The following is a 240,222-nucleotide window of genomic DNA, read 5'->3' on the forward strand; positions in this document are numbered from 1 at the left end:
CTGATCTGATCCATCACAGATCAGATCCGCAGATACGAATCAGATCAGTTTTTTTTTGGAACACTACTTACATATATAAGTATTTTCTGGGGTCCTCAATCACACCTCTTTATAAGAACTCGATTTTGAAAACGGTTTTAAATACTATCAAATTACCCCTCTATAATCACAATTTGACTATAATCACTATCACTGCATACAGTCAACTCCCTCTATAGTCACTCCCGTTATAGTCACATTCTACTATATAGTCACACCAGTTGAATGTTCAAAACACTTTATTATTAAAATCTATCCTATATAGTCACAATCTATCTATAGTCACTATCACACCTATCCTCAAAAATCTTATATTAAAAAGAACTGTTTATAATCACAGTTATATAAAGAATATATTAAATAACTTGGCATCTAATAATCGTACAAAGATGTATCATAGCTTGTTAGAATCGTCTCACTGAGATGAATCGAATGGTGGTAGTTTTATCCTTTTCCTGTGCAAACAGTCTTATGACTTTATCTTTTATTAAAATTTTTAACTTCGAAAGTATAATTGAACAATATTACAAAAATAAGAAAATAAACTAATAAAAAATAAAAAGAGTAGCTTCACGACTCATACAAAATTAAAGCAAAGAAAAACTAAACTATTACAGAGTCGCATACCCCAACTTTACCCAAGGGCCAGTGTGAGTCAACTATCCAACATCTAAAAATCCAGTCCGTTACCAGAAAGAAATCCTAAGAGGTTGAACTGTTAAGCGGCGCAGAAAATCCAAGTGTGAGATCCATAATCCACCCGAATTATAGAAGAGGATATCCAAGAAATCCAGGAATCCTGAGAAACTGTCGCCAAAGAAGAGTTGTGCATTTGTGAAGAAGTAGTAGAAGTAAGGGAATTTAAAGATGGGCCATGTAATTTGGAAGCAGCTGAGATACCCTGTGACTCTTTCCAAGCATGGAAAAGAACATTCCGACACAACCAAATTTCACCATATAATTCGAGTTGGAAGTCATTAAGAAAAGGAGAAATAGTTTTATATATGACAGACAGGGGAAAATAAAATTTCAAGAACGTTGTCAAATGTGCAGGTAACAACCCTCTTGTAAGCCAAAGACAGGACGGAGAAGGAGTTTCATAATCCTAACAGTCTAGAGCAAGAAATTCTGATTGGAAATTAATATCCAAGGACTTCAGGGATAAGAGCGAAGATAAGCAGGAATCTCTGAATTTAACCATTTCAAAACGATGTGTCAAACATGGATTGAGATCCGGAAGGATATAAAGACAGGTCCATAGATGATTCAAATCTTCAGGAGCAGAGTTACATTGGGGACAGAGCCAATCCGGAGAATATAAATAAGGTTTGCGTTGTTGAAGAATAGTTAAAGTAGGCAACATATCCAACAGAAGTTTGATACAAAAGATCCAAAATTCAGGACGACCATTCTTATGCGAGGCGAAACCTTTAATTTGGGAAAGGCAAAAATATATACCAGCCCAATCAAAAAGCGAAAGAGAGCCAAGCGCAGTGAAACGTGCCATTGAACAAAAAGATAAAAGAGCACAAGCATCAGCTATGGATCGGAAGAAGTGACGAATATTCATGTCAATAGGCAAAGAATTAAAAGTGAGCACACAAGGAGCATGACAAAACGCCAAAGACGAAAAAGTAAGTTGTAAAGACGAATGAGCATCTTTTGCCAAAGAATCCGCTTGTATGTTGTAGACGTCATCGCTATAGGTAGGAGCTTTCATCAAGGCAACATGAAGGGTACGATCCTTAAGAAGTTGTCGAATAGAAAGCCAAAGAATATGATTAGGTTCACTAAGCAACTTCAGTGAAAAGGGAGCATCCACGAAGAGTTTCCATAGCGAAAGTAACTGATTACAATCAGTATGAATAGTAATCGAGGAGCCTCTGGAAAGGGAATTTAATCCTAAGAGGACAGCATAGATCTTAGAGCGCAAAGCCGAGGGAGTTTTATCCTTTTCCGATCACTGGCTGACGAGTTATTCAACAAAATGTTAAACATCGGCATTATAATATTTCTTGATTTACGTTTACTGCGCCATTTAACATTTTGCTAGAGTTCTCGGTACCTAGTGATTGTAAAAAGACGATTTATAGCTCGTTGGAATCGCCTCATCGAGACGAATCGAATGGTGGTAAGCTCATCTCTCTGTGATCAATATTGACGGAGTTATTACTTAAAAACCATTTAATATTTTTTAATTTCGGAAATTGATCTAGTGATTGGATTTCGATGTATCTTATACCATTAGATTCGTCTCATTAAGACGAATCGAATGGTAGTAAGATCGTCTCTCTAGGATCAATATTGGCAGAGTTATTACACAAAAACCATTAATATTTTTTTAATTTCGGAAATGAATCTAGTGATTGGATTTCGACGTATTTTATACCATTAGAACCGTCTCATCAAGACGAATCGAATGGAGGTAAGATCATCTCTCTACGATTAATATTGGCGAAGTTACGATACAATAAAGTTTTAAGTATAATTCTGGCTAAAATTATGTTAATTTTTGGCCGGAATTATGACATACAAATATAAGAAATTTTTTATATAGTCACATCTCTTTATAATCACCAAATATAGAGGATCATCGCAACTCTTTCCTGAATTTTTGAAAATACTAATAAAATTTATTTTTGAAATTTTCGTTCAAAAATTTCTAAGTGCTCGTTCACAATACTAATATTTCCCCAGTTGCTTTCCTCTTTACTGAGCCCTATACTATGACTACACCTTCAGCTCCTTCTGTTATTAACCCGGATATTCCGCCGCTACCACGTCCTGACACTTCTGCTCCTTCTGGAGATCGACCTTTGTCTCCTACCAATACCGCTGGCACGCCTAATAAACGTTCGCGTATTGTCTCTGATGATGCTATGAATGTTGATATAACTTCGCCCTCTGCTCCAGCTCCCAACCTTATTTCTACCATTCCTTCTGGTCTTCCTGTCAATAAAGTCCAAGTGATTACATCTCCTCCCAATACTACCACTCCGGTTGAAACTGTTGACGCTTCTATCCATGCTCCCTCTAATACCGATGGTAAAGGCAAAGCTGTTGCCTTTGATATCCCGGAACGCTGACCTTTTCCCGATGGTAATGCTGCTGCTATTAAATCTGCACCCTCTCGTTATCATGCTGCGGCCTATCTACGCGACGCGCCTGACGCGTTCAAAGCTAAATTCACCACCAATCGTTCCATGTGTGACGAAGTGGATTGTTCACTCTCTCGATATCCTTCTTATGGCGCCCGTGCACGTTGCGATGGATCAAACGATAATAAAAAAATCCTTGTCTTCTTTAATGATCAACATGATTATACCGATTGTGTCAGCTCCTCACGTGCTGATCTTCTCAATTTAGCCTTTACTCACTATTCCCCTGCAGATGCCAAACTCAATGATGAAGCGAAGTCTTTGTTTGTTACTGACATCCCACTTTTCCTGAATGAGACGCAAGTCCGCCAGGCATTTTCCCGATATGGCACTGTGATTAAATGCAAACTCACCCCCAAAAAACACTATTACAATGGTCATATCCAATTTTCCTCCACAGATGCTATTACCCAATTTAATGATATTTGAGCGATCATTTGCCTTGGTAATTCCTTACGTGTCTGCCCGGCATCTTTCTCGAAATCCCAACACGACAGCCGTAGAGAACATGTCGCTATCCTTGCCGGCATTCCAAAAAATATTAAAGAGGCCGACCTTCTAGAAATTGCTGATCAAGTTAATGCTAAAGCCCTTAACGTTCCACTATCTATTAACTCTTACAAGCCTAAACCCTATGCATACTTGAATTTCTCTTCATTTGACACTCTTGAGACTGCAAAAGAAATGACTGTAGCTTTCCATGGCAAAGGGTTGACGTGGCACCCTCACAATGAAGCACATACTTTATGCCATGTTTGTGGACGTCCTGGTTGTTCACCTTCTGTTTGTAATCCTCGTTCTACACGAAAAGTGGACGATCGCTTTAACAAACTATATTCACGCTTCAATACTGGTCTTCGACGTGGTCACCAGGATTCACGCCAATCACGTGATAAATCCAATTCCCGTTCAAGATCATGATCTAATTCCAGATCCCGCAATTATTCTTCTTCATCCCGATCTAATACCAGTAATAATCGTACTAATAATTCTCGTCCTGATACTTCTTGTAGTAACAACTGTACCAACAACAGTAATAATAATAACATTCCCAATAACAATGGTTATTCTTCTGGTACTACTCAACCTCCACCAGAACCTCATCCTAATAGCTCTACACATACCTCTTCTTCTGACAATTCTGCCTATATACTTCCTCAACATATTATTGATGAGTTAAAGGCGCAGATCAAAGAGATTGCTACTACCCTCAAATCTCTCGATGAAACTGTTTCCTGGATGCAAGATACTATCACGCATCATGATTATAGAATATCTGAGCTCGAATCAGTGATGAATTATGATAACAATAATCCTGGTGACTCAGATTTATACCCACCTCATGATGATCAAGAAACTCATTCTTTTGGTAATGGATGGGATGATACCTCAGCCCATGACACGAATTCAGGATTCAATCTTCCTCCTCATACTTCACCTTCTCTTATGGATACTTCTCCAGATGCTTCCTTTTCAGCTTTGAATCCTAACTCCGTCCTATCAAGACGACATGTTCCCTTACCTAATTCTCGACCTACTATTATTGCCCCTGATGCTAATGCTTTTCGTCTACAATCGGAAATTTTTAATGTTACTAATACACAAAAGAATCTTTCTGCCCAACTTGGTTTGATTATGGAAAAATTGGACTCCTTCTCTCCTTCAAACCCCTCCCCTTCCAATGATTGAACACCAATTTATATCGGGTGCATCACAGGGATTTCACTCCCCTAATAGTGCGATACCTAATATTAATAGTCCTAATAATCTTTCTTCTCCTTTTTCCCCTCTTATTAACTTTGGACAAATCAATGTTAATGGTTTGTGTTCTCCTGTTCGACAATTGCATTTATTAAATTATTTTCTCCATTCTTCTTTTGGCGTTTTATCTTTAAATGATACTCGCCTTACTTCTTCTGGTGCTAAATTTATTTATCAAAATGAACATTCCTTATATAATTTTAAGTCCTATTGGGCTCCTTCCCTTTCTAATTCACGACCACATGATGGTGTTGGTCTTTTGCTTCACCATCCTTTACATAAACATGTTCAGAAGATCGATCCTTGGAATGGTCGTTTATTAAAACTAGATCTTTTTTTTCATCAGACAAAAATTTCTATTATTTCTGTTTATATTCCTCCTTATCATTCTATTCATTACAAAGAACGTGATGCTATTTTTGCTCAACTTAATTCATGGCTTGATAAAGCCCGTTCTAATAATTATCATGTAGTTATCCTTGGTGATTTTAATGCAGATGAAGTTTCACATTCACATCTTTCTCAACATCATTTGAAAATTTTGTGATCACTTTCTTCTCGATATTTTATGGATCATCAATCCCATATTTCTTCGATTTCCGGTCCTAGTCCTACCTTTTACCATCAAAATGGTTCTTCAAGACTTGACTATATTTGGTCATCCCCTGGATTTCCTGCTCCCGGTCTTCTCTCTCAAGTTGAAACTTGCCCTAAGCTGAATGATAATCAGTTTACTGATCACTGTGTACTTATAACGGCCTTTGATTTTAGCTCTTGTTTCGCTACTTTAGCTAAAGCTAGACTTAAACAGAAAAGCGAACAACGCACCATCTTTCTTTACAAAAATTTGAAAGAAGACACTTGGAACAAATTTTCCAATGAAGTAAACTCACGTCTCGAGTTATATTTGACCACACACCACCCCTCAATATCTTCACTATCAGCTCTCTCCTTAGACAAACTTTGGCACGCTCTTAAACGTTCTATTCTTGGTGGTGCCATTGATTCTCTACCATTTCAACATGTATCCAATACTCATCATCATAAATATCCTCCCGAACTTACAATGCTTATTGCTATTAACAAATTCTTGGATAGATTATTGTTTAAATTGACCACATCTAGGCCTAGTCGTCCTGCTCAAATTTCACAAATGATTAATTCTTTACCTACCCAATTAATCCTTCTTAAATCTCTTTTAACAGATTATACTATACCTGCTTATAGTACAAGACCACTCCCTACTTTTGTCAAATTTTTGCGTTCACAAAAAGCTTTGGTCTCAGCTTATCTTTCCACACAATTTCATCAACATCGTGTAGATTCCATTGAATATTACACTGCTCTTAGAGATGAACATTTCTCTATGTCTCCGGGCTCCTTTATTTCTTCAGCCCTATCAGTGGAACATTGTTCTATCATTCTTGATAGAGTCTTAGTTGTTATTGACTCCAAACCTACATTACTTACTGATCCTTCTGATATCAAACAAGCTGCTATTAAATATTTCCAATCGGTTGTCACTCCTCCATTGGTCCAATATTCTTCTACAGATTCATTTCCTCCACGTTGGCAAAAAGCATATACTCCTCTTTCTGATATTGATTCGTCACTGTATAACTCGGTCTTGTCTCCTATTCTGGATGATAAATGGAAGAACACTCTTAATTCAATGCCTAACAATAAAGCTTCTGGTCCCTCCAAGATCTCTTATGAGATGCTCAAACACTTAACTGGCAAAGCTTTTAATTTGTCTCTTATTTTAGCTAATGCCTGTATTATTCATGGTGATGTTCCTGCAGATTGGCGTGAAGCGCTTGTTTATCCCATTCCGAAGCCTCATGAATTTGACGCTCAACTAAAGAATACACGACCTATTACCTTGTTGGAAACTGTACGAAAATGTGTGGTTAAGGTCATTACAACTCGACTTTCAAAAATCCTAGCTGATAACCACGTGCTGCAAGGTGGTAATTTTGCTGGATTACCAGGCGGTTCTACTGATATTCCTATTAAAATGCTCGATGCTATTATTCATCAACGATGCTTTGATAAAAGCGATGACCAAGAATTATAGATTGTTTCCCAGGACATTTCTAAGGCCTTTGACTCAATTGATTTAAACATGTTCAGACTGGCTTTAATTCGTTTGCACATACCGTCTTTGTTAATTAAATTTATTATTAACCTTTTTATAAGGCGTAATAATAAAATTATTACCCATCATGGTGATACTTCTGGATATAGAGTTAGAATTGGTATTGACCAGGGTGAAATCATTTCTCCATTATTATGGGTTATTTACTTGGACCCTTTACTTACCACACTTAATCGAGAAGCTTGTGATCCCTTCATTTTGAAATCTTCTGCATTCTCCGATTGAATATGAACAACACAATCTTTCTGTTTCGCATATTACATTTATGGATGATTCTACTTTGATTGCTTCATCTAAACGAGGAATTGAAGATCGCCTTTCCATCACTGCTGAATTTTATACTTTAAATAATACTCAAGCCAATTCAGCAAAATATATCCTTCTTTCTTCTGAACAATTTTCTCAAACTATAGTGTTTGACCTCTCTCCCTCTCCTTTAATTTCAAGTTCTACTCTTACTTTAAAAGCGTTAGCTTTATCCACATCTTTCCGTTTTCTAGGTGTTTGGTTCTGTCTTTCGGCTTCTTCTCGCTTTGTTCATAATCAAATCACTTCCATGGTTAAGGACATGGCCGCTCTTCTCAGTCCTAAAAAACTTTTGGCACAACATATAGCCTACCTTTATAACATTGTCCTACTTCCGAGGCTAGAATTTTGCCTACAAACCACATTATTTGCCGAATCTACCATTAATCGCATGGTTTCTCCAATGCTTTCCCTTATTCGTCAGAAGGCTGGCCTTGCCTCAGTCACCCCTCTTCCTGCGCTTTTCACATTGTTACCATTCTCTATTCAACAAGCGTTTGGCTGATTTCTATCATCCCATGTGGCTTCATGGCAGAAAATTTTTTCTCACCCTTCATATAAGCTCTTTGCCAATTATATGATTACTTATCTCCAAAGTTTTTTGGACTGTGACGCCTGTCCTTCTACTATCGACCTGGAACTATGGTACCATACCTTTTCCTTGCGAACACATTCTTTATTCAATTCTTTATTGTTTTCTTCTCGATTAAATATCACGTGGTCTTTATTGTTCCGACCTCTGAGAAAAGATTTACATCCGGCGATTCCACTCCGGTCTATTTTACCGAAAGATTTATTTATTTCCATGAAAAATGTTTGGAAAAATTTCTGTACTCATTTTCTTGCTCAATTGATTACACCGTGTGGCTCTCGACTTCTCTTATGGAAAGATTTACACTTTCTTAAACGAGTATCGAACAAAGGATCTGTGCCTGCTTGGTTTAATTATTTGTTTAATCTTATTGTTATTCCTAATTCATCTTCTTTTTTTATTTTACAACAATTTAGAATTCCTAGTTCTCATACTGTAGCTTCTATTTCTTCTATAGATATTAGTCGAAATTATTGGTTTAACCCTCAATGGGCTATTTCTTTTAATCGTAATACTAATTCTTTTCTTGTTGGCCGTGTGATTACTACCTATCCTGTTCCACGTAACAAAGCTCTTATCTCACATTGGATTGCGACTTCGGTTGATGATTTGCTTTCTGAATTTACAGCATGCCAAGGATGTGACTCTGCTATCTCGCGATCCTCTACCTCTAAGACTCTACTTAAACGATGTCCCTCTGAAAGATGTTTTTCTTATGTTCCGTTATCAAGTTTGATCCGTTATCCTATGAAACCTCATACTTATATACATGCGGATACTCGTTCGGTTTCACTTTCTGCTTCGTTAGGCTATGCCAAATCTCTTTTACTATTTCACCTTTTTGCTCCGGTTCGACTACCTCCTATGAATAATCAAGTGTCTAGGATTTCTGATATCCAACTTCCTTCTTCGGTGTCTACACTTTATATTGATAGTTCCTTCCTTCCTCCTTCTAGTCATCCGATATCTTCGATGGCTTATGCATGGACTGCTATAGATCCTGATAGATTTATTTTGGAATCCCATTATAATATCATTTCTTCCATTTTTCCTTCTGCTCTACGTTCAGAAGTTTTTGCTTTATTGCACAGATTGGACTCCTTCCCTCGGAATTCAATGATTACTGTCGCCACTGATTGTGCCCAATTATTTTCTTTATGGTCTTTGTATGTGGATGCTCCTTTTATTTCCAGAATGCTTAAAGAACCCAACCACCTTTTGTAGTCTTCCATACGCACTATTATGTTGCAAAAGAATCTGGATGTTACCTTGATCAAGGTTCCTGCTCACGCTGATGACCCTTTGAATAATCATGTGTATGCATTAGCCAAAGCCGCTCATACTGACTTGTATCTTTCTTCTCATCCATCATCGGAACTGCTGGCTCCTTGCATTTTACAATTTAATTCCTTACCTGTGGATATGAATATCAGGAAATTTATTAGAGATATTCTTGATGCTAAAAGTCTTTTAACTCTTGCTATATTACCAAGATTTAATTCCTATTCTTCAACTTCTGATATTGATTGGGCATGCACCAAATTTTGTCTCAATAACAATAAGCAATTTGTCTCTCATTGGAATGGCCGTTCCGAGTTTTGTAGTTTCCGTATCAAGCTACTATTGGATATGCTTCCGACGCTTACAACTCTTCAGAGACGAAAACCTCATCTTTATAATCCGAGTTGGCTTTGTCCTCAATGTAACTCCCTTCCAGAGACTTTAGACCATTTGTGGACTTGTCCTTATATCTTACCAGAATTTAGCCTTTTAATTACCTTTAAAACATTACTATTGGCTCTTCGGACTAATTTTCTTGATAAATTCCTTTCTGCGTCATCTTTAATACCCTTACCGGACTCTTTTGCTGCTGAATTTACGGTTCTTGATTGTTGGAATTGTGACCCTCCTTCAATTTTCTGCCTGCGATTCACACGAGGACTAATACCGATATCCCTTACAATGTTTCTTGGAAATTATTTTTCTTCATTTACCATATGGTCTATCTTAGATACACCTTTGCACGACTTTCATTTTGACCTTTATGTACAAATCTGGTTGTGCCGTTCCATTTTCTTTCATCATTGGGAATCAGCTCAAGGCATTACAAAAAAAATGAAATCGTCATCTCTTGGGCCTTCTTCTACTTTTCTTCCTTCCTCTAACATTCCTTTCAACACTTCGACACCTTCCTTGGCGACAGTTTCCTTGGATTCCTGGGTTTCTTGGGTTTCCTTTTCTATAATCCGTGGTGGATCTTGGATCTCGCACTTGGATTTTTGGCGCCGCTTAACAGTTCAGCCTCTACTTAGGATTTCTTTTTGGTAATGGATTGGATCTTAGGACATGCTGGATAGTTGACTCACACTGGCCTTCGGGTAAAGATGGGGTATGCGTTTCTGTAATAGTTTAGTTTTTCTTTACTTAATTTTATTTTGTTTAGATTTCTTTACTTGTATGAATCGTGAAGCTAGTTTTTTTATTTTTTGTTTAATTTTCTATATTTTGTAATATTATTCGATTTGTTTATTGTACTCTTCGTTTAAAAATTTATAATAAAAGATAAAGTCATAAGACTGTTTGCTCATAATCACCAAATATGGACTGTCCCAAATGTGTGACTATAAAGAGAGTTGACTGTAATCCCAAACAGATATATCATTTCTATTAGTGATTAGACCTCTATTAATCACATCATAATTTCGGCTAAAAAACAATTTTGCCCAGAATTACGAAACATATAATTTTTCTTTCCTTTTTAGGAATTAATGTTACATGACATTCCAACACAAAACCGGCAAAAAATTTTTTGTGGAACAGCTATCACCAAAAAAGGAAATATCTGTAATGATCACGTAATTTTATAAATTATAATTTACTAATTTCGGCCAAAATTAAGATATAGTACCTGTATATAATCATAGTGATACCTGGCTAAACTCTTTTTGCCAAAAATTTCGGTTTCGTCACCAACTAGTTTCGGTTTCGTCATTGACTAAACTATATAGTAATATTTTTTAAGTTTAAATTTTATTTATATAAAATTATAATTTTATTATAAAAATATATTAAATTATATTATAAGGATTAATTTTACATTCACCTCCGGTGAATTTCACCGGGGTGAATTTCACCTCGATCTGCAATGCATTAAAATTATTAAAATTTTAAATTTACCCCGGTGAAATTCACCAGGTGATTTCATATTACACAAACGCGTAACGCATATTTTGTTTTTTGCTTTCTTGTAGTATTATTTTCAAAATGACCAGCTTTTACTGGAACTTCTTAAGGTAAGATTTTTTTTATTTTCTTATTACTTCGCTAGTTTAATGTTCTTTTTCTCTTATGCTAACTTGTTAACTTGTTTTTTAGAAAACAACAATTTCAATAACTTCAAGAAGTTAAGGTAAGACTCACTTTTATTGCTAGTATTTTTATTTTTCTACCATTCCCTTTGCTTCCACTTTGTTTTTAATTATCCTTTTCATTTATCATTGTCCCTTTCGCTCCCATATCATTTTTCGTCACTCCATATCGCTTCATATCATTTTTCATCACTCCATATCGCTTCATATCATTTTTCATCACTCCATATCGCTTCATATCGTTTCATATCAGTTTTCATCACTCCATATCGCTTCATATCGTTTTTCATTACTCTATATCGCTTCATATCATTTTTCATCACTCCATATCGTTTCATATCGTTCCATATCGGTTTTCATCACTCCATATCGCTTCATATCGGTTTTCATCACTCCATATCGCTCCATATCATTTTTCATCACTCCATATTGTTCCATATCATTTTTCATCACTCCATATCGCTTCATATCATTCCATATCAGTTTTCATCACTCCATATCGCTTCATATCAGTTTTCATCACTTCATATCGCTTCATATCGGTTTTCATCACTCCATATTGCTTTTCATCACTCCATATCGCTTCATATCGGTTTTCATCACTCCATATCGCTTTTCATCACTCCATATCGCTTTTCATCACTCCATATCGCTTTTTATCACTCCATATTGCTTTTCATCACACCATATCGGTTTTCATCACTCCATATTGCTTTTCATCACTCCATATCGCTTTTCATCACTCTATATCGCTCCATATCATTTTTCATCACTCCATATCGCTCCATATCGTTTTTTATCACTCCATATCGTTTCATATCATTTTTCATCACTCCATATCGCTCCATATCGTTTTTCATCACTCTATATTGCTTCATATTGTTTTTCATCACTCCATATCGCTTCATATCATTTCATATCGGTTTTCATCACTCCATATCGCTCCATATCGGTTTTCATCACTTATATCGCTTCATATCGTTTTTCATCACTCCATATCGCTTCATATCATTCCATATCGGTTTTCATCACTCTATATCGCTTCATATCGGTTTTCATCACTCCATATCGCTTCATATCAGTTTTCATTACTCCATATCGCTCCATATCGTTTTTCATCACTCCATTTCGTTTTGCAACATTCCACTTTATTTTTCATCATCTCAATTCACTTTGTATTGTTTCATTTTGTTTTACATCATCCCATTTCTGTTTTCATCAACCTATTTCACTTTCATTTCATTTTCATTATTATAAAGGATTATATATTATGCATTTATACTATAGGTTTTAAATTAATAAAAAATCTGGATTAAATGGTTAGTGGATGGGTGTAATACTAGTTTAATTGAAGTTATGTTAATTTAAAAAGAAACTTTTTGTCAATAAAACTTTAAAAATTTATGCTTAAATGGTCAATAGAAAAAACTTTTTTTTACATGTTTATTCAAATACAAAAAAAATTTGATGCGATGAATTTTACTAAATTTTAATTAATAATAAATATCACGTGATATGGTGAATTTCACCTCCGGTGAACGTTAAAATGATCCATATTATAAATAAAATAGTTTTATAAATTCCTTTAAAAAATATTATATTTTAATATAAATTTATTATTTTTTTTTTTATAAGCAATTATTATAATTAAAAATCCATAGAAATCCATAAAAAATCCATGGAAATACTATGGAATATTGAATTTCGGCATTTCGTCTTTTAATTTTAAATGTCTAAACTATTTTGGTTTAGTCAAATGACTAAATATTTCGGTTTCGCCCAGGATCTCTATATAATCACACCCCTATACATCACTAATTTTATGGGAACCAATTAGGTGACTATATGGGGGTCTGACTGTAATATAAAATAAAACTAAAAATATAAAGTAAACATATTTATTTTATCTTCATTTATTGAATTTCATAAAATATAGGCATTAAAAATTTAATTTAGGGCAGTTATTACTTCAATTTTTCATGCATCATATTGATTAATTTTCTTATAATATTTTGAAAAAATATTTTTGACAATCTAAGCAAATAAGACAATTGGACAGGCATTCAAATGAAATATCAAAAAAGTTATTATTCAAATAAAACAGTAAAAGTAAAGGTCTTTAAAGGTAAAGGTAATAAAGGTATCATACTAATGATACTACTGTATTTTATAATTATACATTTACATATATTATATATATAACATATCGCATGTTCATTATTTTTCAATTCACTGACAAGCTGGCAAGTTGGCAACCTAACAGATTCTCAGCAACAAAATTTTCAAATATTTCCTTTATTTTGAAATTTTTTTTTAAAAAAAAAGGGCAAAAGTTTCCGAATAAAAAAAATAAAAAAAATAAATAAAATATTCCTTCCTATCTTACAATTCAAATATAAGCCAAAATCTAAATCTGAAAGAACATCCTTAAGAAAAAAAAAGGAACATTAATAATGTTTCCAATAGCAAAAAAAAATGAAAATCTCCACCTTCTAATTTACCTTCATAACCCAAGTCAAAATCCACGCGTTCCTTAAGTAAAAAAAAGGAAAGAACGTTAAATGATGTTCCCAATGACAAAACAACAAAAGTTCAACTAAATTTATATATAACCTAAGCCAACATCTAGGTTTAGATTGGTATTCCTTAAAGAAAAGAAAGAAAATGAACATTAGTAATATTTTAATGAAACTGAAATGACCCCACTCTAACTTACCTTTCATAATCCAAACTGAAAACAAGTCCAAGGAGACACTCTCTAAAAGAAAAGAAGAAAAAGAAATGTTAATAACATTCTCAAAGACAATTAAAATACCCTTTCAACTTATCTTTATAGTCCAAGCTAAGGTCCAGGTTCAGGAAGGGTGTTTCTTAAAGAAAAGAAACAAAAGAAACGTTAATAATATTCCCAAAAATAAAAAAACATTAAAATACCCTTTCCAACTAACCTTTATAGCCTAAGCCGAAATCCAGGCCCAGAAAGAATGTTCCCTAGTAAAGAAAAGAAGTAAAAGGAACATTAATGACATTTCCAAGAAAAAAGAAAAAAGAAATTTACATTTACCTTACAAAATCCAAGCCATCCAAGTCATTCCAAAGTCCAAGTTCAAATCCAAGTCAGTTCTTAAAGAAAAAAAAGGTAAATTATTTTTTTAAATTAGAGAAGTGCTCATTGATCAGATTTATGTGATGTGGTCATATTAATATTAAAGATCGATCCATAGACCATTTACAAATTATATAAACCTTTGATTAATGAAACTCTTTTATTTATTTGAACCCCAAATATATCAACGATCATTAATTGAGTGCTTGTAAACAAAAACTAATCGGCCGAAATGGTCAAGATATTTTGTCCATGGTATATCCGAAATCACTTCATCTCTTGCGTTAATATAATTTTGTATATTATATGAATAGAAATGAAAGCGTAGTAGTAGATAGGCGAAAAGTAGCATTAGATAGTATGGAAACTCATTATCCTTTAAATTAACTTTTTACATTCATTTACAAGAAAAATAATTTCGCTTTGAACTTTTATGCTTTATTGATGCTCATTCCTGCAATTACACTTTTTTTCTCCTAATATTCCCTAATTATAATATTTTATATAAAAACTCACAAAATGAAAATTACATACATTGTTTATTTTCTAAATTTTAAATTTTAATTCCATTTTGTTACATACATTATCAAACCTTCCTATAAATCCCTTATATTTTATATATTGATATCTATTATTACCATCATCATCTAAATCTGGACTGTTCCCGCCACTGTCAGAATCCCCCGGTAAACTCCTGGTATAGCGTTCTATTTTTTTCTCTATGATTTGATCAAGTTTTTCTAGTATATATTTCAGGGATTTATCCTTGAAGTCGCTATTCTTTACATGCGGAAGTAACCATCTATCATATAATTTCTGGTGTTTCCCGGGGACGACGATGTTATATCCTTGTTCTATTGCAAAATTAATATAAAGTTCGCACAAGTAACAGCATCTCTTTGACACTGCTATAAACACCCTACTTTTAAAATCATTGTCGATAATTAAGGAGGCCAAAATGTGCATCTCCGCATGTAAGTATATACATTTTTCAACGTTATCGTTAAGTTGTAGTTGTTTTGTGGCATTGTCGGTATATACTTTATGGATTCTTTCCATTACTCCAGGCTTTTCCAAACACCTAGTCATGAAACGATTATATTTGTTTTCGTCTTCGTTAATAAACCTTTTGATAATATTTTCCCATGAATATATGGGCTGTTTATTTATGATAACAGGGCTTGCGCTATTCACTTTAATGTTAGAGAATAGTGGTTTATATTGTATATTCATTGCACAATCTATGATACCTTTAATAGACCCAAAATAAGATCCCACTTTCTTAATATGGCCTAAAAATTTTTGGGAGATGTTAGGATTAACTTTAGCTTTAATTTGCTTATAATACTCGTAACAAACTAGGGATATGTTGATAGGAGTTGCTGAATCACCACACTCTGCCGAAATATAATTTCTTAAAGATTTAACGTGTTCATTATCGCCATTATTAATATCATTCTTAAGTTTATCCCATCTAAACTCAAATTTAGTTCTGCAGTATGACATCACAGCCAGGTAAAAAGCCGATTCGATATCTGTTGATTTCATGGGAGAATTTTTCGATATAACTTTCAGATAATTCGTAATATCATCAATATACTTCGCATCTTCGTTGAGCCAATCAAAGTTCTTAGAAATGTAAATTTCACTGCTATCTTTTAAAATTCTCAACCACAATGCAACTACTTCTTTGTCCCTTGCAAGTATTGTTGCTAAATAACAGGAAAATCTATCATGAATATTCAAGTCAGCGACTTCATCTCTTGCTTGACCGACAACAAAGTTGATACAACGGGCAACACATTCTTTACTATACAACTCCTTCTCACGATCTTTTTCTTCCTCACACTTTTTCTCACTTTTTCTTACGCTCATTTAGCTCTTTCACTTTCTCTGGAGACATTTGAACTGCTTGACTGTAACTGTACGGTAGGCTTGCCATACTTCAATACAGCTATTTATAGAAATATTCTACAGATCAAACAAGAGACGGTCTTAATCAACAAGCGACGGTTTTAAATAGATGATAAAATTCTGATTTCTGACCCATATTGTCACACAATTATTTATATCATATATCAAAAATACGTAGCTATGACATAATTTTTTTACTAAGTAAACACATCCGTTCTCTAGCTTGTTTTCTATGCCCTGGTTCAGTGTTTTTATATTTATGAATAATGAAAAAGAAACTGATAAACTTGTATTATAAATAATAGTATTTTTATTGTTTTTTCTTTACTATCAAGCAAAGTTTAAATGATATTGTAGTTAAATCGCCTCTTCATCTACATTTTCATCATTTTCTTGTTCCATTTTGTAATCTATTTAAAAATGATTTTACATTATCAAATACATCTCATTTATAATATTGTTTATAATGATACATCTATTTTTTAAATTATTATAACACATCCACAGATAATATCACTATCATTATTTAATTTAGCATTACATGTGTTACAAACATTTGGTTTTGGCGAATGTCCTATATGATACCCAGTTGGTAGATTTTTAATATCTATTTGCTAATCTAATGTAGCAAGGTAATAGGTTTAGGATTTTTTTCTTTTTCCTTTCGTATCAAGTGCATGACTATGATTGAGATTTTGGTAAGTTTGTGAAAGTATTGTTATAAGAATAAATTTGTTTTATTTATTAAGCTTTAATGTGTTTTAATAATATCAGTCACTGGAAATGTCACACGCAGATCATTTTCATATTAAACGAATTTTGTGTAATGTTAATCGGAACACTTCATTTTGTCAAAATCTTATGTATCACGTTCAAGTAAATTATACAATCGATGGATTATCATGTGTTCCATCAACTTTTATCCATACTTTTCCCTTTTCGTTAAATAAACATATTTGTTGAAAAATCGCTTTAAAAACTAGCTTTTGTCAAGATCTAAGTTGGGGTAAGAAGAAATGTACAGTTTTAATGGTAGTAATATATGTAAATTTACGAGAGGAAAAAGTTTTTCTAAACTTATGATAACGGTTATTTAGTCAGATTTCACACAAATTGCAAAAAACTGAATTTTACTATTGTAAGTGGCCTTTTTTATTATATTTCATTTTTTACAGTTGTTTTCTTGTTATTCATTTAATTTTTGGCTAAAAGTTAGTTATATGTGGCCGGTGGTTTAAATTTCTTATTTATTTATTTTTTTTTGTTTAGAAAGGATGCTTTACCTTTAGTCTCTGATGTAAGATTTTTTTTGTAAATTTAGGCCACCTTAGCAGATGGTAAGTTTAGATGTCACGTATATTCTTTTCTAATATATTTATTTATTTATTTATATTTATTATTTTTTCATTTTATTCCACCAGCAGATAGAGGAGTAGCACCACTAGCAAATGCAGAAGCAGAACCACTGGCAAATGGAGGAGTAGTATCGTGAAGCCAAATGGTAAAAGTTAGGAGCGGCGTACGAAATGACGTAAACGTCCAGATAACAACAACAAAGAAAATCTATCAGGGGGCCGTGAAGTGTCAGTAGGGATGTTAATGGTCTGGTCTTGACTGACCAGACCGTGGTCCAGTCCTAGGGACCGATTTTGGACTGGACCGCATTAGGACTGGACCGATAGGACTGTCAATCCTATAGACGGTCCTATAAAAAATTTTTTTAACTAAAATTCATAGTGCCGGCCCGAATTATGGCAGTTTAACGTTACATAATTCCAAAAAAGGAAATTTTAATTTTTCGCGAAAATTGAAGTGTGTTGTTGCACAAGATTACACTAAATTCCAAATAAGGAAATTTTGTTAATTTTGGTAGAAATTATGCGAAGCAACAAACTAATGCTAAAATTTTTTTTATGAAACTACAGTCCAGACCACAGTCCTATAGGACTGATCGATTCTGGTTCTCAGTCCGGTTCCAGATTGTGGACTGATGAAAATTGGATTAGGATGAATCGGATCAAACTGTTAACATCCTTAAGTATCAGTGATAAACCAATTGAACAAAGTTTACTTTTTGGTTTTTTCTTTTATTTGTTTTTTTATTTTATTAATTGTTGTATTTTTTTAAAAATGTTTTACGAAATGTAATTCAAATTTTATTTAATTGAATAAAATTGAAATTAACATCAAAAATGGGTTGCTACTCTTTTATTTTTTTTATTTATTGTTAGTTTATTAATAATTTTCGTTTGCTTTCTCTTCGTTAATATCTCTTTGTCTTCTCTCTCTTGGTTTACCTTTTGGTCTACCTCTTGGTTTACCTCTTGGTCTATCCTTTGGTCTTCCTATTTCTCGATCTTCTCCTCTTTTCCCTTCTTTTCCCTTTCTCATTTTATTAATGTTAGCAACTGTAAAGCGCACTATATTTCTTGCCTTCCTTCTAACAGTTGTATGCTTTTCAGTTAAAAGAATTTCTTGGTTAACTATTGTTTGCAATCTTTCAATTCCAATATCATATGCTATAAATAATTTATCAATTCCTTCACTGTTTAAATTACTACAGAATTCAAATATTGGATGTTTAGAAGGATTTGCAGATTCAAAAGCATCAAGCACAAGTTCCCAAATTTTTTCTTTTTGGGATTAAATATGACATGGTTGGAAGCTTTGTACAGAATCATTAATGTAATTACAGATCAATATATCCATTCATTCTTTTTCTAATTGTGTAGCTCTAATTCTTAATTTTAGTTCTTCTTTATCTGCAGAAATTCTTGTCATATTTTGTTTTACAAATTTGACATTAAACATTTCCAATGCTTCATCATATGCAAGAAAATATCCATGACTTGTTAAATTAATGAATGGCACCATACAAAGTATTGCACGAAGTTGGAGATCATTTTCTATATGATAAAGGTGATATGACATTGATCTTGCGTAATTTAACTTTCCAGTAACAGGAAATAAAGGGGAAAAGCCTTTTAGATTTTCATATTGGAGATCAAATATACCCCATTGGATTCCAAACTAATGTGCTTGCCAATAACTAGCCCACTGAAAATATAGGTACCAAACTTTTATAATTTTATTTTTTTTAAGATGTCATTTAATGTTTGTTTATTCTTTTCTATATATAAATGAATTCCTATACCGACAGAGATCCAAATTAGTTCTAGTACCCTTGAAGTTGTTCTAAAATCTACAGTCAGAACTCGATATACCGATATTTGATATACCGATACATTATTAAAAACTTGATATACTGATAAAATTTTACATTCCCACTATATATGAGGACATATAAATATCGGTATAATTTGATATAACGATATTTTTTAAATTTTTTCTTATGAGTCCTGACATATCATTATATAAAGGTTTGACTGCACATCTTTTTCTAATTTATCCAAAACTGTACACCTAATATTTCTGCCATATTAAATATACCATATCCCAAAAAAATTGTAATTAATGCAGACATCATATTCTTATTTGTATGCTATTGCCCAAGAATTATTTTACTTTTTCACTTTTTTTGCAATAGCTAATACTTCTTCTATAAATTGCTTCATCTGCAGCAATATAAATATATTTATTTTCTTCTATATTAACCTCATTAAAGCTCTGAACGGGTCAGTTTGATGCAGTTTTTTTCTGGTTCAGGTAAGAACTAAAACCGAATGAAAATTGAACTAGAACCGTTCAGTTCAATTCAGTTCTATTTGATTTTAAGAAAAAATGCAAAAATCGAAATAACTCAGCAACCAGTGATCGTATAAAGACGAGCAATAGCTCATTAGAATCATCTTATCGAGACGTGTCAAATGGTAGTAAAATCATCTCTCTAGTATTGATATATCACGAGATAATTAACACTAAACATTTTTTATAAAACTAGTGATGGAATCGTATCTATTCATATGGGCTAATTTCGCTCATCTTCAATTCTGTCACCTTGATCAACAATGTGATAATCACGAACTCTGATTAGCTGATCAGATATTAGTTTTCACATCATAGTTTTTTTTCAGAGGTCGTGTCGTAGTTATGGTGAGCCAGTCTTCTATTAGTTGCAAGCTTTGTTTTAAAGCTTTTATAACTTATCAAAAATTGCTTATTCACGAAAGAAATAAACATTCACATAACAAAACAATACCCCACTTTTGTTCGCTTCTCCAACCTTCTTCAGAACAAATGTCTTACTATATTAACTCTTTTATTGTTCTTATTAAAAAAAAACTTGGATTTTCCCGTCATGCTATTGGGAAAAAATGTTTTTCTATCAAAACTTTCCCAGAAAATGTGTTTGTATATCTTTTTAAAAATGAAGAAAAGTTTAAATATAGTCCTGCTAAACACAAATATCAATGTTATTTTGAAGGATTTGCAGGAGCAGCTAAACTTAAGGAAATATTTCACTATGATCATTGGAATTTCCGACAGAATCCCTTTACTAATACTAAGGGTTATGTTTTACTTGAGAATTATGAAAATACATATCAAGTCAAATTTATGTGAAATCAAACGACATTATCAGAGAATAACAGAGAGTTCACGTTGGGAAGAATGACCTGTAATTTCATTACTGATTCTGGAGAATTTTAGGAAAAATATGTTTTATAACGCAAACCTATTTTTAAAATGCATATTTATTTTTTTTTTTTAATATAGTAATGAGAAACAAATAGCAACATTGAATAATCAAAAATCACCTGAGGAATCTATTAAAGAAAAGTTTCATTATATTTTACCACAACTACCACTTCAGAATATAAATCAATATCACTGGTCGAAATCATTTCTTTAGGCATTAATACCTTTCGTCAAAAGTTCGTCATCATCGTCACATGATTCGTCACACATTCGGCTAATTACAAAATTCAGAAAAATTTCGGCATAAATCAACTGGTCGATTTTTGGTCGATTTTTGGTTGAGCTGTAACATAAAAAAAACCATAAATCGACCAATACTTCTTTTTTATCGATTTTTATTAATAACAACGATCGACTTAAAACTTTTTTGACGATTTTTAACTGATTTTTTAATTAATTTTAATTAATATCAATAAATAATAATGACATATAAGTAAAATAAGAAAACACTGAAGTTAAAAATTCGTCAAATTTTATTGTAAATCAATTTATTCGTATTATTTATTATTAAATAACCAATTCCATAAAATTCGTTAAACAATTATTGTAAAGAAAAATTCTGTAGCTTTTAGTAAATTACCGAATGTGAAACTTGCGATTTAATGGATTTATCACTAAATATTCAGTTGCGTTGCGGTTAGAAGAAATTTTATATTTAGCGGGCACAAATCGGCAAAGAATGTTGTGTACTGGAATAATACAATCCCTACTTTCAGGAAAAAAATCTGTTTTTCATAATTCAACATTGCATGTTTCCGTTTCTTCGGTATCATCAATACTAAAATGATACCGAATATTTGCTGTGTTTGCTGGTCGGTACCACCTAATAAAAGCCAAATAATGCTCAGTAGGTCCATTTGGCAAGTCAATTTCATGCTTGAAATAATACTGGACTTGTCCAGGATAACGATCGACTTCTCCATCAGTCGTTATGAATTTGGCTAATACATATGAACTTTTTATGTGTCGAAATGACAACGCGGAGCCAAACACCTCAGATCCAATACGACATCTCCCAAATTTATCCATTTTTACACGAATAGTTATCGCATCTTGCTCTATAGCATCAGATGGTTTTCGGAAATTATACATTTCATATGTAGCAATATAATAATCGATCATTAAATCGAGCATCGATTGTGATAATACTACATTTTCAGAAGTAGGTCTTAACATTTCATCAGGAAACGCTTCGCATCCAGTAACAGTAGATTTTTGGATATTTTTTGAATTTAGCCAAAACCTTTCCATTTCATCTGAAGCGAATTGGTCATTTTCTGATAGTGATCCAACGGTAGGATGATTTTCGAGTAATTCAAGACCTTTCATCTGAGCGCTAGAAGTAATGATATCTCTGATTTGGTTATCATTCATTAATCGACGCATTAGTTCTGGTTCAATTTTTCTGTTACTGTTCGGTAATGATCCTAAGGGTTGTATTTAAAAGAAAATTTAAAACCAATAATAATAATAATAATAATAATAATAATAATAATAATAATAAAGGCCAGTGTATCTTACCGAGTATTCCATTCATGCGTTCGAATGAAAAACACCAGAACGCATACAATGGGCCGAAATCATGACAACATTCGGACAAATGAAGCGAGAGATGTAGATTCGGCGTAATTTTATTCTTGCCGTATTGTACCTCAATGAGCTTTATTATTTTAACAAGTCGTCTATGGGCTTTCTGCAACATGTCGGATTCTATAATCTGACTTACCAATATCAAACAAATTCTGACAAAATGAGTCAGAATTTTTCTATCTTCAGCTGAGAGATGGTCCCAAAGCAATACTGTGGCATAAATTGTGAAAAAATTTCGCCACTGGTCAGCAGTGAAGTTAGAAAATCCTTCCCCGCAGTCGATTTTGCCAGGAATTCGACCCAAATCGACCAGAACTTGAAATCGATTCATTTGTTTTTGAACTTCATTGAGTATACTTGAAGTTAAGATTCTCGATCGACCCAAATTCGCTTCACAATCCATTTTGCAATGCCTAAAAATAGACAATGCATTGGATCAACGATAGTGAAACGAATTGGGTCGAAATAAGGCAAGCGAAGTAGTTCTGACCATCTTACTCCAGTCTGTTTAATGAATCTCTTTCTTGATGCATCCGAATTACACCGTCGCCAGCCAAGTGCGTTTTGGAGATGTTCGTTTGAATCCCTGGCAACAAACCAATCCTCCATATCTCCCATTCCAGCAAAATTATGCTGATGATTTTCATAATTTGCCTTTTTCTGGCATCAGTGGCAAGAAACCAATGCAGAAACGTGTCCACAAATTTTTCTCGCAGCGGGTATATCGCACGATACCATTATCAACGCTGCACGAATTTTTTTTCCTAACTGATGCTCGTATGTTCGATTTAGAATAATCCCTTCCCAGAGGGATGTCAGCTCATTAACGATTGGTGCAAGGTAATGATTAATTTTATGTAGACTCACCTCGTTCAGACCCGGTAGCATTCCAAGGAGCAGCAAGTTTTCTCGCTTAAATCGTATGTTACGTGGCAAATTACAGATAACTGCATAAATGGCTCCGGTACTATGATTAGTTCCATCAAATGGCTGAAACCAGTCAACATTCAACATGAGGCCAAGATGCGAGTCGGCAACCTCATTTCGGAAAAAATTTAACGAATCATCGTTGTTTGTATCTTTGAATTCTTTCCATATTCGTCCATCATAAATATCGGATAAAATATTATTCGAATTTGATCGATTTGCCCAATGTCGGAGGGATTTCTCGAATTCAGGTCGACAAAACATATCAGAAAGTTGTTGTCGAAATCCAGCAAATGGGTATATTGATTCGGCTTGAACTCTTGAAACATCGATTTGTCGTGATAAAGGTGTGTCGCAAGTGCGTGTACCTCGGTGAGACGAGTTTGGGAACTCGATATGGTGGCATTTCATAACTGATAAACTCTCGTTTTGACGAAAGTTTTCTACATCCTGTTTATTATAGAGTTTGTGGCATTTTGTACATGGAACAAATCTCTGAAATCGGTCTTTTAGACCAAGTACTTTTTTCGCTAGGTAAAGAGAATCTGGAAAAGTTCTAAAATTTTTACCACCGATTTCGTTTAGAACTATTTTCATGAACTTTATTAAAGATTCGGTTGCCGTTTCTGGGATATTGTATGTTATACGGTAGTTCATTATCCACAATAAAATCCATGAAAATTTATCATCGATTGGATTTTCTTCGGCATCCATGTTGGCTTGATACGGAGGAGGTGAATAATCTTCAAAAATTTCGTTGTAAGATTCATTATTTGATTCGCTACCCAAAGACATTTCAGTGTTTTGTTCGCTAGTATTATATACGTCCGATTCGATATTCAAACTTGTTGATTGAGGCATAGGATGGCTTGTATATCTTACGCGCCTCCGAGGTAAAAAAGAACAATTAACATCTATGTCCCCGGGTATTTGTAACTAAGGTTGCTTGCCGAAACTAGAGGGTTTCGGCAGAATGGCGTACGCGAAACTGCCGAAACTAGTTTCGCGAAATCATCAAGAAATGCCGAAACTGCGAAACCTATCAAAATCGCGAAACTGCCGTAACTTGCCGAAACTGTTTCGGCGTTTCGGCAATACTTTCTATATGATTTAATTAGAGTTTCGGCATTTAAACAATTTATAAGAATAAAGATTAAAGACAATATGATTTTTTGTATGTAAATATTTATTTTATAATATTTAATATTAAACTAATAAAATACACGATTAAAAATATAATAAAAATTAAAATTTAATAATATCTTTATCTTCTATGTGGGGACCTGCTTCTACCTCTTCTTCTATCTCTACTTCTGTCCCGTCTTCTATCTCTACTTCTATCTCGTCTTCTATCTCTACTTCTTGATCTACTTCTTGATCGAGACCTAGATCGCGACCTTCTTCTTTCCCTTCGCAATCTATATTCATATCGACGTCGATCATGCGCAGCATACTGCCGTCGATACTCTCGTCTAAACAGATCTAAAATCCAATAAAAATATTAATGAATTGAATGAATTGCCTAAATAAAATTAATTTAAAATAATAATTAATAATAATTACCGGTTTGTAACCAGAATTCATCGTTCATATCAGCAGAACACGCTCTATCGAAACTATTTGGGCTTATAATAGGAATGTCGTCATCATTATTATTTATTATCCTACTGAGGTTTTCATAACCTTGTTTGAGGGCATTCCATTTTGTTTGCATTGCCTGGGTGTCGCTGCAAATCCCGTTGCAACGAACACCCTATTTGCTATTATTGTCCATGCATTTACATGATGACGGTTTGCAATTCTTTCAAATTGCTGATGTAAGTTTCTCCGCTCCGCAATTAATTGCCTAGCTGCGTTAATTGTCCATTGGAATACTGGTGGTGGCGGTGGGACAAAAGGTACTAATGCTGCCATTTTTTATTTTTATGATTTTTTCGTAACTTGAAATTTGAAAATTAAATACAATTTGAAAATTAAAATACAATTTGGTTTTGAATTGCGAAAAAAAAATTCAAATTTCATAATATTTATAATAATTTTAAAATTCGTTATAATGTTTAAAACATGAACTGATGAACATAATAACATTCTACATAATTAAAGTATTTGTAACAAAATAAACACAGTTTTGATTCTAATGTAATAAATTTAATTAACGCAGTTCTAAATTTTTTTTTGTAACGCAGTTCTTAAAATTTATTGATCTAATGTAATAAATTTAATTAACGAAGTCCTTAAAACTTATTGATTCTAATATAATATGCTTATCCTTATTCCTTAATTAAATTGCACTATTTTTAAAATATAATATGCTTATCCTTATTCCTTAATTAAATTGCACTATTTTTAAAATATAATATGCTTATCCTTATTCCTTAATTAAATTGCAATGTTTTAAAATATAATATAAAATTACAATTGCCTGCATTGCCTGCATAATTATATGTTAACTGGACTTTGATCGCGAATATTTTGCCCTGCATAATTACATCATTTATTTCCTAAATAGTATCATTATTTAAATCACATGATATTAGAATTAATTCTCATTGGATTAACTATTGTAATTATTTCTCATTATTATTATTCCTCATTATCATCATAATTATCGTCATTATTATCACCGTCATCCATACCTAATACATCATCTATATCATAATCATAGTCACCTTCTCCGGGTCTCTTGTTATTACCACTATCATCAACTTCATCATCTTCCGCATTATTTTCATCTGAATCATCCAATATATCTCTTGGAATATCGCCGATTTCACTAGTAATTGAATCATGCGATAAATTAACAAATTGATCAATCCATAGACTTTCGATTACTACACGGCAATTGTCTTCGGGTATTGTTTCGCCGCTTGTAGTTAATCTCTGAGTAGAAGCTTGCTCCTCATTATATTCCTCATCATCATCTTCTGCAAAAGCTTCTGCAATACGTATATTGATCTCATCATCACTAAGACGAGTATTCTTTTTGATCAATTCCATAAAATCCAAGTTCAGTTTTTGAATTGGATTTCCAATACAAAATTAATTTGCACATGGATTCTAGTTTATCCACATTAAGATTTAAGCGACGTTTATGAAATAACCATCCTAAAGTCAAAAATCCACGTTCGCAAGTTGCTGAGTTAGGACATATTGCAAATAGATAACTTGCAATTCTTGGCAGGACATCTGGTTCTGGTTCGGTATTAATATATTTCCACCAATTCACGGGATTATCTTTAGCAAAACCGATATCTAGGTCAAATGGCTCTTGCTCATTAATATATTTCTGTATTTGATCACATAAAGTTTCAGCTTCGTAACGGTCGAAACCTAAATTTTTTCCGATTGAAGCTGCACATTTGATAATTCTCATGAGGGCGCATTTTTTAAGTGGCGCGTTTCTAAATCTGGGATCCATAAAAAAACAAGTAATATACTTATCATCATCGAATTCATCAAATCTTTCATTTATTACTTTGATACAATGACTTCGGAATGCAGGATTTAATGATTTGGGTAACTTTTTTAATGTAGCTGCAAGTCTTGCCAAGCTCAGGAAACAATCTGCAAGTGTAGCTCTTCTCGATTCTAATGAAAGTACTGCTTTTCTTAGAGGATCCAGAACAAATCCAAGAACTCGTAAATTTGAAAAAAAATTTCTCGATTGAATAATCGGTTTTATTTTATCATTTGTTAGCACTTTATCGTGATCGCTGGCCATTTCTTCTAGTGCTGATTCCAAATTTATTACTGAATTTACGGATTCACTAGCAGTAGTCCAGCGTGTCTTGCAATATAATTTTAATCCTCCTCCACTAATTCCTTTTTCTTTAATTATTTGAGCAAGTTTTGCATTAGCCTGATGAGAACTTCTAAAAAAGGTTGTCAAAATATTAACACGTTTTAATAAACGTTCCCCAAACTTCTCCTTGACGATGTCGCATGCAATTAAATTGATAGAATGTGCAACGCATCGCACATTTTCAATCTTTGGATGATTCTCATGTATAATTTTTTGTGCATTACGAACATTGGCCGCATTATCGGAAACTACAGCACATATTCGATCTTCTCCAATACCTTCTATAACCTTTTCAATTACCGTAACTAGATATTCTGCAGTGTGCGAATTTTCAGACAAATCAGAAAGTTGATAAAGATATTCTTTACGCGACGGAGTCATTACAATGAAGTTCCAAATTGAACGATGTGTACCAGACGTCCAACCATCAAAGGCTAAATTATAAATTAATATTATATAGTAAGTAAGATTAAATAAAAATGACGTATGATAGCCTATTTAATTTAACAAACCTAACGTTAAATTCGTTTCCTTTTCAAGCTCAGAATTAACTTTGAAGTTCACTTGAGCTAATTCACGTTCAAGTAGTTGATTTACTAATACTTCCCTTGTTGGTGTATTGTACCCAGCATTAAGCTCTTTTATAAAATTGATGAAAAAGGGATGTTCCACTACTCTAAACGCAATTCCGCACGCAATAAAAAATTTAACTAATGCACGATTAATTCGTGTACATCTTTGTTCGTTAAGCTCTGTTGAATCATGGTAATCATCCATGTTACTTTGACCTTCAGAGTATTTTCTTTTTTTGGATGACTTGGACTTATCTTGCCGTTCCATTACTTTAGTCATATACCTTCTAACAACTGCTGCTGGCGCATCTGGACAATGGTTTGAAAGATGCTCTTCGAGCTTTGAAACTTCACCGCGTGACCATGTATTCTTACAGTACTTGCAGGAGGCGGCAAATTTGCCAGAACCAACAGCTTCTCCTTTATTAATATCTTCCCAAATGCTATTAGGTGGCCGACCTCCTCTATTTTTCATTTTAATGGGTGAATCTTCTATGTGATCAGTCATTTGAAACAGTTTATTATTAATATTATTATTAAGAAAACGGAAGAAAGTAAAAGAAACTTTAGTTCAGTGTTAAAGGAGATGACGGAATTGGGTTTATTAAATGCATGTTACGCATTTTCCTTTAATGAATATAAGCCCCTTAAAAAAAAACTGTAAAAACGTGTAATATCATAATATTAATATGGGAGTTAGAAATGAAAATTCTAACACTAGATAAAGCTTAAAAGAACTAAGACGACGGTAAAATATTGAAGTTTAATCTTTTATCTGTAGATTATTTGATCATCTAAATTATATTATTAATTGGTGTAACTTGGCGTAACTATATGCAAATCTTATGATCAACTATGCCGAAACTACGGAGAAACCTATTATAGAGGTTTCGGCATGTTTCGGCAGTTTCGCAATTTTGACAGGTTTCGCAGTTTCGGCGTTTCGGCGTTTCGGCACTATATAAAAGGTTTCACCTTTCGGCATTAGGCCAAACAGGTTTCGGCAAGCAACCTTATTTGTAACCTTTGACTTTCGGTGTATCCCCCAAAATCCGACCCTGATGTCGAAGTCTGATGAACGTCAACATTTACTTGAGGTAATTCAATATTTTCGGTAATGTCTTGTTCACTAGTTTCTTGAATTATTGAAAGAGCTTCGTCCTCACTTGATTCGTCTTCATTCGAATCATTCGTATCATTCGTTTCGCCTCCTGTCTCGTGTAGAAGCTTTGTTCGTTCCAATACCAATTTTCCATTACAATTATTGCAATAACAAGGAACTTTCTTCCTTTTGCGAGGTTTTTGGAACGAACGTCTACGTTCATTTTTTTTTTGATTGCCAAGAATGCTTGAAACCGATCTCCTTCTTGTCATTTTCAATTGACGAGTTTTGAAGTTAATCGCTTCAATAAATCAAATAATCGTTTAAAACTTTACTACAATTTGTAAAAATTTAACGTCAATTCGATTAATTAATTAATTTAACTGCGGTCGTACTAAATCGAATATTTTGATATCAATTCGATAAATTAAATCGGTTAAAATTTGCAAAAGTATATTGTACTCGATAAATCATTTTTAATTAATTAATTAATTTAACTGCGGTCGTACTAAATTGAATATTTTGATATCAATTCGATAAATTAAATCGGTTAAAATTTGCAAAGTATATTGTACTTGATAAATCATTTTTGTTGAAAAATTAAAATCGATGATCATTTCGGTTCGGAAGACACGATAAATAAACTTTTATTTATCAAATCAGCTTGTGAAAGTTTGTCAAAAGCTTAATAATAAACTTATAAATTCTATAAAAACTCGTCTGATCATTAACTTGTACGTTCTCTTTCTCTTTTCTTCTCATCTCATTGAAATTTAAGATAATTTTATTTCATTTTCATAATAACTGGTAATTTGTAACTTTCGACCATATGATATATAATTACTTTTGATTTGCAATTTCCTATTTTAACCGTAAGAAAATTTATTGATATATAGAAATGAGCTGAAACAAGAAAAAATCGTCAAATAAAAGAAAACTTCACAAAGCATCTAAGAAAGTGAACCGGGACCGAACTTCAACTACTCCTAATACCGGACAAACTTCAACTACTCCTAGTACCAGACAAACTTCAACTACTCCTAGTACCGGACAAACTTCAACTACTCCTAATACCGGACAAACTTCAACTACTCCTAATACCGGACAAACTTCTACCCCCAAAAAAAGTTGATATATTGATTGTTTTACGTTATTCTGTTCCGTTATTCAAAGGTGTATCATTTATACTTACTATACCAAAAAAATTAATTAATACAGAAACGAATCAATACGAAAAATCTGCAGCAAAAAATAAAATACCTGATGAAGAAATCGTCGAAGTGGACCGTGGACAAGCTTCAACTACTCCTAATACCGGACAAACTTCTACCCCCAAAAAAAGTCGATATATTGATTGTTTTGCGTTATTCCGTTCCGTTATTCAAAGGTGTATCATTTATACTTACTATATCAAAAAAATTTATTAATACAGAAACGAATCAATACGAAAAATCTGCAGCAAATAGAGATGAACTGTCCGATGAAGTAGAAATCGTCGAAGTGGCTCGTGGACAAACGTCAACTACTCCTGCTACCGGCCGAGTTTACCAAAAAAATTATCGAGATCCATTTGTCCTTGATATAAGTCAAGTTCTAATAAAATCTCGTCAAAAGTCAAAAACAAGTCGAGATCTGGAAGAATCCCATACCGATAAAGAAATGGCCAGTGCGCATTTTCTGAAAAGTTCTTTTGAACATACCAGAACTATTAAACCACGAGAATTGTCTTTATCTCGAATGCCGCACAGGGATTCCTTATCACGAGAGTTTTTACCATATGATTTTTCTTCGAGTTCCGTTGAACCATCAGAATCATTGGCGTATAGATACAATAATAGTGATTATGAAAAGTTGAAGAGAGGTAATGAACTGTGACACATTTTAATGTACTTAACGAATTTTTATCAAATATTTTACGTTATTTAGAACATAGTCGGCTCCGTGACGAGCATGCTTATTTACAAGGCAGAATGTGCGAGGTCTATAGAGAGTTAAAAGAAATTAAAGACGAATTAAATGAACTTCGGCAAGATTATATCAAATTACATTCCCATAATAAGTATATCAATCACGAAAATGAAGTTCTTCGAGCCGAGATTAATAATCTCAAATCACAAATATCGAGCCAAGATGATGCCGATGTCGAATCGTCAGAAAGTGAAAGTAACAACAATGATAATAGACCTGGCAAAAAAAGAAAAGTCACAAGACGTCAAATTGATCAATCAGACGACGATTCTGAAACTGACGAAGAAAATGCTAGAGTTCGTTAGAGATCGACAGATTTTGCATTTTACACGATTTGAATATCCTTCTTACGAATCTTTATAAATTATTATAGACTGAAATGAAGGTAATATTAAAAACGATGCCTCCCGAATTAACGTTAAGATACGACGAAAAATTTACAAACGAGACGAACGCGGACATTTTACGACAATTAATACCACGATTGATTGCTTCCATGAAGCCTCGATTTAGTCCTTCGTATAAGCAGATAAACGATTGGTTAGCTGCCTTACACAAGCATCGTAGAGCACGACTTTTATATGTTGAGCGAGATGTAATTGATAAAGATAACAGAAGACTGCATAAAAACAACAGATTGAGCGAGGTAGAATCTGTCTTTTTACTGTCATTTCGAAATTGATACTAAACATTCGTTATATTTCAGAAAAAATCGCGTAGAGTCAAGGGTGCTATTTCCCTTTTTAAATGTAATAACGATCGAGTAAAGGATTATGATAAGACAGAGGTCCTAAACATTCTGAAAGATACTCGCTACCATTCACCTGAAGACTCAGAAACGGATAAAGAACAACCGGATGGTAAAAGAAAAATTATCGTTTATAACCTTAGTTGGCGTTCCGATGAGGTATAATAATCTTTTTTTATCATATTTTATTAAAAACATTAACTAATTTTATTTGTTTTAATGACTTTATAACTTTACAGCTTATCAATTTTCTCCGAAACGTCTTGGATACTCACGTATTTTCTCTACAGACAGCGCAATTAACGAGAGGGAGAAACTATGACGATGAAAGCTATTGTATCACCTCACGACACCCAAAAAATGCTCTGGAATGGGCATACAAAACTCAAAATACGCCCGTCAATACAGATTTTTCTGGTCCTGATACTCCAGCTGAAAATCGTGAATCGCAGTCACAAACTGATGATAATACTCAAACCGAACATAATGATTGATTCATTTTATCATTTTATGATAGATTTATTGCGAAATATTAATTTCTTATTATTGACTGCTTTTTGGTAATAAATTTAATAAATTTTATTAAAATAAATATATAATTAATTGTTTTGATTTATTATTGAATAAAATCGGTTATTATTATTATGAATAAACTAAATCCAGCATTTCAAAAGAAATAAATTGGTAATCTTTCGTAAATGTGTTTCGAGATCGATTTGTGTACATTTTATAACTAAAAGTTTGACAAATAGTTTTGTTTCCGAATTTTGCCGATAATAACGAATTTTTGCCGATAATAACGAATTTTTGCCGATTTGTGATTGCCAAGTGGCAGGCGAACTGTGCAAATCGTCCATAATAATTTTGACGATTTTTTTGGCAACGATCGGCCAAAGTTAGATCAACTTTCGTCCAACATTCGTCAATTTGAAATTTGGACGAAATGGACTATTCTGACCAGTGTATAGTAAGTTTAAAATTTTACCTTCTTAATTGTTATTTTCTTTATCTTCTACATTAATATTTCGTATCTGGATTTCTTGCGAAGTATTATTAAGCAAATAAAATAGCTGACGATTTTCAAATTCCATTATATCTTGTACTACAGATTTTCCTTTAATCCCACCACCCATAGTAGTGCCACCAAAAAATAACTGAACCTAAATGAAAAATTTAAAAGTAATTAAAGTTTGTTTAATAATTAATAATTTAATAATTTATATTTACCTGGTTATGATTTTTTTTTTCAATACTTGAAGCAGAAAAAAACCGCAATGACAAATTCTTTTCTTTAAGGATTCACAAGAATTCAGGAATGTGCTGCGAAAAGACATGTATATACGGTGTGACATCTTCCTTTCTATATAAACCTGGTACTTGTGATGATAAATTTATCTGACCTTGATTTGGCCTACAAAACAAATAAATCCATTCTTTTACTTTAATTTCAAAATCATCAATCTCGGAATCCTTAAGATCTGTTTGTCTTATAAACATATATAGATCATAAAAATTACGCCAAAGTTTTTGGATATCTTCACCACGTCTTCCTGAGATAAAATTAGTGACTGGAAAATGTTGTAGAACTTTTTTTTTATCAGGTCCCATCAACGAAGTCCAATCCCATTTTTCACCCTGTGACTTAAAAAATTCAAAATGTACTTGAATAGATTTCATAGTTTGTTCGATTTGACTTTTAATTACCCATTCAAATTCCTTTTTTTTAAATAAATCATTAAAAAAACATTCCATCAATACATCTGAGATACATAATAATAAATGTAGTTCGTCAGGAATGTAATTTTTCTGTTTGATAACAGGAAATAATTTGGGTTTTTTCTTAGCTATAATTAAAAAAATTTTAAACTAAATGTTAAAATTAATATAATAAATAAATGCTTTATTTAATAAAAATATTTTAAACTTACATTGCGTATTTTTATTAATTGGCCACTTTAAATTCATGTCCCAGCGAATATTAGATTCACATTCACAATATAAACAAAAATATTTTGAGTTTGGTGCATTTAATCCCATTACGTTATACATAAACTTCCAATCACTAAAAAGAAAAAACTCAATTGACCAGTGTATGCCATTAATATAAATTCCATTTTCTTGAAGGTCCAAAAGCTGAAGCTTGAATAAATGGCCAACTTTGGCCAATATTTTGTATTTTTCTTTTCCCACATAAAGACAAATACTATTTCTTATTTAGTTATTTTAACAAAAAAACATATGCTATAAACTCTATCTTACCAATATTGATGGTCTGGCTTTAACACTTCATCTTTTTCATTTAACAGACAGAAAGTTAGCATCACATGATTCTGTTTACGACTCACATTTCTTCCATCACCACTGAGTTTTAAATTTATTGTATCTCCTAATTGTAGAATTGATGGAACTGATTTATTCCAAATAGGAATAAGTGTTTGAAGAAGGATTCAGACTGATCGATAAACACCATTTTCAACTTCTTGTTCATCAACTATAATTCTATCAGGATTACCTTGAGGTTCATCATCATCATCAAGTATAAATTGCTGATCAAGTCCTTTATCAAGATTAAATATTCCAATGTTTATTTGGTTATTTATTAATTTAGTAATCTCAATTCGCCTATGTGCAACTTGATACTCCCGTATCAATCGTGCTTCTATAGCTGCAAGCCTTCGATACCCATCACGACTTAATAAGGCCTCATTACACACACGTACATATGCATTTAACCTTGTAAGATCTAATAATGAATTATATTTTATATTAATGATATTATTCCCATTTTCTAATTCTATACTACGTATACAAATTGGCTCCTCAGATTCTGAGACCATTCGATGTTTTAAGATAAGGTTTTTAACTTTCTTGTAAGTATCTCTTCCAAATGATGCATATCGTTTGTTTTGCTGTGACAATGATTGTATTTCATTAAGTGGCCTTTTTCTTTTATCAATAGTAATTTTATCAGTTGATAGTTCTTTAAGTTGTTCAATTCGTAATTGATGCAATATTTCAATATCAAATCCAAAGACATGTACTCCAGAAATTTGAGATTTTTTACGATTAGTTTTCTACATTGATATAAAATAATTAATAAAATAGTAAAAATGCATAAAACGTGTTGCACAAAATAATTAAGATACCTTTAGGAACTCATTTACAGCCCCACTAGCAGATCGCTCACTAGATACCATCCATTCTGCTCGTCCTTTTTTCCATATAATAATGTATTATATTATTATCTGATGGAAAAGAGTGAATAACATTATTTTTACTTATGGAGGGTAAATGATTGGCTGAAAATAAGCCACGAAGTGGCTTATTCAGCCAATCATTTTCCTGTAATAAGTAAAAATAATGTAATCATTTTCTATCGGATAAATTTTATATCCAAGAGGCCTCAATGATTATGTATAAATAGTTTAATAATAGTCTAATAAAGTATAATCTTATCACCTATTTTCTTTCTTTCATTAATTAGCTTATAGAATTGATAATATATATAAATATAATTTTATTACGTGTATAAATAATAATAAAATAAATTTCATATTTGATATTGCATATAAAATACTATCGGATAACTATAAAATTTTACTTTATATGATCCTATGGAATATCGGATATAAAACCTTATTTGCCAAAGTATACTTTGTTTCACAACATGGCATTTGATCTGCAATTTCCATTTTCACATTATATCCATCTGGTATCGGATATTGAACAGCATTATGGTTATTTTTTTGTGTATATTTAATATTCTGTGGGTAATGTCCGAGTGTTATTATCTTATATTTTGAACAAAAATTTTTTCCTTCAGAAGTGTATTGAGCATATATATAAGAATCATTAGGATAATTATGGTAAAAAATTCTTGCAATCTACTTGTAAATAATTAATAGTTAAGTTAATAAATACATATATTATTTTACAAAGTAAAATTACTTACCATGACGCGTTATAAAGAGTTGTTTTTATATAAATTTTATTTCTTAATTAAAAAAACTTTTAAAACTTGAATATTAAAAATAAAAATACCTTCTTTTAATATTTTCTTAATTTTGCGATGAACTCTTCCAAACCCATTTACAACTTATTTGAAATAAACGATTTCAATAGTAAAAAAAATTTTTTTCTTGTTAATCAGAACGACAATTAGCTCGAAATTCAAGTTATCACGCATTTTGGTAGTACAGATCAGGATCATGTCACAAAATGTACTTAGTGAAATGAATATGATCAGCCCATATGTGATCCTAAAGAAATGATTTTAGCATCATTCAATAGGTCCTAATGAGATAAATCTAATGAGTTTTTTTTCATTTTTTTATAATCACTACATAACGAGTTATTTTAATTTTCACATTTTTTTTAAATTTTTGAACATCAAAAAATAAAAATTCCAATCTAAGATATATAGGGATGGTTAAGGTTGCTTGCCGAAACTTAGGGGTTTAGGCAAGATGGCGTTTCGCCAAAAAGCGAAATTCTGTCGAAACTATATTAAAGTTATATTAAAAAACTGGCGAAACTTTAGAGAAATGTGAAACTGCCAAAACTTATTATAAATGCCGAAACTGCCAAAACTCTGCCAAAACTATAATAAATCTATAGTAAAATTTTGACAAAACTAATCGTAGAATTTTGAAGAGGTTTAGACAAGCAACCTTAGGGATGGTAAAGTCCAAGGTCCTGGACCTAAAAACCTAGTCTTAGGACCTGATCTGCAGATCTTTAGGTCCAAATTTTGGACCAGAAGCGGACCAGATCCTAAAAAGTTCTAGCTAATAAGGTTATAAGAGATCTATATGTTTAAATTATATATGTATAATTTGCTGTAAATTTGATTTTAAGTAATTATAAATTATAAAAAAGTGCACTGCAATATTGCAATACAATTTTTATATTATTAAAATCATATAAAAAATGAGTTGTGATATTGTGATTCATATTTTTATATTAAAATCAATATAAAAAAGTGAATCGCGATACCGCAACTCACTTTTTTTATATAAAATCAATATAAAAAAGTGAATCCCGATACCGCAACTCACTTTTTTTATATAAAATCAAAATAAAAAAGTGAATCCCAATATCGCAACTCACTTTTTTTATATTTAATTATTACTAAAATTCATAAAATCTATAAATAACTTAGTTAGGACCAGGTCCTGGGACTAGGTCTAGGACTGGTCTTAACAGGACCTGGTCCGCAGGTCCGTTCAATAGGACTTATAGATCCCAGGATCAGGAATAGACCAGGATTGACCTAACCATCCCTAAAGATATAACTCATCTTCTACTGATTGTATTGGAGCAATCTTTAGATCATTAGAACCATCTCAATGAGACGAGTTGAATGACAGTAAGATCTATGCTACAGCATTGATAGATACCTTTCTAATGCTGATTTTCTAAAATTGTTTAGCATGATTTATCTCATAATATACCGATGCTAGAGATATGATCTTACAGTCATTCAACTCATCTCATTGAGACAGTTCTAATAAGCTAAAGATCATTCCAATACAATCAGTAGAAGATGGGTTATATCTTAGATCGGAATTTTTATTTTTTGACATTTAAAAATTTAAAAAATGCGAAAATTAAAATAACTCGTTATGTAGTGATCATAAAAAAATAAAAAAAGGCTCATTAGATTCGTCTCATTAAAACCTATCGAATGATGCCAAGATTATTTCCATAGGATCAATAAATATGATTCTATCGCTAGTTTTATAAAAAATGTTTAGCATTAGTTATCTCGTGATATATTAATGCTAGAGAGATGATTTTACCACCATTCGACGCGTCTCGATAAGACGATTCTAATGAGCTATTGCTCATCTTTATACGATTACTGGTTGCCGAGTTATGTCTATGTCGATTTTCGCATTTTTTCTTAAAATCTGATAGAACTAAACTGAACTGAATGGTTCTAGTTCCAAAACCAAACCGAAAACCAAACCGAATTTTTGGTCAGTTTTGGATCAGTTCCCAGTTCAAACCAGAACCATTCAGAGTTCTAAACCTCATTTAAATACATTTTTAAACATTTATGTACAGCAGAATTATTTGATGGTGGATCTTTTGCATCAAGAATAATTACATTGGAAGGTGGAAAATTACAATCAACTTTAAAATGTAGCATAATTTGATTTTGTATATCATTTCATTAAAATCTGAACAATGAATTAAGGTATTTTTATTATATTTAAGTAATTTTTTAAAAACTGAATTAAAAATATTTAATATTTGTGATGAAAAAGAATTTGATCCAAAAATTTATTGATTTTGTATTATTTTTCTTGTTTCATTAATAATATTAGGCAATTCAAACAACTGAAATTGAAATAACATACATAAAGTTGCATGTGAATTTCCTCTAGTTATGTCAAAAATATCCCCATAGCCAAAGGTAAATTCCTTAAAATCAATGTTATCAATTACTCTAAGATTCCAAATATTTTTATCATAACAAATTCTATTGGCTGGATTTACTAAAAGTGCACAAATTTTTCCAAATTACATTCATATCTCTGAGTATGACTAGTAATATTAACTACTTCTAAAATTCTTTATAGATATGATAAGAGTTTTGGTTTGTGACAAGACTTGCCATTGTTTGAGGTAACCAAATTTTCCATCCTTTAAATGCAATATTTAAAATTATTAATACAAAAAATGTTATTTGTTTAGTAATTTTTTTGTAGTTTAAAGGTTTAGGTTGCTGTTTACGATATTTTTTTTGTCTATCTATAATTTTTTTTTTGTTTTATGTAAAGTTTTACTAAACACGAGGGAAATACGGTACGATACTCTTCAATTGAGGTAGGTGATTTAAGGGTTTTTTTATGAATTTTTAATTTAGTTTTTTCTAATATTATTGAATTTGCTAATGCCTTTCCAAACTCAAAAAAATGTTTTGGTATAAGATTTTTGAATTTAATTTATTAGATGAATTGTAATTAAACTTTACTAAAGCAAGAATAATAAGAATTATAAATAAAGAAGGTATTTTCATTTTATTATTTTATACTATTGTTTTTTCTTGATTAACAATACTTTAAAACAGGAACTAAGGATACCAAAATCTTCTCTTGCCATACTAAAGCAACGTTAAGAATCCAATGTCCAATTGCCTCCAACGCTTCTTTAGTGTCATTTTAGTGATGTGATTTATTATTACAATTTGGGTTATTTTGTATACCTTTTCCAACACGTTGGTAAATATGGCCACCCTTTTTTTCATAGCAATCTATATATACATATCATGCATATTTGCTTTTTTGTGTTAAAATAGGACCCCAGATATCTAATATAAAGGTTATAATGGACTTTTGGCCAAAAACATCTCAAACTCAAAAAATCGTTTTTTGTAAATATCTCAGCATCCAGTGATTCAATTTTAATGAATGTTTTTTTATTTTGTAGCCCTCATTTAGCTCTACAATTTAAAAAATATTTCATCAAAATTGGACCACTAGATGCCGAGATATTTACAAAAAACGATTTTTTGAGTTCCTAAAAAATGTGCCAATCTGCCAAAAGTGTGACTTATAACCTATTTTAGAGATATCTGGGGTCCTGTTAAAATTACAAAAGAATGACATTCCTGTAAAGCATCACATTTCTTTTGTCCTATACAAGGAACTTGAATATTTTTACCTATAACTATATATAAATGTTCCTCACAATTAGCCTTATGACTAAAAAAAAATTTATTTTTATTACAAAATAGACAACAACAACAATTAATAACACTTTCAGTATATGTTTTAGTTTGTTTTAAATTTGATGTATACAATTGGTTTTGATCATATATAAAATATGAGGAGTAACAAAACTTCCAAATGTTTAATTGCAAAATTTTTCACTTCAACTTCTTTTTCATCAATTTGTTATATATTAATCATTTGCCAAAGTCATCTCAATTTTGTTACAGAATTACATTGCTGAATTTAACCCTCATACATACCAATTAATAACACATGGACTTAAATTTTCCTTATTTTGTATCTTATTAATAATATCATTACATTCTTCATTAGACTCTGTTTCAGAATTTTCTATATCATCAAAATTAACTTCTTCATCTGAAATATCTTATTGAGTAAATTTTTTTGCATTTGCAAATGTGTTAAAATCTAATTCAAATAAAGGTTTATTATATATCAGTCAGTGTGCATGTTTCCTGATCGGGTTGTGTAACATTTTTAATTAAGAAATCTGCATGTTGCATATCATAGTAAAAAATCCAAAAACATATAGAAAACTGCAAAATTCAACAACTTTCCACTTGTTTGTAACAAAATATTACATTATATCATGTGATAAAAAGTGGTTAGGTTTATTGTTCGAGGTATATTAATATTATTATTGTTCGTTTTAATATAATATTGTTCCTCGTTTAAAAGAATCTTAACGTCAAAGTTTGCATAAATTTTAATTTATTGATATGGAGACTTATGAAATTACTTTTGAAGAAAAAACCTCTTTATATTATAGTAGTCAAGAAATATTTTCAGAAGAAACTGAAGAAGATCTTGACACTTCTTTTGACGAATTTTCTGAGTTAGAAATATTTGAATTTAATGAAAAAAATTATATTAATGCGCAAAATGCATTAGAACAAAAAGTTGTGGAATATTCAAGTGATGAAAATGAAGAAGAATTTGGTACATATGAAGTCCAAGAAGTTCCTCCACCTCCTGTTAAAGATGCAAATGAACCTGTATATGAACTTAATCCAGCCATGTATACAAATTTTTCACCATATATTCTAGTTGATTATTTAGATAATAAATTGCAAACTTGTGGTCAAACTAAAAATGTTAGGAATTTATGCCAATTAGTTGGAGTTTGGCAAATAGATGAAAATGCAGTATCAGAATACCAGTCAAAAGGAATACCGTTGGGGTATGTATGAATCATTTTAATTATGATCAAAAAAATTATAATGCATTTATAAAACAATTGCGGAATCCTGAACAAAGTGAAATTAGTCATCGACGTTGCTTATTGTGTTCTAAAAATTTTTATTTCTTTAGCCGTAGAATTGGATGTAAAGATTATTTATGGAAAATGTGGGGAAAATATATCCAAATTCCATGTATTAGTCTCTATACATGTAATGCAGTACACGAATGCCAAGGTATCTTCCAGCGAATTTTTGATGATATTTCAACAATTCGATATATTTGTTATAATTGTTATGAATTTTATGGTGGGCATTTAAACCGTTGACTTAGTTCTGGCAAACGAAAAACAACTTGTGAACAACATAAATTGCATAAAGAAGATACATCCAAAAGTTTAAAATTATTGGCTCAGTGGTTTACGTATATAGCAGATACTGAAACAGAAGAAAAAAAAAAAATAATTCTCGCTTCTATATTAGTTCCAGCTTTAAAATTTTTATATACTCCATCTGAAACACCCTTAAAGTATAAATATTATAATCCTTATATCATTGTAAATCACTGATATTAAAGATTAAGAAAGCCTTCTGATATTTCATAAGTAAGTTGGTAAATTGTTCACTATCACCTTCACTTTTTTCAATGATTTGAGTGATATCTTCTTCAGTTAAACTAAAGGAGCTATATTTTTTCAAAGTGTAGCTAACTGATTCAAAATAGAAAGCTTTATCTATAGCTATTTTAAGGTCATCATCCTCAAAAAGGACTTTAAAAATGTTTTCTTCAAAATTCCTATGGAAAAAAATAGTCCATATGATTAGCAGAAAGAGTTTTTTCTCAATAGTAAGAATAATAAATTAATTTTATTATAGCTGATTGCAAAATTGATATTTTGAACTTTTCAAAAACTAGTAAAAAATCAAATTAAAATTACTAAAATAGGTATTTAAACTTGCTTTTTTACTAATTCTTAAAAATTTCAAAAATCAAATTTTCAAATTGAAAATCCTAGAATGCTCATACAATTTTGCAATCAGCTGTAATGTATTAAGGATATATATACACAACAAAGAATTTTTATATCATAAAATATGATTACTTTATTTTTTATATCTGCCCAACTTTTATCTTTTTTAGTGATTGTAGAATCTAATGAGCAAATTGTATTTCATAATATGGGCACTTTGCAGTAGAAAGGGATGAAACTACTAAAAAAATAAAAAATAAGTTAATATAAAATCTCGACAAATTATAGCATTTGGAATATTTTTGGCATATAAAAGAAAATTTGAATTTTTTTAGTAGTTTCGTCTCTTTCTACTGCAAAACGCCTATATATCCATCTCTAAATTTGACTCAGATTCAAACAATTGTGATTGTCATTTAATAAAGTAAGTATAGGATTTAGACTTTGCTTAAGATTTTCTTTTAAATTACGATTCTTTTCTGCTACTTTTATAATATCATTCATACTATTATAACGCGACATAATTTCTTCTGATTCTGTATCCATTTCTTGACGCATAAGATCAATACACTGCAATCTCAAATTTAAAATAGACATAACTCTTTCCACTAGATTCTTCCAGAAATGATCAGGTGGTGTATGTACTGTTAGAACCCTGAATATTACTAAAACAACTCAGATTTTGTGTAGCTAAAATTTTAAAATGCGATATTTCAGTTAATATTACACCTAAAATGATAAATTATATATCAAAATGTTTATCTTGTTAAGATGAATCTAACAAGCCAAAGATCATTAAAATCCAATCACTGGATCTCAAGATAGCAAAATTTGAATTTAAAATTTACATATAACTTTATATATTTGAAACAGAAATTAATTATAAAGTTTATACAAATTCAGATCTGAGTTTTTTTAGTAATGTTCAGGGGTTCTGTACTACTACTAGAATAGTTTAAATCTAATGATAAAAATAATCTAATAAGTGAAAGTTGTATTTTAATATATTTTACTTGATGGAATAGACCACCATCTGTATATAGGAAATTGGCCTATATTTGATAGTTTATGATTGAATTATATTAATTAAATGTTATATATTATGTAATATGCATATTAAAAGTTTAAAAAGAATCATCTAATCCTTTTTTAAACTTTTTTAATTTCTTTCTTTCTCTTCCTTTATTCTTCTTTTTCTTTATTCCTATTTTTCTTTTTCTCTTTTCCTCTCCTTTATTTTCCTTTCTAAAGCTCTGCATAAGCATGTAGCTACCACGTCTGGCTCACTTCAGTTCAAAAAAAAAAATTCTGGCCTGAGTCAGAATAAACTGAGCCATAAAAATTTTGGCTCAAGTAAAGTAAGCTGAGCTGAGCTATAAAAATTATAGCTTAAGCTAAGCCAGACTCAAGCTTTATTTTCAGAAAAAAGTTTTGCAACATTTTTTATTGAAGTATTGAAATAAACATTGCAAAATGTTTTTTCTAATATAATATAATGAAAAAAATATTTTTACAATATTTCTTTACCAAAAATGTCACAAAACGTTTTTTTCTAATATAATATTGTGAGAAAAATATTTTCACATTTTTTATTAAAGAATTTAAAAAAATGTTATAAACCATTTTTTCTAATATAACATAGTGAAAAAAACATTTTTGCAACATTTTTTATTAAAGAATTAAAAAATGATGTGAAACATTTTTTTAATATAATATAGTGAAAAAATGTTTTCGCAATATTTTTTATTAAAGAATTAAAAAAAGTTGCAAACATTTTTTTTAATATAATATAGTGAAAAAAATGTTTTCGCAATATTTTTTATTAAAGAATTAAAATATTGCAAAACATTTTTTTCTAATATAATATAGTAAAAAAACATTTTCGCAACATTTTTTACTAAAGAATGAAAAAACATTGCAAACCATTTTTTTCTAATATAATATTGTGAAAAAACCGTTTTCACAACGTTTTTTATTAAAGAATTAAAAAAATATGTTATGAAACATTTTTTAATATAATATTATACAAAAAACATTTTTGCACCATTTTTTTTAATATAATGTTATACAAAAAATGTTTTTGCACTATTTTTTTAATATAATATTATACAAAAAATGTATTCGCAATATTTTTTGTATGATAATTCAAGCCAGCTTAAGCTTTTAAGCTGAGCCTATTACTGGCTTCGAGCTGAATTGATTGAATTTTATTACTGGCTTAAACTTTTTTTCAAGCCTGACTTTACGAGCCCACTCAGGCCGAATTTAATTGCGGAACCGTCAGTTTGGCCTCTTAAATTAAACTGTTAATGTATTCGCAATCGAGCTTGCTCAGCTAAAACCCATAATAAGCCAGCTTGGCTCATGTAAAGCTTTACTTCTTTCCCTTTCTTCCCTTTTTTCTTCCTTTCCATTTTTCCTTTCACTTCCTTTTGTCCCTTTTTTTTTAATATAAATGGTTACTAACTGTTCTTTTTTTACTTTTTTTTTAGTTTTAGCTCTCAAGTGGACTTCTGAAGTACAGAAATCCTAAAGATTCATAAGTATAAATTCTTTGGATTTTTTTTTATTTTTTTTTAATATTATGAATGGTTATTAACTGTTCTTTTTACTTTTTTTTAATTTTAACTCTTAGGTAGGCTTCTGAAGTACAGAAAATCCAAAGATTTGTAAATACAAATTCTTTTAGAGTTTTTTTTATTTTTTTTTAATAAAATATAAACGGTTAATACTAATTGTTCTTTTTTATTTTTTTTAGTTTCAGCTCTCAGGTGGACTTTAAAATACAGAAACCCAAAGATTTATAAGTACAAATTCTTTAGATTTTTTTTATTTTTTTTTAATAAAATATTAATAGTATACTAACCGTTCTTTTTTACTTTTTTTTAGATTCAGCTCTTGGGTGGCTTTTAAAAATGGAAAAAACTAAATTTCATAAGTTCAAAATTTAGTTATTTTTTTAGTTATTTTTTAATATTATAAACGGTTATTAACCATTTTTTTCTTTTATTTTTTATAGGTTCAGTGTCTCAAAACTCAAAAGAGGCTTTTAAGTTCTGAAAAATAAAAAAAACTAAGATTCATAAGTATATATACATTTTTATTTTATTTTTTTTTAATTTTATTAATGAATGGTTACTAATAACCATTCTTTCTTTTTTTTAGATTCAGTGGACTTTCAAATTCTGAAGATTAAAAAAGAACTAAGATTTATAAATATATATGAATCTTAGTTTATTTTTTTATTTTTTTTTTAATTTTATTAATGAACAGTTACTAATAACTATTCTTTATTTTTTTTAGGTTCAGTAGGCTTCTGAGTTTTGAAGAATAATAAAAAATCAAGATTTGTAAGTAACTATAAATCTTGATTTTAATATTATAAACAGTTTCTAACCATTCTTTTTCTATTTTTTTTTTTTAGGTCTTGAATGTCTCAGATGGGCTTTTGGAAATAAAATACCCAAAGATTCATAAGTATAAATCTTTATACTTTTTTTAAACAAAATTATTTTTTTTAATTGTATTTTTCTTCTATTTTGTAAGTTTCTTTCAGTTTTTGGATGTTGAACATATAGGTGAGTTTTGGAGTAAAAACTTTGATTTTTTTTTGATTTTTTTTTCTTCTATTTTGTATGTTTCAACTTTTGATTATTAGGCATTGAATATATTATATGTAAGTTTTAATCAAAATAAAAAAATTAAAATTTTTAAAAAAAATATTTTTTAATTGTTTCTTTATTCTATTTTGTAAATTTCAACTTTCAGTTCTTGGGCATTGGATATATAAGATAGGTAAGTTTTGAAGTGAAAACTTCAAAATTTTTTTTAAATATTTTACTTATATATTAAAGTATTATATATTATGGATCATAAAATAAAATTTAAAAATTCCATTTTTTGCAAATATCTTATGATTTACTACCAATCCAATTTAAGCGATCTTTTTTAAAAAGATAGCTCAAATCTGATTACTGAATCACAAGATAAATGTAAAATACCATTTCTTTTCCATTTAGATACTATATAATTTATAAGAAGGGTACTATACATAGGGAGGTACTATGGCCTACAATATACAGTAATTTCATTTTTATTTGTTTACTATTTAAATTTTAAACTATATAATAGTTTTAATAATTAATAATATAATAATTAACAGTTTCAAAAATAAATAAATTCTATATATAATTATAAATTTATAATTTTTTTTGTGATTTGTATGGTGGCTGTCACCTATAAACAAGTCCAAAATTTTATATTTTTATTATTGCTACTTATTAAAATTATTCAACTTTAACCCATAATATTAATTAAAATTCTTATTAAATTCTATAAAATAATCTGATAGAAATGTTCAGTATATGTTGTTCTATCATTTTATCAGTTTAGTTTTTTCTTTTTACTATTCAATTTATAATTTATAAAAATTTGAAGTCACTTAATATTAGTGTGATTTATAGGTGACAGCTACCATATATAATTTGGTGATTTTATATAAAAAAAATCAAGAAAATAAACAAAAATAATGTATTTTATTTGTAATAAATAAAATTTTATAAAAACTAATTATATTATCAAAAATAAACTATCAAAAATAAATTATTACTATAAATTATATTATTTAAATTTTGATTCAAATAACTCTCTTTATTGAAAACAATTTTATTCAATTAAATTCATCATGTAAAAAACTTTTCTTTTTATTCTTCTTTCCAGAAATATTTTGTTTTAAGATTTTTTTTATTTAAAAGAATTACTTTTGTATTTAAAAAAGAAATTGCTAAATTTCCATATCATGCAGAATTAAAATCTAATAAAATACTGGCCGGCATTACATCATAATTTCACCACCAGTGACTATAATATTTTTAATTATTTTTTGTAGCAGTAGAGGTTTTCTTATAAAAGTACGTATGTAGTACGTATACCCTACCAGAGTTTAGAAGTTATGCACTTGCACGTGATAGCGTCCGTTACGTTAATATCGTAACGACACATGATGCGTTAGTGAAAAAAGAATAATCCAATTTTAACACCGTAATGCCGGCCAAATAATCACGTGGATGTGAATCTATTACTGGCTACTTCATCACGAATATTGAATACGCGTAAATTTTTACCTTATCTTAAACAATAATGTTAAATTTTATATGCTCTGCGAAGAATGGTGCAAGAGTTTTATCAACAACTTGTAATTTAATTTATGGCTGTTCTGTTAAAAATATTGGTTTAAAAAAAGAGGTTATTACAAGAGTCGCATTTTATAGAAGTATATCTTCAAGCCTTGATCCGTTTGGTTCTCAAAGTTTTTCTCCGAAGACAGAAGAAAACCAACTAAGTACAACAAGAACTCACGTAAATGGTGTAGATCCTTCAAAAACCGATCCTTTTAGCGTTATTCAAGACGCTTTTTCTAGTGATACTCAGTATGTAACTTACTTATCACGTGTGAAATACTGTTAAAATTTTAACAAGTTTATTTTTTTTTTAAGTGAATCGTCTAAACATTTAAAATTATATGATAACGGTTGGGAAAATAATAATAAAGGTGTTGTAAAACAATCATCTTTCCAAAGGTCTAAAAATATGGAAACAGATTACATTGATTTAACGCAAGGATCTTCTACGACACGACCATCATACGAAACTAATCGTCATTCAGAATCATTTCAAAATTCTTATCCTAATGAGTCAAAATTACAAAATAATTTTGAGCAACAAAATTTACAATTACAGCCATCAGCAGGTGCTCAGAAATTTAAAATGTCAAAAAATCAGAAACTTGTTGATGCAATTGATGAACATGGTGAAAACTGGGAATACATTTCGAAAGAAATTTACAAAGGCGAAGTTGGTCCTGAAAAATTGGAACATGACTGGGATAAACTTAAATCATTTGGTAACTTTACAATGCAACAAAATAAAGTATATCCTTTTTGGACAACAAAAGAAATGTTAAAACTTATTGATGCTGTGAAAGCTTGTGGCGAAGATTGGCAAAAAATTTCAATTGAATGGTTTGATAGCAAACGATCTCAAGTATCATTGGAAAAGAAATGGGAAAAAATAGTTGAAACAAAAAATAACCCACATGTAAACTTCAATCGATTAAAACAGGCAGATAATCAATTTAGAATAAATCGGGAAACAGTATCTCGAAATAACATAAGCCCAAATCCTGAGCGGACAAAATTAAATAATAGTGATCAAGGTGTAAGACAAAGTCAATTAGCTCATGAGCTTGGTAGAGAACTCAATTTACAATGGTCAAATATTGTAAATTTATTTGGGCAACAAGCTATTTCACTTGAAATATACTTTAATAGCCTTTTAGATTGTTCTTGGACTAAAGAAGAAAATTCTACGTTATTTGCCGCTATAAAGAAATATGGTACTGATGATTGGGAAAAAATCTTGAAACTTTTGCCAGGAAAGTCATTGAAAAATATTAAAGAACGATGTTCTTATATTTTATGGGAACAGCAGGAGGTAGAAACTTTTGATAAAGCTCTTGAGCAATATGGTACTAATTGGAGTAAAATTAGTGAAGTTGTTGGTTCCAGATCTCCTGGTCAATGTTGGTCATATTGGAAGATTACTACTGGTTATGATTTATCGAAACCTAATTCAGAAAATGGGGTTAAACCTGGTATGTTATCATCAAATTTATCTGATATTTGCTTGATTATATGAAAAATAAGATATGGGTTCAATCGATTTTCTTTTTAGAAACTGGAGGAATTCAACATGCAAATGTTTTTATTCAGTTCCCTAACAAAGAACTTTTGCAAATGTCTTTTGAACGTCGTAATACTGAAGAAGATTTTATTCCTGAAAAAACGGTTGATTGATTTTAGTAGTTTTGTAATTCTTATTTTGATGATTACGAGAAATATGTACAATAATGCGTCAGATCTGAAATTAGCCAATAACAACATATAATAAACTTTATTTGAGCGATTGAACTTAATAAGGTGGAAGATATTATGACTTTGGATTAAACCGTCAAAAAATTAATAACTTGCGAATAAACAAAATTTTTGCGTTATGGCATACCATATGTACAATATTACTAAAATCTTGAAGTAACCGTACAGTGATGATAACTATTTTTTTTTTCTGAGATAATATTATACATGAATCCAACTTAAAAGAAATTTGTGTATGCATGAACCTTTTTTACGTTTTTTATTAATTATTTTATTTTACATTGAACAATAATGCGTTAATTATCAAGGGTATTTTTACGTGTAAATGTAGATAAAAAAAATGCAATAATAATATTGTTTCGAATTGCCATATAATGAAAAAGGATGATGGATATAAATTATGTATAAACATATAATAATACAATCACAAAAGCTGTATATTACATAAAACTCCTAAATTAGAGAAAGAAAAAAAGGGAATTATATTTAACCAAGAGAAGATTCAACGATGATCTCGGTGACACGATAAGGATCAATGTTGGAAGCTGGTCTACGGTCTTCAAAGTAACCACGACCTTCAGCAGCAACGTGTCTAGGAATTCTAATTGAAGCACCACGATTAGCAACACCAGATGAGAATGTCGAGATGTGACCAGTTTCATGACGTCCTGTAAGACGTTGATCATTATCTTCACCATATACAGCAATGTGTTCTGCATGGCGTTTACCAATTCTTTCAATTGCTTCATTAATAGCTTTTATTCCACCTTCTTCTCTCATTGCTTTTGTTGAATAATTGGTGTGGCATCCTGCACCATTCCAATCTCCTTTGATTGGTTTGGGATGGAAGGTGACTACTACACCGAAATCTTCTGCTACACGTTGAAGAAGGTATCGAGCTACCCAAAGATGATCCCCCATATCAATACCCGTACAAGGACCAACTTGAAATTCCCATTGACCTAATTAATTATAATTAATTAAAAATTTATTAGTCATTGTCATTATAGTATCTCTATCATTATATCATTATACATACCAGGCATGACTTCAGCATTGACACCGGAAATATTTACACCGGCATAAAGACAAGCACGATAATGAGCTTCAACGATATCACGTCCAAAAGCTACATTGGCTCCAACAGAACAATAATAAGGACCTTGAGGACCTGGAAAACCACCTTTTGGCCATCCAAGTACTTGACCATCCGCATCTAATAAAGTATATTCTTGTTCAATACCAAACCAAGGTACGGCATCGGCGTGAGTTTCCATAATTTTAGCACAAGAATGGCGATAATTTGTTCGGTTTGGAGTGCCATCATTGTTATAACATTCAGCGAGAACTATGATATTATCACCCCCACGAAAAGGATCTTTAAATATCGAAGCAGGACGAAGTAAAATATCAGAGTCATGGCCCGGAGCTTGATTGGTTGAAGAACCATCAAAATTCCATTCTTTTAATTCAGATACATCGGTTGGTTTGAAATCGAGAGTGGTTGTTTTTCCACGTAATCCGCCATCTCCATCAATCCAAATGTATTCAGCTTGAATTTTACCACATTGATCAAGAGAAAGGTATTTGGCAAGAGTTTCAGTGTTGGATTTGTTAATAAAAGCCATTTTCGTTATTAATGTTTTTAATAGATTTATACACTTTTAAGAATGAAAATTTTATGTTAAGAAAAATTGGTGTGTTTATATAATAAATTCGTTTCAATATTTAATATAAAGTTCTTTGTTTGAGTAATACGCAGATTATTTAATATACAGATAATTACAATAGATAATCAAAAAAAGTAAATCAATCAGGAAATTCTCCTAAAAGGTATACATGACGCAACAAATAACAAACCTCGTGATGTCTAATCTATGATTAAGAAATTTAGCAATAATTCCGACCAAAACTCGGGTTACATTTTAATTCATCACGCAGATGCCAATATATGGTGCATTACTTTTAACATTTAAGGTAATTTCAGGCCTTATCTCGAGTTTTACAAACCGGAAACTACTTGTCGAAATGCGGTGAGACGCCTTTATTGGAACTAAATATTCTTACCAAAAATTTGCTCATTATACACTAATCTTATTTAAAGTGGGTTCATCGCTAATGCCCGGACTCGGCAATAATCCTTTGATTATGATTTGAAAAATAATTGGTTACAGATTCTAGTCGTTATGTCGGAATTACCGAGGAATGATACGATTATCACAATTTCTTATCAAGAAAAAAAAAATAGAACGATATCATAAGTTTTTATCTCTCCTATCATTCTATTCTTTCATTTATGAAGAATTTGTCAATTATCCATCAATCAAGTTATTTGTTGTGTTACTAACTATATCTTTAATAAACAAAGCAAAAGAAAAAGGCATTCCAATATGATATGTATGTAATACTAATATCTAAATATGAATAACAAATAAAAGGGTGAATAACGCGTGACATGACCAGATGGATAGGGACGATGATAGATAATGGTTTCGGCGGTTCTTGCCCCTAAACCAATAAAAGTAATTTTTTTTTTTGTTCAAAAAACAAATTAACTTTTGATCTGATAAATTTAGTTTTTATTTATATTTCTATAACAACACAAGTTTAAAATTACGCAAAAAAATTCATCACGCGTGTATTACAAGATGTGATCTACTGATATCAGTTACAAGATGGATTCTGTGTTATAGTTTGCTATGATATATTATGTTTACCTATAATTAATCGATGATAAAGCATGATTATCTGAAATTATGCAAAATAATCAAAGTATTTACACAATCTTTGATTATATTACCGTTAGCGTACATATTTGGCTAAAAAAATTCTCTTTCTTTGTTCTCACGCAGTTTTATTAAAAAACTATCCATCGGGGATCAGACCATCAGATCTTCAATAGATTATCCTATTATATAAATAGATTCATCTCAATATATTGGAAATACAAGTTATTACTTATGTACTTATGTACTTATGTAGCAAGGTTCTACGGTTTGGACCTATCGAAAAGGCGCGCTAAAGATAAATTTTCATGCACTTTCTTATATTATATATTCACTATAAAAAAAAATTGTCACAAATGCATGGTGCACTATTCAACAAAATTAATTGCATATCAATTCTTTTTGATTCTTTGACAAAATAATAATACTAATATATGTAAATTTGGAAGAAAAAAAATCTATATCAAAAGGCTGTTATTCAGGTAGAATAATATTTAAATAAATTAAAGAAACAACTTATAATATATTTTTAGCATTATAATGTAAATAAGGCAATACAAAACTGATTCTTTAAATAAAGAAACTAAATTAAAACAAATTAAAAAGCTAATGCATTATTGAATATATAAGCATATTTTTTCTTAAATCTAAATATATATAATTCTAGCAAGTTCAAGATGTTGACATGAAAAAACTGTTTCACAACTGTATCTTGATAAATTCAACTGTAATCTTATTTTAGCTAAAATTGTATTAACAAAAAAGTTTTTCCATAACCATTAGATCCATTAACAAAAAAACTGAATTATTTATTTCATTATTATAAAAAGGTAAAAGTTTAAAGTAAAAATGCAACAATATGAATTAGCATTCTAAAAGCTAACTTAAAATATTAGTATACTTTTAGCATTATCAGTTTATATTATGCAAAATAAGTAATTAGTCTGTAGTATAATAAAAACTATATAATTAATTTCACAAATGTTCTATTATCCATCTAGCATGCAATAGTATAAATGAACTACACTTTAGATTTAATAACAGTTTCTATTTTAATATAACTATAAAATTCAATATAATTAGTAAAATTTATTTAAATTACTTTAAGCCATTTTTTTATAGTAGTTTATATAAAGATTTCACCTACTTTTAATAGAAATTATAGTAATTATAAAGTAAAATTTATAGGTAAAAATTTTTATAAATAAAGAAATTACATATAAAAATAGAAATATTACATATTATATTAAAAAAGTGATATAAATACTTATTAGCCGTAATGTAAAAATTCCTTTTAGTTAATCCTATATTCACATTTTAAACATTTAGAAAATTTTAAAAAGTGACTTTTTATCACTAAACTACTTAAGAAATATATATTTTACTTGCAAAAATAGAATTCTTGACTTTTTATTCATAATATTCATAAAAAATTTTATTTTTTAAAGAAAATATTAACTCTTTTACTTTAAAAATTAACTTTTGATAATAATATTAAACTCACTGAAATAAACATATACTATTTTGCACAACAGATAAGTAGAATAACAAAAAAATGGAAGAGTAAACAACATAAATAAAATAAAAACAGCTTATTAATAATTTATTAATAACTTTTTGTCATTTTATTATATACATTTTTTTTATTTCCTTTATTTTAATATAGTGTTTTCATCTAAAATAATCAACAAGAAAATTAAATTATTTATTAACTTGAAACTGAAAAATCTAAGTATATAACTAATACAAATGTATTATAAAGTTCTAATAATATTAAAGAAAGATAACACAAATTTACAAATATTTACAAACAACAAAAATAATAAAGAGATATAAACTTTTATATAATAAGAAGTATATAGATATTAAATTTTGTATATTTAAATATTTAACTGTAATAATACTTATATTATTAATATCGAAGATAATGAAAATTAAATATTTCAACAAACTTCAATTTTTATTATTAAATTGTTATTTAAATAGTTAGCTTATTTACCAGTTATCTAGTTAAGCTAATTTTAGATTAGATCAAATTACTTAGTTAATCTAACCTGGTATTCTTTTTGGGTTAGATCAGGTTGGATCAGAATGGGTAATTTGATATGACCTATTTAATCAGATATATTTAAGTTACTTCAGGTAACTCAATAATCTGAAAATTTTTATTAATAAAAAAATATTGTGAAACATTTTTCTTTAACTTATTATATTAATTTAATAAAAAAAAATGTTACAAACCATTTTTTTTTAAGTAATATTAATATAATAAAATGTTTTGCAACATTTTTTAATTGATTAATAACAAAAAATATTGTAAAATATTTTTTCTTTAACTTATTTAATACAATAAAATATTTGCAACATTTTTTGATTAATTTAGTAAAAAAATGTTGTAAAACATTTTTCTTTAAGTTATTTTAGTAAAATAAAATGTATTGCAACATTTTAATTAATTTAGTAAAATAATATTGTAAAACTTTAATATAATTTAATATAATAAATATTTTGCAATATTTTTAATTAAAGCTGAATCAAATTAATTATCTGTTTTACATTACACTGTTTATGAAAGTTTAAAGGAAGATGAAAGGTCAAATAAAAAAAAAAAATTTAAATCCCGTGACTTTGTATAATAAAGTCACATGTAAACTTGAAATTTTATTAACGAAAAAAAATATTAAATGTTAACTATACTAAAACTATTACAAAAAATCAACTAGTTAACATGATTTGTTTTTTGTTTTTTTCTATTAACTTTCTTTTCCAACCATTTATAAAATGATTTCCCACTTTCATTACAAATATTATATAATGGATATATTAACTTGAAGATTTTGAGACACAATTTTAAAATCACTATTTGTACCATACCAATAGCAGATTGGAATATTTCCTACTTTTTTTGAAGAATAATAAAGCAATTCAATAGGGGAATCACAAGAAATTTGAACTCTAACAAAAATCTCTTGAGCCAAATTATGATTATCTGGAAAAATTGGTGATCCACACGTATATGTATAAGTTTGTAACACCAATTTTAAATCTTGTTTTTGTTGTTCTGTTAAATGGGAATTACTATAAAGGCATTGTATTTTTCTACAAGAATTACATTTTATATATTCTCTGATTTTAGCAGAAATGAGAATATTACTTAGCGCCAGTTCAGCTTTAGATTTTAAATTGATTAAAGAAGAACAAAATTTTTCTGTTATGGGTTTGCCATATAAATTTGCAAATGTTTTGTAGTGATCTAGATTATCTATTTGAAAAATTATTCAAGTTAATAATACTTCAATTTAATAATATTTAACATTTTATATAAAAACTAATATATAAAAAATACCTCGTAAATCGTAATGGTATTGGATCAGGTAAAAAATGTAAGTTTTGAAAAACATCTGTTGGCATTCTAATTCGATAACAAACTTCACAGGAAGTTTGATTACATTTTTTGATCTAAAAAAATTTACAAAAACATGAATATTTATTTGAATTAAAATAATTTTACTACATTAAAGCAATTTTATTACCTGAAATGAGTATGCTCTTTCTTGACAATGAGTTTTGATAAATTCTACCAGGGGTTTGTGTTTTTGCAATTGTTATTGAGTAGTTTCATCTTTAGTCAATGTGGAATCAATTCGCAATATATTCTTCAAAATTTAAGTAAATAAAATTATTAGAATAAAATAAAACAATAACAAAAATAAATCATTTTAAAGTATTACCTCAAACATCTCATTAATTTCCAAATCAGATGCAGGATTTTCAGTTTCGAATACTTCATTTTTCCAAACTAAATGTTCTGTACGCTCGCGAAGCAGTTTTTGAACTGTTACAATACATTTTTCTAATTCCACCTTTAAGCATAAATTATCTTTTGCTTTTTCACGTATATCTTTTAATGTCCTTAAAGCCTCAAATTCATCTTCAAATTCCTCAGGCATTTTTTCTCTTTCTATAGCAACATCCTGAAGTCCATAATTAATCATGCTCATAATTCTTTCTGCAGAATTACACCAACTATTATGTAAAGCTATCCTAACTCGATTAATATATCAAAATTACCTGATAAAAATAAATATATTAAAGCTACTTGAACTGATCTAAAGGTGCATCTGTGATCAGAACCTGCATCAGTATAGAGTGACAATATTGAGAGTAAAGATTGTGTTGAGTACTGACGATTCATCAGGTTAAAAAATTCTGTTGAATGCCTTAATGCACTACTTAGTTGAAAAATGGCATCTTTAAAGCAGGCATATACTTTTCCATCATAGAAAGATTCAGATATATTATTTGGAATATTAATGAATAAAGTAATAAATGGTATTAATGACAACTTAGTAAAATTGTGATCGGCTGCTGTAATTTCTCCTTCAGCTGGTGCCAAAGTCTTTTTATTGTGAACGCCCTTAAATACTGGTATATCCTCACCAATAGGCACTTTGTGCTTATCATCTGCCGAGATAAAATATGCATAATCTTGATATTTGATGCGTTCATACTTAAATATCATGTGACAATAATGATCATTTTCACTGGATTTTTGTAACAATCGGGATTGCATCTTATACTTCACATTAAAACGCTCAGTATACTGCATAGCTTTGGTAATATATGCATTAGATAGTGCAAAATTCAATCTTATCCACTCTTCTGATGGAATAGAAATATTACTTGGCAGAGGTAAGCCTTGATATTTTGTATTTAAATGAGTAATAATTCTTTCTCTCAATTTCTGAATAGATATAACATATGGAATATATAAAATAGCATCTGTTTGGTGTTCATTAACAACTGTATTATTATGCTATAAAAAATAAAATATTAAATTTATTATAATTTTTAATTAATACAAATTAATACCTCATTAAAATATCCATCAAGTTCATCCCAAAATATATCAAATTTTGACCCTTGAAATCCATTATTAGTCCTAAGATCAATTATTATAGAAGGATCTTCCAATAATATTATAAGACGTAATCTTTCTTCTATCTCTTTACTTATTTGATCATTTGATAATGAAGCATCACCAGTTAAATTGTGATACAACATTCTAAGCACCGGTTTTGAAAGATTGTGAATTAGGGAGTACTATAAGTAAAACTTTAATGGAATTTTTAATTAAAAAAATATATACAATACAAATAATGTTTACAACTTGCCTTTTGAAGCACATTTTTCCTCATTTGTCTTGTACAATATATTGGTATTGTGTCATTTATACGAGTAATTATCTGTGCTTTAAGAGTTTCATAATATTCACTTGTTTCTTCTTTTTTTTTTTTTTTTTTTTTTTAATCGCAGCACATTTATAAATTTATTAAAATAATTAAAGTAATATATAATAAAATTACTAAACTACCTAATTAAACTAATATTATTAATTTATAAACCGCTCATCATATTATTAAAATACCCCACGCGTGCACTGTCGAATGATCTATTATGCTATACAGGTAAACATATGTGGAATATGTTTTCTTAGCCAAGGCCCTGTAGTCAATGCAAGGGCGATGCGACCTACTATACTGCGACTATGTTTTCCATGATTGTGAAGAGCCTTTTGTTATAAGTGAAAGGATATTGTTCTTGCAACGTGTCATAGTTTTACGCAAAAGTTCATTTTTATCCAGTGTTTCATGTGTCTGTTGTATGTCACGTTGTTGGGATATAGAACACGAATGGCTTCTAACAGTATTCCTCTTGTCTTTTTTAGTGATGCCCAATTTAGCTTCAAGTATATTCATTTCATAGCATTGCGGATTCCATATGTACTTCCTGAAAGCCTTGTGGAAATGTTTTATAATTCTAGTGACAACCTCATTGGTTACTTTTTTAGATAAGAAACGTCGAAGTTTTGTTATAATTGTATCTGAGATAAGCCCTCTAGTAAGTTCAATACGGTTACGTTCTTTAAGAAGAGGGAAAGCTTCGTCCTTATATTCAAAGATAATACGTTTTAACTGTCCCTGTACTATCTTTGTTGAGGATGTGGATTTTTTAATAAATTTCATAATCTTGGATGTTATTTCTGACTCAACCTGCTGAAAACCATCTTCATGACCTGGACATATAACAATATGTCAGATATCTTCATCATCATGTAAGCACATTGGACATTTGACTTGATTATACAGTTCGTTCCGTTTTCTAAGATTGTCTATGGTAGGTAATAAATTATTTGAACATTTTATAAAATGTATGAATTTATCATTGGTGGAGAATGATAAGCAATGTCCTTTGTTAAGGCTATTAACGTATTGCCAAAATAACCCCCAATGCCATCTTGAAGTTGTGAATGTTTCTTCAAAGTAAGAACTCCAGTATTTATTAAAAGACCATTGTACTTCTTCTAACGAATCAGCCACTAATCTAGTAAACGATTTAATATGTCTATCTATGCTAATATTATTCCAAACTGGGAGAAAGGTTAAAGGGAAGCTAAAGCTACGGAGAAGTCTAATGTCTATAATTCTATCATTATTGTAGCTTGCTGCATCCCTCCCTTGTTTCGCAATTTCGTCTGCCATGTCGTTCCATCTATTGCCAGAATGTCCGCGGACTTTATGTAAGTTGAGCGTTAGTGATTTCGTTTTAATGAGATCATAAATGGTGAAAAGGATAATATAATTATTCATTTTTAAAAATTTCCTTCGATTGATCCTATACGAAGCATCAAGCATATGATTAATTCCTTCAATAGCTGCTTGACTATCTGTGTATATCGCCACTTCAGCATTGTTCAGTACTGCCAGCAAGGCAGTCATAATAGCCAAGAGCTCTGGTCACGTAGAAGATGGGTAATAGTTAACGCCACAAGAAAATGATAAATCGTGATCTTTAATAATCCAGCCGGCGCCCATGACTACCTCTCCTCTGGAATTTCTACAATTAAGATCCAGCGACCCATCAGTGTAAATTTGAAATATATTATTATTTTCTCTCTGCAACACGCTATTGATATCGCACAATTCATGAGCAAGTAATGGTGAAGTGATAAAACGTGAGATTATGTTATGATCTATCAACGGAATGTCTACTGTGATTAACTTTTGTTCATTATTGAAGGCCGCTGTTGAAGTGATTGTGCGTCTTTTGATCAGGTTGGTTGGTGTGATGATCCTAAAAGAGGCTTCTTCGATCTTCTTAGTAAGTACTTCTACTTTAATTACCGTAGCTTTGCTAAAGTGACCTCATCTAATGCATGTTCCTGTCGATGTTTGTCCATTCATGGATGAAGTACTACATCCTGCGCATTTTATAAGTAAGTCTGAGCCTTCATAGATGATCCAATGTTGGTACAGGAAAGTCATTACCGAATTCTTTTCCACGATTTTTCCCACTTCAGAGAGTCAGTTTGTATTAACTATGACCCATTCTTTCCTTCGTCTATCGAGAGATGGATGTTGCGGCGTGATAGGTTGATATCTAGGTGATGGAGTAAGGTCTACAGTGATTCTTGATGTTTGGTCTTAATGTTGTATATTTCTGTTTAATGCGTTCGATAGCTGTTCGATAATGTACTTAGCAAAATATGGTAGAGGTCCAGCGGCGGATATTCCTAATGTCATTTTAATTTGATTAGGACGTAGGATATCTTGACCTTGGCCTCCTAAAAATTGTTTTATAGAATTCAATGAAATATAACGGTTGGATCTTTTAATAAAATTGTCCAATGCCTTTAGTCATTTTCTTTCTGACAAATCATGGTCCAAACGTGTATTATTGTGATTGTAGTTAGGTTGTAATAAGAAGTCTAAAATTGTTGTATCAAGTATATCCAAATGCCAATCGTCCACGTTTATTGCGTCAAAATTGAATAGTTGATCTTTCATATCTTTTAATATATTGAAATTAAAGTTGTTCGGTATGTTGACTTGCAATAATTTAGACGGCTCTATTGTGAGTATGCATCCTGCTAGTCCTGCACGAAGTTGCGCGTTTCTAAGTATAATGCGTGTGCTAATACCATCCCACTCTTGAGAATTGATTCGAACAATGAAATCTGCATATTGCGCAGTCCTAAGGTGTTGTAAAAGCGAGGTCATTCCAACTAGGCCTTGATGAGTAAAGATATTATTGTTCGCCAATTTGGTTATGCTCATTTTTTGTTTCAGTAGCAAGATCATGCAATTGTGTAAGGTTCTGCATTGGTTTTGGGTCAAAAAGGTACATTTCAACCAGTATTCTAGTCTTGCCATAAGTACCACGTTATTAACATAGACCACTTGTGATGCTATTATTTTCTTGTATTTCAATAAATTGACCATAGATTTGATTTCATTTTTAACACTTTGACTATATGTGATGAGCCTGCTTGGCTTCTAATATATACGCCTAGATATTTTGATTCCTGAGAAGGTTTTTTTGCTACAACTAAATCGTTGTTTGTGCCCATTTTGATTGATTTGATTACGTCTTTGGGAGCATTCCACACCAGCAATTCTAACTTATCTCCATTGATTCGAATATCATTCAGTTTGAAAAATGAATTAGAGATACCAATAATTGTTTTCATCTCCTTTTTATTACTGGCAATCCAAGCTGTATCATCAGCATATGCGACAACTGATGTTTTTAATTCGTGTTGTGTCTTGTTGATATCGGTCCCTTCAGAAGAGGGCCATTGAGTAATCAATCTGTAACCTACTTCTGGGATATCTTTGATTCTAGTTAGAAGTGGATCGTAAAAAATTCTCCAGATCAAGGGCGATATTGTCTCTCCTTGGTCTATACCGTCCCGCATAAAAGCCTTTGGATAAACCATATGCGGTTATAACTTGTAATTTTTGGTTTTTGAAAAGGTTAATTATAAAGTTGATTAGGTCCGTCGGGCATTTAATCCTTTCCAGGGCTTTGGTCAACGGTGTCATTCCTATGGAATCAAACGCTTTTGCCATATCCTGGAGGCAAATCCAAAGCTCTTTTTTAGCAGTGGTAGCATCATTAATAATATTGTTTATGACATGTATTGGAATGTTTGTGGAGCCACCAGGAAGTCCGGCAAAATTCGGACCTGTGAGAATATTGTGTTGTACTAAAATGAGACTTAATCGTTTGTTAATTATTTTGACATACAATTTTCTGAGACATTCCAGTAACAGGATTGGACGAGTATTATTTAGTCTAAATTGCCAGTCTTTAGGCTTTGGTATTGGGAAGATCTGTGAAGTCACCCATTCATCAGGGAAAGTGGCCGTACGGTATATTACTGCTGCAAAGGAACGTAAACTAGTTTGCATCTTTGGTCAAGCTTTCTTGATTAACTTATATCCTATGTTCGATAAACCTGGAGTGGATTTATCGTTGCATTCTTTTAGCGTAGCGAACCATTCCTCTTGCATAGATTTTTCCATAATGTCTTTGTATATATTTTCATCTATTTCCGCAATTGGCGCATAATGAACAGCCCATTCCTCTGAGATATTATCGAATTCATGACTCCGATGTTTCTGTAATTCTACATATTGGTCGTCAGCTCTGTTCATTATATCCTCCGGTTCTGTAATGAGTTCTATTTTGCCAGTGACAGGATCTTCTTACACAAGCCTGTCAACTATTATTTTGTCTTTGTGCCTGTTAAGTAAGCTGTTTAACATCTTTGTTTGATTGTTTTTAATCATAGCAGCTCGTTTGTTGATGTAATTCTCAATTTGCTGATTTTGTGCTTTGGTGCAGTATTTTTTAATCAGTTCCATTGTTTGATTTCAAGCTGATTTTATATGTAGTGCCCAGGTTTGATTCCATATCGTTGGGACTTCTATTATTTTAAATTCCAGATTATATTTGTTAATATAAGTGATGTATCTGTTGAACCTATTCTTTAGATTAAGTTGCGTCAGTTGTTCCATGAATTTATTACACGTCGAGTAAATTAACCGTAGTCTCCGTAGTTGAACATATAGGAATTTCGGTATAGTAATCGCTGATTTCTTACGTGCCATATTTTTCCCCACTTTGATTTTCTTGTTGGGAATCTTAGATTTTGCTGCTTTTAATAATATATCTTTAATAACCTGCCATATACTATTAATGTCATTCTTATTATGCAAATCTTGGTTGAGCAATATTTCTAAATTGCTATTAACAGGTTCATCATCAGTTTTGGTTGTGTACCCCTGCCATTTATCATTGTCCATTGATGCGTAATCAAAAATTAATCTTTCGTTATTGTTCCTAGCGCACGTAGATGCTTTGTAATTCCTGATGATATCGCTAGTATTGCATATGCACGTGACTATGTTGTGATCACTATTCGTCACAGCCTTCGCATCTCTTATTGAACTGTGTATAAGTTCGTTTGTCCAGTTTGGACTAAGCCAAATATAATCGATTCTTGTACTTGTTGGTTGCCGCTTATTGATACGTAAATTTTTTTCGGTTAATCGACTTCCCTATACGCGTCAATAAAATCATTATCCAGTAACGTGTTGAAAATTCGATTATTATTCCACTGCTTGGTGACATGTAATTTATCTTGATGTTTATTAACTATAGCATTGAAGTCACCTGCTATAATGAGATAATTATTATTATTATTATTTTTATACTCATTTATTTGATCAGCGAGTTGAATTTAACAACTTCAACTCTTTTCTCGCATCGTCGATGGCATATAGACCTGTACTATACTAATCGAACATTGTTTAAAAATCAATTGGACATAAAGGATATTGTCTGTTGGATTAAGGATTTTTCCTATATGTTTCGCCCATTTGTCTTTCATGTATAACGCCATACCCTTTCCTTTTTTTTTAATCGGATCGCATTTGGACCATATTATTATATGACCTTCATTTAATTCGTTGTTGATGTATTTCCCATCCTTTGGTGATATATTAGTTTCATTAAGTCCAATAATATCAAAATCCTTCAGACACAGGTCGAAAAGTGTCAAATCAGTCACCAATCAGTCACCAATCGGGTGCCTGATTGATGCCTGATTGATGCCTGATTTTACCAATCTGATACCAATCGGGCTGCCTGATTGATACCTAATTTCCGCCAAAATCCGACACCAATCAGTCACCTATCAGGCTGCCTGATTGTTGACAGATAGGTGACAGATTTATGACAGATTGGTAACCGATTGGTAACAGATTGGTGACCGATTGGTGACCGATTGGTGACGAATGATAGTTAATTTTATGGTCAATCGATGGTCAATTTATAGTCAATCAATGGTAAATTAATGGTCAATTAATGGTTAATTTATGGTTAATTTATGGTCAATTTATGGTCAATTTATGGTCAATTTTATGGTCAATTTTATGGTCAATTTATGGTCAATTTATAGGTCAATTTATGGTCAAATAACCAATTGGTAAAATTTTCTAGTAGTAATCATATAACCAATAATAAAATTTATTACAGCACATAATAATATTTATTAAAATTATAAACTCTACAAATAATAAAATACATAGTGTCTTTATTTATTTATATTAATAAGTAGTGTAAATAAACATAAATAATTAATATTTAAAATAAAAACCATTCATAATCTTTTTTAAAAACAGATGTTAGTATATAACTGATAAAGTTAGTAATATTTAATAAATAGTAAAGAGTAAATATAAAAAGTTAGTAACCGTAGTAAAGTACAAATAAATAATAAATACAGTTAGTATTATGAAGAGTTTGATAAAATATATAAAAAAAAGAAAAATACATGATGATGTTAGTAAAAATAAAGAAATATAACATTACATTAGTAATATTAAAAAGTGATAAAGTTAATATTATAAAATAAAATATAGTCAGTACAATAAATTTAATGACAAAAATACAATAATTAATATATCTGTAAAATGTAAAGAGAATAAGAAAAAAACAAACAGAAAAGAAAGAGCGTGTATATTTTTTGAAAAATAAACAAACTCGAGTTTGGTAATTTATATGCATGTTAAGATCAGGTCACGTGCATAAAGATCAGACCGAATTTTAATTGGTTAATAATAGATAAATATCGCATCTCCAGAAAAAATTTCAATTTTTACCGTCTTTCACTTTTAAATTTGTATTAAAATTTACCTTAGACTTTCGGAGACCTAAATTTTTTTAAAATTGTTTAATTTATTTAATGTAAATTTAATAAAAAGTATATTGTTTTTTAATTAATGGTACGAATTCTAAAAAATTCTCTATTAAAAATATCTCATACAAATTCTTAGAAAATTTCAAAAAAAAATTCTCTATTTCCTATACGAATCTTAGAAAATCTCAAAAAAAAAAAAAATTTCCATCAAAAACACCCTAAAAAATTTTACAAAAAAGAAATCTCTATCAATCAAAAATATCCCATATGAACCCTTCCTATACGAACTCTTAGAAAATCTCTTAAAAAATTTTCTATCAAGGAATCTTATACGAATTCTTCCTATACAAACTCTTAGAAAATCTTTATCAAAATATTCCATACGAACTCTTCCCATACAAACACGTAGAAATCTCAAAAAAAAAAAAACTCTATTTATCAAAAATATCCTATACGAATCTTAGGAAATTTCTCAAAAAAAATTTTCTATCAGATATTCCATACGAACCCTTCCCATATGAACTCTTAGAAAATGCTCAAAAAAATTTTCTATCAGATATCCCATACGAACCCTTCCCATATGAACTCTTAGAAAATCTCTTAAAAAATTTTCTATCAAAGAATCTTATACGAATTCTTCCTATACAACTCTTAGAAAATCTTTATCAAAATATTCCATATGAACTCTTCCCATACAAACACGTAGAAATCTCAAAAAAAAAAAATCTCTATTTATCAAAAATATCCTATATGAATCATAGGAAATTTCTCAAAAAAAATTTTCTATCAGATATCCCATACGAACCCTTCCCATACGACCTCTTAGAAAATCTCTTAAAAAAATTTTCTATCAAAGAATCTTATACGAATTCTTCCCATATGAATCTACGAATCTAATGTATAGTTAAAATAAATTGGTCGAAATAAGAAAGTGAAAAAGAGAGAAATATATTACCATATTTGAAATTAACAGAGAAAAAAAATTTTTTTAATTTTTTTTTTATCAATCCTTTTTTTATATGTATTGTATTAAGATCACGAAAAATTTTCCGATTTACGTATCTTTACATGCTTCTTAAAATCTCAAAAAAAATTTTCTATCGTATATCCCATACGAACCCTTCCCATACGAACTCTTAAAATCTCTTAAAAATTTTCTAATGTTAATCTCATACGAATTCTTTCTATACAAAGCTCTTAGAAAATCTTTATCGAAATATTATATATTTCTTTCATCTGAACGCGTAGAAATGCCGATCTTTACATAGTTCTTAGAAAATCTCAAAAAAATTTTCTATCAGATATCATACGGCACGCCCATACGACTTAAAATCTCTTAAAAAATTTTCTCAAAAGAATCAAACAAATGCTCATACAAACTCGAAAATCTTTATCAAAATATTCCATATGAACTCTTTCCATACAAACACGTAGAAATCTCAAAAAAAAAAAAAATCTCTATTTATCAAAATATCCTATACGAATCTTAGGAAATTTCTCAAAAAAATTTTCTATCAGATATCCCATATGAACCCTTCCCATATAAACTCTTAGAAAATCTCTTAAAAAAATTTTCTATCAGATATCCCATACGAACCCTTCCCATATGAACTCTTAGAAAAACTCTTAAAATATTTTCTATTAGATATCCCATACGAACCCTTCCCATACGACCTCTTAGAAAATCTCTTAAAAAAATTTTCTCTCAGATATCCCATACGAACTCTTTCCATACGAAAATCTCTTAAAAAATTTTCTATCAAAGAATCTCATACAAATTCTTCCTATACAAACTCTTAGAAAATCTTTCAAAATATTCCATACGAACTCTTCCCATACAAATGCGTAGAAATCAAAAAAAAAAAAAAAAAAAAAAATCTCTATTTATCAAAAATATCCTATACAAATCTTAGGAAATTTCTGAAAAAAAATTTTCTATCAGATATCTCATACGAACCCTTCCCCATAGCAACACTACAAAAAAGAAAAAAATATATTTAAAAAAAAAAGAAAAACCTTCTCCCTTGCTCAGCCCTCCCTTACCTCAATTCTCAAAGTCTGGCAATTTTTTTCGTCCATAAAAAAGAATTTTTTTTTTCAAATCGGATAATGATCTAGATTACGGATCACATCTCACTCAATTCAGAGTGACACAAATTGCAGGAAAAGAAGTTGATCAGCAATATTGTTAACCAATTGCTACCCGATTGCTAACTATTTGACTTATCAATTTACCGACTACGAACAGGTTTTCGGACAAATAATACGATCCAGAAATAATTTTTTTTCTCAATATTTACAATTAAAAAATTTGTAAATCGGAATGCTGTTTATCTTTATTAAATGAATGTTTTTTTAAGCCAATCAGTCACTAATTGGCTATTCATTTGATAGCCGATTTTCATATTAAAGAATAAATAAAAATCCTAAATTCTTGAAAACTATCAGATATTGCAAACCAATCAGTAACCAATCAGTTACCAATCAGTCACCAATCGGTTATGTCAGATTGGTGACCGATTGGTGACTGATTGTCAATAGTAAATTTAATATATTTATCAAAACAAACTCAAAATAGAGATGCGATCCAGATGAAATTTTACAATCCGTGATCTGCACAGATCAATCCGGATTATCATAGGATTAAATTTGGATAATCCAGATTAACTTCAAATTTTGGGTATCTCGGCATCCAACGATCGTATAGAGATGCACTATTGCTCATTCGAATCGTTGCATTGAGACGATTCGAATGAGCTATAGTGCATCTCTGTACGATCACTGGATGCCGAGATAATTGGCAAAACGTGAAACATCGGCATTTTTATTTTACGATCATGCAAAATTTTACGTTTTGCCGAATATCTCGGCATCTAGTGATCGTACAGAGATACACAATAGCTCATTCGAATCGTCTAAGTGCAACGATTCGAATGAGCTATTGTGCATCCCTGTACGATCGTTGGATGCCGAGATATTCGGCAAACCGTCAAAAATCGGTAGTATCGTAAATAAAAAATGCTGATTTTTGACGGTTTGCCGAATATCTCGGCATCCAGTGATCGTACAGAGATGCACAATAGCTCATTCAAATCGTCTCATTACGACGATTCGAATGAGCTATTGTGCATCTCTGTACGATCATTGGATGCTGTTTCGGATTAAAACGGATATCCTTAATCCATCCGGATGCATCCATTATCCGTTCGGATCAGATGGATAGGCGGATGATCCGAATTTTCGGATTTCGGATCGCATCTCTAACTCAAAAGCCCAGATTAAGCATAACTTGACTTGCTTTATAAAGCTATAATACTAATTTTTTGACTTTAATATAAAAATCAGATATTGTAAACCAATCAGTAACCAATCAGTCGCTAATCGGTTATGTCAGATTGGTGACCGATTGGTGACTGATTGTCAATAATAAACTTAATATATTTATCAAAATAAACTCAAAAGTTCAGATTAAGTATAATTTAACTTGCTTTATAAGACTATAATGCTAATTTTTTAACTTTAATATGTAAATCAAATATTGTAAACAAATCGGCAATCAATCGGTCACCAATCGGTCATATGACCGATTGGTGACTGATTGACAATCTATGCCTGGTTGGTGACCGATAGGTAACAGATTGAAAGAATCGGTCACTAATAGGTAACCAATCAGTCACCAATCAGTCATATGACCGATTGATGACTGATTTTTCATATTTCGACCTGTGAGATCGTCTATTAAACTATATAGTTTGTCAGGATTTGATTTCAACCCATTAATATTATGAGTGGCAAAAGAAATAGTGGGAAATTTTGCCTTTTGTAGTTGGTTTTGTTGCTCATTAATAAATCTGTTTCGTTTCATGTTCAGTAAATCATTTATATCTTGCATAACCTGATCATTGATATCTTGTAAATGTTGTTGTTCAGGTGTATCATTTTTATTGTATGCATTTGGGTATTCTCTTGTGCTGTTATTAATTATTTTATCTTGTATTGAATCCTCGTGAGATTTTCCATTGTTTTGAGCTTGTGTTATGTAATTATGATTCCTATACTGTGAGCCTTGATGTAAGTGAGAGGAAAAATTCAGATCTCGGCTATTGATCCGCCTCTCATTCCTTGATACAACTGTTCTGGAAAAGAGATAAGAGGTGAGTAAGCATCTTTTAGCAGAGACTCATCACTTCATCCCAGTCCCCTTGGCGATTTTGATTATTAGGTGTATTACTATGTGTGCTTGAAGTATCAGAGGAAGTATTATCCGAAATGATTATGTTGTCTTTGTTGTTGTTCATAGAGCAGTGAGATTTAAGGCCTAGCGGGATTTTGTTAGATCCACTGGCGCAAGATGGTATATTATCTAAGTTTTTTTTGGTGATGTTGTGATTTTTCAAATTATGATTATTCTTGAATCTCTGATTCCGGTGGGTATGTCTACCAAGGGTTATGTGTTGACCTTGTATATGAGGTTTATTATTCACCTTCTCTTTGGAATCATCATCATGGTTTGCCACTGTTTCGTGTGAGTCTACTAATTGTGTTTGATTGGATTTGTCAGGTGTGTGATTGCTTTTGTCAAGTTGTAACTTCTTTAATTTACTTATGGCGCGGTCCCTTTGTGGCCAGTTGTAACCTAATGGGTATCCTTTGATATTGAAATCGCTAAAGTGATAATTCTTGTCACAAGCATTAAAGAGGTCAGCCTCATTTTGAAATTCCACAATGATCTTGTCTGGGCTCTGCTTGAATGCGCTTTTGGGGTTAAAAGGAGCAGTAATTTCCAATGCTTTCGCCACTGTATGCTCTTTTCTAAAACCTATAAATTCACCTCTATACTTCTTTCTTTCATCAAAATCACTAGCTTTGAAATGCGCAGGGCTAAGACGGTAAATATAGTTTTCAATATCAATGGACCATACATTCTTCAACAGCTGTCTTGCGTATTCGTCCTTTACTGTGAAGTAAACAGTCATAGTATTCTCTGACCTGTATTTAAAACTTTTGTCCGTTATGAAAAAAGGGCTACCATGCAGTAAGCGTCTAATGCTACTTTCGATGCTAGTTCTATCTATATTGTTAGGTACTTCCAAAATTTTGAACTCTCTACTAGAAATTCGTTGACCATGTAGCGTATAGTACTTCTTTTCTTTCATTTTAAGGTTGCTGTTCTTGAAAAAATGATTAAACAATCGTACCATGCGTCTTATCCCACCAATTGCGTAGTTCTTTATAATAATGTGTTTATCAGTCGCATTGTATTCTACTCCAGCGTAGTCTGAGAAGTTATGTACGTTAAGTTCGATGAAGGCAAGTTTATCATCAAACGAGTCATAGAAGTTTATATCATTAATTGGAATGTAAGCATCGTAAGTTGCAACTTTTTCTTCTATAAACGTGTGCATTGATATTTGGTTGCGTGTTGAATGTTTTTTTATATCCATGAGAACTTTTTTTAGTTTCTTAATTTTTGAAGGTGGATACCAATTGTGATCTGTCTTATCATCGATTTTTGTACATTTTTGATTGTCAGCTTTTGTTTTAATGGCTGATTCAAATTCTTGGATTGATGATGCGGCTTTTGATGCATCTTGATCTTTAAGATCCATTTCTTCCTTATAATTGGAGATTGAGTTGTCCATTATATTATCTTCGGCTTCCGTCATAATTACATCTTGGTTAATCAGCCACAGTTCGTTCCAAATATTATCCACTTCTTCACTACCTTTCGATGAAAGCGGAGATGGAAAAATGTATGATGAGGGCGTATCTATGTTATTCTGCACTGTTGAAATGTCTATTAATATTTCTGATTGATTGTTAAAGTCGAGTGCAGGAATGGCAATGATGTCCTCCATATCAGATACGTGAGTATTCTGATTTCTGTTTTTTCCATAATTCGTTGGTATCTTTGACGAAACTTTGCTATTATGTTTTTAAGTCCAATTCCTCCTTATCGTTGTATTGTTGTTGAACAAAAGTTACGTCTGTTGAATTAAGAGGTTGAAGTTCCTTATTTTTTGATTTCCGTTTCTTTTTATTCAGTGGTACAATCTCTGTTGTTTCTTTATTGTTATCACGTGATTGATAGGACGTAGTATCGGGATGTCGAGAATCCTTAGAGTTGTCGATATTGGAACCCGTAATTTTGTCTGTTATATCATTGGTTAAATGTTGTATACCATCTTGGTATGAGATATTATTATTAGAAGTTGGTACAAGATTCCTAGATCCAGTCGGTAAATTGTCATTGTTTTGTTGTTGTGCTGAAAAACGCGTGAAAATATTATTTTGTTCTTCTTGCACTAAAAATGTTTGTACTCTTTTTATCCACAATGCTACCGCGATTTTAATATTTCCAAGCCTTTCCGCGAGCAAATATTTATCGTGTAGGATAAGTGAACCAGCTAGTTTTGCTAAAATTTTGTATTTTTCATCGTCTATAAAGCTATCATTAATAAATGAAGAACCTTTAAAAATAAAAGACAATTTCGTAAAGTCCATGTTGTTAGTATCGTTAAAGCTGAAACATATAAACTATTAGTAGTTAGTAGCAACAATAACGTTGATATTTTATAAATAAAATAAAGTTTTTCCAACTCTTTGAGTTATACCCTGCGGTATTTTTCTGCCGTGAAATATTGGTTTCAATAATTCCGGAAAGAGTTGCTCCTTCTTTGAGCTAATTATAATTTGTTAATAAAATTTATAATTAATTAATTAAATTAAATTATAAAAATTATAAAATAAAATATAATCACTTGTTTCTTCAGTATCAGGTGCTTTCTATATAAAATTAAGTATTCCAAGATAATTACCATGAGGATATCTAAATAAATAATTTTATAGATTAAAATGCTTTTTGTAATCATGTGCGTTAACGCGTAATTGCATGCTTTTAAAATTTTCAAATATAAAACAAGAATCTTACCTGTATAATCCCGTAGAAACAGATAACTGAATATCACAAATAAAATTATATTTCTTTATAGAATCATTTGATATATAGAGATTAAGATCAACGAAATCAAATACTTCTCTATTTGCAAGATCAAAATCTAATATACAATATCTTGAATCAATTTCTTCATTACATTTAGAAATCAGATGAATATTACAGTTATTAGATGGTTCACATGCTGGGTTTTCACTTTCATAAAGGGTCTTCATATTATTATTAGTAGTTTCAAGATGATCAAGATATTTCTTCATCATGGATATGAATTTAAAGACATTTAATACAACTTCTTGCCAAGAGTTTTTAGATACCCAAGGTTAAAGTTGCTGGGTGAAACTAAGTAGTTTAGACAATTGTTAAAATTGAAACTAGTTGAAACATTTTATTAAAAAATTAAAAATTTGCTAAACTGCGAAACTGACAAAACTGGTAAAATTATGAAAGGTTTAGACATATATATTTTTACATAATAATTAATAAAGTTTACCATTTATTAGAATAAATTATATGATTAATATAAATTTAACCAGTTTTGCAATTATAAAATTTAATATACATTATATTAATTATTTAAATCATTATATATATTAAAATATATAGTAAATTTAATTAATAACCAATTTTATAATTTTACTTTTTCATTATAAGTACAGTCAGATTTCTATATAGTTATCTAATCGGTTCTGCAAAAATTGGTAACTATATAGAGACTTTTACTATGATGTAATTATATAAAGGTTTTTTTATATAATAAGTATATAAATTGGTTTTTCCCAAAGGTGTGATTATATGGAGAAATTTTATATAATGTAATTATTACTATATGGAAATCTAACTATATTTATTAATAATTGTTAATTAATATATAATATTTATTTATAAAAAATTTATTTAAATATATATAATAATGTATTAATAATTATTTATTTTAATTAGAAAGTTTAGACATAGTTTAGACATTTAGCTATTATCGAAACCTTTTGTCATAGTTTAAACTATTACTAATTAAAGTTTAGTAAAAGTTAAAATGAATTTAGCCAAGCAACCTTACCCAAGGTTCAGCTAAAGAAAGCTCTATAGAATTAGCTAATTGAAAAAGTTCTAGGCGTGTAAGTTGTAGTTTTTTTTTCTTCATTCTTTGATAATATTCATTATAAATGCCATTTTGCTAATACACTGGAAGAGAGTTAAATAATGATGGAAGATGACATCCTCTTAAGCGTAACTTTTCTAAGTGTAGGTCTATATACCATATAGCCTTAGTTAAATGTTCAATAAATCATTTTCCATAAGTAATATGACCATCTCCAAGCCAACTGTCACACCTACTCTGAAAAGTTAAATAATATGGTTATATAATAATATATTGCGTATATCTTCACATTTTTGTGCTGGAAATTGATACCTAGAACCTATCAACCTTGTAAGAGCGTTAGGAAGTTGTATTGGTGGTGATAAAGGTGCAGCAACATCGTGTGAAAGAAGAATATACTTGAGGTACATAAATCCTAATGTTTTCATTAATAAAAGTTTACTCTCTAATCCTTTATTATGCACTAATATCTAAGGTTCAGTTTCTGATTTTCTAATTTCTACACATACATTTCGGTGAAAGTAATTTCCAAAAGTTATTAGATCAAATAAAGTTGAAAAGCAAAGCTAACTCTTAAGTTTCCTTTATACTGCTTTTAACCTGAAAGGGCTACTATTAAATTTTAGCACCCTTATTTACTTGAACAATTATATACATTTAAGTGTCCTTTTTTAAATGTCGTGTCATGTAAAACAAAACTGCAAGTACGTAATGCAACCTGCATTTTTTATTTTAAATTAAAAAAATTTAAAGTTTAATGATAGATGTAATATGAAGATCAAATTAAATAGCTTAATGTTCACATGATACTAAGCATTTATTGGCTAGACTTTTGTCACGTGATTATTTATTTTTTCTGATTATTTGAGAAAAATTGGGGAGGGAGGATATGTAAAACAGATAATTAATTTGGTTCAGCCTAACTAATAAATACTATATTATATTAATAATAATTAGTATTTAGTTGGGCATTTATTGTTTTAATACATATTTCAACAAATATTCAATAGAATTAAAGTTCAGAAATTAAAAAGACCAATCTGAAAAAACTTTAATTATTTTTGTACAATCTAATTTTTAATTTCTCTTGTAATATGACCCAGAGCATTATTTATAACATTGCTTATGATATTTTAATCAAATAATTTTAATTGCTAAATCTGATACATGTATCATAATATAATAAAATTACATCTATTTTAATTGTTAGAATTAGAGGAATTATTATTTTTTTTTTAAAAAAAAATGATATTTAATATAATTGATCTAAAGAAAATCAAATAGAATTTAGCCAAATACTTTGGGGAAGATAATATACATATTTTATCATATATTAATATTTAAGAGTATAATTAGATTGGGTATTTGTTTAGAAGATTTATTTTGTAATAGTTTAGTAATATTATGTACAGTCAACTCTTATTATAACGAATCCTAGATTTCAGACCTCAACTTCGCTATAGGGCTATAGTGAAGATTTTAAGAGATTTGATTGGTTAATTCATTATAGTAAGGGGAAATTTATTATAGTTATCTGAAAAATTCACTATATCAAGGATTCGCTATATTAAGGTTTAACTGTATTTTTTACTACTGTATTTGTTTAATAAATGTAAACTAACTCTTTAAAAACTCTTTAAATAAAAAAAAATAAAATTATATTTTAAAATTAATAAATAGAAAAACAAATCTTTAAAAATTAGTATTATTATAAAAATATAAGTATTATTTATATTTATACTTATATAAATATTAAATAACTTTCAATTAATAAAAAAAGTCAATTTTATTTAACTAAAATGGTAAAATTACACTTTAAAAATAATTATATAAATATTATATTTAATTTTATAAAATTAAAATACTGGTGGATTTATATTTTAAAATAAAATATATTTAGTTTTTTATTTAATAAAATAAAATTATACAATATATTGAAAATAATATATTAATTAATAAAATTAATAAAAGAAACTATTAAAAATAATTAATAAGATATTTGTATATTTAAAAAAAAAATTTAATTAAAAAAAGATTTTTGTTTATATATTATATAAAATTATAAATATATGTAATATTATTAATAAGAATAAATTTATTTTTCATATTAAATAAAATTCAATATTTCTAATTATAAATATTAAAAAATAATATTTATAAGTTTTTTAAAGTATTAAGTAAATTTGTTGAACTAGAAATTTTACAAAATAAAAAGAAATCAAAAAACTTATAAAAATATAAAAAATATAAGTATATATTGCTGCAATATTAAACACTTTAATATGAAATATAATTATTAAATTAACAATTAATATCAAAATGAAAAAATACATAAATTATATAATTAAAGGTAGATTTTTTTTTTTTTAAATGATTTAAAAGATATTTTTAATATGGGTGAATTATAATTTAAATTAAAAAAACAATAAGTTTATATATTAATTATATCAATCATTTTGATCATATGATGTCATTAAGATTTTTCATTTTTTAAAAAATCCTGGCATAAGACCTTATGCACTTATTATATACTATAAAAACTTTATATTATGCATATTTTTGACTGCTTTACAAGTTTTCTTAATATATCAAAAAGGATTTAGAATGTCATTTTTGACTTTTATATATAATATATTATAAGGATATGATTATACTTCTCTGCTAATTAATTACATCGTATTTTGGTAAACAGACCAATTCACTATTTATTATAAAATTACTATGAATTAATTACATCTGTCAAAATAAATTTAATTAGTATTTTGTCATTTTGACAAAAAGTATAGATATGATATAATACAGGTGCAATAAAAAAAACAAAACCCTTATTTTTTAGTTTTTAAAATAAAGTAAAAAATAAAAATAAAATTAGCAAATTATATTTTTTTTTAAGTTTAACTTATACATTATGAAGTTTAATTTTATATAAAAAATCTGATATTTTTAAAAATATATTATGATGTAACTTTTGACCAGAATTAAAATACTGGCTGGTATTCTATTATAATTTCACTACCGGTAACCATTACTAATGGTGGTATTGGTGGTATTTAGCAATACCCAATTATATATTTGCAATTTTTAATAAAAAACCATGATTTTATTAGATACTTTAAATAAAAATTTTTAGAAAAATGAATAATTATTCTGAAAAGATTTAACAGAAAAATAAAAGATATGGAAAGTTGTAAAAAAACTATATATATAAGTAAATAAAAGATAAATTTTTATCTTATTATTTATTCATTTTATATATTCAATTATAAAAATAAAGGAATAAACCACTATCAAGCATCTCTAATCAAAAACTTCTCAATTGCATAATGATATTGTGTAGGAGTTCTAATCAATACACCCAATTCTTCAGCAGCCTTAATTGCCCAGCTACCATCAAGCAAAAAGCTTCTTGCCAAAAATACCAAATCAGCATAACCACTTGACACAATATTATTAGCAAGTTTAGGATCTCTAATCAAACCAACAGCACCCGTATTAATATTAGCATTTTTCTTAATTTCTTCGGCAAAAGAAACTTGATAAGCAGTCATAGGATGAAGCTTTTGTTCAGGTGTGTTACCACCGGAGGAAACATCAATTAAATCAACACCAAGATCCTTTAATAGCTCAGATAATTTAACAGATTGCTTGATTTCCCAACTATTACCTTCGCCATTATCAACCCAATCTGTAGCAGAAATTCTAACAAATAAGGGTTTATCTTTTGACCAAACTTCGCGAACTTTTTTTGTAGTCTCTAACCCATATCTAACACGATTTTCGAATGATCCACCATATTGATCTGTACGTTTATTTGAAATAGGAGAGAAAAATTCGTGAGCAAGATATCCGTGAGCAAAATGTAGTTCTATTATATCAAATCCTGCTTTTTCAGCGCGTTTAGCAGCAGCAACATAAGCTTCTTCAATTTCATAAATTTGTTCTACAGTTAATTCTTTTGGATACGCGTGATTTACGTCCCAAGGAATAGGAGAAGGCCCAACAACATCATTTGGCCATCCACCATGTTTTTCCGGAGATAAAAGTCCTTTGGAAAGAATATAAGGTGTTGCTGTGGAAGCTTTTCTACCAGCATGTGCTAATTGTATACCAATTTTAACTCCTTGAGAATGGACAAAATCTACAATTCTTTTTAATGGAGCAATTTGTTCATCTTTCCATAATCCTGAATCATTAGGAGATATTCTACCTTCAGCCGTTACAGCTGTAGCTTCTATAATAATTAATCCTACCCCTCTAAGAGCAAATTGGCCTAAATGTACTAAATGCCAGTCCGTTAACATACCATCCTGTGCGCTGTATGTACACATTGGTGATACTACTATTCTATTTGGTAATATTGTATCACGAATTTTTAGCGGTGTAAATAATGGTGGAAATTCTGTAATCTCTCCATTAGATTGGGTGATTTTACGTTTGATTAAAGATAATGGCGTACCCGGTGGAGGGTCTTGAATTGGTGTAAAATATGGCACGTTTGGAGCTCCGATATTTTCGAGTGTAATTTCAGTGGTCATTTTATTTTGTAATTTGGCGGTGTTTTTTATGTTTGAGGGTAAGCCATTTTATACTTTTTATTTCACAACCGGATAAAACTAAATCCAGCAAAGTAGTCCTAATTAAGGTGATATGCATTATCCATACATATATTATTAATCAAATGGCATTAGAATCTAAATTTATAAGCAATATAATAACGACATTATTAAAAAAAATTGCGTTAATAGTTACTTCATAAATAAAAACGATACTGTATATTTGCTTTACAAATGGTTCGCTGTCTTACTTTTAAATTAGTTGTTTCCGAAAATTCGCGATGATCCGTTTTTGTAATCAATCAGTATTATTCTAGTACTTTCACGTTTACTGTAAATTAAATTTCAAATTGTGGTTACGTTTAAAAAATAAAAACTAATAAATGATAGCACATTTTTTATCTATCATCCCGAGATAAACGCAAATCTCAGTCAAAAATCTTGAATAATGTTATTTAAAAAAAACCGTCGTGGCGCAGCAACAAGTCCACACTTAGCGTTGAAAAAAATGTCACGAAATGGCCGGCATACGTAATTCGACTGAAATTAAGTGTGGCCAGATAGTGCTGTGAATTCTGTGAATTCGATTATTAATCATATTTGTAAATTTAATTATCGCAGATGTAATAATTATTACAAAAATTTTTATAATCATTTATTTTAATTAAAATTATAAGAAAAATTGGATGCTATTTATTTTACAAAAAAGTCCGTTTTCGAAATATAATTATCAATAATTATAAACCATTGAATTATATCTTTTTTTTTTTTAAGAGTTAACACACATTTTATTAAACGAATAGTAGAGGATATCTAGTATCATTAAGCTATTACAAAATAAAATTCCTGAATCAAATCAGTCCGGCTATCATTTACTTAAAGTATTTTTTATTAATATACTATATAATGTGGGTTACAATACCTTTCATATATAGTATTCCCCTCTTAACTTATACATATAAATAATTTTTGGTTATATTACAATCAAAATTATAGATATTGAACCCAATATGTATAATATAGTAGATTTTATGCAAAATTTAAATGCACATTACAAAATTAAAAAAATACATTTTGTTATATATCTTACTATCCAGTAATTGTAGAAAAATGAAACATAGCATTCATCCTGATAAGATGAATTAAATGATAGTAGTTTCACATTTCTAGTTACTATAAATGTGAGTTATATTACATATCAGCACTTTATATTTACTATGTATTTTACATTTTATTAAATAACTTGCTATTTATTACATCTAAAATATAAAACTATCACTATTTAATTTATCTTATTAAAACAAATCCAATAAGTTATGTTTTATCTCTTTATAATTACTAAATGATAAGATAAATAACAAGATATATATTTTTTTTAATTTTATAAATGAATTTTTAAAAATTTCTTAATTAAACAAATTTTTATATTCTAAATAATTTCTTAAAAATTTTTTAAACAAAAAAAAAATTTTATTAAAAAATATTTCAAGTATTCTTTAAAACAAATAAAAAACTTTTTATTAAAAAATATTTTAAATGGTCTTTAAAAATTTTAAATATAAAAAAATTTTATAATATCATTATATAAAATAAAATCTATTTATAATAAAAATCACTATTATTATATAAATAAACATCTGACTTTTTGTATAACTGCTGTTTGATTATACAATTTCAAATATATATAAATTTATAAGAAAATGGGATTTTTTTATATTAAAAAAACTGTTATTTAGACAGTTTTTTTTAAAAAAACATAAAAATTTAATTTTTATAAATATAGGGAAAGGTCAAAATTATCTAGCTACTTTTTAATATGAAAAAATTTATATTTACTGTATATAATATATTGAAAATAAAAATTTAAATTAACCAAAAAAATATTTTTTTATATATCCTTTATATACTTTTTAATATAATATAATAGGTATAATATTGCATAAGTTTTATAAAATAGTATTATTTATGATTATAGGTTTTATGCAAATGTAAATACTATATAGATCTTTAAGTTTGTATAAATTTATATAATTTATAATTTAAAAATTGTATATTTTGATATCTAATAATTTTAAATTCATTACATTCATCTCATTAAAAAGATTTAAATGGTAACAATTTGTATTTGTAAAATTAGTATTGGATATGTAATTATACTTTAAATTGTTTAACATCAAGTTTAACATTAATTTTTAGTTCATCAGATTTATTTTATTATAAAATGATTCAAATGGTGATAAATTTATGATAATTTAATTGATATTAATCAAATTAAAACTCTGAATAAGCTATATTAAATTAGGTAACTACTTTGACCTAATAATCTGAGATGGATCATAAATTTGATAACCTAATCTGAAAATTATTAAAAAAAAAATATTTCGGCATTTTTTCCTGAAATTTTATATATCAAAAAATTTTTTTATATTCCAATTATTAATTATTATTAATATTTATTAATAAAAAGAAGAGTGGTATACCACTTAGCTGTTAGACTAAGTTATAGTACTACTCTATAATCCAATTATCATAACCTGATTATTACTCTATAAATCTGATTAACACTCTATAGGTTACCACTCTATAATCTAATTTCTATAATCTGGTTACCACTCTATAACTTATTACATGCTTCCTTTTGGTAGTTATCTCTTTAATGCTCTGACTATTTCTTTATGCCTTTTCTGGTATTCATGATTTTGTATTGTTAACCACTTTATAATCTAACTACCACCACTCTTTAATCTAACTCTTCTTATTTTTACCTTTTAAAGAACCAGGTTTTGCATTGAAAGTGCTGACCCCTTGTATGCTAAGTTCTATGTTAAGGGTGTTTGTCTCCTATGTCTTTTTTATCTAAGAAGTTGGTTGTGTGTTGACACTTTTTATTTTGCTTTCCAGTAATATAAGTGACATTTTGAAATTCCTCAAAAGGTATCCATTCAAGACATTTATGATAATGTACAGCATTAAGTTGTAAATGTTGTATTAATTCATCAATGTCTTTATTTCCATTGCAAAAAAATATCGTGTCAAGCGGCGCAGTGATTCCGCCTTAATTTCAGCCGGTACTATAAGTATAATTCTATAACACTATGACTGATCAGCATAATGACCAGTGATGAAAGAATAATCGTTACGTGCGTAACTTGAAAATTCAAATTTATTGATCAAGATCTAAAGACTGATCAGAATCAACAGGACATCGAACGCCATAATATAATGCCCGGTTAGTAAATTTTAACAAAGCCACCCCCTCTCTCTATCCTATGCACACCATAGAAGCCATAGACAGACTTGCAATTCCTCTAAGGATTGGAGTTGAAAACTTTTTGTTGTATTCCATCAATAATTTTCTTAATTCTTTAACTGATTGTAAATTTTCATATATCTGATTACTTTTAACCATCTTGTCATAAATATTATCCTAATACTCTTGCTCTTTAGTCATAATGCTTACTATTAATTCTTTATCACAATGCAGATAGGAAAAATACAATTTGTAATATTTAGATTTCATTTTTTTTAGTAATATTATTATCTAACATAATAATTTGCCTTACACACCCAATACACTAAGCGATGCGGACAAGTAATTCCTGTTCACGGCTCGAAGTGACAGTTGACACGGTAAGACATGAATGTTTCTTTCAGGTAGTTTCTCTTATTGCTAATAGCTCGTCCATAGCTTGAGTTTTCTGCAGGAAAATTATCTAATAGTGTCTTTGAGCTCGCCAACAGGCTCTCCCCCACTTATTTTAACAGAGAAAGCGTTCGCGGTTGTATTTCCTTAATATAAAGTATAGACATAGCGTGAAATGCTTTTTGATGTGTGAAAAAAAAATTTATTTGTGCAAAAAAATACCGTCTGTCGCACAGACCTGCTGTGATCAGCCATATTGGTGAAGCATTTTAACGTGATCATCTTTACAACTTTTATAACGTAAAATGAACAGAGCAAGAGAAAATTTTTTAAGGTCCTTAGTTTCGTGCTCACCAAAGCATCTGTTGAAACTCTTCTTTAAGAGAAAGTAGAATCAGGTACAAGGTATTAAAAGTGCGACGCTTCTTTTCAATTGTTATTAAATATCGAATCATTATAATTTGACGATTTGTCCTACTATGACGGCGATAAATCATTCACATAATCGAGAATATGGATTCCCAGAATAGCAAAAAATCTGCCTTCGAGAATGTGAAATTTTTTATTAATAATTCTTAGAGCCCATAAAAATTATATTATTAAACATATCCATAGATTTCATTTTCAATGTCTCTTTATTATCCTTTTTTATCAATTTCCTTTTTAATTCCAAATTATGACATTCGGGAATGAGTCGCCCATTCTTATGCCTCAGAAAATTTTCTTATCAATATTTACCATTATGAAAATCATGAAAGAATTAATTACTATTAAGGACAATAGTTGAGAATAAAGAAAATCATACGATCCTTGCCATCATCATATGTAATCATATGTAAATAGTTTTTTCACTCAAAAAAATTCCATTATAATTTATATTCAAATAGAATAAAGAATTCATACGATCCTTCCGGGATTTTGACCATTATATGTTATAAATATGGTATATTCTTGATTCTACACAATTTAAAAAAGTTAAAATCAATATTTAATAAATTGACAACAAAGACCAACAACAATTAATCAAAAAATAAAAATGAAATTCAATATTTTCCTTCTATTAGTAACTATTTTTGCTGCCGTCACTTTAGCATCGCCACTTGAATCTAGTAAATATCTTACAATAAATCAATATTTATTATTGTTTTGAAAAAAAAAAAATATTAATTGTTAATATTCGTTTTGTTTTATAGGAGGATGTAACTATCATTACTATTATTATTAATTTATTGTTCTTTGAAAAAAATATTAACTATTTAATTTTCGTTTTATTTATTTATTATTTATTTTAAATAATAAATAGGCTGTAAGTATCATTATTATAATTAATATTTACAGTATTGTATTATTTTTAAATATATTGTTAATTTTCGTTTTTTATTTATTTATTTAAATAATAAATAGGTTTTTGTAAGTATTTTTATAATTAATACTCATTATTATTTTTGGAAAAAAAAAAAATATTGTTAATTTCGTTTTTTCTTATTTTATTTTAATAATATATAGGTGGTACGTATCATTTATTATTATTATAACCATTATTTTTTGGAAAAAAAAAATGTTAATTGTTAATTTTCGTTTTTTATTCATTTGATAATAAATAGTGGGAGGTAGATGTAAGTATCATTTGTCATTATTATTACAATTAATTATTTATCGTTTTGAAAATATTAATATACTATTTATTGATTATTGCTTTTTTTTTTGTATATAGCCTGTAAGTATCATTTATTTTATTTTATGTTTTTTTCGGAGATATATTAACTGTTAATTTCATTTTTTTAATTTTTTTTTATGTTAATAAATAGGCCGTAAGTATCATTTATCATTATTATTAATATAACTATTATGTTTGAAAAAAAAATTATTAATTTTCGTTTTTTATTTTATTTTAAATAAATAGTTGCAAGTAAGTATCATTTGTCGTTATTATAACAACTAAATATTTATTCTTTTGAAAATATTAACATATTATTTATTGATGCTTTAAATAATTAAAAAGTCTGTAAGTATCATTCATCATTATTATAATTAATTATGAAAATTTGATTATTGATTTATTTTGTTTTAAATAATAAATAGGCTGCGATCAGAAAGTTGAACAATGACATCTTATTGATCATTGTTAAATAATAAATAGTCCGTAAGTATCATTCATCATTATTATAATTATTTATTCTTTTTTGATTATTGATTTATTTGTTTTAAATAATAAATAGGCTGTAATCCGAAGGTTTACTAACAACATTTTATTATCACTCATAAGTTACTGAATCACTATAATTACCAAGCAATGGTTATAATTAATTTCAATAATTAATTTAATTATTTTATATATTTTAGTAAACTAGCAATAAATTTTTATTGGTTCAATCTTTTCAGCCTTCTTATTAAAATATATGACCAAACTATTATACAGTGACACCTCTATAAGTGCACCCTCTATAAGTGCACGCACTATATAAATTCTCTTTAAGTGCACGGTGGGTCTGGTCCCAACTTATAAGAGCTCTTAATATTTTACTCTCTATAAATGCACACCCTCTCTAAGTGCACATTCTACTATTTTTTTACTATGGTCCCAAGAGGGGTGCACTTAGAGAGGTGTCACTGTAACTAACTTTATTAGTTTATTATAATCATCATTAACAAGTTCATCTGGTTTTTTTTTCCTTTACAAAAAAATAAATATAACTTAAATTTTAGTAAATCCTTTATATCATGTCATTTTCTACATATTATATAATTATTTATTTAAAATAATAAATGCTAATATTCTGAAAAAAATCTGATCTGTTTTATATTTATAGATCTAATTTGAGACAAATCAAATCAAATTATATAATTTATGAATTTAAATCAAAAATTTGATCTAGTTCAAATTGAACCAAATTAAATTTGATTTAAAAAGCCTTTAAATAAAATGTTATAAAGTTAAAATATTGTAAATAGTTAAGTTAATTGTGATAATAGTTATACATTTATACTTTATAAAGTACTTGATTTGTGATGTAGTAATTTTCAAAAAAAATCATTAATTGCCAATCCGCCACTCAACGATACAAAATTGATTAGTAGATCCGTCGCAAGTTCTTATATGAATGACATCGATCGGCACATTTCAACTCTGATTTTGTCCTACATAAGTCATGCTTAATGTAACCATACTTTACCAATCAATAATGTAAAACGTGAATATGTCACAAAAAAAAAATTTTTTTTCGTTTGCTATAAAATTTAAAGAGTTTACTTTAAAGGAAGTCACCATTCCAGCTCATATTTTAGGTAATTTTACACCAATTATTTGTGAATTTTGCAAATTTTACAAGGTTTTTTTGTATTATTATATAATATATGGTATATTCTTGCTTAGATTAACAAAATAATGTTTAAAAAAAAAAATAAATAAAATAAAAAAAATTTTTTTTTTTTTTTTTGGCAATGTTTTAGTTTTACCAGTTTTATAAAACTATACCTAAGGCTAAGTAATGTAACACCTTTTTTTAATGTATTTTTAGGGCATTTATATTATAACAAACCATTTTCAAACTTGTGCAAACACCATTCAAAAGCAATAGTATTTAATATAAAAATGTCTGATAAGATTAATTATAGATTGCTGATCATTTTATATTGCTGAGTGGTGAATCGGCAATTAAAGATTTTTTTCTTTGATATAAAAGCTTTTAAACTTATAATATAAGTATAATTTTACCTACTTTGCAAATTTATTTGAAAATTTTAAATATTAATTTTGACTTTATATATACTAGATAATTAATTTTATTATCAATTAATTTAGTAAAAGAAAAATTTTTGTCAAATAAATTAATAATGATATTTAAAATCATTTTTATTACTTTAAAATTTTACTATAATTTTATTATAATTTTATTATAATTTTGGCAGTTTTAGCATTTATAATAAATTTTATTAGAATTTGCTTTTTTTAAAAGTTTTGCTAATTTTTAATAAGACTTTTATATAATTTTAGTAAAGTTTCACTATTTTGATATTTTACCAATTTTAGTTATTAATAAAATTCTTTAATTTCTTTAAACTTGTAAAGTAGTAAAAATTATATTTAATTAATAATTTTTAAAAATAATTCATTATTAAAAAAAAATTTCTTTTATAATTTTGTTACACTAGAACACCGGACAATTATAATTAAGGTCATATGGGCACTTTGCAATAGAAAAAGACGAAACTACTAAAAAAAATAAAAAATGAGTTAATATAAAATCTGAACAAATTATATCATTTAGCAGAATATTTTTGGCATATAAAAGAAAATTTAAATTTTTTTAGTAGTTTCATCCTTTTTACTGCAAAGTGCCATGCATCTTATGCTAAAAGTTTCTTTGCTTGTCATCCGAATTTACTTTTAAAGCTATAGATACAAAACTTTGTAATAATAATTGCTCTTCTATTATCTATAATTTTGTTACTTAAGTAATATTTAATAATAGTAATTTTTATTTTTTTGTATATTTCTATGTATACCGATAGTAAAAAAGCATATATTTTTTTGCCAAATTTTGCCTGTATAATGATACTTATCTCAAATTCTAATCAGTAGATTTACAAAATTTTGGTATCAAAAGATTCTTTTCTTCAAAAGAAACATTTTTTTCTATAGTAAAAAATAATATTAACTTAATAAAATTACATGTTAAAAGAAAAATAAAGTTTAAAATATAGTAAGATATGATCTCAATTATAATTATCTAGGGTCCTGTTATTATTATAATTAGAATTTCAAACAGGTTGATCAAATTCAGGTAATTTGACAGATTGACTTATCAGGTTTAGCAATTGCAATTTGGCATCAGTTTAGGTTATAACATTAATATAACTTATTAACCTGAAACTAATAATATTATAAAAAAAATGTTGCAAAAATATTTTTTTTATAATATTTAATATATGGGATGGGGTCTTTGTAATAGAAAGGTACAAAACCCAAAAAAAAATTTAATTTTACTTTATACGCTAATTATGTTTTTTTACTGAAATAAATGCAAATTTAATATTAATTCAATTTTTGATATTTTTTGAGTTTCGTACCTTTCTATTGCAAAGACAAGACCTCAAGCAATATATGTATAGGTAACAATATTGTTTACTTAGTCACATGCTATTTTAGTCACAGATAAAGGTTAAATTTGCGTAAAATTAATGATATTTTTTGCTAATGACATATTTTTTATTTGCTTATTTTCACAGAATTTTTGAAAAGTCATATATTACAATTGCTTATTTTTTGAGTAAATTTAGTATTATTTAATAATGCATTATATAATATTTAATATAAGAGATGGTATTATACTAATATGCAAAAGTTAATAGGAGATGAAAAAAATTACTAAGACGAATATTTTAGCTAAGATGATATTACTATTAAAAAAAGTGAAATTGTAAATCATAAATGTGAGAAAATTTGATCAAATAATTTTTGTAAAATATAATATTATAAAGTCATATGGTTAGATTGCTTATTTTTGGACAATTTATGAAGTCATATGTTGAATTTACTTATTTATCTTAATAAAAATCTTACGTAGAGCTATTATAAAAATTTTCGACTTTCTTGTTATATATATATTCAGTCCCCACAAAGATCCCATATTAAAAAAAAATGTTTTGCAACTTTTTTTTGACATTTTACTAAAAATATTGCAAAAAATTTTCTATAAAATTATATTAGAAAAAACATTTCACAACTTTTTTTTGATATTTTGTTGAAAAATATTGCAAAAACATTTTTTCATAATATTATATTAGAAAAACATTTTATAGTAATTGTCACCTATAAACAACAATATTAATAATAGTCCGAAATTTAAAATTTTATTTATTTATATTGTGTAACTTATTTTTAAAGTACTTTGTTAAAATATAATAATTGCCATATGAGCGGCAAAATTTTTTTTTACTATATTACATGGATTTCCATGGAATTTTTGTAAAATCCATAAAAATTACATAAAAACTAATCCAAAATTTTATGTTTTTATTATTACTACTTATTAAAATTATTTAACTTTAACTCATAATATTAATTAAAATTTTTATTAAATTCTATAAAATAACCTAATAGAAATGTTCAATACATGTTGTTCTATTATTTTATCAGTTTAGTTTTTTCTTTTTACTATTCAATTTACAATTTATAAAAATTTGAAATCATATAATATTAATATAGTTTATAGGTGACAGCCACTATACAACATTTTTTTCAACATTTTAATAAAAAATATTGCAAAAATATTTTTTATAATGTTATATTAAATTTTGTATTATGATTTAATAAAAATTATTTAGGTTAATTCAAAATTTTTTAGGTTCAGATCAAATTGCTCAGGTTAAACAGATAATTTAATATAATCTGATCTAATCTAACTTAACTTAAAAAAATTTTAGATTAGATTATTAATAAACTTAACTTGTTCTGACTCATTCTACAATTAGTTAGCTGTATCATAAACTTAATATACTGTACAAAAAATAATCTACCATTTATAATAATTTTTAATTACTAAAGTTTTTATATCTATTTGCTTATTTATAAGATAAATAAATTATCTTCAGACTTAAATAAAAATTATATATAAAATTTTTGCAAATTTTATTATAAAAAAAAATTTTATATTATATTATTATTTCTTAAACTGTAAGCAATTGTGGGCAAATTTGCTCGCAATTTTACCAAATTTCAGCTCTCATCTAATTTTATGAAAAATAAAGCAATTTTAATAAAATTTTTTTCCAAGATAGTTTAAATTATATATTATGCAGCAATTATTATCATTTATTAATTATATATTAGAAAATCGAAAATTACCCATTGGTCAAAAGTTGTATTTTAAGATAATCACAAAATTTTAAAAAACTTTGCACTTAACTTCAACGATTTCATTGATAATTAATTGTAGCTATATAAAAGCTTAATAGAATATGTAGAATTTGGTATGAGAAACGACTTTTGTTAATATGATTTTTGATATTTAAAAGTAGGATTTTGACTTTATATAGAACCTTAATGAAAATTTTATTATGCATTTTAATTATATATTCATAATAATTGATTTTTTTTATCTCTATTTTGTTTATTATAATGCAAAATTTTTATAATAAAAATAAAAAGTTATAATAAATATTCAAATAGAGAAAAAATATGGTAAGAAAAGTTTAAATTTTATTATATAAAAATTTTGATACTATTTTTGCGGGTTAATTTCTAATCCAATTTTAATGATCAATTGTATATCTAACTCATACAATTTATGGCCAGAATGTAGATCAATTTGGCTGCAAAATTATGTAATGATCTGTCCAAAATTAAAGAATTTTTTATAACGTCATTTATTCTAATTTAGAAATTGTGGGCAAATTTGCTCACAAAACAGTTTAAGGGATAATTTTTTTTTAACTAGTAATTATTATTTTTATATTCTGAAAGAATTTAATATAAAATAATAAATAATAGGGTTTAAAATTTAAATGCACCTGTGTTTGGACGTACCTCCTTTTTTGAAAATTTTTAAATAGTAAATTTATTGATTATTTATGATTATATTATGATTATAATCAGCAAATTTACTATTTAATAATTTCTAAAAAAGGGAGGTGCGTTGTAATAATGCATCTGTATAAAATTATTATTTCCTAAATAATAAATTAAATAATTAATAGATTAACTCAAAAACTTTTATTATTGATTATATGGATCATCTTTTTATGAAATTTTCAGCAATAAAAAATATTAAAAATATGGCCTTTAATACTAATAAATACCTCAGTTTTTCACTTATAGAAGCAGAATATTTTACTGAAAAACTTTTTAATAGAGGTTTTGTTAATTTTATAAATATAGTATTAGATTTATCAAAATTTTAGTATATCTAAAATTTTCCAAAACTTTGATTTATATTATTCAAATATATACTACTGTATACTTGAATTATAATCAAAATACAATACTAAACTCATGCATTTAAGAATGATTATAAAAAAGAATATATGCATTTAATATATATTTTTTGCCAGTTCACTAAACTTTGAAAATATCTTTTGAAAAAAAAGTTTAGGCTACTTATAGAAAAAAATTAGTTAATTTAATTATGTCAATAAAATTTATTAATAATACTTTAATTATACAAAAGTTTTTATTAATAAATATAAAAATTATTGAAAAACTAAAACATATTAAATAAGGTGAGAAAATGTAAAATTAATTAATATATAAAATTTGGTATTTCATTTAAATAATTTATACTATCTATAATTATTATTTGTATTTTTCATATTATATATTATTTGTATAATTTGAGTTATTTATAGATAATGTAAATAATATGGATATATGGATTATCCATTCAATTTTTTTAAAATTATCTATATCTGAATTTAATTTTTTTATGAATTACAGATATTGAATTTTATTATAGATACATATCTATAGATAAATAGATATATAAATTTAAAATCTAGTTAATATATGAATTATATATTAAATATTAAAAATATAAAAGTATTTTTTACAAAAAATCCTTTAAGAAATACAAGCATTTGATGCATTATCTGAAATTACTGCAGCCAATTTTTTAAAATCAATATTATTTATAATTTTAATGATTTTATTGTCAAAAAATGTGCTAATATGATGAAGGATATTAAAATCAATAAAATAATTGATGAAGAAGATAATCTTACTATTGCTTTTGATAAATAGACAAATTCTACTGGGTAATTAATTTATGATTATTGCTTAATTATTAAGAAGCATAAAGAATATTTATAGTATTTAAAAAATTATTTTGCTAAATATTTTTTGAATAATATAAATTTTTGTTAAAGCCTAACAGTTTAAAAGATTATAGATGGTATGTAAAATCTTAATAAATTCAATAAAAAAAGAATATTCAATAAGAGAAAATGTCAAATTATAATTAATGCTCCTAACAGATCAATTTGATTAGATTAGTAATATAGTACAACTTAAATTAATCATAAAAAAAAATATTTTTTATAAATATTTCATAATTTAGTGGTCCAATTTTATAAACTTTTTTTTTATTTTAATCAATCACTAAATTATTTTATTTTATTTTTTTTTTCCGCAACGCATTTGCAGTTTTATTAAAGTAAAAAAATAAAAAATATATACAAAGTAAAATTTCCTAATAACTACTCTAATATAATTAAACTACAAACCACTCATCATACCGGTAGTACTCCACGTGTGCACTGTCGAGTGATCGTTTGACTCCATAGGTAGACTTCGTTTAGTAACAGGTCATCTTAGCCATAAAGGCCCTATCTTCAATGTCTGGTGATCACAGGACCCAATCAATTACTAAATTATAAGATAATATTTTTTAGATTCAGATTAGATTAGATCAAATTCAAATCAAATTATTAAAATCCTAATCTGATCTGAATTTTTAGGAACACTAATTACAATATATAAACATTTTTACTAATACTTTATTAATTTGATTTTCTTTGACTGATAGAGTAGAAAAATTTTTATAATAATTATCTATATAAGTCTATGATCTAATAGAACTCACTTAAGATTCTGTCTATTACTAAAATATGTTTAATACCAGTAGAAATTTTACTTTTATATGAAACCTTATCTTAGAATTTGCTTAAATTTTATTGGTTAATTAGCTAAAAAAGAAAAATATCATAATAATGTAACATAAAATTTCTTTTTATATAATAAGATCTTTAATTACCTTAAATTATATATAAAATTCTTTGCAGATCCTATTATAAAAAAAAATATTATTATGATTTTTTTCTTTTTTAACTAATTAATTAATAGAATTTAAAAAAAAAGTAAGGTAAAAATCATTAATAAAAGGTTAATTTTTATAATGACCTTTATTATAAGTGTGGGGTTCTAATCTACTATTACTTGATTTTTAAAAAAAAACTTAAAAAAAAAAAAAAAATATTTTTTTTTTGTTATTTTGTTAATTTGGAAAAAAAAATATTATAATATATTTTTCAATATTATAAAAAAAACCTTGTAAATTTGCAATATAAAATGAAATAGTAATTTTTTTTAGTAAACTTATTAAATTTATATTAAATAATAAAAAAATTTTTTTTTTGTGATTTATTCATATTTAATATTATTGATTGGTAAGGGGAGTTATACATATTACGTAATATTCAGTTTAATATAAACTTATTTCCTTCCCCCTTCCTGTCAGATTTAATAACCAATTAAATTATAATATTTATAAATCATATAATTTTATTAAGTATAATGTAAAATTTTGGTTACCCCTACCTCCTTTAATAATTATATAATATGTGTAAGCTTCCTAAATTATCATTACATTTAGACATAATTTTGTAAAATAAAATCAATATCAAAATATGCCAATTAATATAATTCATATAAAAACTGCACTGAATCTACAGATTAATTTTATACTATTAAATGATAAATTGGCAATTAATATAAAATTATATAAATTGTTAAATAATAAAAGTAATTTAATATTAATAGTAGTTTTAACTTCTTTATTTCTTATATAATTAAATTCTAATTGGTTAAAAAATATATACTTTATATTTATATAATATATAAAATAAATATTAGAAAAGAAACCAAATTTATAAAATTTTTTTTTTAAAATAATAAATATTCTAAATCAGATAAAAATTTTAATTTGATTTTTTTTTTCAGTACTATTCCATATTTTAGTAAAATATCAAGTACTATGATTATAAAAAAGTATTTTTATAATAGAATTCTTAACTTTTATATAATTATATATACATTACCTAGACAAAAGTAGCGGACATCATATATGTATTATTTACTTAAAATTATACATAATAATAATACTTGAAATTTTAATATATGATAAAATAAATTCTAAAGTGTATATATTTGAAATTTCATATTTCTAGCTTTTATACATCTGTTTTAATTAAAAAAATCCTAAAAAAGAATAAACAAATTTTTAATGATAATTATACTACTAATATGACAGATAAGCTGCCAATTTATTTATAATCATGTTATTCGTGTATATTAATAATATTTGAAATTTTAATATGTAATAGCATGAATCCTTATCAATATATTCAAAATTTCCTATAGTTAGCTATAAGTATTGTAAAAAAAAATTTGCAAAATTGATTATTCTTTAAAAATTATAAAATTCATCAGTATTTCACATTTTCTATAAACTTTACATAAATAAAATTATTTTAAATTTTACATTATATGAAAGCTATTATTTTGAGAAGTAAATGTGCAAATTTATATGTCTTCACCTTTTCTAATAAAAAAAAAAATGAGATGTTATCCGAAATATTAATTTTTTTTCTATTTAACAGTCATCAGGAATTTTTTAGACTTTTTTCAATTAGTATAGCTGTACGAAAATTAAAAGCATGAAAATTTGAATACATACTCTTTAGGATATGTGTTATAACATATTAAAATTTCAAGTATTATTATTATGTATAATTCTAAGCAAATAATAAAAATAAATTACCTATTATATTTGTTCAATCATTAAAAATTCTTTATTGAAATTTTTTTAATTAATACAAATGAATGAAGGCTAGAAGCATAAAATTTTAAATATATGCTCTTTAAAATCTATATTATCACATATTAAAAATTCAAGTATTGTTATTATGTACAATTTTAAGTAAATAATATATATATGGTGTCTGCTACTTTTGTCTAGATAGTGTATGTAATAATAAATATAATTATATTTTTTTATTCAATTAAAATTAAATAATATGTATTTAAATAATTTTTTTTTAAAAAAAAAATATTATTAGAATATTACTGCTATCTATTCTATCAATGATATACATCTATTTTTGCTTAACCTAGTGTTCCAATTTGTCAACCATCTATGTGAATAAAATTCAAATATCCATCATCTGTCAGATAAATCTAATAGGTCAGATGACCATTTTATTGACAGATCGGATGACAGATTGAGATCAGATGAAGTCAGATCATCTGTTGATCTAAAGTCTATACAGTAGTTCAGATCAATTTTTAATTTTGGTCAGAGTTATATTCCATTTTAGAAAATTTATATTACATAACATTTTGAAAAGGAAATTTTTATTTTTCAGAAAAAATAATTTTGTGGAATAGCTATCACCAAATATGGAAATAATTGGTATAACCATGAATTATAATTCAGGCCAGGATTATAAATTGGCCTGAATTATTGCTGATCAATAGTAATCACATAAAACGGATTATCTGACAGATGAATCTTCAAATTCAAATTCAGATACAGATTTTTCTTGACGGATGATGGATCAGATGGATCAAAATTTTTTCAGATGACAAATGACAAATGATCTACAGATTGGAATACTAGTTTAACCTATATTATTATTATTTTTATTAATAAATTAACTTCTATATAGTCACAATTTATATAACTGCTATAGTGCAGAATCTGTAATAATTGATTGATTATAAATTCCTAAAAAAAAATTTTTTTATATTAAAGTAAAAAATTTAACTGATAATTTTTATAGATATGACTATTAGCTTTAAAATTATCAGTTATTTTTTTTTTAAATTAAATTTTAGCTGAGTTTTAGCTGTTTAAAAATCTGTAATTTAAATATATTGATTAAATTTAGTCAAAATTGAAACTAATCTAAATCAGATTTTTTTTAACCACATTTAATGTACAGATTTTTTTTTTTTAATATACTAAGTAAAAAAAAGTTCTAAAACTGCAAAAAAAAGATTTAATGAATAAAGTTGTTTAAATATAGGTCAATTTAATGTTATAAATAATAATTATATATTATCGAGTGAATAATGGAGGAAACAGTTGAGGATTCATTATACGCAAGGAGATTTAGTAAGTTTGGATTGTGTAAAACGAAGATGACTGCAAAGAAGATAAGAAAGTTAAGAAAGAAGGTAAAGAAATTTTTGATTCAAAAAAGAAAAATAGTAATAATATTTTTGAACCAAAGAAAATGGTAGAGAAACCAAACAAAGCTTTGCCCTTACAATAGCGCCAAAATGAAATGAAAACACCAATGATACCTCCAGAAAGAATTGGGAAACTTCACTTCAAATAAATATAAATTTTCTTCTATTCTAGAAAAAGGATAGCAAAAGATTTTATTCAGGGAAAAGGTAGAACTAATAAAGAAATTTAAGACATCTAGTGAAAATGAAGTAATCGATCTAATCAGCAAATGGAGAATAAGGGGAAAGACAAATGAATCAAATATCAATCATCTTGAAAAAGAATTGTTGAGATCATTAAAGAATACCGAATGGAAAAAATTAATTATGTTAAGTTACAAGACTTAGCAAATAATAAGGAGATAAGAATAAAATGGAGGAAGTAAAAGATATTTTTTACAATATGTCCAATAGTATGGAATGGAAAAAGATCAATATAGAGGCAATCCAGGATTTGAAAGATAAAATGAAAATTGATGGAATGAAAAAGTTCAATGAATGGATGCAAAAAAAGAATGACTATTTTCTTTTAGGAAAAAAGATTATCAGTTTGGCAGAACAAAATGAGATTCTTTTAGAATACATAATGCTAAATAATGATTTTACAAAAAGACTAAAGAATGAAAATAGATACCAAGACAACAAAGAAAAAACCAATATTAGAATCATCATCTCCATCATCTCAAAACCTTGGTTAATTAAAGATAATAATAGTATGAGTAAGATCAAAGACGAAAATAAAAATAAAGAGGAAGAAACGAAAGGGAAAGAAATAACAGAAACAGAAAAGGCATCGTCAAGCTCAAGCAAAAAAAAACAAGAAAAACAAGAGGAAAAAGAAGAAGAAGCAAAAATGAAGAAACAGAAGAAAGAAGATTAAGAATAATTCTACTGATGACATAATTAAAGTCATGTGATTTTACATATAAAATGAATTCTGATAACAAAAAGTCAGATGGTGGAAGTTTCATATTTTAATTCTCTTTTTTTTGTAGATTTATTTAGGTTATAAAATTTAGGACTAGGTAGACTACAAAGCCTAAAACCTAAGTTATTTGTAGAGATAAATTAGTTTTTTAGTAACTAGATTTAGAAAAAAAATTTTAGTCAAAACTGTAAAATTCTAATTTTTGATTGGTTAATATATGTATCATAAATCAATTCTTTTTAATAAATAGAGTTTAATTTTTTTATAAAATTAAAATCCAATCATAGAATCAAATTATTTAAATTTTTTTAAGTTTCTATTATAGAGGTTCTGCACCATATTTTTTATTGAACCAATTAGGTAAATATATAGAGGTCTGATTGTATATGATATATATATTTATTAATTTTCCTTTTATTTTTTTTACTATAAAATAAAACTTTAATTAATAATTTCAGTAAAAATAAAATAATTTGTAAATTTAATAAATAAATTTAATATAATTAAAATTTTAATCCATTTCTTACTATCTATTAAATTATTTTTATATTATATATTATTTAAAAGTACTTTAAAGAGTACTATAAATAAAGTAATTTTACAATGTCTTTTTTTTTTATTATATTTTTAATAATAGCTTTTTTTTTTACGAAAAATTATAGTCAATTCTATGTACTTTTTCTAAATACATGTATTATATATTTTTTCTTTAAATTCACTTTTTTTACTTAGTTTTAAATATACAGAAACTATATATTATATAAAATTCCTCTAAATGTACACCCTTTTTAAATAAAGAAATGCATTTAGAAAGTTGACTGTATTTATTATATTATTTAATAAATTATTTATTTTAGTAAAATAAGATATATAAATATATCAGAAATATTATTTATTATCTTAATAAAAAATAGAAAATTTCTAAGTTTACACGGGGTGTTTGTACACGGGTCATATAAATATAATTTTTAATAGATTAATTTTTTGTTTTTTAATTTGAAATTGAATGCTACCGACATTATACTCTTTTACTTTTTATTCTTATTATATTACAGATAAATATATGTATTTTCACCTGCTCTGCAAGTTTACTTAAGGCATTAAAGGAGGTTTTGAATGCCGTTTTTAATCTACTAATATGACCCGTGTTTAAACACCCCGTGTACAAATAGAAATTGCCTAAAAAATAATACCATTTTATATAATATATATATGAATTTCTAAAAGTATTATTTTAAATTGGAAAATTACTTAAATGAAGAATGAGAAAATAAATGTAAAAAATTCTTACAAGAAAATATAGAAAATAGAAAACAAAAATTTAAAACTTTTTTTTTTTAAAAAAAAAGATTGCAAATTAAGATTTTCCATTTTTAAAATTAGGGAGTTTCGTCACTTTTCATTATCCTTAAAATTAATTCTAATGATTTCCAATTTTTCGTAAAAGTAGTTGCACTTACTAATTAATTCTAAAATACTCGCTTAAAATAAAGAATTGTATCATTTTTTTTATTTCCTAAACCTTCACAATAAAATAATGTAAAGATTCGCAGACGAAAATTTAAAATGAATAACAATCTTTTATTATTACGATGTAATACACATTAAATGTCCACTTTTTATAGACATATATATGGACAATAACGCTAAAACCATCGTTATATAAAAATAAAAAAATACATATAGTATATATATATATTATTTCGTTTATGGGATATTGTTACAATTACATGTAAAACTTAAGAAAGATTCCAATTTTTTTTTGCTTGGAAAAAAATTTTTTTTTTATTTTAAAAAACTTATATGTTGAAAAAAAAGATTATATAGAAAGAAATATGAAAAATAAAAATATTTACAAATCGATTGATTTTTCACTGAAAATTTTTTTTTTTACATAATTTTCTTACATCTTAAATGACATCTTAAATTTCTTTTTTCTTTTTTTTTTTTTTATATGTAATAAATAAATTAAAAAATTCTTAGTTGAAATATCAATCTATTAAAAAAAAGGTGAAAAAAAAGATAAAAAAAAAAATAATTATATTGTTGATATAGTATATTACTTTTGGTGGGTGATGAATTCATGTATGCGTTTTTTAATTAAAAAATTTTTTTTACATTTACAAAAAAAAAAAATTGTTTTTTATATATTTCGAATTTCATTGTCTTTTTTTTTTTATTTCTCCAATTTATATTAAAGGATCAACATAAAAGGACTTCTAGGGGCTAAGGACGACTTTAAATGTTATGAATGAATCCAAAAATTTAAAAGATCAGGATTCATCAGATTGCAAAAGACGAAAGCAAGATCAAAGGAATTGTTCAAAAAAAAAAAAATAAAAAAAAAATAAAAAAATAAAAATAAAAAAAAAATTCAATTTTTTTTTTTTTTTTAAAAAATCAATCAAGGTGACGAAGACTGCATACATCGCCACATCTCTCCAATAAATACACATCTTAATACTTTGTTGAGTCCATATTTGCAGCTTCAACAATTATACTATTGACACTACCGATGGTACTATGTGGTGAAGTATTTAAAATACAATTATTACTAGAAGAGGAGGAGGAGAGAATTGTAACTTCAAATTTTCTACCACATTTACTACTTAGAGTACTACAACGTCTACTCAAGGTATTTATTGTAGATTTTTTATCAGGACTTGAAGCCATACTAAATACACTACTTATGGTTGAAGGGGGAGAATAAGCAGTATCCGAAGAAGAAGATGATGATGTAGAACTTGAAGAGGAACTTTTTGCTGTGGTATTCCATTCAACTTCAAATTTTCTTCCACTATGAGAATTTATCGTAGTATGTGGTGGTTCATTTGGATGATGATAAAGTGAGAATTTTGATGGATTTGTAGGAGTGGTAGGAGTTGAAGAGGAACTTAAATTCAAAGGTTGAGTTGGTTGAGTAGAGGTAGGAGGCATTGATAATCTACGTTGTTGTTCTTCAGTCGATTTTATATTTACTAACGAAGGTTTTTTAGATTTTTTAATCACAGCAGTAGAATAGTTATTACATTGTGGATAATAAGAACCATTATTATTAGTTGGAGTAATATTAAGATATTTACCAGAATTACCACCAACAATAATACTTGAAGAATTAGGAAGATTCTTTGAAATATTTTTATTTTCAATCTTGGAACGTTGATTTAGGTGAACAAGATTAGGAGATGAAGAAGATTGAGGTAAAATAACACGAGAAATAGAAGAAGAGTTTGAAGAAGGAACGTTAGGAGTGGTAGCTTTTGAAACCGGGATACAAGAAACATTAACGGGAAACTTTTGTTGTAAAGAAGGTAAAGAATTTCTTGAAGAATTGGAAGGAGTATTATTACTATAAAAGGAACGACGAGATTTTGAATCACTCTTATTTGAGCAAGATTGATGATGAGAGATAGAAGTAACTTGTTGACGACGAATTGGAGGACGATCATTCTCATCATCAGGGGGTAATACAGGATGAGTGCCACCACAACCACTTGAAGAGAAACGACAAGGTTTTTGTTGACAATGACATTTATCAAAGTAAGTAGTATCAAAATCTGCACGTTCTCTAACTATAGTAAATCTACCAACTTTACCCAACACTTCAGGTTCTTTTGCAAAATGACGAGGAGTTTTAGCACATTCTTCAAATACCGAATTAGGGGAAGAATTAGATGGGTTTAAAGGACCATTTGATAAAGAACCATTTGACAAAGGACCATTTGACAAAGGATCAATTGGTATAGGACCATTTGATAAGGAACCATTTGTAGAACCATTTGTAGAACCATTTGACATAGTAGGACCATTTGACATAGTACCATTTGACATAGAACCATTTGACATAGAACCATTTGACATAGAACCATTTTTTGTTACAACATAAAAGTCGTGAGTATTCCCATGACATATGAAAGAATATTTTTCAGCCCCAGCTACAACATTCCTTGATTTCATTATTATAGGATCATCATCATCACACTCTCCAATATTTTCAGTTTCGGTTACAGCCTTAACACCTGAACCATCATTATTGTTCTCAACAGTATTGTTAACATCACAATCATGATCATTGCTATTATTGTTGTTGTTATCGTCATCATTAACAATATCATCATCGTTTGATCGAGATAAGGTTTGATGTATACGAACAAATAAAGATTTATACCAAGCCCTTCTATTATTAGTATTCTTTAAGTTACTCGCGTTACTAGTGCGACGATTATTTTTAGGAGTAGAATTATCTAAAGAACGAACCCTTCTTTCCAATGGAATAACGTTTATAGTATTATTGAGGGGAATTTTACCCATATCTAAATTATCATTGACGATATTATTATTAATATTATTTACATTATCTACATTATTATTTTGTTTTATATTAGGCTGAGAAGTTGTTGAACTCTTTAGAAAAGGAAAAGACCCTGCAGAGAAAGTGAAAGGCATGATGAGATAGACTTTTTTTTTTTGTTTGTTTGTTAAAAAAGAATTATTAACGAAGATTACTATTATTATAAAAAAAATAATAGTATCCGATATATTAGGTGTAATATTAATAATTATTAAGAAAGTCTAATGATGAATCTTTTTTTAACTTTTTCGTTCAACGAAATCTTTTTTTTTTCTCAATAATATACAAAGTGTAATATGATAAAAAGATGATAATGATGGGGAATAATTTTTTTTTTTTATCCTATTTAAAAAGTTTGTAACGCTTTTCAAGTCCTTTTTATATAATATTATATCTACAAAAATAAGATAGGATTTTTAATATTAAAAAAATCACGTTAACCCTTTGAAAATAAACAAGTCCGGAACCGAGGTTTGTTGATTTTTTTTGTTATTTTTTTTCCGTAAAAAAAAAAAAAGAGGTAAATCCTAATGTGATTTTGATTGATTATATTTTGTATAGAAATTCTTTCTGAAAGGGAAAAAAAGAAATAGTCTGAAATTTTTTTTTTTAGAAAAAAAAAATTTTTTTTTCTTTTATTTTCTACTACAAGAATATAGTAGACCCAGACTCCATTTTATCGATGATATTTGGAGTTTTTACTCTTCTTAATAAAATTTATAAAAAAAAAAACAATTTTTTTCGAAAGAAAAAAAAATTGTTTTTTTTGATTGAGATGTTTTTTGCTTTTTTTTAAAATTTTCGTATGTAAGTAAGTATAATTAATATAAAAAGTAAAAGGGGAGATGGAGGAGAATGAAAAGGATAGTTAAAAAAAAAAGTTAAAAAGGAAATATTTTTTATATATATGTATGATAATATATAAATAATGTATTTTATGTGAATTTTTTTTTTTTTCGATTGGAAATATTTTTGTATATCACGAACAATTGGGAAAGTAAAAAAAGAAAAATATTGTATTGCAAAAAATAGTCTCGTAATTTTTTTTTTTTTTTTTCTGAAAAAAAATTATGACACTGTTTTTTAACGAAATAATTCAAACTACATTTCACCAATTTATAAAATATTTCTATCCACTAGAAAAAAGGTCCCTTGTTTTTTTTTTTTGTCACAGGCAGAGTATCAGATATATTACAACAACTCGGGGTTATCGGACTTTTATCATAAACTTCATATATAAATTATTTTATTTATTTATATATTTATATTTTATAACAAATTATTTACAATAAAGATTCTATAAATAGTGTATATAATCGATCAACAATTATATTGTTTAAATGGGATTTTCATTTCCATACAATTAATTATTATACAATATAATTATTCTTTTTGACATTTTTTTATTTCAAGGAATTTCTCTTATTACACGCCGATGGTAAAACGGTTATCGGTTTCTCTTATATATCAAATATTGTTGGATTGGATTATTTGGTTGTCTTGTTTTAAATAAATAAATATTTTTTTGGCTGAAAAAAAAAAAAAAAATTTTTTTTTTTTATTTAAAATAAACAATTAGGGGCTTATATTATATAATAATATTGTTCAAAAAAAATTTCTTTTTATATAAAAAAAAAAAATTTAAAATCATACAAAAAAAATTTACAATTTAACAATTTACAAAATTTATAATTTCACACGTCTCTAGAAAATCAAGGTTTTTTTTCCCGCAAAAATAAAATAAAATAAAATAAAAAATAAAAAAAAAATGGTATAATAATTAATACAGTAAAAAAAATACAGGAAATAAGATTTGTATAACAGTGGATTATTTACTTATTTTGATTGAGGACCCATTCGAAATACCGACATCAATTTACTACCAAACTTGATATATTCCGCATGGCTTATTTACTATTATTATTTACTATATTAAATACTATGGATCTGAATTTGTTTACACTTTTTTTGATTTCTTTTCACTAAAAGAATCAAAAAAGTATCAGTTTTAATTAAATCAATTCCGTTTTTTTTCAAATGATTCTAATTGAATTCGCTTATGAAAATTATTTTATCTTTTCTCCCTTATCTTATCTTTCATTTGATCCAATCAAACTCCTTAATTCAATTATTCAAAAATGGTATTCAATTATTCAAATAATTTATAATATTTTTACAATATTTTAAAATATTTTGATTATTCCAAAATTTTTTACAATATTTTAAAATATTTTACGGTAATTATTCGAATTTTTTTTTATTCATTCGATTTATTTATCCAAGTTCCCTTTTAAAATCCTGTTCACCGAGTCTAAATCAAGGAAAGTTTCATTCATTAATTCTTTTTAAAAAAAGAAATATCGTTTCTTGTCCCCTGATCTATTATGCATCCTTTCCCTAAACGAACCTTTGTTTAAAAAAAAACTATGACTAATATTTACTTTTTTTTTTTAACTTTGCCTCTTAACACATAAGCCTCTAAATAATTCTTTCATATATGAGTACCTTATAAATATAATAATTGCCCAAATTAACCGTACAAGCACAAACCCGCAAAAAAAAAAGAAAATTCCAATTTCACGCTTAGCCGAAATAACTTAATTCAACCAATCAATTTGCTACAACTCATTATTGGGCTAAAAATAATGATGACACTTTTTAATCACTTTTGGTTTCATTTTATGAGTAATTTTTTTTCTCTCACGGTAAAAAATATAACGATCTTTTTATCATATAATATTCATATAATAATATTCATATAATATTCATATGCAAAAGTGTCTTCTCGGATATCCCTTAAAGGTTGAAAAAGAGATATTTGTTGTTATTTTTTTAAAATGAGATCACGTTATTAATATGTAAATAATACGATAAATTTATTTGAGGCGTAACGTTATTTATTAATTAGTCTAGTCGGTACACTAAAACCCACTATTACCAATAAGAGTTAGTTTATATTATCTAATTAGGTCGATTATTTTAAGCAAAAGGGTTTAACCTAAGAAATTTTTAAAAAGAAATTTATATATATATATATATATATATTTATATTTAATTTATTTATATAATAATCAATATAATCTTATCTTTGATTACGTTATACATAATCTATATTATAAAAATAAACGGTTAAAACTTTAAAGGTTTAGGAAAGGGTTATAATTAACGTAGATTAAATTAGATAATGTTGGATATACAACACGGAACAGGTTATTGGTTTTTTGACCGGTTTATCTGTTATTGGTCAGTTATTTAGTTATTTCGGGTTATTTGATTTAAAATTTGGTTATTGGGATATTACAATATTATACGGTTAGCCGGACTAGATAGACTAGGTTCGATTACTTTTTAAATACTATATTTCAGAAAATTTTATATTAAATTATTTAGATATTAATTATATCTTTTTTTTTAATCAAATCATTCATATCTCATATAGATAATAGAAGATAAGATAGAAATACTTTTTTATATAAATTCATTATATTTCCAAGTTTTGGATGGGCTATGAAGATTAAAATTGAGAAATGTTAATTATACTAAGCCATTTTTAATCGATTGTGTTGAAAGTCATGAAAAAAAAAAATATTATTTGAAATCAAATCCAGTAAAAGATTAAGTGAATCCCAAATTATTTTTAAATTTTGAATCGAAAAAAAAAAATCGAGTAAATCTTTATAAAATAAATTCAGTATCTATGATCTCATAAATTTTATCATAATCTACATGTTATATATTTATAATTTATTTTAAAATGAAAGGTTAGATTTAGTTAAAGTTCTTTTTCTCGCGCTGTAGATCATATACTTTAATTATTTGTATGTACATGTAAATCTGGTTGTACAATTTAAAAGAACGCGGATTTTATACAGTATAACAAAAATTCATTTATGGTAAATGTTGAACAAACAAGTACATCGCTACATCCGAATATAATATATATATATATGTTTGAATGTTACGCAAATATAAAAAAAAAATTATTTTTTTTTTTGAAGTCTCTTCACATTTGTCCTTTTTTCTTTTTTTACTCAACATATATCAATTATATATATATATTTGTGATACATATTTTATGCGGGTAAAAAAGGGTAACTCCTCCTTATTATAAAATAAATAAATGTATTGTTATTTTTTATTTAAATTTCCTAAAATCACCATGCATTTACTTATATAACCCATTATATGTTACAAAATCATTTAATTATGTTTAAAATGTTACATTATTTTCAAGCTTTCATTATCCGAAGAACTTCTAAATTCGGAATGGTTAAAAAAATGTATTGTCTGTCAACTTTTTTATTATATATGAAAATGAAAAGTAACCGGGAAAAAGTTGTAATCAGAAAATCTATTTCCGGAAAATAAAAAGAAATGAATGTGATTATAATATGAAATAAAAAAAAAAAAGGGGGAGTGGAAGAAATTTTATACAAAGAATTTTATTGATATCAATAATGATATTTTTATACAAAAAATAAACGGGCTCAATCTTGCATTCCTTTTAATTTCTCGTTCGGAAAACAAAAGAAAACAAAAAGCCAAAGCCAAAAACACTTACTTAATCCAAACAGATGTTCTTCTTTAAGTATTTATTTACCAAAGTTTCTTGTAAAAAAACCTGAAACATGGTTTCACTTCTCATGAAATAATAAAAAATTTTAGAAAAAATGATTAATCTAACGTTTAACAGCCAAAATTCGGTTATTAGCGAATGATGCACGGCCCACTTTTAGTCCCTTACATTTTATTTTGACTGTCTGACAAGGCTCAAATGATAATGCATTTAATAATTAAAAATATATATAAAAAAAACTACAATGATCAAAGTTTTTAGAAAGTACGGATTATCTGATCTTTTCGCCCTAAAAGCCGTTTTGATAGATAAGTATATATATATACTATGTATAATAACAATATACTATAGTACACTATACTACTACTACTACTCCCAATCGTGTGAATTTAATTAAATAAATAATCTAATCAAATTTAATTTAGTTTCATTTAATTATAAATATTCTTTGGAACAAATCCTCCGAATTTGACACATGACAAGATGTGATAAATAATAATAATAATATGCAATGTAGATCTCCCTCAAAAAAAATTGAGAATGACATTCTATATTAATATAATAACTTATACATTCTAAGAATATATATATATTCGGGTTTAGTAAGCCAAAGGAAAAGTTCAAGTAATTTTCAGAATTTTTAAAACTTTAATATGAGTCATGATGAAATATTTTAAAACGGGGGACCTGAACCGAATGTATGTTGTCGGTTAGGTCCCAATCCAGATTAAATAAGAGTTTCAGAACTAAATTAAATTTCTAAATTAAGGGTTAGCGTAAAATTATTTTCTGGTTTTGTAGGCAAGAATTAGTAAAAAAATTATCTAAAATTAGTTATTAGTTTGAAATTTTATGAAATGGATTAATTTTATGAAATGGATTCTAACTTCTTTGTCATTGTATTGTATGCGTTGTTGCATCACGTACCGCGAAAATATTAATATTTTTTTTTTCTTTTTTTCTTTGTATTATTTTATTTTATTTTATGATATTTTTTATGATATCTTCCCAACTTTAAATTCATTGATAAATAATAATGACTTTATTATTATTATTTATTTTTTAATTTAACTTTTTTAGCATATTATATATACATAATGCTACATTGCCGTATCGCGTTACAGAAAAATGCATTATGCAAATGATCACATTTGGTAGTACTATTATATATTATCTATAATTTCAATTAAACTTTAAAATTTTTTAAACAATGTTAATATTTATGAATGTAAACAACGAAAATTGTAATTTGTTCAAAAGAGACAAAAAAAAAATGTTTCATTGTGTTTGTTGGTATTTAAAAAAATAAATTATAATAAGAACTAAAAAAGAATGTTCAACCCATGAAAGAAGGGAAAGTTTTTTTAAGGTTAGAGAATATTCCCACGTTCAAAATTACTGCGGTTATCGTTTAAAAAGTTCATTTAAAAGATAATGATTTTTCCAGAATTTCCAGGAACTATAAAAAAAAATTTGTAATATTTGTAAAAATTTGTGATTTTTTTAAAAATTCGTTATCTCAAGTTTGATTCTTCTATATCAGATACAGTTTTTTTACATAAATAAATGAGATTTTAGATGAACGATAATGATAATATTTATCTGTAACCCAGATGAATAATAAAAAAAAAGGTGGGGTGAGATAGTCATTTGATAACATGTTGTGATCTATCACAAATCGCATTGTCATTAATAAATTTGCGATTTAAATTTCGATCGATAAAGAAAAAAAAATCATCAAGTTTTTTTTTTAATTTTTTTTTTTTAAAAAAAAAAAATGTATAACAATATCAGATATGTGGTATGTAAAAATTTTTATTGAAAATTTGATAACTTTAATTTTTTTTGATAAACCATATTCTCCTTAAATTTTAAAAAAATTTCGACATTTCAGTCGTCATTAAAATCATCGTCATTGCAGTCATCATTACAGTTCCTTTTTTTTGCCTCACGTAACACACAAAAAAAGAGCAATAATTTTTGAACAAAGAAATGATCTATTTTTTGCACGAGTTCTTGGATTTCAGATTTATATAATATATAATTAATTATACATTATATAGATATAATTTAAGTAAATAAACATATAAAAGTATATCAATTTCCTAATTTTATTTTTCTTCACGATGATTCATTGTACATTGTACATTAAAACTGATGTTTTTTTTTTTAAATGAAAGCTTTGACCTTTTAAAAATGGAAATTTTCATTAGGTTAAAATTCATATGTGAGCATTTTCATTCGTTACTTTTACACTGCTTTTAAAGAACTAATTAAGTAAAAGAAAGTTCTTTTAGTCTAATTTCTAAAAAGAGTATTCTATCAAAGGGAAAAATGTAAATGTTATAAACATTAGTTTTTTTTTTTTTATCATAGGAGATATTTCCCCGCAATGGGCCGAACAGCCGAAAGGTATTAACCGGGGTCCCCGGGTGATAGACTAGATGTTGGGATGTTATGATTTACCTTAATAATTTATGATTTACTTGTAATTTATTATAATTTTTGGAAATAATGGATAATTCCGGTCGGATAATCTTTATTAAGTAATTTTTTTATTAAAAAAAAAATATTTTTTGGATTTCATTTTACAAAGGTGTGACTTTTCCCCGATAATTAATAAGTTTCTTATTTTATTTATTTTTTTTTTTTCCTGCTTATAAATTATAAATATTATAAATATTATAAATAAATTTATAATTATAAATAATTTATATATCATTATACCGGTAATTGTAATAAATGTAATAAAATTTTTTAATAAATGTATAAATGAGCTTTTATATTGTTATACATTTTTTTTAATTTTACTTAATTTACTTTTGAATAAAAAAAAAAACGGGTATTGAAGCTTATTGAAGTATTCAAAGTTGTTATTGAACTTATTGAACACAAAAAAATTGAATACTCAGTATTTTAATCTATTTATAGATTTGCTCCAATCAAATTTTGAATGTCACGTGTAATACTTCTTTTCTTACAAATTTAGAAGAGAGATTCAAATAAAAAAAAATAATTTAATTAAACCTGTTATCCTGTTATCCTGTTATCCTGTTATCCTGTAAACCTGTAAACCGTAAACTGTAAGCTGTAATATGTTTAACGCGTTACCTTTAATCCATCCACCAATTGATAATATTGATAATATCACCTAAACATTTATCTGATCACAAATATTAATTATTGTACAGCGGGTAACATGTATTTCATATATTTCTAATTTTATGAACGATGGGATTGTAAGGAAAATGTTACCCTTAAAAAAAAAAGGTGTTCCGTTCCGTTTCAAATATTTAACCATATTTTAAATACTCATACATACCATACATACATACATACTTATACATGTTTGTTAAACAAAAAGTTATATTCCTTGATCATCAAACACGCTGTTGTGATCTTATATATCCTGTGTTGCAAATGCGCGATTCGTTGATTCGTTGTAGTTTTTTTAATGTACATCCATACAATCCATACAAATGATACAAATCCATATCATCATATCAATCCAGTAATACTAATTTGTAATTAATAAAACTAATTTTTATTTAGAAAGAAATGTATGTTAATTATTATAATTATTAAAAAACTCTTCCCGATCAAAAAAAAAAAAACTCACTCCCCGACAATCTATTTGATTTTGTTTTGGCGTAATAAACAAAAACGCGAAATTATTTTTTTAATCTACTCATCTACCCATGCAATTATCCTATCCATCAAAAATCTAAAGGAGGCACAAGAAAGAGGCACAGGTAATAAGCTTAAACTTAAGCATAAAATTACATAAACTGCTTTTTTTACTCCGCTTGATATAAGTTTCCTTATCAAGTGAAAAGTTTTTTTTTTTCTAGATATCATTAATGGCATAGCAAAATGATATTGCCTATTAAGAATAATTGTATATGATAATGTTTGTTGTACTAAATTTCCGCCATGTAATATTAAAAATTCGCGCCAACGAAAATCTCAACTTGCGCAGCTCTTTTACTTATTTTAATATATTGCCTATTAAAAATGTACAACTTCAAAAAAAAAAAACCCAAGTCAATCTTGTCATGCAAATCTATTTTGTAAATCTATCGACTAACAAACCTCAACCCCCCCCTTTTTTCCCTAATCTCTCCATATGATCAAAATATATTATTATGTACATATTTTGAATCAATGAACAGTTTTTGAGTTAACAAAGAAAAAATTGAAAGGCTCACTTGATATAAATTTTTGATAATTGTTTACTTTTGGTTAAAAGTTGTACTTTTTTAAAGAATTTGTACAACTTTTAAAAAAAAGTTTCACCCGCTTTCCCAATTACAATAAATTTAGGAAATTTATACTTTGTAATTGGTTTTATAATGTAAAAAAAAAAAAAATATTATTAATGTGTGTGATAGTTAATGTTTTAATGTTTTCGGGTATCTGGTCATTAATAATTAACGAATTAGGAAAAAAATAATTATTTATTATTATTAATCGTTGTAAAAAATTGTCGCCTAATTTTTAAGGAGAAAGACGGGTTAATGATAATTGAAGATTTTTTGTACTTTATTATAAGGTTTTGAAATGTACTAAACTTGTTATGTTCAATGTTCATATGGTTCAAAGAAATCCTTAAAACGATACCATGATACCATACGTTTATGTATAACATATGACATATGACCTTATTAAATTTTAAATGAAAAAGTATACCGGAAAAACAATAGTAAAAAAAAAATGAATTATGGAAAAAATTATGGAGAATTATGGAATAATTAGGGATAAAAAAAAATCATACGTTTTTTTTTGTAGCGCCCTGCGCCCAATTTCTCTTTTTCACAAGATAAAGTGTAGATAAGAAACTCGTGGTTTTTTTTGAAAACAAAGGAACTTTATACTCTTATTGTAAAAATGATTTAATTATTACGAAAAGTCGAGGGGGGACGGTAAATCTTTTTGTTCACATGATATGATTAAGTTTTTTTCAGTCATGTGATTTATTTTGAAAAAATAACTGCGGTCTGCTGACAAGAATTCGAGAAATTTTTATATTATTATTAATGCATGAAAGAGTGGTTTATTGGTTATTATTGGTTATTATTGATTATTATTGTATTATATATATATATACCACTTAATACCACTTGTAAAACAGTATACACTATAATACTATATGTAAAAAGTTGCACATATATTATTATATGTACTTGGTGCTTTATCAATGCATTGATTTCTTTTTTTTTTTAATGATACACCCAAATTAGTTTCTTTAAAAATTAATTTCAATTTATAAAACATTTGTATTTTAAAAAAAATCAAGTTTCGAAAGGATCAGGTTTAAATAATACCATTTTTGTTAAATTATTAATAAAAGAATTATTGAATATAAATGTTCTAAATGTTCTTTAAAGAAATATAAAAAGTTTCATGTTTCTTTGTCTTTTCCATCAAGAAAATCGAGAAAAAGTTATCATTTAAACTAATAATGCAATATGCAGTATATGCAGTATAAGAATGTGAGAGCACAAGTTTTGTGAGTCTGTCAACGCGCGTGAAAATATTAAAAATTTACGCGCCTAAATTTCTATTTATATAAAGAGATTTCACGTGATATTTATACATGAGAAAAGTGAAAAGTGCTGAAAGTTTGAATTTTATGTGATTCATAAAATTATTATTATACAAAAAGAATGCAACTACAAAAGAATGCAACTACATATCCATCACACCTATATTTCATACCCATCCTACTTCAATGCTACCTTATTATCAAAAATTATTATAAATTATTGAAGTTTGAATTTATTAAATTTATTGTCATAAAATTATTATTATACAAAAAGAATGCAACTCCATTATAATTCATATCCATCCCACCTATATTCACTTTACTCAATTCTACCTTTATATTATCAAAAATTATTGATGCTAAATTCATCTTTTTATACTTATTTATATTTATTCTTTTTCTAAATTAATGGCTTTACCAAATTTCCCATATAAATGAACTTTTAATTGAGACATTTGTTCATTTATACTATTCATTTCATTTTGAATTTGTTCTAATTCTTGTATTAAAATCTCTTTATCTTTTTCTATACGTTGTTGAGCTTGTTCTACTGAAATACTAATAAATGCTTCTCCTATTTTATATCTATTTTTTAAAAAAATCATTAAAAGAAAAATTAAATTAGATTTTGTTAAAATTAATTATAAAAAGCAATTTCACTTCGAAATTGGAATGAATATTATATATAAATCATATTAACAACATAATCATATATATATAAATAATCCTAAAATTTTTAACTTACTTGATACGATCATCTTCGTCAGCTAATTCAAGTTCTTCAGTCAAATCATCAAGATATTCTTTTTCTTGCTAAATAAAAATAAAATAAAAATATAAAATATAAAATAAAAAAGAATCTTTAATGAAATTTTTTTAATAAAAAATTTGATTTTTTTTTAAAAAAAAATAATAAACCTTTTCAACCTTTTCCCACCTCAAAAAAAAAAAAAAAAAATTGAAATATAATAGAAATACCTTTTTTGATTCATAATTTAATTCGAAATCAGAATATTTTGCATTTAATTTACTAAAAGAATTTATTTTTTGTTGATCTTCCCATGTTACTTCTACATCAGCTTCTTCGTCTTGATTAAGCTATTCATACAAAAATGAGAATTTTATTTAATTATCTCAAATATTCTTTTTTTCTTTAACGCGTTTTTATCAATTAATTTTTTAAAACTTGTATGTTATTAAAAAAAAGAATTTTGTCAAGAATATTTGCTTAAAATATGAAATAATAAATATTTACCATTCTCATGTTGAATTACAAATTAAAATTTTTCTTAGAGAGAAAACTCTCAGAACAGATATCTGTTTCTTCCTGATCGACATAATCAAAAATTCTCGGCCAATTAAAATTCATGTCCGGATGTATCATGTTGCCTGAAATTAAAGGAATTAACATTTTGTTCTGGTGAAATTAGAGTGAAATTTATGGTCGTTGGTCACATGTCCGATGAATCAAAATTTATTTTCATTAACTTTTTGTATTAATTGGAAAGAATACTGTGAAAAGGCTTTTATTACAGTAATTACGATTCAAAGTACAGCAAAAAGTTAATTAGCAAATGGATAGATACAGTAGTAAAGAAAATAATGTAGCGGGAAGTATACCATGTAAAAAGACGGTATGCATTAATTCTTTTACCTAACCATATCCCTAACCTAATTTTAACCCTATCTCTAACCTAAGCTATTATTATGTCACTTCGTTCACACCAATTAATCTGACATCCATAATGATTTACAAGCAATCAATAGAATAAATTAATGTTATTATTCTTGTTGCTTCTTTTGTTCCGTACCGATTCGCGTTTATTGTCGCATTTTTGGTGAAAATTTCATCGTGTGTAAAGTCTTTAATAATAGTGGTAATTCATCTGACAACTCTTCATGAAAACGTTCGTCATGAAGAGTTGGCGTGTGTGTGGGAAATCTTTCTGGATTTCCATTTAATATTCTTTTTAAATTTTCAAATCCTGACTTTAATGAATTCCACTTATTTCTGCATTGTTTCTTAGTCGATTATTTAATATAGTGAATTTGTTTTACTAATTAATACCATTACATCGTCATCAACACTACCAATGTTGGAAAATTTTCCACATTATCTATCCCCGATTTCGTTTAGTGACAAAATACCATTATGCTGGAAATAGAGAAAGAAATATTGAAGTCACCAAGCTCTTTTGCAACTACCCCCACCAAGCGAGTGGCTTAGCGTAGTAATATTGCAATCTAATACCAGATTTGTGAATGAGAAATTTAACTGTCTCCATTTCCATCATTATCTTCATCTATCATCTCCACCTCAATCTCATTTCCATAATACATACCCTACCTAATTCGCTTTTTTTGTCGTTGATTTTTTTATATTTTGACGGTTATTGGGAAGTTCGTTTCGATGATCGTGTTTGTCATCGACTATTTTTGAGGATTTTTCCCTTGGTGTATTTATAATTTTGGCTTTTTTGCTAACTCTCCAAGTAATTCTTCTTCTTTCCCCTAGTGATCAATTGTGTTCTCCTCTGATTAAGTTTACACAGAATGTCTTTCGTTTCATCTAATTTTTTCTTGTATTCTTTCAATACAAGGTACGCAAGTTCTAGATTAATGAGATCTTCATGAGAAGTTGGAGAAGACATTCATGCATTAGGACTAAATGGAATAGCCCACCAGTAGCAACTTATTAAAAGTTGAGAATTCTTTTGTATTAACTGTGCCAATTATTTTCATTTTCTCTCGGAATAATAGTAAACCCGTCTGGACTGTCAGGATCCGAAGATTTTAGATTATCGCGGATTTCCACAGGACGAATTTCTACTATGGGAGTTAAAGATCTTCCTCTAGTAGCGGGAGGTAAGGATTTTTCACTGTATAAAGAAGAAGTATCTAATATCTATAAGAAGATCTTCAAAGCTTTTCGAATTTTTAACGTGTCCCAAACTGCTGACGAGCCTTATGAAAGGTTCCCGCGAAAACAATAATTTAGTGTCAATTTTCGCATGGTTCCATCATTTTTCTTGTAATGAAATTGTTCAAGTTTGTTACAAAAGTCTAAGCCAAACCAAATTTCTTAGAGTTGAAACTATATTTCCAAGGAAGAAGGTATTCTTGTCGGAATGCGATCAATTATTCCTTTATGTCCCTTTTTCAAGATGTGATTGATGCATCAAATGTAACATTGATAATCTTTTCTTGGTTTGATTTCCAAGAAAAGTTGATAATTGCTGGTCGATTTCTACGATTGCGCCTCTATATACAGGAGCGGCTAAATTTCTAAGTTCGTACCATTTTTTACGAGCTTGTGAAAGATCCATCTAAATAAAGGAAAAAAAGTTATCAAGAGACCAAATTTACTCAACTTTTCCACAAATCCTTATAACAAAACACGTTAATCATGGCATACAGTACATTTACAGCATGTTTTTCACCAACCTTATCATAATATTTTGCGAGATGGCTGTAGAGATCCGCACTTAATTCTGGATCTTCTTTGGTATTTGTCAGTCCATCTCTTCCAATTTAGTGGGAGAAAAAACTTCTTTCAACATTGGATCATCAACATCGATCGTAAACGAATGCACTAAACTATTGTCATTAAGCATGTTAGATCATTAGGCATGCTAAGAAACAATTCTAGAGGTTAAATTATTAAACTTACTGCTCAGAAGTAAAGTTTGATATAGAGTCGAATAAAACATCTTCTACTACACGTCCTGTAGTTATCCTTTGAAAAATTTGGTTGAAATGCCGAAAAAGAAATTTAACTTATCTCAGATAAGTGAATTTTATTGTCTTTTTCTACTTGATTTATCATTAAGGGCGGGAAGTTGATCGTGTAGAATTAACAGAGAACTTCTCATAGGGAGTTTATTACAATAATATAAAGTGCTTCTAATACTGGTACCAAACTTAAAATTGCGCCTATTCTGTTGAGGTGACTACGTTTGCTGTTAATAACATTCTATAAATTATATCATAGTTTATGTCCATTTCATAGATATGAATACGTGCATAAATAAAATTTTTAAACGCAGTTGAAATTGGTAATGTTAATCGAATCCTTTAAGTGACTTTAACTTCGAAACTTTGAGTTGTAAGGGAGAGGAGAGAGCAATTTAAATATCCCATGGTAAAATTAGTTGCAAATGGCAACTTGACTTAATCATATCATGACGACGTTTTAGCCCAAACATCATCATTACGATTCCAGTTGTCTAAAAATGGTGGTGAATGGACAATTACGTTTTGATAGAGAAGCAGAAAATCATGATATGACAAAATTTTCTGTCCTCTTTAGGTAAAGGTTAAGTCAAATGAAGCTTCTCACAGCATAATCCAGAATTCACAAAGTTTGGAACATGATTCAACTCGATTTTCCTTATACTGGAAAACTATTGTAAAAAAATTTTTTGATCGTGATTAATCAGGTTAAGTCTAATCAAAATCATAGATCGTGTAAAGATGACATCACGTTAATTAGATCACGAACTAACTATTAACACGTTTCTATTAAAAATTAATATACTGTCAATTGGCGCTTTCTCCAAATTTTTATGCCCTCAAGATACTTATTTTTTATATTCTTAAAAAAAAAGAGCGAAAATGAGTAGACAGCAACGTCAACCACAAAATGAAATGGTTTCTTGGTATAAAGATATGCCAATTTGTACAAGATTTTTATTTACAAGTTTTATTTTAGTAACAGTACTTGGTAATACGGTAATAAGACCACATTATCTTGTTCACATACCTCAATTCACGTTTTATAAATTACAGGTAATAATTACTTTATCTTTCTTCTAATTAAAATATATTTATTAACTAAATAAAATTGAGTTTAATATTTCATTAGATATGGAGACTTTACACTTCATTTTTCCTCTATGGACTTAGTTTGAGTGGAGCTTTTCAATTATATTTTTTATATACATATTCTAGAGATGTAGAAATTGACAAATTTTTAGGGAGAACAGCAGATTATGTTTTTTTCCTTTTGTTCGAGGCTTTAACGATACTTGTATCCTTGTCCTTTTTCAAGTTTTTTGTTTGTGATTTGTGTGATTCGCATATTTCATCCCTATTTTTTGCCCGAACAGTTTCTAATTTTTTGATAAACTGTCTCGTTTCACGATCAAGGGTAGAATAAATTTGAATATAATTCGGTGATCTCTATTATATATTTATATTTTTTTTTAACGGAGAAACCTGATTTATTCGAACAAGAATTGCAAAAACAATATTATCTTTAATCTGATTTTTTACTATTAATTATTAATAGATAGTAGGATGGTTTTTTGGATTTTCATTATTTAACCAAAGTTTAGTAATGGCTATTATATATATATGGTCACAACATCACAGAGAAGCAATAGTAAATTTTATGTTTGGTATAAGATTTAAGGTAAGTTAACCATATATAATAAGTTTCATTGATGTTGTTTAATATTTACAAGATTAACAAAAAAAAAATCTTTTCTTTATTTATTACAGGGAGTATATTTACCATTTGTATTATTAATATTTGAAATGTTACAAGTGGGAGGAATTCCGTGGGCATCATTAATAGGAGTATTTACGGGTCATATATATCATTATTTACAAGAAATATATCCTGCAACTGGCGGTAGAAGATTTTTAAATACGCCACAATGGTTATATTATTGGTTCCCTACAAATATCTCGTCTGCTAGTGGTATTCGAACTTCGTTCGGTACCATTTTAAATCCTGGCAGGAATGCACCGCGAACTGAGAGTACTTCAAGAAATTGGGGTAGAGGTTATAGATTAGGATAACTTTAGCTTTGTACAACCCAACTAGTTAAAAGAACAATGATGTTATAAATCAAAACTATTTTATTAATAATATATTATAATATAATTAATAGTAAATAAAAAGAGTCTTTGAAAAAGATATAATTTCAAGGATGTATGTTAGTGTTAATTCGATCATTTTCTTCAAAACATCTGATACCGACATTATCTTCCCATTCAATACGACCACCACGTTTACTCGCGGGAAGTACAAGATTATTCCAGAAAATTTTAGTGATAAAATCATGAGATTTTGTACTACACATGAAAATGAAATTGATTTTTAGCGAGATAATAAATTTAAATATAATGTAAAAATAAAAAAGAAACGCATACCTTGGATGGAAACAATCAACATTACTTAAACCTTCGACAGGAAAAGTTGTTAAATCTATATCGAATTCTTGATACATTACGGCAAATGAATCACTTTTATGTGAAGCATAATAATCAACAACGTTTCTAATAGCTTTGTTATATTCCATAGAAGTCTCGTCCATTTTCTTTCTATTAAGAGTTCCAAATATCCCTATTTTATAAATAAAGGTATTTCTTCAATAAGTTGTTTCCATTATGTCGTTCGTTATCTTCAAGCTTTAAATTGCTTGACGCCTTGTATCTCTTCGGCGTTTAAGTTCTCCTTTATTTTTGATACTGTTTAGCTTACACAACAAGTCTTTGCAAGAAACAAGTAAGAACTTACCTGGGGCAAAAGCGCAAGAACATTCATACTCGGCAACAAGGCCCCACCCTTTACAATATTCTTCCTTATGAAAATTATAAACTTGAGAAACATTAAATACACCTAAAAGATTTACAACTGTATTTGGTATTTCTCTTCTAATGATTTCTAACGTTGATTTTAAGTAATCTTCAAACTGCTTTGATGTTAACCATGGAAGATCATTTGAACATCTAAAACAAATATCATTTGATCCAATAAAAAAAGTAAGATATTTATATGATTTCAACACAACTTCCATTGGTTCTTTATAAAGTTGATCTAATAAATAATTTAATTCTATTGTAAGATTTGATGCCATCATTCCTGATTGTGCTGCGTTAAATCTATCTTTTTTAGGTTTATATTGATATGGTGGACAAATTAGACCTAATAAAAGAAAAAAATAAAGATATTTATTTTCGCGTCAGAATTTAGAAAAAATATTTGATCATGTGTAAAATTTACCATAACATAATTCAACCAAATGATCTCCAGTAGAAGATCCTATCAACTCGGGTGAATAATGTTTTATAAAATTGGCAATAGTTACGGCACCAGGATCACCTCCAATAGAAAAACTTACTCCACGATTTTCATGAAGATTATGAATATCAATTGGTATATTTGCATGATGACCTTTTGCTCCGAATCCTGCTGTAATGCTATCTCCTATTGCCATTATAACTTTAATATCGTCAATACGTAAATCATGAACACTTTTAGGAGGAGTTTGACGAGGCTTTAGTTTTGGACATTGTGTAATGTCTTTAACAAATTTTCTGCTATTGTTAATGCTGAAATGAATTTGCGGGTTAAATGACGTGGAACATTGAATTAATAAAATAGTAAAAAATACGAATATAAAGATTATATTGACCATTTTTTTTTATAAAAGATCACATAAAACAAAAGGATTTTTTTAAATCTTTAAATCTTTGGCGCTGTTCAGCCAAATCATGCACGCGACTTGATCGAATCGTGATCCTTGACTCGTGTGATTATTACCAAAAAAAGAACAATATTACATTTCGGTAATCATACCATTCATGTGGATACTCATGTGCCGTGTCACAGATCTTGATGGCGCGATAGATTTATTACCTAATGCGCCAAGGAGGTAAGCAGTGATGTGCACTGGAAGATTGGAAACTTCCAATTCTTACAAGTTTGGTAATATCACGCTATAAACGGACCCAAATCAACTAAATTAACTTTTCCAATACCATATATAATTATAAATTGGAAGGATAGGAGGGGCCAAAAATAATTTACAAATTATTTTTTACTATTAAAATTTATGAAAGTATGTAGGGGGGGGGGGGGGGGGGGGGAAGGAAAAAGATAAAAAAGAAATCGATTAAAAATTGCTCTTTTGGTGTCTATCTAAATTTTTGAGGAGAGGGAGGGGGGGATTTTGTTAAACAGAAAATTATAGATTTTATAATATTAACACTTTTAGTCGAATGAAAAAAGTCTTAAGAAACTAAGTAGAGTTATTTAACAAGTATTAAATTTTTGTAAAAAACAGATGTTTATTAATTGAAAATTACTGTTTACTTTTATTTAGCGTAATTAGCTAAAATGAATAAGTCCAGGAAATTTAAGTAAAATTGTTATGGGCGGTTAGTTTTTTCACTTTACGGCGTAATTTTGGCACTCTCGTGATATAGATAGAACAAGCCTTAACTCTTAAGTAAATTCATACTGTAAATGTTAAAAATTACTTATTATTATTTGTTGTTAAATTTTATTTTACTGCAGTACGATGATCTAATTTCGCATGTGACACTGGTTGGTGCGGTTGGGAGGGTAAAGTGGCGGACCGCCGGGCCGTTCGGTTTTTATTAAATTATAAGGATTTGAAGCTTGCCGTCCAGCGACGTTCTCTCTAATATTAAATAATTTCCAGTACATACGTATATATATACATGCATATATATCTTTATGTAATCGGAGACCAATACGAAAGTCCAAAGTCCAAGAGTGGTTGATTTGCCGGTGATTGTCCAAATTTAGCCAATATCTAATTTCTTGTCAACCTGCTGAATGAATTTACTTTTTAGACATAATTCATTTTAAACGTGTTTAAACGTGATTTATTTAATTAAAACAGTTCATATATATTCTCTACCATGTGAATTTATTTATTTTATTATAATTGGATTAACTCATCTTCATTATTATTAGGATTTAAGAAAATCTGAAAAATATCTTTTAACTTATATAATGTAACAAAATTTAACTATGAATAGTGATATCATCTTCCATAATCTCATTTAACTCATATTACGCTTAAGATTAGTTAAGTATCGTATGATATGTTTATTGTTCCGATTGGTTAATATATCAAATATCGGGTATTTTAAGTATTTTTGCTAAACTGATAATTGTTTTACCGATCATCTATCAATTATTATCGACCACGTTCGTACCACCGACTACATCTTATAAAAGGCACCTCTTTTTACGATTAGCTTGATTAGTTTATTAAAAACCTTATCAATAAAAAAGAACTTTATTCATAATGTCTGGAAATAAAGAATTTACTATTGACGAACTCGCTCAACATAACACTAAAGCATCTTTGTATATTTCTATTAAAGGCAAAGTTTACGATGTAACAAAATTCATTGACGAAGTAAGTTTCGAATTTGTAAGAGATGCCCTATTTTTGCGTGATTTTGTTTATTAAAATTGTTTATGACATTTATGGCATTCGATAGCATCCTGGTGGGGAAGAAGTACTTCTTGATGAAGCTGGCCGCGACGCAACTGAAGCATTTGAAGATGTTGGCCATTCAGACGAAGCTCATGGACTTTTGAAAGGGTTTGAAATTGGTGTATTAAAAGAAGTATGTATTTAAAGTAAAGAAATAAATTAGGATATATATATAGGAATTATGGTTAAAACAATATTGTTTATTGATTTTAAATATAAATAAGATTTTAAGGTTTTTTTTTCTTCTTTTTTTACTCTGCTTATCCATTATTTTTTATCGTACTTTTTATGAGTAGGGTTCCCAACCACAAACGCAAAAACCTCCAACACATTCTTATCCTAAACATCCACAACCTGAGACATCATCTTCGTAAGTTATATAAAGAATGATTTTTATATTAAAAATTAACATGTCCTAATTAAAATATTTTATTCGCAGTGTGATTAATTATCTTGTTCCGCTTGGAGTTCTTGTAGCTTTTATTGCTTATAAATATATTTCAGGATGAACCTTAAACTTAAATAAATAAATTTTATATTTACATTTATAGATTATGGGTTCTAAGTTGTTTTTACTCATATAATATTTTATTTATCTCTATTATATTTGTTTTTCTTACTATTCTTTAATAACGTTTATTTGTTTTAATTTCTAACACAAAAGAACATTAAAAGTCGATGATTTTAGCGCATAAATTGGTATACTAAGACCTTTTAAATTTTTTGTATAAAGTGATATCTAAATTATTTTTAAACAGTTTATTTCAAGTCTTATATATATATACACACATATATATATATATTAAAATTGTACTACTTTTATTAATAAAGAAATAATCAACGTTCTATTCAGAAAAATTAGCTTTTTAAAATATTAGTTAAATTATGAAATACAGTAGAAATTAAAATACACTAATAATTATACAATAAATTTATAAATTTTGAAACATTATCCTCTATTTTTAATTGCAGTAACATTCCAATACTCTTTTAATTCAAGAAATCTATAACAAATAGAATAAATATTAGTATAAAAGTAATATTCATGTAAATAGTAATTTCAACACAAACCTTTTAGTACAACTATAACCTTGAAAATCTAATATAGGGAAACATAAAACTGGTTAAAATACTTTATAAAGGAAAAAGTAACTTGATTAAAAACCAACGATCTTCTTACCAAAACTGTCATCTGGATTACAATGACATTTTAATTGAAGAGATGCATCTTCTGGACAATGCATAAATGGTTCATGTTTATAACCAATTTCATTAAAAAAATGAATTTGATGTTTTTTCAAAAATAATGCTGCGGCTATTGAATGTACCGGTGCATCTCCCCATCTACATATATAAAGAAATCCCGGATCATTTTTTAGTACATCACTATACTTTTTAAAATTGGATTAAAAAATAAAGTTTGATTACCGTTCATAAAAAAATCCACCTTTTCTATCAAGGAAATCGAAAAATTTCATATATGCTTCGCTTCTCCATAAATTTAAATCCGCAATTTCGAAATTTGACCAAAAATGACATCTGATATAACAATTTTAAGTAAATAGAGGTAATATACAGCTATCAAGAAAAGTGATTACATACAAATTAAAATTTTCACCCCCATCATTTGAGATAAAATCTACTAAATTGTCTTTTTCAATATAATCAGGGTATTTTTCCATAAATTCTTTAACAGAGTTCCATAATGTTGGAATCGTCTTTGGATATTCGTATAATGATATAACAAAACCTATAAAAATAAATTGAATTAATTTGTACTGGTATAATAAGAGGTTATTATAAATCAATAAAAAAATTATATTTACTATATCTAATATCATTTTCTTTTAAATACATGAAAGGATCAAAATCGATATCACAATAAAATTGTACGTTAGGCTCCACACGCCAATAATAATCGTATTTGTCTAACAATTCATGTCTAAAGAAAAATCCTGTCTCAAATCTTAAAAAACAAGTTATAAAATTATTAAAATACGAAATATACGAATTAACCGAAGAATAATGTTTTGAAAATCAATACCTGCACATATGACGATAAGGTATACTATCACCATATATAACATCTTCAAGTTTCATCTGTTCCATATTTTTCCTAACAACTTCCATATCAATATCTTTTGGTATATTCCAATGTTCGGGTGGGATTAAACCTAATGAATTGTCAATACAAATTTATATTCTACATGTAATATTAATTTAATAACTGAATACAATTAATTTGCTTACCATATTCAGTTTTAGCTTTAGTAAGAGCACTGGTCAATTTCTTAAATTCCTCAGTAAAAGGAACATCATTTAAAAATACATAAGGATAATTATATTTGTGATTGAATCTATCTTCAAGTTGTCTCATAGTCCATCTAAAGTCATGTAAATCATCATTTCTTATCAATATAACAAAACAAGCTTTTGCTTTTCCAATTTGATATGAAGTGGTATTGTTAATGTCATCTTGTAATAGTATTTCACCGTTAATTTCAGATTCCGACAACCCTGACCATGATTTAGAATAACTTGACTTGGGATTAGTTACCGTTAATACCCAATGAAAGCAAACAAGTGTAACTAAAGCTAATACTATGTATTTTAAATTATTACGTTTTAACATTTTCAAAAAAATTATTTTTTTTTTTTTAAAAAAAATGAGAAAATTTTATTGGAGTAATTTAATTGACTTGACTTAATGTGCAAAACTTTTTGATCACCACATGGCAAATTGAAGGTCTTACACATTTGATTTAATTAATTAAAGCCACTGTAAATTTGGTCGAGTTTAACTTGTGCTATAGATATTTCATTTTTTTTTTATCAAAACTCACAAGGCATGAACGACTTGAATTTATCAGGTCAGGTTTAGCAATTGCAATTTGGCATTGTAACATCGATATAACCTGTTGACCTGAAACTAATTAACCTATATTTTTTCGATATCACGTGATAAAAATATATCGTTCGGAAAAAAAGTGATATTCTATTTATTTACTTAATATAGCGAATTTGATAAATTTTACATCATGTGGGAAATCAGGTTTATTAATACCCGTTTCCTGAACTTCTGAATCAAAAGGTTACGTTTTAATATGGCTTCACTACCGCCTCTTGAACCTACAATATCTCAACTAGATGCACTTAGTGTAGAAAGCCTTATCTATGAAAAGCAACGTTTAGAAAATTCTATATTTCATTTAGTTCGATCGAATGAAGACATGAAAGAATTTGATGAGAATGACAAAGAATTTCAATTGGCAATAAAAGAGAATGAAGACCTTATCGCAAGGTAATAATCATATATCCATTGTTATTAGAATGTAATCTAATTTTTTTTTGAATAGACATCGAGAGAAGATCAGGATAATTCAGGATTTGTTAAAGAAAAGACAACAAAATGGAAATAATTGTATAACAATCGAAAATACAGAAACGGTACAAGTTGAGAATACACAAGAGAACAATAATAACAATGCTCCTATCAACGTACAAAATGAGGAAATGGAAGAACCTGAAGATGGAATCTATTTATAAATAGGATTATACCGTAATGCATCTAAAATTAAAAACGTGACGGGACTCTGTTCAAGTTTATCTTTGATCGTGTAAAACTTAATTACTTTAGTCTGGTTTTTTTTCCGAGAATAACAATTTCCACTAGCTTCGCTGTATTTTCATGAATTTAAATAAAAAGTTTAATATATATGCGAGAATGTTCAAACACCTAAAATATTGAAGGATAAAGTTTGAGTTATCACGAAAGGAAAATTTCGGTGGATTTATAGTTTAGATATTACCTAATAAATTATCAACCAATAAAATAAGTCATCTAAAAAATTTTTTACAAAATAAAAAATTCTTTGATCCTCACATTTTCACTCTTTTCTTCCTTACTTTTTTTATACAACTTTTTTATATTTTTGGTCATGAATGTTTACGTTTCCCGGAGTTTGCAAACGTTTCGTGGTGCTCTTATTTGTAATTTTTCATATGGTTCCTTTATAAAACCTTTACGTAATAAAACTTTACTGTTAAACAAATTTATAGTTGTTAAATCTCGACTAAATTCGTCTTTATGTAATAAAAGTTGCTCTTTAACTTTTGATTCAATTAGACGTTTTGATTATAAATATGGATGTTGTCGTTTTTATACAACTAATAACACTAACATTGCGATAGAACCTAATGAGTGGATGACCCTTTCATTTTATTCTTTTAACTTGAACGTTCAGCTCTCTCTTGAAAAATTACGAGAAAATATGTTAAATAAACTTGAAGAAATGGGACTAGTTGGAAGAATTTATATTGCTACTGAAGGAATAAATGCACAGGTTTCATGCCCAAAAGAAAAATTAGAAGAATTAAGAAAATATTGCGATGAAGAATTAAATTTAAAAGGAACTGATTTCAACTTCTCAACATATCATGTAAAAGCATTTAGAAAGTTAAATGTTAAAATTAGGAAACAGGTTTGTGATGAATTAACGTAAAAAATTATAGTCAACAATTAAATTTAAACTAATGATTTGATTGTAAGATTGTTGCAGATAGATTAGAATCTGGCTCATATGATCTGTCTAAACAACCCGTTTATCTAACTCCAGAAGAATGGCATGAAGTATTATCCAATTCCAAAGAATCTCCTATCTTAATAGACATGAGAAATCAATATGAGAGGCAAGTGCAAGAATGCATTATTTCGTGTATTATTAATCATATTTAGAATAACTCTTGGATTCAATTTTCAGCGAAGTTGGTTATTTTGTTAATTCAATAAGACCAGACGTAGATACTTTCCGTGATAGTATCAAAGCTATGAATGAAATATGTGAGGGAAAACAAAATGAAAAAATTTACATGTATTGTACTGGTACGAAAGTGTAACATAATAATTAAATTTTCATAATTGTTGATATACAACTTACTGCACCCGTTTAAACAGGTGGCATTCGGTGCTCTAAAGCAGGTGCTATACTACTTTCTAACGGTTTTAAATCAGTTTACATGCTTAAAGGAGGAATTACAGCATATGGACGATTTATTATGGAAAACCCATCAATTATTTCCTTGTATAAAGGTCGTAATTTTACTTTCGATAAACGCCTTGGCGAGCCAATTACGGATGACATTGTTTCTCAGTGTCATTCATGTGGCAAACCATGTGGTGCTTATACGAATTGCAGAAACAAAACTTGCAATTTATTATTTATTCAATGTGAAGAATGCAAGATTCGATTGAAACGAACTTGTGGGACTGATTTTTGTTTTCAATTAGTTCATACTTGGGATGAAAAGTACGGCAGGCCTTCAACATTTGATGACGTGAAACCAGGTTTAGAATGTGTTTACGATCATATTCATCGAACAAGACCCAAATTGGTTATAAAAAGATTAGGTGGAACAACAGCAAATATTTCAACAGATATAATTCCGGATATAATAAAACAAAAGGATAAGCAAATGAAAAAGTAATCCATAAGGACTATTTTAATATATGAAGGTTAAATATGGTAAACAATATCTTTCACTGGCGCGTTTTCTAAAATATTCGGTAGCATTTAATTTCTAAATTAAACAAATTTCGGAGCAATATACTTTACAATAATCATGCTTTTAATCTAAGGATAACTTTCTAAACTTGTCTAATTTATAATGAAATTAAGAATTTGAGAATAATTCTTTTCTTAAATGAGGATTTTTGCATCCATCATTAATTGTTTTGCTTGATTTTACAAGATAATTCAAGACTCTCCTATGATCACTGTCACGTAATTATTACCTTTAACTTTTACCTTCAACCTTTGCCTCCTCTGTTTTTCTTGATTTATTTTCTAATTTCTATTAACTTCTCTTGCCAATTAACTTTTGGGCGAACTGGAAGAAATAACTCCCTCCGGTTTTTTGCTGCAGTTACTCTTCGTGAGTTATAGTTGTATAACAAATTAACTATCTGCTAAATGTTCTAATTATTCAGTAATGCAAAAGAACCATAAAATTGTTATCTCTCACACTTAAGTAACTCAAGTCTTTTAAAAGCAGAAAAATTATTATAATTTAATCAATTGAGTAATTTGCGAAAGAAAATAATTGTTTGAGTAATAAAATTTATTAACCTAGCTTGTGATATTGAAATTTGATTTCATTTTCGTCATATAGGTTCCCCAATATCACTCTTCTTTGACAATAGCCGGAATTCTAAACCTTTTTATCAATTGATTATTCGTCTAACCATTCTTGTCTTACTATATTTTTGCGTTAACTGTGAATGTTAGATTGATATACTCAATATACTTAGTATATTACTGACTCTGATTGATTTACATTAATTATTTCTCATTTAGTTAATTGGTGAATCGAGATTTTATCAAAATTTTTTTTTTTTTTTTAAAAAAAAAAGTCTTCTTCTTTTACGAATTTAGTTGTATATATCTTTTTGGTGTAGATATAAAAAATGGAGGTTTGTTTTGGTTTAAAAGTGATATGAGATTTTTTGTATAATTTATTTATTTAACCTTACTAAAACGCGTTATAACGTAGTATCAAGAGTTTGTTTCAAGACTAGAAGAACTCCTTAACCAATTAGTTTCTGGTGATACTGATACAGCAAGAATAAGAACGGTACGCAACTGTTATGTTGACAACTAAAGTTTGTTGCTTTTTTTGTCTCTCACGCGTTTTTAATATATTCTTTTCATTTTTGTTTCACATTTTGTTTTAAAGGCTACTTCTACTTTGAATAACGATTTTTATAGTTCTTCTACTTGTGTAGCTGCACTTGTACAAATTCTATCATCCTCTACGCATTGGCAGGTCTGTAAGTTAATTTTCTCACGAAAAAAAGAAAAAAAATTTAAAATACAATATTTATATCACAATAATAATGGTTTTAGGTGCGACAACTTGCAGCTGTTGAATTAAGAAAAAGATCAATAAAATGGTGGTCAAAGATTGATATAAACACACAAACAGCTATAAAAAATCAATTACTCGAGGTTATTTTGCGGGAATCTCAGTAAGCTTAATAAATTACGCGATACGCGAGTTTAAATTTATTAAGTTACTTATTTTAAGGTTAATGATTGATTAATTTATAGTGAACTTGTAAGACATGCTACTGCACGTGTAATTTCATCTATTGCTAAAATTGAAATACCAGCTGGCACGTGGAATCATTTGCTTCAATTCTTATATCAATGTTGCCAAAGTCCTAACGCTGGACACCGGGAGGTAAATTAATTAAGTCGTTAATAATATTGTAAAATTCTTGTCTAAGATGTTTGCATTTAGGTTGGAATATTTGTACTATATACTTTGTTTGAAGTGATCATAGAAGCATTTCAGGATAATCTAAGACAACTCTTTGAGTTGTTTGGCGCAGCTCTTAATGACCCTGAAAGCAAGGTTGTGCGCGTAACTACGTTGCAGTAAGACATTTTTCTTTTCGTAATAATAAATATAATGGCTGGCAACTTCAATATAAAAATCGAATTTGTAACATATATTCTTAATTTATTTAGGGCTCTAGGGAAAGTTGCCGAAATTATTGATCCTAGTAGTAAAGCGGACATAGTATGTTGATTGGTCCTTTTTTTTTGAAGTTGATTACCTTTAATTTTCAATTATTATATTAATAAAAATTTTTCCTAAAACAAAAAAAAAATTCGATTAGCAATTATTTCGCGATTTAATACCTTCAATGGTCAATGTAATTCAACAATGCTTAGAGCAAGGTGATAATGACTCAGCCATTAAAGGATTTGAACTATTTGATGGATTGTTATTGTTGGTTTGTAAAACTTTATTTATTTATGAAATATATTATTTATAAGAATTAAGAATTGATTTATAATTTTCGCCTATCATTGCTCAATATAATTGATTCAAATAATGTTACCTGTAGGAGACGCCACTTTTATCTAATCATTTGCAACAGCTTATTGAATTTGTTTTGATAGTGTCACGTAATAATCAATATGATGATTCAGTTCGAGTTATGGCCTTGCAATTTCTTATCTGGGTTACTAATTAGTAAGAATTAATATATAATTGTAGCAATGATCGAATTGTATTTAATTTTATGGTATTTGCATTGGTAGTAAGAAAACGAAAATTCAAAAGTTAAAACTCGTTGCTCCTATTATTCAACAATTGATGCCAATTGGGGCCGAGGATGATCCTGATGATCAAGATGATGAGTCGCCTTCCAGAGTATTTATTATATTATCTTTGTAAAATATTATTTAACGAGCGGACTGATGTTGAGTTAATAATTTGTTAAATAGATGGCTTTCAGAGTTATTAATTCTTTATCCACCAAATTACCGCCTCAGCAAGTTTTTCCTGTTGTCATGGAAAACGTTTTTACATATGTTCAAAGTCACGACCCGAAATTCAGAAAAGCAGGAATGATGGCATTTGCGGTACATTTTAATATCTTATTATTTTAATATAATAGAGATTTATTGCAAATGCTAACTTTTCACTTGTGAAAAGGTTCTTATTGAAGGATGTTCTGATCATATGCGTCCGAAGTTTAATGACTTATTACCTCTTGTATGTAATGGTTTACGTGACCCGGAGACAATTGTTCGTAGAGGCGCATGTATTGCACTAGGCTGTTTAGCAGGTTGGTGATATTATTTTACGTTTTGTTTAGTAATTATAGTATTAACCTAAAGAATATTGTACATTTAGAGGAACTAGATCAAGAAATAGCATCCAACCATGCTACACTATTACCTTTGTTATTTGATCTCATGAACGATCCAAACACCGAAATTCCAAAGCAAGCATGTAATGCGCTTGATGCTATTTTAGAAGGATTGGATGATGAAATTTTGCAATACTTGCCTACTTTAATGGAAAGACTTTTACTTTTATTGGATAATGGTCCTAATGAAGTAAAGACCACAGTTACAGCAGCTATTGGGAGCGCAGCTCATGCTGCTGGTAGTGTAAGTTTCTTTATTCTTTATAATATTTTATCAATAATATAATAATAATGTTTTACTTATCTTTTAATTAGGAATTTAAGCAATACTTTCCTATGGTAATTAGTAGATTATTGGTGCTGATGACATTAAATAAAAACAATGATGACATGTTATTACGAGGAATAGCTACCGACACTGTAGGTTCAGTTGCTGAAGCAGTTGGCAAGGAATTAATTCAGGTATAATAAAATTCATAGATTACCTACCGTATATTATTTATACTTCATTACAGCTAACATTGTATTCATTTCCTAGCCACATGTCAATGAGATTATGCGATTGGCAATTGAAGGAACGCACTTGGATCATGCACGTCTTCGCGAATGTAGTTATTGTTTGTTTGCAGTTATGGCGCGTGTATTCGGAGAAGAATTTAATATATATTTAGACACAATTGTGCCTCAATTATTAAAGAGTTGTCAATTGGAAGAATTTGACCCATTTATACTTGATGGTATATATTTTTCATTTATTTTGCTTATAGTTATATCTGTTTACGAATTAATTCTTAAGAACTTTTATCTTAAATGTACCTAGCTGAAGAAAATCTTTCGACAGATATAGATATTGATGATGATGACGATGATGATGCGGAATATGCTATCAATTCGGCTATTGTTGATGAAAAAGAGATAGCAGCTGATGTTATTGGGGAGATATTTGAAAATACAAGATCCAATTTTCTTCCTTATGTTGAAGCATCAATATCAGAGTTGGTGAAACTAGCCAGTCATCATTCGGGAGGCGTGAGAAAATCAGTTGTATCATCTTTATTCCGTTTTTTGACAACCTTTTATAGTATGTCAAATCCAACTCAATGGGAAGCTGGTTTACCCGTGGTATTGTTTACATTTCATTTATCTGTTAATTTTTTTCATTATTCGTTTATATTCGTTTACAAAAAAATTTATATTCTAGAAAGTGCCTGTCCACGAAAACGTGCAAAATATGACAAAAACTGTAATGCCGACAATATTAGCAATAGTGAACGATGAAGAAAGCAAGTGAGTTTCCAGAACATTGAAAATTTGAGATAATTAGTTATATGATGAGATATAAAGCTATTTAACCCAGCTCATTTTGATTTAAAATATGATACCACATTTTAATACTGATTACTATCATAAAGATATTTCTAAGTGCCAACTTTATTACTACTATTCTAATACGCGTAATTCTTTAATGCAGAATGGTAATAGTGCAATTATATCAAGAATTTATCGACACACTTAAGCAATGTGGACCCGCGATTATTGCAGACTGTAAGAATTTTTTTTTTCCGCTTATAATTATATATATTCAGTTTTTATAACAAATATTTAAATATTTAAATATTAATTGGTAAATAAAAGATGTTGATCCTATTGCTCAAAACATACTCTCTCTTTATGAGAAAAGAGCCTTATGCCAGCTTGATAATGACGATGAAGATGAATTAATAGACGAGGATGAAGAAGCAGAATACGATGCACTTTTAATTAGTGTTGCGTCAGATTTTGTTGCCGCGTTGGCTTTAGTTCTTGGTCCTGATTTTGCTTCTTACTTCAAAGTGTACCTTCCACATATAACTAAATATTATGTATGTTACAGATTCAATTCGATACACTTTATGTATTTTTAATTGTGTTAATCTATTTTTATGGTTTTAGAAAAGGTCTAAGCCAGTTTCTGATAGGTCTATGGCTATTGGATGCTTGGGTGATTCCACTATTGGTCTTAAATCCGGTATTTCAGAGTTTACTGAAGTAAGCACGCTTCAAAGAATAACACAGTAAAAGTCACTGGAAAAATATTAAAATTTTTTATTATTAATTTATAGCAATTATTATCATTATATCTTAAAGCTTTGGGCGATGAAGAGGAAGAAGTGAGGAGTAATTCTGCTTTTGCTATTGGCGTTCTTTGTCAATATACTACAATCGATATCAGCAGGTAATTTTTCTTTTTTACTTATTTTTGTTAAATCATTATCAACTAGTAATAACTCTAGTACAATGTAATATAGTAAATATAATGAAATTCTTACACGAATTTATCCACTTTTTACTGGGAAATACGTACTAAATGTTACTGATAACGCTTGCGGGGCAGTATGTCGAATGATAATAAAATGTTCTCAAGTAATTCCAATTGATCAGGTACTATAGTTATCAAAATAATTTTTTTCTTTTTTTTTTTACTCTTGATTTCGGGTTTGAAATATAACCTATTAATTTTTATAGGTATTAGAAGTAATAATTCGTACCTTACCATTAAAAGATTATGAGGAAAATGAACCTGTTTTTCAATGTATATTTTACCTTTTCCGTGCAAATAATTCTTATGTAAGTTTGAGATAATGGTTAAATTTGGTAGTTGCCAATTAATATAACGTATTAAATTAACTAAAATTTACTTTTAGGTGTTAAGTCACATTCCGGAATTTTTAAACATTTTTGCTCAAGTTCTTTCTCCACCTGAAGATCAATTGAAAGATCAAACACGTCAAGAATTAATAGATCTCATAAAAGCACTCAATCAACAATTTCCTGATGTGGTTGCCAGATCACCATTAGGACCATTTTTGCAATCTTAATTATATATATCAATTTTAATACAAAAAAAAAAAATTGTTAGTAATAATTGATTCTACATACAAATATTTTACAATATTTTACATTTTAATTCCTATTTCCTGTCACTATTCATTTTTTTTCTCTAATACCTTTAGTGGATCAGTAAACAATCATAAAATCCTGAAAATGCTCTTTTTTGAATAGTATGTAATAACTTTCTTTTTTGTTTTTATCAAAACAATATACTGTACAATGTACATGCATGCGAAGAAATGATATTTAGGAAAAAAACACATCTATTTAATATTCTTATTGATATTCCTATTATTTATTTCAGTATATACCAAATACAAACAAAAAAATAATTGTTTTCATTCTTGTTGAATAACTATTTAGTTACTTAAGTCTTGTTTTATTCAATATGCATTTATTGTTAAAAATAGTATTTTACAAGAGTTCTTTAAAATATTTTAAAGCTAAATAAGAAAGTTGAAAGAAAATAAAGAAAATGAAAATAACCGTAAAAAATTTTTACTAGTGCGCAGTTTGATAATTGGTCAACTCCAAATAAATCTCACTCAATCGGTTAATTAACTGGTTAATAATTCAACAAGTTTTATTACTTTTTTTTTATTAATAAGTGAAATGGAATTTGATCAAACTGAAATAATACGGGATAATTATCAGAACTTCAACAGAATAAACAATTTAAGGATAAAATGATTTAAGTTTTAAAAATCAAATAGAAACTAGATTTAAGATCATAAAAATCTTTATTGTAACTTATTAAGCAGAATATTTCAAAAAAAATTGACATTGATCTATTTACCATTATAAATTTCTTTATTCATTTATCTTCATTTACCTCATTTATTTCATTTACTACTTCAATTGCTTCATTTACTTCATTCACTTCTTTCTATATTAGTGGAAAAAAGAAGAGTTATTAGAACTATGAAATTCAGAGAATAGAAAAACGATATACCTGTTCTTTCAATTTTGCCAGAATTTCTTTGCTTATACTTTCTTGTCTTTCTTTCTCTGAACCTATTTGGTTCTTCAAGCTCCTATTACAAAGAAAATAGTTGTTTATAGTTTGCCTCATTACAACTAACACGAGAATAAATCGTACCAATGATTTCCTAATGCAAATGAACAGAATACAAATACACCTCCAATTAATGCAAATAACTCTCTGTTGAATGTAACACCTTGTTTAGATCTTTCGATACATGTTATAGGTGATACGGAAAGTGGTACGGAAGGTCGAATGTAAAGTGATATAGTAGGTGGTATGATAGGTGGTGCGGTAGGTGGTATAGCATATGGTATAGAAGGTGTGAAATGACGTACAAATACCGAGGAGAAACAACGCATAAATTCTGAAAAGAAACGACGCATATTTAAGACAAAAATACACATGAAAATTAATGCAATGTATTTTCCTTTCATAAAATATTTGATCGTTGTTTTTATCGTTATTACAGAACTTTGCGCCATATATATGATAAAATCGAAAATTAAATTTTAGAAATTAATCAATTAATCACCAAAAAAGTCACTAAATAACAATAGTTTTTTGGACCAGATCTAACCCAAAAGAAGGTTTAATTGAGAATGAGGCTATTTTTCTAAATTCAGTTAATAATTAATCATTATTAGCTTATTGATATAATAGTTATTATTAGCATGCCAACAGCGATTTTATTATCCCCGATTTTTTATTTATATTTTCTAAACAACATAATATTTTGCACAGTTCTCAATTGTACAGTATCCAATTGGGTCAATATTTGCTCCAATTCATGTAATTTTTTCCTTTCTGTTTCATTCAATAATTGTATATTAGAGCTCTTATTCAATTGTCGTAATGCATCTTCTTTTTCTTTCTTTTCTAGGAGTCTTTGATGCTCCCGATTCATAATCAAATCTCACTTGATGTATATTAGCAAGTGTTTGATGATAATTATTCAACAATACATCATAACATTTTTTGTAATCTATATCCCATAGATAAAATGTTCTTGATGGTGCTCGATCTGCCGATCGTGGGACTTCCTGTAAAAAAATTGACGTATTTAGTTAATAACAAATATAAATTTCTTATGAACTTGACAGCTTGATAAATTACTTGTATTTGTACAAAACCCCGCTCATTAATTCTGTAAGCTTTTGGCGAGCTTCTAAAGGATTCATCAATGTTAACAATCTGGAAAAAAAAATATTTAGTTTTAAAAAACCGATGAGGTACAAATTGTACAAATTAAAAAACTTACTGCTTTTTCATCCAATTTGCTTTTTTCGTATAAGAGTCTGACAATTCTCACTCCTTTAAATCCATATTTTTCCATAATGACATCTTCAAAAATCTCTTTTTTCAATGATTCACAAATTTCATTATATCGAATAATATACATTCCACCCATATTCTCATCTTTTTTACGTAATATATCATCATATTCCACAAGATAATCCAAATATTGTTTAATGAGAATTTCGCGAGTTACTCCTCTTCTTGCACTTTGCATTTGTTGATTAAATAAATCAGTCTTTTCAATGGGAACACTCCTAATAATTCTTTGAGCTGATATTGCATCTACATATTTAAAATACATATTTTCCTTATCCTAATTTTTAGAAACGTAAAATCAATTTTGATAGTATTGAACGACCAACAAATGTTTGAATATTTGTTTAAATATAATTTTTTTTTACATATATATATAAATTACTTTCTAATCAATTTGAATTTACAGCAACAAAAAGGAGAGAATCGACTCTGTTTTTGTTAACAAAAATCTTATCTTTTAGGAAAATCAATATTATCGTGTAAATTATGAAAAATTTAATGCTAAATCGAGAAACAGAGTAAGTTAAAGCATATATTGATCAGCTGAATAATTTTAATATTTGGGTGCTACAGCAAATTGTTGAATTTGTTAAGGCTCAAATTAATCAATCTGCAAGTATTATAGCGAAAGTAGTTCTTAACATTGTAGATGATGAGAAGCCAAATGATGTGGAATCATGTAAGAAAAAAAAAAAATTATCATTGATTTGTCTGTGTTCTTGAAATAAATATACGTATTATAAATAAATATGAAAATAGAACTATTAATATTATTAGCTTAGTCTCACCGATCCTGTTGCGACACTGTCATCATCAGTTACAGCCGTGAGTTAGCTTTCACTTCAGCCATTTGTTTTTTTGTGGGAATAAAATTGGTGACTTTTGCTAATTCGCGTTGTTCGGCCTCTGATGCCTTATCCTGGGCAGATTTTGAATCTGTTATTCTTACTGGTGTAAGATAACGCCTTTCCACAATTTTTTTAAACGTCATCTTTAACTCTTTGTATTCTATTAATGAAAGTATGATAATAAATTTAAAGGACGAGCATAAAAAAAAATTAATATAATAAATATTTGATTTACTCACTGTTCGTTCTCTTTGATATATTTCGATCTTCGATGAATCCATTGAACGTTCCCTTACCATTTAACAGCATATAATAAGTAATCTCATCAGCTCCCTATTACCATAAATAAAATAATAATAGATATAATTCTTCACAAATAAGTGAACATATTAACATAAATGTACCCTATGTCTAACCCATTCATTTGCGTATTTTATATAAATTCCAAAATTAACTCTTGCTAAAACTTCATTTTGATCAATAGAATAATGAATTGAATTACGTGAACCTTCTCTAGTTTCTGTCCAATATACTAAATTATGTTGAATTAGCACAAAGAGACATTCACGAGTCTTAGATACACTTTATTTTGAAAATTTAGAAATAAATACTAATGGAAGTCGACCTTTTTGTAATAACACTTTGGCCACTTCCTATAATGGATAAGAATCATTTGAGTAAGGGTGCAAAGATATTTTCGAGATATGTAATTTAAATACCTCAATAATTGGACCAAAATCGTCCCTAATTATATACAGAATTTTTCGTGATCACCATTGTTTATCAGCCAATTAAAATAATGTATTATTAACATCTAAAACTTAGTCATGATATACAGTAAAACAATCGATATTTCATAAGTCGGATTTGATTCTATATCAATTTAATATATCGAAATTTCTAAATTTGGCGTTATGTACAGTATTCGAAATGGTTAATTTTGGCCAGAATTAAAATTGATCATTTTATACCGAAATTCTTTACAAATATTGCATACAATTTTACCATTCTTTTTTACATTCCTTCTCCTAAACCTGACCAATCTCAAGAAAAAGAAAGTAAGAAAGAAGAGGGATAAATCTTAGAAGAAAGAGGATAATAATCAGGAAAATTTTTCAATTATTGGCTATCTTGTTATATTTGTTTGAAGGGATGTTTTAATCATAAATAAATAAATAATATATTTTTTGTCCTTGCTTGTTACAATTCCATTAAGCAATATAAATCCAAATCCAACAAGGCTTGTAAAGTTTCTTTGTAGATATATTAATCTTGTTTTATATCTTTCACTTATAATAGATTTAAAAAAAATAAAATTATAATAAGTTTGTATTTAGGAATATCACATCTGATCTCACGTGATGTGATATTGCGGAATTTTTTAGCTGCGAGAACCAAAAACAATTCTATTTTAGAATTATGGCCACACAAGTGATCTCAAGTATGAGACTTTAAAGGTTCCTAATGGGTCAAGTTCAATTAAGGAAGAAATGGATAAGATTAATGTCGGAATTTGTGGTACCTTACAGGTGAATTTTTTTATATAGAGAAAATGTAAATGGGAGTAGTTGAATTTTTTTGGAAGATAATAGAGAATTCTGAGAGCTAAAGGGTATTATTCGTGATTTAACAAACATATATATTTATACATGTTGGAGCGAATTATAAAAAGTATAATTTGTTATGATGGTTTTCTGCAAGTATTTTAGTAAGAAGGCGATTTTTATCCATTTGTATTTGTATAGACGATATGTGTCAAGAGTATCCCTGAAAACGAGATAACAGCATCAAATGCTGAAAAGGAACTCCCGGATTTCTTTTTTAAAATTTTCCTAACACGTCGATCATGGATTTACGTCCAAAATCAAAATTTTAACCTTATAGCTCCAAGGGCAAATTGCTATTTACTCATTCGATTCTTATCATCACTCTGTGGGATGCAGTAATCCTGCTTTGAAAGTACATGACTTTCCAAAGTGAAATGCAATTGCGATGTAAAGCCTTCAAGGAAAGAAATTTGAGACCGAGTTGCGTATCTGATGAAAGTGCAGTCGGTTTTCGTGGAAAAGATTCTGGAAATGGAGGGAAAGATGACAGCTTATCTATTCATGGTAAATCTCACATTGTCTAATATCAAGAATTACTTTGTCAGGGTATTCATTTGTTGCAGGCAAAAGCTGACCTTTTAAAACTTTATTCATTTCAAAAGATTTTCCTTGAATAGATAAGGTAATTCTTGAAAAGGATAAACGAAATCCTAAACTACGGAATTTTGAACTTCGGTTTGCCCGTAGATGTCATAAATGAGCAAGTAATGATTATAGCGGTAAGAGAACAAATTATGGGAAGATCGAACAGCGCATTTGTCACTATAGGATATTGCTTTAAAAGCATCACATCAATAAAAATATCTTTACACACATAATCTACATCAACTAATTATGAGTTATAGTATATAGTCGAATAATTTCATTTTTTTTTATTGTTTTTTATATTTTATTGAACTAAATAAAACGATTTTTTGTATAAAAAATTTATTTTTTCGGTATAACATGTTTCTTGTTTCAAAATGATTGGAAAATAGTCTTAAGGTAATTACAAAAGGGAGTTTACTCTTTGACTTTTTTGATTTAAAATGTTCTTTCTTTTTAAAAATAAATTCTTTGTAAGTTATAATGTTTTTTTCCCTAGGCTGGAAGTTTTGTAAGGTAATAATAAGAGAAGAGAATTTCTGACTTTTGAACATCATTGCATTTATTCTCTGTTTTTCTTTTAAAATGAAAAGAGGATGGCAAATATAACGATTATCGTCGAATACAAAATAATCACAAGTACGATGATGATAATAATAAGTATGAAGACGATGATAATCAAAAGTTCGGAAGCAACAAGCATGCATATATAAAAAGATTAATTCTTGCAATACAGGGAATCTGCATCAACAACTCCAAAATGGTCGAATGATGGTTATAAAGGTTCATTATATAGTGAATTTAAAAGAATTTGTTTTCAGTGGTTGTAAAAATACAAGATGTTATTGAGGTTGAGGATGAAAAATGAATTTGATGAAAGATAATGATAAATGTGTATGGGACGATTAAAATTATATTAGTAACTAATATATATTAATAGGAATATAAGATATTCCTACTATTCCGGCAATTCTCCAAAGGATTAACACGAGATCTAAGTAGTGTTATTTGAGAAATTTCTTGGCTCATCTACAGCAATTGTAGTATCATCATCCTCAGGTACTTGCCCTTCATAATCAATACTTTCCGGCCGGAATTAAGGATTTAATTATGTGATAAAATAATGTGACTGTGTGACTGGTTTAAATGCGGAAAAATAAGCTTATGCATTATTCGTATTAATAACATGTCTCGCTCACCTCGAGAACAAGATCAGCCTCATTCTGGTTATCCGCAACAACGTCCACCTCCTGTAAGCCCGCATCAATTACCCCAATTACATATGGGTCCGCCTTTTCGTCCACTTCTTCCTTCAGGCTGGACTGAGCACCGTGCCCCGAATGGAATGTTTTACTATTATAACGCTGCGACAGGTCAAAGTACTTGGGAGAGACCTATACTGGTTCCTCCTCCTCCTCCGATTGGTCCTCCTGGTCCTCCTCCCGGAATTATGCAGTTACCTTCGTTTCAACCGATTTCAGGAGTCATGCCACAGCAAATACAACAAAACGTACCATTTACACAACAAAAGGATAAGAATAAAGATAAAAAGAAGAAAGAAAAGGCTAAAGGAAAGTAAGTATATCCAGATCAAACATTGTCATATAGATACACTTTATATTTTATCCAAATTTATTTTCTTATAAAAAAAATTTTTTACATTTGTACAGGAGGCAAATTCCTGATACAAAATGGTATATCGTTAATACAACTGAAGGAAATGAATTTTATTATAATTCCGAGACGAAACAATCTGTTTGGGAAGTACCTGAAGAAATTGCAGAAGCTGTCAAAGTTTTCAAAGAACAAGAAGAAAAAGATGCTCAAAATCAAAGATCAAATGATAGTGCAGGATTAAAACGAAAGGCAAACGATGAGGAAGTATCTGGTAGCGAGGATTTCAAAAGAGCTAAAGGAAGTGTGGATGATGGCGAAGTTGAAGGAACTGAGTTAGTATATTATTATTAGTTTATTGTTTTTTATTTTAATTAATTGGAATATTAATGAACAAACAAAAACATTTAGATTAACAGAAGATGATATAGCCTTCCAACTTCAGTTTATGGAGGAACAAGAAAACCAAGAATTAATGGATGGTGATTCCGAAGATTATAACGATAAAATTGATGATCACGAGAACGCAGGCGAAGAAGAAAACTCTATTTTAAAAAAGCAAGACAAAGGAAAAGATGTAGAGTTATCGTCCGAGGAACGTGTACTTATGTTTAAGGTAAATCATTTAAGTATAAATTTCTCATTTTTATTTATAGAAAATAATGCAGTTTCTACTTTTAGAGCTTGCTTAAAGATATGGAAGTTTCACCATTTGCCATTTGGGAGAAAGAACTTCCGAGAATAATTCATGACGAAAGATATACATGTATGCTAAGAGTAATCGGTCATAGTATGAAAGTTATAATTAATTAAATTTAAAACTAAAAAATCTAACATTTCCACTTATTGCGATAATCCTAAGTAATACCGACTTTGAAACAAAGAAAAGAGATATTTGATGAATACTGCAAAGAACGAGTAGCGGAATTAAGGGCTGAAAAGAAAAATAAAGCGAAGGTAAACAACGTTTAGTACAATATAACGTGTCTTACTGCAGTTAGTAACTTGATGAATGTTGTAAATAGAATTTGTCGGAAAAAGATGAATATCTGAAATTACTTGAAGAAGAAACTACTCACCGTTCTCACTGGGATGATTTTAGGAGAAAATTTAAGCGTGATCCAAGGTTTAAAAATTTTTCTGACGACAAAGAAAAAGAAAAAACATTCAGGAATTACGTGAAAGGATTGAAAGAAAAAGAATCCGAGCGTGAGAATTTACTTTGCAATCTGTATAACATCATTTTTTTTATATATTCGTTGTTTAAATAATTTGTTCTTTCAACCAATTAGGCAAAAGAGTTCAACAAAAGAAAGCCGAAGAAGATTTTGTAAGGTTATTGAGAGAAACGAGGGAAATAAAATATAATTCTAGTTGGCGAAAGGTATAAATAATCAATGGCTTTCTTTAATAGGGGAAGACTTTATTTCAAAGTTATGTAATCATTATCTCACTATATAGGTCAAGAGAATAATTGATCATGATCCAAGGTATGATGCTGTAGAATCTTCCGATATGAGAGAAGATATATTTAGAGATTATTGTAGAAAATTAGAAGCCGAAGATGAAGAAGAAATGGCTAAGAAAGAGGATGAACGTAGACAAAGAGATCGTAAAGCAAGGTATGATTTTATTGATTTGAATTTATCTGTATTTAAATCGAAATTTTGCCACTTTCAGAATTTCTTTTTTAGTAAAGGTATAATATATTGCTATTTTAAGAGAGGAGGCAAGCTTAAGAAATCGGGAGGCTCAAGTTAGGTGGGAGAAGAAAGTCCAAACACGTGAAAAAGACAATGCTAAAAATAAAATTATGCGAGATGAATCCATACGCGAATTCCAAACACTTTTAGTAGATTTAGTGCGAACTCATGAGGTAAAGGAGTAATATATGGTGGTTATATTTTCTGCTTCAATTTGTTTAATGATGAATTATTTATTTGTCTAGACCACTTGGGAATTAAAGAAGCCTGATTTACATAAAGATTCGCGTTTTCATGGTCATGGTCTTGAAGATAAAGATAGAGAAAGACTATTTCAAGAACATATAGATGATATCTATCAGAAGCGTTTGAAATCATATCATAACCTACTTGACCAACATGTTCAGCTTGATACTACTTGGTTAGAGATTCAGTCAGTTATCAAAGAAGATATACGCTCTGTCCGACTTTCAAAGAATGAAAAATTACTAGAAGAACTATTTGACAAATATCTAATTCAAAGAATTGAAGTGGCTAAAAAAGAATTTAAAGAACTTTTACGAGAAAATCAATTTGTTGAATACAGGACACGAATGATCAAATTATCAGAAGATGGCGCAACTGACGAGACTGGAACCAGTAAAGAGAAAGCACGCGCATTATCGCTAGAAGAAATTCATGATGTACTTAAAGTAAGTATATAAATGTCATTTACAATATTTGACGTTCATTCTTAATACAATATTAATTTATAGGAAGATAAACGTTATTTGGTGTTAAATACTATGCCGGACGTCCGTAATGAACTGATTACTGGTTATTTAACTAATTTGGAAACACCTAAAATGACTGTGCATCAAGGTCGAGAGTGAGATAATATTATAGAAAATAATAATATTAACTAATAAGAAAATTTTTATTTAAAAAGATTAAAAAGAAAATATTAAAAGTATTAGATTTATTAAATAATAATAAAAATAATGATTCTATGTCATTGGATGTTATAATGTTAAAATCAAAATATTGAAATTTTCTATTTTGAAAATAAAACAAAAATGTCCGTCAGGTGATCGATTTCTTTTGTATAACCAGAAATTTTATCTACCACCTTTAAACCACCAACTTTCTGCAATCCAGGACTTAATGGAAAAAATTCCAAGCTAAATTCAACGAAAGCGTCTGATGCTAATTCACCCAAATAATTTGTAGAAGGGCCACTTAGTAATACAGATCCCATTTTACTTTTAACCGCTATTATCGTAATTTTTAATGTAGTCGTCGTTCGATTCCTTATGCGACATCCTAATTTAAATGGAACTTCAAGTTCTATTAAAGTTGGAATGGATGTTACGGAAAACTCAATCTCATCCAGTATTGGAGGTTTACGTATCAATTGACTAGTCTGTAAACGTCCTGTTTCACCATAGTTTGAACGCCAAACAATTTCAAGTTTTCCAAGAGCGTTTGTTGTCCGTGCAAGTTTATTATCTATCTCAGGTTTTGGCGTTAACATATACAAATATTGACGAATATCTTGTGGGTTTAAATAACTATTCTTTCCAAAAATACTCTCTTGGTCTATTTTTACTTTTGATAATTTGACAATTTTTGATTCAGAGTTTTTTTCGTCCTCTTTGTTATCATTTTCTAAGTTTGCTTGTTCGTTTGCTATGTTCAAATTTTCATTTTCTTCCTTACTTTCAATATTAGATTCTTTATTAACTAAATCGATTTTCTCATTAATATTTTCATTAATACTTTCGTTAACTTTTTTAAGTTCTTTGTCATTTATTTCATCATTGAAAACCACAAAATTCAAATCTTTATAATTAAAAACTTCACCAGGTTCAAAATTCATCCTCTCCAGGTACATTAATCTCTCTGCTACGTTTTGAATTTGAACTTCCAAAAACACAGTTCCATCTGCCATATTATTAACTTTAGTTTTTACTGCGAAAGGATTCAAAACTTGAAACCTATAAAACTTTTTAAGGTATCTTTTTACCCCTTCATCTGTTGTATATTGAACCATACATACTAAATTGTGTATGCCTAATTCCTTGATCTCGTGTTTTATTACAAATTCATATGCTTTATGTGGTTCAATGGTTGGAACTGAATTGGAAGTAGTGTCTGCCAATTGCAACCGTTGCTTTTCCGTTTGGAGTTCTGCTCTAATGCTGATATCACGTGCTATCCGAGCTGAATCGTTATTTACAATAAGATAACTGTCAAAAGTAGCACCTAAATAAATATTTTCAATCGCGTTAGTATTCATTGAAGGCAAAGATGATAGTTCGTTCTCACTAAGATCACGCATGTGAATTCTCGACGCCGATTTCGAAACAGTAGGGTCCAAAGACTCTGCTTGTGACTTCTTCTCAGTCCCTTTACTGGTTGAAGGACTTGACTGTCTCATAACCTTTAGAGACAACAAATGTTGCACTTCACGAGGTTGTTCTACAATAATATTGGTATTACCACTAAGTACCGACATGGCGAATGAATATATGAATAAAAAAGAAGAAAATTGTATATAGATGTAAACACGTATAGATTAATAGATTAGGGGTGCACCAAAAAATTTTCGGTAACGTGACTTGACGAATTTTATTGGTCAGAATCTTGGAAATATTAATTTTACTGATGCTTCTTGATAAAAAAAAGCCCAAAATATTTCTCATGATCATAAATTTACTGTTAGTTTTTTTTAGTAAAAATTGGAAAAATTTCACACGTAATTCAGAAAATCAGTAATTATACAATAAAAAATTATAACTACAACTGCAATTGTTTTTTTATCTTTGTTCAGAACTTTCATCATCTCAGAATTGATCGATAATTCGATATCCATGTTCATACTTCGATGATTCTAAAAAATAATACATAAATTATCGTCATAAATAAGAAACTCCCCTTAAAACACGGTTCGTCCTTTCCTAACTTCTTCCGTATTATCATGATAAGCACTTTTTATAATATTTAATAGAAAAAACGCGTTTTTATTTTTTAGTAGTACTAAGTCACGTGGCTGTTTGGGTAGTTAAACCGGAATTTTTTCCGGAAAAAAAAATTTTCAAAAAAAAGTTGTTTTGCCTTTATTCACAGCGGAATGTTCCCTTCCTTACTGGCGCGTTTCGTATCACGATTGCCTTCTATTAAAATCAATAATGCAATATATACTACATATGCTACTAGAACACCGTTTATAAATAATAAGCAATTTTTAGTAAATAATAGAATTCCAGTTGCAATTTTTTTCATAAGCAGTGGACTTTCCTTTTATTGTCTTAAAGGGTTTCAGGTATAAAATTTTTAATTGTATTAGTTAATACTTAATTTATTTAATTTATCTTTATTATTTAGTTAACTGGTCAAGTTGAATGTGCCGCTTCGGTAAATAATAAACCAAAAGTAGTTATCCATACAAAAATTCTATAAATAGTAATGCAATATTAGGATAGCTAATAATTCAATTTATCTATTTCTAAATATTTTAGAATGTTAATTTCAATAATGATGAGAGAACACCCATGCGACATAGAATGGAAAAATATATAAAATCTTTACAGCTACTTATTATTAAAGAAATTGAATCTCTTGATGGTAAAAAATTCGAAATTGATCGTTGGGAAAGAGAACAAGGTGGAGAGGGAATTTCTTGTATCTTACAAGATGGAAATGTTTTTGAAAAAGCTGGCGTAAATATTTCAATTGTTTATGGAAATTTACCTGAAGCGGCAGTAAAACAAATGAAATCACGCAATAAAGAAATTGACCCATCTAAAGGACCTCATCCATTTTTTGCTGCAGGGATTTCAATTGTTATGCACCCACATAATCCTTATGCACCAACCATACATTTAAATTATAGATATTTTGAGATTAATAATAAGGATGATAAGGATGGAACTTCAAAATTATGGTGGTTCGGAGGAGGGTCTGATCTTACACCATCTTATCTTTTTGAAGATGATGCGATTCATTTCCATAAGACGCTAAAGGATGCATGTGATAAACATGATGTTACATATTATCCTGAATTCAAGAAATGGTGTGATAAATATTTTTATTTACAACATCGTGGTGAAGCACGTGGGGTTGGTGGTATATTCTTTGATGATATGGATAGAAAACCTGCCGAAGAGATATTTGCTCTTATAAAGCAATGTGGTGATGCCTTTCTCCCATCATATGTTCCAATAATTAAAAAGAGAATGAATATGAAATTTGGTGAAGAAGAGAAACACTGGCAACAATTACGAAGGGGACGTTATGTTGAATTTAATCTTATATGGGACCGGGGGACGAAATTTGGACTGCAAACTCCAGGTGCAAGAATTGAAAGTATATTTATGTCATTACCCTTAACTGCAAGGTGGGAATATATGCACGTTCCCGAAAAAAATAGTCGTGAAGAAAAATTAATAGATGTGTTGAAAAATCCACGTGATTGGGTATAACAATTAAAATCTTTTTATAATTAAAGTGATATTAAATATCTGGTGGATTAATCTGACAGAAAATATGAAATCAAGTTTCAACCCTCTGTGTAATCTGTGTAAGAATTAAATGCCACAGGATTAATTCTAACTAAATTTCTAAAAGACATGGTGTTTAGTTTATTTAGTCTTATCTCTTAAACAAATTGCTACCGAAAATGAAAAAGGAAATTACTAGTAATAAGATTATTTTGTTATTCATTAATACAATTATTTTCTATACTTATACTATTACCTGTACCAATTAAAAATTTGCTAAATGACGATTAGTAAAATAGAACTATAATAAAATAGCTTTGAGCAAAACTTGGAGATGATTGGATTGGCTTGTATTAATTTATCTGAAGGGATAATGATTTGAAAAAGAACATTGCTTTTAAGGGAAAAAAAGCCAAAAAGTTTACATGACACAGTGTTCCTTCTAATCACTATAATATATTTATTATCTGATAATTTTCTTTTTATAGTAATAAACAAAAATTAAAAAAAATTTAGTTTATTATAAAATACACATTATACTTTTTAATCTCTCCTCTTTCTCCTCTTTAAAATATATATATATATATATATATTTGTTTATAAATGTTTATAATCTATTTCCAATTATACCATCATTTTATTTTTACCACCAAAACCGCTTATATCTCTTCTACTTCTAAATAAAATATTCCATAAAATAGGGGTAACCATTAAAGATAATGAAGTAACAGTTAATAATAAATAATAAACTTCTCGTGATATTATACCAAAACTTTTCGCTTTACTGCCTAAAACAAAAGTAAATTCACTAATCTGTGATATTCCAATTGCCATCGTACTTGATTTATTTAAGCTATAATCACATATTAATAATGTTATTGTACTTATTATAAATTTAAATCCAACTGCTCCCGTCGTTAAAGTAAATAATAATGGTGCTTCATTTATCAAAAAACTTGGATATAAATGCAATCCTATACTTGCGAAAAATAAACATGAAAATATATCTCTAACGGGTTCGACTACACTTATCGATGACTCAGATATTGATCTACGATAATGAATAAGTACTCCTGCTACAAAACATCCGATTTCAACTCCAAGTCCTAACATATTTGATACTTGTGACATTATTAAACACATTGAAATTGATCCTAAAAGGAAAAGTTCTCGATTATGGGACCCTCTAACCGAACTTAGAAGCCATCCAACTGGTATATTAGCAATGGCAAGACTAAACGTTACGAAAATTATTAATGATAAGAATAAATGTCCTATAGCCAATATAACATCTACTCCTGACTTTGATAGTGCCGGTAATGCTGCCTAAAATATTAAAATATATATTAGAACATTTTTTTTTTAGATATATATAAAATATATAAATTAAATTATTACCAATAAAACACCAAATAACATGTCTTGCATTACAAGCAAGCCGTAAAGTGGTTTTAACTCTACACATTGTAATCGTTCAACAACAGCTGTGCTCGAAAGCGATACACATGCTCCTATAAAAATAGATTCATTTACGCTTGCACCAACAATAAATCCAGCTAAAATGAAGAAACAAAGAGTTGCCGTAAATATCAATGAAGCGCTTCCAAGGGCAAATCTCCACATAGATCTTAGTTTATCGAACGAAAATTCTAAACCTAACATAAATACTATAAATATAACACCAAATTGTGAAAGTGTTTCTGTTTGTATAAGTTCCTGAATTACGTTATATCCGGCTGGACCAAGTACAGCTCCAGCAATTATATATCCCAAAAATGCTATGTATTATGAACAAAATTATTTAGTATTAGAGATTAACTTTCTAAAAAAAAAAAATCATTATTTACCTGGTAGTCCGATAATACTAAAAGTCCAACCAAATGTAAATGATGCAACTATTATAAAAATTATATCTTGAATTAATCGAGAATCTACACAAAAAAAAATGATTTTTTCGTTAAGAACGATCTAAGAATGAGATTAAGATTAATATATTTTTTTTAGTCTCATTCCTACCTTCATAAAACATGGTTAAATCGCTGGGTCTTGTTAAGACATATTCATTATTATCTACATCCAAGATTGTTATCGCTTTAACATGGCCTCGACGTCGAGGTTCATCTTCATTACCCCAATCAGCTTGTTCATCATCTTCTTCTAATTTAAGAACCGTCTCAAGAGATCCACGAAAGTTGGAACCTCCACCAATATTATGTCTACGCATATTTTCTTCTAATCTATCTGCAGAATTACTAACTTCTTGAAGTACATCATCAACTATTTCTTTAGCTCCATGAGATTTATGAATAAAAACGTGAGTATTGTTTTTATTGTTTTTTGCATGGACATTATATTGACTCCAAATTTGTTCCAAAAATGCTGTATCGTTCATTTTTAACGCAGTATGATGAAAAGTTGAAATCAATTTCAAAATGTCTTTTTGAAAATCCGATTGAGATGAATCATCATTATCACGCTCATCAATTATGTTATCAAAAACTTCTAATAATCCAAAGGTTAAAGTTTTAAGCGCATCTACACGCGATACTTCCAAATTAATTTGTTCCAATTGTTCTCGTATTTCAGGTTCTGAAAGTTCAAATTCTTCACTCGTAGCCTTTTTACGTAATTCCTCTTTTTTTATGTAATTCTGGTACTTATTTTGATATTCTGAAGAGGTACATACGTGCACATTATTTGACTGTAATAACAAAAAGTTATTAGTTAATAAAAAAAAAGAAAATAATAATTGATCAATAATGTCTACATTACCGAGCTATGTTCATTTTCGTCAACGCAAATAACAGAATCTGAAAAGTAAAAAAAAATCAGAAAACATAAAAATAGTATATTAAAATACCTAAAAGGTATTGATGGTAACATTCCCGGTATGAGTTAAATTATTTTTTCACTTATATCACTTATATATTTGTGTAAATAAGGAAAGAACCAATTTATAGATATAACCTTTTGGTTCGTGTATGATAAGGTTATTCGAGGGAACTTTTAAAAAACGTTGAATCTAACAACTAATGTGTAACCGAATTTCTTTGCACACTCAAATTACGTACGTAGTATGTACTGTATAACAGATGATAAAAAAGTATCGTGACCTGCATATACAACAACAACAAATTAATTACTGGTTTATCTTATTTATTTATATTTGTGTGCCATAAAGAAATCGCATTTAAATCCTGGCATTTTTATGACACAAAACGTACAAAACATGCATGAATTATGAAATCACACGTGAAACGAAAAACACACGATGTCACGAAAAAATTATATTATCGTAAACCAAAAATTATAAATTTGTTCGTAATAAATGCAGTGATCATTATTTAAGTATTTGCACCGCATAAACAAGGAATTATATAAAATCATAGCCAATTCATTCTTTTTTATAATTACTCCACTCACTTCCATATTTCTCCCTTACTTTCATTAACCGCCAACTTCAAGGCTGCGCCTAATTATTAACATTCTTTTAAACTATAGTACCGTAACAAATAGATAACGGTACTCAAGAATCTAATAACTTCCATCAACTTCCGCAAATTCTCTCCATGACGAAGCGACTACTAATTATTGCACTTTTTGGTTTACTGCTAGCTTTGGCTTGTGTACTTGGCCAAGCTACAGCACAAGAAGCAACAGATGATGCTCAAGCAGCAAAGGATGGCGAAACAAAAGCCAAAGAAGCCGCTCCAAAGCTGCCTGTTGAAGAAACCCCTGTTAAAGCTCCAGTAAAAGAAATTAATTTACCAAAAGAAGTCGCCAAGGGTAAAACCAAATCATCTAATGTTGGTAAAGGTAAAGCAAAAGGAAAAGGAAAAAAAAGTCCTCCAACACCTCCAAATGGCCAAACAGAAACTCCAACTGTAGCACCAGATAATTCAACTGTGCCAGTACCAACCAATCCAGCCGCTCCGGCTAATTCGACTGAACCAATTGTTCCAAATGCTAAAGATCCAAAGGCAAAAGCAAAAGCACCAAAAGTTCCAATAGGAAAAACTGTGCAATCACCAACTCCGGTAGGAAAACAAACTACACCAACTCAGTCTAAATATCAACCCCCTACTCCACCTGCCCCACCTGCCCCACCTGCCCCACCTGCTCCACCTGCTGCTCTTCCTAGCACTGCTCCAATTCCCGATAACGCTCAATCACCTCCTCCTAACGTCCCGGCTCCCGAAACTCCCGAAAATTCTGATTCTGAATCTCCACAAACCGTTAAAATTGTAAAAGAACAAAACCCACAGACTACTACTGTTGTAACAGTTATTAAAAAGCAAGATCAGGCTATAGAACAAAATGATACTTCTGCTGCCCGAAGGAATGAAAATTCTATCCAATTAGGAATTTCTCTTATATTTGTAGTTCTTGGAGCTAACTTTATAGCCTAAAGGAGGGAAATTGTTCTTGACTTCATGTTAATTTCATACATTTTATTCTTATTTTGGCATTTTTATTGATTACTTAATAATACCTAATTTCTCTCAATTGTTTCATTTTTCATTCGCTTGTTTTTAACATATACACAAATATACACATGTATCTATATAAATTAATACTAAAACATTAATTAGGATAGGATGAACGTAAGACCTAATGATAATTAGTATTCATTTTTTTACTATTTATTATTGTACAGCACAACTTTTTTCCACGTTAATTAAATTATTTACCAAAAAAAGTAATAATAAAGATAAGGAAATGATTATCTATCAGTAATATATAAATAGTTGTAACCTAAACAAGTTATCGTTTTGTATTGTTTGATTGGTCTTGATATACCATATACAGTACTTGTTACTTGATTTCCATATACTGCATATTCGAAATCTACATGACTAATTTGATCAGTGTACCAGGTTTCTGATAAATCCGGCAAAATTTTATGGACCCGGAATTTGGCGCAGTATATTTCCGGAATTCATGTACTGTAGGACAATGTAGGACAACCACTGAACATATCCACAATACAAATATCAGATATTTCGAATTACCCGGAATTTTTATGTTACCGGCAGATCTCCGATCTGATAACTTTTTAAACTTTACATGAATTTTGAAGTTCGTCGATTTTACACTAAAGGTATTATGAATGTTTTTTCAGCTTTTACCAACACGATGCAAAAAGGTATTATTGCAATTGTAGGCACAACCGGTGTTGGTAAATCAGACTTGGGTGTTCAACTAGCGAAGACTTTACAAGGAGAAATTATTAATGGTGATTCAATGCAGGTAAATTATGAAATATAAATTACATAATTGCTATTGGAAAATTTTCTTAAATCAACTCGAATTCTAGGTTTATAAGGGATTGGATATCATAACAAATAAAATTCCATTAAATGAACGAGAAAATATACCGCATCATCTTATAGATTTCTTAGAACCACATCAAGAATATCGTGTTACGGATTTTACAAAAGATGCGCTTCAAATTGTATCCATAATAATATTACTTTATTCGGTTTTTTTTTAAGTTTTTAAATTATTATGATTTACATCATATTCATCATATTATTATTCAAGATAGATGATATTCATAATCGCCATAAAATTCCGATCATAGTTGGTGGCACGAATTATTATATACAATCCTTACTTTGGAAGAATTCCCTTATAAATATTGATGATAGAGAAATTAGTAATATAGAAGATAAAGAGATCTTAAACGCAGAACCTAAAATTGTTTATGAACGGCTACAAGAAGTTGATCCAGTAATGGCTAGTAAATGGCACTGGAATGATACTAGAAGAGTTCGAAGAAGTTTACAGGTGATTTTTTATTCTAATTCCTAGAATTTCTATATAGATTTGGTAATTTATTTGTACATTTAGGTATATTTGGAAACAGGGAAGCCGCACAGTGAATGGATTAAACAACAAAATCTTCCAGAGATAAAAGCTTCATCATTAAGGTTGTTTGGCATTGACCAAATTGAATAGATAATAGATTGTATATATTCGGTTGGGATGCCTCAAGTTTTATTCTTCATACATAATACGCATTACTTTTGTTGTAGATTTCCACGTACTTGCATTTTCTGGTTATATTCTGATTTGGAAGTTCTTGATCATAGACTTGATGCAAGGATAAATAGAATGATTGAGGTAATTATATATTTTACTAATCTTTAAATTCAGAGAATATTATTGTAATTATGAAATTATACTTTTAAGAGTGGACTCTTTGAGGAAATCAATTATTTGAGAAAAAATGTTAGAACTGGAGAAATACATACTCCGTTTGGAGATAAAGATTTTACGCATGGAATTTGGCAAGCCATAGGTATGTAAAAGTTTTAAACTAGTTTACGAATAATTGATTTATTTAATTTTATACATTTTAGGTTATAAGGAATTTGAACCATATTTAACGGCAATTGAAGAATCTAATGGTAAATAAGAAACCACATTTCGTTATTTCTGGAATTTATAACGTAAAGCTGGCTCATTGATCATATGTTTTGTCTAGACGCGTCATATTTAAATGGGTTAAAACAACATGGCTTAGAATCTATGAAAGCAGCAACACATCGATATGCGAGAACTCAAGTTAGATGGATAAGGAACAAATTATTATATAAGTGTCAACAAGATTCATTAAATAATAAATGCGATGGGCATTCTGGTGACATTATAATATATTTATTGGATGCAACTTGTATCCTTACTTCTTTTATATATATTCTCTTATGAATTTTGATATTTTACTTAGCAAAATATATTAATTATAGCTTTAGAAACTTGGAATCAAGAAGTGCGGGATAAAGCAATTGCGATTGCTAAAGGTATTTTAGATGTATCAATGTCTTCTATCAATTTTGGATGATTTTGATCATTTAACGGAAATTAGCGCATTACTCCTTACCTCAAAGAATTCCTTGCAAATGGAACAGGACCCGACCCAAGTTCAGTCAATTCACGAGCTAAAGAACTTTTGAAGTCAAAGAAAGATAAGGAGTATTGTCATAAAACAATATATATAAAAACAAGAATTTTTTCTTGTTATTGATTATCTGGTTTGTTAAGTTATTTACTAAATCTTTTTCTCATTGTTTTTAGTGACTTTGAAATTTTGGATAAATGGACAAAATATCAATGTGATATTTGTACAATATTTAATGATAATATTCCAGTGATTGTAAATGGAGATTCTGAACGAAATCAACATTTAAAAAGTAAAAAACATAAATCTAATTTAAAATTAAAAAAACAGTTTGATGAAAATTATGATGGTCAATTCCCATCTTGGTTTAAGAAGAAAAGGAATGCAGATTATAAATAAACGTGATTTACATAATTTTTTTTTTAATCAATTATATAATTTACTATTTTATTTAATATTATTTATTAAGAATTATATATTTCAAAAACCATAATTTAAAAGAAAGAATGCAATTATCTTACAGTATTATTTACTATTACATTATTTAACAATGTATAAATGTAACAATTAACATATACATACATGTAACCATTGTTTTTGTTCCACGTATCGGGATTTACATGGTTTGCTTTGACAGAGATAGACGACAGAGATAAGGGATCAAATTTTTGAAAGAAATCATAGCAATCCTACATTAGTTCTTTTTTTAGTAAATATTATCTAAAATAGGAAGTGATCTAAATGACCAATTTACCGATATCCCTTAGTTTCTTGTTAAATGTCTTTATAGTTTATTCTATACAACAAAAAAAGTAATAATAAATACTCTTGAATGATTTTACCAAAAGAGATAGAAGTGTTACATAAACATGATCGGGCTATAATATCGTATCATGTGAGTTATTTCCGAATTCGAAGAAAAAGGGGTATGGTAAGTAGATTTGTAATAAACCGAAAAAAAATCTCTACTCACCAAATCTTTTGAAACGGTCAAATCGTCTTGAAATTCTTGTCATTGCAAAAAAATGGCTAAAGGTACCCTTCGTATAATAACAAGATAACAATAAATAATAACGTTAAGAAAGAGCGTTAAAAAAGAAATTTTCGTGAACGTATCAATTCAAACCAAGTCATAAACATAACGTTAAGTTCGTTTAACGATCGTAGAATAAAAAAGAAAAATATAATAAACCAATATAAAGATCTAAAACATATTTTCACATTTTTGATTAATATTCAAATATTCATTCTTGTTTGATTAACAGTTCCACGTAATTTTAAACTACTTGAAGAACTCGAAAAAGGTGAGAAAGGGATTGGAGATGGTACTTGCAGTTACGGTCTTTCAAACGGTGAAGATATATTTATGAGTGATTGGAATGGCACGATCATAGGACCTCCTGGAGTAAGTCATACATTCACAATCAAAATTTTTTAGCATTTTTTTTTTATTGTTTTTCGCTTTTAATGGAAAAAATTGGATCTGCTCTCTTTTAAGACTATTCACGAGAATCGTATTTATAGTTTGAAACTTTATTGTGATGACAATTATCCTAATAATCCACCAATTGTTCACTTCATTTCGAGAATTAATTTACCATGTGTCAATCAACATTCGGGAAAAGTGAGTAAGCTCAAATATATATATCATGTTAATGAGATGGGTAAATTAGAATGAAATTTACAAATCATAATTCTTTCAATAAGGTTGAATCTTCCAGATTAAGTTGTTTATCTCAGTGGAAAAGTTCTAATTCTCTTGAAGACATTCTAGTAGATCTACGCCGGTAATGTATTTATTTGGATATGCTTTTAAACCTGGTTTTTGATTATTATACTAAACGCGTATTTACAATTGCTTTTGGTTTATATAATATAAAATTAATAGTGAAATGGCCAATGCAGTCAATAAGAAATTACCTCAACCTCCAGAAGGTTCTACTTTTTGATTGGATATTTTTTTTTATAGTTGAATGAATTTATGAGGGAAAATGTTAATAGACTTTTAAAAATTGAGTACAAATCATATATGTATTAGTTATTTCAATTTCAAATAATCATAAAAAAAAACGTGCATGTATGTCTTGGTTGATTGAAAATTTTTTTTAATCGCAAATAAACTATTATTGTAAATTAATAAATTATGTTCCAAAATTACAAATTTATTATTTATGGGTCAAGGCGTTTTGGATCACGTGGGAATAATGAACTTCTACGTATATCATCCAAATTCAAATAAAGCATTACCACACGTTCCAAACCTATTAATTGTATTTTAATAGCCAATTAAAAAATTGTACGGGAAAAAAAAGTAGAAAGAGATTAGAGACTCACCTATACCACCACCTGCATGCGGTGGAACACCCCTCTTGAAAGAATCAATATATGGTTGTATGGTGGATATTTCAACACCATTCGATTTAGCACGTTCTTCTAAGAACACTGGATCATGAACACGTTGTCCTCCGGAAAGAATTTCTTGTCCGCGCATGAAAAAGTCGAATGAATTCGAGTATTTCTATCATATATAGTATATACATAAGCAAAGAATCACAGACGCGTTATATACAAAATAAAACATACATCATCATTTGGATCTGGCATAGTATAAAAAGGTCGAACTCCTAATGGGAATTTATCAACTATATAAAAATCGGTGTTGTATTTCTCTTTAACTAGTCTACCAAGAGTTTTTTCTTTTTCGGTACTAAAGATTAAATCACAACATTAGTAAACAATTTATTTTTATTAACCTCAAAAACAAATATAAAAATAATAAGATACCTAAAATCTTCAAGATCTTCAATTTCAACATTATTTTCTCTTAAAAGTTTAACAGCATCTTTAAATTCCAACCTAAGCGTTTTTTGAAGAAATTCAAAATTTGTGCTTGGATATTGTTTTTTCACTGCCTCAATTTCAGAAGAAAATCGATTTTTTAATCCGTTGAAAACAAAAACAAGTAGTTCTTGCAAAATCTCAAGCACTTCATGGTAATGTTCTTCAAATGCCATTTCCAAATCAAGTCCAACGAACTCTGTCATATGTCGATGAGTGTTAGAATCTTCTGCACGGAAAACTATGTAAATAGATAATAATTATTGTTAATGTACGTTGAATTAATCGTCAATTACCACATAAACAAAATATTCTTTTTCGTACCAGGAGCTATTTCAAATACACGCTCAAAATCTGAACATATACACATTTGTTTATATAATTGAGGAGATTGTGCCAAATATGCTTCACCTAAATTAGACAGAAATAAACCATTTTAATAAGATAATATATAATCCATTTCGTATAATAATACTTACCTTTAAAATATTGAACCTTAAACACATTTGCGCCACCTTCACTGGCAGCACCAAGTAATTTAGGTGTATGTATCTCAATGAAAAATTTTGACAACAAAAATTCACGAAACAGCTGACAGACGCCGGATTGAATTCGAAAAATTCCTTGATTTGCAAGAGTCTAAATAGAAAAATAAATAGATGTAAGGAATCGGTGGTATATGCACGACTTTTTAATCATTAAAAATTATTGATGATGAACTGACTCTAAGATCAACAACGCGACTATTCAATCGTGTCTCTAACGCTACGCGACTGTATTGAGCTTCATCCTAATTAAACAAAAGCTGATATTAATGACTCACATAAGGAAGTTTTTTGAATATATTATTAATATTTATTACCTTTTTGAATTCCTCTTCAGATCTTGAGGCATCCTCCAGGGAAAACGGAAGTCGGCCAATAGTTTCGCTCACCACATAAAACTATGTATTAAAGAAGAAATGTGGTTTAAATATATATTGCGGTATCCAAAATTATAGAAGGAAAAGAAAATTTTATTAATCTCCTGTTACTTTTTTGATATGTAATTCAGCATCAGATACAGTAGTACCTGTGATCGCTTCAGTTGTTTTATTGATAATGCCCTCAACGATAACGATTGATTCGGCAGGAACACTTTTATACGTGCATAGAGTTTATTAGCTATGAATAAATTATGTTCAAAAAAACTATCGATATTTACTTAGCAGCAAATTTGACAAAGGCTTTGCTTATATTTGTCTCATTCACGGCGAGTACTCCTTGAATTGTGGAAACTTGTTGTCTAAAAACAAAAAAGGCAAGCTTAGCGCCTATGAGACAAATATGAATTGTTAAGTATATTAGTTAAACCTTTTTAAATAATTTGATCATGATAAAAATTTACATACTTTTGCTACGTGAAGTATAAACACGAGCCCGAATTGATACAGTTTCTCCAGCACGACTGGCATTAATGTCGGCTATACGCGTTCTCTGAACCCCTAGAAACATATGAGATATTAATTTAACATGAGCGTCATTATTAGAATTCAAGGAAAACCAATTTACTTACCGGTCCTTTCCTGTGACTGATTCAATTTCAATTTTCCATAATTTTCGGTACCATAGTCCTAAAAATATAATATTTTCAATAAATACTCTTTTTTTTTTTTTTAATAATTAAGTTCGATAATTTTTTAATTACTTCAGTAACTTCAGCCGCTTCCTTGGCTGCGCGTTCTGTTTCCTTTTGCTTTTTCTCATTCTCTTTTTTCTCTTTCTTTTCTAACTTTTTGAGAGCTTTCTTAGAAAGAGGTTTTCCTTCTCCGTCAACATCACTCATTCTCACTTATTAAATTTTAAAATGATTTTATTTTTATAGTTTCCCTTTTTATTTTTTACGTGACCAGATTTAAAATTTGCTAATTTTGCGAATGTTTAAGTTACGATATATAAATATACTGTAAAAATAGATTTTTTTTTTGTTTAACTTGAAATCCTGTCTAACTGACTCATAATGATTCACGTATGACGATAATCTCCGTAGTCAATTTTAATGAGGTACCATATTTTAACCATATTAACCATACCATATATACGGCAGAGCATCATCCGTCTTTCACGATGGGAATTATAAACATATAGAATTATATAGACACAGAATTATATAGACACATAGAATTATATAGACACATAGAATTATATAGACACATAGAATTATATAGACATAGAATTATAGAGTCTCTCCTAGCTTTGATGTATCGTACAGTATTTCATATTATAGATAAGGCCTTAAAGCTTTCATATATTTATAATTCTAAATTTTTTATTATCATTATATAAATTTAACCAGACCTTTCATTAAAAATAAATTAGATGATAAATAATATTACTTTAAGGGAGTGCAAATCTTTGAGCTGCTCTATCGAATAAACTTGATTTAAGATCAAGATCTTGTAAAAATGCATGATTTGGTGATGCTTCTTTTAATTGACTTGAAAAATATATATATATATATTTTTTTTATGTAAGTTTGATGGATTATAAAAAAGAACAAAAAGAAGGAAAGTTTAAACCCACTTACTTGATATAACGATTAACTACTTCTGCAGGTTTATTTAATAAATTAGAAACTACAATAAGGTTTACGAGAGTATCCGGGTCATCATTACTCTATTTGAAAAAAAGTTTTTTTTTTGTTAACTTTTAGCTTCTAAACAAGAAAAAAAAAATCTTTCAATAACCTACTTTATTTAAAGCTTCAAGTAATAAAGTTTCAGCTTCCGCATGTTTACCAAGATGAATATTACAAACAGCTTGACCATTTAATATTTTCACGGTATTAGAAGAAGGTGATTGAGCAATTTCTTCACAAATATAATAAGCTTCTTGGTATTTATCTCCTCCCTGAAAAAAAAAAACAAATTAATATATATATGATTAAAGAATACGCGTTTCGAATAATAAATATATTTTACCGTTCTTAAACCAACCCAACCCTCAATTAGTTGAGCCAACATTGCATCTTCAGACCAAGTTTTTGTGGATGCCAATTCTCTTTTTGCAAGATCTAATCTATCCAATTTTAAATAAATTTGGATGATTAAAGCAACACTGTTTTTTATCATAAAAAAAAAAATTAATATATTAATATATAATTAAAACCTAAAAATTTCCTAAATAATAATCATAAATAATAAATTTTTAAGTTTTAATAATTACCATTCTAGATTCTTATTATGCTTAACAAGAATCTTTAATGCTTCTTCATATAATCCTTCATGATAAAAAATGGTTCCAGTAATAATTTGTACAGTAGAATTAATTACATTAGAAGGATCACTTAATATTACTTCACGAAGTTCTTTTAATGCTTCTTCCTTTTTTTTATCTTCACCAACACTGCCGTTACTACCACTACCACCACTAGTAGTTTTTGCTTGTAAATAAATAGCCAAAATTTTAATTACTTGTAAATCTATCTCATCAGAACTTTTAATATCAGATATAACCAAATTATATTTTCCTTGTGCTATATACGCTCTATATAAATATATTTTACGTTCTAACTTTGCCGTTTCTGATAATTGAGACCGTGAATTCGCTTCATTTATTACTTGTTGAAATGAACCTATAACAATATAAAGTTATGAAATTTAAGATCGTTAAAAAATTAAATAAAATAAATAAAAGTAATAAATTATTTTACCAGTATAAAAAAGGTTCTTTAATGCAAATAACTCATCCATGATTTAAAAATATAGTTTTATATATGAATTGATAAAAAATGTTTTGCTAGTAAAAAAAAAAAATTATTATTTTTGCGCGTGGGATGTTAGGATGTTACACAACATACGGACCACGTTCCACAACTCGCGACTTTTTTTAACCGTTTTTCAAATTTATTAGTTGTAATAATTTCATTTGGTCTTTTTTTTTAAAAAAAATGGATATAAATATTACAACTGAAGTTGGCAATAATTCAACTCAACTTTTCGAAAATACACAAGGTAATTATTTATAAACTAGTACAATTTAATTTACCTTTTAAACATCAATTTAAGTTTTCGTTTATATATACTGTATTTTAGGTAATTTGGTAGATTATCTTATTTGTTCATTAAAAAAAACGGTTCCAGGAAACCATATTTATAAAATATACGCGTTATCAACTTTACCTAAACCAAAAACACTTTTTAAATCACAAGAAAAAAAGAGTTATGAACGTAAAATATTACTACTTTTATCAGAAAAGAAAAGTTCAACAAAAGAGGAAGCACTTATGACAAGTATAGAAGCACATGAATATTATATGATAGAAGAAGAAACATTAAATATATATATTTCAAAGGTTGACACTACAGGATGTATTATTTCTACTACTGTAAAAGATAAAAAAATTAGTGCTACTAAACAATTAATTTCTTCATACATTAATTATCATTTAGAAGAAAAAACACAACCAAGGAACAAATATATTAATGTACATATATTTGCTAGATCTCAGCCACAATACTTATTTACTAAATCATCAAATAATCTAAAAAAACATATATTGGATGATACGGGTTTATTAAAATGGTGGAAAAAAGTTTTAGGACAAGCATTTACCACTTCAACTAGTAATAATTTACAGAATGTAAGAAAATGGTATTATATTCCAGGATATGCATCTGAATCTAAAGCAAGATCACTTATTAAAGATAATAATAATGATGATTGGATTTACGGATACCCATATAATAATGAGAGTAAGGTTGATGATGTTATACCAAAATTTGATGATGATGCCAAAGCTAGATGGTTAGATCACTTAAATGATAATGAAGATAATGATGAAAATGATAAAACAAATGTTAAAGAATTTTGGGAGATTATTAGTATTGGTGGAGAATTTTCCGGTGAAAAAATTGCAGGATTTTTTTGGGTTAATGTTGAACGTTCAAAAAGCGAAGATCTAAAAAAGGAAGAATATGAGGCCGTTATATTGGAGAATTTGAAGGAAAATGTTGGAGGTATTATGGTTGAGGAAGAAGAATTTATAAGAACTTTACAAAAATTCTTTGAATTAGAATTTTGTAATGAAGAAATTACTCTTAAATCTAGTGAAGATTGGAGCAAAATATTTGAGGATTTATGTGTACAAAAAGGAATCAATGATGGTGTTGTAGAATTCAAAGTAGAACAACCTCAAATTGAAGATAAAGAAACCTCACCAAAATCGATTGAAATGATTGAAATGGAGATTAAACCAAATGATGGTACTGTTCAAGAAGAAACGTCTAACAATAAAAGAAAACCAGCGAACCCTGTTGAAAATAATGGGGTTAATGTTAATGTATTATCATCATCTCTTATTAAAAGAGTTAAAAGAGATAAAAAATAATAAAAACCAAAGTCATGTGGCACGTTATAATTTTACGTCGATTTTTTAATATTTATTATTTATTTACTACAGATTATTACTTATCTAACATAGTAGCTTTACATATTTACATCTAACTTGTCTAACTTGAGTAGCTTTACATATTTACAGCATCTAACTTATCTAACTTAAGTAGCTTATTTACATCCATCTAACTTATCTAACTTATCTAACTTATCTAACACATATTTATATCTAACTTATCTAACTTGGTAGCTTTACATCTAAATTTACACTATTTACATCTAATTTTATATTTATTTACATCTATTTACAATCTAATAAAATTAATTTTTTTTAAGAATAAATAATCATTTGAAATTACCCCCTCTCGTTGAAATAGCTTTTACGATAGATAACTGAAGTATTAATGATTTAAAATAGAAAATTCTGAAATTATTTATTGTACACAAAGAAAACTTTATAGTATGTTTTTTAATTAATAAGCAATCATTATAATTTAAAAATATTTAACAATAAATTTTCTTAACACAAGGTACCTTGTACTCAAACAGGAGATTTGTTCAATGATTCGTTCGATCTTGAAAAATAATGATTCCATAATAAAAATTCTTTATCTAAAAGTTTTACAGATAAAAAACATGAAACCAAACTGGAAAATATATAACTCTTTAAAGGAGATTTGTTCAATGATTCGTTCGATCTTGAAAAATAATGATTCCATTATAAAAATTCTTTATCTAAAAGTTTTACAGATAAAAAACATGAAACCAAACTGGAAAATATTTAAGGATAAATGGATTTAGATCCAGAATTCCTTGAATTCTTGATCCAAAAGTTTTTTAGAACAACTGTTTTGACTGTTGTAGGTTGTACACACTACACATGACTTTACTTAATATTAATATAAGAAAGTTATTACCAATAAGAATTATCATTATTCGTGTGAAATTATTTAAAAAGAAAAAGATTTATAATTTATTATATGACTTAATAATACGATTACGATCCCGAATCCTTGATTATTTATTACCAATAATAAAGTTGTATTATGAAATTCAATTCGTTTATTAATGAACTTTTTGCTTATCATTTATTATTTATTCGTGTGAATTTTATTTTAAAATAAGACATTAATATGATTACTTAACAATTACGGACCAAATCCGTCGTCTGTCATATTTGATAGAAATAGAATACATAAATTATAAAGTTTTAACACAATTAATCTAATAGGTATCACTAATAAAATTTTTGAAATTTCTGGAAATCAAGGACGAATAAATAAATAGATACATAATATATATAAAGTTTATGTAAATTGGAGATCAGTTAATCTTTTAATTATTACAATTTCTCTTAAAAATTAGTCTATCGCGTAAAACAAAATATTTCATGCACAAGTTAAAAGAAACTTTTTTCATATGATTAACCATTACATCATCTATATAGTCTATTATAGTCTTAATATATAGTCTAATATATAATAGTATCTATTATAGTCTATATAGCATCCCCCCCTTTATTTATTTATTTACCCTTAAATAAAATTTTTTTTTTTTTGAAAAAAATAATTTCAATTCATTATGGCGATGACATTACCTACAGAATGTTGGCAAGAAATATTAAAAAATGTACCAATTGAAGATAAGAAAACATTAAAGTCGTGTTTAATGGTGAATAGATCAATGTGTAAGATAATTATTCCAATATTATGGAGTAATCCTTTCCGTTACTTACAAAGTTCACCACATGACCAACCAATGCCAAGTAGGATTAACGAACAAGAAGAAATAATTAAAATGAAAATCAACCAAAAGAAATTAATTAATGTATACATTTCTTGCATGGATTATAAATCTATTGATATTCTTAATAATAATAAAATTGAGATCATTAACATGGACAAGTCAATAATGTTCGATTATCCAAGCATGTTACGTGAGTTACAATATAATATTATTTGTGAATCAAGTTCATCTTGGCTTTATCAAGAATTACAATTAATTAAAGAATTTAAGGTTACGACAGAAGATCTTGAACATAATAGTAAGACAAGAGAATTTAAAAAATTATTACTTACAAGAGAATTATGCAAGATGTTTATGAAATCAAGTACTTTAATAATGAATCTTACATTATCATATTACGTACCATTTGTTGATATGTCATTTACCCCAAAAGATTTTTTTTTAATTAATAAACTTCCCGGAGCGGAAAAATCCTTAAAAAATTTAAAAAAATTCAAATGTAGTTTATTAATAGATCAATGGAAAGAAATTACAAAAGATTTAACAAAAATTTGTGGAACTAATGGAAGTTTAGAAATTTTAGAATTAAAATGTATAGGAGAACCAAGTGTAGAATGGATTGATGATAAAAGTTTTATTAATATATGTGAATTAATAAAACGACAAAAATCTCTTAAACATATTAAATTAAATTGCTGTGGAAAATATTGTAATATTTCCAAAGCAATATCATCATTATCATCACAAATTGATAATATAAAATCATTAGAATTTGTTCATTTGAAATTCAATTCAAATAATGATAATTTTCCACTTAATTTTATATCAAAATGTAAAAAATTGAATACTTTAATATTTAAAGATTGTGATGAATTATTAGATTATAATATATTCACAATAAAAGATACACCATGGTTTAATCATTTAACAAAATTAGTATTTGAAGATACAAGTATTTCACCATTTAATATAACAAAAATAATTTCTTTTTGTAATAAATTAAAAGAATTATCTTGTGATTTAGGGGAAGAAATTGAATTTTTACCAGAATTTGCTTTATCATTACCTATATCATTAAAACATCTAACAATTGATGCAGTAGAGATTAATATAAATATTTTACAACAATTTTTAGAAAATATTAAAGCAACTTTAGAAACTTTAAATTTTCCTGCTTGGATATGTAGAAGTTTTACTGACCAACATTTATATATTATATGTGATAAATTAAAAAATTCACTTAAAAGATTAGATTTAGATTTAATGTCACCAGAGAATCAACAACATAATGTTTCTTTTGAATCTATTGAATATGCAAGAAAAGAAATTGAAGTAGTTAATATTGAAAGTTATTTTAGATATGATTCATGGTGAATATAGTGAATACGGTATAATATGTTTCTTTGAAATATTGAGTAACGTTAGTTTACTTTTTTAGATTATAGTTTATTATAGTTTACGCTTATGTGAGATTATTATTAAGTTTAATTTAGATAATTATAGTCTTTCATTTAAAGTTTTGACTTCTTTCCATTTTTTTAGGATACGCGTAGTGTTCAAATTATGATTGGTGTAAAAATCAAATAAAGTAATCAAGAAAAATTGGGATCCTTAAACATTATTAAGTAATGATTTGCAAGGATAATGGGTTATTTTGTACCCAATAAATTTTGTGTAAGAAAGAATTTAACTTTTATAGGTTATTATCCCCGAGACCCAAATAATAAACAGGAGAATTTATGTACCGATCCAAGAAACCGATTCCCAAGTATTGCACATATATATTTATTTACCTGATATCAAATCATTTTTACTCCTTGATTTTTTTTGACGATAAATTACGAAATTCGAAGTGAAAAGCTATTAATAGTCATAAGATGATTGGTTCTAAAAGTTCTCGGAGTTACCGGAGTAAATAATTTATTCAATTTCTCATGCATATTAATGAATCAACGAAAACTGTAAATTTTGATATATATATATATATATAATATATATAATTACCAAAAAAAGAAAATTTCCTTTCTCAAATAAACAATGAGGGATGACTTCATATTGATGACTTCATAAACCTTAAATTTTTTTTTTCGTTAACTTAAAAAAAAAATTCGGACATAAAAATATCCGATTTCGAATATCCGATTTACGCGAAAGTACAAATAATCAAATTTTAATATAAAACGTATTGTAATATTTTATCCATATATTCAAAATGGATAACTTGAAACTCAATGATTTTATTTTAGTGTTCCGAATAAGTTTCGTATTTACGGTCATTGAAATATTATTTACGGGTTATTGAAATATAAATCAACATTCTCTAAAATTCGTCATTTTTTTAAAAAATTCTCAATCAATTTTACGGAAAAGTCTTCCGAAAATTATCCCCAATGAATGCATAAATATTTATGCGCATTTTAATATTTTTTTTTTAAAATTGGCGTTTTGGTTACCAGGATTTGCACCAATTGACTATATGAAAAACAACCTGATTTTCCTTCATCACATGATCATACATTAATTATAAGTATATTATTCCTTATTTGGAAAAACCTTTCCTTTCATTATTCACCAATTAATTTAATAATTATCTCAACATTTTCTTAAAAAGTCATAGTAATTCCGATAAAAGAACAATTTATTATTTATGACGATTTATTGTTTTGCAATTTTTGCAATGAGGGAAAAATAATTTAACCAAAGGAATGTTACAAAATATAGAAAATAATCGATCGATTTCATACATTAAAAAATCATTTAAAAAAGTAAAAGGCGCATTTAATCAACATAATATTAATTATTAAAACTATTATTATTATTATTACTAATTTTGATTAGAAATAGAAGTTGAATTCCTATTTTTTTTCGATCTTTTTAATGATTATCTGTGTATCATAATGAAACTATATAAGAATAGGTTTCATACGTTAATCCGCTATTAACCAAATTTATTTTCATTCAATAATATTTGTACTCTTTATAATTACTTGAGAATTCTCGAGAAAAAACTTTTTGGTTAATTTTTCACCTCCGGTCTTTTTTCTTTGTTTAATCGAATGATTTTTTTAAAACCCTTTTTGAATTTATTAAATTTATTTGCTTAATCAAAATAATCAGGATCATCTTTTTATTTTTTCTTTATTATTTTTTTTTTATAGGAGGAAAAAAAAAATAAAGAAAATAAAAAAAAAGTTTTGTTTATATTAGATAAAAATTAATTGGTAACTTAAAAAATTTTATATAATTTAAATTATAACCGGTTAAATCGGTTAAAATAGTTAGGAGGATTTTATAATCGGTTGAAAATTTCAATAATGTTAAAAATTTCAATAATGTTAATAATGTTAATAATGTTAAATAATTTTAAATAATGTTAATAATGTTAATAATGTTTATAATGATCATCTTTATAATATTTATAGTTACATGAAACGCGTAACGAAATATTAATTTTTTTTTAAAAAAAAAAAGATTTAATTTTTTTTTTTCATTAATCAAGGTGATACAAAAGATTGCTTTAAATGAATATTTCAGGGTTCATTGATAAGCATTATGCATACGATATATTAAAATTTATTCATTATATTTTAAGTAAGCACGTGTTAATTAAAAGTAATTAAGGTAATAAGGTAATTTTTACGCATTCTGCGCGCGAAAAAAAAAGTTAATTTTTTTTTTGTTTTATGAATGACTTTGGATTCGGTTAGAGAAAAAAAATATATTTTTTTTTCTTTTTTTTCTTCATATAAACAATATAAACACATCTCATTCAATGTATACCAAGATGAATAATCATGATAACGGATAACGATAGGATGATATGATGATGATATGATTAACATGTAAATAGAAAATCTCGAATTCAAAGCCGAACATATAAAACGCGAGATTATGTCAAAGATCATCAACAAATTCCAATAATCGATTGGAAAGGTTTGTTTTATTTAATGGAACCATTTTATATTTTTTATATTTGTATGAAACTAAACTATAAAAAAAAAAAAATTTTTTTTTTTTTATTTATTTATTTTCGTCATTCAAAACTAATACAAGACATGCCAAGCATATTATAAATAAATATCAAGGTTATATTATATAATGTGTATCTTGTCTTTGTTTAAAAAAAAAAAAAATATATATATATATATATATATATATATATAATTTTAATAGTGTAACAATATGATTATTTATATAATCATTCAAATCGTCCAATAATTAATCTCTATTTTTTTTTACTGTACTTATTACATGAGAAATTTTCCGATTGTATTAGACATTTTTTGACATGTAAATCAAATTGTAAATCTACTGTAAATCCGGGGAACTTTCAACTCTAAAACTTTAAATATTATTATAATTCCCCCATAAACAAATTCGGCGTTTAATCGATCCAATAAAAAAGTTGATCGTTAAAGCAAAAGAATTTCAAGAAACTAATAATATTAATACTATTAGAAAATTTTCGCCATTTTTTATTTAAAGAGTATATTATTATAGAGTCAACTTTTTATTAAGGTAAGACAAAATGCTAAGAATTAAGTGGTGAAACATTTAAACACCTATTAAATCGTATCTATTAACCTACTAAGAAGAGAAGAAGTTCTCTACGTTTCGGAATTTGGAATATCCGTTGTTGTATGAAAATATATTTTTTTTCTCGATGAGCGGAAACTAAATATTTATTTTATCGGATAACAAATACACATAAAAAGTAAATTAAAATTCCCGATTTCGGAATAATGTTTTTTTTCCACATCATTTGGGATATCCGTCTGATTAAGTCGTTTCACCATATTAACGATTTGTTTTTTGTTTATTAGCCATTAAAGAGTAAATCAGTTAAGGAATTTTTCTTTTTTTCCAAAAATAAAAAAAAAGGGGAGAATTTGTTTCTTGATTTGTTTTTCTCGGATGAAATACCAAAAAAAAAAGATTCATCCTTATATAAAAAAAAAACGTGGCTTCAAACAAACGATTTAATTGATGATTGATGTTAATTATTTGTTTATCTCAATTACCGGTTCTTTACAAATTCCTTGGATAAAAATTTGCCAACTTAATGCCGAAATAGTATTTATAAAGGCACAAATTTTTCAACAAAAAAAAAAATTCAGCATCTATGAAATACAAAAAAAAAATTAAAAAAATTAAAAAAAAAAAAAAAAAAAAATCATAATGAAACGTTTTATATCTTTTTAAGTTACACGCGTCGATTATTAATTTAATTGACAATTAAGATTTAAGAAAAGATTTATCTTCTATCTCCCTAGTATCTCATCTCATATATTGATTCATCTCCTAATATCTCGTATACTAATATCTCGTATACCTAATATCTCGTATACCTAATATCTCGTATACCTAATATCTCGTATACCTAGTATCTCGTATCTCGTATATCCCAAAATCTCATATTCTCCTAGTATCTCGTATATTGATTCTTTTAAAATCTCATATATTGATTCTTTGCTCTAAAGTCCATTTTATTCACGTTTATTCCGGTACTATAAATTATATCAATAAATTATTTGATTAGAAATCGATTTCATCGTCTTTGCGATTATTAACAACAACAACAACGCAATATTCATCTATTTCCTCAAGTATACAAGTATAACAATTTTTTATCGTGTCTAAAATTTTTAAAATTTAAAAAAAAAAAAATTTTGTTTTATTTCGAGTGCAATTTCCCACCTTATATCGTATGTTATATATATATATTTTTTTTTATTATTTTTATCTGAAAATGTATTTTTTTTTGGTTAGTTTATCTTATTTATTTTATTATTATTAAAATATCACTTGTAAAACAACAAATGGAAAAATAGATCATAGTTTTTTTTTTTAGTTTTAATAAATTTTTTCCTCCTTATTTGTTGTTTATTTAAAAAAAGTAACGAATCGTGGTCTTTATTATATACACGATGTATATAATTTTAATAAAATGAATAATTTTTTTAAAAATTTGATAAAAAAAATATTAAAATACAATTTTAATATAAAATGTAAAATATATCGGGTAAAGGTTTCGTAAAAAATATATCGTTAAGTTGAAGTTTCGTAAAAAAAATTGTTAAAACCCGTTGATAATTAAGTTATTGAGAACGGGCGGAAAACGTTACGGCTAAAATGTGGCTAATGTCGAATACATGGCGGTGTTCAACGGCTGATATTGTTATTTCGTGATAATGAATTAATATTAGAAAAAAAAAGGGGTTTCGAATAAATACGAAAAATAAAAATAAGAATCGAAAAATTATAATCGAAATACAAAGTATTTTATAACATCGAGGTGAATTTTTTTTTCTTTGTTATTGCGCTATTGGACGAGTTGAAGTTACGAACGTTTTTTTTTTTGGTTTTTAATTTTTTTTTTTTTTTTTTTATTTATTTTATGTTAAACAAACGAGGGTGTAATGTACCTAGATTATCATACGTAATAATAATAATAATAATAAATGTTAGCATCAACGTAATCCCACAAAAAGAAAATTTTAAATAAAGAGTTAAGAATTATTATTTACCTAACGTACAATAAAACAGTAAGTAGTTCTTAAGTTGAGATATATATATATATATATCATTTTCGTTCGTTGAGAAAGAAAAAAAAAAAATAATGAACACGCAAACATTTTTTTTTTTAATAAAAAATGTAAAGAATGAATAATATTATACGTGTCATCGGTATTTTTTATTTTTTTAAAAAAATAAAAAATAAAGTAAAAAATAAAAAATAAAGGGATATAAAAAGTGATGAAGTATATCAGTCTCTTCAGGATAGCTACTTTTATAGGTTTTTTTACTTTGACATATTTATTCGGACAATTTTCTTAAAACTTAGTTTATTATTATTATTTTTCTCTTTTTATCAGTAAATATTTTTTTTTTCTCCCTACATTATATATACATTGTATATACATAATATATATATATATATATATTCGATTTGTCTTTAAAACTAGTTTAGAATAATAATTACCTTACCCCTATTGTATATTAGCCGAATTTTATAAACGTATTATTCGGAGTTTGTAATACTCAACTAAAAAAAGAATTGGAAAGGTCTAATAAGAACATCTTTTCCAGGAAATAATAATTTTCTCAGCCAAATGGGTTCGTTAACAAAAAAAAATCAATAATTTACTTGCGCGGTGCACATAAGAAATTTGTTTACCAATATATTGTGTGTATATATATATATATATATATACATTAATATATTTTTATTATATTTTATAATTATATAAAATGTTATTAAATGGCTTCGCTTTTTTAAGTTCGAGGATTCGTTATATATGCATAAAAAAAAAAAGGTGTGCATAAAAAACCTGTTGTCACTATCGTTATCGAATTATCAATTGAACACAGAAAAAAAAATAAAATAAAAAGAAAATAAATAAATAAATAAAAATAATAAAAATACATAAATACATAAATAAATAAATAAGTAAATAAATAAAAAAAAATAAAATAAAATAAATAAATAATCATTAATCCTACATTTGGAATGCGATTGAAAAGAAAGAGTTATAGAATTTTAAAGTTTAACTGAAAAAAAATCCAATGGTGAATCATAATTCATAGAAATATTTGTTGGATCATGTCGATTTGGTTGGTTAAATTTTATAATACTTTTGCCTGCATACATTACATTTAAAAAAAAAAAAAATTTTTTTTTTTTTTCTCAAACAAATCAAAATTTTTCATCAAAGTTAATATATGCTTTAGGAGTCTGTGGTTTATTTACTTTAAATGGTATGTTTATTTACTTTTATTTCTTTCAGCTGATAACTTTAAGGAATAAGTCATTTTTGACAATTCTATTTAAATTTCCTTTTTATTTTTATTAAATTGATTATATAAATTAAATGGCGTTTAATGCACATGATTCATAATCTTTGTTATCTTTTTTTTTCACACTTTGCGCAGTTTTGATAAGTACTTCAATATGTGCATTACATACAGTATATAACATACATACAGTACATGTTATTATTCCCGCCGTCTCGACCCGTCGAATTCCTTTTTGATAATCTTTTGGATTTTATCAATTAAACTTTATACAATTAACATATTCATTTCCATATAATCGGATAAAAAAAAGATTTTTTTTTATTTATTGGAAATAATTTTCTTATTATATTTATTTTACCCGACATAATTTTTTTTATTGTACTTTTTACAATTGTTCATTGCATTTTCGAACATTATATTGCAGCTTTATTACCTGGATTTTCATTATATATATATGTACATATTATTATTCATTTTTAGATAATTGTTTCTTTATAAACAAATAATCAACATAACTGGCATCAATAAACATAGATAGAACATAAACATATTTTTCTATCTTTGCTCTTTAGACATTTTTTATTCATTATGCAGAAAATCATGCGACATGTAAATTGTACTAAAATTTTATCAAATATCAATTAAAATCAAGTTGAAAAGAAGATCGAAGAAAAATTATTAATTATTAATGTATGTGAAACCATCACCCTTAATTTTTTTCTTTGTATAATTACTTTCATTTGTGATTACATAATTTTTTTATTATTATTGAAAATTTCGTTTAAAAAAAAAGATTTACGGTCTCATTTGAACTTCTTTTTCTAATTATAGTTTTATGTTGTTATACTGTTATTTTCTTTATTTGGTACATTAAAATAACAAAGACCAATGATTTACTTCACATCATTAAAGAGAGACACAAAAAAAAAAAAAAAAAAAAAAAAATTAAAAAAAATTTAGAATGAAAGTGAATTGTAAATTAACGGATTTTAATAATATGTTTTTAAATTTTTTTTTTTTGTTTTTTTTTTGTTTTTTTGGTTCTCTTTTTTTTGTTTTTCTGTTTTTCATGAAATTCGACTTGAAAATAAAATAAAAATAAAATAAAAAAATTTTAAAAATAAATTTTTTGAAAAAAATTTTTATTTTTCGTGGGAACGCGTATTGTGGCGTTTCAAATAACTATGTATTAGATTGTATTAGGAAAACATCACCGTTAAAAAAAAGTACGAATACCAAGATAAGTTTCCAAGTTATCAATCTCTGGTGTATTTATCTAAGAAATCTTTGATCTATTTAAAAACCAGTACATTGGAATGTGTAATGATGTAACTGCATGCATCATGCTTTTTTTTGTTTCCGTAAATGGTTTATATATCATAAGGTTTTGAAATTTATGCTAATAGTTGCGCAGTAACATAATTTTTATTCAGCCCTAATTTTTTTTTTCATAACTAAAATCAAATTAATTAACGAAATTGTCATGTTCGTGACCGCTTGTGACATAATTTAAGAGGATTGACTTTACTTTCACTTAAAATAGTAATTATGTTAATTATGTCATTTTCTTTTCCCCTTGCTTTAAAAAAGTGAACGGTCCTCCCTTTACGCCCTCAAAATGAGAAAACATATAAGCATTGACAGCATTGACCTACAATTAGCATGAATCAATAAAATCATTGAGATATAAGAAATAAGATTTTCATTTCATTTCATTTTTTATCCGAAAATTAATTTTTTACTTGTAATTAACTGCGCGCGTTCTTAAAATATGAAAATTTTTGAATTTATAAAATTATAAAATTCGCGTGTGATAATATATATATATATATAAACAATAATATAAAATATAAAAATAAAATAATATATATATATATATATATATATATCATTAAGAATAAGTACATCTTTATACATCTTATTTATTTATACATATATATATGCACACATGAATTTAAACATGATTATACCAGGGTACTTGAGGTACCTTCATCTAGTTAAAATTATAAATGTGGCATGTGTACCTTGTTGCCAAAATATATGCAGTTCGTGGTTTCCGTTTTTTACCGTATAAAAATCATTTTGAATAAGGCGTGTATGTTTATCCACTATTTCATAAAAAGAAATATGTTTTCATTGAAACTCGGGTTTATTTGTTCATTTGTAATAAAAAATTCTTGATTTTAATTATGTTATTATTTTAAACTTTTTTTTTTCTTGGGGTGGCTTGGCCCCATCAAAAAGATTATTGTTGTTATTCTTATTGTCCCCCCCCCCCCTAAAATTTAACCTAATAAATCGATTAAATAATCGGTAATTCTTTTAAAAGTAAAGTTTTTTTGATATGCGATTATTTAAACCAATGTTTTGTTTGTTTAATATCATACGCGTTAGAAGATATCATTTCATTATTTTTTACTTTATTTGGTTATATAATCAAAATATTTAGAATATTTAGAATATTTAGAATATTTTAGAATATTTAGAAACACAAATAAAAAAAAAAATTTTTCGTTTTAAAATTTTGATTATTTTATATTAAAATCTTGGTAATTGGTATTTTAACAATATCTTTCTATTTATATTATTTAAAACCGGTAATTGGTAAGATTATACTTGATTATTTGGATACTTTATGATAATTATAACAATAACTTTCTATTTACATTATAAACCCCCCTGACAAAAATGGATAAAAAAGAATTTCTCATTTGGAAAATCATATACATCTTCGATCAAGAGATATAAGATAACATGCAGATATAGAATCAAAATTATCAAATTATCAAATTACAAAACAATCAACCTTTTATAACAAGTATTTATATTTGGCGGTCAGTATAATTATAATATATAGTGTATACATACATATATATATATATATATATATATATATATATTATATAAATATTATATGTATAATAATATCAATAACAATAAATTTGTTAGATTGGATAGGAACAATATTTTTCCCATCATTGCAATATTACTTATAATAACAATATATTATTTATTTATTTATTTTTATTAAATATTAAATTTATTAAAAGCATTATATTATAACAACAATAAAAAAAACTTTACAATTACGTTATTTCAATTTAAATTGCGAATAAATTATCTGAATTATCTGATGAAAAAAAAAAAAAAAGTCTTTGTTATATAATAACTTTTGTTACTCAGTTATGTAACAAACTCTTTTGTGTTTTTATGTATACAGTATATGTATGTTTCAATATATCTGTATATATGTGTATACTTCAATATATATGTGTGCACCATCTATATAAATATAAATATATATATATATAATATAATATATATTTTTTGTTCGTACTTCGTACTTTGTACAACCGATGTAGTGGGATAAAAAACATACGCGTGACTTTGAGGGAACGCTACAAAATTTATTCATTGTTTTAAAATGCAAAAAAAAAAAAAATGTATTAAAGTATCGTGAAAAAAGACATGCAGGAACATATATATAAAAAATATACTGATATAAATATAGACATATTCACTACATATTCACTACATTCACAAAGAATATAAAAATATATATATTATCTTTTTTAATAATAATAAAGAAGATAACTTGTTTTTCTTTTTAGAAAATCTTGTTAAAAAAAGGATTTCAAGGGATTACATTGAATATTACTATAATAGAAGTTCATTGTAATTTGTTTTTTAATAAAAAACCGGATCATTTTACAACGGGATGTTTACTTTTTTTAATTCTATTGTTTTTTTTTTCTTTCATTTTTTCATTTTTAAACATTTCATTTTATCATTTTTTTTTTTTTTAATAATGTTTTTTTTTTTTAGATCTTTTTAATCGTATTTTTTTTTTTGTAATAATTTTGATTTGATCTTCTTCCAATCAAATTGTCCGAAAAATGCAGTCTGTAATTCCATTGTTAAAAAAAAATTTCTCATTACGTCATTTATTTATGATTACCGAAATAATTAGTCAGAAATTATCTATAACATGTTGGGTTAAATTTAAAAAATTATTTCTAAATATGGTTTGGGAAAAAATTAAATTAAATAAAATTAATAAATATAATGTGTATATGTATATATTAAATATTTATGTATATATTAAATATTTACGTATATATTAAATATTTATGTATATATTAAATATTTAATTATTTAATATACTCAAAATATCCGAAATATACTCCAAATATACTCCAAATATACTCCAAATATACTCAAATATACTCAAATATACTCAAATATACTCAAATATACTCAAATATACTCAAATATACTCCAAATATACTCCAAATATACTCCAAATATACTCAAATATACTTCAAATATACTCAAAATATACTCAAATATATAAAAAACCGGCAATTTATTATATTTCGTTTATCTATAACCCAACAGCCGAACAGATGGTAAGTTCAAAATATATTTGTCTTAATTATTAATTAAACAAGTACGAATAACCTTCCTGATGCAATATAATCAAACAAGCCACTTGTACAAAAAAAAAAAAAGAGGATGAACGAAAGAACCCAAAAAAAGTAGAACTCACATTGAAACCATTTAAAGTCTTTCATACTTCGTGGCATTGAAAAAAAAAAATAAATAACACTGCGTGAAATTCTATTGATTATATATAGCCAAATTCAGGTTTATTTTGGGCACGTGTTACATCAAGATGCATATAGAATTTTTAGGTTTATAAATAATTTAGGTATAACAATGGTCGGCTGTAAGTAAGTTTCAGGCTACACTTTCTATTAAAATCATCATCATCATTATTTGAATGATTACTTTTATTAATTCATTGAATATAAAAAAAAAATAAAAAAAAAATAAATAATAATAAGAAAACGAACCCGAAACAAGCAGTTAATTACAATGCCTAAATGTTTATATAAATGAGAGGATTATCAAATGTAACAAAATTTTCCAATCTTTTTTTTTTTTTTTTTTTTTGTGATTTTTACCCCAGTTTTGATTCCACTATAATTTATAAAGTAAAAAGCAGGAGTTTTTTAAAGTTTCAACAAAAAAAAAAAAAAAAAATTTTCGTCTAACGTAGCGCAGTACATAATGTTGATATATTCGGTTATATAAATAACGGAAAATTTTAACAAAAAAGTAATCCTATTCAACATTAAAAAATAACAATGGTAAAATGAAAGATAATATTATTCAGATATTCGGATGTTTCATTTCAATCGCGAAAAAGAATTATATGTAAGAAAGATAATGCATCATAATTAAGTATGTAATAAATAAATAATTATACACTGTATACTTATATATATATATATATATTTATTTACATGTATATATATAAAGATATTGAATGATGAAACTTTAAAAACAATATGTAATTTTATTACGCAGCGATTGATACAATTCTTTATGATTAAGGGAACAGTTGGATTGGTAGGATTTCAAAATTTGAAAACATATGAAAACATATTTGTTCTCATTGATTTCTTTAAACGAAATAAAATCAAAATTGTGAAACGTAACATTAATAATTTTTTTTTTCAGGTTCACAAGAAATCAAAAAGATATTTAGAGAGTATAAACAATAACTTGATAATCAAAGATGATTTAAACACGTATCATATTTATTTGAATTACAAATATCTTTTTTTTTTTAAGTTTATAATCTTGAAAAAGGAATTATACAAAAGTGAAAAGTTTTACATAAAAAGATAATAAAGAAATTACCGAAATGGCAAAATCTTAAAACGGATGAGAAAAAGCGCCTCAATTAAAGTTCTTTAAAAATAAAGTTCATTAATTAACTTTTAGTTGTTATTTATCTTTTTTGTTATCTTTTATTATCTTGAACCAATCCAATGAATTAACGCGAACGCATCACAGAAATTATTATTTTTAAAATTACTTTATTTTAATAATTCATTATATCGTTAATAATGGTTATTTTTGTATTTGTGTAAAATTACACTGTATTCTGTATTTCTGTATTCTATGGAAAAAAAAAATTTTTTTTTTTTTTTTTTACGCGACAACATAAATAATAATTTTCATATGTTAAACTCAGATAAAGGTTCATTAAAATTCTATGAGTTTTTGCCAAGTTTTATGATAATGGAATTGGGAAATTAATTCCCTTTTTTTTTCTCTTGATAACTATAATAGGTTACTTTGTAATCATGATAAAAATAATTGGTATAATGGAATTTAGTAACCTTTCTAACCATTTAACGAATTAAAGTTAGGAGAGATTCGTTATTTCCCTTTCTTTTTATTGGTTTTGATTGATTTCATTTTATAATTTGTTCTTTTTTTTTTTTCTTTTTTTAACTAAAAAAATAATCATGGGGGGGGTATTTTTCTTTTCTTTCTCCATCAATTTTTTTGTTTTTTTTTTTACAAAAAATGATCCCTTTTAATTTTTCATGTAATTAGTACTTGTATTTTTGGAATGTGTTTTTTGGATGTATTTGAGAGTATTATTGTTATTATTGTATGGTTATATTATTGTATGGTTACGTGTTAATAATTCAATAAAATCATTTTTTTCAATTATTTTATACTTTGTCAGAACTTTAATTTCAAATTTCCTAAAATTTCCTGTCTCATTGATAATCGGAAACTTATAAAGATTCGCGCATAAGTCTCGCGCATAAGTCTCGCGCATAATGTTTAGATTAATCAAGTAATCTGTAAAAGAACATTTTCAGATACGTACAGCACGTGGAAACGCATGGACTCTCAAAAATATCATCATAAATGCGCAGGAAATCTTCAAATGTTATTCCTTCTTTCTTTAAACGAAAAATCAGTGTGATGAGACATGATGAATCATGGCCGATCTACAATAGAAGAGATCGAGAGAATCAAATTGTATGTATTATTTTGTTGAGATGATCCATCTAATTAATTGTACGTATTATTTTGTTGAGATGATCCATATAATTATATATTTTCAAAATATAGGAAAAAATTCTCGATTTGAAAAAAGTTAATTCATTTAAATATGTCATCACTCATCCATTCATCCACTCATCCACTCATCCACTCATCCACTCATCCACTCATCTACTCATCCGATGAAAACGAAAATATGATACTTATTCTATTAAAAGATCTTAATTCAAGATTAATTCATGAATTAAAAAAATTTATATATTTTAATATTTTAATCATCAAGAGGGAGAAGGCAGCTGACGAGTGATAGAGGTGAGTGAAAATAGTAAATCATATCGTTGAAAATTAATGCTTATTATATTGAATTATTTGAACTATAAAGTTAAACAATTCTTGATTTAACACTAGTAATTTATTTCTCATCGGTCAATGGATTATAGTTCACATCATCCTCTTCTTGGTTGATTACAACGTTACATACTGTAAGTGGGAATAAATTTCTTAGGAATCAGGATAACTTCACCGCTACTTAAAAAAAAAAAAAATTCAATTCTATATAGTCTGTTGTTTATTCTGCGATTTTTACTGGTCTGCCGTGGCTTTTTATGTAAATTTTTGCATACTCTAGATGTGTTATACTTGTTCGTGCAAGTTCAATACTTGTTTTTACATGTTCTGGTAAGTGTTATACTCGTTTTTACATGTCCAAATAAGTGCTACACATGTTCTGGTGAGTGCTGTACTTGTTTTTACATGATCTGGTCTTGTTTTTATATGTTCTAATAAGCGCTAGCTACATGCGTGCTACACTTGTTTTTACATGATCTGGTAAGTGCTTTCCTTGTTTTTATATGTTCTAATAAGCGTTACACATGTTCTGGTAATTGCTACGCATGTTCTGGAGAGTACTATACTTGTTTTTACATGATCTGGTAATTGCTGCACATAGTTCCGGTGAGTGCTACACTTGTTTTTACATGTATGATCTGGTAAGTGTTATTCTTGTTTTTATATGTTCTAATAAGCGCTACACATGTTCTGGTAATTGCTACACATGTTCTGGAAAGTGCTATACTTGTTTTACATGATCTGGTAATTGCTGCACATGTTCCGGTGAGTGCTACACATGTTTTTTACATGTATGATCTGGTAAGTGTTATTCTTGTTTTTATATGTTCTAATAAGCGCTAGCTACACAATGCGTGCTACACTTGTTTTTACATGATCTGGTATTCTAGTAAGTGCTATCCTGCATCCTTGTTTTTATAATAAGCGCTACACATGGTTGGTTGCCGTAAGTAACGATTATTGTATATCCTTTAGCGGTTATAATATTATAAACGTAAGCTGTAAATTGGCTGTAATAAATACTCCACTATTGTGGTTAGCTGGTTAACCGAAAGATAATTTTGATTTAAACCTATTATATTATTATATTTACTTGACTTTTGGACTTACAACTATTTACGGCATGCATCTAGTTACTTGTTATTTAGATCATTGTGAAATACTGAAGATGAATTCTTTTGATCAATCTCATACTAAAATATTAATTTAATCCGTAAATTATATAGATGACCTTGTGGCGTTAATCTACAGTATTACTGAAAACACCGGCCGGCATCGGAAAACACTGACCGGCATAGTTTCATGTGTCGGAATGTGACTACGCGAGTACCATATTGGTAATCAGGGTAACCCTTTATAATACTAATATAATACTAATTAATATTCTCTTCAAGATAACAAAATCTCATCATAGTCTCAAGAGTCTCAAAATTTGGTTTGTGTTAAATACTTGATTCCGACATTTCTAGGAGTAAGTAGGTTAAAGTTTTTTATTGATTAATCACTTATTAATTATTACAATTAATAATTGGATCATTATATCGTTTTTTTAACAAGTTATTATGCTCCAATGTTCATGCCATCTCCCTATAGAACTCTTTTACACGTTTGTGTTTTTATTTTGGAAAATTATTTCTTTAGTCTTATCCATTAAAAGGTAATTTAGATATTTATGGACCAAAATTTTGGTTGATGAAATAATGTTACACAGCATATTAATGCCAATCACAACATATTCATGCTAATCGGATTTTTCTTTCAAGCTGTGGGAATCTTTTAATTCTAATATAATATATATATATATATTATTAGAGAATCTGTATTGTGTAACTAAATCTCATTTGGTACTAATAATTTTCTTTTTTTTTTACGGCTAGTAACTGACGATCTATCTACATGAACACAAAATTTGCGGTATTTCATCTTTTTATCACATTGATATCTTGTTGGATATTTTCGGAAAAAAGTAAATGATTCTTAAATGTATGATTCTATTTCTATGCAGCAATTATGGAATTAAAACATCATAATGCGCAAAATCTGTCCAACATGAAATTATCAGGTAACTTTTTAGTTATAATTCAATTTAACACAAGGGTATAAAATATTAATAATTTAAAAATTCAATTAATAGGTGAGGGAAATTCTGAGAACTTTGCACAATAATTTGGTTGCAGCAAGAACACTCGTTTGTTTAATGTAGGAAAAACCCTTTATTGGAGTACACATATGGGTTGCATTCACATAATTCCTATTAGTCATCCATTGATCCACCATTCAAAATTAAATTTCAAATTGGTTACGTAATCTTTCAACGTGATTTTGTAAAATCTACAAGACAAATGGAAACAATTTTGGAACAAAGTTCTACAAATAATCATGATTTACGTTTAGACACTTTAATGAATCCCGTTATAGTGTCACTATATCCTACCGGCTTATCCTATAAATATTTGTTACCAATTTGCCATCTTTCCTAATGCTATTATTATCTATTGAATTGTTTGAGACAAAATTGACCGCACTCATCAATTCATCTTAGGTAAGCTTACTTTAAAACTTATGTTATACATTTATTTTACACAATAACCTAATTAGATTTCAGAAAAATCTCCAATACTTTCATAAATATAAAAAAGGGTATATCATATATCACAAAGAATTCTTTTAATTATTTCTTCTGTAAAAAATAATCAGGAGGTTCTAATTTTTCTGTATCATGAACTTTTTCTGCAGGATGACATAATTGACGAATTGCAAGGTAAAGAAAACAGCTTTTGTACAACAGAAAAGAATGGTATGATGTTGACCTCCTGCCGGTAAGCATCATATGTCAAGCATGGGCGTTCCAGCCGTTCCAAGATTAATTTTTAGCTTTTAATTACAAATTAATAGTATCACTAGTCCCAACACGTGTGGTTTCCTTTTGTATTTGTATCAATTAGAGAATTTGTTACATTTAATTTGTCATTTACACGTAAACCTTTATTGTGATTCATATTGAGAGGTAATTTTAGTTCACAATCTTTTTTTATTAAAAAGTATTAATTTATCAAAAAAAAGATTTATTTTTAGCATTTATTGTCAACTCCGAATTTATTAACCTCAATATTTTCCGGTTCTGCGCCACAATGTCTGTTTATACCACAAAGAAAAGCGCAAATGATTATGAATTTTTCATTTTTTTTTTAAAAAAAGAAAATACCTTTTATTCGTTCTATTTCTTGTGTTAAATTGATAGTTAATTGAAGTAACTTTATCATAATTTTTTTAAAAAGAAAGAAAGAAACGGTAATGAATCCGTTATCCCATAATTTTTTTCAAATTGAATTATTCATTTTTGTTAGACAATAATTAACTTAATATAACTTTGTTTTAATTCTAAAGCAAGATTTTATTATCGACGTAGCAATAATTATCATTTATGTTACGTCTTCGCGCTTGCTGAGAGAAACCACATGCTGGGCACTTTGGTGAATTGAAATATAATAATGATACCAGAGAATCAGCTAGTGAACATTTTAATTTAAAAATTGTACGTATACTATGTCTTTACTAAAAAATTTTTATTTTCTTTTTCAAATTCAATTTTAAAAAAAAATTTATTTTAATTAAAAGAAATATTCATATACACAAAATATTATTACATTTTTTAATAAATCACAACGATTATACGTATTATTTATTTTTTAATTTTTAATTTATTATTTTATTATGTAATTTTTTCTAATGAAATATTATAATTAAATATTATAATTCATATTGCAATATTTTAATGTTGTATCATATATTTCGCATATAGTTTTTCAATTTTTTTTTATTTTGCAAATATTTACGGTATAAAAAATGATAATACTAAGTAAACTTTTTCCGTCCATTTTCAGGGGTGCTGGTTTTCATGAAAACATATACTATGATGTTGAAGCACCAGTGGTAAAGTCGTTTTTTAATATCAATCTTCCTTCTAAACGGAGATTGACAAATGAAAAATCGACATGTATTATATATTGATATGCGACAGATCATTAGTAAGTCGTTCATTTTTGTTTTCACTTTTTCTTTCTTTCTTTCTTTTTTTTTTAAAAAAAAAGGGGTTTTATACACTTTAATAATAATGCCAGAATATATTATTAATAAAGAAGCTTATTTAAAAATTATCCTTCATGCTTGTAAATATCCAAGTAGTACTGTAAATGGTGTTCTTTTAGCACAAGAAGAAGTCGGTAATGATGATTCAAATAAAATAATTATCGCTGACGCTATACCATTATTTCATCATTGGAATACTCTAACCCCAATGTTGGAAGTTGGTTTACAACAGGTAAAAAAAAATAAAATTAAAATAATCTTTTTATTTATTTTTTTTTTATAGGATTCAACTCAATTTCTTTTCGAAATTGATTTAGATCGAAATTTATGCTGAACGAAATAAATTGAATATAATTGGATATTATCATGCTAATGAAAGAGTAGATGATAATAAATTACCACCATTTGGACAGAAAATTGCATCAAAAATATTAGAAAATTTTAATATTAATGCAATTTCTCTTTTGGTATAAAAAACATTTTTTTTTTTATTATTTTTGGTTACTTTTTAAAAACTTTTAAATTAATTAATGAATTAATGAAAATTTTCAAATATTTTAAATATTTTAAAGGTTCAAAATTCAAAATTATCACCAGAAAATCCAGAAATCGCAATTATGGTAATTATATACATTTGTTTTTATATTTATTTATTTATTTATTTATTATTTATAAATAATAAAAACTCTTCTAACTTTTCATTTCACACTTTTATATCTAGCCTTATATTTTTAAGGAAAATCAATGGCGTCCTGATACTAAAGCATTTTCATCTAATTTTGCTTTGGATAATAATGATTTACCTAAATTAGTTTCATCATCAATTTGTAAAAAACATTTTGAATATTTATACGATTTTGATGAACATCTTGAAAATATAGAATTAGATTGGTTGAATAATATTAAAGTAGTAGAATTAGCATTTGAACAAAATTCAAAAACTAAATAAAAAAAAAAACATTAAGTAGTAACATAACTTGTATCAAATTAATCAAATTATTACTTACCACATAACTTGAATAAATATATCGCACGCGATTTTCTTTCACTTTTCATTCCATTGATGTTGACATTCGTGATTACAACATTTATAAAATATTGACATAGGTTCATCTGCTGAACGTGTTTGAATTTGCATGAAATACGCTCGTGGATGTTCACATTTTGGACAGGTTACTATTAAAAAAAAAATATTTAAGAATACTTTTAGGGGCGAGGAATTATATGTAAAAAAAACCTTACCTTCGGTTGAATCAACATTTTTCCATCCTTCTTCACCACCAAGAACATCATCAACTTCCTTTCGTTTTAAAGTTGTTCGATTCTTATACTAGAAAAAAAAAGAGTAAAGTATTCTTAATATAAAAAATTTCAAGTAAACCAAATTGTGTTATAGTTTATTACATTACCTCTTTACTACCTATTGGAAATACGTAAGGGCAAGTTTGACAAAAAAATGATTGTTCACCTTGTGTGTGATGTTGGATTAATAATAGATTTCCACAGCAAGGACAAAATAACATTATTATTTAAACAAAACGAAAGGAACAGAGAATAGAAACAGGTATACGGAATGAGCTGTCAAGCGTATATGCAGTATACTCACTCATGTGATAGATGTCAGGATGATCTACATTCTATAATTTTTGATTGTTGATCAAATGATTAAATTTTTTTTTTTTTATCGGAATTCCAACTTCCAACGCTTTTTTTCTATTATAAAATGTCTTCTAAATTTAATACGTTAGAACGAGAAAAATTATTTCTTAATCCAAGTTCAAATAAATTTGGTTACCCAGAATTACAAAAATTAGTTAAACCTCATATTGATTCATTTAATTCTTTATTAGACCCTCCTCGTCAAGGATTGCTAAATTTTGCTATTGATGATATTGGTACACAGGAAATTTTTGACAAACCTAATAATAGTCCCGAAAGAGGGAATAAATTGTCAAGTAAATTTCCCTTTTTTTTAAAAAAAAAATATAAAAAATTTATCATGATAACATAATTTTTTTTCATATTTAAAAAGTATGGATAGATGATGTTATAATTGCAAAACCACTTTTACCCGAAAGTGTTCGTCTTACAACGTCAAGACAAATTTATCCTTCAGAGGTAATAAAGATATTTTAATGTAAAAAATAGAAAATCAATTATTAATTAGAATTAATAAAATAATTTATTTTTTTTAAATAAGTGTCGAGAAAGATTAACCACATATGCAGGAAAGATGTCTATAAAAGTATGTTGGCAAGTAAATGATGGTCCTGTTCTTGCGGAATATAGACCCGTGGGTATGTTACCTATCATGGTTAAAGTAATGTATTATATCACTTATCTGTTATTTCATTCATTAAAATTTTTAAATTTCGTTAGACTTATGTTATTTTTAATTAGTCAAATAGATGTAATCTACAAAATCTTTATCCAAAACAACTTATACAACACAAGGAAGAGTCAGAAGAAACGGGTGGTTATTTTATTATAAATGGAATAGAAAAGATGATTCGTCTTTTATTAATACCGAGACGTCATCACGTGATGGCACTTGCTCGTTCTTCTTTCGCGAACCGTGGAGCAAATTATACAGAATATGGAGTACAAATTCGTTGTGCAAAACTTGATCAAACAACTGTTACGAATACTATGCATTATTTAAAAGATGGTAATTGCTTAATAAGATTTACTTGGAAAAAACAAGAATTTATGGTTCCTGTTTTATTAATCATGAAGGTAAGCATTTTAACTTAAAAGAGAAAGAGCGAAATTTTTTTGTTAATTATTCTTATTTTTGATAGTCTCTTATTGAAGTTACCGATAAAGGAATATATGATATGTTGGTTCAGGGAGAACATTTAAATACATTCTTATCAGATCGCGTAGAATTTATGCTTTACAATTTTAAATCATACAATGTTCAATCACGTGATCAATGCGCAACTTTATTGGGTGATAAATTTCGTGTCACATTCTCACCACCATCGTATTATACTAATAAACAAGTAGGAGATTACGTTTTGAATAAGGTCATTCTAGTTCATCTTAGGACGAACAAAGATAAGTTTAATCTCTTAACGTAAGTAGGTACTTTTACAGCTTAAATATATGTTTATATATAACATTTATTCATTTATTTATTTAGATCATTACTAATAATTATTATTTATTAAAAGGTTTATGATACGTAAACTTTATTCATTAGTCGCAGGAGAATGTTGTCAAGATAATCCTGATTCACCACAGAATCAGGAAATACTTTTAGGAGGTCATCTTTATGGGATGATTATAAAAGAAAAACTTTCTGATTATCTTAATTCCATACGAGCGGCCGTATCTATGGATGTTAATGCAAAAAAAAAAGTGGATTTTAATGATAGTACGTGTAATAAGCGTTAATCTATAATTTAAATGATTGATAGGTTTTATTCGAATAGAAATTTTTTGTTTTGAATCAAAATTTTAAAATCATCAAATCATCATAAGATTATCCTTATTATTCTTTTAGAAAAATATATGAATAGTCTTCTCACAAAAAACAATACTGAATTTGTGGGACAAAAATTAGCTTACTTTCTTGCTACGGGAAATCTTATTTCTAATACTGGATTGGATTTAATGCAGGTCTTTTATTATATTGAATTTGTATGGTTTATTATCTCAATGTGTTTTTAATACGTGAATTTGTTTTTTTTTTATAGACAACTGGATATACAATTATTGCAGAAAAAATCAATTTTTTCCGATTCATTTCACATTTTCGATGTGTACATCGTGGATCATTCTTTACTACATTGAAAACTACTACTGTTAGAAAATTATTGCCCGAAGCATGGGGTAAATAAATCAATCATAATTTTTTTATTATTTATTATATCTCATTATATTATCGTTTATTAGGATTCCTTTGTCCAGTTCATACACCAGACGGAACACCTTGTGGATTACTTAATCATCTTTCACATACATGTAGAGTAATTACCGAAACAGTAAAGGTCAATAAGATTCCAGAGATGTTAGCAGAACTAGGAGTTTCCATTAATGTTTTACAACAAGCACTTTCCGAAGGTCCGCCATTATGTGTGCAGTTAGACGGAAAAATAATTGGATATTGCACTAATAGACAAGCAAAGATAATAGCGAATGAATTGAGGAGACGAAAATTTGACAAGACCAAACCAGTAAGTTTTCATTATTTTGTGTAGGATTACTAGGATTACTCTTTTTTTTTTATTAATTTTTATAATTGATTCGTAGATTCCTTTAGATCTGGAAATTGGTTATGTCCCACCTTCAAATGGGGGTCAATATCCTGGAATTTATTTATTTTCCACTCCATCGCGTATGATGCGTCCTGTTAAATATCTTTTCAATAATAAAACCGATATGATTGGTTCTTTTGAACAGGTAGATTATTTTAGTTTAGATAATTAATTAACGTCATGTATAATAATTTTTTTTTTTAAAAAAAAAAGGTATATATGGACATTGCTTGTCTGAATGAAGATATTATAAAAGGTGTGACAACTCATCAAGAATTTGCTCCGACAAATGTACTGAGTATCCTTGCAAATCTTACACCATTCTCTGATTGCAATCAAAGTCCTCGTAATATGTATCAATGTCAGGTAATTAAATAAAACTAGCATAAAAAAAATTAGAGTTTTCACCTTTATTAATAATTTTTATATATACAAAGATGGCAAAACAAACAATGGGTACACCATCAACATCTTTAAGATATCGAACAGATAACAAATTATATCGATTACAAACAGGCCAATCACCAATTGTTCGATCTGGACTTTACAATACCCTTGGTTTTGATGGATTCGTTAGTGGCACAAATGCAATCGTGGCTGTAATCTCTTATACAGGTAAATATATATATATTTTTTTATGTAAGTCATTAATATTTATAAGTTTCTATGCAAAAAATTGATTTTATTTGAACAAATAAGGATATGATATGGAAGATGCTATGATCATAAATAAGTCAGCACATGAACGAGGGTTTGCATATGGTACTATTTACAAATCAGAGATAGTTGATCTTAATGATGAACGAGAGCGTGGTGAACCTATTAAACACCATTTTAGTCTTGGAGAGGATGCATCCCCAGCATGGCGTGAAAAACTTAGTAATGATGGCTTACCTCTAATTGGAGTTAAACTAACAAATGGAGACCCTTTGTGTGCTTATTATGATGATACAACTAAAGTCACGAAAATTAAAAAATATAAAGGGACAGAAGATGCATATGTTGAGGAAGTTCGATTAATTGGAGATGATGCGGGTAAAGAAGAAGTTCAAAAGGTTCATATTAAATTAAGGGTTCCAAGACCTTCGGTTATTGGTGATAAGTTTGCTTCTAGGCACGGGCAAAAAGGTGTTCTTTCACAATTATACCCTCAGGTAGACATGCCTTTTACTGAAAGTGGAATGCAACCAGATATTATTATCAACCCACACGCGTTCCCTTCCCGTATGACAATTGGTATGTTTGTTGAAAGTTTAGCAGGAAAATCTGGTGCATTATATGGTGTTGCACAAGATTGTACTCCGTTTAAATTTAACGAAAACGATACAGCGGTTGACTATTTTGGTAAACAGCTTGTACGTGCTGGATATAATTATCATGGTAATGAACCCATGTATAGTGGAATTACTGGTGAAGAATTTCAAGCTGATATATATATTGGAGTTGTATATTATCAACGATTACGACATATGGTGTCCGATAAATGGCAAGTGAGATCTACCGGTCCTGTTCATAATCTTACAATGCAACCTATTGGTGGACGTAAAAAATCCGGTGGTATTAGATTTGGAGAAATGGAACGTGATTCTTTATTGGCTCATGGAATGAGCTTTTGTCTTCAAGATCGTTTAATGAATTGCTCAGATTATTCTCAAGTAAGAAATATATAAATCAAAATTATTATTTTTTTTTCTGATAAATTTTGGTTTGACCTTATTTTTTTTTTTGTTATTTATAGTGTCATTTATGTTCAAAATGCGGTACTATATTTACAGCATTAATATCTAAAGAACACGAAACGAGAAATGATGTTAAATATAAGAAACACCACATGATATGTAAAATTTGTGATACTTCAAAATATATATCACTTATAAAAATTCCTTTTGCTTTTAGATATCTTGCAACTGAACTTGCAAGTATGGGTATTAAGATTACATTAGAATCGAAGTATTAAAAATAATATTTATTAATTTAAATTATAAAACCACTAATAATAATAATTTACCAGAATAACGATCACGTGATTTTTTGCGTTCGTTAAAACCCAGAATTCCAACGTGTTTTGTAATATTTTCATACAAAAAGTCATTGTATGTGAATTCTTAAATAACACTAATTTTTTTTTTTTTAAAAAAAATATATTAAAAGAATTGTACATAGAAATATAATTTATGAAATTAATTTATTGTTGCTGCGGATTATCTTAAAAAAAATTGTGATACAATGTGATACTTAAGAAATATATAAAAAAAAAAATCTTTATCCAAAAAAAAAACGCGAAAAAAAATGCGGAATTCAAAAAAAAAATATTACGTGTTTCTAAGAAAAGATCACCAGAAATAAAGAAAAAATGATGAAAATACTAGTGACGAAGATATTATTGCTAATTTAAAAATTGATATGCTTTCGGAAGACGAAAATATTAGTGACCTTGAATCACAGTCCATAAAAAGTATTGATAAAGAAGAAAGCGATTCTATTGAACAACATTCGGAAAATGAAAAATTTGTACTTGATGATACAACGGACAATGAAGAAGAGAATGAAAAATTTAATAAAGAAACATCAGAAATGAGTGAAAGTGATGAATATATTGCTGGTGATAGTCTAGACGAAAATGATTTAGAACCGGATGAAGATAATAAAACTTTATCAGAATCAGAGTACCTTTTTTTTTTTTATTTTTTGTAATTTTATCTTAAATTATTTAAGAATTTAATTGAAATAATATTAACATTCCAGTTATATTTAGGGAAACCAAAACTCATTATGTCGTTGGTGTAAATGGTAAACCACGTAAAATATTACCTGAAATTGATCCAGTATATGATAGTGATTCTTCAACTGAAAATGTAATGTAAAAAATTTTATTATAATCATATATCTTTGAAATTAGTTAAAAATAGATTTTTTTTTTAAAATAAAATACTTCAATTTTTTTTGAATCAGCCAATTAATTCCGTTGGTAATATACCTATGGAATGGTATGATGATTACCCACACATTGGATATGATATTGATGGGAAAAAAATTATGAAACCTGCTAAAGGTGATGAATTGGACAAATTTTTGGAAAATATGGAAGATCCTGATTCATGGTAATATATACATATTTATATATAGATATTTGTTATAGTAGAATTAAATTAATGTAAAGATTAACATTTTTGATATGATCGTTCATTTTTAGGATGTCTGCCAAAGATAATCTCTTACAACAGAATGTGAAATTAACTGATGAGGAATTGGAAATTATTCGCCGAATTCAAATGGGTTCATTCCCTGAAAAAGATTTTGATCCTTATGAACCAACAATAGAATGGTTCACTGGTAAACCTGAAGTTATGCCGTTAAATGCCACACCTGAACCTAAACGTCGGTTCATTCCTTCGAAATGGGAAGCAAAACGTGTAAGTCATAATTCTGATTTTGATTGGGTTAATTATTATCGGATAACTTACTAAAAAAAATTCTTTGTATATCGATTGATTTATGAAGATTATGAAAATAGTACGTGCTATTCGTCAAGGACGTATTGTTCTTGGAAAATCTCAGGTGCAAAAGCCACGGTTTTATAATTTATGGAGTGAAGACGATAAGTCCCGTGAAGAACATCCTATGCATATACCTGCTCCAAAAATGAAGTTACCTGATCATGATGAAAGCTACAACCCACCTGCAGAATATTTATTAACAGATAAAGAAAAAGAAGAATGGGAGGAGATGGATCCTGATGATAGAGAAAAAAATTATATACCTCAAAAGTAATCATTAATTTTATTATGTTTTTATATTTTAATTATGTTAAATTTTATCTCCTATTTTACAGATATTCATGCCTGAGAAATGTACCTGCATATAATCGGTTCATTCAGGAGCGATTTAATAGGTGCCTTGATTTGTACCTTGCCCCACGTATTCGAAAAAATAAGGTAAATTAATTGTTAACACATAAACATAAGTGATATAATGTTCTTTTTTATTAATCTGTTTTATCATTTTTTTCATAATTAGCTTAATATTGACCCGGAATCACTTATTCCCAAACTTCCAAACCCTAAAGACCTACAACCTTTCCCTACATCCCTTACACTTTCATATGATGGACACACTGATCGTGTACGTTGCATTTCAATCGATCCTACGGGATTATGGTTAATTTCTGGTTCGGATGATAAAACAATAAGATTATGGGAAATTATAACTGGACGCTGTGTTAAAACATGGGAAATTGAGGATATTGTTTATTCAGTTGCTTGGTGTCCAATTCGGGAAGTTTGTGCATTTATATTTTCTTGGTAAGTTTCATGAATATTACTCACAAATATAATTATACCGCTTGATTAAATCAATTCTAATTTTCTCACATCAGTTCAAATAAAGTTGGTGTAATATTACCAACAGATATTTGTGACGATGAAGTTGCACTTTCAACTTCTCAATACGTTACAAATGGATTTAATAGTAAACGGAATGGTAACTTTATAGATAATGACTTTAAGAATTCATAATAAACTTTTATACTCATTTTTCAGTCTATTAAAATTTATAGATGAAAAGGTCAAATTGGTCGAGTGGATGAAACCATCTGACGAACAGAATAAGAATGGGATACTTTTATTCATTCAACACACTCATGATAAGGTCATTTTAGTAATTTTTGTGTTCTAAATAAATATAAAAATATTAAATTTTTTTTACTTACCTTAGACAATTAAGCAAGTCACTTGGCATAGGAAAGGGGATTACTTCTCAAGTATTGCACCAGATGGTAAATAATATTTGTGCATAAATTTTTTTTTTTTAAAAAAAAGAAATAAGATTCTCATTTAATATATTTTGTTTAATAGCTGGTAATCAAGGGATTCTAATTCATCAGCTTACAAAACATCAAACTCAACAACCTTTCCGTAAAACTAGAGGAATTATTCAATGTGTAAGGTTCCATCCTATTAAGCCATTATTCTTTGTTGCGGTAAATATTATAGTTTTTTTTTACATTATATGATGATAATGGTTTGGATTTGTTCAAATAATGATTTCTTTACGCTTTTTTTTTTAAAAAAAAATTTGTTTTATAGACACAGAGATATGTTAGAGTTTATAATCTAATGAAACAAGAACTGACAAAAACTTTACAACCAGGAGTTAAATGGATTTCTAGTTTGGACGTTCATCCGATGGGCAAGTGTTACAAACTAGATTTATAAAGCATTTTTGAGAGTCCATCTTTAATATTATAATTTATTTTGCCGTTTATAGGGGATAATGTCATAGTTGGAAGTTATGATAAGAAATTATGTTGGTTTGATCTGGATCTATCCCAGAGGCCTTACAGGACTTTATAGTAATTTTCGTTTAATGAAATAGATATATATGAGAGGATTCTAATGAGCTGTGTTTCATCCTTGGTATAATACATATTATATTAAATTTTTTTTTTCCTAAAAAATTCTAGTTATCATTCAAAAGCTATTCGAAACGTGGTATACCATAAACGACTACCATTATTTGCATCATGTAGTGATGATGGATCAATACAAATTTTTCATGGTATGGTTTATAATGATCTGCTTCAAAATCCGTTAATTGTTCCAGTGAAGATTTTAAAAGCTGGCCATCAAATTGTGGATAGTTTAGGTAACTATTAACTATTTCTTATTAGTAAATTAAATAAAAAAAAAAGGATTCTTTGAATTACCTAATTTTTTTTTCTCTATAGGTGTTTTGAATTGCGAATTTCATCCAATTCAACCTTGGATAATATCTTCGGGTGCGGATCATACAATAAAATTATGGACGTAAGAAAAATTAAGTCAAAATATTAGTTTAATTACAAATGATCATCTATTTTTGTATATTTAATGAATGTTATGTAATAGATCGATAGAATTCTTGTAGATCATTTAATGATGATCCTCATAAGAAAAAAAAATAAATTTATCGAAAATATTAATTATTATTTATTTATATTTGTAATTAACTAATTATCAGCCTAAATCTATTTGATTATAAAATGAATAATTAATTACATAATTAATAATTATCTCTAAAATTGCACACGGTGAATACGACTAATAAACTAAATAATACAATATACAAGTTTTTTTTTGTTATTTTTGTTTTTTTTTTGGATTTATTATGTTTCCATAATTTAACTTCCACCATTAATAGCATTCCAACCACCATCCCAAATTTCAACCCCATTGATAGTAGTGCCATTACTAATTATGGAACTCTTACTACTACCACCTGATATCATTGGATCAATAGATTTTAATTCTTCTTTAATGGTATTTCGAGACAATGAATCAATTTCTTTAGCTACTAGAGCTATTATTTTCTGAAAGTAAAATAAAAATTTTTCATTAAAAATATATTATACAAGTAAAATATCACACAAATTTTCTAAAAAGAAGAATTGAAATTAGAACCTTGAACTTTCCATCAACTTTTATTACACTTTCTGTAAATGATGCTGTCAGTACATTTGCAGTTCCTACCAACAATTTATTATAAACATCTACAAGAATATCACAGAGAGTATAAAAAGTTTGAAAATAATCCAAATCAAAAGGCTATTTCGTAAAAAAAAAAATATATATATATATTAGTTACAATATAAATTAATGAAAAATTATTTAATAAAATAAATTTACATACTACGTTTGGCACAAATAAATATGTATATTCTCCAGTTTCTTGAAATGATGAATCTTCGTCTTTAACAATTTTTGACTTTCTAAAAAACATTTTCTAATTTTAAAGTAAAAAAAAAAAAATTAAGGAATGAACAAAAAATATTTATAAAAATGTAATAATTATTAAATCTAATTTCTTTTAATTTTTTACCATTTTTTGTTTTGCATGTTCATTTGTATGATATTCAAATTCCTGTAGCATTACATTTAAAGCTTTTACATAATCCTGAGGATTTGTTATATCAAGTATTGGAGCTAATGATGCACCTAGAATAAAAAAATTTCCTGTCCTTAATTATAATAATAAAAAAAAATATATATATACAATTAATTCCCAAAGTAAGAATTAAATTAATTAATTAAAAATTAAATCTACTTAAATTTGTAAATACCTTTTCTTCATCCTAACATTCTCATATACCATCCCCAAATCTTCTTTACTTAAACATACAGTGTTAAACCAATGTATTCTTCCTTCATGAGCCTGTTTTAAATAGGTAAAAGTAGTTATTCGTTTTTGTACAAGTTCATATAAAAAATCGTAAGCACCCGCTGTTAATGTGTTGGTGCTACTATATTCAGTAGGTACAGTAGAACTGGAAGGTGATCGTGGAGCTGGCTGTGGAAAGGAGACAGGTAAAGTCGTTGTTGAGCCACCACTTCCATTATTATTATTTACTGCATTGTTCGTTGAATTTGAAGTTGGAGAAGTTATTGATTTATCCATTACAAAAAGAATAAATTACAAATACTCCAAAGAGTTCTGCAGGGACTTTTTTTATAGTATTGCAGTGTCCCCATAAATTTGCTGATGTTTTTTTTCAATTATAATAAATAATTATAATAAATAAAGCTTTATGCATAAAACGTTTTGTTAGGCAAATCAATTGAAAATCGGTTACAAAATAATTAGTTACATAAGCAAATTTTTTTACATTTGATTTTTTTTTTTGTAAATCACATTTGGCCATAATGTACAGTTTATATTGCTAATCACCTGATTAAATTTTTTTAATATGAAAAATATTTATGTACTTTTTTTAAGGTAGTTTTATACCATTTTCTAATAACAGATCCGTAAAAAATTTTTCCAAAGTCTCGGCTGATTTATAATAATAAGTCTCTTTTGTGTTATAATATTTACAATTGTCCCATATTTTTTGAACATCAATAGCAAACTCTTTAAGAGTTAGATATCGATTGTTCTCCATACGTTTCCTGACGGTAGAAAAATCCATGGGATCCTTGATAATATCATAATAATCTGGTACAGTAATAGGATCGACAGGGAGTCTAAATGGCCAAGCACTTCTATGATTTTCTAAATCCTCCATGATTTTGAGCATAAGAAGATAATCGGCCCGATATTTAACCGATTCCTTTGCCCTTTTTTCTAATTCCAATGTCCAACCGGATTCCTTAATACCTGGCACAGACATAGGATCTATTGATTTAACTCCATTTTTGAAACGTTGTAAACCCGGATGAATGATGGGAGGTTTAATTGTTCGAGCGATTTTTTCTCTTATTGCTTGTTTTTGTCTTGCTAAAATTTCCTTAGTTTCTGCATAATTTATTTTGGCAATAAAAGTACTCTTTCAAATAACAATTTTCCATAAAAACAAATAAAAATGTTATTATCTATTTGATAATTAGTGAAATACGTGCAAAAATTTTTTATACTTACCTGCATAAGTTTTGCTTTGCTATAATCTTTTATGTAACCTTTCCATATTTCTTTTTCTAATGTAATATTAGTTGTGAACCCAATTTTTCGAAAAAATCCTATAGCACTTTCATCTGCATAAACAAGCATATATTTAATCTTGACTACATCTCTCATGAAATGCTTTAAGCGATTCATCAAACGTCTGCCATATCCTTTATCTTGATGATCCCCATTAACAGCAAAGAAAACAATTTCAATAAAGTTCCTTTCTACAAATGGTCGATAACAAATTCCACCAATCACTTTATTTGGATCTTTAATAATCACTAAACTATAATGATTATGATTATACACGACACGAGCAATATACTCTGCTGGCATCTTTGGTAATGCTGTAGAAATTAATTCCTTAACACCAGTAAGTAAAAATAAATTCTCTCGAGTTCCATCATTATTAATAATTCTCCACCGAATATTGTCTTCTCGCTCTTCTTTAAATATGAACTTATGATCCAAATTATTTCTTTCATCGATATTCGCATTTTTATCAACTGGTTTCTTATGACATATTATATGATTATATTGTTTAGCACTATTAGTGATAGATGTCATTTGATCTTTCATTTTTTGAACAAATTTATCTACATAATCAAAGTCTAATAATTTCCCTTGATTCTCCAAATATTTGTCGATTTGATCAGCAATGTTCAGTAATTTATAGAAGTCTTCACCATAAATATCATCTACATTTCCATGAAGACCTAATTTGTGACCACAAATGCACAAATCTATACATCCAATTCCATTAGCAGAATTTAGTCGCCATCCTTTGCAAGAGCACTTATCTCGTGAAGAATCCGTTGATTCTCCCATGCACGTCATATATCGTCCAATTTTCATATGCCTTTGGTAATTGGATAATGAGTCGATAGGAATTTGCGTAGATGGATAACTTGAACTTGCCATATTTGTTCTCATTTTCTTTGATAGGATAATCGTAATATCAACTAAAACTTTCAGAAGAAGCCAAGTCCTTTATAGAGGAAATGGTTTCCGAAAAAGAAAATTACTGAAAAAAAAGTGAAAATGTTACATTATTTTGTCCAATATATAGAAAAGAAAAAAGGAATGTATATAGAAAAATGTTTTTTTTACAGAACAAGAGATTTAATTTGATATCCGTGCAAGTTAACTACCTTTGATGCATACGCGTAATTTGATCAAAGAAAAACGGAGATCGCGTTAGTACGGCAGGAAAAGAAAGTTTGGAGGTTTATAAATTGTTCGCAATGCAATTATCATGCAATTATCATAATTATCATGCAATGATAGTTACATGAGAAAAGGTGATCTAATTTTTTTTTAATCTTCCCGCAGTATCGCCCTAAGATTTTTTACTCCACGTGTGATTAGACGTATACAAATTACAAATTTGTCAATTGGGTCCAATACTGGTCCAATTATATTTAGTAAATTATTAGCAATACTATTCGTCATGCAATTATTTGTAATATGGTTAATTTCTTACCCAAAATATAAACATTCAAAAGAAACTTATCAGAACAAAGAAACGTTTAAAAATAAGAAATGCGTCAATAAATATATTACAGGTTAGATAATGCCAAATAAATATAGTGATATAATGAAATTAATTATACTGCCAAAACTGTCAAATTACAACTTACCAATTACCAAATTATTAAACATTACTAACTGCTAATATATTATTATTATTAATTAAAAAAAAAAAAATTATTTAACCGATATTCAAAAATTTCAAATAGATAGATATAGTCTAAAAATTATATAGAAAGTTAAAAAATATATAAATTCTAATTTAAAATTTTTATCTTTAATACACTTTAATAGAACAATAAAATTCTGCAAACAAGAGAATAAGGAACAAAAAAATTACTTTTATATTGCTATTATTTATAAATTTTCTTCAATTACAAAGAAAAAAAAGTGACATAAAATCTGAAATTTTTTTTTATATAATTTTTTAATCTTTTTAATTACCATTTTTTTTTGATATTTACTTTTTTATATTTTACATAAATGATTATTATATAAAAAAAATTTTTTATTAAATTGAAGTAAAAAATAATTTGTTAATAAAAACTAGTGTATATTGGAAGTTTGGAACTTTATAGTAAAAGAAAAATAGCCCAAAAATTAAGTACAATTTTAAGATTTTATTTTTTAATAGTAATATATTAGTTTGTATTTTACTTTTATTAATAAGTAATATAAATTTATTAAAAGAAAACTAATACTAATACTTTTGATAAAATGTTTTAATTATTTATAATAAAAAATTAAAATTTATCAATTGCAATCAATCTATTAAATAAATAGAATCAAATGTAATTAAAAAGAATTCCAGATATATATAAAACAACTTATAATTTGACTTTACTAATAGAAAAAAAGCAAATTCAACCAAATTTGAAATTTTAAAAATCAGTTTTTTGTAATTATCTCATAACTATTGATGAGCTTTATAAAATAAAATAAAAAGTTTATTCATTAAATTTCAAGATAATAACAAAAAACTAAAAAAAGTATTAACTTAGTGCAGATCAGTATTTAAAACTATGATTTACTTTTTAGATAAAATAATACAGTAATAAATAATTTAAATAATTGAAATTGATTTAAAAAAAAAAATGTATAAAGATATTGTTTAAAACTTAAAGTACCAATCTTTTTTCTTTACAACTATCCAATACCAGAACTCTACATCATATATCTGATATTAGGTTCTAGGAGCGCCAATCTGCGATAAATAAAACTGTCCTGTTACCCCTGTAATCATAAGAAAGAACATTTAAAACCAAGATTTTATTTCGCAAATATGCCAAGGTAAAAGTATTAAAAATACATACTTAATGCGTATGTATCAAGAAAATAACACGAGGTTAATACGCGTTTAGTAATACATGATTTCCATTCCATGATTTCCTATTTTAGATAAATTACAAAATAATGATCGCGAAAAAAAAGCGCGATTACTAAATAATTTTTTCCATATATAAGCCCTAGGTTTTTCACAGTTTATTTTTTTGCGTTTTCGAGAACCTGACGTAAAAACTAAATTATTAAATTATTTCGTTTACTATAATCAAAATCAATTCAATACTCAATTCTTTTTTTAATTTGAAATAAATGGAAAATACCTTTCAAATTTCTAAAATTCAACCCTCAACAACCGGGTTAACAACCTCAAATAATGATTCAAGTATGCCTGATAATGTCGTTAAGGCATCAAATCAAGTGGCATCTTGGAACGTTGTAAATACGACTGCAACAATAAATACACCGTCTACTAATGTTCAAACTCTCCCAAGAAATGTTATATGTAATGCGATCCTTACCAAACGCGTCTCTGATATTACAAATAGTTGTTTTAATTACAAAACTTCGACGTATATTGATCTACCCAAATGTACCGATCGATCCATGTGTAATAATGAAAATGTTAATGAATTTAATAAGATACAGACTCCTGTTAATGGTGTGACCAGCTTTAATATACAAGATTCTATAAATAAAGTCTCGGAAACTCCTCAAGACATTAATAAAGTACAAACAAATGTTAATTTTTCAACTTCAAATGACGAATCATGCCGAATATCCTCAAAAGGAATCGTCATGCCTGCAGTTGTCATTCCAGAAGATCCTCGAGGGTCAGTGTCTTTAATAAGACCAAGTTATTTTATACCTGGACAAGCGAAACCAAAAACCCTCGATGATGAAGGTATAAAAATGATGAAAAGTGGTAATAAAATTTTATTACCTAAATCAGAAGGGTCACAAGGGTTCGTTATTCCGGGATCTCAAATCCTGATGCAGACGACCAACAAAATGGGGAACGATGAAAATCTTGCACCAAAACCTGATTATTCGTACGCCTCGATGATTTGTCAAGCGATTTTTTCATCCTCTGGAAAGAAATCTACTCTTGCGGAAATATATGAGTGGATATGCTCCACTTATCCATTCTTTAAAAGAAATCAACAAGGCTGGAAGGTATTTATTACTTCGATTTAATCCTTTAATATCTTTATATATGTATGTACGTATATATTTTTATGCAGAATTCGATCCGCCACAACCTCTCATTGAACGCAGCCTTTGTTAGAGCCTCACGTGGCGAAGGAGTCACAGGAAAGGGAGGTTACTGGATGGTCGATCCCAAATACGAACGCTATTTTGTAAATGGGCATTTTAAACCGCCCAGCAGTGAAACCAAGAGCTCTTATAAGAGATCAAAGTTGTTAGACGAAAACGAAATGATCATCACTACCAGTAAAGCCACAGCTGTCGCAAATAAAAAAAATGGAACTATACAAAGTCATAAGCAAAGCCATAATCAAGTAGCCCGAGAGAAATTACGACAGATCAAAGATAACATTGAAGCTGCGGTCCAGATTACTCTCCAATTAAAGGACGAAAAGAATGTTAGTTCCTTAAAGAAAAAGGCCAAAGTTGAAATAGTAAAGAACGTTGAGAAGGTGACGGAAACGATAAACTGCGAGGGTAAAAACCATTTTTTATAATATTCTGATTAGGGAACTTATTATAATCGTCATATCGAACGAATCGAACATGAGTACAACGGTCTAAAATGACTCATTTTAACATTTATAATTTACATAAGATATTCCCACAGGTCCAGAAAAGGACAGAGAAAAAATAATGATTGCAGAAGGATGTGATGAGGTTTATCGTAGATATTACGACGGTAACGACCCTAACTGGCGGAGTGATGCGGAATTTTTCGCGTCATTTAGCCCATTTTTGTAATACTAGAGAGAAATTTTAATATAAGAAAATTAGTGTTTGCTTAAAAAATTTTTCTCTGCAATTCGAAAAAAATTTTATTTTCAAAATTAATATTAGGGTACATGCAATGAATGATCTGTCGTGAAGGCAAAGGAAGAACTTAAACAAGAATAAAATAATTTAGCATAGTAATCCTCAATTCCTCATGAGAGAAAGTAAGCAAAATATCTTGGAATCTTTCAACCACAATTAAATTTTTTATTGATAAATTGGTATATAAAAGTAAACAACAAAGTTAACAAGAACGGACCGGCCGTTTTGACTGTTCAATTTAATAGTCTCAATAAAAAATCGACATGACTAACCTAATGAATTGTGCAAAACTAAGCGATGAACCTACTTCTATAAAGAATATATTTAACAAATGTAATGAATGTATAGGAGGTAAAAATTTGGAAGATATAAACAATGGATTATATGAATTATATGATAAAATTTTAGACTCTAAAATGATGTTAATATATATATGATATTAATTTTTTCTTCTTTTTTTTTTCTTAATTTTTTTTTTTTTGTTAAATAATAATGAAGTCAAAAAAAAATTTTTTGCTTTCTATTTTTTATATTGTAATTCGTTGATTAAAGATTATTATTAAATGTTTCTATTCAAATACTAAAGATGATATTAGTTTGAATCAAGAAACTTACACAAGAAAAAATTGCAATTTGATTTTTTAAAAAACGAGCGGAGTTTCCAATACAGCTTCTACAACAGCGTTACGACGTCTCAATGCAAAATGTGGAACTGCAATGTCCAATTCATATATGGGAGGTAAAAATGGCTCTGGTGCAGGAATTTCCACTACAGTGTTTGGTAGTTGGTAACTTTCTATAACGTCCTGTGATAAGTTTGGACTAAAGCCAGAGCTATTAACAGTAACTGTGCTTGTAGAAGGCAACATGTTGGTAATTTAACTTGTAAAATTAAATAGTGAAAGAAAAATAAAAGTATTTGTGTTATAAGTGAGTGGAATAAAGGTTGGTTTTTTTTTTGTATTGTTTTTTTGGTATCGCTTAATGAGAGAGAATCGACTTTATATAGTGATAAAAGAGTTGACAAAGACTTTTTAAATAATAATTTTAGTGGTGACGATTTTCTGCAGTAACCCTTTAAGGGAAACTTATGATTCATTGCTGAATAAAAGTATTGGTCATTGATGCACCCTTGTGAACTTATTTGCTCACATTTTGCTTCACTGAGTAACAAAGAAAACCAAACTATTCAGGTTTTAAAACAAGTAATCATTTCATAACATATGCTCCTCAAAAGCAAAAAAATATTATTGTACCTTTTAGCTTTTTAGCTTCATGTGTTTATTATTATCAGTTTTATCTTTCTATTAATAAAATTTGTGTACTAGAATTTGTGTACAACATACTTCACGATTTAATTGTTTAAATTAATTCTATACCGGCTATTACTTTAAATTAATTGTTTCCTTTATTATTACCGTATAAAACTCGTTTTTAGAGTTTATGATGTACAAATTAGCGGTCAAAAGACCTTAATATAGTCATAATAATTCCTCGTACTATCTACTTTTGTGATGAAAGTAGATTTACCCCCCTTAGCCGATATCGAAATTTAAAGTTTTTGGGTAACATGTGACTTATGTGGCTTTATTGAAAATCCTTTAACAAAAAGGCGGGAATTTTTCATCAATTTTTTTTTCGGGCTTATCTTTCCTGCTTATGCTAAAAGTTTCTAATTAACGAATAATGGCGGCTATTTTTGAAGGAATTGTAGATACGTTCTCTAATATTATACTAGGAGAAAAAGGAACTAAGGGTGAATGGGAAAAAGAACACCGTTACAAGTCTTTTGCTTCTGAAAGAGAAGGTTGTCATGTAAAATGGTATGTCGACGGTAAAGACTATTTTTATGCTGTCTCAGAAGCCCTTATGAGTGCCGAAGAGGAGATTTTCATTGAAGACTGGTGGCTTTCACCTGAACTGGTATATAGCATTCTTGACGCGCAAAAATTTTTCGTGTCTCTTTTTTTTTAAAAAATGTCAGCTTTTTGTCATTCACGTGTTAAATCACATGACTTATCATTATCATTGAACATAGTATCTTCGCAGACCACCTGCCAAGAATGAAGAATATCGTCTTGATAATCTTCTTAAAAAGAAAGCACAACAAGGAGTGAAAATTTATGTTGTTCTCTATAAGGAAATGACCCAGGCTTTGACTTTGGATTCCAGTCACAGCAAACGTTCTTTGCAGGGTTTGGACAAGAACATTCTTGGTAAGAACTTTCTTACCTTACATTTCATTGATTGATATATGCGAAAAAATTTTTCTAGTCTTTAATAATAATTAAATTTACGCGTGTAGTGCAAAGACATCCTGACCATGATCTTGGTGGCACTTTCTTTTGGGCGGTAACTGATTCATTTTAATCTGCTCAATCAAATTTGTCAACACGATGAGTGTTTTTTGAAATTAATCTTTCTTGTCACGAATTTTTACAATTATTCTATTATGCGATAATTTATATATTTAGCATCACGAGGTAAATACTATAAGATTAAAGTGATGATAAAGAAATATCATTAATTAATAACTATTCTTGAAATATAGAAAATTGTAGTTGTCGATAGAAAAACTGCTTTTATTGGTGGTTTAGATTTGTGCTTCGGTCGTTATGATACATCATCGCATCAACTCGCTGATTTCCAGCAAACTTCTAAAAATTATTCTATTTGGCCTGGTCAAGATTATTCAAATCCTAGAATTAAGGACTTCTTTGATGGTATTTTATCTATTAATTATAAATATTTCTTTGTTTGTGTTAGAACCTATACATGCATTTTTTTTATCTATTTCGATCTTTAAATATTTAGTGAAAGTATGGGCACAAGCTTTAATTGATAAAAAAAATACCGCTCGTATGCCATGGCATGATGTATCTATTGGTTTTGTGAGTATCGCATTTAATTGGACTTCTCAAATATTGTTTATAAAAAATTAAGAAATTATTAATCCTTTTGCATATATTCACAGGTTGGCAGACCAGTACTTGATGTTGCACGTCATTTTATTCAACGATGGAACTTTATCAAAAAAGAAAAAGCCGAAAACCGTCCCGAATATCCAGTTTTGATTGCCATGTCTGATCGACGAAGTGATAAAAAAGATCCTCCAACAGTCAGAAGTTTCGAATATGGTAACAAAAAAATTGATTGTCATCCGCATGAGGGTAAATGTAACATTCAAATTATCAGAAGTAGTGCTAAGTGGAGTCATGGACTTGATGAAGTAGAGGTAATATATTAAATTAGTATTTTTATTGAATATGTACTTATATACGTATGTAAAAAAAAAAAATCAAATACATATATTTTATAACAGCGTTCAATCCAAAATGCTTACATCGAAATAATTAGCAAGGCTAAGCACTTCATCTATATTGAAAACCAATTTTTCAGTAAGATTTCAATAAGGTTTATTTTTGCCGTAGGTATAATAAATAATTCAGAATTAATTAATGATGTTTTTTTTGGTAGTTACTGCTACGAAAGAAAGTAATGAATATCCCGTAAAAAATCTTATTGGAAAGGTAAAAATTTTAGACTTTTTATTTCAAATAAACAAATAAACGATATATTTTTAATATATATATCTTATTTATAGGCAATAGTGGAAAGAATTGTTAGGGCTCATAAAAATAAAGAACGATTCAGGATTGTCGTCGCCATGCCTTTGCTTCCAGCTTTCCCAGCTGAACTTGACTCCAGTGATGCTGGTACTGTTCGGTAAGTGCTTTACTTCAGTTAAATATATAATTCTTAACCGAATATCAAATTTATTTTCTATTTTGTACAATCAGTCTAGTTATACATTACCAATATCAATCGATTTGTCGAGGTGGACAGTCGATTCTTGAAGTTTTAAGTAGAGAAGGCGTTGAAAATCCTAGTGATTACATTGAATTTTATGCACTTCGTACTTATGACGAACTAGACTTTGGTGCTATAAAAAAAGGTTTGGGTGTATTGGATGATGAAAAAAAAGTTGTCAGTTCCGGGGAACAATCTGGTGCGGATCCGGCTATTCCTCAAGCACCTGTTGATCAAGATCCTACTGGCTCCTACATTACTGAAGAATTGTATATTCATACTAAACTTCTAATTGCTGATGACAGAATTGTCATCTGTGGCTCTGGTGAATAGGAAATCATTTTTGAGATTTTATTTATTTTTGAATATATGTTAATTAGTTTTTTTTTTCATTATAGCTAATTTGAATGATAGATCACAAAATGGCGATCACGATTCTGAAATTGCTGCTGTTGTCGAAGATAAGGATTACATAGACTCCAAGATGGCCGGCAATGATGTATTTGTTCAAAATTTTAAATTCGTTAGTTTGAACGTTTACTCAATTTATTTTATCTAATTTTACTTTAGTGGAAAGCCGGAAAGTTTGCAGCCACTTTACGTCGTAAAATCTTCAAAGAACATCTTGGCCTGCATAATGAAACTGATCATGAAAGAGTTACTACAGTTTGTTATCCGCCACCGTTAACTATTGATACTTATGATCAGCATGAACTTAATGAACTTGCTAAAGATGATGATAAAGTTTTAGATCCACTTAGCGATAGTTTCACCAACCTTTGGCGACAAACTGCTAAAGTTAATACAGAGGCTTTTCGTAAAGTGTTCCATTGTGTTCCAGATGATACTGGTAATTATAATTTATTAATAATTTAAATAATTTTTACTAATTAGTTTATTTCCAAGTATTATTAACATTATTATAAATATTATTTTAGTTTTAAACTGGGATGATTACAAATCGTTCGTTCCAGACAAAAAGAAAGTTTTAACTGGTCACGTTTGTGATCCTGAAAAATTATCCAAAGAAGGAGTCAAGTCTGAATTAAATAAAGTAAAGGGTCATTTGGTTCAATTTCCATTGAAATTCATGAGTAAAGAGAGATTGTCAGGATCCGTTGTATTTGATAACGTCACTCCTATGGAAATATTTACTTAATTTAAAAAAGTTATTTTATATATACAATTATTTACTATTTATTTAAATTATATTCTAAGGAACTGATTCAAGTTACTTCTTTTAAATTAAAAAAAAAATAAATAAATAAAATATTCAATTATTCTGATCTTTACGTGTTAAATTGGATCATTAATAAATAATCTAATTTATAATTAAAATTATTCTACGTTAATGTAATAAAATTTCATCCCAAATCTAATATGCATAAATAACTAATTTAATTATTTAATTTAAATATGTACAGCAAAACATGGGACTGTCATACCTTAATCTTTATTTAACATAGTAAAAGATGAATGAATTCATTATTAAAATAAAGTGACCCCTCAATTCCCATTACTTAAATTTAAAAATTACAAATTGAGTCAACCACCCATGTCCAAAATCACCCAAAATCACAAATATAAATAATAATTTAGCATACTGAAAAACTCGATTAACATAAGCTATTTAAATATTGGAAAATAAAAAAGTTTTTTTGTACACTAAATTTATGATAACGCGATCGAAAAAGAATAAAAAGAAAAAAGAAAATGTCCTCGCTAAAATAATAATAAACAAACAAACATATATATATATATATATAATTGAATGTTTATATAATTGTTCTTTACACTAGGCAATCTTTACGCAGATTTACAAAAGCACTAGAACCAACTCCATTTCTTGCAAGTTCATTAAGAACAACGGAGGATTGTCGGTAAACTCGTTCCAACGGAGGAATAGGAGGTTTTCCTTGTGATACTAGTGGAATGAAAAAATTTAGTGAAAATTTAGAAAAATTTTTTAATAGTGAATATAGAGAGTCATGAAGGTAGCTAGTACCTAAAATAGCACTATTTAACGCGTTTGCAACTGGTTCTCTACCCGAAGGATCAAGAAGATATGAAACGACACTATTTCGCGGATCAGTATATGCTAACAGCGAAAATGTTTCCTAAAAAGAAAAATTTTCGTGTAAATTATGTATTACATTTCGAAAGTATTAACACGCATATGGTTTAACTAACCTCTAGTGCTTTTTTTATTTCTTCGCGATTATCATCGCGATAATCGTCTTGTAATTCTTGACCAAATCGCATGGCAGCCTCAATCATTCCATCTAATCCATTTAACTCTGTTTCGACACCTTTCCGTCGCTTGGATGTTTTTTTCGTTTTAATAAGTGTTACTGAACCATCTACTTCTTCAACAGATTCATGATCACTTTGGTAGTCATCAACATCCATTGCATCCATTGCTTCCATTGCATCTGCGTATTCATCATCCCCTTCTTCTTCTTCAGCCTCTTCTCTTTCTTCGTCCTCATCATCTTCCTCTTCAAGATCATCATCTACGACCTCACCGATGTCTACATCATCATCAACAACTTTATCTTCAATTTCGTCATCATCATCCTCTTCTAACATTAAATGATCTTTACCGACCTTTACAACTTCATCATCATCATCATCCGAGCATGTAATCTGGCTTCCAGCACATAACCCCATCATTTCTATAAATTTACGACAACGAAGTTGGAAAAGTATATCGCCATTAGATGGCAAGACAGAAGGATAAAACGTGTTGGTTAATTTGATGGCAAAATCTATTTCACCCTTAAGGACAGCATCACGGATCCCTAAAACACAAATTTAAATGTTATTATAAGTGAAATAAATGCGTCACATATATTTTATTAGTTCTATATCTGCATACTCTGCCGGTTAATCATATCCTTATCCGAATCTAAAGATGAATTTTCACTTTCAACACCTTCCATTTCACTGCTGTCGCCTGACGCAAGTTGAACGGCATCTGTTGAAAATGCCTTTGCAGTTTCACTATATCCATGATGAACTAGATAAGACACAATAAGTTGGTGAACTGTTGCTGTAAGATTTGTCTCAGAAGCGGCTTGAGAAATAGGTAAAGAGGTCAATGGCGATGAGATTGGTGGCATAGGTTTTGCATTAATAGCATGCCATAATCGAGCTTTTTCTTCCTGTTAAATGGTATTTTTAAGAATACTAAACATTGAAATAATACAATTCTATGAAATTGTCTAACCTTCATATAATGCTCAATCGCGTATTTAAAATTCCTATTGCCAAAATTGACTTCTACAGACTCTCCTTGCGTCCGCAATCCAATCGAAGGATATAGATCACCTTTCAAATCTCGGAATGCAATACCTTTTATAATGATAGAAATTGGTGAATTTTTTCTTTTTTCACTTTAATGTACAATAATTCACTTACCTAGATGCTTTCCGTTCTTTGTATAGAATGCCGTGCCATCTCTGAAATTTAAACAGCATCCAATAGTATCACCTGTCGTAAACGTTGGTCCATATGGTTTACCAGTACCTGAGCAACAAAAAGAATGTCCGTCGTCTCCATGATAACCCCATGAATCATTTTCCCATCCTATCAACAATAATAAGATCACTATGAAATTAATGTGTGATCACACAAAGATAAAAAAAAATTTACCAGGCAATCGATTTAAAGGAACAATTTTTGAACAAAATCCTATCCCAATAAAGCTATGAAAGAATAAAGATTAATGATAATAGCAATAGCAACAGAATTGGAGTATATTATAACTATCCCTCACCCGTCTTTTCCCTTGCTTATAACATCAACTTCAAAATAAAATAATCCACATTGTGGAGGCATAGGATGATTAGCTCTTATTGCAGCAGCATCTATGTCATTCTTTCCTGAGCCTAAATTTGTGTCATGAAAAAATTTGTGTTATTTGAATATGTTCATAGAGTTTTTTTCGATCCACTATATCTGATTGTGGCTCATAATAGTTATTGATTCAAAAATAAATTTAATTATCATAAATGTTTCTTCATAACAAATATGAAATGATATAATTGTTTTAAAATAAAAAATGTAAAAACATTACATTGATTCTAGAAATTCGTTATCCATTTATCTCACCTATATAATTTACTCTAAGTTTGTCAGGATCCACGCTAAGGTGTGTACATTTATCGTCAACATTCCATGCTGTTGGCAATTCCAAGTTTTCGAGTGGGTCCTTGTCGAATTGACTTTTTTCCGTATTAGAATTATTATAATATAGTTCCGCAAAACTTGTATCAGCTAAGTACTCTGGCAGTTTTGGCTTCTGAGTCTTCAACTTTGACTGCTTACTTGACGTGTTTGAGGTCACAGTTGAAGAAGTTGATAGATTATTATAGTAAGAAGCTCGTGTAGAAGAGCCAGAGGCATAGGATGTCGATGTAAGAGGATATGTTGTAATAGTTGGCCGATAGTACGGTGCGGAAATCTGAGATAACATGGCGGGTGGTGGATTAGACATTGGATAAGTTGAACTAGACGACGAATTAGACATTAAGGCTAATTGTGCTGCAGTCGCACTGTTAAAGATATTTCTCCTAGAGGAGATAGAATTTGAAGAGGTATTTGTCATTAACTAAAAAATTTTTTTTTTTTTCGACGAATGCAAGGATCTTTCAAAGTTAAAAAGTTGAAACAAGAAACGCTTTTATGTACAATGAGTATATCGGATCATAAACTAACTGATAACTTTATTAATGCAACTGCCGCAGTTTAGCACATGACTTTATTATAAATAAGGAATCAGAATTCAATGAAATAAATTTTTAAAATTTGCAATAAAAATAACCATGTACGGTAGTTACATGGAATGTCTTTATGATGTTATAATGTATTTAATTAAATACCACCTAAAATAAGGTTTAAACACAATATAAATTGAATATTCTTCACAATGATTATTAAATAATACTATACCTCTTCGTTATCGGTTCTTATTCGTAGAATCCCTACATCTTATTATTTGATTCTCTAAACCATTTCATAACTTGTTTCTTGTATACTGAGAAACAATTTTTATAAAAAAAATAAATAAATGCGATAACAAGGAAACAAACTAAGCGAATATTTGCACCTTCTGGTTTGGCCCAAAGTTCTGCAGCTTCTGTATTTAATGGACTATCAATGTTGGGTTCTAGTGATGAACAAAGTTACTATATTTAAATAATCTTCCAGAGTTATAAATCAAATCAAATTAAATTGCTATGCAGTACCTCCGAGAAGACTTTGTAAAGAAACAAGAATACTTGTTACATTATAAATAGCTGACCATTTATCCTGAATTCATATTCACAAAATGAGTTAGAAATTATTATAACCTGTAAAATTTAGCTTTAATATAATAAATAACAATCGAAATTTTAAAGCGACCTTGAGAATATCTAAGCAAATGTTACCGTATTCGTCTACATTTGGATGATAACAGTGTGTTTGAAATAGAACACATGGAGCAGAAAAGGGATAATCTGACGGAAACTTCATAGTGATCTTATAAGTTAGACCTTCATAAATCTAGTAGTTCATCATAATTAATTTATTAGACTAATTAAAAATAACATGAGAAATGAGATGAAAAAAATAAGGAAGCTAATCGATTTCACTTACTGTTCCCTCTGGTCCCACTATTGATCCTACCCAATTGAACAAATTGTCCGTATCAGGGAAAGCTGAAACCCCGGGTGGTTGTGAAAACTGTCAAATAAAATTTTGTAAAATTATTTACGGATAGGTATAACCCATTATATCATAATTACCATCAATTGCTTGAGTTCACTTTTTAATCTGTAAGAGAATCAGGATAGATAAAATAAGTATCATGAAAGACTTGTTGTAAGCATTTTTTGTTTTTTAAAAAACATTAGTTTACCTGTTTAATACGGAATTACTATCTTTAATAACTCTAGAGTTGGACTGAGATTTTCTGAGGCTATCATTGTTCGTACTAGCAGAATTGGTCGACGTTGGCTCCATCGCTTAAATTTTTTACGATATTTTCAGCAAAGCTAATAGTAAATAGATTTATTACTTATTACTTTATTCTTATTATACTTGAATCTTTATAAACTTATTTCCTTAAAGTTATTGAAAAGAGTGCGTATCAAGTATTAAAAAACGCGAAAAAAAAACTTTCGATGTTTATATTCGTTATCTGACCTCTTATCATTGGATCAGTGTCATCGTTGTCTAAAATAATATGCAGACCTACAATTTTGGGAATTAAAAACGTGTTAATTTTTTTTTTATCTGATTTACCATTACAAAAGTTTAATTAGTGTTCGTTCAATTTCAAATCCGGATCCATTTTAGCTAAAGTTAACTAAAAGTAACATGAATCTTAGATCACGCGCAACAAAACGCCATTCCCCAGTTTTGCAGGAGGTACTTGACTTTTATCCTATTAAGACGAATAAGTTTGGTAGACAAAAGAAACAAAAACAAGTAAATATTGTATATCAACCTGTTCAAGCTCAGCAAAAACGAAGGAAACATGTTTATATAAGTCGTGGAGATGTTGGCGAAGTCTTTTTTGATGAATGGGAAGACATTGTCCTTGGACCAAAAGTACAGCTGCTGCAGACCGTAGGAGTAGATTTTGAATCTTTGCCTCAGAATGCTTACGAATTCGTTAAAATTAAACCAACCGACTTTGAATTATTGCAAGAAGAGTGAGTGTTACCTGTAAATAGAATAGAAACATTTCATAATCAATTTAAATGTTATCTTTGTCGAAATATATTATTTATAGTTTAATTAAATATCAGTGTAGGAAAAACATATCTTCCACACTCACAGAATCCAACTTCCGTTATAATAGGAAATTCTTCTCCAATTCAAATTCATCAGTTTGAAACACACCCAATTCGTAAGAAGTTCTCATTATATTATAGAAATTTGAGTTAAAAATAATAATAATTTTTTATTGTGATTCTAAGATAGCGAGCTTCCGAAGAAATTAGGTCATATATTAAACGTCGGTAAATCAGTTTGGGCAATGGATTGGTGCCCAAATGTATTATCTGAAAGTAACTAGACATTATTGTTTTCCACCAAATTAGCAGTATATGATTAATTTTTATATTGGTAGAACATTTAATGTTTATTATATTTAAAATTATTCATAAAGGAGAACAATATCTAGCTATAGGTGGGTACAAATCCACTACGGATGAGCACCACACTATCGGACAACGACAAAAAGATGATATGAACAATTCAATACAGATTTGGAAAATCGATTCTAGTTTAAATATTTCTGATGCTAAGTCACCGCATTTGGATATGGTTTTGTGCCATAATTTTGGATGTGCCTTTGATTTACAATGGTGTCCTTACGGAGCTCATGATAAATTTGAGGTAAATTAAATTTCGTTAATTAATAAATCAGAAATTTTTTTTCAAACATGTTGCCATATATAAATAGGGAATTCAGCAGCAGGATAGCTTTATTCCGAAATTAGGGATTATTGCAATTTCTTTTGGTAATGGTAGTATTGGAATATACGCTGTACCGGAACCTAATAGCATAAGAAAGAAATATTGTTTATCTCCAAACAAGACATTATTTGGTAATAATAATATTCCTTTGTTGGTGATTATGAATTTAATAATATAACGCATAATAACATTATATAGTAAATAACATTATTTAGTAAAACTTACGAACGCGTTATATACGTTTTCGTTACCAAACGTTATGTGTTGGACAGTAAGTTGGGGCGGTCATAGAAAGATTGCATCTGGATGCACAAATGGTTTGTAGCTTGTTGTTTGTAGCTTGTTACAAATAAGTCACATATTATGATCTTTATATTTACTCAACCTGACATTTTTTTGCATCAAAATAATTATCATTTAAAGGTGATATTGTTATATGGAACATTGAAGAAATTTTAATAGAAAAAATTTCTCATGGGGAGATTAAAAATTCAGAAGGTTTTACGATACATAATAATATTTTAATGTTTATCTTATAAAAAAACATTATTTTAAGAAAATTTTAACTATTATTAAAAAAAGTTACTTCCCCGATACAATATTTTCGTGCGCATGATTCTTGCGTTCGTCAAGTATCGTGGAATTCGATGCAAAATCCTAGTCACATTATGAGCTGTGGACATGATGGTCGACTACAGATTGTAGATGATCGTGATCCGTGGGTCAAAAATAATTTTCAGCGAATTAGAGGTGACTAATATAATATTTGCGATTATGTTATTTATTGATTTATAATATTTGACTTTCAACCCATTTTTTTTAGCATATTTAATGACAGCATGTTGGCCAAACCACTATGGCGGTGTCTTATTTGCTGATACAGAAAACACAGTAAGATATATCCGAATGGAAGATTTAAAAAAGACTACTGGAGTTATGATGCATCACGCTATAGTTTGGGTAATTTGAAAAGTTCAAACGATTCAATACCAAAAATTATACTAACAATATTTCAATAGAGGATTGCGGCATCGTATTTTCATCCATTTGTCGCAAGTTGTTCATCGGATGGGACGGTAAAAATGACAAATATTTGTCGCTTAAGAGACAGGCACCAGGTATAATTTAATTTCGTAAAAAAGTTTCCGTAATTCATTGATTCTAAGAAATTTTGATTATTAATGAATAGAAACCAATTCAAGTGACATTATACCGGCTCAGTATCGAAGAAGATATGAAAACTGTCAAATATTGGGATAATATCAAGTCTAAGGTAACAGCTCACTCTTTATTATAACCACACATTCAAACTTTGGCTGCAAGTTGCCGAGATTTTAAACATTATTTGGAAGAGGAACATATTTATGATTGTTTAAACTTAATTATATAAATAGGAAACGACGACCACATTTATGGACAATAAAGCATTTAGTCACTTTTTCATGCCTGAAGTTTCTATTCAACGAGTAAGATTAAAAATAATAATTTTTTTTTCAAATATCGAATACATCATATTAACATTCAGTACGAATAGGTTTCATGGAATCCGAATATCGAAGCAGGATCATGGATTGCGTCGGGAGGTACATTAGGGCTAGTGAGAGTTGAATCTACAAAACGGGACTAAAAAATACTACCTAATCTTTAATATTAATAATATATTATAGTTATTATGGTAGATGATTTATTATTATTTGAATTAAGAAATAATCCACATATACATTATAATTTTCTATATGTAATTAAATTATGATAATCATTGATTTATTTTCAACTCTTTCAATAAGACAAATAATAAATTTAACCAAATATCGGAGGGACCAGGTATACACCATCTTATACAATCTTGACCACCAATATGGTCGTCAATTCTAGTTTCCATAACATTTTCTAAATTCCAATAAACCCCGCCAACAGCTTCAATAATTTCTTTAGCAATCATATTTTGTTTATGTATTTCACCCCAATGATAAGGTAATTCAAAAGCATTGTAAGGATTAGATAAAGGTTTAAGATTTGGATTATTACAATTTAAATGGCCTACTGTAGTTGACCTAAATATTAAAAGAGTATTTGGATTTTTTGTACGAAGATATGAAACTAATCGTATTAACGAGGAACGAAAAGTCGTATCATCTTGGTAATGATGACCCTTGTTAAGTATAATTACACTAAAATGATAAACGTAAGAAGTCCAAGGTAGTTCTAAATTGTTTATTTGAATATGACCATTGTCTTCTGGGAGAACTAAAGTTTTTCTAGTGGATAATATATCATTACGAGCATATCTCATTACTGAAAATAATTTATCATCATCTTCGAAAGGAGAAGGAGGTCTACACAAAATATGATCTTTACATGCTATTTCACCATAACATTGAACAGGTCCATCATGAAAATAATTTAACATTAATTCATGAAGTTGATAAGATGATACATCACCTACTAACAAAAATTTTAGGCCAGTTATCAATGAACAAAAATCTTCCCGAGTAAAATTTGGTAGAGGACATTTATGAGGAGTTTCCCATTTATATTTTACTGAATTTCTCGAATTATCCCATATCTCTTCAATTGAAGCATTTTTATTTAAAGATTTAGAATTTTTATCGCATTTTCCATAAAGAGGTTCTTGTTTATGTTTAAGAATGGCTCTTGGCGTATCATCATAAACCCATTTTCCTTTTGTTGAAATACAATCCATACGTTCACGAAATTTTAATAAATCTTTTTTGGTTTTAATATTTGAACCCGGAATTGAAGAAAGGAAAGAAAACTGTTTAAGACTTTTTTTTATTTCTATACGAGTTTCTTCTATAGCAGCTTCTATATAATTTGAAGATAAAGAAGTTGGATGATTAATAGTTTCGGGAGGAGAATATAAAAAGTAAATTGACAAAAATACTACTGATAAAACGAAAAGTATTCTTGCTAAACTATGTATTTGTGGCATATTTCTTGTAAAATGAAAACTAACAAATAATTTGATATAATTTTAATAACTTACCGCATATATAGCAATTCCATATTTGGAATGTTACTCATTTCATTAGTTTTGGTTGCATGATCATCCACATTTTATAACCGCTGGCCATTTCAGGTCAAATTTATGATGCCGGCCAGAATTACAAATTCATATTATCACGTGATATAATTTTTATCCTTGAAACATAGATAATTTTTGCCAGAATTATGATGTAAATTTAAATGATTTAATGTCCAAATGCAATCATTTGAGGCCATTTGGGTCACAGTAACAAAATATGATTTACATGTAACATGTGCAACTATGATTTTACATTTTTTAAAACAAAAACCAACTTTAAAACTTTTTAAAAGTGCTTTTTCTTTTATAAGTACCATGACTGATATAGAACAAATCACTGGTAACTTATCTATAAATCAAACCTAAAAGTGATATAAATATCATCTAACGATTTAACAATGTAATTCTTTTTATAAATAGAAACAATCCGGCCAGTTGTTGTATCTGGACCATCAGGTATTATTATACTTAATGTATATAATGTAATAATATAAGTATAATCTTAATATTTGTTAGAATTTATAAGGGTCGGGAAAGTCAACTTTGCTTAAACGTCTTTTTCAAGATTATCCTGACAAATTTGGATTCAGTGTATCTCGTAAGGAAATTACTAGACTTTTTCATAATATTTATTACCAAATCTTCATATTCATATTCATATATATATTTAGACACTACTCGTTCGCCTCGCCCGGGAGAGGAAAATGGTGTTCAATATCACTTTACATCACGTGAAGAATTTGTTGATCTCATTAAGCAGGATAAATTCATTGAATATGCAGAATTTTCGGGAAATTTATATGGAACTAGTATTGATGCTGTTAAGTCTGTCTTAAGTCAAGGAAAATTTTGTATCTTGGATATTGAATTAAATGTAAGATTAAAATTAATAACTTTTTTTTGAATCACTATTCACTAATTTTTCATTATTTATCTAAAATTATAGGGAGTAAAAGCTGTCAAAAAAACAGATCTTAATGCACGATTTGTTTTTATTAAACCACCTTCGTTGGAAGCTCTTAAAGAAAGGCTTATTGGTCGTAAAACTGAGACTGAAGAATCTATACAAGCACGTCTTAATGCTGCAAAGGAAGAACTAGCCTACGCGGATCAAGAAGGTTCACATGATATAATTATAGTAAATGATAATCTAGATACTGCATATGAAAAATTTAAAAATTTCATTGTTGAAGGCAAATCTTAGATGTATATTATTTATTTTTTCTCAGTTGAAATAGACAAAAATTTTATTTATTACTGATATTTTGATTCTTAAATAAAAGTAAATAAATTGAGCTTATCAAGATTATGAATTCTTTATAATTTAATTCCTAACTTATGTTCCATTGATGCATGCATATCCATCATATCTGTTGACAATTCCGGAACTATTATAATAATGAAAGATTTAATTTACTTAATATTTTCTTAAAAAAGAAAAACGATTAAATACATTAAATACAGACCATTTAAGAAATCTTCAAAATCGATTGTTTCATCCTTTCCCATTAAAACTTCCAAACTTAAATTAGAGGAAGGTAAGATTGGTGCGCGTTGAACCTGATTTACAATCAAGCCAACTTATGTTTAGTTACATAGTTTTCAAAACATATATGTATAAAACTTTAATAAAAGCAATTCTTACTCTTGATACAATACTACGTTCCATGAGCTGTCTAACTGGAGCATGGATACCGTAAATCCTTCTTTCTAATGTGAACTTCAAATTCGTTTGAGTTTCTTCCCACTATGAACGATGTAGAAAAGATCAATTTTATAAGTTCACATGTCTTAATATATAATAAATTTTTATCATTACATGTTTGAGTCTATGCTCTAATGGATGCTTTGGCAAAATATCGGTCGCAATTGATTTTGGTCCATAGCGGAAAGTATCATGAACGCCGAAAGAATTGACTGTCTCTGCAATACTTTTATTTGTAGAGTCTGGTTGAGTAGAGGGAGTGATACGAAGAGACTGAGGATCCTAAAAAAAAAATGCTACATTAATTAATAATGAAGCTAACTAATAATGAAATTTTAACAACATACCATTGTTAGAATTTCTCGTGGTTCAAAAAGTAGACAAGAAAATGTAATTTTTGATCTGATTGCGTAATCTTTAATTCGTCGATTGTTGTACTATACATGTGATATTCCGAGATTTGATATTTTTAAGCCACAGATCTACCGAATTACGCTGTTAGAAAAATTCACTTCGTTCAACTCTTCATCTCACACTATTAAGGTTATTTATCTCGGAAGTTCATTTAAAACCATCTTCAACCACTTTTAAGCGAAGATAAACTTATATTACATCTCGCGTTATAAGCCGCTCTCCCACAATTTTTCCAGCTAGCGTGTGAATTCGGTTAAAAGATCTTGCTGAATGTCAATTTTAGGGAGGCAAGCTTTTCTCTGAAGTATTTATGACATACGCGCCTAATTTTACTTCTACAAGAGTGAAATATGTCTTCAAAATTATTCCTTTTGGAAGAGGGAAAGAAGTACTGGTGAACGAGGTGCTATTTAATGTAATCAGAGGATCATGAGTAGATGGGTGGAGCGGAAAACTAATAAGAATTACCGTCGAAGAATGAAGAAAAAAATTTTATAACTACCCCCCCCCCCCTTCACCTCTAGATTATTCAAATTTTATTTTTTTGACTGAAGATATGCGATATTTATATTTAAACTTTTTCCTTTAATTATATCCCTTTACAAGTGATAAGCATGCTCGAAATACTTTGCCCCAAAAAATCTCATGTATGGGTACCTATTTGACCTATAGAGACTTTCACGGCATTGACCTATAGAATTATGATGCGCGATCTCACTTTTTCGATTATCCATTTATTCTCTATTTGGGTTAATTGAAGATATTACCCCAATGTGCCCACGCACGTTCGCTAAAATGTTAATGACGGCCTTAGCTTTTTAACAAAGCCAACGTTTTTTAAACGAACGCCTTCTCCAGCTGATGATGAAGGTACAAACAAGATCGAAATGATGACAAGACGTCTGATTGTTCAGACATGACAACAACACCGACCCTGCCTGATTTATTCCCTTTCTTATTTTACTTTATCTTTAGTACCAACATTTAAATTTATTCTCGCTTATTTAACAAAAATAACACAGTCCAAGTTTACATGCATTATTTTACACCTGATAGTATTTACGTGTGGCACTGAAGAACAATGCGGGCTTATAGTGAATTTGAGAATCGAAGTTTATTTTCATTTACTATTTAATTGGCTTTTTTACTTTTATTCCGGTTCTGTTTGCGCGTGTAGGTCCATAACAATTGTCTTTGGCGGCCTTGCATTAGTTTAAAATTCTACGCGTGTATATTTTTTTCTAATTTATACGTAGTTTGTACTATACATGAGTTCTACTAGCTATAAAAATAAAAATAGAAAAAAAATACTCGCTAAGGAACAAATAAAAAGGTTAGATGCTGGGCCAATAAAGCTGGTAACTTAAAAGTAAAAGGAGAGATTTTTTATTGAGGTGGTAATATGCTCAAAGGAGAGAAAGCGAAAAGGGATTCTAAAGGAGTGTAACCAGACAAGAGAATTAGTAATTATTTAATTCGTATGGTTATAATTAATTAATTAGAGTCATTGGACAAAAATAATGAGACTTTCAGAAAAAGTCTTGGTTCAAAAGTCAATAGCCCATGTCAAGTTTTACTTTAACAAAATAATTTATCTACGAATTTTATTGGCCGACGCATTAAAAGATATGTTCAACAGACGTCAAAGTAATAGATAGTACAAGTGAATTAGATAGATCTGCTTAGAGATGTTGTATGTGGATTATAATAATAACGGTATTGATATTATTAATTACATTATCTCTTCATAAATAAGTTACCTATTACTTACTTCTCAAATAATGAGGATGAAATTGGCAACGATTCCAAGGTAATTTTGTAGATATCTTTATATTATTAAATTTTCAATAATAAACAATAATTTAAAATATTCATCATTTTTTACCAGATGATCTTCAGGTTTAGTTCATCACGCTCAACCTATTCGATATTATACACCGATAAATATATTCATGCAAATGTTGGATAATTACGAATACTTGATATAGATAATATAGATTACATCAGCAATGTGTCAAATACTTTATTCATCATTATGAGTTTCGGATAATCGTTATCTAAAAATTCTAAAACTTCTTCAATATAGAATAAGAGTACAGGATAAGAATATAGGATAAGAGTATAGGATAAGAGTATAGAAAGAGTTATAGGATAAGAGTTTAAAAATATAAGATGTGGTAATGAGTAATAATATCAGATATCATTAGGGAATGAAATTACACATATCGAAATTATTACTTTAAATCTTTGTACTTTTCTATTCCTAACTTAATATTTCAACTACATTTCCTAAATTTGCTGCCTTTTGATATAATTCAAATGCCTTTTGTTTATCAATACTAATTCCAATTCCTTTGTCATAATGACATCTCAAATTATCTACATTTGGTATTCTCCCATAATAAACTTTGCATATTTGGATAAAACTATGTAATGCCATCATTTGAAAGTTGCCGTGTTATAATACTATGGTTCGCTTTTCCATACTTCTTTAGATTGTAGGACTCTCTTCAGATTTAAAATTCGTGTTCTGATGTTGCTTCTGGATTTTGGCTCTTGTAATATGTTTACATACTTATATTCGATTCCTACATTCTATTGATCTTCGATTTTCTTGAATTCTCTGTGTTTCAATTAATATACACAGCGATGTAAGTGTAACTTGACTACATCATCTTGAATTCTTAATAAGGTCGTCTATGCTTTTTGGTATCAAATATAAAACCCATAGGGTCTACGTTCGAATCGTTCGAATGATTTATCCTAATTAAACTTTTAGAGCTCTATTAATTTACTAGATAAGCTAACATTTTTTACTTTAACTTCTTATACAATGAATTAATAACCACTTAGTTATTAACTCATTAATTTTAATTTCTTAATTGAAAATTCTTTAGATAAAACTACTAGATTTATTAATACCCTATTCCTGGTCCTTTATAATATTGTTTAAATATCACGCTATAATCGAAATCTTAATTCTCTTGTGCTTTCCTGAATACCATACTGTTTTCGAATAACTCATATATTCTCATATTGGATTCGTATTTCAATCAATTTTTCTCTGAAAATAAATTCTCGTATATTGACTTTATAAATTTTCATCTATCATAATCACGTGATTGGCTCTGCTGTGCTGCAGCTTAATTTTCCCACACCAATATGCACTATATATACGCTTTTGAATTAAAATTTTTTTTTTTTCTTATTACTCCATATTCTTGACCTCTCATTGACTTGTTAATGTCAAAATCTTTCAATATTCTAATTTTTCACGTACTTCGATTCTTTATTTTTGATAAAGGTTCGTCAAAATTACGATTTTTTGCATGTAAAATTACATACTTCCAATAATCTCGTTTTTGCATTTCGCATATGATTAAAAATTCTATTAATTTTTCTAGATCAAATTTTAAATTTTTATATTCTGAATTTTTTTTATTCCGTTTTCTCATATGTTTCTTATCATCTCGTCGTAAGCGTTGTAATTTCTTATCATGTTCAAATAATTCCTTTTCTTTTTTTATTAATTCTGATTTTAACTTCCTAATTTCATTAATGGTTTCTTTTATTTTCTGAGGCATTTTTGATAAAGGTTTGTCAAAATCACGATTTATTGAATGTAAATTAATTACATCATTCCAATAATCTCGTTTTCGCGTTGCGTATTTTATTAAAGAATCTATTGATTCTTCTTGTTCAAGTTTTAAATTTTCACGTTCTGAATTTTTTTTATCCCATTTTTCAGCTTCATCATATATCTTGCTCTTATATTTCTTATCATCTTCTTCTGTTCGTAAACGTTGTAATTTCTCAAAATTTTCATTTGCAACCTTATTATGTTCAGATAATTCCTCTTCTATTTTTGTTAATTCCGATTTTAACTTCCTAATTTCATTAACTTTTTCCTTTACTTTCTGATAAGTCATTTCATTCAAATAATATCTTTCAAAAAGAATGTCACATAAGCGATAACAGATAAGAAAACAATACAAACAGACTTTTACCATTTGACTTTGTACCCCAAATTTATTATATTTTTAATGCCTTAATCTTAGCAAAATTTATCGTACAAGATATAATATAACTATTTTAGGTAGATATCATGTATTTAATATTTAGGCAACACAATAACAATATTTTGTAAACCAAATTTGGTGGATTTAAAGAGATTTATTAAATTTTACTTGCTTACAAAATTATTAATAATCGAATTTTAATGTTGGAAACTATATGAAATCTTTGGAAAATATCATTATATCAAATTATACCAATATTTATATATTTATTCATATAGTGAAAAAGTAAAATTTTTATATAATACCAATATATTAAATATTGGTATATTGAGATTTAACTATATAAATAACTTTTTGCCAAAAATCTTATAATTTTAAAAAATTATTGCTATTAGATTTCTTTCATTAAAATAAACGTGTTAATAATATAAATTTTATTGAATTAATCTAAAACCAGGAAAATTTTTTTGAAAAATATTTTAAAAATAAGTAAATTTGTAAAAATTTTATGATAAATAAGCAAATTTTATCTATAACCTATATATAAAATTTTTTTCTAACTTTAATATTTACTAAATATATTACAATAATTTTATTTAGAATTCTATTAATTATTTTCCAAAAGTATTATAAAGTAAATTTATAAACATTAAGAAATATAGCTGCTTATGCACTCTGCTATAACATCCCCCTACCTATATAGCTAAATAACTTACCAATTGTATATATGCGGGATTCTTTCTAGAATAACAAGTAGTTTATTAGTTGTTCTTTAGATAAAACTTGTATTTTGTCCTATACTCTACTCTCAAACTAATAAATGTGCAGCATATTAAAAAATAAATAAACATTGAAAATATTATACTGTATACTGCAAATATATAGTGGTTTTTCTTATAAAAAAAAATATATATATAAATTGTATTATATATTAAAGATTATTATTTTAACCAGTTTTGGTTATTAATAAAAAATTAGTTTCAGTATATGTAAAACAGTTTCATCATTTTAAGTTTAAACTAGTTTTGACTATTAAAATGGCAGTTTTAGGTAGTAACATTAATTACAAGTCCCCAAAACGATTCATTATATTTTGCAAAAATTGTTGGAAAAAAAAAAATACTCTGATGCTATTAACCTTCCATTTAGTGTTATTAGTTTACAACTTGTATATGATCCACCCGCTTGGCAAAGTTTTAAGTGGAATATTATTGGAAGTTATGTAATATGCCAAGAAATCTAATTGCATAATCGGCGGAAAGGCGGGTTTTTATTTTAACATAGGTTTTGATGGCATCACTTTACCGAATACAGATTTTAAATTGAAGAGGATAATGCTATAATTATTACGATACAACGAATGAATTATACTGTATATCAGAGATCATGTTCTTTTTTTAAATCAACTTCTACCCAAGTTACGTAAGATATGATGTAATTTTGACGACTAAAATTAAAAATATAATAAATTATGATCATCGACGCCCAAGTGGCGAAATTTTTTTAAAGAGATAAACCTAAACGAAAAGTAATTAATATATTTCGATGAAAGTATTCTAAGTAGGTTTGATTTGTTTCAAAATGGAAGATCAAATTAACGCTGGGGATCAAATTAAGTTAACCTGGTGAAAACTATTATTATAAGCATTGTTTTTGTTGCATAATCGTATTGCATAATAATGCATTAATTATTTTTTACTAAAATCAGAGAAAAAAAAATAAACTTGAACATTATTTAAAATGTTCAACGAAATAAAATAATAATTATGAATTGCATTTAAAAATGAAATGGTTCGATAGAATATCGGATGAAATACTTTGACAAACGGATAAAAGGTTGTTGTGTTTCGTAAACAAGTATAAATTGTTTCAGATAAAGTAACAAGTTTTAATTTTAGTTTGACTGGTTTAAAAAAATATATAAATATAAAAAATTTCCTTTTTTTATTCTATAACAATAAATTAAATTAATGATTTACCATGTTTTTTTTTTTACAATAAAAGATATAATGTTACAAAACTTCATGCATCAATAAAAGAAAGAATTTTATTGGTGTAATAATTTTTAAAAGTGGTAAAGGTTACACAAAAAAAAGATCACATATGATATAAAAGTTTTTGAAATTATAGTAGGAGAAATAACATGTAATGTTGATAAAAGAGATTGCTTAGTAATAAATAAATAATTATATTTGATAAATACCACTATATTTCCGTTGCGGTAATGCCGATATTTTGATCAACAATTGTTATCATAGAAATTTATTTTCCGTAAATACACAAAAAATATTAATGCGATTATTATAAAATAATTAAATACATAAAATACATAGATCATTCTTTTTCTTAAGTGTGAAATGTAAATCATTTCTTTAGCGTGCTTTTAATTATGATCGTTGGTACTGACATTAATTTGACAATTATTAGATGATCAAAAGATAAAAAAAGAATTACCAATTAAAAATAGAAATAATTTATGAAAATTTTTGAATGGCAAACGAAAATCAGTTAACTAAAATTAACATTATACTCTCTATATCTTACTATACCTAACTATGCTCATTATACTAATTGAATAAATGTGGAAAACAAGACTGCGGTCTATTTGGTACCATTTTGTCCATTTTGAATTTTAGTACAGGGATAATTTTAAATTCATTGTCTTCTCATACATTTTTTTAATTTTTCTTTCTTAATTACGTAAAAATTTCTTCATACATTCTTTTAATAGAGCAAAAAAAGTTTAAATTTAAAATTTTTCGGCATTCGGCAGTCGGCAGATGGATTTTGTATTCTAAAATATATGCATATTTAAAAATGTACTTTATTTAGTACACGCTTTTAATTGCCCTGCATAGTCTGCATTCATGGGTAACAAAAATTTATTACCCAATCATTTGTTAATGAAACAATTAACATTTAGATAAATGTTTATATGTTTATATGAAATTTTTAAAATTAAAAAAAAATCAAGTATTTGACGAAAAGAAAACGTTTTAGTTTAAATTATACAAGATTTTTCGTGTCACCTTAAGACAATAAATTATGTTTTGATTTTTGGTTCAGAAATCATTTCACGGTTGTGTTTTTTTTTGTTGGTTTTTTTTTCTCTTTTCACTTTCATTCTGGGGGGAAAAAAATACATAAAAAGGTATTGTATGTTTATATGTTGTGTTTATTCGGTCTTTTTTCCTCAAAAGAAAAACAAGATAAAAAACAAAAAAATATTATTTTTTTTTTTAAAATAATAAAAAAATTTAAGTAGTTTTCTAACTGAAAAAAAAAACCTACCTTTTTTTTTTATTTTTTAGTTGATTATTCAACTTTTTTTTACCTTTATTTTCTTTTTCTTCGAAAAATAAAAGAAGGTGTGACGTATTTTGCTTCCTTTTTATCCTTCATATGATAATTTATCAACAAAAAAATATTTGGTTTTACTTTTTTATCTCTTATCCATATGATATAAAGATCCCCTACAGGTAACTTTACGATCTTTCAAAACGTAAGGGGAACCCTTTCGTAAACAAAAATTAATAATATTTTGCCCTTTATTCAAAAAAAATACCTCTTTTTACCAAAAACAGACCTTTTTGGTAATATAAAAATATAATATTGTATATATATATGTTTATACAAATATATATGTATGTATATATATAATATTTATATAATTTTTGAAATAAAATATAATTTTTTAACGTCACAACAGCTCCAACTGCTGTTAAGGACTCTTTCACTTTTTTTAAAAAAAAGAAACTATTCGATTTATTCGAAAAAAGTTTCGAATTAATAATCCTTTTTCTTTTTCTTTTCTTTTTTCTTTTTTTTTTTACCGAAAATCAGTCGCTGTGCGGCTCCATCAAGTCTTTCATTCTCTGAAAAGTGTGGTCACGCAACCACACTTACATATTAGGCAATTGTGGAGTTCATTTACTGGACAACCTCAAAAAGATTTGGATATGTCACAACCTGACATAATTAATCATAATCGTCCTATTTCTTCTTCCTCAAATCGTCATCCAACTATCAATGATGATGACAATGTTGTCGATCAAAGAATTTCAATTATGACGTCTCCTACTTCAGTAAAAAGATATGCAACTTATGATTTGAATTGGAATAATTTAAATTACGATCTTGATCAAAATAATCAAGATAATGATATTATTACAAATTCCGCACAGGCTGCGAGATGGTCTTTACCTAATTCCCCTAATTCTAATACAGTTACTACTCAAGAACAATCACCACCACCACCACCACAACAACAAAAACAACGTCATTCTAAAATAAGAAAATCTATATCTCCAATAATAATTAATACAAAAAAATCTGATTTACGTGACAAGAATGATGATGAACCTCAATCACCTTTTGGAGGTATTACGGTTACAACTGTTAAAGTGGTAGAAATCCTTCATAGTCCTACAGAAAAAGATGATGATTTTAATGGTATTAAATCTCAACAAAGAAAATCTCGTCCTGAACTTTTAAATCTTTCTTCTGAAGAACTTCCTGTTGGTATAATTACTAGTGAAAGTAGTAAAGATCGTAAACATAATAAACAGAGAATTAATTTATCTTTACCTCCATCAAATTCTGTTTCATCTTTATCTCTAAAGAATCCAAAATTATTAAATCAAAAAAAACGTTCTTCAATAATAAATTCTCAAAAAATAAAAGGAAATAAAAATTTAAAAAAATCAGAGATGATCATACCAAAAGAAATGTCTTTTATTGATCCAAGATTATTGGCGATTAATAATTCTCTTGTTAGAGCTCCAACAATAATAACAACAACAACAACAGCAACAACAACAAATCGTAATCGTAAAACAATAAGACGTGGTGGAAGTTTTTATAGAAAAAAATTACCTCCAAAAAATTTGGAATTTGGTTCTACTTCAAATCCAATATATTCTAATGATCCAACTGATATGGAAGCTGATTTACCTCCTATTAAACATAAAACATTTCCTTGGTTACCTGGTCCACCTAAACCACCTCAATTACTTCATGCTTCTCTAGTTCCTCTTCCTCGTGTGAATCGTGTAGCTATTAATAATCATGATTCTCATATTAAAAATACTTTGGATAATAATGAAAATCCGAAAAGAAAATCAAAATTTAATTCTAATCGTTTATCACGTGCTAATTCTCAAAGAAGACGTACTTCAATAATTGAACCTGATCCAAATCGTGCTTCTTTAATATTTAGACGTCAAATTATGGAAGAAAGTTTGATGATGTCATTTGGTGGAATGATGATGAATGGTGTTCAACAACAACCTACTTCAATATCAAAACCACCAATTAGACGAAAAACTAAAAAAGGTAGTAATGCTAAATTAGAAGATAGAGAAGTAAGACGTGAAAGACGTAGGAAAGAAAAATTAGTGAAAAAACTTAAAGAATCTCAAAATGTTTTATCAAATAATAATAATAATAATTTAAATAATAATCAAATAGAAGGAAAAGATATAATGAATGAAAATAATGTTAGAGAATTTCATATGGGACCTCAGCCACCACCAAGGAAACAATCACATGATAAACCTATAATCCCATCACCGCAAAAACCTAAAAATAATGCTTTACCTTTACTTTCTTCACCACCAGATCGAAGATTAGGAAATTCTAATGTTAACTCATCTTTAGAACATTCAACTGATGAACCTCTACCTTTTCCAGCTCATTTGGCTCGTTCAACTTTATTTGAAAATAATTCAAATAAGGAAAGATCAAAGCGTAAACAACAACCATATTCACCTTCAAAAGGTCAACCGATCCCTTCACCTATTTCATCTATATCAAATAATTCCCGTGTTATTACTTCCAATCCGGAAGGAAAAGAACTCACTGATGATGATGTTTCACAACATGAAGTTATTAATTCTGAAGAAACTAGTTCAATTAATCAATTACCTTCTCCAAATAAGTCTCAAAAGATTGGGAAAAATATTTTGGGTTTATTTAATAAACAAACAACAAAAGATTCTACGAGTCCATCAATTTCGCAAATTAGTTCACCTACACAATTATCACTACAATCACCACCAACCACGCCAATCACATTATCATCAACAACTCCACCGCAATCTCCACCATTAAGTCCGAAAACATTAAAGGTACCTCAACAGTTGTTAGGGAAATCTATCCAAAACCCAGAGAAAAAAAAGAAGATGGAACAATTTGAAGCTTTAATTGCTAATTCGGAAACATCAAGTAGCAAAAAACCCATCAGTGGAAAAATAAGGGCTATTACAACAGCGATAACCACAGTTGCATCAACCGCTACTTCATCAGCTTCTTCAAGTATAAGTATGAGGAAAAAATCTGCTGATGGAACCCCTTATAATAGTCCTAGACATTCAAGTGAAGGATCATTTAAAAGTGAGGGAAAAGAAAGTGAGAAAAAGAATGGTCTAAAAAGAGACTCTTCAAATAGAGGTTCATTAGCTGAATCTGTTCGTTATAGATCAGATGAAATGTCAGAATTAGGACCAGGTGATGATGGTGTGATAAGAGTGACATTAACTCCGGAAGTTTGTCGATGAAAAACCCAAAAGTAATTGTGTATTTAATATTTTTATTTATCATTATTTTATTACTTGTGTACATATGTTTTCATAATACTTTCTGTGTTATAATTATGTGTCTTTAGAAAGGACTTATATTTTAATAGCACGATACAAATAAATTACTTAATATATTATTATTATTTTCTTTTTTTTTTTTACCAAATTTTATATTTAGTCTCTTCCATGAGAATTCATGAAATTTTTTTACAAAAAAAAAAAAATTATAAATAGAGAAATATTTTATATATATATTAAAGTTTTTTTTACAGTTTATTTATGTAATTTTATCTTTTTTTTTATATTAATTTTTTTTAAAAAAAAGAAAGAAAGAACTCATTTGAGCTATAAAATTGAACAATAAAAAAAACATATCTCATTACAACATTATTTAAAATATTTAACATATTCTTAAGCGAAAAATGTGATAATAATGTTATATAATTAGTGAAAATAGTGAAATCATCATCATCTTCTTCAACAATCAACTTAAAATAAATTGGTATTATCTTCTCGTTCTTATTCGAAAAATTGGCGGTTATTTAGTACCCGATGGATTTTCAGATATTATTTTGTGCATATGATATTCTAATAAAATATATTCTGATTTAATGTCGGGTGCCGGCGTAGCTTAGTGGTAGAGCGTCAGTCTTGTAAACTGAAGGTCGGTGGTTCAATCCCGCCCGTCGGCTACTTTTTTTATCTAAATTAAATTTTTTGTACGACGATAAAGAAAAAAAAATTATCTACATCATTTTTTTTTTTTTTGTGAAAAGCTTTTATGATTTGGGAAATAATTCGCTAAAGTGATTGGATTTAGAATTACTATACAATCAAAAGGGAAAAATGTATCAGATCGACAATTGCAAATCAATGATCGACAGTACATTACGTAAAATCAAACTGGGGAAACAAGAGAATTTTATAGCTTGCTTATTTTTCTTCACATGATACACAGATACTTTGATTTATAAGGACATTTTGTTTTAAGGAAAAGATTTTTTATTTGTAATTAAAAGTTACGAATTTTTGCGATTATGAACTCATTTCTTTTTTTTTTATTTGTTAATAGGTTAATCAACAAGATAGTTGGAAAGATTTATTACATGAAATTTCTAATACAATTATTAAAATTGAAATTAATCTTCAATTACTTGAGCAGATATAATTCTCACATTTTCTTTTGGTCTAAGGAGAAAAAAATGCATATATATTAATAGGCTAAAAAATATATATATATACAAAAATGAAATAATCTCAGCATTTTTATAAATTTACCTATCATCCCGATCAACACTAACTTTGCCTATACGTTTAACTATTTCCATACCATTGCTTACCCTTCCAAATATCGCATGTTTTCCTTTTCAAAAAAAAAAAAAAAATTTACAATAAATAATAATTAAGACATCCGGGAATGTCTAAAAAATGGTCAGAAAATGTCCTAAAACATCAGGAGAATGTACCGAAATGTGAAAGGTTCGGATAATGCAATGAAATAGCGAAAGATTCCGGACATTTCAGACAAATTCTGGGATTATATTAAAATCTTACCATCTAAATGAGGAGTAGGTGCTAACGTTATGAAAAACTTTTTTGGAATTTAAAAAGATTTATCATAAATAAAGATGTAAACGAATGACAAAGGAAATTAATTATAAACAGTAAATCTCGAGTTCTTACTTGACTTCCATTAGTATTTGGACCAGCATTAGCCATACTAATAACTCCAGCTCCTGTATGTTTTAAATCTGGATGAATTTCATCTTCAAACTTTGAACTAAAATACGATTAATGAAATTTTAATTAATTTTTTTTATTTTTTTTTATTTTTGACTTGATTAATTTACCCATAAATTGAATTTCCTCCACGTCCAGTTCCAGTTGGATCCCCTCCTTGAATCATAAAACCCTTTAAAAACAATAAATTAAATACAAAATATACAAAAAAAAAATACAAAACACAAAATTTTATTAATCAACTCTTTTTTTAATTGTTATTTGAAAAATAGAAGAAATTACACTTACTTCGATTATTCTATGGAACTTTATTTATTAAAAAAAAAAAAAATCACTTAAAATTCTTTTTTAAAAATTTACTTAAAGAAAAATCAAAGTATCAGTTACATATTTATTTACTTTATTTTATTGAATTTTTACTTACTATTGTATTATCATAATATCCACGTTTCGCCTAAGTATAAAAAAAAAATAATGAGTAAAATAATCAAAAAAAAACCCTTTTTTTTAAAAAAAAAAAACTTACTAATTCATAAAAATTATCACAAGTTTTCTTTGCGTGATCATCATACAATTCTATTGTAATCATACCCTAATCAAAGGGAAAAAAGAAAGAAAATTTATTTATTTTTATTTTTTTTTTTATTTCCAAGTCATAATTTCTTAAGAACACACCATAGAAGTATTGAGAATTACTGATCGAGACATCACGTCAATTGAGGAGAGAGATTGAAATAACTGTGATGATGATCATTAATTACATTAAATTTATAACCTAATTTTATAATTTTGCACTACCTGTCGATTATTGGCCACAACTTTTGATTTTTTTTTTCATTTTTTTTTTTCATTTCATTATTTCTTGCTTAATTTTTTCATTTATTATTTACTATTGGATAAAGATTTTTTCACGAATTTAAATTTCTTATAAATAAAACTTTATAATTATATTTTCGTTTTTTTTTAAAATTTTTAATAATAAATAATTGATGAGTAGATTACTTTATTTCTGTCAATATTCGACAGTATCATGCTCTCTTGTGATACTTCATACTGGAAAATAATAAGATATATTTTAATTATTAAATATGAAGAATAAACCTACATTCTGTTATCCCATGTTGATTTGGTTAAAGAATTATTCTTGTAAGCATCTCTAATAGGCTTGGAGTAGTTTATCAATTGCTGGCTGATTGTCGAGGATTTTTAGAATTTGATATTTGTTCTGAAATGGGCACGGTGTATTACTTGGAATTAGTGGTCATTTATTGAATGTGATCAGTGAATGGCATTGTAAGAGAAGCAATTTCATGTGCAATCATACGTCATACCAAAACTTTTATTTTTACGGTCTTTAATTACAAGAATAATGCCTGAGTAAGATCACAATAAAGAATTTATTTTAAGGATTAGAGCAATACGTTGTAGAATTAAGATCAACTTGGAACTCGCCAAAGAAGCTCAAATGGAAATGAATATGAATCTGATTATTTAAAGAAGATATAAGTCATAATCTGCTCCAATTTCATGTATACAAGTAAAAATTCTATATATATTATGATTTTTAAGGCTCTAATAAAAAAAATAATGATTTGATTTCATTGGTACAATAAAAAGATTTTAGGTTCTTACCAGTTCTACGTATTCTAGAATAAGAACTGAAATATAAAGCACAAAATCTCTTCCTATATTGAAAATAATGTTAAAAATTGTAAACATTGAAATCAAAAGACTAAACATCATAATAATAATCACATTGACAATTTGAAGCATTTTTGGCCATGCCATTATAATTAATAGTCAAACAATAATATTCAATATAAGATCATTTTTTTACTGGCAGAAATGAAGCAATTCATTTTCATTATAGCACTAATCACAGTTTTTACAAAAACATAATCTTTAACAAATATATAGATGATCTATAATATCCATTTTAGAAATAAATAAATGAACTTTTAAGGATGGATTTTTTTTTATTTAGTTTTTAAAAATTATATAAAAATATCATATAAATATGTAATACTAAAATTAAATAACTTACCAACTAAAATAAATTACCAAATAAATTTTAAATAAAAAAATTTAATAAATATGTAATTCTAGAATTATTTAAAGTTAAGGGTTATCTTTTCTACTAGTTATGGTGATAAAACAAGATATAATTTGACTTTACTAATAGAAAAAAAGCAAATTTAACCAAATTTAAAAATTCAAAAATCAGTTTTTTGTAATTATCTTATTATCTAATAGTCCAATAACTTCAATTTAGCCAATTATTTTTTAAATTGTAACTATTAATAAGCTTTATAAAACAAAAAAATTTTATTTAAATCTGATCACTAAGTTCTAAGATAATTTCAAAAAACTAAAAAAGCAAAAAATAATAATTTTTAATGCAAATTAATTATAAGTTATACATTAAGTAGATATTTAAGGTTTTAATTAAACATAAGGCTTAAAATCTCTGAGAGGATTTTTAAAAGTTTTAGATTTTAAAATACATAAATAAAATTTCACCTAAAACTTTAAATAAATTCTGAAATCTCAGTTATTCTAATTTTAATTTCCAAAACTTACTATTAATATTTAATAATCATCTTATTTTTTTAGTCTTTTACTTTTTTTTAATAATAAAACATCAAATAGTTTACCATAAAATTTAAAAAAACAAAAATAAAGTTTGCACTTTATTTATAAGTAACCAATTTAGAGATTTTTTAAGCAAGAAAACAAATTAAACAAAAAGTACTATATTATAAGTAACTTTAATTTATAATAATGTAATTTTATTATTTTAGTTATATTTAATATATAAAAGTTTTAAAAGTTTTAGATTAAATTCAGAATTCAGAAAATAAATATATATTTTAAAAACAAAAAAAAAACAAAAAATTTAAAAATTTAATAATAATATAATATTATAAAAAATGCATTTTTATATTTTTTTTTATAAATTTTATTTCTGATTTATATAATTAAATTGTATAAATTTAATAATATATTTAAAAAAAATTTTATTTATATATATATAAAATTATAAAATAAGATATATTAGTAAATTACATTTACCTTTAATAAATATTAAATTCATTTAATTAATTTTTTTTATATAAATTTATCAAATAATTTTTTATAATAATTTTAAATATAGTTTTCAAAAAAGTAAATTTTTATGCTAATTATTTAATATTAAACAAAATTAATTAATAAAAAAATAAAAAAAAACAAATTTATTAAATTAATATTTTAAATTCAACTTTAATACTTTATAAAGTAAATTTGCAAAATAAACAAAAATACAATTTTATAAAGAAAATTATATAAAAAAATTTTTAATAAATATACTAATTTTATAAGTTATAATTAAATGATTTAAATTCCAATAGTAATTATACATATCCTTTTAAAATTATTTATTTTTATAAAACTAATTTAAAATACAATAAAAATATTTTATTACTATAGTCATTTTATATCAAATATATATATTACTTTTTATTATTTTTACAATTACTTTTTCCAATTTCTTAATAGATTTTTATATAATTTATATTATATAAATTATAATATAATATATATAGTAATAAAAAATACTTATTTTTAAAAAAAATCTTATATTCTAAGTAATTTTACTTATATTAAATTTATTAAATTAGACAACAATTTTACTTATAATAAATCATATATATAAAAATTAAAAAATTAATTTCCATTATATTTGGCTCAACATTTTTAATTTTTGAAATTCGACAATATCTATGGAATTATAAGTTTTGTTAAAAAATTTTGTATAAAAATTTTTAAAAATTTTTATCAGTTTTGTAGGCAATATATTTGCAATTTTTTAAAATAAAATTATATTTAAATATGATATGGATAAACTTATTCGTAACATCCTATTACACATCTTATCTGTAACTACCTCGAAAAGTTAGGTCGGATAAAATAATTTATATGTATTTTTATTTCGGTTTTTTTGTTTTTTTTTGATAAATTTATTATAAATTTTATTATTGTAAAAAATCATATAACTGAACGCGGGTGGCTTAGAATTATACGGTAATGATCATCCGCGCAAAAACAAAATAAGCAGTACAAGTATTAACGCACAATTGTTTAAACTTCGTCCTTTATCTAAAGAAACTTAACTCTTCTATAAACGTCAACGATTTCTGCAAACATGATATATACAGTATCATTATATAAGTGTCAAAAACGAATCAAGATAAAGAAATACAATGAAAAGATAATATTACCGATTCTGACACCTCGCACTATTATGTCCTGCTTTACCGCACGTTTTGCAGGTATATTTTGCGCGAGACTTTTTTTCGGTTGATGATTTAAACTGCTTTGTTCCTGGGCGTCCTTTACGCCACGAAACTAATGGATTTTCAACTTGTTGAAGTTCATTTTCTTTATTATCATCAACTTGGACTTCAGAACGTTCCATAAGTTCTTAGTTTCGCGTGATTATTATTTCCTTGTGTCGAATAATAAACTGTTTTAACCAACCAACCATTTCATTATGACTGTCAAGTTTAACAGAAAGTTGAGCTGCCTGTCGCGCAAGTCCCATACTTCTCCATATTTGACCTTTTTCTTTGCTGCACAACGTAAAGCATTAGTAACGGTTGTAGGAACAGTAGAAGGATTTGGAGTGAATACTACACCCGAAAAATTTTGAGCAGCTTCTGTGTTTACAAAACAACAAGTTTCTGCTGCTGCGTCCTTATCTTTCTGATTATCGATATACCACCTCGAAGGTATCATTTGGATTTGAAATCCTGCAACTTGTGAAGTCATCATTATTCGAAAGTAGTGGCGATATATAATGCTGCGGGATATATTAGACATGCATGAACAAAGGTAAGAAATGGAATCGATTATCACCACGAAATATATATGCTTTTTGTTTTCAGGTCGCATATCGGTAATCTTCCATACTTCTTGAATGGTTTCTTCACCAACTTCAGCAATCATTGACTTCAACAGAATTTGCTTAGCATCATATGAATCTTCAACACATCCTTCCATTACACCAGCTTCTGGATCCTATATAGCAATAGTATTAGATTTCGTTAACATTTCAACATATAAAAAAGACACTAAATACCTCAACGATATTTGGTTTCACTTGACTTTAGTGAAAGTAAAGGCATTGTGCCATTTCCATACGCTCAGCAGACAATATTTGTGGGGTTAGGTATTCAGTCATTATTTTATCAACTTCGGGAAAAAGGTCTTGACTAACCCTATAAAAAATATTTTTGCTAAAATATACTTAAAATAAACTTAAAATTTTATTTTATACTTAAATTATATTTAAAATTTTATTTTATACTTAAAATATACTGAAATAGGCAAAAATTAAATATCATTTAAGTATAATTTAAGTATATAATAATATACTTAAAATATTCTTATTTTAAATATCCTTAAAATATACTGAAATAGGCAAAATTTAAATGTAAATTAAATATATTTTAAGTATATATTAAATACAATTTAGTTCAAGTTTTGCGAAAATTTAATTTTCAGTATATTTTAAGTATAAAATAATAAAATTAAGTATATTTTAAAGAAAATTAAATATATTTTAAATATATTTTAAGTAAAATTTTTTTTTATAGGGTAACCGTTGTAATCCCCACACAAGTTGATAAAGTGCGGTACTCAAAAAACCGATTCCATTGAGCTTCATGTTCAAACCGTGCATCAAGAGCATCTGTGAGACCGCATAATGTACTGTTTGCTGACAACTCGCGCTTGATTATATTATTGTGACTTTCGACGCGGGAAGTAGTTTGAATTCCTGCAGTAAAAATTTTTGACGTAAATGCACGAGCCCACGCTTGACGGCTAGGATAAAGAGCTCTCATCAGGTAATCCTTTATACTAGGATATTTTTCTATAAGCTTAGACCACCTTTCATAAAAAAGTTCTTCACACAAACTGTTACGACATGAAAAAAACTCTGAACGAAACTTTCATATTGATCGCCGAGTTTTGATTTAACATTCTTTGGTAGATTTTCGCTGATATGGAAAATGCAATGAATCAGGTGAGTTGTCTTGTATATTTGTGTGATCGCTTTGCAATCCCGAATAGGCAGGATCGGCATCTGTGATGAACACTAAAGGTTCTGTCATTGTTGCTTTTTTGTACACTCCAAAATCCATTTATAAGATTCTACCGATTCGTCGATACGAGGTTTGACCTACAAGTGCGTTGATTTAGTATTGTTATCAATGACAAGAAAAAGTGATAATGGCATTTGATAACGGTTGGTCTTAGCGGTGTTATCGTTTAAAATAACATCATGATACTCTAACCAAAGAGTAATTTGGGATAGAGACATCCAAAAAAGCCGAGTAAGTCTCTTATCTTGATCGAAGCTAATGAAAATCAACGAACCATCGGGATCGTTTGACATCTTCATTAGTATTTTTAGTAAGCGAGATGCATCATAGATTACATCTGGCCTAACCTTATATTTTTGTATTGCATTAGAGAGATCACAGTCGAGAATAGATATAGTCGGAAATTTTGCTTTCAACAACTTTCGTTGAGTGGTAATCGGTAAATTTCCATATTCAGTGAGAAATTGGACTTCTTTAAGGACATCATCAGGAATGCAACGGTATTTTGATGAATAATTTTCAGTATCAGCAGGAAATAACGCATGGTTGTGCAAATTATTGAAAGTGGTAAGAGATACGCCTTAAGAGTTTTGAGGGCAATTGAAATTTGCATTCCATGGACATTGCTGGCGTTTTGATTTATGATCTCGATGACTATTAATATCAACTTGTTTTTGTGGATGATAACAGCCGCCGAATTTACTTCCAAAGCTACGATGTTTAATACTCTCATCTTCACGCCAACCTAATCGTTTCTTTATAATCGTAAATCCATGTCTTTTGCTATAGGCTTCCATGATTCCGTCCACATCTCCCCACGACCTAAAGGTATCGCCTATGGAAAGATTTGTTGTAGTTGAATTAAGGTTGCTTGCCGAAACCTAGGGGTTTAGGCAAGATGGCGTTTCGCCGAAAAGCGAAATTCTGCCGAAACTATATTAAAGTTATATTAAAAAACTGGCGCAACTTTGGAGAAAGGCGAAACTGCCGAAACTTATTATAAATGCCGAAACTGCCGAAACTCTGCCGAAACTATAATAAATCTATAGTAAAATTTTGACGAAACTAATCGTAGGATTTTGAAGAGCAGACAAAGAACCTTAAGTTCCAATCTTCATGTAAAGCGATATTGTTTGTTAGTGCTTTTAGCCGATTGTTATATCTTTACATGGAGAAATTAATAATCGTATTACCTTCGCTTTACAGGTTACGAGGTGCTATATCACTCACAGCCTATTCATATGAGAAAATGAAAAGTATGAATATTGCAAAATAAATTAGGTATATCGCAAAGAAACACAACATACCCATTAGTATCATCCTGGCATACTTTTCCTGATTCCTCTTCTGGGTTTGTATGTTCCAGAATAAGAAATGATATTGTCTCTCGAAAAGTACGTAAATAAAGCTACATCTACTCCGCTGGGAGGTGTCGTAAACATGATAATGGATTCTTGGATATTCAATTCAGATACGTCCATCTCGATATGATACTTCGTTTTGTAAAGGGTAAAAAAAAAGAACTTGTAAAAAAAAAAGATGAAGTAAATAAAGTGAGCGAAGTGTTATACCGTGAGAATAGTGTGAGAATTAATTAAAGATGATACGTGTATAACAAGTGACAAATAAAGGTAACAAATAAGTTTTTCAATAACGCGTCATCACGCGACTCGTGTAGCATCACAATTACTACGTAATGTCACGGATTTGATATCATTTTGACCAAAATTAACGCTAATTTTAGATTAATTGCAAAATTTAACACAAAAGTATAATTTCGGCCGGAATTAATGGCACACTCTAAAAATTTCCTTTTTTGGAAATTTGTGGAACACTTGTGCAGCAGGTTTCCCCAATTTTGATGGGAAAAATATTTCCTTTTTTGGAAATTCGTGTAACGTCACGTGACAATTCCGAGGTTATTACAGATAAAAACGTGTAACAGGATGTTACAGACATATGATATTTTATAATTTTACAACTATATTGATTTATATTTTTAGTATTAATTACCAAAATTAAATATAAATTAATTTTAAAAAAATAATATCAGAATTTTTATATAATAAATTAATTTTCTTTACCATAATATTCTACTTTATTATAAAACATTTTAATATACACAGGCAATCTCGATAAATCGGATCCTCGATAAACCGGATTTGGCACTATTTCGGATTTTTCTTCTGGAACCAAATCATCTATATTAAAACAGTCTTGATATATCGGACTTTATTAGTAAAATCTCAATATTTGTAAATCGGATTTTATTCTAGATCAACTATAGTTAAAAAATCTTGATATGACGTATTAATTTTTTCGGAGTCCGAAATAATTATGTCAATCATTTATTAATTAGGCAAACAATTTTTCTCACTGTTTTTTTTTTCAAAATATACTTTAGCATGAGAGAAAACAAAGATATGAATAATAAAAAGAAGAAATCTTTAACATTAGCTCAAAAGAAAAATGAACTCTGCGAAAAACAAAGAGATCAAAAACTTAGTGGTGTTCAATTAGCAGCACAATATGGAATTTCCACTAGCACAGTTTCCGATATTTTAAAAAGATCAGAACATTGGCTTTCCATTGATACCACTTTACCAAATGCAAATAATTTTCGTGAAAAATCTAGTGTTTATCCACAACTAGAAGAAGTAATGAGCATTTGGGTTGATCAACAAATTTCAAGAAATTTAACTATAAATGGGCCTATTATCCAACAAAAAGCAGTAGAGTGTGCTAACTTACTTGATATCACCAACTTTTCAGCATCTGCAGGATGGTTAAGCAACTTTAAACAGAGAAATAATTTGCATACATATAAAAAAAAAGGAGAAGCTGGCAGTGCTCCTATTGATGAACTTCCACAAATGAGAGCTGAATTACGAGAAATTCTTCAAGCATATGAACTAAAAAATATCTGGAACTGTGATGAAACTGCTCTTTTTTGGCGTTTAGAACCATCCAAAACAATAGCACATGATCCTGTACTTGGTAAAAAACGTCCTAAAGAACGTGTTAGTATTTTGGCAACTTGTAATGCTTCTGGTGATGAAAGATTGCCTTTAGTTTTTATTCATAAATATGAAACACCACGTGCATTAAAGGGAATTGAAAAAAGATCTCTTCCTGTTTGGTATTATTGGAACTCTAAAGCTTGGATGCAAAGAAGTATTTTCAAACATTATCTTGAAAGATTAAATTCCAAAATGCTTAGAGAAAATCGGCATATTAATAGATAATGCTAGATGTCATGAATCTGAGAACATCAATAGTCTTTCAAATGTTAAGGTTCATTTTTTACCACCAAATACAACATCATTTCTTCAACCATTAGATCAAGGCATTATTTATAGTTTAAAAGCACAATATCGCAAATTGCTATGTCAAAATCGTATTCAAGCTTATGATTTTTATGAAGAGGAGACATTCCACCCCCAATTGATATTTTTGATTCAATCAATTTAATTGCTGATGCCTGGAAAAAAGTATCTAAAAAAACAATTCTTAACAGTTGGGCTAAAGCTGGAATCCTTCCCAATAATAATATGGAAGATTCTGAATGTTCAGACAATTCCGATTATGAAGAAGATAATATTGGACATGAATTACAATCATTAATTGATGAGTTAGGATTTGTAGATCCTTTAGCTGTGAATGACTATATTAATATTGATAATAGAGCATCTGCTAAAGTGGAATTATCATTACAAGAAATTGTTGACGTTGTAAAGGGAACAAATGAAAGGGAAATTGAAGAGAAAGAGGAGCAAGATGAAATCTCTACAATAGTTGCGTTAAATAGCATTGAAAATGTAATTAAATATATTCAACAAAAAGATTTAGAAATTGGTAATTTAGAAATGAAAAATTTAATTAAATTGAAAAAAAGGATCTTTTTTGATAATATAAATGAAAAAAGGCAAAGTAAACTAAATGAATATTTTGATTTTAATGTATGACAGATAGTTCTTTTATAATAATAAAATTATATTCATTTTTGAATAAAATTTTGAAAATTTTGAACGAAAAATCACGTGATTTCTTGGTATTTCAGATTTTTCATATATTTTTATATAAATCCGGTTTGGCGAGATTTTTTCGATATATCGGATGTCTTGATATATCGGATATTTTTACTGAAACCAACTGATCCGATTTATCGAGATTGCCTGTGTATTTTTTATTTTTATTATAAAACTTGTATAAGACTAATTTTAACCTAAGATATATAATTTAACCTGGATAATTTAACCTACTAGTAAATTTTATATAATTATATGAATTATTTACCTCCATTATGTGATAAATTTGATTGGGCTGACTAATATTTATAGTTATGCTATCTGTTTATATATTTTTTTTGTTTTTTTCTTCCTTTTTTGTTTTTTTTCTTTTCTTTCTGTTTCATTTTATTTTCCTTTCTTTTTCCAATCCATTCCATTTCCTTTTTTTTGTTTATTATTTTTATCTGCTTTTTTTTATTTTTCTTTAATACATTTTTTTTGTCTTTAAGTTCTTCCAGATTTTACAATTTCTAATAGAGTATTATATCTTAATATATTAAAAAGGTATATTCTTTTTTTTTATTGGTCATGTTTTTTAATTTTATTTTATTTTATTTTATTTTTTTTCGCTGCAGCACATTTATTAGTTTATTAAAATAATTTTTACGTCAATATATATACAAATAATACAACATAAATTTAAACTAATATAAATCACTATAAGATAACCCTACATATGCACTGTCAGGTGAATTTGGGACTATAAGAGTAAATTCAATGTGAAATTGTCCTTTTTTAGAGGAGATGCCCTTCCTCTCAATCTTAATCCTAGAAAAATTCAACAAGACCTACTGTAAAACAATAAGAAAAAAAAAAAAAGATTTTAAACAAAAATTTAGAATAAAAAAAAGGATTAATAATATATAGACTAGATGGCAAAGTACTCCAATATCCCAAAACTTCTATTTGGCCCAGTTCTTTTATTAGTTGGCCAGTAGTCTAAGCAACACCCTAATTTCAGCTAAAATTAATAGTTTGTCATTGTTGTCGAAGCCTTTATTATTTAAAGTAAAATGCTTCTTATTTTCTAAAGACTTCCCCTTCTGTTTCTGTCCATCTATGTCCTTCTGTGAAACTTTCAGATTTTTGTCTTGGTTTTGCTTCTGAGTAAAATCCGTCTTCTTTGGTGGCTTATTTCTAGGTCAGTTCAAGGTGAGAGAAAAATATTAAGTCCAAACACCTTTAAATTCTTTGAAATTGAATTCTGTATTGAATACTTTATTTAAGCTTGCCCAAGTATCAAAATACGCAATTAATTTCTTATGCCCACAATTCAAACTCTTGAATAATCTTGAAAGCTAAAGCACTATCCAGTTGTGATAGCATAGATTGGGTAGGATTCTCCACATTGTAAACAATATTGTTAGTAATAGATTTAGAAATATATATAACAACAGCCTAGAATCTTTCACGTTCTTTACGCTGCTTCAGAGTTCAATTTTATTTCTTACTAACTATATTTTCTTTTCTTTATACTATTCTTTAATTCCTTTCTTTTCAATATTATGTGACACGTTTTGCTCTTAATTTGCTTTTATTTGATTATTAACTTTTTTTATGAGTTTGCTCTTAAATTTAATTATGAGGGTTTTTTTTTTCATGTGATAGGTATCTTTTTTTATTTTTTAGTCTTTAGGTTTTTGTCTTATTTTTTAATTTTTATTCTTTACTAACTATTTTTTCTTTACTCTATACTGCTTTTTGATTTAATATATTTTACTTTTCAAATGTTACAAATTTTACTTTTTAACTTTATAGGTTTCATCATCATTTATTCTTTACCTTTTTTTATGAGTTTCATTCTTTATTCTTATAGTTTTATTTTTTTGTTTGCTTTATTGTTGTCATGTATTTTTTTGTATATATATACTATAATTACTAATCCTGTTAAAAATAAATAAAGTATAAATTTGATAGTTTTTTTTAATTAATAAACTTTGATTAAATATTTTTAAATCATTATAGTACAAAAAAATTTTGTGAATAAAAGTATTGCAAATTTTCAATAATAAATTAAATTAACCAATTAAAATTGATTAGTATAAAATATAAATTTTTAGAAAGATGATTTAACTTGGATTATTTAACTCAAGGAGCAAGTTAGCAAAACTTATAAACCTTTCAGTATACTTTAATAAATAAAATAAAAATAATAAATAAATACTTATTTATATAATATTTACATATAATCTAACTAATTTCTTTATTTAAAAAATTATTCCCTATAAAAAAAAATTTTACTTAAAATATATTTAAAATATATTTAATTTTCTTTAAAATATACTTAATTTTTTTATTTTATATTTAAAATATACTGAAAATTGAATTTTCGCAAAATTTGAATTAAATTGTATTTAATATATACTTAAAATATATTTAATTTACATTTAAATTTTGCCCATTTCAGTATATTTTAAGGATATTTAAAATAAGAATATTTTAAGTATATTATTATATACTTAAATTATACTTAAATGATATTTAATTTTTGCCTATTTCAGTATATTTTAAGTATAAAATAAAATTTTAAATATATTTTAAATATAAAATAAAATTTTAAGTTTATTTTAAGTATATTTTAGCAAAAATATTTTTTATAGGGATTAAATAATATAGAAAGTAAGTTATAAATTTAACTTCATGTATTTTTTATAAATTTAAAAAAATAATTTTTTTTTTAAGATTTTATATAAATTAAATCCTACTTCTAAAATTTAAATATTAAAAAATTATAATAATAAAAGTTGTTTAACAAATTTTACATATTCTATTAAGCTTTAATATAATTACAATAAAATTTCAAAATTTTTTGTTATCTAAAAAATACAACTTTTAACTAATAGTTAATCTTTAATTTTATAATATATAATTAATAAATAATAATTATTATTAATACATAAATTATGATTTAAGCTTTTTAAAAACAAAAATTTTTTATTAAAATTTCATTTTTTATAAAATTAAATAAAAACTGAATTTTTGAGTAAAATTGCAGATAAATTTATTTGTAATGTTTTACTATTTAAAGAATATCTAAAATACATTTAAAATCTATAATCTTACTATATCATATTATAATTTATATAATTTTATAGATTCTTAATAATTATTATAATTATTACCAAAGTTAAAAATAATTAAGATTTTTTTTTTATTTTTTTTATTTTTTTTAAGTATAACTAGTCAAAACTTTTATTTAATTATAAGTTATAATTAATTGTAAATTTGAGAGACTTTTTACTCTTACTGTACAATGAAAATGTTCAAATACACTAAAAAAAAATAATTAAGATTAAATAAACTAAAAATAAAATTTTAAATAAAACTAAAAATAAAAATATATAAAATTAGAATTAGAATAAACTAAAACTATGCATAAAGTTAAAATTAAAAGTTAAAATATTTTAGTTTTAAAAGACTTAAAATCAAAATAAAATTAAAATTGACTAAAATAATAGCACCCGCACATGTGCGCACCCCTCCATTTTTGGTAATTTTTATATAGTAAATTTGTCGATCATTATTTATCACGTGACTTTAGTAAAATCCCAATTTTTTTAAATATTCATGCTGCAACTCTTACGTACATATTATAGAACCTTAATAATTTATTTACTATGCGTATTTTTGCCTATTCTACAACTTTACTTAATGAGCCATGAAGGGTTTAGAATGTCATTTTTGACTTTTATATATAATATATCCATGGGGATGCGCACATGCGCAGGTGTGCACAAATTTTAAACCCATATAATTATATCATATAATTTCAAATAAATAAATCAAATTGTATAAAGATTATTAGTAGTTTTTGCTGAAAGGATGCTAATTAGTTTCTCTTGTTATGCTGCAGCTTTTGATTGATATTTGGATATTTCTAAAATTTCTATATCTATTCATCAATCCTCTATTGATTTGAACATACAGTATCTTGAATTTATTATTGTGACATTAATTGAACTTTTAGCAAGAAGTATTAAACTCTTAAGCAATATTTTGCTGAATATTATCAAAATACTTGTAAAAAAGAAAGAGAAAGTAAATAATTTCATTTTGTCACTGACTTCAAAAGTTGAAAGAAGCTGAGGATAATTATTAGTTAGTAAAAAGTTATAAGCCTCTGATCTATTGTCACTAATATTTTCTACAGTTTAAATAATATCAACCTTTGAAGTTACTAAAAAGTTTATACAAAAATGGTAGCATAAATCAGGTTAAAGTAAGGAACTTTTCTGAAGGTTTTATCATTATCATTATCCAAATATGGGTTGAGGGTTGTTGATTGACAAGAAAGCCATTATTTCAAAAAATATTGCTGAAAAATTGTGGAAAAAAAATGGTCTATGCAATCAGTAGAAAGAGTTCTCGCTCTATTCCTATCACATATATATAATTTAATTTATTAGTTTTATAAATTTGATATATGTTTTTATAAATATAGCATTTTAATAACAATTTGCTATTTCTTATAACTTTATATATAATTAATATCTATAAAATATTTATTTTATTAAAAAATTACTATATTAATAAATAAATAAATATAATTCTATCAAAAATAAAATATATTGACTGACATAGTAATTATAAGTATATCTATTATCTTAATCAAAAATTTAATATTTGCTATTAAATATTTTTAATAAACAATCTGCATTGTATTATTTTTAAATTTTAAAAATATAATAAAAGATTTTACATAATTATTTATCTAAAAAATCAATTACTATTTACCAATATATTATAAAATTTAATTTGACTATAATAAATTTATAGTAATTCTTTAATTAATTTACTATGTTTAATTGATATATAATTACACAAATTTGCTAATATATATATATATTTTTTTATTAATGTTGTATTCTTTACAATCTAGCAATTTGAAAATAAATATTTGAATATCATTATTAAAAATTCTGCCAATTTTTCTAATATTATTTTTTAAACTATTCATAATAAGTAGAAAAAATATATTATTTTGGAAAATCTTTAACTAAATGATATTTGAATTATTAATATAGAATTTGTTAAGAGAAAAAGTAATAAAAGTACTGCTACCAACTTTAGAAATGATTTAGTTGCAAGTTGAAAGTTTACTATAAGTGCCTTACCATTTTTTTTTCATAAAAAAAATGTTTTATTTTCTAAGTATTTTTTTAATATATCAAATATTGGCAGATTTATATAATCACATGTTATTTGACTATAATAAATTTATTAAATGATTTATATATATAGTAGATATCTGACATTCAAAAGAGCCAAACCTAAGACCAACTATCTGGACATATAATTCTTGCCAAACTGTCAATAATTTTTAGGCTTAGAATTACAAAGCAAATACATACAGCTATAGTTCATTATAAAAATAAGGCAAACATTGCTGAAGGTTGGAAAAAATATTGAAATTTATTACGTGTCATAAAATCCATGATACGGTCGGGTTCTATCACGTGATTGTCATATTAACTATGTGACAAATAGAGGCGTGACAAATAAATTTCACAGTAAAAATGGAAAACAGCTTTAGATGTTACCAAAAATGGAGTCATATCCGCGGCATTTTTGGACTAGCCGATTTGAAGCACCTCACTGGACTATATGAAATACTTATAAAATTTGACGCAGACTTAATATGTCTTTCCAAAAATCCGCGCATATATTCTGCTAATTGTGTTAAGAAACCAAATTTTTGGTTCTCTT

At 27.6% G+C, this 240,222-nt stretch overlaps 56 protein-coding genes across 60 annotated transcripts; 25 read left to right on the plus strand and 31 right to left on the minus strand.

Moving 5' to 3' along the window:
• Nucleotides 1-15,034: 15,034 nt before the first annotated feature.
• OCT59_019436 (uncharacterized protein) lies at nucleotides 15,035-16,363 on the minus strand (the record flags this gene model as incomplete). Its single annotated transcript, XM_025321391.2, has 1 exon — nucleotides 15,035-16,363. The coding sequence occupies one exon, from the start codon at nucleotides 16,361-16,363 to the stop codon at nucleotides 15,035-15,037; it is 1,329 nt and encodes a 442-aa protein (XP_025169003.2).
• Nucleotides 16,364-18,637: 2,274 nt separating this feature from the next.
• On the minus strand, nucleotides 18,638-19,115 carry OCT59_019437 (uncharacterized protein; the record flags this gene model as incomplete). Its single annotated transcript, XM_066143536.1, has 2 exons — nucleotides 18,638-18,959; nucleotides 19,096-19,115. The coding sequence occupies 2 exons, from the start codon at nucleotides 19,113-19,115 to the stop codon at nucleotides 18,638-18,640; spliced, it is 342 nt and encodes a 113-aa protein (XP_066005274.1).
• Nucleotides 19,116-28,933: 9,818 nt separating this feature from the next.
• Nucleotides 28,934-29,323, minus strand: OCT59_019438 (uncharacterized protein; the record flags this gene model as incomplete). The annotated part of the gene is made up of 1 exon (XM_066143537.1): nucleotides 28,934-29,323. One exon carries the CDS (start codon nucleotides 29,321-29,323, stop codon nucleotides 28,934-28,936), a length of 390 nt encoding a protein of 129 aa, XP_066005275.1.
• A 991-nt stretch (nucleotides 29,324-30,314) lies between these two features.
• OCT59_019439 (uncharacterized protein) lies at nucleotides 30,315-30,926 on the plus strand (the record flags this gene model as incomplete). Its single annotated transcript, XM_066143538.1, has 1 exon — nucleotides 30,315-30,926. The coding sequence occupies one exon, from the start codon at nucleotides 30,315-30,317 to the stop codon at nucleotides 30,924-30,926; it is 612 nt and encodes a 203-aa protein (XP_066005276.1).
• Nucleotides 30,927-40,228: 9,302 nt separating this feature from the next.
• OCT59_019440 (uncharacterized protein) lies at nucleotides 40,229-41,016 on the plus strand (the record flags this gene model as incomplete). The annotated part of the gene is made up of 2 exons (XM_066143539.1): nucleotides 40,229-40,689; nucleotides 40,821-41,016. 2 exons carry the CDS (start codon nucleotides 40,229-40,231, stop codon nucleotides 41,014-41,016), a joined length of 657 nt encoding a protein of 218 aa, XP_066005277.1.
• Nucleotides 41,017-46,765: 5,749 nt separating this feature from the next.
• Nucleotides 46,766-48,734, plus strand: OCT59_019441 (uncharacterized protein). Its single transcript, XM_025326955.2, has 3 exons — nucleotides 46,766-47,087; nucleotides 47,154-48,310; nucleotides 48,391-48,734. Exons 1-3 carry the CDS (start codon nucleotides 46,798-46,800, stop codon nucleotides 48,510-48,512), a joined length of 1,569 nt encoding a protein of 522 aa, XP_025173658.1. The 5' UTR covers nucleotides 46,766-46,797; the 3' UTR covers nucleotides 48,513-48,734.
• Nucleotides 48,572-50,262, minus strand: OCT59_019442 (glutamate--ammonia ligase). Its single transcript, XM_025319535.2, has 2 exons — nucleotides 49,630-50,262; nucleotides 48,572-49,552 (listed from the first exon to the last, which is right to left on the minus strand). The coding sequence occupies exons 1-2, from the start codon at nucleotides 50,216-50,218 to the stop codon at nucleotides 49,077-49,079; spliced, it is 1,065 nt and encodes a 354-aa protein (XP_025173657.1). The 5' UTR covers nucleotides 50,219-50,262; the 3' UTR covers nucleotides 48,572-49,076.
• A 6,600-nt stretch (nucleotides 50,263-56,862) lies between these two features.
• Nucleotides 56,863-57,342, minus strand: OCT59_019443 (uncharacterized protein; the record flags this gene model as incomplete). The annotated part of the gene is made up of 1 exon (XM_025332322.2): nucleotides 56,863-57,342. One exon carries the CDS (start codon nucleotides 57,340-57,342, stop codon nucleotides 56,863-56,865), a length of 480 nt encoding a protein of 159 aa, XP_025173655.2.
• Nucleotides 57,343-58,800: 1,458 nt separating this feature from the next.
• Nucleotides 58,801-59,433, minus strand: OCT59_019444 (uncharacterized protein; the record flags this gene model as incomplete). The annotated part of the gene is made up of 2 exons (XM_025326953.2): nucleotides 58,801-58,940; nucleotides 59,046-59,433. The coding sequence occupies 2 exons, from the start codon at nucleotides 59,431-59,433 to the stop codon at nucleotides 58,801-58,803; spliced, it is 528 nt and encodes a 175-aa protein (XP_025173654.2).
• A 149-nt stretch (nucleotides 59,434-59,582) lies between these two features.
• OCT59_019445 (uncharacterized protein) lies at nucleotides 59,583-60,684 on the minus strand (the record flags this gene model as incomplete). Its single annotated transcript, XM_066143540.1, has 3 exons — nucleotides 59,583-59,997; nucleotides 60,407-60,542; nucleotides 60,618-60,684. The coding sequence occupies 3 exons, from the start codon at nucleotides 60,682-60,684 to the stop codon at nucleotides 59,583-59,585; spliced, it is 618 nt and encodes a 205-aa protein (XP_066005278.1).
• Nucleotides 60,685-70,151: 9,467 nt separating this feature from the next.
• On the minus strand, nucleotides 70,152-70,580 carry OCT59_019446 (uncharacterized protein; the record flags this gene model as incomplete). The annotated part of the gene is made up of 2 exons (XM_066143541.1): nucleotides 70,152-70,194; nucleotides 70,297-70,580. The coding sequence occupies 2 exons, from the start codon at nucleotides 70,578-70,580 to the stop codon at nucleotides 70,152-70,154; spliced, it is 327 nt and encodes a 108-aa protein (XP_066005279.1).
• Nucleotides 70,581-74,086: 3,506 nt separating this feature from the next.
• Nucleotides 74,087-75,971, minus strand: OCT59_019447 (uncharacterized protein). Its single transcript, XM_025319534.2, has one exon. It carries the CDS (start codon nucleotides 75,949-75,951, stop codon nucleotides 74,704-74,706), a length of 1,248 nt encoding a protein of 415 aa, XP_025173652.1. The 5' UTR covers nucleotides 75,952-75,971; the 3' UTR covers nucleotides 74,087-74,703.
• Nucleotides 75,972-93,204: 17,233 nt separating this feature from the next.
• Nucleotides 93,205-93,498, plus strand: OCT59_019448 (uncharacterized protein; the record flags this gene model as incomplete). Its single annotated transcript, XM_025326950.2, has 1 exon — nucleotides 93,205-93,498. The coding sequence occupies one exon, from the start codon at nucleotides 93,205-93,207 to the stop codon at nucleotides 93,496-93,498; it is 294 nt and encodes a 97-aa protein (XP_025173650.2).
• A 2,505-nt stretch (nucleotides 93,499-96,003) lies between these two features.
• OCT59_019449 (uncharacterized protein) lies at nucleotides 96,004-97,992 on the minus strand (the record flags this gene model as incomplete). The annotated part of the gene is made up of 1 exon (XM_066143542.1): nucleotides 96,004-97,992. The coding sequence occupies one exon, from the start codon at nucleotides 97,990-97,992 to the stop codon at nucleotides 96,004-96,006; it is 1,989 nt and encodes a 662-aa protein (XP_066005280.1).
• Nucleotides 97,993-107,980: 9,988 nt separating this feature from the next.
• OCT59_019450 (uncharacterized protein) lies at nucleotides 107,981-109,351 on the minus strand. Its single transcript, XM_025319532.2, has 4 exons — nucleotides 109,274-109,351; nucleotides 108,997-109,116; nucleotides 108,764-108,831; nucleotides 107,981-108,603 (listed from the first exon to the last, which is right to left on the minus strand). Exons 1-4 carry the CDS (start codon nucleotides 109,280-109,282, stop codon nucleotides 108,408-108,410), a joined length of 393 nt encoding a protein of 130 aa, XP_025173648.1. The 5' UTR covers nucleotides 109,283-109,351; the 3' UTR covers nucleotides 107,981-108,407.
• Nucleotides 109,352-110,737: 1,386 nt separating this feature from the next.
• Nucleotides 110,738-111,344, minus strand: OCT59_019451 (uncharacterized protein; the record flags this gene model as incomplete). Its single annotated transcript, XM_066143543.1, has 2 exons — nucleotides 110,738-110,923; nucleotides 111,288-111,344. 2 exons carry the CDS (start codon nucleotides 111,342-111,344, stop codon nucleotides 110,738-110,740), a joined length of 243 nt encoding a protein of 80 aa, XP_066005281.1.
• A 1,198-nt stretch (nucleotides 111,345-112,542) lies between these two features.
• OCT59_019452 (uncharacterized protein) lies at nucleotides 112,543-113,941 on the plus strand. The gene is made up of 4 exons (XM_066143544.1): nucleotides 112,543-112,806; nucleotides 112,883-113,047; nucleotides 113,309-113,431; nucleotides 113,521-113,941. Exons 1-4 carry the CDS (start codon nucleotides 112,633-112,635, stop codon nucleotides 113,821-113,823), a joined length of 765 nt encoding a protein of 254 aa, XP_066005282.1. The 5' UTR covers nucleotides 112,543-112,632; the 3' UTR covers nucleotides 113,824-113,941.
• Nucleotides 113,942-113,948: 7 nt separating this feature from the next.
• On the minus strand, nucleotides 113,949-115,445 carry OCT59_019453 (uncharacterized protein; the record flags this gene model as incomplete). The annotated part of the gene is made up of 4 exons (XM_025323573.2): nucleotides 113,949-114,099; nucleotides 114,178-114,370; nucleotides 114,545-114,952; nucleotides 115,031-115,445. The coding sequence occupies 4 exons, from the start codon at nucleotides 115,443-115,445 to the stop codon at nucleotides 113,949-113,951; spliced, it is 1,167 nt and encodes a 388-aa protein (XP_025173645.1).
• Nucleotides 115,446-117,042: 1,597 nt separating this feature from the next.
• OCT59_019454 (uncharacterized protein) lies at nucleotides 117,043-118,139 on the plus strand. Its single transcript, XM_025319531.2, has 4 exons — nucleotides 117,043-117,203; nucleotides 117,289-117,417; nucleotides 117,581-117,654; nucleotides 117,724-118,139. Exons 1-4 carry the CDS (start codon nucleotides 117,090-117,092, stop codon nucleotides 117,791-117,793), a joined length of 387 nt encoding a protein of 128 aa, XP_025173644.1. The 5' UTR covers nucleotides 117,043-117,089; the 3' UTR covers nucleotides 117,794-118,139.
• On the minus strand, nucleotides 118,060-120,041 carry OCT59_019455 (uncharacterized protein; the record flags this gene model as incomplete). The annotated part of the gene is made up of 9 exons (XM_066143545.1): nucleotides 118,060-118,288; nucleotides 118,356-118,383; nucleotides 118,465-118,628; nucleotides 118,713-118,823; nucleotides 118,887-119,034; nucleotides 119,111-119,250; nucleotides 119,329-119,458; nucleotides 119,535-119,885; nucleotides 120,038-120,041. 9 exons carry the CDS (start codon nucleotides 120,039-120,041, stop codon nucleotides 118,234-118,236), a joined length of 1,131 nt encoding a protein of 376 aa, XP_066005283.1. The 3' UTR covers nucleotides 118,060-118,233.
• A 332-nt stretch (nucleotides 120,042-120,373) lies between these two features.
• On the plus strand, nucleotides 120,374-121,169 carry OCT59_019456 (uncharacterized protein). The gene is made up of 2 exons (XM_025319529.2): nucleotides 120,374-120,585; nucleotides 120,641-121,169. Exons 1-2 carry the CDS (start codon nucleotides 120,389-120,391, stop codon nucleotides 120,828-120,830), a joined length of 387 nt encoding a protein of 128 aa, XP_025173642.1. The 5' UTR covers nucleotides 120,374-120,388; the 3' UTR covers nucleotides 120,831-121,169.
• A 53-nt stretch (nucleotides 121,170-121,222) lies between these two features.
• Nucleotides 121,223-122,768, plus strand: OCT59_019457 (uncharacterized protein; the record flags this gene model as incomplete). The annotated part of the gene is made up of 4 exons (XM_066143546.1): nucleotides 121,223-121,765; nucleotides 121,834-121,973; nucleotides 122,045-122,166; nucleotides 122,239-122,768. The coding sequence occupies 4 exons, from the start codon at nucleotides 121,223-121,225 to the stop codon at nucleotides 122,766-122,768; spliced, it is 1,335 nt and encodes a 444-aa protein (XP_066005284.1).
• A 979-nt stretch (nucleotides 122,769-123,747) lies between these two features.
• OCT59_019458 (uncharacterized protein) lies at nucleotides 123,748-129,385 on the plus strand (the record flags this gene model as incomplete). The annotated part of the gene is made up of 24 exons (XM_025319528.2): nucleotides 123,748-123,753; nucleotides 123,834-123,914; nucleotides 124,017-124,106; nucleotides 124,187-124,308; nucleotides 124,391-124,523; nucleotides 124,584-124,720; nucleotides 124,814-124,865; nucleotides 124,966-125,082; nucleotides 125,197-125,324; nucleotides 125,393-125,504; nucleotides 125,579-125,716; nucleotides 125,790-125,922; nucleotides 125,991-126,250; nucleotides 126,322-126,468; nucleotides 126,545-126,743; nucleotides 126,827-127,128; nucleotides 127,208-127,293; nucleotides 127,478-127,551; nucleotides 127,642-127,868; nucleotides 127,939-128,034; nucleotides 128,109-128,221; nucleotides 128,295-128,427; nucleotides 128,512-128,613; nucleotides 128,691-129,385. The coding sequence occupies 24 exons, from the start codon at nucleotides 123,748-123,750 to the stop codon at nucleotides 128,862-128,864; spliced, it is 3,162 nt and encodes a 1,053-aa protein (XP_025173640.1). The 3' UTR covers nucleotides 128,865-129,385.
• A 192-nt stretch (nucleotides 129,386-129,577) lies between these two features.
• Nucleotides 129,578-130,380, minus strand: OCT59_019459 (uncharacterized protein). The gene is made up of 3 exons (XM_025319527.2): nucleotides 129,977-130,380; nucleotides 129,830-129,911; nucleotides 129,578-129,763 (listed from the first exon to the last, which is right to left on the minus strand). Exons 1-3 carry the CDS (start codon nucleotides 130,342-130,344, stop codon nucleotides 129,692-129,694), a joined length of 522 nt encoding a protein of 173 aa, XP_025173639.1. The 5' UTR covers nucleotides 130,345-130,380; the 3' UTR covers nucleotides 129,578-129,691.
• A 152-nt stretch (nucleotides 130,381-130,532) lies between these two features.
• Nucleotides 130,533-131,459, minus strand: OCT59_019460 (uncharacterized protein; the record flags this gene model as incomplete). The annotated part of the gene is made up of 3 exons (XM_066143547.1): nucleotides 130,533-130,902; nucleotides 130,976-131,053; nucleotides 131,121-131,459. The coding sequence occupies 3 exons, from the start codon at nucleotides 131,457-131,459 to the stop codon at nucleotides 130,699-130,701; spliced, it is 621 nt and encodes a 206-aa protein (XP_066005285.1). The 3' UTR covers nucleotides 130,533-130,698.
• Nucleotides 131,460-132,011: 552 nt separating this feature from the next.
• OCT59_019461 (uncharacterized protein) lies at nucleotides 132,012-132,715 on the minus strand (the record flags this gene model as incomplete). The annotated part of the gene is made up of 4 exons (XM_066143548.1): nucleotides 132,012-132,202; nucleotides 132,282-132,375; nucleotides 132,447-132,624; nucleotides 132,693-132,715. 4 exons carry the CDS (start codon nucleotides 132,713-132,715, stop codon nucleotides 132,012-132,014), a joined length of 486 nt encoding a protein of 161 aa, XP_066005286.1.
• An 817-nt stretch (nucleotides 132,716-133,532) lies between these two features.
• OCT59_019462 (uncharacterized protein) lies at nucleotides 133,533-133,988 on the plus strand (the record flags this gene model as incomplete). The annotated part of the gene is made up of 2 exons (XM_066143549.1): nucleotides 133,533-133,571; nucleotides 133,788-133,988. The coding sequence occupies 2 exons, from the start codon at nucleotides 133,533-133,535 to the stop codon at nucleotides 133,986-133,988; spliced, it is 240 nt and encodes a 79-aa protein (XP_066005287.1).
• Nucleotides 133,989-135,385: 1,397 nt separating this feature from the next.
• OCT59_019463 (uncharacterized protein) lies at nucleotides 135,386-138,565 on the plus strand. The gene is made up of 11 exons (XM_025319525.2): nucleotides 135,386-135,809; nucleotides 135,905-136,183; nucleotides 136,260-136,464; nucleotides 136,530-136,614; nucleotides 136,711-136,805; nucleotides 136,874-137,057; nucleotides 137,141-137,232; nucleotides 137,310-137,470; nucleotides 137,571-137,724; nucleotides 137,797-138,243; nucleotides 138,307-138,565. The coding sequence occupies exons 1-11, from the start codon at nucleotides 135,421-135,423 to the stop codon at nucleotides 138,421-138,423; spliced, it is 2,208 nt and encodes a 735-aa protein (XP_025173636.1). The 5' UTR covers nucleotides 135,386-135,420; the 3' UTR covers nucleotides 138,424-138,565.
• OCT59_019464 (uncharacterized protein) lies at nucleotides 138,433-140,101 on the minus strand. Its single transcript, XM_025319524.2, has one exon. The coding sequence runs from the start codon at nucleotides 140,046-140,048 to the stop codon at nucleotides 138,585-138,587; it is 1,464 nt and encodes a 487-aa protein (XP_025173635.1). The 5' UTR covers nucleotides 140,049-140,101; the 3' UTR covers nucleotides 138,433-138,584.
• A 115-nt stretch (nucleotides 140,102-140,216) lies between these two features.
• On the plus strand, nucleotides 140,217-142,744 carry OCT59_019465 (uncharacterized protein). Of its 2 annotated transcripts, XM_066143550.1 has the most exons (3): nucleotides 140,217-140,855; nucleotides 140,918-140,965; nucleotides 141,052-142,744. In XM_066143550.1, the coding sequence occupies exons 1-3, from the start codon at nucleotides 140,664-140,666 to the stop codon at nucleotides 142,012-142,014; spliced, it is 1,203 nt and encodes a 400-aa protein (XP_066005288.1). In that variant the 5' UTR covers nucleotides 140,217-140,663; the 3' UTR covers nucleotides 142,015-142,744. The 2 variants fall into 2 exon arrangements, with proteins under 2 accessions (XP_066005288.1, XP_025173634.1); XM_025333297.2 differs by having other exon boundaries at nucleotides 140,918-142,744.
• Nucleotides 142,455-144,915, minus strand: OCT59_019466 (uncharacterized protein; the record flags this gene model as incomplete). Its single annotated transcript, XM_025319523.2, has 5 exons — nucleotides 142,455-143,358; nucleotides 143,431-143,810; nucleotides 143,880-143,963; nucleotides 144,049-144,733; nucleotides 144,805-144,915. The coding sequence occupies 5 exons, from the start codon at nucleotides 144,913-144,915 to the stop codon at nucleotides 142,657-142,659; spliced, it is 1,962 nt and encodes a 653-aa protein (XP_025173633.1). The 3' UTR covers nucleotides 142,455-142,656.
• Nucleotides 144,916-145,336: 421 nt separating this feature from the next.
• OCT59_019467 (uncharacterized protein) lies at nucleotides 145,337-146,603 on the plus strand. Its single transcript, XM_025332320.2, has one exon. It carries the CDS (start codon nucleotides 145,602-145,604, stop codon nucleotides 146,439-146,441), a length of 840 nt encoding a protein of 279 aa, XP_025173632.1. The 5' UTR covers nucleotides 145,337-145,601; the 3' UTR covers nucleotides 146,442-146,603.
• Nucleotides 146,604-147,099: 496 nt separating this feature from the next.
• OCT59_019468 (uncharacterized protein) lies at nucleotides 147,100-149,335 on the plus strand (the record flags this gene model as incomplete). The annotated part of the gene is made up of 11 exons (XM_066143552.1): nucleotides 147,100-147,282; nucleotides 147,350-147,487; nucleotides 147,577-147,822; nucleotides 147,886-147,965; nucleotides 148,071-148,158; nucleotides 148,228-148,336; nucleotides 148,398-148,445; nucleotides 148,523-148,711; nucleotides 148,785-148,838; nucleotides 148,926-149,010; nucleotides 149,113-149,335. The coding sequence occupies 11 exons, from the start codon at nucleotides 147,100-147,102 to the stop codon at nucleotides 149,333-149,335; spliced, it is 1,443 nt and encodes a 480-aa protein (XP_066005289.1).
• A 515-nt stretch (nucleotides 149,336-149,850) lies between these two features.
• On the plus strand, nucleotides 149,851-151,097 carry OCT59_019469. 2 transcript variants are annotated; one of them, XM_066143553.1, is made up of 5 exons: nucleotides 149,851-150,079; nucleotides 150,202-150,341; nucleotides 150,435-150,560; nucleotides 150,644-150,723; nucleotides 150,825-151,097. In XM_066143553.1, exons 2-5 carry the CDS (start codon nucleotides 150,303-150,305, stop codon nucleotides 150,883-150,885), a joined length of 306 nt encoding a protein of 101 aa, XP_066005290.1. In that variant the 5' UTR covers nucleotides 149,851-150,079; nucleotides 150,202-150,302; the 3' UTR covers nucleotides 150,886-151,097. The 2 variants fall into 2 exon arrangements, with proteins under 2 accessions (XP_066005290.1, XP_025173630.1); XM_025326946.2 differs by having other exon boundaries at nucleotides 149,851-149,971.
• An 8-nt stretch (nucleotides 151,098-151,105) lies between these two features.
• Nucleotides 151,106-153,750, minus strand: OCT59_019470 (uncharacterized protein; the record flags this gene model as incomplete). The annotated part of the gene is made up of 13 exons (XM_066143554.1): nucleotides 153,461-153,750; nucleotides 153,329-153,386; nucleotides 153,165-153,257; nucleotides 152,978-153,086; nucleotides 152,808-152,910; nucleotides 152,637-152,717; nucleotides 152,499-152,564; nucleotides 152,254-152,413; nucleotides 152,099-152,185; nucleotides 151,721-152,015; nucleotides 151,520-151,643; nucleotides 151,271-151,454; nucleotides 151,106-151,197 (listed from the first exon to the last, which is right to left on the minus strand). The coding sequence occupies exons 1-13, from the start codon at nucleotides 153,596-153,598 to the stop codon at nucleotides 151,106-151,108; spliced, it is 1,590 nt and encodes a 529-aa protein (XP_066005291.1). The 5' UTR covers nucleotides 153,599-153,750.
• Nucleotides 153,751-154,066: 316 nt separating this feature from the next.
• On the minus strand, nucleotides 154,067-155,551 carry OCT59_019471 (uncharacterized protein). Its single transcript, XM_025319521.2, has 6 exons — nucleotides 155,465-155,551; nucleotides 154,978-155,386; nucleotides 154,734-154,869; nucleotides 154,504-154,662; nucleotides 154,340-154,428; nucleotides 154,067-154,249 (listed from the first exon to the last, which is right to left on the minus strand). The coding sequence occupies exons 1-6, from the start codon at nucleotides 155,502-155,504 to the stop codon at nucleotides 154,150-154,152; spliced, it is 933 nt and encodes a 310-aa protein (XP_025173628.1). The 5' UTR covers nucleotides 155,505-155,551; the 3' UTR covers nucleotides 154,067-154,149.
• Nucleotides 155,552-155,669: 118 nt separating this feature from the next.
• On the plus strand, nucleotides 155,670-157,169 carry OCT59_019472 (uncharacterized protein). The gene is made up of 2 exons (XM_025319520.2): nucleotides 155,670-155,765; nucleotides 155,847-157,169. The coding sequence occupies exons 1-2, from the start codon at nucleotides 155,702-155,704 to the stop codon at nucleotides 157,139-157,141; spliced, it is 1,359 nt and encodes a 452-aa protein (XP_025173627.1). The 5' UTR covers nucleotides 155,670-155,701; the 3' UTR covers nucleotides 157,142-157,169.
• Nucleotides 157,170-158,727: 1,558 nt separating this feature from the next.
• On the plus strand, nucleotides 158,728-160,266 carry OCT59_019473 (uncharacterized protein; the record flags this gene model as incomplete). Its single annotated transcript, XM_025329280.2, has 1 exon — nucleotides 158,728-160,266. One exon carries the CDS (start codon nucleotides 158,728-158,730, stop codon nucleotides 160,264-160,266), a length of 1,539 nt encoding a protein of 512 aa, XP_025173626.1.
• A 17,020-nt stretch (nucleotides 160,267-177,286) lies between these two features.
• OCT59_019474 (uncharacterized protein) lies at nucleotides 177,287-179,048 on the plus strand. 2 transcript variants are annotated; one of them, XM_066143555.1, is made up of 6 exons: nucleotides 177,287-177,448; nucleotides 177,798-177,941; nucleotides 178,099-178,234; nucleotides 178,320-178,469; nucleotides 178,575-178,622; nucleotides 178,724-179,048. In XM_066143555.1, the coding sequence occupies exons 3-6, from the start codon at nucleotides 178,211-178,213 to the stop codon at nucleotides 178,949-178,951; spliced, it is 450 nt and encodes a 149-aa protein (XP_066005292.1). In that variant the 5' UTR covers nucleotides 177,287-177,448; nucleotides 177,798-177,941; nucleotides 178,099-178,210; the 3' UTR covers nucleotides 178,952-179,048. The 2 variants fall into 2 exon arrangements, with proteins under 2 accessions (XP_066005292.1, XP_025173625.2); XM_025319519.2 differs by lacking the exons at nucleotides 177,287-177,448; nucleotides 177,798-177,941 and having other exon boundaries at nucleotides 177,949-178,234.
• On the minus strand, nucleotides 178,618-179,551 carry OCT59_019475 (uncharacterized protein). The gene is made up of 4 exons (XM_025309443.2): nucleotides 179,412-179,551; nucleotides 179,245-179,332; nucleotides 179,010-179,178; nucleotides 178,618-178,870 (listed from the first exon to the last, which is right to left on the minus strand). Exons 1-3 carry the CDS (start codon nucleotides 179,523-179,525, stop codon nucleotides 179,048-179,050), a joined length of 333 nt encoding a protein of 110 aa, XP_025173624.1. The 5' UTR covers nucleotides 179,526-179,551; the 3' UTR covers nucleotides 178,618-178,870; nucleotides 179,010-179,047.
• Nucleotides 179,552-179,725: 174 nt separating this feature from the next.
• OCT59_019476 (uncharacterized protein) lies at nucleotides 179,726-184,435 on the plus strand (the record flags this gene model as incomplete). Its single annotated transcript, XM_025319518.2, has 14 exons — nucleotides 179,726-179,957; nucleotides 180,035-180,120; nucleotides 180,203-180,322; nucleotides 180,403-180,738; nucleotides 180,804-181,081; nucleotides 181,179-181,381; nucleotides 181,511-181,626; nucleotides 181,704-181,839; nucleotides 181,903-182,183; nucleotides 182,260-182,409; nucleotides 182,478-182,630; nucleotides 182,702-182,879; nucleotides 182,964-183,919; nucleotides 184,003-184,435. 14 exons carry the CDS (start codon nucleotides 179,726-179,728, stop codon nucleotides 184,219-184,221), a joined length of 3,444 nt encoding a protein of 1,147 aa, XP_025173623.1. The 3' UTR covers nucleotides 184,222-184,435.
• Nucleotides 184,436-184,543: 108 nt separating this feature from the next.
• On the plus strand, nucleotides 184,544-188,244 carry OCT59_019477 (uncharacterized protein). The gene is made up of 15 exons (XM_066143556.1): nucleotides 184,544-184,930; nucleotides 185,020-185,119; nucleotides 185,217-185,365; nucleotides 185,458-185,677; nucleotides 185,766-186,031; nucleotides 186,097-186,199; nucleotides 186,282-186,565; nucleotides 186,640-186,743; nucleotides 186,820-186,911; nucleotides 186,978-187,038; nucleotides 187,118-187,242; nucleotides 187,349-187,451; nucleotides 187,530-187,614; nucleotides 187,726-187,907; nucleotides 187,990-188,244. Exons 1-15 carry the CDS (start codon nucleotides 184,668-184,670, stop codon nucleotides 188,070-188,072), a joined length of 2,220 nt encoding a protein of 739 aa, XP_066005293.1. The 5' UTR covers nucleotides 184,544-184,667; the 3' UTR covers nucleotides 188,073-188,244.
• On the minus strand, nucleotides 188,210-189,707 carry OCT59_019478 (uncharacterized protein). Its single transcript, XM_025319516.2, has 5 exons — nucleotides 189,361-189,707; nucleotides 189,120-189,258; nucleotides 188,931-189,023; nucleotides 188,702-188,845; nucleotides 188,210-188,610 (listed from the first exon to the last, which is right to left on the minus strand). The coding sequence occupies exons 1-5, from the start codon at nucleotides 189,693-189,695 to the stop codon at nucleotides 188,422-188,424; spliced, it is 900 nt and encodes a 299-aa protein (XP_025173621.1). The 5' UTR covers nucleotides 189,696-189,707; the 3' UTR covers nucleotides 188,210-188,421.
• Nucleotides 189,708-189,981: 274 nt separating this feature from the next.
• On the minus strand, nucleotides 189,982-191,615 carry OCT59_019479 (uncharacterized protein; the record flags this gene model as incomplete). The annotated part of the gene is made up of 2 exons (XM_025319515.2): nucleotides 189,982-190,563; nucleotides 190,656-191,615. The coding sequence occupies 2 exons, from the start codon at nucleotides 191,613-191,615 to the stop codon at nucleotides 190,009-190,011; spliced, it is 1,515 nt and encodes a 504-aa protein (XP_025173620.1). The 3' UTR covers nucleotides 189,982-190,008.
• Nucleotides 191,616-193,705: 2,090 nt separating this feature from the next.
• Nucleotides 193,706-195,622, plus strand: OCT59_019480 (uncharacterized protein). Its single transcript, XM_025308677.2, has 3 exons — nucleotides 193,706-194,669; nucleotides 194,738-195,179; nucleotides 195,301-195,622. The coding sequence occupies exons 1-3, from the start codon at nucleotides 193,806-193,808 to the stop codon at nucleotides 195,444-195,446; spliced, it is 1,452 nt and encodes a 483-aa protein (XP_025173619.2). The 5' UTR covers nucleotides 193,706-193,805; the 3' UTR covers nucleotides 195,447-195,622.
• Nucleotides 195,623-195,646: 24 nt separating this feature from the next.
• OCT59_019481 (uncharacterized protein) lies at nucleotides 195,647-196,525 on the minus strand. Its single transcript, XM_066143557.1, has one exon. The coding sequence runs from the start codon at nucleotides 196,385-196,387 to the stop codon at nucleotides 196,160-196,162; it is 228 nt and encodes a 75-aa protein (XP_066005294.1). The 5' UTR covers nucleotides 196,388-196,525; the 3' UTR covers nucleotides 195,647-196,159.
• A 576-nt stretch (nucleotides 196,526-197,101) lies between these two features.
• On the plus strand, nucleotides 197,102-200,672 carry OCT59_019482 (uncharacterized protein). The gene is made up of 14 exons (XM_025319514.2): nucleotides 197,102-197,441; nucleotides 197,557-197,734; nucleotides 197,824-197,870; nucleotides 197,993-198,001; nucleotides 198,070-198,241; nucleotides 198,333-198,409; nucleotides 198,493-198,753; nucleotides 198,841-198,916; nucleotides 198,996-199,048; nucleotides 199,123-199,244; nucleotides 199,319-199,653; nucleotides 199,727-199,827; nucleotides 199,899-200,178; nucleotides 200,267-200,672. Exons 1-14 carry the CDS (start codon nucleotides 197,205-197,207, stop codon nucleotides 200,485-200,487), a joined length of 2,169 nt encoding a protein of 722 aa, XP_025173617.1. The 5' UTR covers nucleotides 197,102-197,204; the 3' UTR covers nucleotides 200,488-200,672.
• A 446-nt stretch (nucleotides 200,673-201,118) lies between these two features.
• On the minus strand, nucleotides 201,119-203,937 carry OCT59_019483 (uncharacterized protein; the record flags this gene model as incomplete). Its single annotated transcript, XM_025319513.2, has 9 exons — nucleotides 201,119-201,252; nucleotides 201,334-201,445; nucleotides 201,519-202,129; nucleotides 202,207-202,492; nucleotides 202,558-202,682; nucleotides 202,749-202,916; nucleotides 202,983-203,035; nucleotides 203,107-203,218; nucleotides 203,442-203,937. The coding sequence occupies 9 exons, from the start codon at nucleotides 203,935-203,937 to the stop codon at nucleotides 201,119-201,121; spliced, it is 2,097 nt and encodes a 698-aa protein (XP_025173616.1).
• A 123-nt stretch (nucleotides 203,938-204,060) lies between these two features.
• Nucleotides 204,061-205,470, minus strand: OCT59_019484 (uncharacterized protein). The gene is made up of 8 exons (XM_025319512.2): nucleotides 205,231-205,470; nucleotides 205,118-205,145; nucleotides 204,969-205,055; nucleotides 204,735-204,875; nucleotides 204,578-204,641; nucleotides 204,439-204,498; nucleotides 204,282-204,366; nucleotides 204,061-204,214 (listed from the first exon to the last, which is right to left on the minus strand). Exons 1-7 carry the CDS (start codon nucleotides 205,332-205,334, stop codon nucleotides 204,314-204,316), a joined length of 537 nt encoding a protein of 178 aa, XP_025173615.1. The 5' UTR covers nucleotides 205,335-205,470; the 3' UTR covers nucleotides 204,061-204,214; nucleotides 204,282-204,313.
• A 221-nt stretch (nucleotides 205,471-205,691) lies between these two features.
• Nucleotides 205,692-208,861, plus strand: OCT59_019485 (uncharacterized protein; the record flags this gene model as incomplete). The annotated part of the gene is made up of 13 exons (XM_025326945.2): nucleotides 205,692-206,029; nucleotides 206,126-206,226; nucleotides 206,297-206,386; nucleotides 206,488-206,717; nucleotides 206,785-206,929; nucleotides 207,014-207,115; nucleotides 207,222-207,296; nucleotides 207,381-207,548; nucleotides 207,622-207,758; nucleotides 207,818-207,916; nucleotides 207,988-208,071; nucleotides 208,193-208,264; nucleotides 208,333-208,861. 13 exons carry the CDS (start codon nucleotides 205,692-205,694, stop codon nucleotides 208,423-208,425), a joined length of 1,734 nt encoding a protein of 577 aa, XP_025173614.1. The 3' UTR covers nucleotides 208,426-208,861.
• On the minus strand, nucleotides 208,463-209,782 carry OCT59_019486 (uncharacterized protein). Its single transcript, XM_066143558.1, has one exon. It carries the CDS (start codon nucleotides 209,749-209,751, stop codon nucleotides 208,555-208,557), a length of 1,197 nt encoding a protein of 398 aa, XP_066005295.1. The 5' UTR covers nucleotides 209,752-209,782; the 3' UTR covers nucleotides 208,463-208,554.
• Nucleotides 209,783-210,091: 309 nt separating this feature from the next.
• Nucleotides 210,092-211,165, plus strand: OCT59_019487 (guanylate kinase). Its single transcript, XM_025323298.2, has 5 exons — nucleotides 210,092-210,184; nucleotides 210,265-210,300; nucleotides 210,371-210,442; nucleotides 210,516-210,718; nucleotides 210,791-211,165. Exons 1-5 carry the CDS (start codon nucleotides 210,160-210,162, stop codon nucleotides 211,046-211,048), a joined length of 594 nt encoding a protein of 197 aa, XP_025173612.2. The 5' UTR covers nucleotides 210,092-210,159; the 3' UTR covers nucleotides 211,049-211,165.
• OCT59_019488 (uncharacterized protein) lies at nucleotides 211,019-211,961 on the minus strand. The gene is made up of 5 exons (XM_066143559.1): nucleotides 211,897-211,961; nucleotides 211,664-211,831; nucleotides 211,490-211,591; nucleotides 211,311-211,404; nucleotides 211,019-211,232 (listed from the first exon to the last, which is right to left on the minus strand). Exons 1-5 carry the CDS (start codon nucleotides 211,897-211,899, stop codon nucleotides 211,162-211,164), a joined length of 438 nt encoding a protein of 145 aa, XP_066005296.1. The 5' UTR covers nucleotides 211,900-211,961; the 3' UTR covers nucleotides 211,019-211,161.
• A 3,274-nt stretch (nucleotides 211,962-215,235) lies between these two features.
• OCT59_019489 (uncharacterized protein) lies at nucleotides 215,236-215,892 on the minus strand (the record flags this gene model as incomplete). The annotated part of the gene is made up of 1 exon (XM_025333294.2): nucleotides 215,236-215,892. The coding sequence occupies one exon, from the start codon at nucleotides 215,890-215,892 to the stop codon at nucleotides 215,236-215,238; it is 657 nt and encodes a 218-aa protein (XP_025173610.2).
• A 3,205-nt stretch (nucleotides 215,893-219,097) lies between these two features.
• Nucleotides 219,098-222,914, plus strand: OCT59_019490 (uncharacterized protein; the record flags this gene model as incomplete). 2 transcript variants are annotated; one of them, XM_025319511.2, is made up of 2 exons in its annotated part: nucleotides 219,098-219,133; nucleotides 219,294-222,914. In XM_025319511.2, the coding sequence occupies exon 2, from the start codon at nucleotides 219,942-219,944 to the stop codon at nucleotides 222,537-222,539; it is 2,598 nt and encodes an 865-aa protein (XP_025173609.1). In that variant the 5' UTR covers nucleotides 219,098-219,133; nucleotides 219,294-219,941. The 2 variants fall into 2 exon arrangements, with proteins under 2 accessions (XP_025173609.1, XP_066005297.1); XM_066143560.1 differs by lacking the exon at nucleotides 219,098-219,133 and having other exon boundaries at nucleotides 219,292-222,263; nucleotides 222,344-222,349.
• A 674-nt stretch (nucleotides 222,915-223,588) lies between these two features.
• On the minus strand, nucleotides 223,589-225,042 carry OCT59_019491 (cyclophilin peptidyl-prolyl cis-trans isomerase Cyp2). Its single transcript, XM_025319510.2, has 9 exons — nucleotides 224,976-225,042; nucleotides 224,827-224,892; nucleotides 224,725-224,754; nucleotides 224,589-224,606; nucleotides 224,411-224,472; nucleotides 224,244-224,340; nucleotides 224,115-224,151; nucleotides 223,839-223,923; nucleotides 223,589-223,748 (listed from the first exon to the last, which is right to left on the minus strand). The coding sequence occupies exons 1-9, from the start codon at nucleotides 225,006-225,008 to the stop codon at nucleotides 223,700-223,702; spliced, it is 477 nt and encodes a 158-aa protein (XP_025173608.1). The 5' UTR covers nucleotides 225,009-225,042; the 3' UTR covers nucleotides 223,589-223,699.
• Nucleotides 225,043-240,222: the final 15,180 nt, after the last annotated feature.

This window comes from Rhizophagus irregularis, chromosome 29 (genome assembly GCF_026210795.1).
Source record: "Rhizophagus irregularis chromosome 29, complete sequence".
Classification (NCBI taxonomy): Eukaryota; Fungi; Glomeromycota; class Glomeromycetes; order Glomerales; family Glomeraceae; genus Rhizophagus; species Rhizophagus irregularis.

Coding starts and splice junctions, on each gene's coding strand:
- OCT59_019441 (XM_025326955.2), top strand. CDS start 46,798: ATGTTAAATTTTATATGCTCTGCGAAGAATGGTGCAAGAGTTTTATCA. Junction 47,088..47,153: donor GCTTTTTCTAGTGATACTCA/GTATGTAACTTA, acceptor TTTTTTTTTAAG/TGAATCGTCTAAACATTTAA. Junction 48,311..48,390: donor AGAAAATGGGGTTAAACCTG/GTATGTTATCAT, acceptor TTTTCTTTTTAG/AAACTGGAGGAATTCAACAT.
- OCT59_019442 (XM_025319535.2), bottom strand. CDS start 50,218: ATGGCTTTTATTAACAAATCCAACACTGAAACTCTTGCCAAATACCTT. Junction 49,553..49,629: donor CAATGCTGAAGTCATGCCTG/GTATGTATAATG, acceptor ATAATTAATTAG/GTCAATGGGAATTTCAAGTT.
- OCT59_019447 (XM_025319534.2), bottom strand. CDS start 75,951: ATGACCACTGAAATTACACTCGAAAATATCGGAGCTCCAAACGTGCCA.
- OCT59_019450 (XM_025319532.2), bottom strand. Junction 108,832..108,996: donor TAAATTATGAATCAAAAAAG/GTATTTCTATTA, acceptor ATTTTTATTTAG/CAAGAAAAAGAATATCTTGA. Junction 108,604..108,763: donor GACGAAGATGATCGTATCAA/GTAAGTTAAAAA, acceptor TTTAAAAAATAG/ATATAAAATAGGAGAAGCAT.
- OCT59_019452 (XM_066143544.1), top strand. CDS start 112,633: ATGAGTAGACAGCAACGTCAACCACAAAATGAAATGGTTTCTTGGTAT. Junction 113,048..113,308: donor TCGAGGCTTTAACGATACTT/GTATCCTTGTCC, acceptor AATTATTAATAG/ATAGTAGGATGGTTTTTTGG. Junction 113,432..113,520: donor TGTTTGGTATAAGATTTAAG/GTAAGTTAACCA, acceptor TATTTATTACAG/GGAGTATATTTACCATTTGT.
- OCT59_019454 (XM_025319531.2), top strand. CDS start 117,090: ATGTCTGGAAATAAAGAATTTACTATTGACGAACTCGCTCAACATAAC. Junction 117,204..117,288: donor TAACAAAATTCATTGACGAA/GTAAGTTTCGAA, acceptor GGCATTCGATAG/CATCCTGGTGGGGAAGAAGT. Junction 117,655..117,723: donor CAACCTGAGACATCATCTTC/GTAAGTTATATA, acceptor TTTTATTCGCAG/TGTGATTAATTATCTTGTTC.
- OCT59_019456 (XM_025319529.2), top strand. CDS start 120,389: ATGGCTTCACTACCGCCTCTTGAACCTACAATATCTCAACTAGATGCA. Junction 120,586..120,640: donor AATGAAGACCTTATCGCAAG/GTAATAATCATA, acceptor TTTTTTGAATAG/ACATCGAGAGAAGATCAGGA.
- OCT59_019459 (XM_025319527.2), bottom strand. CDS start 130,344: ATGGCGCAAAGTTCTGTAATAACGATAAAAACAACGATCAAATATTTT. Junction 129,912..129,976: donor TTTGCATTAGGAAATCATTG/GTACGATTTATT, acceptor TCTTTGTAATAG/GAGCTTGAAGAACCAAATAG. Junction 129,764..129,829: donor TGGCAAAATTGAAAGAACAG/GTATATCGTTTT, acceptor CCACTAATATAG/AAAGAAGTGAATGAAGTAAA.
- OCT59_019463 (XM_025319525.2), top strand. CDS start 135,421: ATGTCTCGCTCACCTCGAGAACAAGATCAGCCTCATTCTGGTTATCCG. Junction 136,615..136,710: donor TCATGACGAAAGATATACAT/GTATGCTAAGAG, acceptor GATAATCCTAAG/TAATACCGACTTTGAAACAA. Junction 137,058..137,140: donor GAAAGAAAAAGAATCCGAGC/GTGAGAATTTAC, acceptor TCAACCAATTAG/GCAAAAGAGTTCAACAAAAG.
- OCT59_019464 (XM_025319524.2), bottom strand. CDS start 140,048: ATGTCGGTACTTAGTGGTAATACCAATATTATTGTAGAACAACCTCGT.
- OCT59_019465 (XM_066143550.1), top strand. CDS start 140,664: ATGTTCCCTTCCTTACTGGCGCGTTTCGTATCACGATTGCCTTCTATT. Junction 140,856..140,917: donor ATTGTCTTAAAGGGTTTCAG/GTATAAAATTTT, acceptor TTTATTATTTAG/TTAACTGGTCAAGTTGAATG. Junction 140,966..141,051: donor CGGTAAATAATAAACCAAAA/GTAGTTATCCAT, acceptor TAAATATTTTAG/AATGTTAATTTCAATAATGA.
- OCT59_019467 (XM_025332320.2), top strand. CDS start 145,602: ATGACGAAGCGACTACTAATTATTGCACTTTTTGGTTTACTGCTAGCT.
- OCT59_019469 (XM_025326946.2), top strand. Junction 150,342..150,434: donor CGATCATAGGACCTCCTGGA/GTAAGTCATACA, acceptor CTCTCTTTTAAG/ACTATTCACGAGAATCGTAT. Junction 150,561..150,643: donor TCAATCAACATTCGGGAAAA/GTGAGTAAGCTC, acceptor TCTTTCAATAAG/GTTGAATCTTCCAGATTAAG.
- OCT59_019471 (XM_025319521.2), bottom strand. CDS start 155,504: ATGGATGAGTTATTTGCATTAAAGAACCTTTTTTATACTG. Junction 154,663..154,733: donor GTTGGGTTGGTTTAAGAACG/GTAAAATATATT, acceptor TTTTTTTTTCAG/GGAGGAGATAAATACCAAGA. Junction 154,429..154,503: donor TACTTGAAGCTTTAAATAAA/GTAGGTTATTGA, acceptor TTTTTCAAATAG/AGTAATGATGACCCGGATAC.
- OCT59_019472 (XM_025319520.2), top strand. CDS start 155,702: ATGGATATAAATATTACAACTGAAGTTGGCAATAATTCAACTCAACTT. Junction 155,766..155,846: donor ACTTTTCGAAAATACACAAG/GTAATTATTTAT, acceptor ACTGTATTTTAG/GTAATTTGGTAGATTATCTT.
- OCT59_019474 (XM_025319519.2), top strand. CDS start 178,028: ATGCCAGAATATATTATTAATAAAGAAGCTTATTTAAAAATTATCCTT. Junction 178,470..178,574: donor TTAATGCAATTTCTCTTTTG/GTATAAAAAACA, acceptor AATATTTTAAAG/GTTCAAAATTCAAAATTATC. Junction 178,623..178,723: donor ATCCAGAAATCGCAATTATG/GTAATTATATAC, acceptor TTTTATATCTAG/CCTTATATTTTTAAGGAAAA.
- OCT59_019475 (XM_025309443.2), bottom strand. CDS start 179,525: ATGTTATTTTGTCCTTGCTGTGGAAATCTATTATTAATCCAACATCAC. Junction 179,333..179,411: donor TTCCAATAGGTAGTAAAGAG/GTAATGTAATAA, acceptor TTTTTTTTCTAG/TATAAGAATCGAACAACTTT. Junction 179,179..179,244: donor AAATGTTGATTCAACCGAAG/GTAAGGTTTTTT, acceptor TTTTTTTAATAG/TAACCTGTCCAAAATGTGAA.
- OCT59_019477 (XM_066143556.1), top strand. CDS start 184,668: ATGCTTTCGGAAGACGAAAATATTAGTGACCTTGAATCACAGTCCATA. Junction 184,931..185,019: donor AAAACTTTATCAGAATCAGA/GTACCTTTTTTT, acceptor AGTTATATTTAG/GGAAACCAAAACTCATTATG. Junction 187,615..187,725: donor AGGCCTTACAGGACTTTATA/GTAATTTTCGTT, acceptor AAAAAATTCTAG/TTATCATTCAAAAGCTATTC.
- OCT59_019478 (XM_025319516.2), bottom strand. CDS start 189,695: ATGGATAAATCAATAACTTCTCCAACTTCAAATTCAACGAACAATGCA. Junction 189,259..189,360: donor AATGTTAGGATGAAGAAAAG/GTATTTACAAAT, acceptor ATTATAATTAAG/GACAGGAAATTTTTTTATTC. Junction 189,024..189,119: donor AACATGCAAAACAAAAAATG/GTAAAAAATTAA, acceptor CTTTAAAATTAG/AAAATGTTTTTTAGAAAGTC.
- OCT59_019480 (XM_025308677.2), top strand. CDS start 193,806: ATGGAAAATACCTTTCAAATTTCTAAAATTCAACCCTCAACAACCGGG. Junction 194,670..194,737: donor GAAATCAACAAGGCTGGAAG/GTATTTATTACT, acceptor ATTTTTATGCAG/AATTCGATCCGCCACAACCT. Junction 195,180..195,300: donor GGAAACGATAAACTGCGAGG/GTAAAAACCATT, acceptor AATTTACATAAG/ATATTCCCACAGGTCCAGAA.
- OCT59_019481 (XM_066143557.1), bottom strand. CDS start 196,387: ATGTTGCCTTCTACAAGCACAGTTACTGTTAATAGCTCTGGCTTTAGT.
- OCT59_019482 (XM_025319514.2), top strand. CDS start 197,205: ATGGCGGCTATTTTTGAAGGAATTGTAGATACGTTCTCTAATATTATA. Junction 198,754..198,840: donor ATGGACTTGATGAAGTAGAG/GTAATATATTAA, acceptor ATTTTATAACAG/CGTTCAATCCAAAATGCTTA. Junction 199,654..199,726: donor AATTGTCATCTGTGGCTCTG/GTGAATAGGAAA, acceptor TTTTCATTATAG/CTAATTTGAATGATAGATCA.
- OCT59_019484 (XM_025319512.2), bottom strand. CDS start 205,334: ATGGAGCCAACGTCGACCAATTCTGCTAGTACGAACAATGATAGCCTC. Junction 205,056..205,117: donor GTGAACTCAAGCAATTGATG/GTAATTATGATA, acceptor TTTATTTGACAG/TTTTCACAACCACCCGGGGT. Junction 204,642..204,734: donor TTTGCTTAGATATTCTCAAG/GTCGCTTTAAAA, acceptor ATATGAATTCAG/GATAAATGGTCAGCTATTTA.
- OCT59_019486 (XM_066143558.1), bottom strand. CDS start 209,751: ATGCCACAAATACATAGTTTAGCAAGAATACTTTTCGTTTTATCAGTA.
- OCT59_019487 (XM_025323298.2), top strand. CDS start 210,160: ATGACTGATATAGAACAAATCACTG. Junction 210,185..210,264: donor TGATATAGAACAAATCACTG/GTAACTTATCTA, acceptor TTTTATAAATAG/AAACAATCCGGCCAGTTGTT. Junction 210,719..210,790: donor TCTTGGATATTGAATTAAAT/GTAAGATTAAAA, acceptor CTAAAATTATAG/GGAGTAAAAGCTGTCAAAAA.
- OCT59_019488 (XM_066143559.1), bottom strand. Junction 211,592..211,663: donor TAGAGCATAGACTCAAACAT/GTAATGATAAAA, acceptor CATCGTTCATAG/TGGGAAGAAACTCAAACGAA. Junction 211,233..211,310: donor TTTTGAAGATTTCTTAAATG/GTCTGTATTTAA, acceptor TTATTATAATAG/TTCCGGAATTGTCAACAGAT.
- OCT59_019491 (XM_025319510.2), bottom strand. CDS start 225,008: ATGTCTCGATCAGTAATTCTCAATACTTCTATG. Junction 224,893..224,975: donor TAATTCTCAATACTTCTATG/GTGTGTTCTTAA, acceptor CCCTTTGATTAG/GGTATGATTACAATAGAATT. Junction 224,755..224,826: donor GTGATAATTTTTATGAATTA/GTAAGTTTTTTT, acceptor TTTTATACTTAG/GCGAAACGTGGATATTATGA.